The sequence below is a fragment of the Pezoporus wallicus genome, unplaced genomic scaffold, assembly GCF_028554395.1.
Source record: "Pezoporus wallicus isolate ANWC-B61680 ecotype Strahan unplaced genomic scaffold, APGP_CSIRO_Pwel_v1 contig_3812, whole genome shotgun sequence".
NCBI lineage: Eukaryota > Metazoa > Chordata > Aves > Psittaciformes > Psittacidae > Pezoporus > Pezoporus wallicus.
Window position 1 is genome coordinate 1,638,016 of NW_026639618.1, and position 247,113 is coordinate 1,885,128.

At 41.8% G+C, this 247,113-nt stretch overlaps 1 protein-coding gene and 1 long non-coding RNA gene across 6 annotated transcripts; one reads left to right on the top strand and one right to left on the bottom strand.

The window, feature by feature from the left end:
* Positions 1 to 27,755: 27,755 nt before the first annotated feature.
* LOC130602414 (uncharacterized) lies at positions 27,756 to 30,972 on the bottom strand. 2 transcript variants are annotated; one of them, XR_008972900.1, is made up of 3 exons: positions 30,260 to 30,972; positions 29,033 to 29,095; positions 27,756 to 27,965 (listed from the first exon to the last, which is right to left on the bottom strand). It is a non-coding gene; the product is annotated as an uncharacterized LOC130602414 (long non-coding RNA). The 2 variants fall into 2 exon arrangements; XR_008972899.1 differs by lacking the exon at positions 27,756 to 27,965 and adding an exon at positions 28,034 to 28,634.
* Positions 30,973 to 80,476: 49,504 nt separating this feature from the next.
* SAMD12 (sterile alpha motif domain containing 12) lies at positions 80,477 to 242,085 on the top strand. 4 transcript variants are annotated; one of them, XM_057415217.1, is made up of 7 exons: positions 80,477 to 80,636; positions 97,077 to 97,252; positions 123,488 to 123,617; positions 161,552 to 161,692; positions 172,830 to 172,901; positions 224,295 to 224,366; positions 241,588 to 242,085. In XM_057415217.1, exons 1-6 carry the CDS (start codon positions 80,624 to 80,626, stop codon positions 224,360 to 224,362), a joined length of 600 nt encoding a protein of 199 aa, XP_057271200.1. In that variant the 5' UTR covers positions 80,477 to 80,623; the 3' UTR covers positions 224,363 to 224,366; positions 241,588 to 242,085. The 4 variants fall into 4 exon arrangements, with proteins under 4 accessions (XP_057271200.1, XP_057271201.1, XP_057271202.1 ...); XM_057415218.1 differs by lacking the exon at positions 224,295 to 224,366; XM_057415219.1 differs by lacking the exons at positions 224,295 to 224,366; positions 241,588 to 242,085 and adding an exon at positions 173,374 to 173,443.
* Positions 242,086 to 247,113: the final 5,028 nt, after the last annotated feature.

Below are 247,113 nucleotides of genomic sequence, written 5' to 3' on the forward strand. Positions count from 1 at the left end.
TGGTCTTGCTTGGAGTGGTGCTGCACAGCTGTACATCCTGATCTGGAGTTGTATTTACTGAAAGCTTAAGAGAATGACTGGGCTCTGCAGCCTATCCCAGGTCAACATCTGTCTTGATGCTGCTACTGATCCACCAGAGAATAGGGGCCACAGGCAATATGAAATACTAGCAAATGAGGTATCTAGTTCCTGGAGATGAGAAAACGGGTTACCACTAGGAGCAGCAATCTGGGAACTCCTATTGTTATTACTGGAAACAGCAGGAAGCTCAAGGGAAATGGTTAATGCCTGCTTGCTGATGGCAAGAGCAGGGAAAAAAATAATCCCAAGTTATCTAAATCCATGGGTCACTTCACAAGTCTTACCAAGAGTCAACAGTTTGGTTTCCTTTTGAATGCTTGATTAAAATAGTATCAACATGCTACAAGTGGAGAAGTGAAGTATTTCATATTGTCTCTGTCAGCTCCTGTTAACACTTCACAATTCGCTGCTCAGTCCAATGCCTTTGTGCTCGGGAAGATTTGGCACTGAGGTTTGTTTGAATATGGCAAGAGAGTGAGCTTTGGTTATTTGCCAGCTGCATCTGCCTGGCACGATGCTCTGCTCCAATCCCACAGCCACAAAGCCACCTCCCATGCAGAGCCCACTGCAGCCACAGATGGGCAGAACCTAGAGGGGTTCAAGCACTTCACCCGATGTGAATTTTCCCTCTGCTCTGACAGGAAGGGCTTAGGGAACCCCAGCTGTGAAAGTCAAAGGCTTTAGATCTTTCACATGGAAAATCTGAAAGCACTCTCAAATTCAAAGCAAGGGGTTAAAATAAGCTTATCCTACTGAAGAAATTCATTTATTTGAAGACATGCAGGCAATTCTGTCTCCCCCCACCCCCAAACCAAACAAAAGCAAATGTAATATGTTCAACTTAAAGCGTTTTAAATTAAAGGAGAAAAAAACAAACCCTTTCCATAATCCTGCTTTTATTTTCTAAGCATAAAAGAGCTGAGCTAAACTGAGCTAACATGGATGTCAATCCCACTTGACTGCAGCAAGTGGAATGGTTCCAGTTCACACAAAAGCTGTATATGCCTGTAAAATCACAAGAGGGGCGTGGGGAGGAAGGGGAGAAGTATTTAAACCTTCAGGAATAATTAAATCACATTTATGGTTAAACAATGGATAGTTAGATCTGATTGTTTAGAAGACTGGAGGACAGAAATTAAAGTGTTATCCTAAACTGTGTAAATATATTATGGATATCTTTTTGAGATTAATCAGATGCAGAAATCATTTCCTTCAGCAGGGACTATCACAAACGATTTGTGGGGCAGGGTTAGAACTACTTAGTTCCTCTGTGTAAAAAGGACAAAAAGTACTGGCATAAAACTGCCTCCTATGAAGAAGGACTAGAGAAAATGGGGACTGAAAACTTCTCTAGGTTCCTGACTAGAGCAGCTCTCTTCTGCTGCTGCCTCCAGCTCCTGACTGAGAAGGTGGTGGGGAACAAAACAAATCTTGGGTTTCCCTGTGGCTTAGATTCATTTTTTAAAGAGGCCCCAGTCTGTTACATTATGGTACCTGTAGGTCCCATGTCCTACTTTCTGCCCTGGTGCGTCCCTGTCTTTCTCTGGTTTTTGTGGGACAGCTGTGTGCAGCCCCTTAATGAAGTCAGATTAGTACATCAAACCCACCAATCATCATATCCAAAACAAATAGGGCCCAAAGATGCAAAGTAAGAAGGATTTTTCCTGCAATCCTGCATCTCTTCAGAAGAGAAGCCAAACTTTTAGGAGACTTGGCAGGAGGCATTAAAAGGAGCTTTTCTTACCAAGTGAGAGCAACAACAGGGTGTTGAAGCGATTACCTTCAAAACAGCTCAAAGACAGACTTGCTTATTCAGCTTTTTTTTTCATCTGGGTTATCCATTACTTTATTTAAGACAAAAATTACTTGATTTGTGTTTAACAAATGGTGAAAGAGGGCTTTATTTGACATTGCATAAGATTGTCTATTACTCAGAAGTGTAGCTCTGTTTTATGGCACAACTGAATAATTGTGACTTCTGCAGAAATTCTGGAAAGAGCATGTCAGAAGGAAATCAGTTATTTAGCCATTTCTGGAAGGAAGGCTCTTCATTTCTTAGTAATTGCTGATGTTCTTGCTTTAGCAGCCCATGTGCATTCATATGGCCCTGAATCAGAAAGGGCCTTTACACTTGGGGAGTGTAACTTGTCCTTCTCCCTGTGGCACAGGAATAGATGGTGAGGAATGATACAATGAGGAAAGGCTTCAAGCCGACACACTAAAGAGAAGTGAGTCCAGTCCTGTATCCTAGCTCTGAGCCACCTTTTGATTCTGGCACAACTGTGATTAGGGTCCAGGCTTTCAGCTCTACCCCAGTGCCTATGACCAAATACACCAAACCTTTTCTCTTCCATCCATCTGCTCTTTAACATGGGGAAACAACAAAATCCATATTTCTAGTGTGAATTCTGATTGGATTAATGGACATGGAGAAGCAGCATGAGATGTGTCTTCTGCAAGTAGTACATCCATTGCCCATGCTGAGCAGCAGCTCCATGGCTAAATAACCTCCGGTAATAAAATGCCCTAGAAGCAACAGAGGTCTGAGGTAAGTGGGGGAGAGTAGGACCACAAAAACAGGGATTTAGAAAGAGGAATGGTGAAGGAGTGAGTAGGATAAAATAGAAAACAGCATCATTAAGGAAGTGGTTTGGTGTAGCTCTCACAAGGCATATCTCAGGCACATTAAATACCCTGCATTACTATGTCTTCTTTTATGTTGGTCATGAAAGAGCTGTTCCTAAGGGGGCTGCTGGTGACCTCCATGCTTAGAGGTGAAGACCGCAACTGCACCCTGAGAAGGAAAACCTGGAAGAAAGCAGAAGTGACACATACTGACAAACTGAACCAGAATCCAAGCAGAAGGAAGAAAGCAGAAAACTCCACCTTCTTTCACCAAAAATACACAAGATGAATATGCAGACTTTATACCTAACTCGTTTATGGTATGACTTCTGTTTTCTGAAGGTTTAGCATCCACTCAGGAGATGGGAAAAGCTGTTTATTACCCTTCAGTGTGTCAAAAATCAGGAATCACCTTCCATTAACGTCTGAGATTACTCAAAGCCTTCACAACAGCAAAATACCAGACTGTCCCAACAGGCATAAATGGAAACCCAGGAGGTTCCCTCCGAAAGCCACCTTTCTTTACTGTGAAAGTGACTGCACCCCAGGACAGGTTATGCAGGGAGGTGATGGAGTCTGTTTTTAGAAACATATGAAACATGTCTGGACATGGTCCAGGGCAACTGGCCCTAAGTGACCCTGCTTGAATAGAGGGGGTTGGACCATGTGATGTCCAGAGGTCCCTTCCACCCTCAACCATCCTGCGAATCTGTGATTCTGTGAATGCCACAAGGTATGTTCATGCTATGAAACCTGTTGGACCTTGGACAGAGAAGCAGAGACAGTAAATGGTGTAGGGCTATGTCCCCAAGGCCCACATCACCTGGAACCATCTCCAGAGAGGCTGTGGTACATGGTTGAAGGCTTTTGTCCTGCCGTGGAAGCAATAGTATAACAAGGCGTTAAAGGCGTCTGGTCTTGCTTTTCCTCTGCCTTGCTGGGACTGGTTTTCCCCTCCTCAGAAAAGCCACTTGCATTCACTTTTAAAGTCTGTACTTGAAATATTCATCTGTTTATTACAACAAAGTGGACTTGAAAATAGACGGCGTGCATGTATGCTTAGGTCAGAGGTGCACCTGCCTCAGCTGATAATTATTCTGTATTTTTAGCATCAGGGTGGACAAATCTTCTATTTTCTCCATTGGACAAAAAGAAAACCCAACACATTTATTTCCTTCCTGTTACACACCCAGAACTCACAAGGATTGCTATTCTGACAGCACTGTCCACTTCGTTAACACATGAGCCAAAGTTGCTTTAAAGCAGCCAGACAAATACAGCCTGGCTTTATTTTAAGCTTTTCACTTTTATACTAATGTGAAATTTTAGTTCAGTTGAAGTAATGGCTAAAGTTTGCAGTCCATGATTCCTCAGTTCAAATGCTGCAATTCTAACGTACATCTAATACGTTCAGCTCAACATTCAGAAATACACTTAGGTACACTCAGAATTGTGCTATTGTTTGTCTTGATTTTGCTATGAAATAATCCTCAAATTTTCAGTTTTGGTAAGTTTAATTTACAAGAAAATCCCTCATTTACTTACATAAAACAAGCTTAAGTAAATATCTTTAAACTACTTTCATGTTTTCTTTGTTTTATTAAGATAAAGTAGTGATAAAAATGAATTACAAATTAAATAATTCCTCACAAAAACCTTTTTTCCAGACAGTAGAAGCTTTCAGAGATTTAAGATGAAGGGATTCTACTTCATTAAGCAGCTAAGTCTTGTCAATCTGTTTACACAGAGAACAAATGAAATACAAGAATTAAAATGGTTTAAGAATTCAAGTGAAACAGCTCCGTAAGATGTTACAGAAAGCAATGCCATGGAGCTTTCATTGAAACTTCTATTTATTAAGATGTGACAAATCCTGTTGTCTGGAAAAGTGACCCTAAATCTCAAGGTCCCCAGTCTGGCAGTAGGAATTTCTCCCACTTAGCCATCTGTGGCAAGTATGACCTTGACTGGACTGAAGCCCTTCTCAATGGCACTGAATGACCACAAGGCTTGTGCCAGCTGACTTGTGCCAGCTCTTTGATTGGCACCCACAGGCCAGGTGGATGTGGGAGTCTGGAGCTCTGGACTGTCCTGCCCACAGGTTTAGATATTGGAAGAGAATTAGATCACTTCCCCCTTCCCCTCTGCATGTTAGTCTTTCCTCCATTTCTCAGCACCTCTCTTTAAGAGTTGCATTTAATAACACCCCTGGACGGTTTTTAAAAACATGCTGGTTTAATGTTTCTTTAACAAAACACAAATTCCCATCAGACAGAATTTTATGGCCTTACTGCTTATACAAATGTTGAATTCCCCTCATTATTTCTATTGACCTTGGCTTTACTTAAATCCTGTGGTTGTGCATTAGTGCTTCTGCATAATATAAAATCATTTCCCTTTGGTAAGATTTATACTACACTGCTTTAAAAATGATTGAATATCTCCTTGTTCTTGAAAGAAAGCAAATAAGGTGTCCTTTACCTGACTGTCTGTTCTTATTTGTTTCCAAATTAAACAGTCCTCTGATTATTTGCTTTTATGCTGTAGCGCTTTGCATAGCCCGTGAAGATCATTTGAAGATTAAAGTGGTGGAGTCACACAGAAGATGATGGAAATGGACTGGAGAGAGCTGAGTATGGAGGAGAAAAGTTACAACTGTCCATTCAAGCTCTTTTTCCCTGTATGTTCTTTTGACATAATATTTGTTTCCAAGTGTCAGTGCATGCATGTCCCCTAACCTGAGCAGCAGGTAGCCTCCAGTGAGGAGGGTAGAGAAGCAGGGCAAAGAACATTGGGTCAGGATTTGCAAAACTGGGGAGGGGAGAAAGATCGGCTGCCTGCCTGGGGCAGAAGAATCTAAGGATCTGGTTACCCTGACAAATAAAGGTGGGAACAGATCAACACTGTATGAGATTTTGTTCATCAGAAGTGAGCATGAAATTCAGACAGAAATGTGACTTGTCACCTTGCCTTGCTGGTTGACAACAGTGCTCTTGGCTCTGCATGTTATGAATGCTGTGTCTGCAGTCCACTTTCATTTTGTCTTTTGGGGGCTGGGGCTATTTTTCTTCTCAATTTCTTGAGTTGCTGGGCACTACTGCACTGTCTACTGAAGCAAACTGCACTTACACATCATCTCTGCAAGTTCAGAACCAGCATGGAATTTTCCATTTTGTTAGAAAGTGTGTATTTGTCAAAAACAGCCCATTTCAGTGGAGCACACATGCCAGCTTCCTCAGGAAGAGTTTTGCAGTGCCTAGCTGGAATTTCCACTGAGAACAGCCTGCTTGGTCTTCACGACAGTCTGTCAAGGCACATACTTGGGGTATGAGAGATCCAGAGTCGAGTTCTTGGCTCCAAGAAAGATACCACTGGTGGCGTAAAGCAAAATAGCTCTGAAAGGAGAGACTGAGAGTCTCATAACTGAAGAAAGACAAGAATGTGGCATGAAGGCACTCACACTGGAGAAGAACAAACTTCAGGGCCATAGTCTGAATACAAAATACAGACATCACTGAAATCTGCCACATCTAATGTGCATTCCTTAGACTCCAAGCTGTTGAATTATGGTAGTCCGTTTCAGTTAAAAACATTTTAAAAAATTCAACACCTCCTATAATTCTGAATTATAACCTTCCCCAATATTCCTTGGTAGTGGCCACCATGCACTTTGGGATTTAATGTCTTTTCTGTATAAGAATAGAACACAAGTGAGCAACAAAACAGACCAGTTGAGATTACTCCTCTCTGAGAAGGCAACATTTCAGAAACAGCATACACTGAGAGCCAAGAGCTAGATGTGTTTGTGGTGATAAAACATTTATGTCAGCCTTGATGTTACTAACATTGTCTTTTTAGGTAGGAAGTCTTTGAACCGTGTGTTCCACAAAAAACTGATTTAAATTTAACACAACTTAACGGCATAGCTGCCAATTAATAGTGATGTTGGTTTAGTTTCTTTGAGATGCCCTTAAGAAATGTAGTATGGCTTAATTCATTGTGCCTGTCTCAGTCTGAGTTGGTTGTGCCTGCATGTTTCCAGCTCTTCCAAAAGATAATCCAGTCAGCTCTTCCAACAGCCAACCCATCCAGGGGCCATGATGCTTTTCAAGCTTTTACGATTGTACAGTTCCCAATAAAGTACTGATGACTGTTGTCAAAGCACCACCTGCCTGCACGGAGACTTGTTGCAGCATTTTCGATGTTGCAGGGGGCAGTGTAGCATGGTTCCCAGCTCCATGCTTCCTCTCTTTATCGGAGACACTGAAGGGACTGAACATTTCTCATTACCTTTATGCGTTGAGTCCATTGGCAATAACCATGGGCAGGTGCAAATACCAAGGGGTTTCTGTTAAATTAACAAACACCCTCGGCCTCCACACAGACACCTGGGAAAATCAGATATTTTCCCCAGACACCATGCCAGTCTATACTTCCCCTCTCACAAGCTCTATACCTGACTGTAATCAAAAGGAATGCTTTTGAGGATGAAAAGGAACCAGAATTAATTTGGGAGAATAGAGTGGTGATAAACACATTTTCTACCAATGTTTCTTACATTCCCATCCTCCAGCATGTTTAGCAGTTGGCTTTCCCCCTGCTCCCACCAGATTGTGTTAATCCCCATTAGATAGGTCTCCTCTCAGATACTGTTTCTTGCCTTTCCACATACCATTCAATTTCTCATCAGATCCAAAAGATTTTATCTTCTATGGAAGTGGTGTCTAATCTATGACTGGTCCTTCATACCCTCCCCTGTCAAGCAATCACTGCCCAACTGTGTCTGGGGTCCTGAAGAATCTCATGATCCAGGTGGTAATTCAGCCTAAGAAACCAGATCGAAGGTAAAACCTCAGCTGCTGCCTCTAACTGCCAAGGCTGGGCCTGAGCAAGCCAGATTAAAGCTGTAGAGATGTGAACTAAAGGAAGTTCATAATTTCTACCCTGTTTCCCACCATGATGTCAAACTTCAATCATCTGGTTCCTAACTCAGCTGGGAAAAATGGCAAGTATTCACATCCTCACCAACACTCATGCAAGTGTCACCACCTTGTACAGGCACCATGTACAGGGAAGAAGAACCATCGTGTAGAGTCCCTGCATCAAAACTGCAACTATTGAAGTCTAACAAAGCTAAACAGTTAAAATAGTTGTGTGAACAGAAGGGGATGTCACCTCTTAAATGGAGGAGGATTCATTGTCCAGGGCACCACAAGAAAACAGAAGAGTTCCTTTTTCTGTGAGTTCAAAAAAGGTCACTAAAGATGCATATTTTTTGCCAGATAACATACATTTCCAGGCAGCAGTAGAAGCAGACATGGCTCCACATCAGACACGAGAAACCTGGCTGTTCTTTGGAAGCATGTTTGTCTGCCGGTGCCTGCCACATTTCCCCTTCACTCCTGTGTCCCTCTGACACAAATTCAGCAGCAAAAGACCAGAGGAAAAGCAAAGCAATGAAAACATCCAAAACAATGAAGAACATACACCCGAAAACCAAAGTCCATAGCCTGCCCTTCTGGGCCAGGCTCAGCCCTCCTGCTATCACCACAGCTGGTGGGCCCGGCCACAGCCCCAAGTCTTTCCTCAAGGTGGATGCCGCATACAGGCATGGTCTCTGGCACTGGTGGCCTCCAAGCTGCACCCTGGCCTCAGCTGGGCTGGTGCCAGCCAGCCCTGGCTAACCCCAGCTGGAGACATCACAAGGAGTGGGAATAATGGGTGTCCAAGCCCAGCCCAAGGGTGTTCAGTGTTGCTGGTGCCGTGGCCTTTCCCTTCACATCCCCATTCACCCTGTCTCACCTGCACACCGTTTTTTCTTCCTCCCTGGCCTGTAGGCTGAGTACTTACTTGCAGAGTCAGACCCCAAGCCCAGATGAAACCCCCACACCTCACCGCTCCCACCTTCCTTTTTCCCCTTCCAACACACTACTTGTCAATCAGATACCCAGGCCCAATGTTCTGAATAAACTAATCTCAGTTTGTGTTAATAGTGGTAAATAAGATAAACTAACCCAGATTTCCCCCAGAAATTTGTCTTTCCACATTTCTTATACCTCAGCTGCCTCTCTTGTCTACCACTGGTCCTTACTCTGCACTCTGCATTGCCACTGGATACCCTGCCCACCCATGTGACCTCCTCTGGAATCAACATGAGGATGAGTAGTCAAACACCCCCAAGCAAACAGCCTTTTTAACATTCACTTCTCAATTCAGCCTAAATAGCCCCAAGGTGCCCAGTGAGCACTCCCCAGCAAGACAGGGTTGCTGTTTGGCCTTGGTTGGTGTCTGCTCTCCCCAGCATGCGGCATCCCACCATCCCCGTCTTAGGGTTGTGCATGAGCATGGGGTCAGGATGAACAGAGGCACAGCACAAATGGACATTTGGGCTGCACAGCCAAAATCACCCCTTTCTGCAGAGCAGTGGTTATGGACGTATTTGGTCACCACGGCAGGGAGCTCACCTCTACAGACTCTGTAGGCCAAAATTCAAATGTTCCTACATTTGTGTTCCTACCTACAGCTGTGAAATATCTCTCTTGTTTCTTGTTTTCTACAAGGGACTGAACAATTGTTATTTGGGCCCAGATTTCATTCCACTGTTGGACAATGCACCATAATGACCTGAAGGTGTTCAGGGTTTGGATATTTTTCCGTAGCAAGCCAGATGGACAGAGAATAGTGATTTTTCCTTAAGGATCTCAAAGGGAAAATCAAATTTTATTAAAGATTCCATAGAGAATGATTTCTTCTTTCACATTTTATTGCTCCACTCCACAACAACAAAATATATGAAACTAGCCCAACCACATATCTAGTCATACAAAAGTAATAAAAAGCACATTACAAATAATATATGAGTCAACACAGTGCAATATCATTCATAATACAACTCTAATAATCCCAGAAAAAATGGAATTCCACAGCCTATGAGATTTTCCTGATCTGTGTGTAACAGCAATTGGACTCGTTTTCATCCAGCATTGTCTCTATGAGCTTGAAGCAAAACAATATTAAGTTCAAAGAGGAAGCAGGACTTACTTACTTAGAGTATGTGTCTCTGTATCTACACTTACTGTTGTAAATGAAGAACGATAAACTACACAAAAGTAAATTTAGAATCAAAAGAAAATTAACAGAATAAGGAGGCCTGACGGTAAATCAGCAAGTTTGGCGTTTTTGTAAGTTTGTGCAATAGCCCAACAAAATTGAAATCTGAAAGTGATGGAAAGTGTTCATTTTTGCCATCTGGCAAGTCTGGGGTCCAAAGACAATCCTAGACCTTATTAAAGTCAGTGGTCTGGCTGGATCATCTTCCAGGTATAACAGAAAAGAAATTAGAAGCTCTGAAATGCCTCATGTTTTCTTTGAACCAAGCAGTAAATTGAGACAACTCCTTACTTGACAAGTCTATGCTGCTCATTTCCCATGCTGGCAAAAAAATCACTAATAGGCACAATTTAATGGCTATGCGCCCATGACTGCATTTGAGCAACATCATACGCGACCTGTGGGTTACAAAATCCTGTAGGGAACTGCCTTTAAAAATTGGGAAATGCATGGCAGAGAATGGTGGTTCAGTAAGATGGATACACACCATGAGCACGTGTTTGAGTAGAACTATGTTTAATGTCCAGTTCCATGAACTATTTGCTGATGGTACCAAACTGTGAGGCGCTGTTGACTCTCTCAAGGGACAAGATGCTCTGCAGAATGATCTAGATCGACTGGAGCACTGGGCTATCATTAATGGGATGAAATTTACAAGTCCAAATGCTGGACTCTGCACCTAGGACAGAGTAATGATGGGCATCAGTATAAAGTGGGAAAGGAGTGGCTGGAGAGCAGCACTGCAAGAAGGGATGGGGGATGCTGATTGACAACAGGCTTCATATGGGTCAGCAGTGTGCCCTGGAAGGCAAGAGGGCAAACTGCATCCTGGGGATCATCAAACACAGCATAGCCAGCTGGTCAAAAGAGGTGATTATCCCACTGTATTCAGTGTTGGCACCTTGGATACTGTTTGAGCTCTGGGCCCCACCGTTTAAGAAGGATGTGAAAGTCCTTCAATGTACCCAGATGAGGGCAACAAAGGTGATGAAAGGGGTGTAATGAATGTCCTGTGAGGAGCAGCTAAGGACTTTGGGCTTGTCTAGTTTGGAGAAAAAGAGGCTGAGGGGTGTCCTCATTGCTCTCTACAGCTTCCTGAGAAGGGGAAGCAGAGAGGGAGGTGCTGAGCTCTTCTCCATGGTATCCAGTGAGGACGCACAGGAGCAGTTCAAAGCTGTGCCAGGGGAAGTTCAGACAAGACATTAGGAACCATCTCTTTACTGAGAGGGTGGTCAAACACTGGAACAGGCTTCCTAGAGAGGTGGTCTGTGTCCCAAGCCTGTCAGTGTTTAGGAGGCATTTGGCCAATCCTCTCAATAACATGCTTTAACTTTTGGGCAACCTTGAATTTGTCAAGTAGTTGGACTAGACAATCACTGCAGGTACCTTCCAGTTGAAATAGTCCTGTTCTGTTCTGATGTGTTGTGTTCTCCTCTATGCTACTCTGTGCTATGCTACTCTATGCTATACTATGCTACACTAGACTGTTCTACCCAGTTGGGTGCACCAGTGGGAAGGATGCTCAAGGAACCTACCATGTGCTCTACCAGCAGTGTCCACATCCCCAGGTCGGACATTTTTTGGATGCAGTGATTCAGCATTTAAACACAAAAGCACTGTGAATATTTTTCATTGTCTCATTGCCAACCCAACTTCTGTGGTGGTGCAATGACTTGAAGGGATGAATTCTGGTGCAAACTGCAAGACTGGCTGTTATAGGCAATCAGCTGAATTCCACATCCTTAGTGTAAAGGGAAAAACCTGAAAGACAGAGTCTGAGACCAGAGAGATGAAGGGAAAATAGTAGCAGAAGGCAGGAGCTGAAGGGAAAGTTGAAACGCAGCCAACCTTTGCTGAAAGACAGATCAGTGATCCCTACAACCTCTAAAAACTTCCCAACGTGTTGCTTCAGGCTACAGTTGGATCCAGCAGAGTCCACAGTGTCTGCAGGAGTGACGCAGCTGGACTGAGGCCCATGTGCAGGAGCACGTGGGTGCCAAGCGGGGATGAGGTGGTGGGGGTAGGTGTGGGTAACATTTGTGGCTGGCTGGAGGGCCCCATTTCATTTTTTGTGCCAAGGCCCACACCAACTGTGCTGCAAGACTACCCGGAAAATTATATTTTGAAGCAAGAACAGAGCCTGCTTAATCCTGGTTAATGCAAAGCCTCTGTTAAAAATGATGTGCACATTTTTAAGAGTTTGTTTCAAGCTGACTAAACCATGAAAAAGGGACGTTCATTATTACCATTTCTCTTGAAGCAGATTAATTTCCATTCCCCCTGAAGCAAACCTTAAGGGAGTGAGGAAGAATCACAAGAGCTAATGGGGAAGGCGTCGTCTATGTAACACCACCAAAAATATTCAGTTACTCGGTCCCCACAAAGCCACTGGGTAATTTAAAATAATAAAGCATCAGAAAACAGGGCAGCTTGCTTCTCTGTAATTTAGGAGCATAAAAGGGAACTGATGCTGTAATTACAGACTGAAAAACCAAAAGCCCCATTTTTTAAAGTTTTTTTAGTGGACTTTTTTTTAATTGCTATTAGTTCCTCCAAAGCAGAGGCAGAACCTCCAGTCCAAGGCTTTGTTCAGATTTTAATAGACCAAGAAAAAGCAATATACCCCAAGAGGTGCTGGAGAGAACCCTGGCAGACCAGAAGAGGCTAGTACGCCACAAGGCAGACATCCATGCTGAGACTAGGATTTGCTGCAGGCAGAAGTAAGCAAACAAGAGGAGATTTAGCGTGTCTATGGTATTTTCATCAGGCCATATCAGTATCTTCACAGATCAGCCACTAGAGGCACAGAAATAAGATGATTGATAAAGAAAGGCTGTCGAAGAGACAAAGCCAGAGCTAAGTTAACATGACTTCTGCATTTTTCTTAAAACTACAAATCCTTTGGGTTCTGATGTAGTTAGTAGATATAGTGTGGTTAGTTCTATATGCACAGTGTAGTTAGTTATACGTATGCATATATAGTACAGTTGTTATTCTGCAAAATTAGGCAATTTAAGCTCAAATATTGTATGACCATGGCATCCACGTAAGAGATCAGATGCCACCTCTTCAAACAAAGGGAAGGAAACTCACAGAGGAAGATACTTTTTCAGTGAGTGTTTTAAGGGAAATGAAGAGAGACAACATAACTTCAAGAACAGTGCGTCTTTTCCAATGAAGTTCCTTGTTCCGAGGTAAGAGGAAGCCACTTCCAGCAGCTGTGTGTCTTTTCTTGGCAATTCAGGCTGATGGCGTTGGTCATTGTCCATTCCACTTGTAAGGTCAAAAGAGGTGGTCTCCTCCCTTGCCTTCAGAACACTCTGTCTCCTGCATATGCCAAAACACATTTGCAGGCAAGTTTTCCTACTCTCATTTCCTTTCCTTTGTTGTGCAGGGATTTTAAGCTCTTGGCTTCTAAACTCTCTTTTTATAGGCCTTTTGCCTTTGTTTATTGTCATTTACTTTCTAGTTGTTTTTGTTAAGATGCCTAGTATCCTTCAGGCATGGATGCCCATAAATTCAAATGCATTATTATCATGATAAAGTTGCGTCACTGCTGAGAGCCAGATGGTCAACACAGACCTCTAAATGTAGAGCTAAGTGAGAAGTTGGATGGTATTGATCTCTACAATGAGCAACACAGCAGAAAGTATCTAATCTTGGAGGTGGAAAATATGGAGAGGAGATGTACAAAGCAGTGTTCATGTAAGTTTCTGGTGGCCTGAAAGGTTTATCTTTGAAAACTGGGATGACCATGAAAATCCCTAAAACTTTCCTAGGGAACTGAAATGAATTATATGCTTATAAAACTGTGGTTCTTCTAAACTATTGGGATTAAATTCTAAAACAGGCAGCATGCTTTGACTTGCATCTCAAATGAGCCAACCAGCTTGAGAGAGCAGTGACTGCACTACCACAATTACAGGGAGTTTGCATCTTGCAGCAGCCACCTATGAAATGAAGAGTTCCATGATCAAATCAACCAGGCTGCTCTTCTTTCAACCTTTTCTTTGAATATTCAAATGAAAAGTTTTCACTTCAGAGCTTTGAATAAAAAAAATAATACTCTACGTGTTTCTGTAGATCATTCCTCTCCTGTGACCAGCCCAACTTACAAACAGTCAAAGACATAGCAGTTCTCTTTGTAAGTATGAAAACACTAGTTAGGATCCCTTGTGCACAACCAGGAAAACTTGAAATTGTGCTAATAAATGTAGTACTTCAAAAAGCTGTTCCTTAAGTGCCTACGTTGTTCATGAAGTAAAGGAGATGCCTTGGAAGGCTTCCAGAAGAAAATTCTGATGTCTAATGTAGATGCATAAGATCTCCAAGGAAGGAGATCTTTCTCCAAGAAAGATCTACATCCAAGGAATCTTCTAAAAGCTGCTTCTCTCCATTTACTGTACAGGGAATGTTGTCATCTAAAAGGTATTAGATTTGAAAATTTAGCCACCAGTTACTTTCCAAAGTTAGTTGAGGTGGATCCAACTCATGAACATTTCTCTTTCTATGTAAGCTTTTACTTTAAAGTGCCTCCCATATTAAAATTGCAAAGGTGTTTTTATATATAAGGATGCACCACTCTCCTGTGAAGAAAGCAAACATTATTTCGATTTCTCCCTAAGAAAGCGACTCACAGAAAAAGGACAAAATGGCTTACATTAGATACACAATGCATACTTGAACTCAAGTTGTACCTTGTCCTTCATTTACAGGACTGCAAAGGAATAAAATCTACACCTGTGGTCAAAAGCCACCTGCAAAAGGCTGAAAACACAACTGCTAAAATACATCCTCCAAGCTCATACCAAACTATTTTAGTGAAAAACTACCTCCTACAGACTAAGTTCTACTACCCACAATCTTTCATGTTAATGTGTCTTTTTAATTTATAGTTTGTTAGTCTTATTCAGGTTCCTCTACTTTATGTAAAAATCCATGAATTACCAGTAATTTCTGCCTTCATCCCTTAAATGTTTTATTACAATTTCTTGGCTGGTTTGATTGCTTAGCCTTTTCCAGTTGAAAAATTACAGGTCCTGGTATTTGCTTTGTTTTGTTTGTAAAGTAGATGATGATCTAATAAACAGAAAATCTCACAAGAAAAATCTTCCCTTGGAAAGAAATTCAAACAGTCATGTCTGATTTGTCATAGGTTTTTCCCTGGATATAAATAACATTTATTTTAACCAGTAGGAATCAATGCAACAGATATTAGAGGGCTGATCAAAACCTGTATGATAATGACATTTGAACCCCTGCTGTCGTTCCTTTAATGGAAAGTCCTACTTTCAGTTTTGTTAACCAGGAAACAGGCAGAACTAGATACTTCTTTAAAAGCCACAGCTGCAAAATTTCTACATGACTAAGTCCATTTTCTGTTTTCATTTGTGATTAACATACAGTGTCATTTATGCACACATGGATGCCATGTATCGCCATATTATGGGAGAGAATCATAGAATAAGTAGGGTTGGAAAGGACCTCAAGATCATCTAGTTCCAACCCCCCTGCCATGAGCAGGGACACCTCACATTAAGCCATGTCACAATGACAGTAAGCATCCCTTTTTGCTTAGATGGGAAAAGTTGGAGCACCAGCAGTCCCTCATTTCAGATTTTTAACATAAAAGCAACAGTGTGTTGTTATTAAAACAGATATTAAAAGTGACTGGAAGAAAGCAGTAGCTTCTTCAAGAGAAATGAGAATCATGGCTGATTTTACTGTTTCTCATTCTGTTACATGCAGCTCTCAGGAGTTTGCCTGTAGGTTTCTGGCAGAACCTGCCCATAGATGAAAGTCAAAGGGTCTGTCCTTCTGATTACTATTAACTTCGATGCAAGTCTGGTCAGCTTGCTGTCGCCCTCCCTCCCCCATTGCAAAGGGATCTGAAATGTGCAGTAGATTTCACACTTGAATTGCTCCTTCCCTCTGGACCACTGCTTCTGAGTGGGTCCTACTGAAGTGTAGCTAGAAGCTGGAAGAATTGGAGGTCTATGGTCCTGCCTCTGATCTGGTTAAACTCACATAAAGTTCATCAGGGTTAAATTTATTATAAATATTTTGGGGTAAGATAATTTGGGCCACATTAACTGACTCTTCTGCCATATTTCCCCATTCTACTGAAGTACAATTCAGTTATTCATCTGTGTTAATTAATGAACCTTCAAGAGCCAAAGCATTAGTACATCATTTATTCCTTGCTGCCAGGAAAATTATACAAGGGACTTTGTATTCATTGCTCTGCTGCCAGAAGAACTGTACCAAAGAAACGGAAAATCAGGAAAAGACAGACTGCTCATTCTGTAAAAGCATCGAAGGCATAAATCAGACTTTCCTTATCACCTCCTTGAACAAAAACACACAGCCCTGATGGTCAAGAGGGAGATTTCAACAAACAAATCTCATACAAACTGCCAACTCATTTGGGAAAAAAAGGAGTCCTTCCCAGGGTACTTTTCTTTCTTATCTGGTATCAGAGCTTTATAACTGCTCTGTTCTTTTAACCACAAGACTCCTTAATGAAGACTACTCGGCAATGGCTACATCACAGCTTTGAGATAATATCCCCAGCTGTGATTTAACAAGGGAAAATACCTCCCTCCTGCAAAGATAAACAATATGAAACTTTCCCAGCAGTATCTGTTCCAGTCTGGTGAAGAGGGCATAGTTCAGTGCCCAAGACACTGCTCCTCTGCTGCAACCACCTCTCCAATGCAGCCGCTAAGCTGAGCACACAGTGCCCAAGGTGGTCAGAAAGCTTCCCTTTATACCCAACAGACAACATTTAGGTGAGTTCATTTAATTGTTCTCATCTAACCATTCTTAAACAGTGGTTGGTTGTATTTTTATATTACTCTAAATGGCCTGTTTGTTTAATACACACCTCTTCCGCCCATTTGTCACTGCAAAATTAATCAAATTGAGAACGCTTACACATTTATTAATACATTCATTCTTATTCAGCAAAGCTATCTATTTATCAGAGTAACCTATTTTCTCATATGGAATGGTCTTATCCATCCACATGAGGAGCCCTAAGAGATAGTGAAACATAATTAATGTAGAGGTTTATGAATTCATTACATAAAATTCTTGCCTGTCAAGAAAAGTTCACTCCCATTCTAAGATGTGTATTTCTGTCTCCCTTGTCTCCAGATAAGGGAAAAAGATAGTATTTGATGTGAGAAAGTTTTGCTTTTATGTCCAAGTGATGACTTGAATAAATAAATATATGGGTCGTTCCTCAAGAAAACAGTTTCTCCAACAAGATTGTGTAGTATTTGGAAAGTACCCAAGTAAGATCTTCCTAAAACTGTCTGGTTTTCTGGTGGTTTTGTCCTCAAACAAAACAGATGTGCTCAGGTTTTGCTGTCCTCTGCCAGAGCAGGCACAAGTACTGTGGTAAAGAAAAAAAAATCTGGTAACCAAGCCTTTGATATAGAAAAACCACACGGAGTTGAGTCATAAACTGTGGACACAAGACAACTAATTATGGGTTATGTTAGGCATGGGGAACAGGTTAACTGCTACATAATTACAATTGAGATTGCTGTGGACACAGTCAAGGAAACCCAGTTAATAGAAAGAAGCAAATGAAAGTATCTTGGTATCTATGAGGGAAAACAAGTCCTTTCTGTTTTCTTTAGCTTCTTCGGTGATTTCAGACGTTCTTGATGCTTTACCGCTACGTAAGTTTATGCTTATGAAGCCTAAACAGGGGTTTCTATTTCATGCTGTGCTATTTTTCATGAGAACAGCAGGGAAGGAGTTACTGAAGGTTTCTTTAATAAGTGCCCTGCACAGGCTGCATTGCCCATTGAGTGAAACTCCAGATACAAGTAACACCATACAAACTGGAAATATGTGAAACAGCAATTCCTGTGAAACAGATCATCAAGTGGTGGAAGGGAGATGGGTGGTCATACCAAAAGGGTTGTCCAAGGGCTATGGGGAAAGGAGGAGCAGTGGAAATGGGACTCACTGGAGGACGCTATGGGCAGCAGAGCCCTGCGGCTGCCCGGCTGTCTGCTCCAGGGCCACCTTTTCTGGATAAAACCTTCTTCTGACAACAACAAAGGAGCAAGAAAAGTGAGGTGACAGTCCAGACAGACTGCATCCACAAGGCTTCCCTGAAGGCTTGACTCAGACCCGTTTGCAGGCTTCCCCGTTCCCTCCTGGCTTGGTGGAAACTTTTATCCTGGTTCCTTGAACTCATCCTCCAAAAGAACACACCATTTCTGAGTATACACCTATATATAGCCTCCTTCTGCAGTGCCACCTCATCGTCGAGAGGCTGTTTCCCGTTGACACCACCTAAATGTGGTATTGAAGTTTGAGGCTGAGGTGATGGATCTCCACCTGAATAAGTAGGCAGGCAGCCAAATGGACATCCAGTTTGCTTAACCTTACTGTGGCGTCATGACTTGAACAGTGAAGTTGCAGGCAAACACTGTGGCTCTTTGGGTTTCTCTGTTTGCCACAATGACTCTGCTTCTGGTGCCATTGCGGGGATGCCGTGGGTAAGCCCGGGTGCTGTGGTGCATGTCAGCAGCCACCAGCACAGGACATCCCTCTGTCCCACCAGGCATTTCCTTCCAGCTCTGTGGCTGGGGCATATGCTTGTGCAAGAGACCCAGGTGTGCTCCTGGTCTTTCAGCCATGCAGGCACTCATCCTGGGTTTGATCTGAAGCTGTAAAGACACAGGTCTCCTCTTCAGATCATCAAGGAGGATGTCACAATGTCCTGGAGATTTGCCATGCAAATGTTCAGTTCCTGGGTCCTTTATGTACTGGAGAAGGTGTTTTTGTTTAAAGCACACAGGCATCAATATATTTACAGAAGTTCATCATTTGGGAAATTTTCAATGTGTATAAATCCATTTAGCATCTCACAAGCCTCCACAGTTTTTACTACTGAAAACAACTTAGTCATCAGTAGACTAATTGCTGGCTGCCTGCTTCCTCCTGCAGATTGTCAGTGCCTGAGATACCCCTGGTCCCACAAATGATCCCTGGCTTTACACCACAATTAATTTCTTTTCTGCGCTAAGAAATAGACTTCCCCCTCTGTAATCATTTCCAAGTCTTGGCCAAGACTTTGTTCCTTGTCTTATGCTTACTTCTACACCAGTCATTTGCACAGTGGATATTTAGAGTTTCTATTAAAAAATTATGAAGAGCTCTTTTGAACACTAATGTAAATGGTGTTTTCCAGATCACCTTTTCTGCTGCTCACCTACAGGCCATACTATTCCAGACACTGAGAAATTGCTGCTCCCCACTCACCAAACCTATGATTTAGAAATACAGAAGCACTTGTGATTCTCTCCACACAAAGAAACATGCTGTCTCAAGACCTCAACTGTGAGTTATGAGCATGTAGAGTTTCACAGCCACTGTGTATTAGAAATAACAACTAATTACAAAACTGCAAACTGAAACATAATTACTAAGGAAGAGTATTTAAATGACACCATAGTTTATTTTGACAGATGGGCCTGTCTTGGAAATGAAGGATTACCCACAGGAGAAATAAAGGTTCTCAAGTTGCTTTTTGATCTAAAGGCAATTTCTATACTTTTCTTTTTATCACCTTCTTTGAAGGGAATCATGACTCAGAGAGGCACAGGGTTAAGGGCACAATGAACATTAAAGGCTCCTGTCACTGCAGCAAGACTCTGGAAAAGATTTTCAGAGACTCCAAATCTATGATATTTTTTTCTGCTGTTTCTCCTGGCAGTGGTGTGATAGGATTTAAAGCAAATTTGGGCCCTGATGGATGAAAATTGCTGCTCCTGGAGAAAAAATAGAAGAGATGATTTTAGAAAGCCTTTATATATCACCAAGCAAGGACCACATACATCAAGATTTGGGGATCCATTTCCAAGTAATCTGACTAGAAAAAAACAGGGGAAAAGGTGAAAGAAAACCAAGAAAGCCAGTACTCTGGGGCACCTGGGAGATGTTAGTTTATTCAGGCTACTTACTATACAAGAAGGGGAAAACAACAGTGTAGTTTTGGTGATTGCTATGGTTATTTCTACAGCTCAAGTACCTGCCTATCTGTGTATCCATCTGGGGTTTGCTGGGCAAGTTATTCAACTTTTTGAGATGTGTATATGGTTGAGTGTCATTCCAAGAGCTTTTGCCAGGAGAAGAGCAGTGCAGATCTTGAAATGCCACTCAACCATATACACACACTTTTTATTTCATTATTTTAGGGCCCTGAGGCAGTTTATAGGCCATTCCATGTCCTGACTGAACTAGTGCATGCTAACACATTGGTGTCAACTGACATGGACATCCGTCCCTAGACATCTAAAAATGAACTCCTAGGTTTATGCCATGGACCAGCTCTCCCCTGACAGTTCACAGAAGTGAAATTGGAAGATTCATATCCACTTAAGAAATCCTCATACATTTGACATTCAAGTTAATGAGAATACCTCTGGCACTGTCTAATGCACAAGCATTGTCCGCATTGTCCTTTTATTTTTCTTTAACTTTCAAGTTTCTCTCCTTTTACAGTCTTATTTTGGTTGCAGGCACCCATTTCCTTCATGTCCAATTTAGGTATGAGCCACTTTCCCAGAATTAAAATGAAGGCATGAGTAAGGAAAATGGCATGCAGAGTATGAGCTCTGGTGAGCAGTAGATGCCCTCCATTACTACCAGTGAAACCTTATTATCAACATGATGAGCCAGCTCAGAGCTGCCATTAAGGCAGCTTTATTTTGCCACAGGAGGAAATAATCTATCATTTTTAAAACTGAGTTTCAACTTTATAGACTCAACACCAAGAAGTATTTATTTGGGCTGGACACATGGCAGGACCATTCATCTATGTAGCATAGGTGTCTCACAGAGCATAGCTCAATCATGAGGCCTTCTCCAAAACCTCTGGAAATCAGCAGGATTGACTTCAGCAGGGTTTCTGACCTCAACACAAGCGTGCCCGCGTGACTGGCAATGCTACAGCAATAATTCTAACCAATTTTATCATCAGGTCCCACATATGCCTGATGGCCTTTTCTGTAAAGTAAAATAAAATAGTGGCAAATGTTGAATCAGTGAAGCTAAACTGTAATTTCTCAGGAAGCTGAAAACTGCGTGCATACAGAAGCTTTGGGGCCAAATTACTTTTTCTTCCCATCTTGCAGTAATATGTATATTGTGTTGAAATTTGAAAACAAGGAGTGAGTATGCATTTAAAAAAGGTCCACATTCTTTTTTCCAAATGCATTTTCTTATTTACTAAAACAAATGGGTAAAACTATCATCAGGAAAACATTGTTACATGACCATTGCCCAAAGTGTATTCTTAACACTGGATCATAATTCCTTTTCTTTCCATTCCTTAAAAGTTCATTCAGTTCTAACTTCTACAGTAATGTTTATCTAGAGTACCTAATTATATAGTGCAACCTGCATCTGGAGTGCTGGTTCAAGGTTATTATAGTTCTCCACAGACATAACAAAAATACTATGTTAAACTTATCCATTGAGGAAAAATGACTGAATTTTACCACTGATAGAAGCATATGGATGTAAAATAAAATTATTAGAACTTTAGAAACATAACAGTGCTGTCCACCAAGAAGAACTTCCTTCGTGACACTTGCTGTCACAGAAGTATCTCATTTTTGTTTCTGCTGCAGACATAAAATCGGACAAATTTAAACTAAATGTATTAGATGTTTAAAGTGACATATTATAGTGACAGGCAAATAAGAAAAGTGGATTTTATGAATGCTTGTCAGTACATGTGCCTTGTTAGGAAGATTTTATAAGATTTATGAAATCTGAATAATGGAGTAGGAATAATTAATAATTTAATAGTTTTCCAGTACTCAAGATCTGAAAAAGAAGCTTCTACTTAATCTATATCCTAGTGATTATACGCAGAGCACCATTACTTTTACTACAAAGAAGAAAACTTTTTCTTTGGCAGCAGTAAAAGGAAAGTGGGTAGATAAAACAAACTCTTTAATTCATATGTCCTTACTCATAGGTTTCCCGTCAAGCATGGTTTCTTCTTTATTTAGAATCAATACTAAGTAAGGAAAGGATAAATATATAAATCGCAAAACTCTTTCTGTGGGTGTATTGGTAGCCAAAGTAAATTGTCTGAGGTTTGGAGAGACCATGAGCTTGTTCTGTATTTGCTCTAAAATTCAGCAGTGATGAAGAAATATTTTGTTTCAATCCCTAGAATGAGAGCTGTGAGCCCTGCCGTGTTTATGACACGCAGCATTCCAGATAGATGCCTTACTGCTCACTTCCATAGTATTCCCAGTCTCTGTAGAGAGGGTAAGGTCTCATACACAGACAAAAATGGGAAGTCAGGAGCCTCTGGCTGGGGCCCAATTACTGCTTCTGCCATGCCAAGTGAGTGCAAGGCAAGAACCCTATAGGACCCTCTCCTAACGGATTTATACTGTGGAAGCCAAATCCTGCTGACAACTTGGGCAGCTACTCAAGTGCAAAGATAAAAGTAGTATCTTTAAAGTCAGAAATGAACTTTAAGATAAAGAACATGATTAATTATTTTACTGACAGTGGAATAAATTAATTCCACTCATACCAGCCCCCTGCAAAAGATTTCACTGTTACCAGGCAAGTCACTTCCCCTTTCCCTATGTCAGTGTCTTTACGTGAAATGGAAGCAGCAAAACACACTGGTGATGATGTGGAAGTTCACATTTTTGGCACATCCTGAGTACTTCAGAAAAAGGGGAGTCAGAAGTGCAGAAACTCTGATTTATCTTTTTTTCATGATGCTTCTGGTTAGTTGCTCAGGTAAGTCAGTCCTCAGATAATGAAGTCAGCTGGGAGAAATCACAAGTTTATTAAAGTTATGATTTAATATTACTTGAAAGCTCCTCGGGCTTTAAAAGTGTGCCAAGATTTTTTTTTTTATTCTTCTTAATGATCAGAAAAAGCCTTCACTTTTATCTAGGTAAAAAATAGTATCAATATTAAAAGAAGTTTGGGAACATGGGAAATGCTTCTTCTAGGTACTTGAAGCAAAGTAGTTTAAAAATTAGGAAAGTATGAAATACATGTGTATGGCATAGGTACTTCTGTGCAGCAGGCCTCACTAAAGCTGTGAAATTCTTAAATCCACAATCACTTAAAGTCCTACTCAACACCATCTCATGCAACACCATCTGGGCAGATAAGCCTGGTCAAGTCACTGAATAAAACTCCTTCACCCTTTGTGAAAGGTTTCAACCTGCAAGAGGTTAAACAGAATGCCCAAACACCTGGATGCAGCCACCTAGCATGGTCTCAATAAAAACTACCAGAAACGGATCAATATCCTGAAGAATTATTCCTTGCATATGTTACTGTACAGTTTGACCAAACCAATTTCCTCCCTCCTTGCCTCCTTTCCTTCCTACCTCCCTCTTTTCTTTTCTCCCTTCCTTTCCTCCCTCCCTCCTTTTCTTCTTCCCTCCTTTTGTTCCTTCTTCCCTCCCTCCCTCCCTCTCTCTTTTCTTTTCTCCCTTCCTTTCCTCCCTCCCTCCTTTCCTCCTTTTGGTCCTTCCTCCCTTCCTTCCTTTCTCCCTCCCTTCCTTCCTTCTTTCCCTCCTCATTCCTTCCCTCCCTCCCTCCTTCCTCACTCCCTCACTCCCTTACTCCTTTTTCATCTCCTTCCCTTCCTTCCGCCTTTTCCAGAAACGGCAAGAAAATGATCTGAGCACTCCAGATGAGCATGACAAAGGCAGGGAGAGGCTTTACTGGCTTGGCTCCAAAGGAATGAAATTACTTTGAGGAATTTTCAAATTTTGCACAAAATTAGGTGGATGCCAACCCACATGTTCAGATTTGGTTCACATGAAAATTACTGTCACAGGAGATGTGGAAGGGCAAATGATGAGACAACCAGCTCCTGGCTCTTGCGTCCAGCAATGACAAAAACCTGACAGGAAGTGGTAACATAAAGGGGGCTATCTGGGATTACAAGCTGCCATCATGCTGCAGCGTTTCTGTTGTGGGTCTAGTCAGAACTGAAAACCAGAGCATATGTTATGCAGGACAGAAAGTTCAAACAAATGTAGTTCTGAAGTCATTGGGTTTCAGGGGGACTAACACCGAGTTTGTAAGAGAATCACTTCTTTAGGAGAAACACTGCTGGTAAAGGAATGGAGATGACATGAAAGCAGTGTCAGGGCAGCTGGGATGGTAGTATGGGTTGCACAAATCTTAGTGACATGGCTCGAGCATTTGATTGCAAGGTGTTGGAAGAACACTGCAGAAAATCTCTGCCAGATTTCTTCTGGAATAAACATATGAAACAATTTATCATTTCAGAGTGGAAAGTCTGGAAGACAGTAACAACCTTTCCAACCTTGTTTTCATTATTTATTTGAACTTTTAGAAACATTAGGAAAGGTATTTGCTCTCCACACTACAGCTCACTGTATCCAGAACAGGGCAAATAAAGATGATGCTTTAGGTATGAAACAATACTAACAGTGGTATCTTGTGCTGAATAGTAGAAGACTTTAAAGCCCTGCAGGTCATAGGTGCAAAAAAGAAAGAGAAAAGCAGAAAGAGCTGCAGTAGCAAGATTGGCAGCCAAAGGAAATCTGGGGCCATTGGTCTCTTCGTGCCTGGGATACAGTAAGTAGATTTCTCAGAGCTGAGGAAGAGCCTAATTATAAATGCCAGGAATGAAAGGAAAGTGTACAGCCCAGACACAGAGCATGGCTTGCGGACACAGGCCAGGCTGGAGCAGGCAGAATGCAGGAGCTAGGGACGCATTTGTCAGTGTAAGTGGATACATGAGAGAAAACGTTTCAGATCGTTAGTCCAAAGAAGGTGGAGATTTTCACCTCCGCCAAATAAATCATAGGAGACCTTGGGGTGAGATCATTATTTACCTAGAGGGTGGGGTAGGACCTCGACCAAGCAGGGTGCTTTCAGCCTGGAGCTCCATCCACAGAAAGGTCACCACAAAGCCAAGTGGGGAAAGAAACAGCAGAAGAACTGAGGCCAGACAGGCCCAACTTTGATAAAATCCAGAGATACCCCACATTTTTCCAGACTTTCATCAAGGCTATTATAGACACAATTGTGAGAACTGGGGAAATTGCTGCTACAAGAAGATGCTTTTGCTGAGCCCAAGTTGAAGGAAAACAGCAATAAAATTTCTTTTTAAATCCTTTGTTCCACTCACAGTACAGAAATCAGGAAAAGCTGAAGCAATTGACCTAATGCAGTATGCTGACAGGAGCTCCTCTTAGTCTGAGTGAATCCCCTACAATTCACACACTGAATTAGCCATCACTATTTTTTCCATAACAAGGAAAGTGATTTTTCATATGAGATTTTCGGATGAGATAAATGCTCACATGACAGCAAAATACTTCCAAGTACACTAGGAAGGATGAACAGAAGAGCTTCTTGTCTCACACTGCAGAGCTCTTCCAGGCCTCCCTGCCAAGCCAGCAGAGTGCAATGGATGTGACGCTCCTTTGCAAGTTGCACTTCAGTGTCTATCTGGCTGGTTTTAGTGTGCATTCCCTACTTCCTCTTTACACCTATGGCCAAAAGCTCCTGTGGAATTCCTCTGACAACAAAACTGAAAAAAAAAACAGGAAAGGGATGAGACACCAGCTTTTTGTTTTCAATGTTTTTCTATTTCCAATATTAACAAAGTACAATGAGAACCATGGGTCCCAAAGAAGTAATGTACATGACAAATTCTGTTCTAGTTCAACTGATTTACTGTGGAAAATTTGCCCCAATTCTTTGCTCCGTTTTGAGTTCCACTACCAAAAAAAAAAACCAAACAAACAAAACCAAACCAAATTTGAATTTGTTTTTTCAATTTCAAATGCTTGAGAAGTTTTCACTTGGAAAACACCACGCAAACAATAAAGCATGTGGGTGTGTTGGCAACCTGCTTGGCTTTATGGAGCAACATGTATATTTTTGCTGGGGAGAAAGAAGTTCCTGTGTTTTTCTTCCAATATACCATTGCTTTAGTGGGAGTCAGAAGTGAAGTGAAACCATTGTGTTAACCAAGAGGATACCAAGATGATAGTGTTCTTCAGTTGTTCCCAGCACTAATACCCACTTGAAAGCAGCAAGGAGACCTTATTTCCTTTTGGGGGGTTTATTTTAGCATTTGAAATATGGCAGATAGCATAATTGGATTTTAAATATCTGATCCAAATTTATTTCAGGGGATTGAGTCAAAACAAATACAAATTCAAGCTTGCCTGGTGCATTTAAAAATTGGCAGCACGCGCGTTTCAGGACCTCACCAATTACAGCACTTCACTTCTTCTGAAATAGTTGGCTGCATATTATTTCTATCTAAAACCTTGTCCCACACTTTCAGGCTTAGTTGCGGGTTCTTAAGTGTTTGTTCTATTATTCAATCGTATTATAAAATGAACCACATTTTCCAATAGCTACTTCATGTTTCCTATTTCATTTTTAATTGCGGCATTTCTTCAAACATCAGCTGTCCCACAGGATTTCATTTTTGGACCACTTCTGCAAGCCACTAAAAATGATGAATTCTTAAAGCTTGCAATCTGAGCTCTGTTTAAGCCCACATACCAAAATCTTAGCCAAAACCATGTCAAAAGAAGCCAAAACCAACCCCACACCACTTCCTAGGTCTAAGTTGCATAACGAATAGGTCTGTACCCTCCCATAAAAAAATAAACCCCCCTAGCCTCTTGCATTTTTCATGGACAGAGGGTTGCCTCAGAATCCATGATGCACTAATACTGTCTTGCACCATGTAAACATGAGCCTTCTGTCAGTTGTCCTCTGATTTCCGGTGATCTGATGACATTGTCACTCAAATACAGGGAAATAGAGTTTGTGATTTCACCGGCTAAACCACCTTTTCATCTTTATTTTCATTTCGGAATGGCTGAAACCGTCCAGACGCTGCTGGTGCTTGTTGCCCCATGCTCATTTGTCCCCTTAAGGACCCTTCTCTGTCCTGTGTTGCAACCACTAGGACATCCCACGCTCTCTCAGATAAGTATATGGGTCTTTCAGTGTGGCCCTAAAGAATTTAAAGAAGAATCTCAGGCCAGTAATCCAGCTTCCCGAGGAAAAGACAGATCATTATTACAAAGTCCACATGTGAAGAAAACAATCAATCACTATCTTCTGGTGGAACGACAAAAAGGGATGAGGTTGCTGCCATATGACTTCTGGTGGCTAGGATCCAAGCAATCATCACATCTCAAGCAGGTCAAAAAGGACAGGCACTTTCAGATACATCTTTTGTCACCATACTTTTTGTAACTTCTTGTTACACCACCAAAATTATCCAACTTGATTATTTCATGTATTTTATGTTTTAAAGCACTTTGAGTGGAATTACTTCTACCTAATTTCTCCCCAAATGTTTTTGCTCTGGGACCAAAGCAATGAGTTTATCCATGGGGTGCATCTGAAAACAGTCTAACCAACAACTGCTGCCCTGTATGCTGTCGAGCAGCACATAGGGGCATGCAGGGAGCAGTAAGATGGTGGCAGTGCTTCCCAGCAGTTACTGGCTCTGCCACCTCCAGTGTCTTCGTGTCTACTGAACAGCATATTTCTGGCTCCAAGGTTGCTACTGTTATTATTCTGTGACATGAAGCCCATGTTTTGGTGGCATCCCCTGCATCCAGGCTGTGGAGCTCTTCTCAGCACTGGAAGGAGAGAAACTGGGGAGGTCTGTTGAAGCTCTAATAGCTGTCCAACCTTGTCCACTATAGCAAAGCAAAAGCAGGCCCAGTTTTTCTTGAGCAAGCTGAGTTTGCAGTTCATGTTTCCATATAGCACTTGAGACCCTTAGCCCATGTCTTGACCACTTTTCCACAACATGTTTATAAGCTGCTTAAATTTCCCTTCTGTTACGCAGTTGCTCACAAAGCTTATCTCCTTCCTGCCTCATTTAGGACAAGAACCATCAGACCTTTCAGGAAGGCAAATCAAAGCAAGATGAGGCTGTGTGTTTTGCTTTCACACTGGTGAGAAACCACAAATATTTCTTCCTACACCATAATGAAGAACGTGGTATCATTGCTAGAAGAAAGGCTCCAGCTATATCCTCCTTTCTCCCATTTAGATATGCCTCTTTTGGGAACTGTAGTCCACAAACAGTATGTGAATAAAGGTGTCTGTAAGGCATGAAAGGAATGTCTCAACGTACATTAAAAAAAGGTATGTCCATGAATCTAAGAAGCAAGCAGATCCATGTGAACATCCTTGTCCCTCAGTAAGGAATCTCTAGAGTCCTTCATCTTGGGAGACTCCTGGAGAAAGCTTGTAAATGTAAGATGTAGAAAGAACATTGCAAAGTATAGAGAAGCGCAGTTAAAGGTGGACCTACTCTCTAGTTCAGCAGTTCATAAATCTTTAATGTATAGCTCCTTTCAACAGGCCTCAGCAGTCTTCGTGACCTTCACTTATTTACAATTCCACATCAGAGAAGCGTTACAGCAACCTTATTTTGGGTGGCCAAAATGATGATGATTGTGACAGATTTGCATCTGGCAGAAAAGGTTTTGCCTTGACATGAGCATAAAGATTTTTCTTGGCCAGAGTTGCTCCTGGAGAGTACAGGTACACAACTAGAATGTGCTGAGTGCTGTGTTACATCATCCTGCAAGTGTCAGTCATGCTTTCTCAAGGAAGAATGCTGGTATTAATTCTGCCAGCTCTTCTGGCCGCCTTCCCTACCCAATTCAGCCTGTCTGGCATGAGTGGTGAGATTTCAGCCAGGGCTTAAGCTCATTAAAGTGGTCTATCACTCATCATCCATGTCAGAAATGACAGTGATGTAGAAGCTGAAAGTCATCAGTGAATTGGATGCACCAAAATCAATGATCCTCCCTAATCTTTCCAGTGTCTTTATCCAAAAGCTAAGCCAGAATCAAGTGGATATAAATTAATAGAGGAATGCAAATAGATTCTAGATTATAGATCCCTGTTAATCTTCTTTCCCAAAAGAAACACTGGAACTGCAGACCGTTATCACAGGTACTGTCCTAAGATTTCCTCACTTTTACAGATAGACACAGTACTTCTATGTGGACTTCTAAATACAGGTGCAATGCCACACACTACTGTCTTCTATAATGGATGGCATATACTAGTACTCAGTAGAATTATTCTACCATGCTTATTCACTTTTTAATTATCAATAGTCCAAAGTTTGTTATGAGCTGTGTGCATGCATCTGTACCTGGTTGAGTGTTGGAAATGAAAGCAAGAAAGTGAATTCCAGGTAGAGCCATTCTGTGTGCAGCTATGCAGAAGGATATTAAATTAAGTTTACAGTTAGTATCTGTAATTTTGGTGCTATTTAACAACTGAGAGCCTGTCTTGCAGCTAACTTTCTTTATATGAAGGGGGGTTTGTTGAAGGAAAGAATTTAAGGTGCTTCAAAAAGCCATTTCCAATTCCAAAGCAATTTTTAAGATTTTTTGAAAAGCCAACAAAATCCTCTCAGCAATTCCTCTATGTGGAATCATACTGTCAGCATGGAGGGGTCACTGACAGGCCCAGAAATTGTATGTAGAGAAAGTAAGACCAGACTGTCACCTTCTGCATGGACCAGCTTTCGAAGGGAACATGAGAAGCAATCTGAAAGTAAATGTGACAGGTATTTTTTAGATGCAGACAAATGGCAACTCTCAGCAACTCAGTCCTGATGGTCACAAATCACATGTGCCCATTCAAAAGTCTTTTCTTTTCTTGTTTTTCTTTTCTCCCTTGACACCTTCATGACCTTTTTCTGCTTTATTCCCTCTAGTCCTTTCATATCTGAAAGCTTCCCTTTCCTGTGTCTGCATAGGAGTTCAATTTTCAAATGCTATTCAACATAACACTAAACTTTCTGTTCCCCTCCGCAGTCTGACATTTCTGTTTCTTGTTCCCAGTTTCCTTTTTCTTTTCCTCCATGTACATGATCCAGCTTCTCCAAACCAGTTCTGTGCCTAGTGAGCCTGCTTCCCATCACCTTTCCTACTTGGTGCCTTTGTTTTAATCTTTCCTTACTTCCAATCAGTTTTCACTAATTCCCATTCCTAACCCTTTCCTTAGGCTGCTAAATCATCTCTCCATCTTCAGTCTCTCTTCAACCAGACTGGCTTCTCATCTGATTTATTTTGCAACTAGCTCCTCATCTCAATAGGTCTAAGGGTGACCTGTGTCCTTGCACTCATCCTAACTTGTGGCTTTTCATCTAGTTAGCATGAGTTTCTTCATCTCTGCCTTTGTTCTGTCATGAACTTGCCGGTCTCAGAGTTTTTCATATTGTCCCTCTTCTTCCTTACTGATTTTAGATTATGGTCTCCTTGTCCAACCAGTTTCATATTCTTTTTGACAAAACCCACCAACTCCCATGCTTTTCCAGCTCAGTCTCTTGGTCCTCTCTGGCCACACATCCAAGGTCTTGGTCTTTTCTTACTTGGACTCAAGTTAGATGATTTCTTGCTCTCTGTTGGTCTGGCAGTGTGTGGGCACAGAAGACCCAAGTCATAAGCCAGATTGCTGTGATTTTTAAAAGCAAATCCAGGGTTGGTAAGGATGCAGAAGGCTCATGTCACTCTATGGAGATAATGCAGTTGGCATGCAAGAGATAGCACATGCTCAAGACAGAAATTCTGAGGCACTTATGTGCCAAACTCTGCCATATTACTAATGAATAGGGTTTAAAACCCAGCCAAATATGGGCAAATGTCTATGTGTCTGGCACCAGGGTGCCTCCAGCCTGCCAACCTTCAAGTCAAAGCATGGAGAAGCTAGCATTTCCAAAAGAGAATTCTTACAACCAATTCATTAATGTTAGCAAAACAATGCCTTTTTTCTTAATCTTTTTTCTGGGAAATAGCATAACCATTTTTGCAGAAACTTTCCAAAAGAAATCTAAACAGAGGCAGTCACCCAGCAGAAAAATTCACAAAGTTATAAATAACCAGAATTAGGATTTATAATTAGAAGCATTGAGCAAATTTCTAGTATTGGGTGGCACAGTATCAATAACAACCATTTTTATTACTGTAGCCCCCAAAATGCTGCTCAGGGACCATAGCTCCACTGCATTAAATGTGTACAAGCACAGAGCAGGGATATGTATTCAATATTGTTGTCCCAAAGAGCGTATAACTTGATTTTTAGACAACAGAAATGAGATAAATCCAGACACATGCAGAGTGCAAGGAAACAGTTGGAAAATACTATTTGGTGTGACTGGCAAATCATCTCAAGGTACAATCTGTTTATGTATTGCCAAGTATTTCATAGGTGTTGGGAAAAATAAGAGTTTTTAAGGAAAATGAGACTTCATCAGGTGATGAAGGGGTAATTCTGCAGATACTTACAGAGGAACAGGAAAAAAGGCACACAGAAATGTAAGTAAAACTAATCAGCCATGCTATGGGCCTCCAGGCAGATGACATCCAGTCATGAGAAAAGGCCAGCAAGCAAAGGAAGAGTGGACTGGAAAGCAAGCCAGAGTCAAGGATGGCACCCAAGCGGTTCCCCTAATTATTGGGACTGCCACATGTGCCCATCTCTGTGCAGAGAGCGGACTGTATAACTTATGGACCATTATTCCCCTATCACCTTCTTGCCACCACAAACGAAGAAACAGGCAGCCTGCTTCCACTGCCTTGTGCTGGGGAAGGATGATTATCTTCTGACACCCGTTTCTTTGTGCCCCAAGAGATTGGTTGGAGGTGAAACAGAACTCATAGATACCTCTAATTAAAGGGGGGAGGGGAGGGGGGGGGGCAGCTAGAGGTGGCCTTACCATCTTGATTTCAAATCTCCACCACCCCCAGTGCTGCTCTTCAGCTTCCTCGGCTGCACAGGGAGGGGCTGCAGCCCCGGGTGTTTTGTGCAGATGGCGGGTGCTGAGGGCTGTGAAGGTTCATTCCCCTTTCCCACACAGAGGGCTGCAAAACAGCAGGGAAAACCCCACGGTTCCACCCTGGGTGGACAGGACCTCCCGTGAGATGGGTCAGGCCTACACACCCGGAGCGTGAGTGCGGCCGTAGGAGAGCCCTGGGCATGTGAGGGCAGAGCCCGGCGCTTTGGCAGCCGGGCCAACAGCCGGCACGGCGCGGGACTGCCCGCGGGGCGCGGCGGGAGCGTGCGCTGTGACTGCCACCTGCTGGGCACGGCACGGCGCGCTGCGGAGCGGCCCCGCAAGGCCCCCGCCCGCCATCGCCCGTACCGCCCGTCATTGCCCACCATCGCTCCTCATTGCCTGCCCCCGCCCGCCATTGCCCCGTACAGCCCCCCCCCCCAGCCATCGCTCCACACTTGCCGCGGCAGGGGTGGGCAGCAGATCCACCTCAGTCACCCGGCAAGGCTGGCTGACTGAGGCCACCATGAGTTACAGGGAGCAGCGTTAACGGCACATTTTGCAGAGGGGCAGCGGCAGTGGAGATCGCACCTCAAGCAGGATGCATCCCAGCTACTGGTCCCTGTGAGGTGCTGAGGCAAGGGGTCAAGAGCCTTCCTGCCGCTTGAGCCACTCTGGTCCCTCTGCCTCAGCCCTCAGGCCAAGCTCTGAGCTGCCCTCACACACACCCGCATGCCCGTGGCTTCTGCTACTTGGCTCCTTTTAGCACTTGCAGATGGCTTGAAGCTGCTTTCGGAGCTCTGCCTGCAGACCTGCAGCATCTTAAGCACCAGTAATTTAGGCTTGACCACGACATCCATAGAGGACACTGCAGTTTGCCTCTGCCTGCAGAAAGTATCCCTTGCACTCTGTTAGGCTTATCATCTTTGGCAGAAAGAGCCCCAAATGCCTAAACCTCCTCTCCAGAAGCAGTGAGGGGGCTCATCTTCCCGAAACAGTCATTCAGCAATCCGTGGATGTTGACTGAGAGTGTGCAGCCTCCTGCTAGCACCACAAAGCTGGCTCTGTGGGGCACAATATTGCCTCCTGCAGCAATCAGCATGTGGGACCTAAGTGGCTGCCTGAGGCTGAGAGCGGATCATTGGAGAGGATGGAGCAGCATGAGGTAATCTCTGCTGTTTGTTCCCATTGGAAAACAGCTGGAGAAATAATACCACCATCCAGTGCCAGGGTGACCTGCTTTGCAGCAAATGCTTGCCTTGGGCTCACACTTTCAGCTTTTCCCCACCATTCATGAAGTTTAAGGGGAAGAAGATACAGGTAATTTTCTGATGAATGCCACCATTACCTTCATCGTTAGCTCACTGAGAAAAAGAAGCCCTTCAAGAAGGATCAAGAGGTGAAGAATCTATACCTTCCCCTGGCAATTTGTTCCGAGGACTAATTGTTCTCTCAGTTAAATTTTAATTACTGATTCCTGATTTGCATTTGTCTGACTTTTTCTACAGTTCTGTATTTCCCCCCCCCCCCCCTTTTTTACTAGCTGATAGAAACTCAGTCACAGTTTCTCTACGTCTTGTTCTTGATTAGCTAAACTGGCTGAGCCTGCTACAGTTGTTACCATAAGGAATATCTCCAAGGCTTTGGCAATTCTTATTCTTTCCAATATCTTCTCCAATGTTTTAACATCCACTCTGAAATGTGAAGACTTGCTTTGTACACGTATATTCCAGTTTCAGTCTGATCAGGAGGACTATGAACAGAGGAAAATCCCAAGACCCATGACTGATGTGCTGACATATCTAGACATATCTATGACTATATGGGCCCTTTTCTTGAGGATTCACAGTGAAAGCTTACACTTTGCTCTTTTCCTGCTTTCCAGCACTCTTGCTGGCTTATGGGTTTTTTTTTTGTGCAATCATTACCTATGTTTTTTCCTCTTGACATAGTACTTTTACATGATTTTAATAAAAGTCAATTGATTAAAAAAGGCACAGCTTAAGAAATTATCTTTTTTTCCCCTCATAAACATTGCTTTTTACCACAAGAAAGACCCCATTTGATGGTAATTCCCAGCGACAGCTACTTTATGAGATTTGTGGTGGTAATATGTGCAGTCAATATGTGTACATTGCAGGTAGATGTGAGCATATTTTGTATCCTGATTGTCAGAGGCTGAGGGGTGAGGTACAGCAGCAGTCTAACAATTTACAGCATGATGAGTTTTGCTGATGACCTGCATGCATACCCTTAGCCTATTGCAAACATGAGGTAAAGCATTTCAACTTCCCAGGCACAGCTACAGGTTGGGCAGAGAAGAGATTCAGAGCAGCCCTGTGGAGAAGGACTTGGGGGTGCTGGTCAATGAGAAAATGAACATGAGCCAGCTGCAGTGTGTGCTCGCAGCCCAGAAAGCCAACCGTATCCTGGGCTGCATCAAAAGGAGCGTGACCAGCAGGTCAAAGGAGGTGATCCTGCCCCTCTACTCTGCTCTTGTGAGACCTCACCTGGAGTATTGTGTGCAGTTCTGGTGTCCTCACCATAAAAAGGACATGGAAATGTTGGAACAAGTCCAGAGGAGGGCCATGAGGATGATCAGGGGACTGGAGCACCTCCTGTATGAAGACAGGCTGAGAAAGTTGGGGCTGTTCAGCCTGGAGAAGAGAAGGCTGCGTGGAGACCTCATAGCAGCCTTCCAGTATCTGAAGGGGGCCTATAAGGATGCTGGGGAGGGACTCTTCATTAGGGGTAACGGGTTAAAACTTAAACAGGGGAAGTTTAGATTGGAAATAAGGAGTAAGTTCTTTACTGTGAGGGTGGTGAGGCACTGGAATGGGTTGCCCAGGGAGGTTGTGAATGCTCCATCCCTGGAGGTGTTCAAGGCTGGGTTGGACAAAGCCTTGGGTGACATGGTTCCCTTGGGTGTGAGGTGTCCCTGCCCATGGCAGAGGGGTTGGAACTGGATGATCTTAAGGTCCTTTCCAACCCTAACTATTCTATGATTCTAACTTAAAACTCAGTAGAAGAGGTACACATCATTTTGCATGAATGCTGTTAAACCACTGGGAATTCATTCAGTAATTCCTTAACCCAGAAGAAATTACTTATTTGCCTGAGTCCTGAGTTGGGGATGTGGTCTCAGAAGCTTTTCCCTTAGTACGTCTGCAGGGCTGTATTTTTTCTGGAACCATCAATGTGAAATAAACAAATAGCACCAGAGTTATTAACAATAGAGAAAAAATCTCTTTGAAAAGAGGTATTTTTTACTAACATACTAACACCCACATTTCAAGAGAAGTGAATCACTTACATCTCTCTCTTTGGCCATTTTTTGTTTTGTCATTTCTGCCAGTAACTCCTGTTATCTAGGCAGAGACAATCTCTGTACTGTGGCCAGAGATTTTCCTTTTCAAATCTATGCTATCCACAGAGGCTGCTTCTGCTTTCCAAGCCAGTTTTTTTCCAGTTATTTATACACTGAGTATTTGTGACAAAGTTTAACTGTTTCCAAGAGCGATATATAAAACTGCCTTATGCCAGCAGAGGTGATTTGCTTTATTGGAGTGATGGTGCACACTCCTGGGAACTGCGCTTTTTTAAGTAGGTTGATTTCAGATTAAATTAAAGCTGCACAAAAAAAAAAAAACATAGATGAGTGCTAAAATATCCCACTGAGATTTTAAAGACTCTTAACAATGATTAACTTCTATCTTAAAACCACTTAACTACTCACATCTGAGACCTTACCCTACAGATCCTTTTCCATACAGAAGACAAGTACCCAAACCCCCACTTTCAATCCCTTCTTTTTATTAATGTGCCCTCCAAGCATCTTTTGGAAAATATATGAATGGTGGTTTCAGACCATCTGTAATGATCTTGCTCTTCATCAGACTCCCCATATGAATCCTTCTGCCATACTTTGAGATCACTTGTAAATCACTTGTAAATAAAATAAGGCAGCAGAGGTGAAACTGAGAGCCTGGGGCAAAGGATACACTCTGGTGTTCACCTTGGTAGGACATTCTTTCCCAGTAATAGAAACTAAAGCTAGAATGTAAAGATTGCCTCTTTTGCTTATTTAGCTATTATTGGTACAGTTAACACAGTAATGAGCTAGGGTTGGCAGAGTATGAGTGGTGTTACAAACTGCTTGTTCCCAGTTTGCCCCTTTCCAAATTCAGTAATATGGTAAAAAGGACTGTTTCTTGCCTACACTTTGAGTCCTATCAGGCATATCCCTATGTTTAGTGGATCTGCACTCCTAGGATTATGAAAGTGGGAAACTCTCCAAATAGGTTTAAAAAGAATGAAGCCAAAAGGTTATTCTTCTCTTTCAAAACTTATCGTTCTAAAATCATATATAGAAGGCATTATCCAAATGGTAAGCAGGGGGAATTAACCTGGACTTTTCCAGGAACTAGATCAGTTATTCCTTGTTACGAATGGAATTTCTTGTTACATTAGTCCAGCTGCTTGGCAGTTTTGTCAGCCTTGCTACAGTCAGCCCTAGGCATTGTTGAGGGTAGAGATAGAAATATGTTGCTTGCTTCTGTTGAGTGCACCCTGACTCTGTTGCTAAGTGCCAGAAGACACTACAGGTGCCTCTAAGACCAATGTTGAGAGAAAATGTCTTTGTACTTCAGAAAGTACCAAATCTGCTACTGATCCCTGAGAAACAAATTCTTCCTGTTTATCAGCGTTGGTACCATCAACTAATTCAAATTTCTTCATTACTGAGGACCTTTTAATATTGTCCTATGGGGACAAGGGTATTTCTGCTTTACTTTCTAGTTGTATTTTTCCTCAAGAAATCATCTCTCTGTCTCTTCCCTTTCTTCCTTTTTTTGTGTGTGAATTGGGATAATCTAAGAAGTTTATTATTGATGGTTATAAACAGCAGTGTTTGAACCTTCCTAATGGTCTTAATCCGGATTCCTAGGAGTCTCTGTATGAACGTAGCACATACATTGACCCAAGGATACATTGATCCAATTTAATCTAAATTGCATGTATTACAAAGATCTTTCAGTACCTTTCGAGAAAGCTGTCCAGAAGCTGTTGTGAGCCATGCCTGGAGCTACCATACCTGGGGCAGCTTTAGGTGGTAACTGCCCACGAGGGTGAGAGGGTGATGCACGAGAAAGGAGCCGTCCTGATGCTGAATGCTCTGCATTTTTGACTGCTTGAAGCATTAAGCAACCAGACAGATTGTCCATAATTAAAAGGTTCACTCAGATAGGTCTGTGACAGAATGACTGCAATTCTGAGATGCAGCAGTGGGGTATTTTTTTTTGCTGCTATCATTTATATTAACTCCCAGAGGAGAAGCAGTTGTGCTAATTAGGACTTGTGAGTCTAAATGCCAATATGTACCTGCAGAGTACAGAGGAAACCGCTCTTCAGGAATAATGTCTTCACTGTAGAAAAGAACACACAGCAAAACATTTATGCAAAACCTTAATCTGAACACAATGGAAAGGCAGGAATCAACCATTTTAGAAATACTTTTGTTAACATTTGGCTGACATAGAATGAATTTTGTACATGGCTGTCTCTTGAACAAACACTCATTATTTGTTCTTCATTTCAAAATATCCTGCAGTAAATCTGAGTCTGTGTTGTTCATATCAATAGAGAAAGGAAAATGAAAGAGAGAGGTAAAAGACATCACAACCGATTCTTAAAGGTTAGACATTCAAGAACACAGATATTTGCCTTTTTTCTCTCTGAACTCTTTACCTTTCCATGCAACTGAGATATAAAATAGATTACTTAAGAATAGTAAGATAAAAATAACTTCTGGTAAACTGCATTTTCATGAAGTGGTTGGTTAGAAAAATATTGATGTTTAAACAGCTGTAGAAAGAAAATCAATAATGAATGCAGCAGTTAGTTTGGAGGAAATTCTTTAAAAATAGAATTCCTTTTTAATGTCCATAGTGAAGGGAAAAAAAAAATCAGTGAAATTATTACCTATCTAAAATAGCCAACCTATAGCTAATGTCTTTTGTTTGATTAAATATGGTCTTGAACAAGTTATTTCTCCATTATTTGATATGACAGCTTTAAATCAGTATGTACAGAGTGTGGTACATCAGCCAAGCATGGGGGCATTGATGAAAACCAGCAGCAACTGAGGCACAGGAAACATGATGAACTGCAGTGTGCACAGAGCCACCCAAAGCTGTGCAGCACTATATTCATCTATAGCCCTGAAAATAAATGTGACCTGCTGATTACTTGCAACATGTTACTGTAAAGACTCATGCAACTAGATCAAATGTTCCTCTAGTGTTACGAGGTTTGGGATATAGAGTTCTTCAAACATGCTGCACATCCGTGAGTCTGCTCCTCATACACACCCTTCACTGCTCACTGTATCTAGGCTCTCACCTGTGTTGGCCTCAGCCATTAATTTTCTCCAGCCAGGCATACAAAACCTGCTGACCCCTCTTTGGATGTGCTTTGGTTCAAGATGGATTTGCCACAGTGAAGAACCTGGTAATACGGTAACACAGACATTCTCAGCTCACTAGGAAAGTCCTGGTGTGTCTCAACAGGTAGCACACCTGTACAGCTCTTTATCAGCGACATGGACAGTGGGATTGAGTGTGCCCTCAGCAAGTTTGCTGATAACACCAAACTGTGTGGTGCGGTTGACACGCTGGAAGGAAAGGATGCCATCCAGAAGGACCTGAACGTGATTGAGAGGTGGACCAGTGCAAGCCTCATGAAGTCCAAGGCCAGGTGGAAGGTCCGGAACCTAGATCAGGGCAATCCCAAGCACAAATACAGGCTGGGGAATGAAGGAATTGAGAGCAGCCCTAAGGAGAAGAACTTGGGGGTGCTGGTTGATGAGAAGCTCAACATGACCCAACAGTCTGCGCTTGCAACCCAGAAAAACAATTGTATCCTGGGCTGCATCAAAGGAAGTGTGACCAGCAGGTCGAGGAGGGGGATTCTCCCCCTCTGCTCTGCTCTGTTGAGACCCCCCCTTCAGTACTGCATTCAGCTCTAGGAACCCAAGACAGACCTTTTGGAATGAGTCCAAAGGAGGCCACAGAGATGATCAGAGGCTGGAGCAGCTCTGCTCTGGAGACAGGCTGAGAGTGCTGGGCTTGTTCAGACTGGAGAAGAGAAGGCTCCAGGGAGACCTTAGAGCAGCTTCTGGTGCCTAGAAGGGGGCTACAAGAAACCTGGAGAGGAACTTTTTAGAAGGGCATGTAACCCTTACAGGACATGGGGGAATGGCTTTAAACTGAAGAAGCTAGATTTAGGTTATGTGTAAGGAAGAAATTTTTTACTGTGAGGGTGGTGAGACACTGGCACAGGTTGCAGAGAGAAATCGCTGCAAGTGTGCAAGGCCAGGATGGATGGGGCTTTGAGCAACCTGGTCTAATGCAAAGCCAGCCAGGACATAGCCATATATGTTGTACTTTTTTGTCCATGTTGGACAATCTTGGTTGGGTTTGATTACTATGTTGGGTAATCTTGGTTGACCTAGATATTCAAAACTAGGTATCTCTCATACAAGTGAGAGCTGAGTTATGACTCACTCTTATCTTACACCTAAAAATCATATGCATTGTCAAACACTGTAGGAAAGGACTGTATTACAGGATTTGATTCTCAAGAAAAATACTGAGTTAAAATATGTATTTATTTGTAGCTGTGACCTAACAGATCTATATCCTGACAGAGTGAATTTTGTTACAACAACTTGGGCGCTAGCAGGGTAGGAATTTGCAGTTGGAATGATCTAGTAACAAATATTTTCTTGGCAAAATAGAAGTATTTTATGGTGAAAATACCAACTTCCTTAAAAAATAGAATTGTTTTTCTACTGAGCAAAAATTAAAATGAAATATTGGGTTTCAGTTGGCTTGGACAAAATTGTTTTGTTAACAAACAATGTGTTCCAGCATGCATGCCCAGGACCCACAGCTGCTGACGTGCAGGCAGCAGTTCTGGCCATGGATGCCAGCGCTGTGTCCCAGGGCAGAAGGGAGGTGTTTAATTCCACAGAGGAAGCATAGTGTCGAACATGGTGTTCTTGCTGTTGTTCATGTTGGCTAGTTTGTGGTCTGTCCACCTCCGTCCTCCTCTGTCCAATGCTGTCAATCCTATTCTGGGCTGTTGGGCTCTTCCCAGCCCAAGTGTCCAGTGCCCAAACAACTCCCTTGGGTTTCTGAATTCCTCCCTCCGAATGGGGCTTTCCTTACCAGTCTGGATCCAAATCTCCAGATCTTTCCACCCTGTTTACTTACCCCAGGTTTTAACCTATCATTTTTGGTCTTGCTCAATTTCCTGCTTGTGCTTCTGCTCTTCCCTTGGCTGATACCGTATCCACTGCCTTCTGGACATAGTTATTTCCTCATTTGTATTGATAGCAGTCCTGCAGCCAGCTTTGTACCATTGGAAAGCTTTATCCCCTGTATACACATGCACTTTTCAGATCATCAGTACACAATGGAGTCGGTCTAGGTAGCAATGCTAATACTGGGTAACTGAAGCTGGGATTCAGCTGGACAGAACTTATAGGACAGAAGACTTGAGGAGAGAGATGACAACAGCAGAAGGGGAAAGACTGGAAAACTAAAATGCTCTTGAAAATACATTGCAGAAGAAGAAGACGGTAAAAACGAGAGTGAATTCAAACCGAATTTGGTATCATGGCATAAAAATATAAAACAAAAAAACAATGCAGGTTTAACCTTCCAACTTGCGGCGAGACATGTCCTACTGTGGTGACATTTGCTCTTTTGGAGGTACTCTTTAATCAGCCTGAGACTCCCTGGTTTAGGAAGACATGAGAGGTTTCCGATGATCTTTCTGGGCTCACACAAAGTCACTGATGCCAAAGTAGCATCTCATACCCCCAACTACTGGCAGCACATGGAATTTCAGCCTGCGGCAAATGTGTAAAATTTAAGCTAGTTTAAGCCCCTGCACTGAGGCTAACCTAATCCAAATTGATTTGCATTTGTGATGGCTTAAAATGCAGCTGCAGCTGCTGTGATGAGGATGACATGGAGTGTGTTACCCCATTGTATGCACTTGCAGTCTGTCAGAGGGTCTACATGCACCTGGTCCAGGCCTTCTAGACCCAATGGGAATATTTTTCCTTCATGTGAATGGTCCTCTGGATCAGTCTTGTGATGACAAAGAGGCCACTTTCTGGCTAATTATCCCCTTGCCAAAACACTTATAATCTTCCTATTCCAAATATGAAATCACTGGCATAGGAGACTGCTTCAGATGCTAACATGATTAATATCACTAAATGACTTCTGCACACTTCTGCTCTGCAAGCACTGTGCTGCCAATACTGGTCAATAACAGGCATCACAAAATAAATACATGATATTTGCACCTGGTAAGCTCCAGGTCTAGCCTAAGTAAAGCAAGTAACTACAGAGGAAAACAGTTTCTCCTTCAGATGTTTTTTAGGAGCATGAGGGATAAGTCAACTCTGGCAGGGCTGATTTAGCACGAGTCCGGTGGACCTCAGTAGAGGAGGAATATTACCCCTCCTGCCTCCAGGCTGGTGGTAGAATTTTAACAAGGGGTTCCTAAGAGACCCTTCCAAGCACATCAATGCATGTAGTTCATTAGCTCAGATGCACCTGAGGTCTTGGATTGTTTGGACAGGGTGTGCTTCTGCAAAGTGAGTGTAAAAAATAGAGATCATGCTCAAGCTCAAATCTCCAGAGGAAGTCCAGATGGCTACTCTAAAAGTGCAATCAGAAAAGGCCTCTGGCCTTGGTGGTTTGTCGACTGGTTTTAATAAGAATTACCAGAGCATTTTCTCTCCCAAATTGGGAGAGGATTTTTCAGTACTGAAATAACAATCTGTTACTCAATTAAAATTTGTTTATACCACAAAGCACGTGGAACTCTTTGGTAAAGGATAGAAAATGCCACTGACAACCCAATTTGTCTACTTTCATTTGGGGGTTTGGTTTATCCTCTTATCTTTGCTCTAAACTCTTTTTAAAAATCTGAATAAATGATACAATTGTGGGAAGGTTCGAGGACGAATAATTTTAACTGGGGTTGAGGAAGTCAGCAATTAACACTTCAGTCAAGGCTGGCTGAAGGTATAATTTCAAAAACCTTAGCAGATGAGAAGTGATGCTACATGGGGAGATGGTGCGTTGTCTCTGCTGCAATACTGCAGTGTCTGAACGCTTTCTAATGAACCAGAGGTGACATAGGAGGATAGAAAATAACAAGTGTTGGCATAAATTTTGAGAAATGGTTGCTCAAGAGATTATTTTCTAATGTTCCTGCACGCTCAGGCTAGCAAGAAGCACTCTGAACCAAACAAACAAAGAGTGAAAATGAATGTCTTGTCTTTCACAATGTATAATTAAGTGGTGAAATTCATTTTTACAAAATATTGAGGTCAAGAGCTTATCAGCATTAAAAGAAAGATTACATATTATAAAGATAATATTAAATCAAACGGGGTGGAGAAAGAACCACAGGTAATACACAACGTCCCTGCTGCAGGCATAGACAATGCCTAATTAATAATAAGACAAATTTTCCTCTTGGCAAGTTATGCTGTAAGTGCTCACCACTGGGTTTCCTGATGCACCCTCCCTCTGCCAGAAACAAACTCCCTAAGAAAAGACTACGCCATCAATCCACCAGCGCACACCTGATTCACAGTAAAAGGGTATCATCACCCAAAGAAATCTCTATCAAAATTATGCTGACTTTAAGTGACAAAGACTGTCCCAAGCATGACCAGGAAATGACTTCCAATTCTTGTACTGCCCATTTTGACTGAAAGATTGCCATTTTATTCTGAAAAGAGCCAAACTAGGTAAGGTAGGTGATAGGGGATGGGGCATACAGTGCGAGGGGTCTTGCCTGTGTAAGGGGCTAGCACAGATAGATAGAAAGACAGAGTATCCACGTCTCTGAAGTGTTAACTGACACATACACAGAGCCAAATTGTTCTTTAGCTTCATCCACTGTCATGCATAGATTCGAGGTCATCAGAAAAGACAATGTTCTGCTCCAGTTTGTTATAAACCATAATTTATTTCTATGGGAATAAAAATTAAAGCAATTATCTATGGAATTTTACGTACAGAAAATTGTGCAGAGGTGGAGTCCAACAGAGTGGCACAGGGAGGAGATGGAAACAGTCTAAGTACATAATGTCATGTTTATGTTAAAAGCATCTCCTGAAACTAAAATAATTGACCAAAACATATGGTTCCTCAGGCATAAAAAAGGAAACCAATTTTAAAATGGAAAATTCCAGTGAAATATTTCCATTTGCTCAATGTACAGTTATGCTTCAAAGTAGAGGGGTTAGTAATGAATACTACAAATAGAAGAACACGCTGAATGGGAGGTACCAGGTCAGTCTGAGAGACCTAGTGTCATTTGTAACTGTTGATCCATTGACTTCACACATGGATACAACTCCTCGCCAATGCCCAGAATCTCATTGTGCTTCTAATTAAGTTGGACTCTGGTTTCGTATTTCCCCTATGATAACAGCACTACAATAAATCCCAGAGATTACATTTCTAGCACAAAGCTCACCATGGAGCTGCCTGGGAGATGAAATTGAGGCAAGTAGCGCAGAATGCTTCATTGAAAGATGAAACACTCTACGTGAGAATAAAAGCAAGGCCAGCAGTTACAGCTCCAAGGAGGAAATTCAATGGGTCACAAAACATTATATTTGAGAGTCTTAAATTGATTGCTAAGTGGATTAAGAGAGAGATTCCCTTCTCCCATTCAGCGCTGCAGAGGTGGAAGATTGAAGGAGCTGCTTATCGAAGACTGTGCTTTTCTCTGAAGCCTCTGGCACTGCCTGTTGGAAAGGCAGGGGAGGCTTGCTGCAGTGTCCAGTGCCATTTCTGAAGCCCAGAGAAAATCCAGCTGCCTCTCCAGGGTGCACTAGTTTTGGCTCACATCCACCAGCCCCATGCAGATGTCTCAGATGTTCTGTTGAACGCCATTGGACCTTGATGTTCAGGCACCCGAACTGAGCCCTAGAGATCCACTGACTGAAATGGGAGCTCAGACACTTAAATTTAGATGCAGATGTTGTTGCCTAGAGCTATTCTGGACCCTGTAATGTGTTATCAGTTGCTGAGTGTTAACTGCTCTCTAATTAAAGGATATATGCTGGTAACATAGCAAGTTCTTGTAAACCAGAGTGCAGGATCTCAAATGTCTCAAATTTTTATGAAGAAGAACAGTAAATATTTGGTCTGTAAATGAGGTTCTGGAAAAAGAAATGACAGCGAGGCTAAGTATATCCTTCAAATCTTATCCTGTGAATCTCAGAAGACCTGAGTTGGCAGTCTTTTTTCAGTCAGAATTCCCACTGCTCTATATGGGGTAGATGGACTGCGGCTGTGAGCACCATTGTGGGCAGAGTGGGAAGGAGGAGAGGTGAGTGGAGGCATGGAGTAAACCCAGCGAGCCCAACACTCATCCATGCAATGATCCAGGCCTCTGCACTCCCTTCAGTGAGGGGAATCTGCTCTTGCCTCCCCTCCTGCAGAGCGACTCTTTTCTGCCTCCTCTTCGCCATTTACTGGAGCACAAGGAATTGGATTACGTTAACCTCTGTGCTCATGCAAGGGAGAAGGAAAGACTCCCATTTCTCTTCTTCACTGCTGCACAGGTCTGATGACATCCTTGCCCCGGGCTGCTGGCCTGCCTTGATTAAACCCTGAATAAGCACAGCCAGATTTGTCTCAAAGCTTTTACTACTGAAAACAATTATCTGGAAAGGGTTAATAGGCATTTTGAAATCCTGTATCAAAGACATATGGCTATGCGCCTGGAATAATGCAGAATGTTTTCTTTTCAGAGGGGTTTGCTCCATTCTATTTAAATTCTGTGACCTTCAGGGAATCAAGTTAGTTCTAGCTTTTAGTTTATAGATTCTGTGTTTGGTACTCAAGGTTAACTTCTTGCTTGATTAGATACAGGGAAATGCTAGTGGCTGCTGTACCACAGTGGAAATGAAGTCCTGTACTGTATTTGGTCAGAAATGTGAAGAACCTGGTAGTTAACTACAAAGAACTCATTTTACCTTCCATTAGCAGCATTAAGGTAAGTTAGATGGTCTTCTGTTTTCATGTTGCAAAACATAAAAATGTCATAATGTGGGACGTATGCAGTAATTCAAAGATGACTGTCCTTATTTACAGAGGATGTGCTACTGTTAATTCATTATCACTGTCATCACAGAAACAGGAGATGAAAGCTCAAGCAATTTGGAAAAATATTTGCCTGCTAAAGGAGCCATGCACACTGTCCTGGTAACACTGCAAATGCATGCTAAAAATTTAACAGGAGCGGACAAAGTGAAATTCACATTATGGATGTGGCACACAAGGACAAAAGAAAATAAAGTGAATAGACAGGACCAAGACAGGTTCAGTTAAAAGAGCAGTGCTGGGTTTGCCCCTGGTTAGTTGCATAATGCAGACTGGTACTGGCAGAAGTTGGTCTCCTGTCCAGCCAGCTGCCTGTGCCAAGCTCTGCACCCTCTCATTTTCATAGCCCTGAGTCTTTCCAGCCTGTAGGGACATGGTGCATATCCTTTGATCACCTAATGGCCACCATGAATTTTGAGACACCTTTTGTGAACGGTGTGTCAGAAGCACAGAACAAGTCTGCACCTCCTAAGAAACTGACGTGATCTAGCCAGATCTGCTGGACTTACAGCTGACTGCCAAAGCTGAGGGTATTCTCAGATAAAGCTTAAGAATGACTACATTCAAGACTAATTTCAGGCTGCTTCAGGTGTCATTTGCCTTGGCAACAAGCTGTATCAGCACTCTCTCTTCTAGGAAGCGGTTGATGAGTCTGCTCATGGGCAGTAGCGTGAAGCCAGGCCAGAACTGATGAGTGAAGGCATCAGGCCACCTATGGGCAGGCAGTACAGTCTTGAAGAGGCTCTAGTATTGCCCTGGGAGGTATCACTAACCTACTCCACAGATGTTTCCTAAGGCCTAGCCTCATATAGTCCCAGTCAGCATCTCCCGGGAAATAATCACTGTTATGCAGCTGCTTCATGCTCCCAGCTCCAACAGTGAGCATCAGCTTCAAGTCAGACCTTTGCCATATGATGCTTGGTTTACAAATATTGCTGACTGAATTTCTCTGAGTGAAGAGAGACAAATCTAGTTTGCAGTCAAAGTAAACACCTTTGAAATGACCTTGGCTAGTACACAGCTGTTATGCATCTGTTTGGAATAAGCTTGACAAGAGAATACATTGGCTGCTTCTTTTGATGCATGGTTCAAGTGCAGACTTGAGAGCTTGTTGACTGTGAGCATTCAGATATGGATCAGGGAAAGAATGTTTTCACATACAGCTTCCTCCTCCGCCTTTTCTTTTCTTCCTTTAATATAATTTCCTGATATTTCCACAAGGCACCGGCAATAGTACTCGCTATGTGTTGAAGAAACTGGAATATTCACAAGTCATTCTAGAAGCATTTTCAAAATAATTTTTGTTGCTAAAAGAACATGACTATTTTTTTTCCTTACTAAGCCAGGGTTCAATCGACACTTCTTTTTAGGAGTTGCAAATCCAAAAAGAAATATGAATTCATGCCCTAAATATCTGCATTTGTATGTGAAGAGAGCAGGGTCCTGAACTTTGAGAGATACGTAGAGTAAGGAGTACTCTTTGTAGAGAAAGGTACTTTCTTTACAGTGGGAACTAGTCATCTAGAGCACTGCGAAGATACAGAGAAAGAAATCTACCAAAAGACTGTGTTCTCTGGAGGCTTCTCCCGCTGGAGCATATCCATCACTCCCCATGGAGGCAGTATCTCCCCATCATGGAGGGTTGGCTTCACCTCTGGGCAGCTACCAAGCACAAGGTACAACCACCTTCCTCCTGACTCCCTTACTTCCAATCACTCCTTTATTAAAGCAGATCATACACGGTAGTTTGCAATCAAATGAATTAAATAATTCTTTCATTCTGATTTGTAACAATTGTGTTGAACGTGACAGTACTGCAGGTAGAGCAAACCAGCAGCTTCCTTCATTAGACCTGTCTCATATGATGGACAGGTTTTTTGACAAGCATTACCAGAACCCACACGAGCTCGTGCCACCATTCAAAATCAGGGTCTGCTCAAAATATGAGCATGTGTGTTGGAGGTTTTGCAAGGGAGTTATTTGAAGTAAAGTGAGGAGTAGGAGAAAAAAAATACAAAGTGACACAACACACATGAGGAAGCCCAGGCAGAGACAGGGCTACATGCTTTTTAGGAGCAAGATTTGGGGCTAAAAGCTGGGCAAAAGGACCAGGAGAGAGAAGTTACGCCATGTCATCTAATCATTCTGCAAAAAGAAGCAAGGGTCTAACATCAACAGATGAAATTTCCCAGTGAAAATGTTTCATGGGACCTAGTGTTGCCTAATCCATTGACCAAACTTCTTGGAGTATTGGCTTGTAGTTGGTGGTTTATCATGTGTGTTTCCTGGATGGCCCAATCTGCTGGCCTTGTGCCTGGGAGTTCAACTGCATCTTGTTCAAATCATGGCACACAGCTCAGATCCAAGTGATTGCTGGCTGATTTTTATAAAGGGTAATATGAATACAGAGGTGAAGGCTTTCCTTTTCCCCACAGAAGACAGCAAAATAAATCATAGATGCTAATGTTGATGTCTTGGAAATAAAAGCTAAAGTAAACTGTCAATGAGACTTACACAAATGACTCCAATAATTTTGTTTTGAAGAGAACTCAGACTTAGCATCAGCCAGCTGGCATGTTCAAAGTCTGTAAATATTAAAAGCTTTTCTTTGGCAAGAATGCCAAAATATTACTGGTATCTCTGGCATGCAATTCAAATAAAAATTAAGTCAACTGTAAATGTTATCAAGAACCTTAAATAGTCCTGATATCTACTAAATGGAGAGCTTTGTTATGCCAGGCTGACATGACTTCAAGTAGTTCTTGAACAACAAGGACTGTGTTGGGTGATTCCCTGTTATGTACGTGAAGTGTTTTAACAAGGCATGTTTTCTTACACAACTTGGTACCTTTTCTTTGTTGTTGCTGACTCTGCAGTGAAAACCCCACTGGCCTGGGGTCCAGTCCTGGACTGCTGTGTAACCTAGGCAGGTTTTTCCTCAGTCTATTCCCTGATGTTTGAGACCTCCTGAGCTTTTTGCATATGACCAAACAGCACACGCACCAAATACCATGCCCTTGGGAGAAGGTTGACCTGGCAGCACATGTGTGAGTGCTGGTGCTGTGGATGCACAGCGGATTTTTGGATGCGTGGTGACCCTTGATGGACATGGCCAGCCTGTTGTGTGAGCACTTTGCGCAACTGCTCCATGCACAGGTAGAGGCTCAGACACGTAGGAAAGGGCTACCTCACAATTGGAAACCCTGTAGAAAGAAAGCAGTTGCCTGAAGTACGCTCAGAGATTTGGGGAATGTGATTCTGGGAGAGGTTGGCTATCCAGTAGCCTTATCTGTTCCTCATTCCTGGAAAATGTGTCTCTTGCAGCCAAAGGTAAGGGTGTCCTACTTGTGACCCTTGCTTGTATTGCTTAAGCCTAGTGTGTCTGCAAAGATCACAGTTTCCCCACTAATACACAGGTCATTTCTTTAGTATGAGGTTAAGAAAAAGTTGCAAAACACTGTTGGGTGCCTGTTTCCCAAAGCTTACATGAAGTGGGAAGGAAAACCAGATAAGCTACTGGCAGGCTGGGCTGTGACGTTTATGCCCTCATCAGCCCCAAATCTGTCTTAACTGTATGAGCAAGAGCTTGGGTCCATGCTAAGGCACTGTGTGTGTCTGGGTTCCTCCTCCTCCCCTCAGCACTCCCAAATTAGCTATGTTCTTGACTTAAGCACAAGCACACTCATATACAAATTGAATGGTGAGAGTGTGCTGTCTTTTAAGCCCAGCCACCAGCTAAGCACCCGCACTGCGGTCCACAGCCCCTGGTAGGATGGGGAGAGGATCAGAATAGTAGAAGTGAGACATAAAGACAGTTTAATAGGTAAAGCTGTGCACTCAAGCAAGGCAAAACAAGGAATTCATCCACCACTTCCCAATGGCAGGCAGGTGTTCAGCCACTTCCAGGAAAGCAGGGCTCCATGATATGTTAATAGTTACTTGGGAAGATAAATGCCATAAGTCCAAATGTCCCCCCTCCACTCTTCCCCCAGCTTCATATGCTGAACATGATGCTATATGGTGTGGAATATCCCTTTGTCAGTTGGGGTCAGCTGTCCCAGCTGTGTCCCCTCCCAGCTTCTTGTGCCCCTCCAGTCTACTCACTGGTGGGGCAGAGTAAAGCAGAAAAGAACTTGACTCTCGTCAAGCACTGTAAGCACTTGTAAGCACTGCTCAGCAGTGATGAAAACATCTCTGTGTTATTACACTGTGTTCTGCAGAAATCCAAAACACAGCCCCACACTAGCTACAATGGAGAAAACCATCTCTGCCCCAGGAGAGCTCTCCATGGCACAGTGCTCAGTCGGGGTAGAACAAGACACACAGGATCTGGAATTTCCTTTTTACAGCTCTGTCACATAGAATGAGGAATCCAGCAAAAATTACAATTCTGTATTATAGAAATATCAAAAGTACTGCCTGTGATGCAGAAAGCACACATTGCCAGCACAACTGGGTTTAGATAAACAGCAATAGGAGCTGTTGCAAGGTGTAAACTTGAATTTTTTGTGTTCTTTTCCAAGCATCAGCCTGCCAAAGGGTTAGGTATGGGTAATGCATCATTCCATGGTTATGCAGAAGGACAACTTGTGCAATATGGCATCCTGTTTCTCAAGGCTATCTAATGAAAGAAGCCGAGAGTGTGTCTGATTTTTTTTCCTGCAAGTCAGTAATGTGGAAGATACTAAAATATTTATGTTACATAAGAGGAACCCTCTGATTATGCCTTATTTTTGGAAATGCTGAAAAAACTGCAAGGGCTTCTCTGAAATGAGCATTTACCAACTTAATGGGGAACATGATGTGGATTTAGCAGAAGCAAAAGCAAGAAACTGAGGTAAGAGATGGAGTGCTCTGGCCTTTTGTTGCACTGCGCTTGTTGCAAGCCACCATCATGTGGAGGATTATGCGCTTACTGCATTTGCTAGAAGGGCAGTTTTTGTCTTTTCCCCTGCATAAATGTGTCTCGTGTGTGCTTCTAAGGCTTTTCACTGAGATGGGCTGTGTTTCCACACTGAATTGCGAGCAAGTAGGTCATATTCTGCCAGGCAGTGATACAAGAGAGGGAAACAGAGCTCAGCCTAAGCACACTGGTGATACCCACAGTGTCTGAACAAGGTTAGAGGCTGGTTTTGCTGAGCTAGCACAAATGAAGAGGTGCAGGATCACTTGGTGATGCTAGAGTTAGAATTGCTTGCCTTTCCCAGTGTTAACTCTCTCAGTGCAAAATAGGTGTTGAAATGTTCTCTGATAACATCACATCATCACAGGCACGCTTGGCCTTTCCCCAAATGATGCAAAAGTACCACAGAAAGATAAATACAATGTTTCTGACATGCTGCCTAGGTATTTCATTGCAGCATTGCTGCATAACAATGTTATACTACACCATGCTATTACCTACCTCCTGACAGGGTATTTATTATCCTAGGTAAGGGTTCGGGTATCCTGCAGATGTATTTGATAAGTGAAGAGATGCAGAAAAAAAAACAAAACCCAAAAACGCGACAAAAAAGCAGGAACACTTATGGATAAAAGGTTGGCAGAGAGCTTGAGCCTCAAAATTGCAGCTCTGTTGATGAGCAGGTCAGGGAGAACATACTCTCACACCATCCATGCCATGCTACTGGTCTTATTTATTCAGTTAACAGTCCCGCAATCAAAACAGCCTCATTATTTGTTATAAGTGCACTTGAACAAAGACTGCAAAACTAAGTGGGTTTTAGCACTAGCAGTTCACCCCTCCCCTGCTTTAGCAGCTGTGTGTCTGAGGGCTGCTTGCACCGGCCTGCGACTGGCCAAACTGGTAGTGGTCAGTGGGAAACAAGAGGCTTTGCACCTTCTCTGGCAAGGCTGTTACGCTGGGTACTGATAGCCAGGCTGTGCAGAGCTGTTTTGAAGGTTTAAACTGGATAATGGTGAAGAGACAGGGATTGTTGGTGACTGTTCAAGATTTCATATGAAGTTTTTTGCCTTGTTCATCTGTGGAAGTGTGATTCCTGAAGCTCCTGGGGCCTGTGTGGTTCTTTCCACAGCTCCTATGTTAGGATTGAAAGTATGGAGAAGGTGAATAATTGGGATGGGAGGTTTTTGCTGCACTTTATGTCGTGTGTGCTTACCAACACCTGGAAGAGATGATGTTGGTTTTCTGCTTATTTCCTGCCACTCTAGAGAAGGGAAATGCCTGCTGTATCCCAGTGTTACACAAGCAACACAATACAAAGTGAGCATCAGCTCGGATCAGGATAGCGTTAGGTTTTCTGAGTCCATGAGGAGCAGTTAGCTCTTAGTTGTTAATACCTGCCAAAAATTATAAGAGATGAAGCTCAGAAAATTTGCCAAAACCTGAGTTGTCAGTCGCTGCCCCTGGCTGTAGGCAGGTGGAGGCTGTGTGGCTGTGCAGGGGCAGAGGCAGGACAAGGACAGAAACTGCTTCACTACTTCAAGCTGTCACTCTACCCTCACTTCTGAGCCATCACTCAAACCTGCTGCAGCAGTGGCCCATGCAAATGTTTCAAAGGCCGGTGAAACAAGCCACCCATCTGTACTCACTCAGCACAGAGGTACAGAGATTCATATGAAGATAAAAGGATGCCACAAATTATGCAACTATTGAAAAGTTTGGGGGCAATATGGATAAGTGGTAGCATCCAAAGTAGGAGGATATTCAGCTGTTATATTCAGCTTCCCATAAAATACAAAGGCTGCTCGGCATCTACATGGCCACGGATATGTTGTTTTCTGATGAGGATATCAGTATTGGAAGAAAAACTAAGGAAATGTGTGACTGCAACATCCTACTTTGCATCTGCTACTACAGTGCTGGGCAGTAAAGGAGAGAAGAGAGAGCCCCACTCTCCAGATACGTAGTGCACCACATGGTGCATACACATACACTCAACTGGTAGGAAAGAGACAGCTTAAAAAATTCCCAAGCAGCTGAACTTGCATCTGAAATTTCCAAAAGATGCAAAATCAGACCAGCCGGATGTGCTCTGCCCTTTCCCCAGCTTTCTGCGCACCATCAGGGCTGCCCATTTCAGAGTGTTCACTTCCCTTCGCAGCCAGGGCTGTCTGCACTCCTGCTATCAGCACTATGCCGGTGTGTGGCTTCAGCCTTACACAATTAAAAGTTTAAGAGGCTTGTGACACAGAAGGCAAGTTCTTAAATCAAATAAAAATGTTCTCCATTTGCTTCAGACTCTACAATAATTTGTTCCGAATTTCGTGCTCTCCATTGGTCCAATTTACACAAACTCACACTAATTAGCTGCAGAGCTTCTTTCAGAGTTACAAAAGCAATCATTCTCTGTGATAGCTCTATGCTATGCCCAACTCCCTCTGAATAGACTTTAATGACACAGTAACCATGGTTACAGTATATAAAATATGCAGCCACGAATTGTGGAAATGTAACAGTGTAATACAATTTTCTCTGGAAAATAAAGGTTTTTGGTATATTTGCATTAATTAGGACATTGCATGAAGTATTTCATGTCTGCATTCTTTATGAAAATAAAAGTCATACCAGACAAAATGATTCCTGAATTCTATTCCGTGCAAACTGTACCATTGGGAGGGCATTTTCCCTGATAAAACAGGGCATTTTAACTGGACGTCTATAAGTGCCATTCTGGAAAATTGGAGTTACAGAGCATTGGAAACAAGCCCAGAGATCCTCTGTGATTGGAGCTGCCATATGTCACAGAGCTCAGGCTTTTAAGCTGACAAGCGGCCACTGGGAGGAAGCAGCAGAACCTCTGGTTTGCAGAACTGAGTGGGTAACAGGAAAAATCCGTGGACCAGGCAGCAAACCAAGGCTTGCTGCATTGTGTTTCCAGGCTTTTTGCTTTCCTGTTGCTATTTGTTGTTACATCTGTTTAATTGGTGTAAAACAACCTATTGCACATCAACCAAACCTGCTGCTAAATGATACTCTGAATATGAATGCTGCAGCTTCCTCCAAGTTTCATATATCACATAACTCTTTTGGATGAGGGCTGAGGATCCTCAGATCTCTCTTCTTTTGATGGTCTGCCTGTCTTCAGATTGTACTGGTGGGCTGGGACATGATCTAGAGCATTTTAACCTTCCATGTACACCTTTAACATCTCCTTTGTTTGGGAAAGACATTTTGGGAAAAGGGTGGAGGGTGAACATCCCAGGAAAAGGGAGAGGCAAAACAGCCCTGCTCTAACTTTTGCTCTAGCTGTGTTGCGTGCTACTATATATACGTAAAATACAACAGGTTGAGTGGATCATCCATCACTAGTTTGGAGCTGTAAAGAAGATCTGAACCATCTGGGCTATAGTGACTGAAACTCAAAAGCTTACTTATATCTGCTTATTCCTATTTGCAGCAGTGATACAGTTTTTAATACAAAGGTGGTTATTTTCTCTCAAAGCATTCATCAAATGACATTAGATGAAGAATGTATTTATAAAAACTGGTCTTTTCATGACAAACTGATGTGCAAGAGAAAAGATTAAATTAATTGAAAAATATTCATTATGAATGGGTCATTTAGCTCTGGCCTTGAGCAAACCACCTCCTTATCAGCCTGACATGGGGAGATGCTCCAGGTTCAGCTGTACCTCTTCTTCTCTCAGCTGCAGCCTAGTGGGAGAAACACAAAGGAAGGAAGATTAACCTTAGGAAATACAAAAGGATGAAAGGCTGGTGAAAACTCTTCAGTTCCATTTAGGTCAGGCTGCCATTCAGGAACAACTCCGTCCAATTAGGCAACTGGAGTGCATTTGTTGTTTGTCCCTGTGTCTTGTGCACCATTGTTGCAGAAACAGAAGTGAAGGATAACACTTTTATTCCAATTCCAAGATACAGATATAACAATACTGCATTTAAGGAAATCAAACTGGATTTCTTTTTTTGTTAGTGTGTTATCCTTTTTTTGCTTGTTTTTGATTTATGCTTCCCCAGCATGCAGACAAGATCAAATTTAGAACCTCAGTTCTGCTTAGCTAGATCTTGTTTCTTTACCACAATCCTCTGATTAGGCCTTCCAAATCCAGTCAAAGATAACACAGAAAAAGCAATTAAGATTGACCTGTATATGCTCTCTATAACCTGGGGCTCAGTTTCTGAGATACATTTTGTCTGTGCAGAAAGGACAAAGAGAGCTGGACTCCTTTCTGAATCTTGTGCATTTTGAAACTCTTTCTCCTCACAGCACAGAGCATCCCTGTCAGATATTTACAAAGGACCTGTCACCATGGGAACAAAATTAAACATCAGAAAATCAAAGGAAAAAACTTATTTTCTACTCGTCTATATGCTTCTGAAGAAAAAGAAGGACCACGTAGAGCACTAGCTCCCAACTTCAATCCAGGTTTGAGTTCATTCGTAGCAATGACCGCACCATCTTCGCTCCTTCCTTCCTTTGAAGAGCATAACACCACCAGAGAAAGCCAAGAACATGTTTGAGAAGATAATGACTTATGTCTTGGTCTACATAGTGCCATCCTGATAAAAAGCATAGTAAAATTCTAGTCCTCATTGAATCAGTGCAAAAATTAGCACTTTTTTCCTTTTTAAGTGAAACGTAGGTTCAGCATGTTCTCCAACACTTGGACATGAAGTAAGTACTTTATGACTGCTGGTCACCCACACAGAACTATTAGTTAGAGGACCAGACTTGTGATGGTTGGGATTTTGTGGCCCTTGTGATGTCTTAGTGACAGACTGGTGTTGGTTCCTGCTCTGTTGATATGGCTGTACCCATCTGTCCTGGTCTATCTCTGCATCCCACAGAGTGGTGGCAAAGGCACCTCCCACTCTGCTCTTTCCCAAACGCCCAACACTGGCATCCCGCTCACTGAACAATGTGTCCTCAAACCGCGTTGATGCTCTGAGTAATTCAAACTTACTAAAAATATATGTAATTTCTAAGAATAATTATAGACTACCATTAACCTTTGAAACCGAGTAAGTGTATTCAAATTATAAGAAAAAAGGACAAAGATATAGAACTATGAGCCCCTTCTTAGTTTTTATTGCTATGTGTTTTGAGCTTTACATTTCCACATGCATTGGGTTCTCCACCCAATAGTGACTTGTGGTATCATATATTGTGGTGTCTTCTCCAGTCCCATTTCCATGCAGAAATACCAGCCAGGCACATCTTGGAAGCTGGCTGTCCAAAGGCTAATACACATTACTGGAAATTATTGACACATGATACTTGTGCTTTTATACCTGTGCTATACTCATCACAAGTGCTTTCTGATTAAGGGCTGCTCAACAGGATTTGACCCACAGCATTACTGAAGAGATCCTGACCAGATCAGTTGAAGCAGTGAACATCACAACCCAGACCTGCCGTTGTGTTTAAGTTCTCCCTCCTCCCCAGCCCGTGTTGAACTTGTATTTATCCTCTTTCTGTAAAAATAACTCTGCAGGCAGATCTGTTTTCGTTGTCTGGAAACAAGAAAGCCCTTGCTTAAAATTGCTGCATTGCAACATAGCTACTCCTGCACTACTCAACGTCCCATGGCATTGCACGAAACGCCATGTCCACACAGGCCCACCTTCACAGGGTTCTAGCCAAGTGCAACGTGAGTCATCTTCTGAGCTTCAGCTGGCTGACTCGGGAGGAATTTGCAGGTGTGTGTTTGTTTGGATTATAAGGAGACTATTTCAAGTGGAGACAGAATGTTTTGTTCCTGCTTCTCACTCCATATGCACATTATATTTGTCACTCCTGTCAACAAACATTTGTAAACTAAAAATAATGTGTTAAATATACGTACTGCATTACAGTGCTTCCGAAGACACTGAGCCGTGTCTGCTTACAACTTGAATTTTGCCTCTTGGCTGTCTCCCTCCTTTGGTAGACAGCATTCTCGCTGTGCCATTTGGAAAGAGACCTATCCCTCACCCATCACCCCTTCTCAGTTTACTCACCATTAGCTTCATAGTTAACATTCAGACAAGGGCAACATCTTCTGAAAGTCCAAATATTTTGTAGACAGCCTTGAATGTAGGCATTCAACTGCCTTGAATCATCTTTCAGGGCAGATTTGTGAGACCTCAGCTTCCACCAAGGGAAGTTACATGCGAGCAAACGACAGCCTAACTGGGAGCCCCTCGGGTTAAACAAACATGGTCTTCATTTGCAGCACAGTCCTTCTGTTTTCTCTGTGTCAGTTTGCTGAATAGCTCAGACTCTCCTGGAATAATGGGCTCATTAGATATCCAGGATACAGGTTGTAAACTGCATTCTGTCATCTCAAGAATAAATTATACCCAAACAGCTACTGAACAGTGAGTGAGAATATAGTCTGGCACATGTATTTTGCATGACTCTCAGACCAAGCAATATCTATATGCAATCATTACCATTCAGGTAGCAAGGTCAAGGTCAAATTCTTTGCGTTGCTTGATCCTTTCCAAAGGTCATGCAGGATCATTATCCAGCATCACCTAATTGCAGCCAAATATTTTTATGAAAATTAGACTTGATTATTCACAAAGTGTCCCCAGTGGTCTCTCACAGATGAATGTGAGACAGGCAAAAAGAGAGGTGGAACAGGCAAAGAAGGAAAGGCGTCTGTAGAAAACAAAGGGAAAGGGGCGGGGGGGGGGGGAAGAACTGTATGAATGTTAACATGGAATTAAAAATGGGACAAATATGTAAAAATTCAAGCTGAAAGAAAAAGAAGTGAGCAAGCACAGAATGCAAGGATTGTAAATAAAATAATATCAGCTCATCATTACAGACAGCTGTCTTCTCAGCACAGGTGCCAAGAATCTTCACTTCGGAAATTGCCTGACCTCAATTCAATTGTACTTTAAGTATCCAACAAGGTGTCACAGGTGAAAATAAAATACACAATTATTCTCATTTTTCTTAATTAAAGCAAAATGACATTCTGTTTATATTCACTTTTCTTCCCTATTAACACTTAAAGAAGAAGATAGCCACAATTATTGCGCCTTTTTGTCCTTGATTGCATCTTCCCCTCTCAAAGAAGATAATTTGCCCTTAGGTGGTTTAAGTGTTTGATTAATTAGGACCCCAGATGAAGAAGCACACAAGATCCTCATTAGTGGAGCAGAATGAAAATAAGGGATTTTAGTGATGATTTGCCTGAAATGGACAGTGCTAGTGAGTGCTTCATGGGCTGTAACAGGAGTGCTGCATCCTTAATAAATGAGTAGTGGTGGCGATGTCAGGCGTCATGCAGAGATATATCATTTCCTCTGAGGCACTGGTTCCACCTAACCAATTTTGTTAATGGTTCTGATAAGCCATTAGGACATTTTACCCCATTCCTGCCTGTCCAGAAATGTCACTGAGCTCCGATGGAGTTAGATCACACACTGACATGGCATGGGAAGATGTGTGGGCAGACTCAGCTCTTCTCTCATGGTGCCCAAGACAACTGTACTCCAATTCTATGACTTGTCACCAGCTCAGTGCGTATATCACACTGGCTCATTAAGTAATGGCAAAACATGCCGATTAGAATAGACTAGAGAGATGGTCACTTGCTCATTTTCTCAAGGAAAAGGAACAGTTATTTTAATTTCTTGTGTACTTTACTTGCTTTCTTAGTACATTTTTGGAAGGACTTGTCAATTTGGGACAGCATAAATGTCTTCTTGATTCTAGCTATTGAAGACAGTGCCCTAGCTGGGGGTTTTAAGGCCCATAAAATTAAGGCTAGTCTCTAAGGCCTCCTAAAATCATATTTAGATGCTAATATACTTTCCTGATCCTGTAATTTGCTATACAGTGACAAACCAAAAGGCTAGGATGAATCCTCCCCTTTGAATGGCATGCACCTTGAAAGCCATAGTCAGGCTCGTCTGGCTCTTACAAGTGCTGCCAATGAGAGCAATGTGTAGCTGCAGGGTTGCTTGCGTGATGCTCTCATGAGATCCTGTGCCCCAAAAGCCAAGCTCCTACTGTCGAATCTCTTGGCCACGGAGGTATTATGGTTAATGATAAGAGAGATTTCTCCCTTTGGTTAACATCCTTCCACCTTTCCGAGATATTTCTGATCGAGGATGAGATGTGGGAGGAGTCGGAGGAGAAAGGTCGGGATTCTTTTGAACAAACCAGCCGCTATAAAACACTTGCAGAAGTTCATTTCTTACAGCAGAAGTTACACAAGTTAGAAATACTGATTTGCAATGCAGACTGCTCACAGAGTTATGCAGAAAGAAAGAAAATGTTACAAATAAAAGGAATGAAACTCTACTACTGTGGGATTAATGGCAAATACCAAGGAGACATTAACTCTGCCTGCAAGAAGCAGCAGACATTTGGCATGCTGAAAAGCATTTCTGTATTACTTTAAAGAGGCAGAAAAAAATATTGAAAAAACAAGGAAAGGGGATTGAAGATTAGCTTTGACATGCAATATTCATAGCCAGAGAAAATATCTATTGCTATTTATGTAGAAGAGATAGACAATACAGGGTTCTTGTAGACATCCAGCAATGTTGTTTAATAATGAGAGGTAATTTCAATCTTACTTCAATGATAGACAAATTAATCTCAAGTATTTCTAATACTCAGCTGAAAAATAATGAACAAACAACAGAACCATCTAGCTCACACACACACACCCACACCCACACAATACACTGAATCCTCATCTCAAGGGAATGAAAAGGTTTTGATTTGTGACCCAACACTCAGGCTGTATTTAGAGTTGCCCTTGGAGAAGGCTGAGCATCTTGGGGCCATCCTGGGCTGAGCCTGAGGTTCTCCTCCTAGATGTCATGGGGCTGAGCAGGAAGGAGACCAAGTGCTGGAGAGGCAAGGTTCAGCCTAGGGGTCTGGTTCACAGGGAAGCATCAGTAAGAAGACATCTAGAATATAGATTCTTGGGGTCACTGTGTTTTCATGTACATACCCCCTTTTTTTTTTTCTTCTTAAAGAATTTGGAGTTGAAAATTGATTCTTGGCCACAGACAACTGTGTTATCCTTTTCTTCTTTTCTTTCTGTAAAGTCAGCATTTTCATTTGGAGAAAAACATTTTTCTGGTGAGCTCTAAATAAGTGAAACAGTTGCTTTAGTTGAATGAAGACTCAGTATTGACAGCTGCAGGAATCTGGGAATGTTGCAGATGTCCACACCATGGAAATGCCAGGTTGGACGGGGCTTGGAGCAGCCTGGTCTAGTGGAAGGTGTCATTGCCCATGGCAGGGTAATGGAACTGGATGATCTTGAAGGTCTCTTCCAACCCAAACCATTCTATGATTCTATAAATACCAGCTGCTCGGGATGCTGTGGTTTTAGGCTAGAGCTAATCTTGTGATCAGCAGTTCCAGCCTTTGTGACATTCTTGTGCTTCTGGAACTCAATATTGTCCTTCCCCATTTCCTTGAGGGAGACGTGAGGTATGTGGTCAAGAGGCCAGGAGATGCAGGGTGTTCTGCAGCTGGGTGACTGGGCATGATGCATCATTCAGCAATCAAGTAGGCAAAGAAATGGCAAAGGGGAAAAAACTGGGATGAATCTGTGGGAAGGGTGAGTAGTACATGAAATCAAGTTCCCCACTCTTATGTGAAAATATCAAATATCAAGTGTGTTTAGGACAGCAGAGGGAGTTCATATGTAGAGAGATCAGGGAACTATCGACTGCTAAATTTGTGTCTTCTGTATGACATGAATTGAAATCCACTGTCAGTGCTTACAGGGAGGGCTGAATCATCATTTCTATCTTTGGGGGTTTATTAAATGCATTCTTTAATGCAGTTTATGACAAATATAACTACTACTGAACACCTGAAATGAAGATTTGAGAAGGCAGTTCATGACTAAAGACCCTCCCTGCTGAACCCACACTGGCTCTTCGGTGAGCTGCAAGGGTGAAGCCCTTCTGAAAATCAAGTCACTTTGTTGGGTGCTTGAAATAAAGTTGTCCATTGAAATCTTTATTATGCTCCTAAGTTCATGCTAGATGAGAAAACGTTTAAGTGTCCTTCCTGCATAAGGACTCACTGCCAACATGCAGGAAACGTCAGAAGGGTTCAGGCCATTTTTTACTAGGTTGGTATCTATATCACAAAAGCCACAATCATCCTTTGATTTGAACTACATGAGTATGAATTAAAATGATTACACCATCTGAAACCATTTGTCACTAGAGAATGTTATATACCTCAAATTAGAAAAGAGAACTTGCATGAGAATGAATGAGGAATAGAGTTTATAAAACTTCCAGAGAAATTCTAATAGCAAATACATGGTATTTTATCATAAAAATCCTAGATGATAGCATTTAATGACAAGCAAAACCCAGCATTTATGTTAAAGCCTGAGAAAATGAGGACTTAGGAAGCAATCAGTACCCAATTTCTTTTTGTCATGTGTGCTACAAAATTAAAGACTGGCTACGTAGAACAGCCTAAAACAAGGTTGTAGCAGCTGCAGGGCTAGGAAAATTCTGTAAAATTAGTGAAATTTTGGTTGTAGAAAATGAAAGGCACAATGCTATGGTTAAACCAGAACGACTTTGGGAAAATCACTATGGTAAAGTATAAAAAGTATAGTAAAAAAGTATAGTGTTGGAGACTTCTTATGATAATGCAGCTTTTGAGAGCAATGTGGATTATAGTCTTTACAAACCCACAGGTGAAATAACTAATGGTGCAAATTGTATATGATCATATAATTCTTGAATTTCCCAACATCAATTGATTGGAAGCTGCTGACAGTAAGGGTATGAACAGGCTAAAATAGTAATTTATTTACCAAATGGTCAATGAATCAACAGGAAGTGGTGGTGGTTTGGACTCTGTTTCAGTGGGGGTGAAGCTCATGCAGAAAAAAATGGCTATAAAAATAATGGATATGGATATGAATAGTTATATGGATATGGATAATCATACATGGAAGTCAACCTATACGGATAGGTTAACTTCTTCATGTTGAATCACAATATGAAGAAATGCATATCCATAATTAAGTTAGAGTATCAGGGCTTCCAATTTCCATGATGGAAACAAAACTTAGCCTGTTTAATGCAATAAAATCCAGGATGTAGGAAATTTCTTTTCCCAGATCATTAAAAGAACTGGAATGTGAACTGGCAAGTCCAGTAGGAGGGACTTAGTGAAACTGTTAATGTTGTCTAGAAGGTTGCAAATGCAGTGCCAATCTTCAGAGGAAAACCTGATTCTGAGCAACACGAAGCCTTCTAATGTGACTTTGACTGCAAAATGTAGAACGGAATTTTGGACAAATGCACAAGTAAGATCAGAAAGGCAACAGAAAGTAGACTAAATTGCAGCACAGTTTTGTCAAAGATAGCTCAGGACATACTAATCTAATTTCTTTTCCTTATACAAAATCAGCTATTTCCTTCCCAAAGGTAATGCAGCAGATATAATCTAGAGAGATTGAAGTTAAGTGCTTCTTAAAACACTTTATAGGATATTAGAATTTTGTTAAAGCTATCAGGGGTTAATGTGAAGTGAATAGAGGGCTCTTTAAGGAATAATTTGCCCTAAATCACATTAGAAAAGTTATGAGGATGACAGAGGTTACTGCCTCAATGATCAGTAGTGGGATTTATGCTGCCTAATGTATTAGTGGCCGATGAGGTAGAATCAAATCTGCTAATAAAATTTACAGATGACATAAAGTTGAGAGAGATTATCAACACCAAGAGAGTAGAGTCATCACAAGAAATACTTTTTATAAGACACTGAAATACTTTGGAATATCGTGTCCTGTTCTGCTCACCTATGTTCAAGAAAAAACTAAACCAGAATAAGAACACAAAGACTTTGGAAAATGGAGTATCCATTTTATGAGGAAAAATGAAAAGATCTTGGTTTATTTGGCTTGGGCAAATGGAAGTTTGGAGGGGACTGACAGTTCTTTATATTCCATTATATTTTTAGAAAGGGAGAAAAACTGTTTGGGTGAAATAATAATGCTTTTAGGTGAAATAATAATGCTGTCCTAAGATCAAATGCTGCCAGGATATTTTAATGCAGAAGGTGTTTCTTGGTGGACAGAAGTCAACTTTTGCTATGCTACAAGGATACATAAGGAACAGCCAAAGAAGATAATAGTGAATCATAAGGGGATCTAGTAGAAGTGCTTGCCACCCTAGACACCTTCCAGTCTGTATTTTTGGGTACACTCCAGTTGTTCTTTGTCCCCAGATCTGCAATTATTGATGCTCTTCGAACCCCACAGTCATATGCCAGATGGGTGCTTTGAGATGGGTACCCGTTAGGCTAGTTGCATGCCAACAGCTTCACAGCTTTAATTGCTGCTGTGGGCTATATCCATGCAGATACTTGCTGGTACTATTAGTGAGAGAAACAATATTAGAAAGGTTAACAAAGCTGGTCACAGTGCTCATGGCATTATTATCAAGGTGGACAACTGAGAGGATAGATGTCCCAGTCCTACTTATCTTAGAAACTGCTAATATTTTTGGCAGTATTTCAGGACCAACCAGCTGGACAAAATTCAGTGTCTGCCTTCCTGTAATATTTTAGACTCATAAATATTTATTCTAGTAAATGAATTCTTGGATTTTACAAACACCTGTTCTATACAATAGGTTTTCTTCCACCCACAGTAGAAGGAGGTGAACTTCTGTTTCCCTTGGAGTACATGCAGATTTTTGCTGGAGCATTCAGGAGCATAGAGTTTCTCTGAATCTTACATTCTTTTATCATCAGGAGGTCATATGCTCTGCCAATCCCATAAACATGTAAATCCATAAGCCTAAAGGGGGAGATTTACAGAGAAGTCTGTAAAAGCAACTTTGCAATACTTGCCTGGTTCTGCCTCTTACTAGCTTCTGCAGGAAATGGGTCGATCCACCTCATAGTATTAAACTAAATAACGGTCTTAATAATATAGTGAAATATATTCAGAGCCCTATGGTGCAAAATATATTAGATTATTTCAAAGACAGGACAATCTGAGTCTCTGGAGAAAAGCAAATGTAATTAAAATTATTTCTACTCCAAAAATTCACTTCTCATTACAAATGTTGCCATGGAGTATTCCCAACGCAATTTTTATTCAGAGTTAGAGAAAGACATATTAGCTTTCCTGAAAACTGTGTTATCTTGAATAAGATAGTGTACGCATTGCCTTGAGTGAAAGAGGAATGGAAATTAGATGCTAGATTGTGTCAGATGACTTTCAGTCTTCAAATTTATATGGTCTAGGTAGGAAAACGTAGTATTTGCTGAGGCAGAGATGGAAGACTTAATCACATGTGATTTCAGAGTGCAATTATATGGTATTAAATTCAGTTATTAAACATTTGTGGAAAACACTGTGTAGGATACAAAGAAATATAGACATAAAAAGTGATGAACACTAAATAAAATCCTCAGGTTACTACCTAACTGAGAACACTTTATTATATGAAAACAATGCCATCAGCAGCAGGTCATCTTATCTGACTTTAATTCATTTACATGTTATTTGCTTAATTTAAATGTTCAGAGAAAATGAGAATTCATTAAATATATTCACAGGGACTGTGAATACAAAAAGTGTGCTTTTCACTGAGTTACAACAAAGGAGAGTTTGCTGAGCAAGAAACGTGCTTATACTTTTTACTTGGACAGGATATTCAGAAAGCTGTAGGTTGAAGAATCGCTTAAAAACACAGTCTTAAACCCACTTTGTTTTGCTCCTCATCAGATAATACATGGGGGTTTCTTCCTCTGGGTGATAGGAACAAGCTCATGATTTCTCTAAAAAGAGACTGGAAAAAGGGATGTTGATACATGAGGGAAAAGACACGAGGTAATAATTGCAGAACAGTTGATACAGCTGTAACTGAAATAGTTAAAAACCCTTTGTCTGTGGAACTCTGAATAGGCTTGAGATAGACAGATGGCTGTCTTTAATAAACAAAACAAAAAGCCAACTCTGTCATTTCTAGATAAGGCCGACAGGCTGAGATTTGTGATGCATTGCTGAAAAAGTGAACTATACCCAAACGTACTAAAAATACCATATATTGATGCAGAGTGATGTCATACAGCTCCTCGATGGCAACTCGGTGAGGGACTGGTGACAATCCAGCAGTAAATGCAAATATAGACATTAGCAAAAAGAATTGTCAGAGGTCAAACATGGGATTTATATTTTCCCATAACCCAGCCAATCTTGTCCAGTCAACCACACTTGCCCTCAGATTCTACAGTCCTACCTGTGCATTTCCTGACCTTTGTCATCTCACTGCTAAGCAATGAGTAAGCAATGTCTGCACCCTCCTCTATAACTGTTCAAGGAGACTCACAGAAATGCTTTCCCCCTTTTTTTCCACTTCTTCCTCACTCTCTAAGCAACAAGATGAAAAGAAATTCCATCACCCTTATTGGCAAATTCCTCCCACAGATATTGCAGCCCAGTAAGTGTTTTTGTGGTGCTACATTCCTGGTATTTCCATCCTCACCTCCTTTCTGGACTGAGAGTGTGAATGTGGAAGAACGGCAAATGAGAGCCCTTCACAGTGATTAGGGTAAGCTGCCTTCACTAACAAGCAGCGTTGTTCAGATCAAAAGGATGGAAGTAAATGTTGTGTAGGCTCATCCAGCTTCTTGCAGAGCCAAGTCTCCTCTTGCAGGAGGATCAAAGCCTATCTTACATCATGTTTTACTGTAGCTTTCCAATAGCTGCCATCAGACATATAAATCAGATAATCTGCAAGAAGATAGCCCAGCAGCTTTATGTGGTGGGAGACACTCATCTAGCATCCCTTGCAAAGGTGCTGTTGGCGTTACCCCTTGCTGTGGAGGGCACTGATCGGGCAACGCTGGGCAGGGAGGGAAGGTACAGACCCTTTTCTCCCTTCTGACTTCCTTCTGTGCATTTGATGTCTGACTCTTTCTGTCATGCAACTGCTGTAGCCATGTTATGCCAGTACTTTTATGCATCTAGAATAAGAACTGTAAAACCCAACTTACCATCTGTCAAGATGCCCAGTGACTGAGCAAAAAGAACATCAGGGCAAATCTTAAATCCATATGCACCATTTCTCCAAAGTCTGAGAAAACCTTGAATTCCTGAATGCTTTAATAATACATACTAACAATAGACAACATTAATCTTTCAACAGAGAAAAAGACCCATTCTGCTTACACACTAAGCTGGAATTCAGGAAAAAGGCTCCAAGCCCTTTTGCTTATGATAAATGTGATACTGCATTGCTGCTATTAGAGTATCCGCTGCTTTGCGCATTGCTGCTTTATGGCAAAGTGGCAGTCACTGGTGAGTTTGCAAACATGACACATGAAACACCGAGAGACCTGTTTGTAGAACAACAGCTCAACCTTGCTGCAGAGAGCTCATGAAGAAGATCTGACCTTAAAGAAGGGTAGAGACACTGTCATTCAGACCAAGCTGATGACAGAAGTAAGTGAGCAGATGATGCACCACTCACACTGTTCAAGCTGTAGGAGCAGTACAAACATGGCTTTGGGTATGGCCAAGAGAAGATTACAGTACTGCAGACACAACCCCCAAGCTCTGGGGAAGGCAGGATCCTCTTTATATGACTTCACATTCTTGTGAGGTTGGGAACACTGCAGAAGAACGGAGGTGACATGTTTGGGTGACATGTTTGGGTGACACATGTCAGTCGCTGTTTGGCATTTGGACAGAAGCAACTGAAAACACAGTGAAGACACAACCACTAACTGTCAGTGTTTCTGTTATCAAGGAGACAAGAAGTCTGTTTAATTAATTTTGGATGCAGATTATTTGCTTTCTGCAATATGAGGCTGTTTACTTGCAATGTTTTAGGACTTGCTCAGCTTGTGGGTAGTTTGGTACCTGAAGATGAAGTTCCTGAGAGAGGTTGTTTGCTTACAGATGTGACTATGGGTATGATTTTTGTACCTGCTGAACTCTCTACCAGCAAAGCACACAGCTCCAGTACTGCTACAATAAATACGCAAATGTGTAATGGGAACTGGGGTTCACCACCATTCAGTGTTAATGCAATGCAAAGTCCAGTCATTTCTTGTGAGAGTCACTGATGAAGGGAATTCTGACAAAGGATTTGTTCACAGAGTTGAAATTCAGCTTAATTTGATCCCACATAACAGAAGTTACTTCAACTGCCATTTACAGAGAGATGATCAATCACAGAAATGTGTGATGCTTTAGAAGAAATTGAATTTGGTGAATGACAAAATATGATCTGCAATGACAACAATTTGAGCTTTCTTGGGAACATCGTTTTTCCAGCAGGGCCAGAATCTAATCTTGACATTACAAACAGCTTGCAGGTATCAAAGTTTAGAACTGCCGGAAAAATTACGGGCCTACTGTTTGTTTCATAGGCTTGTTTCTTGCATGTTGTTAAAGAAACGTTATCCTTATCCCTGCTCGAGGTGCAGATCAGCACCACTTCAGAGAATCTCAAGCCCTCCCTGGGCAGACCTTGCAGAAACCTGCAGAAAGAATGAAATCCTGGATCATAAGTAGCACAATACTTGCCTTATTTCATCTTGTGCTACTGCGGCTCTGATTCCTGATGCCTCAGACTATGAAGACAGAGCTCTGCTTACTTAAGCCCTTTGGGATTATAGTAAGGCCACTATATTTGAGGCAAGAAAACTTAATAAAACCAAGAGAGAGTATACTGCTGTTGAAAGACTGTTGCACATAAAAATAGAGAAATTACCTTTCAAGCCATAGTTGCAAACAGCATACAGATTATTCTCTTCTGTGAACAACAAGATTCAAATGAGAGATATAAAATGCCTAATGGTCAGTGAGGTAACTTGAATTTACAGGCATAAATTCAGATCTTCACTGACATAAAAAGCCCATCAGAAACTGAACACAGGACTGGTTTCACCAGTCTTTATCTTCACTGGGTGTCTGCACAAGAACAAGTAATTGTCAGGAGTACTGGAATGGTTAATTCAATTATTTGAAAGAGATTCCTTGTCACATCTGATTCAACAAGAGCTAAGTGGCTTTCCAGCAACAAGATGGCCTAACAATCCTAAACACCTGAATTTGATATTGCAAATTAATTTCTCCCAAATGCAGTTGTGCAGGGTAAGTTACTCACCGTCTTGTCATTCCATTAAAATTATACTCAAAATATGTACAATTGGCTCATGCTAAAACTCATTTTCAGAAGAAAAAACTGACAGTGGAGTATGTATTGGATGCTCTAGTTTGAATTAATATGAAATATTTAATTACAGAATGACTAAGAAGCTAACAATGACCAATAGGCTGCTCTTCCAACCTGACTTACGTAGTTCAGCCTGGCATTATTGACATGACAGGCCCATGAGCTGATGCACCATGTAACTGCTGCTCTGCTCTCCTCCTGGTAGGAAACACTGAGAAATAGCACTAGTGTCACAGGTTGTGCCTGCTACTATAGATCACTTGTCTTTCAGTCAGGAAGAAAATCTTGAAGAATCAGTATCTGACCAAGGATCACAATTCCCCATCTTAGGATTTGAACTTCATCTTAAGGGAGAAAAGCAGATGCAGGGGCATCATCGGAAGCTTCCCTTCAGGCAAAGCAGAGAATCTGAAAATTCCAGTAGAATTTTGAGAGAAAGTGTTAACCAAAGATGGAAAATCTTCACTGGAGACTTTCTCTAAACCCTTTTATGCCATAACAGTAAGAGGCATGTTAAGATGTGCCTTGCCAAACAGTTTTGAAAGACCTATTCAGCCCTCAGACAGTGAAAGATTCCTTGCTTCTGATGTGGGGTGAACTCACCACAGCGCAGGAGGCCACCACAAAGCCGTACTGATAGCTTGTTTGGAGCCTTACTAAAGGGACATCCTTGCGTGAGCTCTCACCAGAAGGGTAGGTTTCATTTTGCAGAAGATGTCACATATTTCCTCGTTCGTGAGATCTGCAGCGCTTTCCTCACACTGCACTGCTGTTCACTCCTCTGCCTTTCTGCTACGGTGTCATCAGGTAAGAAAAGACACTGTTGTAAAATAGGTACACCGGCGAGCATCGTCCGTGTCATGGTAGGAAGCTGGCATTCACATTCTAATAAAGCTCTAAAGGTTTCTTTAGTGTAGGCCTGGAATCAGTAGAGGTGAAATACAGAATAAAGGACTTAAAACTTATGCTAAGAAGACTGAAGAATTCACTCAGAGTACAACCAGCAGCAGCAATGGAGGAGCAGTTCAGAGCACAAAGGAAAAATGAAGCAGTCTTATGAAAGAAACTGAAGGAGGCAGATGGCAATTAGGTGTCAGTAAGTTCTCATTAACAGTGGATGGCTTCCAGACCCAATTAAAAGAAAACTCTTCAAAAAGATTTTTCAGAGCAGTAGAGACAAAAGAGAAGAAGCATTAAAACCCTTGCAAAGCTGTTGTGTATTACAAAATCTTATCTTTTCATGGTTGTTTGGGAAAAGGGTGAAAAAGTCATATTTGGAATCTGTAGTTCTGTCATATAATAACTCAGAATCCTGATGCTTGCAAAACATTGTGCTCAAACTAGTAGAAAAATGGGAATAAAGTAGAAAAATAAGAGTATAACTAACAGATTGTGCTTTGCTTTCTTCCTGTGTATTAAAAATAATGAACTCATTGCAACTTACATCTTAAAAATGTAGTAGGACTCTTAGGAGAAAGAACAGCTTTTGTACCTGCAAGACACAAAGTAAAAGACTGCTTTTGCCTGTGACCTTGGAGAAATAGTGCTGTGAAAGCCATTGGGCTCAGAGCACGGTCGCTTATTGCCCTCAGAAGTCACACCAGTCACACCAGCTCAGCTACAACTCTTTGGGTTGTGTGGGTTGACCCCGCAGTTCACTGCTGGTCTGCACAACTGCACTCAGAGGTGTCCGTCAGGGCTGAGTGTGGGACAGAACTGTGCCCATGGGCACCGTGACGCCCAGCATGCTTTCTGGTGCAGGATGCACTAAATGCATTGCACTGCCCTGGTGCTGGAGATGAGGGTGCCCTCCGGCTCCTCAGTGCTGCACACAGGGAGGAGAGCAGGCTGACAAGGACACCCAGCACCTTTCACATGGGGCTGGGGAGGAGAGGGCTGAGCCGTTCCCTGGTCCTTGTTATTCCTGGCAGGCATTTCCATGCAGCTGGGACAACAAATGGTAAGTACACAACTGCTGGGTGTAGCCTCCATCCCAGGGACACTCACACCAGCTCCTGCTGCTTGGTAGGAAGCCAGACTGTGATGGAAAAGTCCACCGCGAGGACTGTCAGGGATGTCACTGAAAGAATCTCAAAGGGCACCAGGCACTTGTGTTTAGACAGCTGAACTGATGGTTGAACATCTACACATCACAGTCACAAACATCTCCTGCATTTCTGGGCTTCCTGCACATTTCAGAGCTTTTCCACTGCAATATGTCAGAGCAGGGCACTTGGGGACACCTTCACCCGCTTTGGTACAGCTGCATCATGTTTGCAAGGGCACTTAAGTAACGTACTCAGCCTACAATGTTGTCTGGCACTGCTGTCTTCCGTAATTTCCTTCTTTTTTCCTCTCCTTTTCCCCAAGGCTTCCCAGCAGCTTAGGCAAAGCCGCTTGCAAAGTTGAGCACAAAATAACCTACAACTTATTTTCTGCTTATCTTTGGGGTAGCAAAATCCAACTTTGCAATGGAATGGGGGTTTAGGGTTACTGTAAAATGCTGGGTTAATGATTTATGTCAATCTGTCAAGGGATTGTGGGATGTTTTAAGGTCATACAGATGGAAATAGAGGAATTTCATGTTCTTCTCTCACTGACATTCCTCCATCTGAATATCAGTTCTACACTGAAGAAACCTCCTCCCTCTGTTCCCAGATAGACTGTATTCACTTCCACATAACCACAGGGACAAAGAGAGGCAGCAGGCTTGCTGGACCACAGGGAAGCATGAAAAAGGGCCAGATAGCTGGAGTCACAGCTCAGAAGCACCTTGGTGAGCTGGACTTGCTGCTTCTGCTGTTGGGCGACAGTGGGAAAGGTGCACTTCCTCCCCCAGAAGCCAGCACCCCTCACATCATTGTTCCTGACCCTGCAGCAGCAGTGCCCAAGCTGGGCATGTAGTTACGTGCTGTTCCGCAAACTGGACTTTTCTTCTGCTAGGACAGGAAAATAAGTGTCATCCCCAGCATCCCACCACCATCCTTGGCCCTGAGAGCAAGACCCATATACAGCCACTTCACAGAATCACAGAATCCTAAGGGTTGGAAGGGACCTCAAAAGATCATCTAGTCCAACCCTCCTGCAAGAGCAGGGTAACCTAGAGTACATCACACAGGAACTTGTCCAGGCGGGCCTTGAATATCTCCAACGTAGGAGACTCCACAACCCCCCTGGGCAACCTGTTCCAGTGATCTGACTTCAGTCAGTGCTAACAGAGACTCCTGTTCTCCTGAGATGTGGGTCAACTGAACCATGCTACATAATGCAGTTGGATCCTCCTCTTGTTTCTATCCCAACCTAATCCAAAATAACTCCATTGGCTTCCCTGGAATGATGCTTTGTGGGTGCAAGAAAGCAGGAATTGAGGACTTGGCACTGCCAAAGCTTGTCTTCATTTGCAATCATTAGTTTAATTTAATACACCTGAATGACTTCATTTGTGCTTAGCTTAGTTTTAGCAAGCGCTGGCATTCAGGAAACATCACTCCAGCTACAGGAGTGATTTGATTAGCAGTGCTGAGTGATTAGATTAGCAGAGTGGCTGGACAGACTCGTTAATTACTTGTTGTCATTCCAGCTGATGTATTCTCACTGCACCAGCAGCTTGAGCTATGCTTTTGTATAGATAAAACCTGTGTATGGTTATATCCCATTGTTTCTTTGTAATTCACAACGTTGCCTCCTGCCAGTGCTTCTAGTCCCTTAGCTTACATGGTAGAGGTCTCTACTAAGCTGTAAACTCTGCTGTTAGTCCATACCTGAGATCATTGCATGGTGCTGAAAATGTCAGCAAGAAAAACTACTGATTTTTTTGTGATAATTCCAGCAGAGACATATTTCAGATTCTCTGGGTAATGTTCTTTCTGGAGTGGTGTTTCTTGGCATACAACGGTGCCTCATTGCAGAAATACTATAGTTTTGTGATGCTGTTGCAAACAGAAGTAGTTTTCACAGTCTCTTAAGCTTTCCTGACTTAAAATCATGGAAAAAAAAAGCGCATCATAGGAAATAACCCGTTTTCAGGCTGTGGCTCTAGAGAAGTATGTGTCCACTTGCTATTTGTGACCATTTCTGTGCAAGGACAAATACAAATAAAGCAAGTAGGCAATGAGAGTAGGATTTCTCTTTGTAAACCTAGTCCCCTGTGTTACATGTTTAAGCTTGTTGGTCACCTGGACTACGGCTGCTGTCAGGAGAGAGGATGACAAGCAGCTTCAATGAATACTGCTTTTCCTCCCCTTGGTGACTTCTAGGAAATGTGGTCTTATTGAGTGCTTGATGCTTTGGTAGATAAATCTGAGTGAGATGAATCCTACCCTTCCTGCTCCCTGCCAAGAGGAAGCAGACCTGTGCTGCTGCTCCTCTGCCAAGAAATAGCAGACGTTATGTTTGCCCATATGGAGCAGCGCTCTGAATTCTGGTGCTTGGAATACATGTGGAATTCCCTTTCTATTAAAAAGCAAAACAAAACAGCCTGCTCAGAAATAAGTGGAAGGCTTTTAGGAATGTGGAAGAGGTGCTCTTTCCTGGATGCCAGGGGCAATTTAATGTTCTGTTGGATCACTATAAATTCCTTTGTCCCTAGGGGTAGTAAGTGCATGCAAAGTACAAAGGGAAAACATAAAGTAATGAACACTGTATGAATGCTCTCAAAATCTAACGCTGATGAGAAAGAATAGCATAAGAAAGGGGATAGAGCTGTGATGCTTTGCATTGCTGATAACAGTTGAAGTTTTCATAGTAGAACTGTCAAATCCTTCAATACTGGACCTACACCTCCTCTGCACTGGGAATTTCACTATATGAGGTGTGAGGCAATGAAAAATCGGGGTCATAATATCCCACTGAGTTTCTGAGTCATCTTATTGCACTGAAATAAAAGCACTTTAGAAAATACAAGCCATCTGTGATGTTAAATGCAATTATCTGATTTGCCTTAATAAATGCTCACAAATCATCACCAACCACTTGAATTTTTCAACACTGCTCTGAGTCATTCATAAGCAGGTAAAGGTCATCATGACAAGACATTATCAACTCTGATCATTATCAAGTTATTATTAGCTGCAATAGCACCACTGCTTCCATCCACATCCAGCACATAAAAGAATTTTAAAGAAGGAGATGTCATTGTTTTTAGCTCTGACATTCTGAGGATCACACTAGGTATGTTAGGACACTGAAGTCTCTACACAATAATGGTTATTGCATATAGCTTCTTTCTACTGACACTGGGGTAAGTGACAAATGTTACAGTTGCTAAAGGTCAGATCCCAAGCTCTGTGACCCAGATTCCCCATGGCTGGAGCTTCTGTACATCAGGAATTCCCCAGATATTTTTTTCCATTTGTACAGTAATTTTACCCAAGTGTGATAGGGACGCTGTGACTGTACAAATTAAATGTTCTGGTTGTAAGTTCACTGTGCTCAGGATGTAGCAGCCCTATTGTGCATACACAGATCATGTTCCAGACATGCTTTGTACAGATGCACCTGTCCCACACTGCAGAGGTTCATGTATTTCTCTCCAGGGAGACCCAAAAGAGCTGCGATAGTGATACCTAAAACTTAGTTTCTCAGAAGTTATTTACACCTGCAACAAAAGCCACAAATATGAATTTAAAATCTATTCTGCATTAAGTATAAATGTTTGTCACTGCCCACCAGGAAGAGCTGCATTCATGTTACCCACATCTGAGCACACTGAGGCTCCACAATACAAACATCCACGCACACACCAGCTGAAGTTTAACGTGTGAGTGCAGCAAGAGTGGTTTGAATGCTCAGCTAGTAAAAAAACAATGCAGAATTACCAAAATAAAGACCTTACATAAGCAGAATTGGCTTTGCTCCACAGCAGACCTGGTCCAGGAACCTTAAAACAGGACATACATAAACCCACAGGACTTGACAGGTTGCATCCAACAAGTGCTGAGGGAGCTGGCTGACACCATTGCAAGATGTGTCTCAATTTACCTTTGAAAGCTCATGGCAATTTAGGAAGATTCCTGATGTCTGGAACAGAGCAAATTTCAGTCTTATCTTCACGGGAGTGGGAAGGGCAAGGATGGTCTGGAGACCTACAGTTCAGTCAGCCTCACCTTGATTCCTGTGAAGAGGATGGAGCAACTAATCTTGGAAACCAATATTTAAGATAGGAATACCACTGGAATGGAACCCATGGTCAAAATGGATTTACAAAGGAGAAATTGAGCCTGACCAACCTGACAGCTTTCGATGATGAAATTACTGGCTTTCAAAACTGTGTCCCATAACACCTTCAAAATTAACAAAGTACAGACTAGATGAGTGGTTGGTGAGGTGGATTGAGAACTGGCTGATGTGCTGGGCTCAAAGGCTTGTCATCAGCAGTACAAAGTCTATTTGGAAGTCAGACACTAGTGGTTTGCCGCAGGGTTCAATACTGGGGCCAACACCTTTCTATCCCATTGGGATGACAGGACAGTGTACACCACCAAGTGAATTGATAATACAGAACAGGGAGGAGTGGTTGATACACTGAATGGTTGTGCTGCCATTTAGAGGAACCTGGACAGGCTGGAGAACCTGAAGTGTGTCTGTCCAAGAGCCATGAAGATGATTTAGGGATCAGGGTATTTCCCATACAAGGAGAGGCTGAGAAAGCCAGGCTTGTTCAGCTTGTAGAAGAAAAGACTTTTGGGGGATCTCATGAATGAGTATGAATTCTCAATGGGAGCAGGGGGGAGTAAAAAGATGGATCCCGATTCTTTTCAGCAGTGCCTAGTGAAAAGAAAGAGGGCAATGGCCACAAATGGAAATACAGGAAATTCCATTTAGATGGAAAAAGAAACTGTGAGGAGTGGTCAAACACTGCAGCAAGGTGCCCAGAGAGGCTGCAGTCTACACCTTTGCCAATAGTCAAACCTGACTAGACGTGACCTTGAGCAACCTGCTCTAGTTACCCCTGCTCTGAGGAGGGGGCTGGACTAGATGATCCCTAGAGGTGCCTTCCAGATCCAAGGACTCTGTGATTCTGTGATTGTGGGTTACTGAGAGCACTGAATTGTTCCAGCCCACATCAAGTTGCAGATTGGCAAATAATATCAGAAATCAGGGCTGTTCAAACAAGTTACCCAACTGTTTACCAACTGGTCACATGCCCTGCTGTGGTAGACTGTTTCTCTAGCTCTGTTTATATACACATCCTCTGTCAGGTATGGTTTTTTCCATTTTAGATGAAGAATGCTTATATGATAAGGCTCAGTGATTCACCTTCTGCCATTGAGAGCAAGGAGGCCCTCAATGTTTTACTTTTCTCTGCAGAAAAGGGACGCATATATTTTTCAGGAAACCATAAATCTCATTCACTGGTCTCATATCTCCAGTACAAATTCATCTGAGGCTATCACTGAAACAGCCAAGTTCTGCATTGGTGACATATCCTCACTTGGTTGTTTCCACCTCATACTGCCCAATTTCTTGTTCTACCACATGTGTTTGAGCAGTCACCAGTGAGTGAAAGCAGGAAACTGATGGGGTAGCACTCAACAGGTTTTGTACCAGGCTAGTTTTGAGTAAAAAGAAAGGCTGTTTGAGGCTAATAATAGTAATAGAGGTCAGGAAGGTAAACCATGGCTTTAGAGAGCAGTACAAGCCGAGGGTAGCTAAAATTGTCCATAACATTACAGGATGATTCAGGGTGGAAGGCACCTCAGGAGATCTCTAGCCCAGCCTCCTGCTCCAAGCAGGGTCAGGTGTGAGATCAGAGCCAGCTGCTTAAGGTTCCATCTGGTTTGGGGCTTGGAAATCACAAAGAATGGTGGCTGCAAAACCTGTCTGAGCAACCAGCCTGCTCTAAGCCATAACTGTCCACTTGGCAAAAAATGTTTCCCTTATACCCAGACTGAACCCCCCTTTTTTCAGTGTATGCCTGATTTCTCCTCACCTCCCACTATGCACCACTGTGAAAAACCTGACTCAAAAAGCAGTCATCCAAGGCAGCCATGGCTGAGGTCTGTGCATTCATCCCCACTGCTGATGTTGGACTGTCCTGCTTTGTACCACGTACAGTGCTGTGCTTTGGCTTCAGCCTGAGAACACACCAATGTTTTAGTTGTTGCTAAGTAGCACTTACTCTGATCAACGACTTTTCAGTCTCTCATGCTCTGCCACTGAGGAAGGTCATAGGAAGTCAGGAGGGAGCAGAGATAGGACACCTGACCCAAACTAGCCAAAACATGACATTCCATACCATAGCATGTCATGCCCAGTATAGAAACTGGGGGAGTTTGGCTGGGAGGAAATGATCACTGCTCCAGGATGAACTGGGCATTGGTCAGCAGGTGGTGAGCAATTGTATTGTGCATCACTTGTTTATTTCTTCCTTTCTATTTTTATTTCCTATTATTATTATTTTATTTTACTTTTATTTCAATTATTAAACTGTTCTTATCTCAATCCCCATATTTTTACTTTTTTTTTTCTGATTCTCCTCCCTGTCCCACTGCGGAGTGGGGAGTGGGGGGGACAGTGAGTGTGTGGCAGTGTGGTACTTAGTAACTGTCTGGCCTTAAACCACAGCAGCAAGTTGTCACAAACTTCTTTCTGGAGGAACATCATAGAATCATAGAACCATAAAATAGTTAGGGTTGGAAAGGACCTTAAGATCATCCAGTTCCAACCCCCATGCCATGGGCAGGGACACCTCACATTAAACCACGTCATCCAGGGCTTTGTCCAGCCTGGCCTTGAACACTGCCAGGGATGGAGCATTCACAGCTTCCCTGGGCAACCCATTCCAGTGCCTCACCACCCTAACTGGAAAGAATTTCTTCCTTATATCCAATCTAAACTTCCCCTGTTTAAGTTTGAACCTGTTACCCCTTGTCCTATCACTACAGTCCCTACTGAAGAGTCCATCCCCAGCATCCCTATAGCCTCCCTTCAGATACTGGAAGGCTGCTATGAGGTCTCCATGCAGCCTTCTCTTCTCCAGGCTGAACAGCCCCAACTTTCTCAACCTGTCTTTATACAGGAACGTGTGGCAGATTTACACATTTGTACAAAATTTCTCTTTAGTTTACCACAAAGCAAGGAATGAAATAAACAACTCATTGGATCATTTGGTGATGGCACAAGTCAGTAGCACTCTCTGTGCATGACTTGACATAGGTGTTACTGGAGAGTGGAATTAACCTCACACTTTGAATCATAGAATAGTTAGGGTTGGAAAGGACCTGAAGATCATCTAGTTCCAACCCCCCTGCCATGGGCAGGGACACCTCACACTAAACCATGTCACCCAAGGCTCTGTCCTATCATATGAAATAAACCATAATAAATTCTATGGATCTTCTGAGTATTTTAACAGTCAAATTCCATTCTTTCTCCTTGCAAGTAAGACCGGAGGACATTGGCTATTTAACAATATAGTTTTATATTTTAAAAAAATTATATTAATTACTGAAAAGTCAAAAATAGAGAAAACACCAGCAATTGCAATGTAATGATAAATACACCTTGAAGACATCCTATTTTTTCTGAGTTTCTTACAGATCCTCAAATGCACTTCCTGTATTTTTACGGATTATCATGCAAACTATTTTTGACAATAAAGGAATATAGCTGTGTAAGAGAAACAATATTCAAAATATATTTCAGCAATAGTGTAGACAAAGAATATTAATTATGCAGTTTCACTATTGTTATATCAAAACCTGCTTTAAACCTGCTTTTCAGTGCCTTAATGACACTGTAAAATCTTATTACATATATTTTAGGCATGTTTATTCTATTTTGGGGCAGACTACAGCCTCTGTGCCTAATAGCTCTTCTCAAGTCATTCTCAGACCTCGGAAAACTGCTTCTGAATCAGTGTTCACACTTTAACACACAGCATACCTTGGTTCATCTTGTGATGGTAAGACTCAATCCACACAAGCATAATAATCTGTTTCCACGGATCAAACCACGGGACTTATGTCTAAACTTGATTTCTCCCCTTTTCTCAGTCTATGCTTAGTTCAGTTATAGAGCACCTTTTCATTTTAAAATCAAACCCCTGCAGAACATTAATAACAGAAAGTTGGATACTATAAAAAAAATAGCACTGTACCTAGCATTTTCTTCCTTTGCCTTTCAGGTATTTGCATGAAACTCAGCAGGTCTTATCAGGAAATGCCACTTCCTACAGCAAAAAGGAGACTGCACAGAAATCCCCACCCTCCTTCTCTCACTCCAGGTCTGGCACCCAGTATCCCTCAGGCTGTTTTTCCAGCCATTTGGCTGGCTTTGACAGAGGGAGGGGAATTGGATGGGAATTCTCTATTTAGGGCGTCCACACCTGAATTTCCAGCTACCTCCTACACTGCAGTGTCCATAAAATTTCTGCTGATACTTCCTTGTTTTTCATTACCAAACAAGTGCAGCTTTTGGCCCAGGGCGTATGCTGAGATTGTGCCTGAATCACTGTATAGCCCTTCCTTCTTCCTCTTCCAGCCCTCGATACTGGCAGAGGTACTGAAGTGGAAATCCCCAATTCGTCTTCCCCATCAATATCAAATCTGTATAGTACTATGTATGTTCCTCCTAGTCTAAATGCACTAATCATCACTTACCTTATAAAAACCACTCATTTCCATGTTCTCTTTCCTAGCAATACACAAGGCAATATGAAGTCCAGGCACTGAGCTGTGCCATGGAGGTTTAGATTGGATATTAGGAAAAATTTCTCAACTGAAAGGGTAGTCAAGCATTGGAACAGGCTTCCCAGGGGAGTGGTGGAATCACCATCCCTGGAAGTGTTCAAAACCCTTTAGATGAGGCCCTCAGTGACATGGTTTAGTAGTGGACTTGATAGTCCTAGGGTAATGGTTGAACTTGATGATCTTAAAAGTCTTTTCCAACCTGGTTGATTCTGTGACTCTATGGATGTTCCTGTGATAGTAGTGCTTCTGTCACACTGGAGTTTGATGACAAACTTTGAATGGTTTTAATTTCACCATCACAGTTTAGGCCCATTCACCTAAGCGAATCAATCACAGCCAAAAATGTTCAGTCATGGCTGTGACGCTGTCAGCCACCAGAAGCACTTCATGTCTGTCTTGAGGTCAATGAGTTTCTGCTGTTTCTTCAGCTGCCCCTGAAAGATGGCTCTTGCATGTATTCGAGCACTCAAAATAATTAATCTTATTTGAAAATCTTGAGTCACAACGATATAGCAGAAGTACCTCACTAACAAGGTTGTCAGATGATGAGTGAAAAAGTCCCTGTGTTTTACAGAAAGGACTTAAGAGCACAAAGGGATACTTGAAGCTTAATGACTCTTGAACTTCTGTAAGGTGAAAGGGGACTAAAAAGGGAAAAATGATGATGGGTAATAGTGTGGTGAAGTACACAAACCTAACATCTTGTTAGACTTGTTTGGACTGCAGTACTCTTCTAGTAGAGCAATGCTGTGGATGGATGTACTTTCATCTAATGTTAGCTGGCAGAAGCCCTACCTAGAAATAATTGAAATGGTTAAGGAGCCTCTGGTCAGCATTGCTTATTTCATCTGGTGACCTAAGGCAAAGGACACAGAAAACTGACTTTGTCGTGACAAACTGAGTCTGTTTAAAGGAAGTTTGCTTCACTTTAAAGAGAAAGTTTAGAAGAAAACTCTCTGGAGAGAGGCAAGGTAAAAAGGGAAGCAAGAAAGCAAGGAAGTGTGATGAGACAGCTCTTTCTGAGCAGAGAAAGCTGGTCTTTTCCTACTCTATAATTTAGTAGGGTGTTTTTAGAAAGTTAGCTCACTCTTACTGATGTTTTTGAAAGCTCTGCTCAAAACAGATTGTACCTTACCATAGATTATTGAATCAATTTACAGCCTCTTTTCTCTAATGAGTGACATACATTAAATTATGATTTGCTTAGTCTTGACCATAATTTGAGAAGTTTCTGATGGTTTTGATACTGTTAAATACTAGGTCTCACTAGCTATCATGTAACATTGGGTATCAAACACACCACCTTTTAACATCCATCATGCCCTATTTTATATCTAGTCACAGCCATAATTTTGCTGTTCTTCAGCAGGCACAACGTTGTAATTAAACACTACAGGACTGTATAAAGGGCTCAGTAAAACTGTATTCAGGGTATAGGACTCCAGCTCCCCATGTGCATGCCAGTTGCACTGTAAGTTCTGATTTATTCACTTGCAACTCATTCTTCTCATTCTAACCAAGAAAGCACCACTTCACATATGCATTAGCCAGGTAATTACTCTAACATACCTCCAAATATTGTCATGATTAAATAAATGATTAATGATTAACTGAATACATAAGCTTAATACAAACTGTCATCAAAATCACAAAAGCTGATGTAGTAATGTTGAGAAGAAACTGCTGGCAGTTGTACGTGTGTATTACATGTATTTGAAAACTGAGATCTTGACAGAAAACATGTGAATATCAGCCCATTTCTCCCAGCATATGGGATCAGGTGTGTGATTGTACTGCATTTGGGAATACCAGCATATCGCCTCCGTCACAATTACTTATAATGCACTGTGAGTATGCCTGCCACTTAGCTAACTTGTGAAAGACAAGGCTGCTGCTCAGGGAAGCTTGTATCTTGACTCATATACAGCACAAAGGCTAATAGTTCAAATGCATATGTGAGCAAAGGACAAGCGAGGTCTTCAGGGCAGAGCTGGTACAAGAAAGCTTCAGGAAAGAGCTGTACTTCAAGGCCATTCTGTAAAGGCTCTGTTTTTCCTTCATAAAATAAATGAAGACCCAATTTTATTTGAATTACTTTAGATATTCCAAGAATGTCAAAGTTTCCGGGGTTTCCGGAGAACTTATTTGCACATCATATGTTCTTGCACTCTAATTTGAACCCACAGAAGTTTGTTTTGCAGAAATAACCTGTAATGAATAACACTTATTAACCACAACAGCTACTGCTAACAAACAAAAAGAACACATGAAAATGTTTTCACTCCTTATCTGCACTTGCCCTGTGCACTCAGTTCCTCTGCTGTTGCCTTCTTGCTTTTAGTAGTGACATAACTTTGGTGAGTTTGGAGCAGGCTGCTCAGGGCAGTGGTGGAGTCCCCGTCCCTGAAGTGTTCACAAACTGTGTAGATGAGGCCCTCAGTGACATGGATAAGTGGTGGTCTTGGCAGTGCTGGGGTAATGGATGGACTTGAGGACCTTAAAGGTGTTCTCCAACCTGGCTGATGCTGTGATTCTGCGGGCAGGGTGCCCGCTCAGCCCCCTCCTCCCTCATTTCGGGGTGGTCACCACCCTGCCAGCCTCCCACCGCCCAGCCGCTGCCTCCCCCGTCCCGCTCTCCCCGCTCGGCAGGTAACGGCGGAGCCGCCCGGGGCCGCCGGGACCACCTCCGAGCGCGGCGGGGGCAGCGCGTGCCTCCCCTCGGCAGCCCCGGGGATGGCGGGCCCGGGTGGGGTGACGCGGCCGGGACTACATCTCCCAGGGTGCCGCGGGCGGGCGCACGGCCCCGCCCTGCTGTCAGCGGGAGCGCTGCAGGTTGACCGTCGCGGCTGCAGATGAGCGCAGCCCGCGCGGGCGGGGGGGCAGCCGGGGCAACGCCGCCGGGGCCGGGTCGGCGGCCGGCGCACTATGCGAGGCCGGGAGGATGGCGGTGGAAGGTAAGGGCGCCGCGTCCCCGCCGTCCCTCCCCTGTCTCCTCCCCCGGGCACTCACCTGCGCCGCGGCGGGGCTGGCCCGGCCCGGCTCGGCTCAGCTCGGCTGGAGAACTGGGGGGGCTGTGCCTGTCGGCGGGGCCTGAGGCAGTGGCGGGGCCGCTCTGCCCCCGCTACACCGGCCTCGCCCGCGGGGCGCTCGGCCGTCTCCCGCGCCCCTCGGCCCTGGCGCCGCGGCTGCCCCGGGCCAGGTGCCGCGGGGCCGGGCCCCGGGGGGGGGGGGGGGTGTGGTGGTGCTGCCCGCGCACCCTGCGGCAACCGGAGGCTGCGGTCCGGCTACTTCCCGGCGAGCCCGGCGGAGCCGCCTCTGCCGGACCTGCGCCACCTCCTCCGGAGCGGCCCCGCTCAGCCCGCCGGGCGCTTCCCGCCCGGCCGCCGCTCTCCCGCCGGTGCTGCGCAGCCCTGGGGTGCCCTGAGGCCGCGGTACCCGCGGAGTCCCGGCAGCCCTCCCCGCCCTGGCAGCACCGGGGGTGCTTGGCCCCTCCTTCCCCACAGGAGACGCAGAAGCCCGAGGGCCGCGGTGCTCAGCTCCTGGGGAGCCGCGAGGTGTTCGTGAGGTGCCCGGCTCCTGGGGAAGGGCTCGATGTTTGAGGTGGTGCCTGCTGAGAGGTGGAAAGTGGGCGCTTTGCTGAGGTCTTCCATGGATGGGCTCCTGCAGCAGTCTGACATGGGCCGCGTGTTCCCTTTCCTTTCCATGGGGCTTTTGGGAAGTTGGAAGAGAGATTTGACTAGGGAGAAGGGAAATCCACTTTCCTGCCACCCACTAAGTCCAAAATTCACTAGCACTTCAAAGTAAGGCATTGAGGATCCTGGGGTTTGTGTCCCATCTTGATTTCTTCTGTGCCCTTGGGAAAGTTTCAGAAACCCACAGTGTGAAACCCAGCCATCTGACCTCTCTCCTGTGCTTAATTTGGGGTATGTCAGGGTATTTTTTGGGTACTCGTGAGCTTTGTTTCTCAGATATGTTGAGATCTAGGGTTCCATTGGAGACCACTTGCCTTATTGCTGAAATTCATGCTGAAGCTGTCTTTTGCCAAGTACACAAGTGAGCAGCACAGGTGATAGTCCAGCAAACACTTGAGCTTACTGAAGGCAGTGGGCAGCTTAATGTCATTGAAAACCAGCTCCTGGGCAAACTCAGATAAAGGTAAACAAAATCACTATGTCTCAAAAGATGTCTGTGTGCATCCCAGGTTGTCTACCCACAGCTGTAAGCTTCTCCAGGAATCCAACAGATTTTTTGTGCACAGGCTACTTTACTGAATGGCGGTTTTGAGAACTGTAATGCTATAAAGGAGGGTTGTGATCCTGGTTAAAAACATTGCTTTCTTAGTGGTAAAAACTTAGAATGAACTGGGCATGCTTGCCTGGTAGTGGGTAAGTAAGTAAATGAAAGGGGCTGCCATGCACCAGATGGTTCATATGCCAGTAGCAACCCCTATTTCAGTGCACTCTCTAATGTCGTCCTCCTTTATTCACTTGCAGTCCTCCTCAGTCTGTTTGCTAGATCTTTTCAGGTCTGTAATAACTCCTGTCATATCTGCAGTGCCTTCCATCTGAGAATCTCTAAAAACTTTGTAAATATTAATGAAGGAAAGCTCTGCTAAAGCTTTGGGAAGCAGTGCTGTTCCCTTCTCCTGAGATGGGATTTTTTTCTTTAACTTGTTCTTCCCATTTCCTTCCCCTAGGATGCATCCCTCTTATGATCTCTCAGAACAGGCTTTCTTGTCGGTATGTTCTGCTTTCCTCCCATTTTGGGTTTTTCTCCCTCAACTTTCTTGCCTTTGCATATGTCTCTTTTACTCACACTAGCACAGCAAGATGACTACTTGCTTCTGCAGTACAAGTAGCCATGTGGCTGTGACTACTTTGTGTTCAAGTAGTGCCTGCATGTTTAAGACCTTTCCATAGCTGTCATTTTCTCTTGGAACTATGCTTTTTTATGTGCCTGTTCCTAAAAGCATGCTATTTTCTCAATGCATCTTCTGGAGCCCTGGGTGTGAGCTGTGTTCTTTTCATGAACTGTGGTTTTTAGTAGGTAACATGTGGCATTACAGCTTCTGTTTGGAAAGCCAAGAGGTTGCTTGCCTCTCATGGCTCTGATCCACTGCAGTGTGTGGGTCCTGCTCTAGTCAAAAGTAAAGCTGCTGTCGAATCTTTTAAATTGATGGGTTTGTAGAGAAATGCCCATTTGCTGAACTCAAAATGTTCTGGACTCAGGAACAACACACTAGGGTTTTTTTTGTTTGTTTGTTTTTTCCCTTTTCCTCTTTGATTCATTTGTTTTTATTGGAAAAATGTTTTCATAGTTTGCTGCTTTGGATCTTGAGAGCATAACCTGCTGTACATCAGCTCTGGAAGCTTGGAAATAAGGAAAGTCCTGAAAACCTGGTTTATGCTGTGGTTGTCTGGCCTTCCAGGCTCAGCTGGAAGCTTGGCTAGTATGGGTTTCCTGCATCTTCAGACCTTGCCATAGTGTGTAGCAAAGCTTTTGGGCAGCTGGGCCAAGTGGCTTCTTGTCTGAACTTGCAAGTGGCTGGCTGTGGGATGCAACTGGCAGGGAGTGGAGAGGTCCCTGGGGCACAAACGAACCGCGGATCCTGGAGCATGGGAGCTCCTGGCTGGAGCCAAAGTCCGCTGCCCCTCTAGCATGGCTGTTGTTCTGTGGAAACTGCCCCTTTGTCAGTCTCAGCCATGAACCCAGACTCTTTGTTTCTCTTCCCAGACATGCTCTGGTGTGGCTCAAGTGGAAATGTTTTGTAACTTCAAGTTTGTGGAGGATTTTTGAGAAATTCTGGTTTCATTTTATCCAAGGAACAGTTGAAATCTTCCTCAAATCTCATTATTTTAATGCTGTCTTAGCATAGAGTGCTGGAGTTACTTATGGCAGCGAATGTCCAGCAACTTACTTCAGGCAAATGATCCAAAATGTTTTTACTCGGATAGCTGACAGTGATGGAGTTGCAAATATGGAATAGGAATTTGGAGGATACTACAGTTCTTTGCCAATTATATATATTACATACCTGAGTGTCCCAAAAGAGGTTATGTGGACTGAGAGGTCCTTTGGGCTGTGTAGTACCAGTGTTTTTGATTGATGATGAAGGATTGGTGTGTGTATGGGGAAAGCGAGTTTGCACTCCTTAATATGAGCCCATCTAGATGGGAGCACTGCCAAGGTAAGTCTATTTTTAGACCTAACAGTTTTGACAATGTTCCTTTAAGTGGTGTTTTTTTCCCTCTAGTAAGAATGAAAGAACTAGGTCAGAGCCAGTAGAAAAAGGCTTTTGATCTCTGCAACGCTGTTCTCAAATTCTCTTTTTCTTTTTTTTTTTTCCTTTTGCTCTTGTGCAGCAGAGGTAAAGGGGAAGAGAGAAATGGTGATTTCTTCCCCTGCAGTGTTTATTGCACAGGAAAGTTTGAGACTGATGGCATCCACCAGATAATGCATGTGTGCAGGTAATCCCACGCAGTTCTGCTGGATCCCCTGCAGCTCTGACCTGTAGTGTCTTTGAGATTCCTTTGAGCAAAAAAGTGCTAATTATATCATGGAGTTCTTTCATACTAAGTGTTTAATGAAGCTTGGTCTAACACCTTTCCTGCTCTGTGTTGGCTTTGGGAAGCACATAGATAGGTTTGTTGCTGGTCTCCTCCTGAAAGGTTACATAAACGTCTACCATCCTATGGCTCTTCTGTAGTGGGCTCATGCTATTGAGACCCTGGATCTGTCTACAGGAGAATATGGGATAAAGGTTGAACTTGATGATCTTAAAGGTCTTTTCCAACCCAGCTGATTCTATGATTCTGTTTCACTAAGAAGCAGAGCCTTGCTGACAGCAAATGGCAGTGGCTCTAGCTTGACCCCTTGGTAATCCCCAAGGGAACTAGACACTTAAAGGAAGTAGTGTGGTGTAAAGGTTAACTGTTGCAAGACTGGAGTTATTTGCAGTTTGTAACCAACTTCTATCAAAATGATCCTCTGAATTTTGGCAACATAAAATACTTGGGTGGAAAGCCTTCAGTGCCTAGCCCACCCCAACGGATATTGAGTGCTGCCATGTGTTTTCTTGGAGACTTGAGAGACGGTGAGCTTATAGACGAGCTGTGCCAACTCTGCCAGTAATGTTACAGTGAGTTCAGGACCATCCACAGGATGGCTGTGAAGCTGGTTTCAGTGTAGATACCCATCATGCTGTTCCAGAGTGTGCCCAAAAGCACAATTCTTTTGACAGGTAATCGGTTATTCAACTTTGTACTATTCCTACACCCACTCCAGGTTCAGGCTAGATGTCTCCACATCCAGGTTTCCAGGGAATGGGATCTAACAGATGGGTTTTCAGCACACTTAATTGCCTATGAAGCATAAAAGTAACAAGCCCTGTCATTCAAAAATAGTGTGTGCTTCCAGCAGTCCTTGTTTTGTTCAGTAGTTTCCAACTACTTCTTAGCTTGAGGGACTTGCACATGTGGCTTGGTGAGAGCTGCCAGTTGGAAGCAGGGCTTGAGACATACATCTACTCTCCACTTGAAATGTGACCTTGGGTCATAGCAGAGGAGATGGATAAGACCGGTGGTAGAGGTGCACACAGAACAGGATTAAGACCTGAACTCCAGCCTTTGGTCTTTTTACCAGTTCTGTATGTTATTTAGTGACCATTTACTGCAAAAATGCATCAGCATAGATCTTGTCCCATCCACATTCATGGGGCAGCCTTCTTGTTGGGCTGTAACATCTATACCCTTCTTTCTTGCTCGGCAACAGCACAACTTCAGAAGATGCCTTCCCTTCTTGATATAGCAGCACCCTCCCACCCCTCTGCAATGTGCATATGGCTTGGTGGCAGTGTGTGCTTCTCTGCTTTCAACTACTGCTTAGAGCTTCCCAGTGTTGCTGTGTCACAAGGGTTGTGGTGGGAGAGCAGCAGTGAGAAGCTCAGAGTAAAGCATGGTATTCAGGCAGTTTGCACAAGTAGTAGAGCTGTTGTAGAGCTACTTTTCAATACTCCTCTGGGTTTGTTAAGGATACTGTGTCTGGTTCTGGTGCCAACTTTCTCTGCTGTCCTGGCTGAGATAGCTTCACCCTCTTGTGCCCTGTCACATCTCTGGTGTTTGCCTTTTGTCCAAACTGTATGATCTCTGAGGCAAGGACTCCTCTTTCTGTGCACAAGAGATACTCAAAGGTTGGGACTGAGCAATCCTATTATGAGTTATTACTCATGGAAGCTGTTATCTTTGAATGGATACAGCCATTTACCTTTGCAGATTAACAGTTGAACAACTCAGTCCACAATTATTTGCTGAAAGCATGTAGAGAACGTGGAGGGAGTAGTTATGGAAGGTGCCAAAGACAAAGGTGGAGAAAAGGGCTAGAAAAAGGAGCAATTTTGAAGTTTTCTGGAACTGGTTTGTGGTTGTCAAAATAGCAAATAGTTTTTCAGGAACTGTGAGGAAGAGCTCAGAATAGGCAGTAAAGGTCTTTGTTTCTGTATCATTGCATATTGCTCTTGTATGTTGAATGTTTGCTGCAGGTTCATGTGCCACACCCCCAAAAATGGACAGGACTGAAAAGAATACAGAAGAGGGCAGTTGGCTGGTCAGAGGGGTGGTATTTTCTCTGAGGGCAGGTTACAAAGATTCTGATTCTTTAGCTTGGGGAAGAGATTACCTTAGACATTGACTGGATGATTTGGGGTGAGAAGGGAACAAGGTCACAAGACAGAACAATGAAGTTGTAGGGGTTTGTGCTTAGAATAAAGGAAATAGTTTTTCATGAAGCACACAGTTCCCCAGGTTCAGCTTTCAACCTGGGTCATTCCTAACCTGTACACCCTGCTCTCACACTGTTTTCTTCAGCAGTGGCATAAAGGGCTAGACTTCTAGTCTGACTCAGCCTGATCAATTTTATGACAAAGTCTAGCTCATCTTGTGTGCATCCAGAACAACTGGACTCAACACAAGAGCTTGATTTACATCAGGTAACTGAGAGGAGAATCTGGCCAGGATAACCCAGAAACATATAGAGGAGGTGGGGAATTGGGCAGTGAGCTATAAAAACATTAACAGTAACCCAGAAACATATAGAGGAGATGGGGAATTGGGCAGTGAGCTATAAAAACATTAACAGACAGTGATGTAATGTATAAGATGGGTAGCTCTCTTTTCAAGTGTATAACAACTGACGCAGTTCTGAAAGAGGAACTGTCTGCTATGTTACGTCAATGGGATTGGGGAGGGGGAAGGAAGAGCCCCACGTTAGGCTGCAGCTGTAGAAAATACCAGTTCCCCACAGTGGTTGGGGTTGGAAACTGCATATAGATGTGCATGAATGGGGTGAGATATGATCCGAGACCTTCAGGAGAGTCTGTAGCAAATTAGATATACAGATCTTGCTCTTATTGGCTTCTGCCCTGGGGAGGTTGTACCTTCCTTCCCCTTGTCTTTCCAGAAGCATCCTGTGGCACAAGGACTACAAAGAGAATGATGAGGGAGTTGCTGTCAGTAGCCGCATGTTCTCTGTGCAGCATGAACTAAACTTGGCATTAAAGAACAGGTTTGTTACTTGGAACAGCAAGAATTCACCCTAGTATGTGCTGCTCTTGGATGAAGCAAGCAGGTGGGCAGGGGTACTCAACTCAGGCTGAAGTGAACTCTGCATTCAATTACAGGATCAAATACGCTTGCAGGGAGTATGGGTTGAGCAGGAAAAGGGTATGAGGACGACATTTGGTGTGGATTGTAGCTTGTCTTTAATGCAGTCCTATCTGTAGCTACATAAAGTAGAACCTTGGTAGCTCAAGCTTCTCAGCTGAACATTCAGATCATTACTTCTCTCCATCCCCCTACTCATTTACTCTTCTTTGCCCTGTTTTTATGTCTTTCTCTCCCCACTTTCTTCTTCCCATCCCCTGGGTATTTTAGTTGAGTTGATTTGCTTCTCTGCAAATAACCTAGTAAAAGCAAGAAAGAGACTTTTAATAATGCTGTTTCAGAAACATAAAGAATAATTGTAATGTGTGTAAATAGAAGCTTTCTCCTGGATTTTGCTCTGCATGCTCTCAGCTAATGGTTTCTCACTACACAAAATCCGCTGGGGTATTACTGTGAGTAGGATACAGTGGTATGAGTAAGCAGTAGGAGGTGAAGAATTTTACTGGGGGAGGAAAAGAAGTCATTTACAGGCTCTTCAGTTAAATGTGTAAGGGAAGGGGTAGCCTCAAACAATGATAAAGGAGGTAACTCCTAGGCACTTCAGAGAAAGCCAGGACTGAACACAGAAGTCAACTGCCAGATTGCAAACTAGTTATGCTAGTGAGAATGAATAAGTATATTTCCCTTTGCATTTTGATGGCTTTGTGCATCATTCATGGGGCAAGAAATCAAGCCTGGATCCACAGTTGAATTGCAGCCATTTCTGTGCCACGTGTTCAGCAGACATCAGCTTTCATGAGTAGGACAAAGGCAGAGATCTGTGATGCATGTTTGGGACAGCACACCTCTGATGCCATAATAAAGACTTAACCTGGGTGTGTCTGAGCTGTTCTTTGTATGCTGGATAGGCTCACTAGTGTTTAGAAGAGGTTTCTGATGGAGTGCTGGCTGATTATAGAATTGAACAGTTTGCTATTAGGACTTGAGGCATTCTTAGAAATACAGTTTGCAGTGGAGCATGACTAGCTAATCTCCTAAGCAGTGATTGCAAGACAAGCTCCTTCCAGGAACAGTAGAGCTAATGAAGCCTTGTTTCTTACCCACATATGTTCTTTATCTTTTCTACCTATTTCCTCTCTATGTTCGCTGTGAAATCCTCAGAGGGTAACAGTGGTACCTAGTCTAGAGTTTGCATAAGTTGGTTGGTGACTGACGATTGTGATGTATGGTGGATACTTTCCCTTCAGAGAGCATTGTTTTAGGTTTCTTCCTCTCTATATAGCCATTGATTATTCTGTTTTCATACTTTGTATCTCTTACAGCACCTGTCTGGGAGATGCACAGACTTGCAATCAAACTGAAGTCCAGAAGAGTTGCTTCACTTTTCAAGAGAAGCTGTGTAGATACTCACACGAGGCTTCTTACTAATAGGGAATGAAATCAGTTTGCAAAACAAATTACCAAGTATTTTGTAATGTAATCCATTGTTCAAATTATGATGTTGTGATGCATGTTACGTACTGATTTTTGCTCTGAGCTAATGGTGTAGCTCACTAGTCCCATTCTTTGCCAGTATTCTCCTCTTCATCTGTACCTGTACAGGATTTGTGGTAGACTTGCCTTTCTCACTGAACTGGCCCATTTTTCAATGAGCCTCTCTCTTGCTTGTGTGAATTCAGGAGCTGCTTGTCCCAACTGTACCTTTATTAAAATGGAATGAGAAAATGCTCCAGAAATAATTTGGCTGTCCAGTCATTGTGCCTGCTTTTCATCATGAAACTGTTGCTATTACAAAGGCAGAACTTGCATTGCTGAGGCTCCAGGGTCTATCTAGCATAGTGATAATGTGCAGTCTGTCTCCTGAAAAGCAGGTGTAACAGAAAAACTGTCTTTTATGTTTACAGCATTTCTAAGGTCTATGAGATAAGAGATGGCAGTGGATATTGCCATACATAAAATAAGCAGTTTTCAGTAGGAAAATTGTCAAAAATGAACAAGTGAATTTCTTACCTGAGTAAACTTAAGTACGTATGTTTGTGTCCCTGTGGGATGAAGGTTTTAAAAGGCAAACTTAACCCACATTAAGAAGAGGATTTTGTTTTCTGGGCTTAGGATTTCTGTTCCATAAACTAAGGAGTCTTTATTCTCTCTATACACTTAAGATTTGCATGGCCTTCAAATTATGAGTTTAGTTTGATTCCAGATGAAACTAAGTTACTCATTCTGATTTCTTGATATATATTTCTGGTGCTATACAAGAGTGCCTACCATTAGCTACCTCTGACAGCTAAGGTGTGTTTATGTGTGTGTATGTGGAATGTAGTAGGTTGTCTCACTTTTTTTCTCTTTCTGTTTGTCTTTCTTTTTGGATGCTTTTTCATTGTTTCTGGAGAAAGTGAATGGCTTGTGGTAGTAATTGGCTTGGTACCATGGGATGACTACCCAGTTGCTCAGGGATAGCTGCAGCAGGAATGCAGCTACTATAAATTATTGTCTTGCTGATGTTAATTCTAAAGGGATAAAAAGCCAAAAGCCCTGTAATTTATAGTTGGAAATTAAAACAAGCTCCCCTCCTCTGAACACATTATCCCCTTCTGCCTCTGTCTTCTTCCTACACCTGTCTCCCCTTTGCTCTGCTCTCCCTGCCCATCTTGCCCTGGTTCATTGTTCAATTCCTTGCTGTAGAGCTGTCTCTTCTCTTGCCCTTCAAGATACCTCCTGGCTAGAGGGCATGTCCCACTGCTTGAACAAACTCTGGATTATGAAATGTATATGTTGTAAGAAGTTGTAAGAAGTTTATTGTTTGTTAAATTGATTAATCCAGTAGGTGATTAATGGTTGTGATAAAGAGAGGCCAGAAAGACAAGCTACCCTCTGGAAGGTCCTGAAGGTAAAGCAGTGTGGGGTGATGTCTGCCAAGCTTTGCTCTCTGTGTCTGAGCTTTGAACTCAAACCTGTGGGTACAGCTCATTAGTAGCAGCAGTTTACAAAGCACCCCACAGTTCAGGGCTGGCCTGGCTTTTGGCACAGCCTGTTTGTAGTAACTTCATGCTGATTTTTGATTCTGACCAAGAGAAGCAGATAGCTAGACACCAATATCACTTCAGCTAAGTGGGACTTCAGCCTTAAAGGTTTCTGATAAGTTCATGTTATCTGTACTGAAGTAGAAAATGCCCTGACTGATTTGGTGGCTTCTTTGCTCTGTGTAAATGCTCCTGATTTGGTGGCCATTAGATGGGCAGATTTTAGAAGAGGTCGAAAAGAGATGGGTTGTCTAACTGTGCTGATTTACATTAGCTGGAGGTAGCATTTACTTCTCCGTACATTCCTATAGGCAAAGCCAGACAGTTTCTCAAAACTAGATTGGTGAGGCAGATGGACCATCCATGAGAGTTACAGAAACTTATTACCCTGGGTAAACATTCTGCCAGATAAAAGAGTCAAAATAATCTTAAAATTCATGGTACAAATGAGGGTCATCTTTACTAGCTGTTTTTAATCTTGGTTTTTAGTGTTGTAGAAGTGGATCTAATTGCTCAGGTCATAGTCTTTGAAATAATCCTGTGTTTTCAAAGGATATTCAGTTACTAATGAAGTACAAGCTGGAAATGCAGGAAGGGCTTTGCTGTGTGGATCCTTCTTGATTGTTCGGTCAATGTGAACAGCTGTCTCAATATGGAATAAGGTCTTGGTGTTCTCAATGTGAAGGTCTCCTCCCTGATGAGGAGACATTAAAGCAGGTTGTGAATGACGGCAAGCAAGAAGCCCCTGGGGTATTGTTTAACTACTTGGTATTGAAATGTAGCATCCAGAAATGAATAGAAGTCTGACTGAAAGCACTGACTGCAAAATTTGATGTGGTTGGAGGTTTTATTTCCTTCTGACAAAGAACTGGCCAGAGATGGAAGGAACAGGCCCAGTGAGAGGTGCTGTCCAAAGGTCTTGTAGGATCTTCTTTCCTGGAAATACCTGTTAAATCTTCATGACCTTCATGCAGATGTGAGATAACTGAAAAGATAGATCCTTTTTATAAGGTCCAACCAGAGTTTGTTAATGTTCCAGCTGTAGCGACTACTGTCTGTCTTTTTCATCAGCACAGCATTTTATGATAGGAGTAGCAGGTGTATTGTATGGACCTACCTTAGCATTGTGCAGCTAAGTCTGTGGCATGAATACATAAGATGGAACTTGTGTGTTTGCCAGTATTTGACACATGAAAGTGTTCTAAGTGTTGTTAGAGGTTGGATGGGTGTCTCTCATGCCTGCTTTTTGTCTCCAAATAGCAAAAGCTAGCATATGACTGTGATGCACACAGAACAGGGCACATGAGTAAGAAGATGCTATTTTTACTGGATCACTTTTTTAGAATAGAGCAATTGTTATTGCATGAAACTCAAGTACTTGCCAAATATGCTTTAATATAGCCTTAATTGATCTGCTTAACATTTTAAACAGCCAGCAGCATTCCCCCTGAAACAAGAGGTTATGAAATGTTTGACATGGTAGGCAGAGTAGAGTGCACAGAAGTAGCGATTGATCACAGATGTGATCTGCTAAGCCTTGAGCTTACAGATGGAGAGACAAAGACTTTCCATCTGCCCATCCAAAACTGGATATATCAAGGCTGTGTTTTGAAAAGTGCCTTCAGGCTTTTCTCAAGATAGGATTCACAGAGTACCCTCTAGTAAAAGGCAAGGCTTGCCCCCAGATGTCAGTCACTTACTGTGGCTCTTGGGGACTCCTGTGTACCATAAGCATGCTCAGGCAAGCTGTCTGTTGGCTGCTTGCCGTTGGAAGGGAGGCAGCATTCACGGTACCCTGCAAGTTCCTTTCAGACTGCACACACATGCTGGAAGGGATCTGCTTGGGCACAGAGCTTGGCTGACGTCTATTAGCTTCTGCAGGGCAACAAATTCTCTTCTCTGTATACATGGAAAGGACTTGGGTTTGTGTTCTTGAAGTGGAAAAAATACACTGTGTATTGCATTAATTTTGTTCCTTCCCTAGCTTTTTAGGACAGACGTTGTTATTTTTCCATTTTAGGTGCTCTACTGACTGTTTCTTACAGGATTTTTTAACTTGGCAGATCTCAGCAGTCTTTTAAGTTGTGGAAAAGTGGATATTTTCCTCTAGATTCAGCTTTTCCACTGAGCTGGGGTGCAAGAGCGCTTAAGTATCTTTGTTTTAAATAAGAGTTTGTTTTGTAAATGTAATCTGTGATCTATGTTACTGTGTACCAGCATCATTTGTCATGTGCTTGTTGCTGTGCAGCTGGAGCTGTACAGAACATTCACCCTCCCTCCCCCAAAGAAAACAAGTTCCTACCACAGATAGCTTTCAGTCCAAGTTAAGTGACAATTGTTAGGAGCATGAAGAAAGGCATGGCATTAATCAGCTGTTAGGTGGGGTTTTCAGCAGGGAAAGGGTAATATAAGAGCTCTGAAACTAGATTGAGTTGTATTACTGTGACATATGGATGATATATGAATATTGAAATTGTATGGAAGAATACTGGGAGAGGTTCTGTTTCAAAATCTGAGGATGCTGCTGATATCTGATGGTATTAGGCTGATACTGTCAGCTGATTTGGAGGTAGGATTTGGTGTCTTGGTGGACTTTTGAAGTCAGAATGATGAAGTGGATTTAATTTGCTAGAGGGAAGAGGTGCTGAGACAGTGGGGTTATTGTCAAAGCAGTGGTATGGGGAAATGGTCTGAATGCAGAGGGTGGGGTGAGCTAGTGTTAGCTAATGACAGGGCAATGAAGAGTAAGAACCTAGACAAGTATTTTAGCAAGAAACTACTTTGTAGGTAGGTAGAATCTTTTGCAAACAAATGCCATTAACTCCTGGAATAGATTTAAGAGGAGTCAGGTGAGAGGGTCTCAGCAGTTGGGTTGTGGTAGAGTCGGTGATTTGTGATTTTTATAAGTGCTGCTTAGACTCGGTTCTATAGGACATTAACCCTGGGAGCTGGCAGACCCCAACCCCTTCAGTTTTTCAGTGTCAATCCGGAGTTGAGAGCTGGCTTTATCTCTATAAAATTGTATAAACTGCTGATTTAGAAGAGAATGTGTTATTGTTGACCAAATGTTGACCTCTTTTAACAAATCTTGAAAGGGAGCAATTATGGTTTGCATTGACATTTGAAAGGAGGCAAGAGCTCCACCACTGTCTGCCACAGAGATAGATATATGTGTTTCTGTGTGGTAACAGGAAATAACAGACATGCAAATAAATATTTTTTGCTTCTTACCTTCTGTGTAGCTGAGAGGTGGAGGTAGCATTAGAGGAAAACACTGGACCTGGCTACCTGAAGATGGCTCTGGACAGAGAAATTGGCTTTGCCAACCAGCTGAGATGCTTATTCTCACCTCTGTTTTTCCCACTCCTGCCTTCTCCCCATGCTGAGGCTTTCGTTCTAGGTGTGTAGTCCCTAAAGAACAGATTCACTGCAGGTATATAGTCAGCCACGACTGTTGGGTGTGAAGGAGAGAGATTAACTCTTCTCTTCTACCCCTAGGAAACAAAATACCAGTTGTGCTCTCATCCCACCTCCACAGATATCAGCAACTTTGGAAAAGTCTTTCCCAAGGCAGCCTGTGTTTCTTTTAATGAGTGACCTCTTTTCAATAACAAGGTAACAGCCAGATATGTAATCACTAACAGCCTCTCCAATTTTTTTCTCTTTTGCATCCTGAAGGAGCCCAATATAAAGCATTGCTGAAACAGCACTAACATTTATTACTCTTGAAAGAATGATGGGCTGAGAGTAAATAAAGCAGCATCTTGTGATGATTTATTTCTTTTTTAACCCATGCAGGTGATGCTTAGAGAATCATAGAATCTAAATGATTGGAGAAGACCCTTGTGTCCAACCATTAGCCTAGCACTGCCAAGTTCACCACTAAACCATGTTCTCAAGTGCCACATCTACACATCTGTTAAATACCTCCAGGGATGGTGACTCCACCACTTCCCTGGGCAGCCTGTTCCAGTGCTTGAAAACCCCTTCCAGGAAGAAATCTTTCCTAATACCCAGTTTAAACCTCCCCTGGTGCAACTTGAGGCTCCTTCCTCTTCTCGTATTGTTTGTTACTTGGGAGGAGAGACCGACCCCCATTTCACTACATCCTCCTTTCAGGCAGTTGTAGAGAGTGATAAGGTCCCCCATGAGGCTTCTCCTCTCCAGACTAAACCCCCCGCCCCCCGTCCCTCAGCCGTTCCTCATCACACTTGTGCTCCAGCCCTTCACCAGCTCCATTGCCCTTCTCTGGCCCTGCTCCAGCACCTCAGTGTCTTTCTTGTACTGAACACAAGATTTGAGGTGCAGCCTCACCAGTGCTAAGTACCGGGGAACAAAAGCAAAATCCAGGAAGCAGTAGGTATGGAGTGCACCTAGAAATAAAGGACTTAAAAGCTAGGAAGTGACTCTGATAACATTATTAAGTATTTAAGTATTTGGATTGACTCAGTGGTGTGGCTGGGAAAACCAATACGAGGAAAGCAATGACTTGAAGACAGTTACCTATTTTTTCCTCCCCAGTGAGAGGCAATCCCAGAATGATGGGATTTGGTTTCACATGGCCACCAGCTAACATACAGGATTGGTTTGAACCATGGAAGAAGGAAGTTTGCAAGAAGAGCTACAGCTAGACTTGGGGAAAAGCTCCTTAGAGTTGGTTTGGGAGAAAAGGCTCTGTAGCAGCTCTCTAGGTATCAGGAAGAAATTGCAGGTGCTTGCTGTTCTAAAATGAGACAGAAATATGACAGATAAGACCAGCCACCAGTCAGACTGTTGCACACCCCTTTTCCTGATGTGCTTTTCCTCTGATTACAATAGAAAATGCTCCTGTTTTTGAGAAATTGGTACCTGAAGGGGAAACCTAGGAGTTCCCAGAAAACTTCTCAGAGGCTTTCCAGCGCTTTTAAAGCAAAACCACGATTCTCTATGCAAGGCTTAAGCAGATGGAGGATTCCTTTTGAGAAAGAAGGGATTTTTAACTGGAAATCTTTCTCCTGTGGTGGCCAGTAGAAACCCTGAACTTGCCTTCAGAAGCTCTGTATCCTTCACCTCCTATTTTTCCTTCCCCAGAAGGAGTTCTCTGCAGGGGTCAGCTGTGGACGTGCTGTAGTTTAGTGATTCCTCCTCTTCGTCTCATGCTGTCTCATAAATAATTGACTGTTTGGAAAGGGACCTCTGCCTCTTTTACTCTTGTCAAAGAAGTCCAGGACTAATCCCACTCTGCTACCCACAGTGAGACTGAAATTTAGTGCCATTCCTGTTTGTAGTTTCATTTACTATTTTTTTTCTGGGGCAGTGATGTATTTTTCTACTATATAAAATAGCTGCAATTTGTAATAAAACACACTGCAGTTCTTTACTGCTTTCCATCATTCAGTGTTGTCCATAAATTATCCTTCATAATGTTCCTTTGCCTTCAAGATAGATGTTTCCATCCCTGGCTTACAGATCTAGGTATTGTAGTGCTTGGACAGATCACTTATCTTGTATAAATATTTGGATGTTTTTAATAATCTCAAGGAGAAAAGGCCAACTTCTTGTCTTCTGATTTAATTCTGCACCAAGGAGTTGCTGTTTAGGCTCACAGTTTTCAATTAAGACTCTGAGATTTAAAGTAAGTGGGTTTTCAAAAGGTGCTGTAGTTGAAGTACCCTTTGCCTTCTCTGGCAGCTTGAGCCTGGTTTCCATGAGAGGCTATCAAGGACTTATTCATAGGCTTGTAGAAACCAGCAGTTCCGATTCCTGCCCCTGCTCCCCACCCTTTGCCTCTAAGCCAAGCTTTTGTTTTAGCTTTACATTGTGTTTTGGGTTCTGGTCAGGTCTGTCAAACATTGCACCACAGTATCTGAGCAAAGTTCTCTGCCGAACAGGGGAACTTGGAACCATTAATTAGGGGTAGCACTAAAAGCAGTGCAGTTATGCAGGAACGTGAACGCAAAACTTGGATAGTCACGTGAAGGGGAAGTTGCCTCAGGATCCATACATTTTAAAACGGCTACATGTGCCAAGGAGGTTGTTAAGGCTACTCTATGCAAGCGCTGGAACAGTGACATTTCAGACAGAAAATGATTAAACTTCTGCTGTAGTTCTAAATGTGCATTTCTCTGATGTGGTTTGCATTTGTTTTGTTTTTCTCCCTCCATCTGCTTTCCTTACTCTGCTGTCATTAGTCCACAATTCCTTATGTGCTCCTCGAGAGTACATCCATCTTGCCTGTTAGGATGGTATAGGTGGCAATTTGCAGAAGTACAAAGTGCTGAAGGAGAGAGAATCAGCTGGGTCAGTCATTATGCAGAGACCAACTTGCTGTGCACAGCTTACTTATCCCACATTGTTTAGGACATAGAATGTTGTAGTAATTGAAAACGTAACAGAAAAACTTTTAACTTGCTTGCCTAGAAAAGAAAAAAGGTATGGCTGAATGCTGAATACATGGGATATATTCTAGCCTAGTAAAAGCTGTAAGTTGAGGGTCTTGGGTGCTGTAGTGAATCCAGTTCAATACAGTAGCCTGCACTGTGTTGAGGCTGTATTGCCTCTCATTCTCTTTCTCAAATATCTCGCCCTGAATCTATGTCCAGGTATAGACAGTTCTTTTGCCATGATCAGCCATAGGTTACCATGTGGCACTTCTTAGTACTTTGTAATAAATGTTTGAAACATTGGGTTCTTCTTTCCTAAGCAGTGTTTTTTTTTTCTTGCATTTTTTCCCCAGCTATCCATTGCAATCTGAATCCAAATGGTATTGATCATCCTGGCCCCACAGAAGGTATTAATCTGCAACTTGAAGGTGAAGGAGTTGAATCGCCCTCTGTTAAGAACACTAGTACTCCAAAAGGGCCTGAGTCAAAAGAGACACCCAAGAGACAAGTGGAGCCAGAAATATCCAAGGTAGGTAGGACTGGGTTTTTATTTATTTTGCTGAGTCTTAAACTGCTTCTTGAAGTCCTGGCTACTGGTTAAAAAGCATTTATCATCCTGTTAAAGACATACGAAGGTGGAAAAGTAAAAGTCTGAGGATGTGGATGTTACAGATGGAAGGTCTTGCCATGGAGTTTTAGCCCACACGCATCTTGGACATAGCGCTAGTTTATTTTGCTCTAGATGAAGATAATTAAAACAATGGAATATCCCTTTTTCAGGCACTGTGGAGACTTTAGTTTTCCAAATGACTTGGGTAAGAACCAGAATGAGAATAGATATGTTTTTCCTAAGTGTGTTTTGTTTGTGTGTTTATTTTTTCCTGGATGCGGTAAAGGAAGAGAAAGGTTCTATGAATATGTGGATTTTGTGACTGAGTTGAATAAACTGTTAACTAATTCTAGGTAAAGGAGCAGGTCAGTTCTTCCCTGTCTGGTATGTCAGTGAATAAACATCCTTCAGAGGTGAATTCCTAAAGACAAATGAAGTGTCTGTTCTCATTCATAAGCTGCCGTTTCTTGTTTGTGTGCAGGAGATGTGACTGCCAACTGCGGGTGAATGTGTGTGCTCCAGACACTTCAGACAAAGGACAATAATTTGTCATATTAGATATGTTTTTAGCTAGAATGAAAAATAAGAGAATGTTTAAAAAAAACCCCAAACAACCCAAAACCAAAAAAAAAAAAACAACAAACAAACTGGGAGAGATTCTGTAAAAGCTTTATCAGCCTTTTTGAAGGCCTAAACCCAGAGTTTTGGTGGTGATTTCTGCAGAGTGGAAAATTGAGGTTTTCACTGAATCTGACACTTTGGGAGGTAATAGAGCAATTCAAATGAGTGTCTTGTTTTTTTTCTCCTCAAATGTCCATCAGAGGCAGTAACAATTAACTCAATGACTGAACAAATGAAAGTATCTCCTACTGTCAGCAGTACAGTAAATCTAACAAATAATACACATGTGAGGTAGTTCAGAATAAAATAGCATGAAATGTTTTGAGCAGTAGCCTTGACAATAAAGGCTTAGCATGAATCCTCTGTTCTGATTTTTATCTAAAATACCTAATTTTAATGAGTACAATTTTAAACTCATTTCATTCTGTCTTAAATCACTGAACTAGATCTAGTACAGGCTGTCATTGATCAAAATCACTGCTACTTGCAGTCTGCTTTGTGGCCAAACACATTGCTGATTTCTTTTGAACCCTTGGGGAGCAGGTTTATGCTTTTGCTTTGAATCATCTATTCAGTAACAAGACCACCAAATTTTGGATGGGCTTTGAGACAAAGCTTAGCTAATAATGCATTTACCCAGCTTGTTGCAGACAAAGGCAGGCTAACCCTGCCCATGTTCCAACATCACCAGATGAAAATCTGCCCTGTATTGAAAGCTAAGGGTGAATGTTAAGCTCAGAGGAGATCTTACAGTCTTGGATGTGAAGAAGCTAAATGACGCAGTGGAGCTTCCAATTGAGAATGGGACCATGTGTAGTTGACACGGAAACACAAGCAGATCAAGCTTGTCTTTGCTTGCAAAAGCTCATCCTAGTGGAGAATCAGGATGAAATATAGCAGTGATTTAATGTAATGGAGCCTGATTCCACTATCTGAGTTGTGCTTGTTGAATTGGTGAATAGAAAACAGGCCATTGCTGCTGGAAATAGCTGGGGAAGAGGGGAAGCGTAGTGCTCTCGAAGTAGTGAAGTCAACTATTGGCTTCCTACATCTGATTGCAGTAGCTTCATTTAAAAATCTGGGTATGCCTCAGATATAAAAACTACACATTTTGCTTGATGGAATAAGCTTGGCATAATAGCATTAAGCTAATGAAGTGGACTGGTATTCTGAATGTTTTGTTGCCTTGTTAGTAACTTTGTTTTTGAACTGTTAACTTGGTGATGTTTTTCATATGGATTCATATGTTACAGCTGAAGTGGCCTGTCTTTTCTGGCTTGCTCAGCCTTAAATTTAAAAATCATGTGGTTTATCCTCTAAAATGTGAATATAGAGATAGGTTTGTAACTTGTGTGCCTTTAGGAGTTGAATTAAGCTGTCATTATGAAACATTATCCATGCAATCATATCTGTACAGTGGAAAGATGAATGGCAATAGAGGAAAATACTGTAAATAAACCACTGTGGGCAGATCCATTTCAAAGAATCATGCAATGGTTTGGGTTGGAAGGGATCTTAAAGATCATCCAGTTCCAACCCCACTGCCATGGGCAGGGACTTCTTCCACTAGACTAGGGTGCTCCAAGCCCTTTCCAGTCAGGCCTTGAACACTGCTAGGGATAGAGCAGTCACAGCTTCCTTGGCCAGCCTGTTCCAGTGTCTCGCTACCCTCATAGTGAAGAATTTTTTTCCTAGTATCTAATCTAAATCTACGCTTTTTCAGTTTAAAGCCCCTGTTTTATGTGTCCTCATTGCTCAGTTGTTTTTAGAAAGGTTTCTTTGCAATCTGCTGTATTCAAATAATATTAACACATACCTCATATCTACAGCAATAAGAGTTAAGTTAGACAAAGCAATGCAGTGTATTGAATGTAATTTAAGATGCCTTCTAGATCATCTTCTCTCCTTTCAGCTTTCTAAATTGCCTTCATGAAGACCAATTACAGTACTTTAAACCCCTGACCGCTTTAAGGTTTTGCTGTCCAAAGGAATAAACAAAATCTCCTTTCTAATGAAGTCTGTCCTTCTTTTTCTGTCCTCAGCTATATACTTGCAGAGCAATAGTAACTCATGGGCTACAGACAGATCTAAAGTTCTCTTTTATGCAGGTACTGTAATTTAAATAGGGGAGTAGAAGTGTTTGTTTCTGTATTTGAGATGCAGACAGCAGGAAGCATAGCATGAAGTTCCTGATGAGTATGAATTCTGCCTTTTATAGGGTGACAGACGTAGAATCTTAATGGAAAATGGGACAATAGTCTTAGCCACCACCCTGTTACAAAAGTGAGCAAGTCCAGAAAAGGACAATATTATTATTTGTCTTTGAACATAATCCACTGACACTCTGATAATGTACAGTATATAATACAAATTAAGGAAATTATATGAAGTGTAAAAATACTTTAGTTTTTAAGCTTTTTTGCTTTATATATTTTTTAAATGTGTATTTATGTATCAGTATATACGCTTTCTTGGTCAGTAATTGATTTTTCAGTATTCATGCTATGTAAAAATACCTCAATCAGTTGAGTGGACACTTTCACAGAGCAGAAAACTTCATTGGAGAAAGCAAGAATGGTTTATAATAAACATTTTTTTTTGTATATTATTTCATTAACACCTACATCTAATCTGTTGTGTGTGTTTTCTGGAATTATCTTTTCATTAAAATGCTACTTCTGGCTCTTATGTCTGGTCTGGTTTTAATATCATAGTATCTCTAGATAAACACAGTGAGTTCGGGAATTTGGAGTTACAGAGTAGAGTTCTGTTAAAGAAAAGTCTTGCTGTACTTCTGCAGTCCTGTACCTGTCTGAGTATAGGCTTTAATAGAAGGCAACTTTCCTAACAAATTTAGAAAATCATCTCTTACAGGAATATTGACTTTTATCAAGGCTTCCCACATGTTGCACTCATATAGCCCTGTTCATTGTAAGTGTGAGACCCAAATCTGGTCTGTCACTTATTGCAAGAAGCTTATTTATTCAGGGAGTTTTGATTCCTAAGGTGTGCATATGTGGTGACGCACTTTGTCTCATTATGTGGTAGCAGCAGTAGGAAATAATAAAAGCTTTTGGATGGCAACCGCTCCAGTTAGACTTTTATCTAGCTTTAGCTATGGCAGGTTTTTATATCTGACCCAGAGGCAAATTAACAAGCCTTTAAAATGTTCACGAAAACTATGAAAAGGAACTGGTAAAAGAAATGAGAAGCTTTTTTATCTTGCCTTCTGTGGATAAGTGCTATAGAGACAACCGGCAGACGATACTTTTTTGTTGCAGCATAGCTCATTAATTCTTTTGGTTGCTTTTGCTTTCTTAAAAAACCCAACTCTTTCTCAAAATGACCTTAACAACAGTGAAAGGCTGACTGAACTCGGTAACAAGAGGACAGGAATTTATCTTGGCTTAGTGGGTCTACCTCAGGACTGATTGTGGTGGAAGCAGCTCCTTTGGCTTCCTGGGGAGTTCTGCTCTGCTTGGGAAGCATTTGGTGTGTGTGTGTAAAATGTATGGTGAAATGTCCAAGCAAAGAGTCCAAGCTTCTGAGTGATAAGGGTGTTAAAGAATTCTTAGAAATATAAAAGTGTTTTGTCAGTTAATTAAAAAAAAAAAAAAATCTGGTGCTGCTCTTTAAAAAGAGAACAGAAAAAGTAATTTTCTGAAGAATTCTCCAGTTTTTTAATTAGTGGCTCTGCTTCACTATGTTTATCCTTTTTGATCAAGCTTCTAAAGTAGGATGCAGTGGTTCTGGTGATGCATATGACAGAACATGCATACAGTCAAAGAATGGTTTGGGTTGGAAGGGACCTTAAAGCTCATGCAGTTTCAGCCCCCTGCCATGGGCAGGGACACCATCCACTAGAGCAGGTTGCTCTAAGTCCGGTCCAATCTGGCCTTGAACACTGCCAGGGATGGGGCAGCCACACCTTCTCTGGGCAATCTGTGCCAGTGTCTCACCACCCTCACAGTAAAGAACTTCTTCCTTATATCTAACCCAAATCTCCCCTTTGTCAGCTTAGAGCCATTCCTTGTTCTGTCCCTACATGCCCATGTAAGAAGTCCCTCTACAGTTTCTTGCAGGCCCCTTTACATACTGGAAGGGTGCTCTGTGATCTCCCTGGAGCCTTCTCTTCTCCAGGCTGAACAAGCCCAAGTCTTTCAGCCTGTCTTCACAGGAGAGGTGCTCTAACTGCTGATCAGCCCTTTGACTGTCATTCACAGCTGCTTGGTGTGCTGGGACCACTTATACACACACTCCCCCACTCCCCCCTTTTTTGTGGCCACTGAACTGGGGCAATGAGGTTTTACCATTCGGGTTTGTCTTCCAACGGTCCCTTCTGTGAATGAGACTCTAGATAGGACTGACTGAAGCTAACGAGCGTTTCACCTCTTGAAGGTTCAGCGTAACCCTAGCTGGGCTGTTCCACTCCTCCAGGTTTTGCTTTAAAATGCTGTGGGAGGGTGTTTGGGTTGCAGACCTCTGCATGTATCCCATTGGAGGAGCCGGCCTGGGTGGCAGAATGCTACTTTACTGACATAAAGTTTGCTTTCCTTATTTATTTTTTTTTGTGGCGAAGTAGTTAACAGATTACCAATGGGCATAGCAGACCACAATGAAAGCCGACAGATACAGTGTGTGATACATGGTGTTTTTTAAATTCTTCTGTCGGTCTCTTCCTGCTTTGAACTGCAATAGTGACAAAACACCGCTTACTGCATTGGGTTTTTTTATGACTAGCAAAAATAGGTGCAGAATCTGAGGGTACAGTATGTCTGAAATGGATTTACAAGTATTTGGTAAATGTTAATGTCAGATAGCTGAAACAGGGCAATGTGCCTATCATTCTGTGATTATTAGTAATACACAATAATAAGTATGCTCACCTCTGTCTTCATTTTCAATAGACTTCTTTGTGTGTGTTGCATAGTTAAGTATGCATGTTGTCTTGCTTTCAGGTGTCTAAACTGGGGGCTGAAATGTTTGCTGTGTATGTATATCTTCCTCTCACAGCCCATCATTCATGATTATGATCTCCAGCTGAAGTGTTAACTTTCAGAACCGTGCAGTGAGCAAACCTTCTATCCTGGGGGGTGGAAGAGGAGTGCTGGGAGACCTTGTGCATTGCAAGCATCTGAGGCTGATGTTTTGTTTATTACTCTGGGGTTTTACTGGTGTGAATGGAGTTCTGGAGTAAACCCTCCTCTAGTGCAGAATATAGCTTGGTTCAGAATTTACATTGTCACAAGCCAGGAAGACAAGGAATGTCTCTCTGTTGGTGTCCTGTAAGCCAGTTTATCACAGGAGGATAAATGCCTCATTCAGAATCCAAGGGGATTGTTGCTGTAGCATATTTTTCCCCATTGCTGTTTCGTCTATTGTAGTTATAAATAATGTAATATTTTTGCAGTGAAGTTTCTACCTTAAGCATAAAAGATCTGGCTTCTCCTGTTCATCCTGTTTGCCCTGACTGCATGTCTAGGGATTCTGAGACATCATCTGCCCTGATGGCAGCTGCACGTAAGTGGGAGATAGTGCCCAAGTTAGTTTGTTGTGCTCTGCCCGGAACACTGAGGGGAAAAAGAAGAGCATCTGCAAAGGAACGTTATTCATTTCCTTCTCCTTCACCCCCCATCACAAAGTGGGATTATTTTCCTATTGCTTCTCTTCTTTCTCTCCATAGGAAGTCAGAATAATTAGCTCAGACTAATACTTGGCTCTTTAGATGGATATGAGTAGAACAGATGAAATTTACTCACAAAGACCACTATTGATTGACCTTCCAAGCTATTTAAAAGGAGTTTCCTTCATGAAGTTTGGCTGCACAAGGATGCTCTATCTCTGACTTCAGTCCATGAGGTGATAATAGCAAGAGAAATTTCTGCTTGTCAGGCTTTTTACAGTTGGACTTGCACCAACAAATAAATGATGAAAACATTGTCAGTGGTGGCATGCACACAGCGCACGCATGTGAAGGACAGCAAGGTGTTGGCCTGCCAGAAACAGTGCAGCCTATGACCCTCTGTGAGTTGGGGTTGCACAAATGCAGAGCAATGTGGTGGGTTTTGCTGCAGGCAGCAAATGCAGTCCTTGTGTAGGGCAGGCGAGAGCAGATGGTTACAGAGAGGCAGCTGAGGGAGCATAAGGAGGGAAATGGAGTCTGATCTGGCTCCTGTTGTCCCCTGAAAACTATCAATGTGAAATTTGTGTTCTTTCCCCTTGCACTAGTGTGAAAAGGAGCAGCAATCGCAGTTCGTATCCGCGAACATAAGCAGCAAACAGCCACAGTAGTACTCTAGAAATAAGTGGGATGTCTAATACTATAGACTTGTGGAGACACAGACACATTATTTAAAAGAACTTCTTCTCTTCAGGGGGAAAAGAAATACAGATAAAAAGATGGAGTGGCTTTTAGAGGAAAAAGCAATTCCATATAGCATGTGGATGCATAATGTGCTTATAGTGCCGGTTCTGCTGCTTGCCTCGTTGTGAAACTGCTCCACAAAGCCATCCAAACCCTCTTCTTTCACTTTGAAGCTACTTTAAGGGCTTCACAGAGATTGCTTCCAAAATAAAGCAGTATTTTAATGACATGGCTGCCTTAATGGGGAAGGAAAAGTATAGAATCACCCAGTAAAGAAAAATAATAGCATTGTGATTGCAGGGATTGCAAAATGTGTTACGGAGCCAATTTCTTATTTAAAATGGGAGAGCAGTTTAAGGCCTCAGTGCTGGCACTGCAGGTTCTGCAAACAGTGCATCTCACCTGAGCTATAACCATTATTTCATTAATGTGCCACTTGTGTGGACACTGCTGACAAAACTGATCAGCAGTTGCTGTAGTTCACCTTTTCCTCTCCAAGTGGGAACTTCTTTCCATTTTAAAAAATACCATAATTGCTGAGCACCGGGAGTGAGATGTATCACAATCACAAAAGGGGTGTGGGACTGTAATAGCCTTGGTAACATCTGAAGGTTGTTTCTTGTGTTACCAACTTGCCAAGCTTCTCCCTAGTGCAAAGGTGTGCTAAGGAGTGTAGGGATTTCATTAGGAGAGTCTGGAAAGAGGCGGCTTGGGGCAGAGTGGAGTCTTTTCCCCTTGATTACTGTGGGTGGAATTGAGCTTGCTGATGAGGACAACTTAAGGGTCTCTGTGTAAACTAGGTGTCTAAACTCCTCTTACATCAGTGGAGATCTAGTCAGTGTGCTCTGAGGAGTGCAGAGAGGGATAAGACTCCATCTGAAGTGAGCACCACTCAGCTGAACCTGTTTATGCTTTGTGGACTGATTTAACACTTGAGTTTAGGTATTCGGATCTCAAACTCAATTCTGTCCTTTGCCTTACTGGCTAACCAGCCTCTGCACTTGATGTTGAAATAGTTATTAATGTCTGATGAGGATGAAACCTTGTATTAGGAGACTGTATTTCAGAAGCTGCATTTTCTCAAAATCATACTTTGAACACTTAGGATAGATTAGTCCCATGTGTACAGGGATGATCTGGCAAGCAAACACTGCTTAATCTGAAAAATAAAAATAGTCTGTCCTGGATTGAAAGGAAATGATTGGAGTTTGTGTCATTTTTCCAGTTTCTTTTAATTGGTCTTGGACTTCAGAAGCCTGATGCGCTTCACTAGAAGTGAAGTTCTTGCTCTGGGGCTTAGGTTTTCCAGCTGTAGAAGAATGGTGATAATAAGGACCAGTTAAAACTGTTGGTTTAGTATAAAACTGAGATTTGGAATTTGCTACCAAAATTTTGTCTTTTGAGTGTCTATGTATGGAAAATTGATTGTCCAAAAGCTCTGCAGCGTGTTGCTGAAACCTGGAAGATATCGGCTTGGTCAAGCTGTCCAGGAATAACAAATGCAGCAGCTCATTTGCTGCCTGTTCCCATTCTTCTCCATGGGACAGATTCCCCAGCTGTTTTCATGGTGGGTAGTGGTGAAGGTCTCTACTGTTGCTTTGTCTGTGTCATGCCTCTGGAAGCATTTGGTGGATGGGGGATCAGTGGGCATGGTGCTTGGCTCTGAGGGTCCTCTGAGCACTGCAGAAATGCCAATGATAATGACCTCTGAAACCGAGGAGGCTTTTCAGCATGATTTCATTTCACACTTTGCAAATACTAGTTCTTTTTAGTTATTTCTGAATGTGGACTTCAGTCAAAAGTGTTTCTGTTTTATCTTTATTCTACAGTCAGCTGTAGATTACTGTGTAGCTGATATGCCACTGCAGGGAGCAGAGAAACAACTCCCAAATGTTAAAGCAGACATTTTCTGTGATGCTGTATTATCAGTGGGGCAAGCAGAAAGTAAGGAGGATGCCGTGTTTAATGAGAGAAAATTCTTCCCTTTCCCTCTCTTTAATTTTTTTTTGACCAACTGATTTGTAAGTAGCCTGGGGTGTCCTTGGCTGTGGTGCCATTTAGTGAAACTTTGGTACAGTGATTCAGCCTGGGGATAGCTCTAAGTGCCTGTGTTCTACTTATGGTACTTCTGTGCTCCTAGTTATGTTGGTGGGGTGCTTTTATATTGTCATTAACCACTCTGGGCATTTGCAGGGTTAGTTCAAAACTAAGACTGTGTGCCAGACTCTTAAACTAAAAGAAGTGTTTTAAGTTTGCAGTGGGAGAGCAGAGGGGGAAACCAGTATGACAGTATGCTGCTTTAAATTTGGGAGCTGTCAATTTTAATGTGCACCTGTGGCCTTCGGCACTTGGAAAAGGTAAATGCTGTTGGTGATAGTGGTATCAAACATCACAAATAATTTCTCTTTAAGAGATTAGGGAACATGAATCCAATTCCTTCCACAAATCCACAGTTTAAGAAGGGAAATTACCTTCTGGTTTTAGGCTATTTACTGATTTTAGCTTTTGAACTCTCATTCTGTTCATGCAAACTTGTGATGTTTTCCTATTCTCTCAGTATACCAGCTGCCATCTTTTGTCTGCCAGCCCTGTGAGATGCTATGGACCAGCACATAGCCATCCCCTGCCCACCAGTTCAGGCTTCACTTCACCTGTACCTTTTTTAATTCATCTACATTCCTATGCAAAGCAAAGAGTTCACTAGAGTCAGTCAGCTACAACCAGTTAAGACTGATGTAGTAGTCAATTTTGCCTTGGAAAATGTTGCCTGGAATGGGAGATCCTGGTCCCGGTCCCTGTGGTGCAGTGCTACTAAAACCTGCCTACACCTGATACACAATGAATAATCACCAGAATCTGCCTGGGGCTTCCCACCAGTCTGACTGAAAGTGTGCTGTGGAGGAAGCTCAGCATGGGTTCCAGGAGGGAGCTGTGCCCGTCTTATGTCCCACAGCACCTCTCAGATGTGACCCTTCTGCAACCTCAAGAGCTGCAGCAGTAGGAGCAACTTGAGTGTGAAGCCTGGGCTGTTAGGGAGAGGGAGCAAGGCCACCAGTTGGGGAAGCTGTAAAATTGCCCATTTCTAACAACATAAACATATTTCCTGCATACCTGGGGGTCACCACACAACTGCTAGCAGTCCTTAACATTGTCTGGAGCATCAGTTCTTCAGTCCTCCTTATCTCCTAGTTCCTTACCCAGAGATCGTAATTGTTACCAGTAGATGTTCTCAGATGATGTTGTTGGTAGAATGAATATTTCTGGTGTTACCAGTGTCTAGGAATGATTATGGTTTATGAAGCTGCACTTCTAGGGTTAAATGTGTCCTTGATATGTATATCTAAAAATAGAAAACCTTCAGCTCTGAACAAGGTAGAGTTACTGCATGTCTTGAGGCCTTTTTTTCCATCCTTAACATAGAGAATCTCATAAGTGGGTATTACATTCTGCCTGTTTTCCTTTTTTTCTCTCATGTCTGTAAGTGCATCCATCAACTACTGATGACTTTGCTGACCTAGACACCCTCTACTTTTTTTGCCTTTTTTTCCTTGCTTTAAACAAAAGCATGACAATAGAGTCTGTCTTTAATGGTTTTAGAGCTGCTATTAATTCATCTTTCATTCAAGGCTGATTGCTTTCAATCTTAGCAGTGCACTTTAGATTGTGAAGGATTTTGTGAATATGTTTTTGTTATGAAAAGGTAGATGTCACTGAACTTCAGCATACCTTTGCTGATGACTGATAGTCTTTTTATCTAGATAAAGCTTGTGTATAGGTTTGAAGAGATACTTCTGAATAATCAATTGCTGATTAAATAGAAAAAGTTTTTCTGGAGTTAAAGACTATCACAATCATATGTTCTCCTTCAGCTATAAGACTGTCTCAAACTTACTTCTCTTTTTGTGACCCAGAAGTTTTGCTTTTTTCAGGTTTGTCTTAAAGAACAAATAGCTTAATTGTCAACATTTCAGCATTAGATGGTGATTTGTGAAGTTGATGAGGAAAACAGAGGCTGTTATTCCATGTACTGAGATTTCCTGAAACCTTTATTGTTGACTGCAGAAGAAGAATCTGAAGTGCTTGTAAGGTTCCTGCTTATTAAGCTGTCACTGCTGTTTTCTTTTTCCATGGGGAAGGCTACTTTATGGCTTGCAAACTATAGTTAATTGCCCATAGTAACTGGTAGCAGATTATTTTGGAAGAGTTTTTTTTTCCTGAATAATTATCATCTTTGTTTTCCATCGCTGCTGTTTCGTGTTGCCTCAGTCTCTGTTGAAATAATTTGCTATTGGAAAAGTTTCATTTTTAAACAGTATTTTTGAAGGCGGGGGGGGGGGGGGGAGGGAGAAGAACAGTGTCAAACAAAATGCTCAGATCAGGTAATTATTCAGCATGCTGATTAAACCCTCAAATTCAGGTGAAATTCAATTAGTTGTATGTCTTCATTAGTACACATTGCCCCTTCTGCCTTTTTACTGTGAGGAAAACAGTATAAGATAGTACCTTTTTTCTTCCGGTTGACTTTTTATCCCCCGCCCTGGTTTCCAGGTTTCAAAGGATGCAAAAAATGCTGATAAAAGCCCCAAAGAAGAATAATTGGAAAGAAAGCTGTCTTAGCTTTTGATTCCAAAAAGAATATTCTAGAATGTAGTCAGGTTATGTGAACAGGCCTGACATTTGGGGGGGAGGAAACCCCACACTGGAGTGCATCCTGTTGTTGTGCTGTGAAATGTTTTATGCAAATTGCAAGTGATTCTAAAAACACAAAATAAATTGAACAGATGAAACTGAACTTGAAAATTAAATTAGCTCCTCTATACATGCTACAATAATGGCAAATAAAACCAGGTCATTGTTGATGAAATTCTCATTTAATTCTTTTCATGTTCATTACCTTCTTCCTCCCATGCCCCTCTCCATGGTTGTGTTCCTCCCTGCCCAGGGTTTTCAAACCTGGTTCCCTTAAGGATCTTACAGACTTCTACCATGTTGGAAAAGGGCAGGATGGATTGAGTGGAAGCGTGAGTGTGTCCCAGCTGAATTGAGCTGATGATAGAGAACCTCATTCAGTGGTGGATTTCCTGCAGCACGGTTCAGTCACCAGCCCCTGCTTTCTCTAATTGACTGCTCAGTTCTTTGACTTCAGCGAGTTGATCAATTTATCATCCACCTGAATTATCTCACTCTGACTTTTATTAGTGATAGAGCACTCTGTACTAGTTGGTCAAGAGCAACCAGTGAGAACTGTCCCCCTTGGCAACATTTCCCTGTTAATTTGGCTTATTTTAATCACTTTGCCATGCTGGCAGTAGTTAGGGAGAGTATTGCTTTGCTGCAGAGAGAGAGGTCTGTGGAAGTGCAGTCTAAATAGAGCTAGGGAGAGACTGAATCAAATGAGGAGGAACAGGAGAGTGGTAACATTCATAACCAAATGTGTTTTAATTCTACACCACTTCACCAGCTTTATCAAATGCTTCAGTTTGTTCTAATGTGTAAGAAATGAGAATTAGGTGATCTTACAGTGAAACAGGAGATTCAGACGTTTTTGGTTAAGAGAAATGTAGCAGTTCTCTGCATCCACTGCTATAATTACTTGGACAATATAATGGGGAGCAGTGAAATTATACATCTCATAGCCTGGGATATATTATTGAGCTCAAATGGTCAAAGAAAAAGATGAGGAAGGCAGAGGCTGTAGGGATAGTAGGTGGATGATGAAGATCAGGCAAAGTAGTTGAGTATGTGCAGCAAAAGGGAATTTGACTGCAGAGGATGAAATACAGTGCAAAGGAAGAGTAATTTCTAGGATGAGTCTGAATATCCCACTGTATTTATAAATCTTAGAATTGAGGAAGAGGTGAAAACAGAAAATTATTACTGCTGCATACAAATACACTAGAAGAATAAAACTGCTGTGCTGACACAGCAAGTATGGCTATAAAACAAGGTAGAACTTGAAACTTTCCTACCTATTAGAATTTTCCTTTCATACTTTTATTAATGGGTATCAATCTGCCACATGTATATACAGATTGACTACAGCCTCACCCTTAGCAAAACTCCTATCAGTTGTTTCTCTTTCAGTCCTACTCTAAATAGATTTACAAGGATTATTGTATAAAAACAGTAAATGGAGTTTCATTGACCTTTGGAATCTGCACAAAATGTAAAAATATAAGTCATGAGCTTAGATACGTTATTGATGTTTTAATCAGTGAAGCAATGCAATGCACAAACTGTACATCAGTATTTCTTCTTTCACTTTCAATAGAAATTATCACAAGTGGTTCTTATGTTTGTTGCTGAAGGCCTTTTAGCACCACTGAATTTTGACCAATTTATTAGGAAAGTTGTTCAAATTTACTATTTTTATTCTCTCCAAGCATGTATAAAAAATAAGGTAGCTCTTATTGTGTTGTGACACAAATCTTATGCAATATGACAGTACTAGCAAGTGCTTTCTAATGATGTGCCATAATAGTTCAGTGCATTTCTACTGTGTATTATGCCTGGGTTTAGAAGTGATCAAGGTATTAAATAGCATTTTTAAGGTTATTTCTGATTATACTAGCCAAGAGAATCTGTGTATATTGATCATATTTTCGTGTCTCTTGGGAAACAGCCGTTTCCTATGTGTACCTGCTAATAATTTTGTGTGATAAAATAATACAAGTATTGTGTTCAAAGACATAAAACAGCAGTAGGGTAAAAGTGAGTAAGAAACCTCCACCTTCATATGATCTCTTTTGTGAGAACATAGAAGGGTATTTCATCTCATGAAATAAACCTTGACGTTTTCAGTCATCATGAGATGACTGCATCTCATCAAGGGACAGTTCAAGTGTTTGACTTCGGTGGAAAATCCTTGTTGGAAACATGTCCTCATAAACAGCTGGTGATAAAATGTTTATTTGTAACTGTAAAATGGTGCCAATAGCAGCTATGTACAAGGGAGGAGTGGCTCCATGTGGGAAGCTTCAGTGACAAAGTGAAATGGGACAGAACTGGGAAGAAAGTGGGGGCTGCCTACTAGAGCTGTGCCACTGCATCTTGGAGCGAACGGGCTGTCTTGTGAGCCGTGAGCAGAAGAGGTTAAATCACACAGAAGAGACTGGGCAGGTGGGGAAGGAAATCTGACAAGTACTGAACATCTCTGGGAGAAAGCAGAATTTCTTAAACACTAGATTATCTGGAAGCCCCATGCAGCGCCTTGCAGAACTGTCTGGGTCTGTCAAAGTGCTGCCTGTCAGTAGATGGTGCTCTTTATATCAGCTATTTACTCATGCTGCCTGTGTTTGGCTGTGTTTTCATGTAAAAGGTCTGGTAACATTCCTTAACAGTTCATTTCTCTGAATTCTGACATCTGGGAGATTAGAAAATGGAGGCTTTGAGGGCCTGCCAAGAAGAAAGGGGGGGGGGGAGTTGACTGGGTTTCTTTGAAACATCCTTTATCCTTAAGTCTTTTTTCAACAACTTTTGCTTGTGAATGTGTATTGTTTTGAACATGGACAATTTCAGAAGTTTCCAACATAAAAACCTTGAATAAACATCATGGATTGGAGAATATGTATCAGACTAATTCAGTTTGACCTGTAAGACACTGCAGTAATGTGGTCTAAAATAAACCCACAAAGCAGATTTGGCAAATCATTTGCAGTTCTTAAGTTTTCTTTTGCATATGAACTTTGCAGTTTTACCTGCTGTTTCTGGATAGATAGGAATTAGTTTGGTTTTAAATGTAATGCTTCTTAGAAAGGACTTACATGAATCAATGCAATTGTGAGTTTTACCTGGAGTCATTTCTTCATCAGTAGCTGGATGGATATAAAAACCTGCATAAAGATGAAGATTTCCTTGTTAATGTGTTTGAAGTATTTTTGGACCTGCCTGCATTTTTTTATTATTCAGAAAACATGCCAGCTCTGGAGGAAAAATTTGAATGTGTTAATTGTCTAAAAATATCACTTGCCAAGGGCTGCTGTTGACACAAAAGCCCTGATCTGGGCAGCAGAACAGCACGGCAGACCTAAGAGGAATCTGAGATGCTTAAAGTTACCTGTGTCTTTATGCAGTGGTGTGTGTATAGAACATCATCTATTTAACCAAGAGTTAAATTTTGGCTTGCGAGGTGAATTTGCCCCTGGAGTGAATCTTGAGAACTGCCTGCTGTTCACTGCCTGACACTCCTGGTCTTTCTGCAAACAGAAACTGAAGGATTAGCGTGAATTTTTCATGTAATCTTAAACCGCAAGCAAATGATCCGAGAAAGAGTAGGGAATAGAGTTCCTTTCAGAAATGTAATTAAAATATTTCTAGTTCTTATTCAGGGCCAGTTTGTCTTCCCAGCACATTGATTTAGATATCCCTTCACAGATTTCTCTCCAGAAAGGATATATATTGTATGTACTCCACACATTAAAGCAGATTAATATCAATCCTCACAATGCTCAATTTACCTTCTCTCAGCTTTTCTTTCACATTCATCTCCTTACGACCCAAGTTTCTAAAATTGAGGTCAGAAGGGCATAATATTTTTGTTGAAAATCTCAACTTCATGTTTCTAGGGATGTCTCACAGCTGCCTTCCCCAGGAAGATGTTGCTGGGACATTTTGGCTGGAACCAGAGATGTAAATCTTCACTTGATTGGTGTTTCTCCCCTACTTAGCTTCCTTGATGCCTGCTGGGATGTGCCTGGAGAATTCCCAGGCCACTAATGGCCTGATCTAGGAGATACCATCTATGTGGGGTTTATAGCTCTAAATCTCCAGGGTTTTGAGCAGAGACTCTGTTGCTGCCACATCCTTCTGTTTCCTTTTAAATAAGGACAAGCTTCTGACCTTTCATTTGCTTTCAAGTTTACTTGCTGTACTACAAGAGATGCTTCCTGTGAGTGAGAGGAGATGTGTCCCTTTGGCTTGGGCTGGCCTTGATATGAATATGGCACTTGTGCACTGTGGCGTTTTCTGTATCTCTTTGTTTGCTAACTCGGGCTGCTTCCTAGCCAGGAGGGGCTGGCTGTCATGAATCTCAGTTTAAGGCTTTTTGCTTTCTCTAATGAAGAGCATAAAAGGGCATTGTAGTACAGTTTTTATGAATATAGGACTTCATAGGGATAATAAGCAAATACAGGAATTCCCTTATTAGGGAGAGAAGGCTAGTTTCTCAGAAGTAATCAGGAAGAAATGACATTGACGTCAGAAATGTCCTGCTTGTTTTGAAAAATAAGTAGTTTATCTGCCTTCTAGATATTTACTTGAGAAATCCATTATGACCTTCTACACAGGCATTGCAATGCTATTGCATGAATCAGATAGCTGGGCTTGTCTGCCTCTTCTAGCAACACTTGCCTTTTTTCTCCTGATTTTGCTGGAAGTGGAAGCAGTGTCTCATTGGGAAGCAAGAGGTTGATCTGTCAGCTGAGGCTCGGAGACCTGACCTTATTCATACTCATGTACACGTCTGGCCTATAAAGTTGTTCTCCTCAAAATGTATTTGGCTCAAGAGAACATAGTTAAGAGTCAACTGGCAAAGATATCTAGAAAACTTTGATTGCTGTTGGGATATAAAATGCTTTGGCTGCTGCACTTGCCTTCTGCATATGAATGAGCCTATCCATAAAGACTGCGAGTTGGCATGGAAAGGTTATACTACTTCTTACAGTACGAGCCTCTTAATTGGCACATCTGCTGGAAACAAAGGTGCCAAAAATGTGATTCAATCGGAAGGAGTAAACCTTGTAAGAAAGCAACCTGCCATTATTTAATAAGGATTAAGAGCCTCTCAGGATGTTAGACATTCTCCTTGTACAAATGTACTGTTGTTGAGCTGATGGTCAAATTAACCTCACTGCCTACTAACGCTGAAGTAACAGTTTCTTTTATGGCTATTCTCATATAGAAATGCTTCACTGTCCTTGTCTTTAAGATAAAAAAATGGACTGTACTCTTCACCTCTGACATGCAGCAGCGATTAAAAAAAGCACACATCTGATTCTGAAGCCCTAGGATGTGACATGTTGAGTATCTTCTTGACAGAACACTGCAATTAGCAATGGAAGGATCTAGGTGTGGTCTGTGCTGGACAGATTTATTATGTCAGTGAAGCCTAAGAATAAAAGAATTGTGCCAGTATCATTAATGACAACTCCTACAGAGAAAGGTAACTCTTGGCAAAAGCAATATTATGCCATAGATATGTTCTTCTTTGAACAACATGTTGCCAGTAACCTCATAACCACCACTGACAGTGTTAGGTACATGTTTCTGAGATTAGGTTTAGCCTAGTATTAGTATTTGAATAACCAATTTATTAGAATATCCTGAATATTTAGAAACGTAAGGAAGATAATTTTTTTTCTTTAATTAAATTTGTAAGGAGAAGGACTTAGAATTTTAGATACACTTTTATGTTTTGTTCCTACTGTTACCTGAAATCTCTGGAAAGACCAGCATACTGCAATGTACAACCTCTTTTTATTTTTCCCCTCCCATTAAATAAAGACCCATTTGCACTGTAGTAGTATTCCTAATAAAGAAGATTCAATTTTATAAGCCTTAGAAAATTCTACCATTCAGCTACATGCCAAAATTTTTAATTGACACAATTCATATCCATGTCAGAATGGATAATGTGAATATAAACCAGGTACATGTCACACAGTCATGGTCCTGTCTACTTCTCACTTCAAGGGAGTCTGTTCTGTGCTTCTTATTGCTAACTATTGATAATTGAGCTGCTTTTGATATAATCCCTTGGCTGAAGAATTGCTGATAAGGCATCACCAAATATATGTGCTTATGAGTCAGAAGCATTCTCATGATCCACAAAACACATACAAGCTGAGAAACTTCCTTTAACTCTTATTACTGAATTTGCAAGTACAAAATCTAAGCTTTGTGCTGGCCTTCACATCTTTAAGTTTTTAGCTCTTTTACTTAAGGCAGGATAGAAGATGAGCTAACCCGCAAGTTATGTGTGGCATGTGGAGGGTGGGTGTCTGGCACTTTTATTCTCACTTTAGTAGATGGTTAAGTGCAATAAAGAGTATGTGCTTGTAATAAAGTTTAGTTAATTACTTGTAAGTTGCTGTTAATACAGGGCTGTTAATTGAAATTAATTCTGTTTGTTCTTTGACTCAATAGTGGTCACAAGCAGGCTAGAGAGGTTTAAGGAGGAAGCTTTTATCTTCATAGCTGCACAAGGCATGCTAGTAGAGCACCTGCCGTGTCAACAGAAATCATCCATTCTCCAGATCCATGCAAGATACAGAGTACGTTTCTGTTTGTCAGGCAGGAGGATTTTCCCAAGTAAATGGGAAGGCTGTAATTTGTGACACAAGATAGTGATGGTTTAGAGCCCAGACTTGGGCAGGTTTGAGTTGTCTCAGGTAGTGAAGGGGAATCAAAGCCACATCAATGAAGAAGTATCAAACAGTTGATATATCTTGTGAAGTAGGAACCCTCACCCTGACAGACCAACTTTCCCTCTCCACATTTTCTCTGAAGATATCCAAAAGCAAGTATTTAATTTTCAGACTGGAAGGAATCTTCTGCACTGAGTGAAATGGATCTTTAGTTTGGCAAGATTAGAAATGCAGTGTTTTCAGATGAAGTGAATTTTTAAGCATTACACTTTTTGATCTGGATTTGGCTGTCAAAAAAGTGACTGTGCTCCTGGCCCTACTTTTGATTTTTTTTTTAAGCATTGTTGGCCTGTTTGTCCTGGTTGTGGCTTTCAGGACTTCTGATAGCAATTAGAATCATGTCAGGCAAGCTTCTTGACAGTGCTGAGGAGTGCTCTGTCTTTTCCCTTCTCATCCTGACACTTCAGTTCTTCACAATTTGCTGATAGTGCCACTGCCACTCATATCAACACCAGCACCTGCCAGTCATGATTCTTACTTTCAGAATACGTTATCTCGTTGAAAGAGAGTACTCTCGTAGGAAATATGTCACCTTATTTATCTTTGCTTGTTATTTTGATAGTGCCTTTATCCCAATCAGGATAATGCTCAGTGATATTTTTTGGACAACTTTTATCCCTTCCTGTTGGTTGTGTTACTTCTGACAGCCTTAAGAGGGAGTTAACTCACTCTTTTTACTTTCCAGATCAATATCATTGGTTTTGATAATTTGTTTCTTTTCCCCCTCACTTTTCAGTATGTCTGTAGTACTCCTAAGCGTGTGGCAGTGGTACAGAACGTACTGGATTGGGTCAGTCCTAGGGCTTGAAAGCCAGGTAGAACCTCCGTCTTTGTTCAGTGTTCTTTGAACAAGTGGTAGTGCTACACTGATTTGGGGCACTGGGGTAGAAGTTTCTGCTTGTGCAGAGCTGGCTTTAAGCTCTGCTAGAGCAGACTTTTGGGAGGGATGGTAATTTACAGCAGTCCGGTGGAGGCAACAAAAAGAATCCTGTGGCTGAGCTGGCCCTTGGCACAACAAAGAGGTGAAGAGAGTCAGAGAGGTGGGAGGCTGTGGCCCACTGCTGCTGGGGAGACCCTCCTAGAAGTGGCATTTGTTCATTTCCTTTTCCTCAAGAACGTAGGAGTATAGGAATAGCAAATCAACTTTATGGGACCTTTTCCACTTCTGCACCTTCCATGGCTTCTCTGCCAGGCTCCAGCTTTTCCGCTTCCTGGTCCTTCCCGGAAAGGGCTGACCCAGCGCTATTCACTTTGAGCTCAGAACCCTGCACTTGTGCTCCCTTCTCCCCAGTGATGTCAGAGGACCATCCTCATCTGTTCAGTGGCTGAATTGAGGGCAGTGATCTCTCTGCAGGTCCAGTTCACATCTCTCCTTGGGCTTCAGGAATGTTTGACTTAGCTTTGACTAAGTGGGGATGTTCTTCTGGGGCCTCTGGCACCTTGTCTGCACTTCATTTGTGCTGCTGTGAGACACAGTGAGCTGGCTGAACTGAGTTGTTTCTCTTAAAAAAACAGTATAGTCTGAGAATGTGGATTTAGGGGAACCAGAAGGTATTATAGGTCTACTGCAATCCTTCTGCTGACCAGTGGTAGGAAACAACTCCCTCTTGTGTGTACTTGTAACTTATCTTGTCTTCTGTGGGATCCCATATGGGGACCCTGATGCTAGGCAGCATGGTGTGGCCATGTGCCAGTGGACCAGACCAAGGAAGGAGGGACAACACGGATGGCAGTGATGGAGGTAGGGCTGAGATGTGGGCTGGATGCTCTTTCAGGCAGCATGCTTTCAGCATTAGGCTGTGTTAATGGATGTTAGAGCCCTGGGAGCTGCACAGTCTCCAAGTCTTGCTCATGGCACCATTATATGACACTCTGCTATGCTCAGCAGATTAGGCCAGCCAGTTGCATTTTGCTTCTTGACATGTGGAGCAAGGAAGTTTGGAACTGAGATGTGAGACCTTAAGCTTGCAACTCAGGGAATGCAAAGTGCTGGCTGACCATGCTTCCAGCACAACTTGGGAGTCTTGGAGGGTCTCCCATGTCTCTAGTTCCTATTCAAATTGGATATTGTGTGTTGATCAGTCATTGGGGTATGACTTGCACGATAGCTGCTATAGTGTCTCTTTTTGATCCTTCCTCAGTGGCATTAGGGTTTATGTCTTGGCTAAACCAAAGCTGCTGCTAAGATGGCCCTTAAAGTGTGCTTTAAACTAAACTGCAGTGATTTTATTTTAATATATTTTATTTGCCATACTGATGTTTTTCTTTTCAAAGTGACTTAAGTAATAAATTAGAATGTGACGGTTTGGATTTCCCATCCAATTAAAGTTTTAAACATTCGATCCCTTATCAACATAAAAGGGAAAGTGTCTCAGAGTAATTTCCTTGTGGGGTTTTGTTTGTTTGTTTTTAAATTTTAAATAGGCACATTTCCTTTGGTTTGTCATTTTTACTTCTTCTTAGTATTAGAATTGTCAGTAACACAGATGGGAACCCAACACAGCGGAGGTTTCGGTGGTTTTATGAGCTGTCTGCTTACTATTGTAATTTTCTTCAGTCTTCGCTGGAAAAATCTTCCAAGTATGACTGTCTGAGAAAGTGTATTTCACAACCAAAATGTGTCCTTTCCAGATTCTTCAATATTTTAGGATATCATATAAAACCAGATTCGTAAGCCTGCCTCATTTCTTCTTTCCAGAACTGAAACTAGCTTTTATGTTAGTCTTTGATTCTGAATTCTATATAGGCAGTTTAATGGTGGAAAAGTAATTTGAAATACATGAAAAAGAGTCTTATTTTCTCAGTTTTAGAAATATAACCCAGCATTTTTAAAAATAAATAAATTGTGCTTTTGAAATCCTCACTGAGTATTGCTGCTCCTGCTGCTCCTTGTCACAAATGCTGAAGGTGATGCTGTTAGTCTTGCTTTCAGAGCAGCCTGAAAGATTTGACAATAACTTACCCTTTGGAGCTGCGTAGTTTCAGTTCTCTGCTGTATGTATCTATATCAGATACACATACAATTTTATTTTTTCTAATTTTTAAATATGTCATTGGCCCTTTATAGTTTGCTTGCAGAAGACGTTATGCTTTGCTTTAACAAGTATTTCCTTCTCAGCTTCATGCATGAAGTGATCCCACTTCTTTCTGCCAGTCTCTCTCTCTGATCACAGACACATCAGTGGTTTTCTGACACATTTTAATGTTTCCTGCCCCAGCTGACTTTGACTCATTCTAGGGATGGCAGCCACCCATCTCATTCTCTGTCCCTACTAGGTGGCATTGACCTTATTACTTCTTTCCTTTTCTCTTTCCATACCTCCCGTTGCAGCTATCAGCCCTCTTTTCTCTCAGGCTACCTAATGAGGTTAACATAATGGTTCAAAACTGAGAGTTGTACTCCATGTCTACTCCATGTGAAGGTTTCTTTGTGTCTGAAACACAGTGCACAGAGCTCCATTGCAGCCTTGCCTTGCTGATGTCCTTTGACCAGCTACAACAAAATTTGTCCTGCCTTGTCTTTTTCTGGTTAAACTGTAAACCCACATCAGAGTCTCTCGTGATGTGTGTTGAAGCAGAATCTGCCTTAATAACTTTGATCACCACCTCTTTTATCCATCTCTCTTTCATACAAGTGAGAAGTTTTTAGGCAGAAACTGTAGGGTCACACATTGTATAAATTTGAATATAAATATGCATTGGTTTTGCTTATGGGATGGCAAATTGCATGTTACAGATGGTCTCAGGCTGCCTTCTTCCAGCAGCCCTGTTTGACTGAGGACCCTGATCTCCACAATCCCTGGGTTTTGTAATCTGAGCAGATGCACAAAATGTTTGGCTTGGAGAAATTCTTGAAAGAAAACCTTGGCTCATAATATGTGAAGTAGTTTTAATAATGAGATTGAATCCTCCATCACTCAAAAGTACAGAAGCCTTTCTTATGGAGTAACATACAGTAAAGACAAAGAAATTCTGGTGAATTAACTGACCTTCAAAAATGGCAGGTTTGCTGAACTGCACCTGGAAGGCTGAAGAGATAACTATGTCATTGCAGGACTTCAGAGCTAATGCTATCCTGAACACTGGAATGCATTCCCTAGTACTGCGCAGGCTGTAGGCCTGATTTATTTATTTATTTATTTAGTCTTGAGTTGGTGATTTTACATACTGTCTTGGTCTGCACCATGGAACAAAGAGAGCATGAAATTGTGTCATATATTAAATATGCTAATTTTTTTTCTTGAGTAATTTTTGTAGTTAGAGATACAGCAAAAACTGGGCTCAGGCAATTTAGAAGAAAGAGCTTGACAAAAGAGTCCTGAAGAAACAGGTTTTCCTTCAAATATAGAAGCAAAGAACAGAATACTGAAGACTTTTATTCTCATGAGATCTATATCTGGCACATGAGATAGATAGTGCAGCATTTGGCAGGATTTAAACTACTAAGGTGTTGCCAGCAAAGGGTGGTTTTTAGGATGAGTTGATGTCAGGAAAATGAAGGCTAATCCAAAGATCACTTTTCTTTTAAAAACATATATTATTTTATTTTAATCAGTCTGGGCCTATTATTTGACTGAGCTAGTAAACAGAAATCAAGTAAAGCATAATATGTTTTCCACTTGTCTATCTAGTGTATAGATATAGTTAGTGGCAGGGGACTCATTTGGTAGGTATGTTTATGGTGAGGGTAATTTTCCCTGGTTTGCTGGGATTTTTTTTTGTATAAGATCTAGCTTTAGAGCAGGGAAGAAATTAAAAAATGAATTTTGTGGAAGGGAAGCATCATTTTTAACAGCCTTTCAATGAGAGCATCTGGTTGGAAAATATTTTGGATATGATGTTCCAAAAATGAAAGCGGCAACAATGTACTTTTTATAGCCATTGCTTTAAAACCCCTGTATTCCTCTATCTCATCAAGTCCTTATGAATTAGAAAATGAAACATAACACTTGATGGTGTCAATGTAAAGATGTCTTTTTTTGGACTGCACAGTTACAAGTTTAAGTCAAAACATGCTTCAATCACCATTCTGAATATTGGATGGTAAAAATAAGCATATATGTTTGCTGTGCAGTGATCTGTATATTGCACAATGTGATAGTTAGATTTGAAGCTGCCTTTCAGTTCTGCAGGCACAGAGGGAAGTGTTAATTTTGTCTTGTAATTGCTAATAAACTCGTTCATTTAACATGATGGTGCTTAAACCTTTAAGAGGAGAATAGTTGCTGAACTGAAAAGAGCAGCTTCTTAGTTAAAACAAACATTGGCACTATTTGTGTACTTTCAGCTAGGAATAAATAGCTCATAAATCTATAGCTAGCTATATATATTTGTATGCAAATATTTGTAATTTAAATATTTTTATGATGTACCAGAAAAGCCATTAACAGTTTATTTTTCCAGGGCTGACAGACTTCCCTCTAGTCTTCAAAAATTCCACTGCTCAAGATATAGCTTTAAATTTAAGGCGTAACTCAACATAAAGATAGACAGTGAAGTCTTGACCCTGTTGTTCCAGGATTTCTCTGAAATCAGACAGACTACTTGTGTTACGGCTATTTTCACCTGGTTTTTTTTCTTTGATGTGTTTGTGAAGGACATGCATTTATATATGTGTGTAATAAAAATCAGTGAAATGATACCGTATTATTGGGCCCTTCTTTGAAATTCAGTTTCTTTGATTCAAATAGCAGTAACACGTAGGCTAGAGAAGTTCAAAGAAGAGCCTTTGATCTTCCGAGGTGCGTGAAGAACAGTTACAGGGCACTTGCTCTCCCTACAGAGGTTACCCCTTTTCCAGACTTGTGCAGTGTCCAGGGCAGGTTTCTGTATGTGCAGTAGACAAATGTGCTTCTCAGAAAGGACAGTGGTAAAGCACACACTGTCCTGGTTATAATGCACCATCAACACCTTTTGAAGGCTCTTTTTTTGTGGACCCCAAGTCTGTCTGGCATCTGCTTGCTGCAGGTTGGTGTGTGGTAGCAAAAGATGAAGATCGATTATTTGGGGTGGGTTTGTGCATGGTGTCTATTTCTGTCTTTGAAACAGGATTCATGTTACCAGTGAGGGTATTTTTGTTCAAAACAAAAACAGCTGAGCTAAGGGATGTGCATTGTATTATATATCCAACTAGAATTTTCCTGCTGTTTATTTAACTTCTACCCTTATTACACTTCTACGCAGGCAATGAAAAAGAGATAGGAAAAAATGGACAAGAATTCAAGACATGTTTGCCTGTTGGAACTTTAGTGCTGCCATACTCCCTGGCTCTAACTTAATATCTTTGCATGATGTTCTTTATGGACTTAATAGGGTATGCAAAGCATAAGCTTAAAACTGCTTTGGTCCTTTGGGCTTCTAGTAATGAAAAGTTTCAAAGCAACTTTGAAAAGGTCTGTCTGACAAAGTATATCTGTGTAAATGCTGGGATAAACCCTGGCTGGCAATATCAAGGGAATCTGCCATGAGTTCTAATGGAGAAGAATGGTTGAGGTGACATCCACCTTCACCTCAGATCTGCACAGAAAAACTTATCTCGAACCATCTACACCATGAAGGAGCTGGAGGACAGGTATTCTGCATGCACAGTGTGGGAACAGACTTTGATTTTATTTCATAGACTCAATTCCTTGACAGAATAATGAAGTAAATGGTGTTCACACGCACTTACCTTGGCAATGTCCAATACTGTTTGTAAGAACTACCCATCTACTTCAGATTTTCTTAGTCTCCTGGGCAGATTGTGTTGCAAAGAAAAAGATGAAATCACTCTGAATATTATTTTCTTTATTATATTGTTTTGCATACTTGGACAAGAGGCTTTAAATCCCTGCAGTTCAGGTTGCCTAGAACGCAGCATTTTTATATGGTTAAAAAAAGTGTATGTGCAAAGGTGAATTGTTTGATTGAATGAAATGTGGCTTTATGATAATGCAATTGACTTAATTTATGAATGTTTTATATATCAACTGTTACTCTATTTGTTCAGATAAACTACTGGAAAACTGAATTTTCAGGAAAGTATTGAACAGTGCCTTTTTGTATTATTTATGAAGAAATGACTGTTTTAAGCAGGAGTCCTACTTATTTCACAGAATGGTGATCGTACGAGGGTTAAAGGTAAAAAGGAAGCAGAAAAATGAAACCTGCTTGTAAATATCACCCAAACTAGGAACAGTGTCAACTGAAATGCTCAGTATGAACTGGTATCACCAGCTTTGCCTTCACTGGCATGTAGTCTCCTTTTCTCAGGTACCACCAGTCTTTAAGCTGGTTTGTGCCGAAGGGCTTTTTGCAAGATCTTTTCTAATTGTAGTTGTGGAACCTGCCTGGCCTGAGGATACTCCTGGTCTTCCATGGTTATGTCCAACCTGTGACACAAACATACATCCTTCTTGTGAATCTGAACACTTCAAAGCCTGCAACTATTGCCCCTCAGGTACAATCAGAGTTGGCCACTCTTTAAACTCTTACTCAAGTAGGGCATAGTGCAATATGTTTCTGTGATGCAAGGAATATGAATGCAATGCAAAATAATGTTAAAGAACCTTTAAATGGCTGTGATTCCTGAATGATGTATTTGAATAGCTGGCTCTTGTGCGATAGTGATTATTGGATATCTGCAGTCAGAGCAGCTCCTGTCTTACATTTATTATTTTAATATTGTGTATGGATGTCACAGATTAGTGTTTCTGAAACTTGTGTGCAGACTGAACATCATTTCTGATCTTCATTCTGTGTTTCTAGTCTGGGACTGTGAAGCTGACCAAGCCTGTGGCATTATGGACCCAGCAGGATGTCTGCAAATGGCTGAAGAAACATTGCCCTAATCAGTATCAGATCTACAGTGAGTCATTCAAACAGCACGACATAACTGGTAAAGTATGCACTATCAGAAATACTTTACTTACTTAAAACATGGCAAATTGTTTTACTTTGTTGTTTTCAGATTGTGACTGTGTGCTGAGGGCTTCTTGTTGTGATTGTATGACTAGACAGTTGCTAGGTATAGAGTGAGGGGAGAATATACCAGCTTTTGTAGGATGTGGTAAGTCATTTCTCCATCTCTCTTAAAGATGAATTTCAGCTTACTCAGGGTTAATATAATGAGGAAAGAAGTCAGTCTGTATGTGGGTAAGGGCCACACCCTGTTCATTCCAAATAAATATACCCTTCCCCATGGCCACGACGTTAAGAAACATCTTATGAGAACAAATGAGTTTTTTTCATGGAGGTGTTTCACCTTGAGATTATTTTCTTAGAGTGCTTAACACATAAGATGGGAGGCAAACCCAGCTGAGCCTCTCCCTAGGTCTGAAGCAGGATCAGTACAGCAAGTTCTTTCTGACAGACCTTTGTCTAACTTTGCTCTGGACAATTGGCAATGGAGGAGATTTCTACATCTCTCTATTCCAGTATGTTACAGTCCTTAAAGTTTTTATTTTCCTAGTATCAATCTAAACCATTATTTCCAGCTAGTGAAACTGATTTCTGTCCCAGTCGTAACTGAAATACAAACAATCATTCTTTCTTGCAGTCTTTCTATTGGATGGGGGCTTCCTACTTGTAAACCCTTTTATTGTCTAGTCTAAAAAACATTTGTTTGTTCTGTTATGGTTTGGGCCTCTAATACCTGCGGGACCTTCAGAACCTTGTGTCTTGTCGTAGAACCATATATTAAAAAACATAATTGTGTTTTATTATTTACTTTAGAAGTTGATGCTGATTTTGTTATCTGCTTCACTTGTTAACGCCTACTCAGTTTAGTGCAGTGGTATATTAGCTGACCACTTAGAAGAGATGTCAGTTTAGCAGAATAACTGGATTAATATAAATACAGATGTAACTTGGGAGTTAAAAGGGTTTTGCTCGTGTCTAGGCATTAATTAATCTGTAAAAAGTTTAATGTGGAACACCAATTTGTTCCCTGAAGTGGTGGCATTCAGCCATTTAATATCAAGCAGATATTTGAGTTTCACATACAAATCTCAGTCTTAACCATAACATAAGTGATGCTAAGTGATGCTATGTGATGTATGTCTCAATCTGTGTCTGTTTGTATACGTGTACTTGTGGTGTTTACATCGATTCCTGTAGATGTTCTTTCCTTCCTGGTAAAACTGAAGTGATTGCAAACATGTCAGACTAAACTACTGATATTTGTTTACTAAGTAGCCATGAACAGGGGTACACACATGTGAGAGATATCGGTTTGCTAAGTGCTGAGTTCTAGTACATACCCATTGTGACCATTTCCTTTAAGTCATCAACTTTTGAATGCAGTCCACAGGAGTGTGGTCTGTGCCTCCACCCATGTGTATGGAGCTGACAGCATCCAGAATGCTACCAGAAAGAACTGAAGCTATTTTTCGTGTACTGTTTTACTATCGTATTCTGTTCATAAAATTAAGGCACCGAAATAGAGTTGAAAGGAAGAAAAAGTTGTTTTCATTTCAACATAAACATAGATGGAAACCTTGTAGTTTTAGTGTCGATGTGCAAAACTTAGGACTTTACAGACCTGTATGAAAAAGAAGAATCAAGATGAGTCTTTCACTTTACACAAAAGAGGTATAAGGACAATATTAGTACGTGTTAGAAAAGTAAGTCTGCAGGGAAGAAAATTACTTCAATTCAGTGGCAATCAATGTTTGTACAGATTTTAGAGAAGTATATTGAGATAATATTATGAGTGAAATCAATAACTTGGGAAGATATTTCCAGTGCTGTGACTCCAATTATTTGAAATCTAATAAGGGGATAGAACAGTGGATTTGTGGCTCAAAAAAAGTGAAAGGAGCATGAAAGGAGCATGGAAAGTAATGGATTAAGCCAAGGTCATGTAACTGTTTCCAGATATGGCTATGGAAAGGTGATGTGATTGTTGAAAATTTCTCAGGAATTGAAGTGACTTTACAGGTTGCTTTGATATGGAAAAATATGATGGAAAAGAACTTGAAGAAAGTGACATGAAAAGGATATTTAAACTTTATTTGAAGATGAAATCTAAGACATGGTCATCAGCCAGGAAAGTAGTCCTGGGCAAACATATCTAGCAATTATTAACCAGGTGTTGAGAAGTGTGGCATTTTATATGGACGCTGCTTATAGCAGCCTTCCAATATCTGAAAGGGGCCTACAAGGATACTGGAAAGGGGCTCTTCATCAGGGACTGTAGTGATAGGGCAAGGGGGAATGGGTTTAAATGGAACAGGGGAAGTTCAGGTTAGATATAAGGAGGAAGTTCTTTACTGTGAGGGTGGTGAGGCCCTGGAATGGGTTGCCCAAGGAAGTTGTGAATGCTCCATCCCTGGCAGTGTTCAAGGCCAGGTTGGACAGAGCCTTGAGCGACATGGTCTGGTGTGAGGTGTCCCTGCCCATGGAGGCAGGGTTGGAACTGGATGATTTTAAGGTCCTTTCCAACCCAAACTATTCTATGATTCTATGATTTGTTGGAACAATGGAAGGAAAGAAAGAGACCCTGCTTCACCTCTTTTTTTAATGCAGTGTTTCCCAGTGTGCCGATGTCTTCAATGCATGAGGTTTTAATGCTATGATCATTAAATAAACCTTACTCTGTCAAAGTAATACCCAAGAGGTACCTTGGTCCAAGAGGAGGAATTTGATAGGAGCTCCTTGAAAGGACTCAAGCCTTTTTAAATTAAACTTTTAAGGAGGAAAGGAACAGGACTCAAGGAAACCTCTTTTTAGTTTTAGACGGATCCACAACTTCTGCATATTCATTAAATACCAAATGGCACCTTGGAAAATTAAATATGAGCTGCCACTGAAAACCTGCTCCAAATAGCCTTAAAATCAGACTAACTCTATAACCTCTAAAGTTGCTTGCATTAAATCATCATTAAAGATGCTTCCATTAAATCAACTGTTGACATATATTTTTTATGAAATTCATATAAAAAGTTGCTTTTAAATCCAAATTGGATTTTTTTTTTTTTCACTTCACTAATATCTTTGCAGGTGTTAGGGGTTCATCATATCAGCTGAAATGTTCATGTTGTTGAGCATGTCAGAGTAGGGACGGTCTCATGGTTTAAGATACTACACTGGAATTTGGAGAAATCTTGGCTCTGTTTCAGGTTATTCTGATATTCTTAGGATGCACACTGAATCCTCAGGTCTAAGTTACTCTCTCCATAGAGAGAAAGGGATTCTTTTTCTTACCAAAGCATTGCCAGAGAGTTTTCTGATTTCCAGGACATATATTTAGTTTAATTATGATCTTTGTTTCATTGAACTCAGCTGAGTTTTGTGCTGCAACCAATGCAGTGACATGGGGATGAAAGCTGCGCAGTAGAGCGCAAGAGGCCTGGGTTTCATTCCTACCTCTGAGGCAGCAAGGGTGACCAAAACCAGGAGGCTTTGTTCATCATGTTGTGACCTCTTGATAGTGTTCATCTTCCTCATACATGTTTTGGCATCTGTACAACAGAGATGAAGATGTGATGTGTGTATAAAGGATGTTGTTTGAGCCAGATAAGTCTTCTTGTTAACAGGTCCATTTCATTTGGAACAACTGCTTGCTTCCCAATCCCTCCCTTGACAAGTAATTCCAACTTCATTATTCTTCATCCTTCCATTACTGATGAGTATCACATTGATCCAATACATCCCTCATGCCAGTGACACAGCACACCTAATATGAGGTCTGATGCAAGAAACAAAATGAGTTCTTCTGTAAGATGATCTCCATAGGTGTGCAGCCCAGTGTCTACCCCGCTCTGTGTTATCTGACCCAGGGTCCTCCAGAATCTTCTGACAAATCCTACAGGGCAGAAGACTACACACACTGGCACCTTTCCTTATTTTATTGGACTTTGTCCCTTATAAACTGGTCACAGCCTGCCCTCTTGGTTGTTTGTTGTTGGTAGAGGACTGGTTTTATGAGCAAGTGTAGGATTAGTACCAAGTGAAGAAGGTCCTGGGTCAGGGCAAGGTATCGTAAGAAGTACTTTAGCCTCCTTTAAAACATTATTAAAGTTTTAATTACCACATTTTTCTCTGTTTGGTCTCAAACCTGTAGCAAGTTTTAAGCATGCCACAGCACTGCCGTATGTCTGAGAAAGCATCTGATTTATTCACAGAAGAAGAGGTTTTTAGTAGAAACAGAAAGGAACCTTCATTGTGTCCAAATGGAGGGTATTTACGATAAAATATTAGTTGACTTCCTTGTTTTTCATTTGACAGTGCTTTTCAGCACAATAGATCTCTCCTCCCAAGCAGTGTTCATCTGATAGTGATATTGTAGAAGCAATTTCCATCTCTAGCCATCTCTGTGAAGCCCTTTCCTTCTCCATGGTGCAAAGCTTAAGACAGCCTTGCCCACAGTCCTTATTGATGCCATTTTCCCCTCCTTTTTCTGTGAGATCTTAACAGCAGTGTTGGTTGGTGGGCTGTCAGATGAATCCTGACTACATCCATCTGGTGTTTAAAATCAAAATAAAATCACTGTTTCACCCTGGAGAGAGCTTTTATTCTGCTGCCTGGGTAAGGTCAGACTTACTTGCAGCATTCTTTGTGGAGCTCTGCTGCTCGTGTTGGAAAATGTGAGTGACTAAAGAGTTTTCCCTGTTTCATACTTGGCTGCTCTTAATTTTTAACATGTGGAACATATCAAAGAGAGATGGGTGTTGGGATAAGGCTCCTGTTTGCATAATACGTGTCAACTCTTCTTTTTGCACAGAAAATAGTACCAGAAATATAATGAATATAATATCAGTAATGTAAGGAATGTAATATAATGGATGTGTTTATATAACATGGAAGTGAAAGAAGTTAGAACAGCCAAATAGTTGGAAAGTGGAAATCTAATTTTCATTATTCAACCCCTTATTGATAAAGAAAATTTTCCGTTAAAGTAATCTCTTGTGTTTTAGGAATGGTTCCTGGGTCTGGCTTTGCAGTCAAATTATAGCTCAGGCAGTATGTAGTGAACTTCCACAACAAGAGGCAAAACTGTAATGGCTCATGAGAGACCTGGTATGACCAGGCCAGGCTCATCTGCAGTTGAGAAGGGGATAATGAAACACTTGAATACTTCATGGAAGTTGTAACTTAAGTATCAACATAGTTGATAATTTTCAGATAAATTGGCTTTTGATAATCTGTGGAAGAATGACATCTCTTTTATGTTGTTTGTTTCATGTTTGTAAATCTGGAACAGGAGAATGTTTTCTAACTAGCTGCCATGACATCCACCCCTGACAGTGTTCAAGGCCAGGTTGGATGGAGTCTTGGGTGACATGGTTTAGTGTGAGGTGTCCCTGCCCATGGCAGGGGGGTTGGAACTGGATGATCTTAAGGTCCTCTCCAACCCTAACTATTCTATTCTATGATTCTATGACAATCTTCATTGCTCTTCATTGCTAAACCAAGTTGCTGCTTGTGTATAGGAGAAGTAGGCCCTGTGTGCATAAGAAGAAATCAAGTCAATTAGTCGTGCAGTGGAGCCATCTTCTGTGCACAAACCAGCGGGGAGTGTCTAATGCCATTATTTGTTACCTAAAAGCCTTTGGGGAAGAAGTGATATTATTATCTGTTTAATAGGGTGGGGAAACTGCTGAAGGGTGATTGAGGCATTTTTGGCCTTGCTTGCGAATGACATATCAATGTTATTGCCTTTATATTGACTAAATTCAGAATGAACAGTTTCCATGCTTCTGGTCCATTCTCAGTGTGAGATCTGCTGTGCAAGTAGCTGATGAATGTTTTACGCTGTTTCCTGGTTTCCTGGGTATTTCTTGGGTCTGGTTGCTTTTCCTTGGTATGCTCTCTCCACTTGTAACTACCTGGCAGGATCTCTCATGGTTTCAATAAATGATTGCTCTACAGCATACTTAGAAGTGAATTGCACTCTGGTTGCCTCTTTTTCTTTACTCCGTCACTATATAAGAATTCAGTAAGAGCCATGGTAGCCAGATTTGCTGTAGCTTTTACTCCTACCTGATGTATCACACAGAATCCAAATTATCTTTGAACTGAGAAGTATAATTCCTGTCCTTTAGCTTCAGATTTGAAATTCTGTCAGCTTAGCTTAGATAAGTTATTTTGTACCCTTAGAGTGTGGGTATTTAGGTGGCAGGAGGAAAAGGTATATTGCTCTTTATTTGAAGCAGTGTATACTTGCTTCTCAGTACTTACTCCTCAAGTGCTGTCAGATGTTCAGGAATTAATGTTTCATAATTATATGCAATGATAATTGGATTATTACTTCCCTCTAACACAAGGGTTTTTTCATTTTTAATTTAATCTTGTTCTATTTATTTTAGTCAACTTTTCCTCACTAGAGATTGTATCATCTCTTACCCTTCTCCTTGAAAAGATCTTTGTTGTACAGTCTTTGTAGACCTCATCCACTGTGTTCTCTACAAATGTTCTCTACTGATTCACATCAGTATCGTGTAAAATTCACTCCTGGAACCTCTCCCTGTGGCAGCCAGTTTCAAAATCAATTTCTGTTTCTTATTCGGAGGGAGCTATAAATGTGAATTAGGATAAGATACGGAAAACTGTATCAAATACATTAGCAAAGCCTATTTCAGGAATTCTCAAACCATATTGTAAAGCTCTGTGATATTTCCTAGTTTGCTGATAAGGCTGCACAGTGTATCTACAAGAAGAACAGCACACTGATTGTGATCCACAGCCAAAAAGCTTAGGAGCTACTGACTTAGCCTTTGGGTGCGTACCCTCCCTATCGTAGGGGACTCAGGCAACCAAGTGAGATTTGTAAGACCAAGGGTAAGAGTAAATTGCTGAAGTGATCAATGGAAGGGTGAAGGATGCCTCCAAACAGAAGAATTTAGTGGACTTAATATAGCAAAGAGAAGATGTTACGAAAACACCCTTTTGTGTTCACTCTGTTTCCTTTGCTCACCCTGTTTTGTGACCCATCACGTGTTCTTTCTGAAGCATGCTTTTTATCAACTATTTCTTCCTTAGCTGCTTTACAGGGGTATTGATCACTTCAATAATAGTTCTAACATTTTGCCAAATACTCTGCCCTCTCATTTCATTTCTCAGGAAGTTCTTTTTCTACAGGCTTTTGGAACCATCCCCAACTGTTCATGATTACATTATTACTTTGCCATGTTCCTTGATCGATCCCTAGGCTGTGTGATCCTGTTATATAGGGGCTATGCAGGGTGAATCACTACTGTTACTTGGACCACCTCCAAGGAACAGCTTGAAGCCATAGGATGCAGGATTGTTAACCCTGATGGCGCTTCTTTAATTCCTATTTTTTATTTCCCTGCTTGATTAATACTGATGAACTACTTCAGTATGGTCCAGAGCAGCCTGGAGGCTTTCCACTCAAAGGGTGGAATCCTTAGTTCAGAAGTAGCCATTGAATATTGGCTTTCTATTACTTGTGCTGATTCCAAGTACTGTGCCCTGACCAAAGTCTCATTAAGCTGGAATTGTGTTGCTTTTTTAAAACTGCTGTATGTAGTGAGTCTGGAACTTATTTTTTCAGCTTGGTTAAACTGTTGGGATCTCATTTCCTACCAAATCAGGCTTTCCTGCAGCACTCCAGAAGTCCTGGTTCCCATTCTGGTGGGAACCAGGACAAAAATAGGAGTTGTTGAAGAGTGTCCCTTCAGATTACTTGTGCTGTTGTCTGGAAAGGAGTATCTGTCGTCTTTGCTGTGCAGACATGAAGTCAGGTTTTATGGCTCAGTTGTAGGTAAGGAAACTAGATGGGGAAAATTTCAGTGATTAAATGGAAGAGTTGTTAGAGGACCTCGCAATTCTTCACTTTGAAGAAGTGAATTAATTTGCTGCTTAGTGGGTGTTTGTGATACCAGTAAGCAGCTAGAGCTGAGTCTTTTTATTTCAGCTTGTTACTTGCCAGCATGTGCTATTCATGATACGGGGATTTAGTCTCAGTGTAATCTTATAATTATTTGGCAGTGTTCCCCAGTCTAATAATGCAGCTAACCTGATGGTGAAACATAGAAGGGAAACTCTCCTGAAATGTGAACCTGGAGGAAGCCACAGCTGAGAGTGTTACTTCTGGTTTGTGACACAAACAAGGGAGCGCATGTTCAATCTCTCTGATCCAGTCTGTCTGCGACTTGTTGTGTTCCTTCTCTCTCCTCCAGCTCTCACCATTGTCTAATCAATCCCTTGCCACTCTTCCCAAGCCAGACATCCTCCAGTTCTGCTGTGATTCCAGCTTCTTTGCAGTCTCTTTATACAGATGACAAATCCACTCTTGCACAAATGGATTAACGCCTCTCCGAAGTGTTGCCCTCTGTCAGGTCCCCACGTTCTCAGGTGCTTTCTGCTTTCCCTCTCCGAGAGCTGGGCTCGCCCTGTGCGGGTGCCCTGAGCTACCCCACTGTCGCTGAGCGAGGCACACAGGCTGCAGCTCCCCCGTGCCTCCGGGACGGTGTTTAGAAAGAACTGGAAATGCGCTCGGGGAAACTGCGGGTGTTCCTTCCACCTGTTCCGCCTGTTTCAGCCTGAACCGCAGCTCGGCTGCGCCGTTGGGTGCGGCGCGGCGCGGCGCGGCTCCGCGGGGGGGCGCTGGCGCACCGGACACCGCCCTCAGTGAGAGCGGCGCAGGGCTGGACCCCGCCGTTCGCTCTGAGCCCGGGTTGTAGCAGCCCCTCCAAGTTCCTGCAGGGGCTTATCCCAGCAGAGCATCAGCGTTTGTGTGATCGGTGGCGACTGCGCTCGGGAGCGTGTAAGGCAAGCCAGCCCTTACCCCCAGCTTTCAGTCCCTTCATTAGCATGTCATAGAGCCATAAAATAGTTTGGGGTGGAAGGCACCTAAAAGATCATTCAGTTCCAACCCCTCTGCCACGGGCAGGGACACCTCACACTAGACCAGGGTGCTCGAAAGCCCCATCTAGCCTGGCCCCAGACACTTCCAGGGAGGTCCCGAATTTTTTCATGGCCCTGTGAAAATGATTCTAGTTTTGGAAATAGCCTAGCCACGTGAGCCTTTTAAAGAAAGCAAAGGGACCAGAGGAAAAAGCACTTCTTTCTTCCCTACCTCCCCCATATTATAATAAAAATAAAACCCAAAGCTGCTTTCTTTTTTTTTAACAGCTCAAATGCTAAAACAGCTGGCCTCTGAAAGTCAAGGTTTGCCGAAGCAATAGCCTTCAGTAAGGAAAGAAGTGCCTTTCAGTGCTCCAGTGAAAATTGTTTGATTTGATATAGTTAATTGAACAGGTTGAAAGTCTGACAGGGTCTGGTACAGTGCACTTGACACTGAGCTTTATCCTTGTTGTCATAGAACGCACAGCGGAGGGAGGTCACAAATACCTGGCTCTTTTAGTAAAGATATAAGGACCCAGCTCCAGCATTTTCCTCAGAATTCAGTGGAAGGAGCTCTTCGAACAACAACAGCAACAAAAAAGGCTGGATTCTGTGCAGCCCTTACTGTGTTCAGGAATTGATTTTTCAGCCCTTCACCCACCAAGGATCTGCACACCCTGGGAAGTGTTTATCTGACTCCTCATATCCTAGAGGTGATCAGCACTTAGTTAATGCAGGAGATGGCTTCCTGTCCTGTGTGTAGGCAGAAGAATTGCTTGCTACTGAAAAAGGGGAATCCACTGTGAGAAACTTCTGTCCTTTAATACTGGGGGAAAGGAAGTTTAACTCCATTTTTTCAAAGGTGAGAAAAAGGAAGACCCAGGGAGCTGCAACCCAGACAGTGGCTCCTTGGTGCCCAGTAACATCATGGAGCAGATCCTGCTGGAAAATATGCTAAGGCGCATGGACAGTAAGGGGGGTGATTGGTGAGAGCCAACATGGCTTCACTGAGGGCTAATCATGCCTGACCAATGATTCTGTGACTTTTTTATCCATGAAGAGAAGCCCTACACATACAGAAGTGAGTCTAGACACACAAAATATAGGAACCTAATAAGCCATTTTGGTCTGAAACAAGGATATGTAGATTAATTCATGAACCTTCTTAGCAAAGTGCACTAAAGGTGTGACTCCTTCAAAAACCCCAGCAAAATACAGTCTTCCCTCCCCTGAGGTTTCATTAACCTTTGGGAATCCCAAAGTACTTATCAGAGGCAAACTCTGTTATATAGCAATCAACATGAAGTGGTTAACCTCTCATAAAACTTGAGGGACTCTTGTTCTAATGGGTTCTTGTTAACTACAGCTACAATCTGACATAATCCAATATGTGAACACGTACATTTGAGAGCTGTGTTGCTGCTGAAAATCAGGTGCTCTGTTCTTACTGTGCTTCAGTGGCTGCTGTTACAGCCTGCTGTGCATTTTAGTCTTTCAGGACTACATTGCTGCATATTTACAGCAGAAGTCGGGTTAAAGGATGAGAAAACCTGAAACAAAGCCCTGAAAAAAACCCAAACCAAATTCAAGCTATCATCTATTACACAGGAGTCTTCAGAACCTCGGGAGCCTGCACCTTAGGCTGTGCAGACCTCACCCTGTTCCCCAGCAGCTCAGCTGGAAGCACAGTGTTATTCCTGCCCACCGGGTTGGTAAGAGAAGCCTCCAAGTTCCACAGACAAAAATGCTGCTGCTTAATCACTGACTAAAAAAATCCAAAATGCTCCCCCAGGGGAAATCTGAGGGTTTGTTCTGTTTTGTGGAATGCTGAACAATGATCCCTTGAGGAAATGTGTATCTTTTGTCAGTGTGCCATGTATTTGAGACAAGCCGTCAGTGTAATCCCAGTCCTGTCAACTGTGGTGACAGGGCACCTGCATTGCGCAGGGCCTGGTGACGTTGTGCTGTGATTAGAGGGAGGTCTTTTACAGATGCCTGTGATCCCCCAAACAAGTTTACGTGTATAAACCCCAGTCACTTTCTCTGCAGGTTCTGTTGGGTGCGGTGAATTGCAGAATTGGGGTTACTTACCTGTTCACAGGTTAAAATCATCCAGGCCTGGAGTTATTTAGGTTGGAAGGGTCCTTTTGAGATTAGTCCAACCCCCTGCTCAAGCAGGGTCAGCCAGAACAGGTTGGCCGGGACCATATCCAGTTGGGTTTTGAGTACTGGTGTTCTATTTAGACAAAGTTTTCCTTGACTGTTACGTTCAAAGTACACTTTTTAATGTTTGCTTTGCATAGGTTTTGTAGATTTTATTTTGCAGGACATGTTTGTGGTCTAAATATAACAAACAGCTCAGAACCTGAAGGTGGATTAATAAGGTTACTTAAAAAATGGTGCCAAATGTTGAATAATCCCAAATGGGCTATAAGGAAATGTTTGTTACAGGGTCTAATTTTTTGTGGCCATTGTTAAGTATAAACACTGTCTGGAGAAATGCCAGGAATGTGACAATCTGTTCTGAGCATATCAAACCTATGAAGTACTGCAATCCAATCCGCTGTCAAGCACTAGTTAAATTGCAGTGCTAAAATGCTTGTGTCCATTGGTTTGTGGATGCTATATGCATGTAGATAAAGCTTGTCATATATTGGCTTATCAGAAACAAAGAAAAGGCAGCTTGATTGTGATGGATGTCACATGTAAATATTATCCTAAGCTAATCTACTTCTGCATTTGCAATTCACAGGTGTTTACGGTCCTTTTTTTATGCCACATTAAGCCATATTCAGACCTATATCATAGTGACTCATTCCAAGTCCCGTTCATGGAGAAAGCTTCCTTCTGTTAAAAAATGATGCTCTGGGATTTTTTTTCTTTTTATTACACTGAATACAAGGAGCTACAGACCTGTTAGCCTCTTGCCAATCCTGCCAAAATAATGGAACAGTTAATTTGGGCTTCTGTCAACAAAGAATTGTATTGTATAGTTAATACCAGCCATCCTCATGCCCAGCCTGTCAAACTAACCTGGTGCTTTTTTCTTTCTTTTTTCTTTTCCGTTGGCAAGGGTACAAGTTTAGTAGTTAACAGCTACCATGTGAAATACAGTATCTTGTTTTGCCCCCAAAGCATACAGCTTAGGATCACATAACATCTTAATTAAACATGTGCCTTTTAATTCTGTATGCTGGAGTCGGGTTGGTTCACTGACAGATGCCTGTACGCAGCAGGGAGACACTAATGAAAAGGGCCTTTATTGGTGTCCCCTGGTTCAGCTGGTTGTGCAGCATCGTTCAGGCTTTCTATGTTGGTTGCCTAAATGGTGCAGTTGATGTGGTAGCAAACAGTTAGCATCATGGGTTAATGGTACAAGTGTGGTGTAAATAGTCTAGCTAAATGGTTCTGAGAAAATTTGCTTTACTGTAGCCAAATGTAGTGTAATGTATGAGAAATTCCTCCCTCCTGGGTGTGTGGCCTTTCCTCCCTTGGAAAGCAGGCTGTCAAAGAAGAAAATGGGTTGGGAGTTACTGTAGGTAGCCATGTTACTTGTACTCTAAATCAAAGCTAATGGGACTAGTGTAATCTTTTCTTATAAAAGTTGTATTGAATAGCAGGGACTGTTGTACACAGGTCAGGTCACTTAAGTCTCTACTAAGATACTGTGTCCAGTTGTGATGCTTTCATTCTAAGAATAGCATAGAAGTAGATAGAGGGCAGAGCCCAGCCTTTTCCCAGGCCTGGAAAATGAGCCTTGTGTTATGTTACAGGAGATGAAGCTACTGAAAGGAAGGTTGATAGGTGACTTGATAACTAGGTATAGGGATTTAGCAGGACAGGAGTGTGCATTCAAAAGCTGAAATTGGAAGCTTGAGTGATTCAGTTATTGGAAAATGAATCCTGGCTTTGCAGGTCATTCTGCAATGAAGTGCTTACTAGGAAAAAGGGTAGATGCTAGCAAAAGCAAGCTTCTAAAAGGTGAGGAAGGTGAATGGAAAAATACATGCCTGTGAGCACAAGCAAGACCCAGGCTGCATGGACACAGTGGTTCTTTAGCAGAACTATCTGCAAACTCTAGATTCTAGGATACTCTGCAGCTCTGTTGTGTGAATTTGGGTAGGGTGTGATTTGTATCTGTGGGTATGTTTTTCTACTTCTTGAGAGTCTAGGTCTTAAGAAGCAAAGGTCCCTGGAAAGCTCAAATGACCCAGGCACCCAGTGTAGTAAAACTAGAGATGAAATAATCTGCCACTTATCCAGCTGTTCTTCCTATGCTCTACTCATGGCTTTTCCTACTTGTGAAATCTCAATGTCAGACTATGTCCAGGGTAAAACTTTAGACATAAGGGCAACTTCCGCTTGTATTCCCACTTCAAGCTGGCTGTGAACAGTCCTACATGCTGCTAGATGTGTCCCTGTTGTAAACATCACACCTGGGGTAAGTACTTTACTGGGAAAACTACATGGTAAAACCAGTTAGTAATTTGTATGTGTAATGTGTTTTCCTGACAGCTCTCCTAGGGTTTGAATCTATTATATTTCCCTGTGTTTGACCAGGGAGCATGTTAGGTCAGATGCATGTAATATAGAAAGTCTGACTCTGAGATTTAAGGTCCTCCTCTGTGTTCTTTTAGAATTCCCCTGTGACTTGAATTTTGCAAATGTACCTAATGTGACATATGCAAAGATGATGTCTCTAAACAATCTATTGCACATTCTCTTGAGTCCAGTGGGATGCTGATACATGCTCACATACCTGTCATTCCTTTAATTCACTTCTTAGGCATCATTTCTGTACAAGATTCCCCATATAACCTATTAATACCATCTGTTTCCCATGTCTGTTTGCCCGTTCTTTCTAGATCAGGTAAACATTTGTTGCTGAAGCTGCATGTGATGCTCTCTTGCTGGAACAGGTACCAGAGCTTACAGCCTGGTAGGAGACTGACTTCTAGAGCTGTTGCCTGGGAATTGCTGTAAAAAGCACTGTAGGGGAGATACCTAATTCTTAGGTCATGCTATGCATTTCCTTACATTTGCAACATCAGAAGTGGCTCTTGCACTGTCGTAAAAATGATAATGAAAATAACTATTTGAAGACCATTTGTTCTGGAGACATAACACTTCAAGTATTTTTTCCCATTCAGACATGTTTGGCATTCAACTGATGTAGCCTGGATAAGATCAATAGGAGGATTTTAATCATGGAGCTATCTTTGGCCTCTATACACTAAATACAATAGTGCCATAGGATTTCCTGATCTAGTACTGAGTTGCTGGAATAGAACTTAGTGCTGTAAAGTGCAGACATCAAATCAGTCTAAAGGAAAGCAGGGCTCACACTGGCTGTGCTTGTCCCATTTTTTACACAAGAGTATATTCTACTTGTGCAAATGCCATTGCTTCTTTATTTTCTGTGTGCGTGGCTTCTTTGGGTTTAAATAGATTACCTAATCTCAGGGTCTGAGATTTTGCAAAAGCCCTTGTGGGATTCAGATTGTGAAGTTCAGGTGTTCTCTGGTGTCCATTCAGAAAAGTAATTTGAGGGCTGTAAGTTTTCAGGAGATTTTATCTTGGTGCAATAATTTCCTTTAACAAAAGCAGAAAACAGTTACCTACCCAGGTCAAAAGAGTACATTGGCCATAAACTGTACAAGACTTTCTTTTTTGACAAGGCTATATCTTAAACTACTGTGTGAATGGTTCAAGGAGAAACACTGACACTGGATTATTTGAGTCTAATTTCCTGCACCTTTAATATTGCTTTCATAATTTGTAGATCTGCACTGTTGCAGCATGACACAGCTTTGCCTGAGCACAACACTCAAGCTAGGTGAAGGATCACATGGAGTATTCATGAGCAGTCTTCTCCCCGGGCCATGAGTGAGGTAGAGCCTTATGAGGGAACACTCTGTGATAACTGCAGTGCAGGAATGCATATTCAATGCATATGCGCCCACAAACTGCAACTTGAACTCACGGTATTGCATTGCATTGATTCCCACATTGTTCATCACCAAAAGGGTTCATTTGAGTTGTCCCTGACTGCTTATGGTGATTACAGATGTATGGTGGCTTCTAATGCTCTGCAGTGACCAGTCAGGACAATGAGGGCTTCATTTTGCAGACGAATGTCACAGCAAGTGATTGACAGTAGAGAAAGACTTGAGAGTCTTCTGTTTCAGGTATTGTTGCAAATTCAAGCTCTGTTTTGGTCTTGTCTACCTGGGACCTTCCATTTTTTTTTTCTTCTGATTTCAGATTTTTGGTCTTTCTGTTGTGTTTCTTTCCAGTAGTGGAAACCTTTAGAAGTACAGTAAGGACAGTTTTGTTTTCTTATTGTATCTGGCTCTGCAAAGGCATTGCCTGGCTTGATTGACTCTGTCCTTTTAGCCAGGGTTGGAGCACACACAGTCACTTCAAATGACTTTTTGAGTGGGTCTCTTGAGTAGTTGCAGACTGAAACATTTCTTTTCTGAAAGGTTGTAGCATGAACACATTTCATGTTCTTCATCCTCATGAAGACAGTGAGGCTGCTTGAGGCTTACTCTCAAGTTACGCTTTCCAGCTAGAAACTGTGGGGATTTTTATTTCCTCCCAACAGTTATTTAATTCTTTTATAACTGAACTGCAAATATTTTCCCTGACCTTGTATTGAAAACCACTGAAATTCTGGCTACAACAACTAAGCCTACCAAAAATCAGTCTGATGCAAAACAACCGCCATGGAAATTTTCAGCCTCAGTGGCTGTGGTTCAGCAACACTTGATGATTATGAAAGGTGTCAAGCGGCTATAATCATAGTCATCGACACCTGTGCTGTATGTGTGTATTGAAACGTGTATTTGGTCTCCTTTGTTAGGGATATATGCAGTGCCTAATTGTTATGAGTCTCTCTATTGGCTGCATTGTGCACTTCTCTCTCTAAAGGGAATGTGTTTAGAGGGGCTGCTGCTATTCTGTGAATCAAGAGTATACTTTTACGGATGCTTTAATTTTCTTCTGATACTGCTTTATTTACAAATGAAATTTTCAAGCTAAAAGTAAGCTATCACTCCTTATATAGAAAATAATTATTAGTAAGCTTCATTTCTTACAAATAATATGCTGTATATGCAGTTTCCATCTGTTGTAATAATTTTCATGGGTTCTGTCTCAAACCTCAGAACACATGGATTTCAAAGACACACTATATGCATCTTTAAAGCAGTGAAGTAGCTGTGGTTATGAGTGTGCTACATCCGGCCAAAGATGCATCTAGCCTAGGATCCTCTTGTAGTCCAAACGTAGTGTTTAGGGAGGAGCGTGAGTACAGGAATATTTCCTCTGAATACCCTCTTGCCTTCCAACATTTCTTTTGTTCGCAGTTTTCCACAAGGGAACCTCACATACTTGGGCAGCCACTGTATGAACACATAGCCAAAGTCTCCGTGGTAATATGCATGAGTAAAGGACAGAGACAAAAACACTTATGCAACCTGAAAGCTGACACATTTCCTGATTTCTGAGATCTGAGCAGTGCAGCTTTAATATTGACTTTTCATGTGCTCAGCCATGGTGGTGTGTGTCGTACTAGAAGAGATGAACATTTCAAGATGCGAGGGAGTAATCAGAGTATTTAAAAGAACCCACTAAACACACACAAAAACCACCAGGCTGATAAAGTAGAAAACTGTGCCTTGTGCTTGTAGTTTCTACTGACAGTTAATGTTTTAGTTAAACAATTGATTTTCTAGGTTATTTGGTAGCACAAATAAGTGTAAGTCGAGAAAATGCAACCTAAATGAGCACAATATATGCCCATGTGAGTCTGTTTCAGTTTTCATACATAAGCAAGACTTGTGGTGTTTCATAGAATCAACTTGTTTGGAAATGACTTTTATGATCAATTCCAACCATTACCCCACGATTGCCAAGTCCACCCCTAAACCATACCACTAAGGGGCTCATCTACATAATTTTTGACACTTCCAGGGTGATTCCAGTGCTTCCCTGAGCAGCCTGTTTCAATGCCTGAGTAAAGTTTGATCCACAGAATCATAGAATAGTTGGAAGGAACCTTAAAGGTCATCTAGTCCACCCCCCTGCAATGAGCAGGGACTCCTTCCAGTAGACCACGTTGTTCAGAGCCCCAACCAACCTGTCCTTGAATGTAGGGATGGGGTGTCTACCACCTCTTTGCACAACCTGTTTCAGTTCTTCACCACACTTACTGAAAAAGTTTTCTTCTATTTAGTCTGAATCTCCCCTTTTAGTTTAAAACCATTACCCCTGTCCTACTGCAACAGGTCCTGCTGAAAAATCTCTCCCTATCTTTCTTATAGACCCCTTTTAAGAACTGAAAGGCCACAATAAGGTCTCCTTGGAGTCCTCTCTTTTCCAGGCTGAACAACTCCAGATTGAGATATTTCTGTCAACATTGATGGAAGTCTGCTTTGAAAAGCTTGCAGTATTTACTTACAGATCCCTACTGTTGCAGCACAGTTCTGACCTTCAGAGACACCACTTCTGAAGAGCTCACAGAGCCTTTTTATTGTGTTGAATTTGATGAATGATGCCTGGCTTTCATTTCCCTGACAGACTGCTTATTTTCACCAGGTGCGCTTCAGGACTGACTCTTTGTTTGTTTGTTTTTCCCCTTTATTAGAGAGCTGGTTTAGTTGTCAGTAAAATAACAATTACCATATCTGAGCATTTATTACTTGTTCTGGAATGCCAGATGTCGAAATACGACTTACAGGAAAAGATGGAAACTTCATCTCTTCTTAGCCATAGTAATCTTGAAATTTTAAAGCAATTTAGAATATGTTTTTTTACATCCCATCTGAGTGAATCCTTCAGTAGTAAGCAAGAATTTGCATACTCTTTATGTAAGCAAGCTCTAGCTAGAGCATCCACTAAATCTTGCACAGTCTATTGCTGACTTGCAAAAATAGCTGGGAACTGTTACACCAATATGATCATCCATCTGGCAGAAAGAAACACTGTAAGCTGCAGTGCCGTTAACAGTTTTGTATGGCAAAAGCTTTGATGTTCTGGATCCATTCTATACCTCTATGAATTACCCACAGTAAAAGAATAGTGTAAACAATCATAGTCTGAAACACTCCCTTGTACAAACCTGCAATTATAATTGGTAGCGAGAACTGGGGGAAGGAGTATCTTTTGACAGTATCTCTCAAGAATATATCAAAATGATTAAAGAGATTTCCCAAAGAATTTGCGGATTTGCTAATTCTAGACTGGTACATGAGTTAAAAAAATAAACTATGCAGCTTGCTGGTTTTCAACAATTATTGGCCTTCTCTGAGTGCAGAAAAGTGAAACTGCCAAATCTGACCGTAGACCAGAATCATAGCAGGAATATTGGACTTCTTTTGGTTTCTGGAAACCACAGTGACCAGTCATGTGCTTGTCCTCTGCAGGAGGTTATTGAAAAGCAGTGAAATTGCAACTGCAGAGGCCTACCACGGACAACAAATGACTCAACTTCTAATCATTCTGCATTGACATGCCTTGTGTCCATAAACTGTATGCCATCTGGCTGCCAAACCACATTGGAAGTGGGATAACTTAGAATTGGGTTGGATTTGCCCTCAACAAAGGAGGTGTGGATGCCCTTGTGCCCTGTTGCAATTCCTGTAACCATAATGTTTTCTAAGTAGTCCCTCAAAATTCGTAGAGCCAGTAAAGCAGTATCTCTTTGCGGACTGATGTATTCTCCCTGTTCCAGTGGCATCCAGGCAGGATTTAATCTCTAGTTTTAAGTATTGGTGTGTGGCTGTTACCATCCTGTGTAATGAAAGTTTGTGGGGAGATCACATATCTTTGTCCTGATTACTCTGCAGTCATGCCTCAGGCAACTGTATTGTGGTCGTGTACTGGAAATGCTCAGTGAAATGGACCCCATGAGAGGGGAGCTTTATCTTTTCCAGCTGTCAGGCAGTAGCTTAACAGAGCTATAGAAACAGGAGTTGGGGCAGGTTCCAAGCCAGGGGACAACCAGAGCTCTCTCCAGTGTCTTTGTAAAATGGAATAGTAGTCAAACTGTATTGTATTGACTGTTGCCTCTCAACAGTATGATGAGAGCTGTGATGCTGTACGAATGTGATACGAATAATGTAACTCATACCAGAACCCATGTGCCGCTAACCCACTGAAACAGGTGGAATTGTAGAAATCTTCAGTGGATTCAAATTAGAACAAGACAAATCTGGACCATAGATCTCCACCTCAACTGGTCACGTTTCCAATTCCTGTAAGTATTTAAGACTATGTAGAAATAGAACTTAATGGAAGGAGAAATAATGTACTTATGCCTTCCTGCCACACTACCGCTGGACTGAATGTAGCAGTTAGAGATGATGTAAATTCTTTCTTCCTCTTTTAGGGTGATAAGAAAACTCATGAAAAATTATACTTGTCTTTCCACTTGTGTGGGTTTTTACCACAAGCCAAAAATAATAATAATAAAGGATAAAAAGTAGCAGTATCACCTGACTAAAAGAGTTTTAAGAAAGGCACTGGAAATAGCTTGTGTTAGCTTTAATTTCCTTGAGGTATCAGTGTGAGAAGATAGAGAGAAACTTGGCTGGTAGAGGTGCAGTTCAGCCTCCTTAAGCAAATGCTGTCTCAGCTTTGCCCAGCCTTACGATTCTACAGTAAAAATGCTTTAAGGTGAACAACTTCCATCTTGGTATACTATTGAGTTTTTATTGTTAAAAATAATAAATAATATCCTGAATTTTCATTGCATTTGTCACTTAATGACTTCATACTTCGCTATTTGTTTTGAAGCACTGCTGCCATAACATCCAGACAGGCCTTATAACAAATTAAGAACAAAGACTGTGTGCAAATAGCTTTGTAATAAATGACTTATTAAATTGGAGATATAAAATATGAATAAGAGAATGAATGCCTCAGTTATGAGTAACATTTTGCATAAGTTCACACTCAAAGTAGATAAGTGTATATGGGACAATAATTTACTTTATCACACAAGTCAAATTTCATATCTAGTACATGGATTTCTCACAAACTGCTCCTGGATTTGAAATAAGAGTATCTCTCTCCCTTTAGTTTTAAAATCACTTCACTTCATAGAGGCTGTTTCATGTAATGGAGATTATCTGGTACTCCATATTGAAGTGTAGGTCTTTTGCTTTCAGAAAACTTGTGATTGCGCTGCAGAAGGCAGTCATAGCAAGCAACATTTCCATGTTAAGAGCCTGGTTGGCTGGGTGCTGATCTGTCCTTCAGCTCTCTAAAAGCCATTTTCCCCAATCATTCTGCACTTCTTAAGACAGGCTTGAATTCTCTTTTCTAGACAAGTGTTTAGTGAAAGGTTTTGCAGGCCTGGGGCATGCATTGAATGGCTGGCAATTCCAAAATCCTGCAAGCCAGTCTCTAGATGCAAATGTTCCTGTTGCCAGCAGGAGTGTGGGTTTAGTCAGGACCTTTCCAAAATCCTGGCATTGTGGTTCTTTCTAACCTCTTCCCTCACCTCTCCAGGTAGACCTCTTACAGTGGTCAGCACGGTGCTTTAAAGCTTGATGAAAATATCTAAGGTGAATCTCAAAACTCAAAGTGGGAAGTGGCAATAAGAATGTTTCTTATTAACAGCTTTGAACCATTCAAACCAGTAGTAACTGTCTTCATATCGACCACCTTTGTGACAGCAGAGTAGTTTTCTTGGTATCTGTGCACATTTCTGTTACAGCAGTCCCATAGCAGCTCTGCTGCTACCCAGCCACTGTGCAACAGCAGGAGGTTCTTGGCTAGCAACAAGCAGATGCTTTCCCATTCCAGAAAAGTTATTTCACAGGAGGTGTTCAGTCTGCAGAGTTGTAGGAAGGTGATTTGCTTTTACCATGTGGTGTTTATCCCAAGTCTGGAATGATAATATTTTATCCCAGTAATTTTTGTGCTTAGGTAAAGACTAAAACCTGGAAACTATCTTTAGAAGTGTCAGATTTTTGTTGGTCTTCTTTCTTTCTTTCCAAGATGCTTTTATTGCCCACCCTTTAAAGCTGTTCCTGCGGAGCCTGGGCCAGCAGCCTAATTGCACTTGCAGGTGGGAGGAGACCAATATTTGTTAGCATTTTTCATCTGTGACCTGACAGTGCTCCAGAAGCAGTACTAGCTTAGAGGTGACGATTGCAGAACATGTTAAGGGTGTGCCCAAGAAATGCAAATGAACACAGACATACCCTGCAACTGTAATGAATGGTCCCTGTGAATCAGGAAGAATCTATGTGTAAAAACCCTTGACAGATCTTCTGACGAGTGCAATGTGATATGCAGCATGTTGCCCTTCGGAAGTAATCCAAAATTGGATTTGAGATTACTGCTTTCACACGTTGTCTCTTATAGGACTTCACAGAAACAGGATTCCTTGAAGAAATGTGGTGTTGCTTTCCTCACACAGTATCCCAGGCATTTACACCTCTTCTCTTTCTCCTCCTCATTTCCAGTGTTTGGACATGTTGGAACACCTTTCTCATGTGGCATAAGTAAGAGGTGAGACAGGTCTGAAAGCAGCAGAATTCTTCAAATGCCTAGAAGTGAAAATTAAATTTACATAAAATTGCCGTAGTCATTAAAAACTTAACCAAGCAACTCTCCCATTGCTTTTCCTGACTTCCACTGTTGAGATAACTGTTATTTAATAGTTTAGAACAGGTAAGAAACAGCAGAGGAAATCCTTTCCCACTGCTCTAACTTGTGCCAGTGGACACATAGAATTCACAAGGGAAGAAATCATTTTTGTCTCACTTCTGAATTGCTGAGTTCTAAGAAACCAGCTTATGCTGTTGCTTTTCAGGAAGAGATAATGAATCCTGGAAGTCCTTTCGCGTTTTAAGATTGAACAGACCCTTGCATAGCAGATGTACTTTGTTAATAGAGCTAGTTGGGTTTTGACAACAGAATTGATGGCTCTATAGTGTTGCCATGTTGATGACAGTGATGTTGCTCAAACATCGTTTTGCACTGAGGCTAGTTAGTAAGGGAGGGCTTGTGCCCATGCAGCTGAGGGCCTTTACTCTTGAGGATAGGATGGCCATGTTTACACCAGTTACAGGGAAGAGCTCCCAGTCTCTGCTCGTTCTTGAAGCACATGCCAGAGTTTCTAGGGGAGTGTGAAGTGGCCCAGGCCAGAATCATCCTAGGAATCATGGGGTAGTTTGATAGTAGAAAATACTGAGTTCCAGTGCCTGGACAGTGGTACCACTGGTTAGTTTACTGGAATGAGCAGCAGTGTAGAATGCACATCCTTGGAACCAGCCGCAGCCCTGTTTTCAGAGCATGTGACATCAGGTGAGCTTCACAGGGCTGAAAACCCCTATGTTTTACACGCTTAATAGCCCGCATCTTTCTAACTTTGTAATCTTGCTAGTTATAGCCTTTCCTTTACAGAAATCCAATGTCTGGATGCTCCTACTGGGGGATATTGCAGGTGGTGTACACAAGTGTACAAACAATTTTGAGGGAGGTCCCAAGTAGCTAGGTATTTTTTTACCTCTCTCCTTGGTTTGCACATTTCAGTAGAATATATTGATATACAAATTATGTACGACTTGTATTCAGTAGCTCCTAATTTTGACCTTGCTAATTCTATTGAAGTTCCGGCACCCAGATTTGCTGCTCTCTACCTTAATGAAATAGAATCTGAGAGTAATCGAGGTTGGAAGACAGCTCTGGGGGTCATCTTGTTCATCCCTCTGATCGAATCAGGGTCAGATAGAGCAGGTTGCCCGGGACAGTGCCCAGTCACTCCTGAGTATCTGCAAGAATGGAAACTCCACAACATTCCTGAAAATAACATAGAATCACAGCATATCAGTTTGAAAAGGACCTCAAGGATCATCTGGTCCAACCTTTTTTGGCAAAAGAACTGTCTAGTCAAGATGTCTCAACACCCTGTCCAGCTGAATCTTCTTCTGTTCTCCTGGCTGAGCAGTCTCAGCTCTCCCTGCTTTTCCTAGTTTGACAGATGCTCCAATCCATTAGTCATCTTTATGGCCCTTTGCTGGACTTGTGTCCGTTTGTCCATGTCTTCTACTGAGAATCCCAGTGCTGGACATAGGATTCCAGATGTGGCCTCACCAGGCTCAAGTAGAAGGGAAGGATCATGTCCCTGGACTTGTTGGCAATAGTCTGCCTTCTGCAGTTCTATGAGGCTGCTGGCAGAGGGCAAGGGCGCATTTCTGGCTTATATTCAACTTGGTATCCACCAGGACCCCAAGTCCTTTTCTTGGTAGCAGAATAACAAAAATGTTCCATCTCCACTGTGAATGGAACTGAATGTAATCTCCTCCATATTGTTTAAGTAGCACCTGGCTGCTGAGAGCAGATACAAGGTCTTGAGGACATGACCAGGAGTGTCCATGACTCACTATGTGTTGCGGAAAGAATCTTGGCCTGGTCATCTTCAAAGGTCATCAGAAAATTGCTTGGGAGCAAGCTAGAAATAACTTGATTTAGATCAGCTTCTTGTGCAACTGTGCCAAAGGATTTGGAGTTGATACTTTGATCTCTGGACAGCTATGATCCAGCTGATTTACTTCTGGGGTATTGACAGGGTGTCAGACTGTCTCTGCTCACGTGGTGCACAACATGTTCCTTCTCCAGGGAAGCTTTGCAGTCTGAGGAAACTGCAGAAAATAACTTGTTCCAGTCGCAAGAAAACAGAAGAGCACTGGTGAGGGAAACCAAGCACAATGTGTATTGTAAAGAGGGCTCCAGGAGAGAGTTCTGTAAGAGCAAAGAATATTCAAAGATCAGGATGTTTGGTTTAGAATTTTAATTACATGCTGGAAGATGAAGTAAATAATTTCTTGGTTTCTGTTGTTGCTTTTTGGGTTTGTATTGCTGCTATTCAGATCTCGCTGCCTGAATATTATTACTTGCTGGAGTGTCACAAGACATGAGTCTACAACCCAGGAAAGAGTGTTAAGCCTAAATGTTTTATTTATTAGGTAGAAAGAAGATACTGTATTTCATGCGTAACCAAAACTACATTTGAAACTAACCCTAAAATGATTTGGCTTTTGTATTGAAGACTGAGTGGAAGCTAATGAATGGAGATGAGGATAAACAATTTAGTACTTGACTAAGGATTAAATTTGTGGCTCAGTGTTAGTACTCAGAAACCATTTTCTAGACCCTTGTGGTGTAGGAGAGTTTCGCCAGGCTGAAAATGATGTGTTTCTTTTCTTTGTTCTGTGTGTGTGCATGTAAACCAGTGAAAAAGTGATTTTGTATGTTTGTGTTTGATCTCTGATGCATCTTCATGGAACCTGTCAGAATAGTCACTCTTTGTGCCAGGAAAGTATCTAACCCAAGACTTAACCAGTGTGTCACTAATACCTGATGCCTATTCTGTGAGTAAAAGCAGGTGTGCTCAAACAGTATGTAATCTGCTCCTTCGTCTGCTTAGAGAACTACTTTTTGTTATTTCCGTTGGAAATTTCTGTGATGATAGTTTCCAGTCTTCTTCCTCTGTATAAATCGTTAGATGAAAGTTGTAATCAAGGTTACAATACATTCATGAGCCACAATTGTTTTTTTCTCTAATCTGATTTTATTGGTTGATCAGTGTTTGTTCAACTCGGTGCCTCTTTAACAAAAAGACTGAAAGGTGGGTGAATCGTGTTCAAATCCTCTGTATACTCTTGTGAAACCAAGGGGTAACAGAAGATTTATACATAATGCAGTGCTCAACATTTGCTGTTCTGAAGGGATGCAGACTCTCTGACCTGGGTTCAGTATCCATGACACTCTCTAAAAGGGAAAAAACAAATGTATAGTAGAAAGAAAACACACTGAAGCTATCAGAAAGACAATATAGTATAAAGCAAAAAAACCCAACCCTGTTTCTTGAGGTTTGGGAGTTTACTAGGACTTGTTTGGTTTGTATACATTTCTTTTTCTTCCTCTTACTCTTTCCCACACTTTTTTCCAAGGCCTTTTGGAATGCTGGATATCCTGCAGAGGTAAACAGCCTATCAGTACCGCTGCCTCCTTCTGCAGACCCCAGTAATCTGAGCTCTTCTGAAATGCATCTTCCAAAAACTTCATCTGAAGACACAAGCACCTGAGAATCACCCATTTTGCTGCTAGAGGACTCTGATTGTGAATTAACCTTACTATTGAGCTAACTTCTCTTTTTAATTAGTTTAGGTTTACCTTGGAGCACTTGCTTCTTGTTTTCCCCTTCCTACTAAATCAAATCCCATTGTGAATGGGACGATTGTTCTGCCATTTTAAGATGTTGGTGAGGTTCCTCTCACAAGCAGCTCAAAGTATCGCTACAGTCACTGGAAGCCACCCACTGACCTTAGGCTCAGCTGTAGCTCAGATTAGCCAACTGTTTTTTTTGTTAATTAGTTCCTAACCTACAAGCTTCTGGAGGCTGAGGGAGTATTTTAGAAAGTGTTGTATATTATTGCTTCGCTCCCAGACTCCTTTCTAAGCATCCCAGGCACAGCTACAGGTTGGGCAGAGAAGAGATTCAGAGCAGCCCCGCAGAGAAGGACTTCTGGGTGCTGGTGGATGAGAAAATGAACATGAGCCAGCTTCAGTGTGCACTCGCAGCCCAGAAAGCCAACTGTATCCTGGGCTGCATCAAAAGGAGTGTAACCAGCAGGTCGAAGGAGGTGATCCTGCCCCTCTACTCTGCTCTCGTGAGACCTCACCTGGAGTATTGTGTGCAGTTCTGGTGTCCTCAACATAAAAAGAACATGGAACTGTTGGAACAAGTCCAGAGAAGGGCCACGAGGATGATCAGGGGACTGGAGCACCTCCTGTATGAAGATAGGCTGAGAAAGTTGGGGCTGTTCAGCCTAGAGAAGAGAAGGCTGCGTGGAGACCTCATAGCAGCCTTCCAGAATCTGAAGGGGGCCTATAGGAATGCTGGAGAGAGACTCTTCATTAGAGACTGTAGTGATATAAGAAGGGGTAACAGGTTCAAACTTATACAGGGTAAGTTTAGATTGGATATAAGGAGGAAGTTCTTTACTTACTGTAAGAGTGCTGAGGCACTGGAATGGGTTGCCCAAGGAAGTGTGAATGCTCCATCCCTGGCAGTGTTCAAGACCAGGTTGGACAGAGCCTTGGGTGACATGGTCTAGTGTGAGGCGTCCCTGCCCATGGCAGGGGGATTGGAATTAGATGATCTTGAGATCATTTCCAACTGTAACCATTCTATGAGTATGATCTGCTTCTGAGCAGCCAGAGGGTGAGCAGCGCATACAGATCCTGTTTTACACCTAATATAGGACCTAGGTGTGATGCTCTGGATTGCAGACTGACAGCATGAATTATCGTTCAGAACAGTCCCTTGTGTGGTTGCTGGAAAAGCCTGGAGGTGCCTGAACATCCTATATCTCTTTTTATTTATGGATTTACCTCAGTGCCTGGAGTTGTTTCCTTATGCAAGCACAAAGTTGTCTCAGTCTGAGCAGAAGAGCAGAAGGGAAAGTCTGGCTTCCCCCTCATTCTGAGGGCTTTCAAATCCTGCCCCCAAGCTAAAACCACCTGCCTGGGCAGTTGATGCTTTTCCTGGTGTGCAGGAAGGGAAGGCTGAGTAGCACTGCTGCCAGGATGCTCTCTGATGGCTGGAGTGGGTCTTGGATGCAGGCTGGGAGGTGGCAGCAGTTTGTGTCCTTGTCTCTCACATACAGGATCCCAAGTGCATTGCAGCAAGGTCAGTGCAGCCTTTCCTTAAGTCTTGGAGGCCCTGGGCTTCACATGTTCCCCTGGGAGTTCAGAGATGAGGAATTTCACTCCTTTTGGGAGAGCTCCCTTGTTCCTCCCTGTAGTAGTTATTTTTTGAAAAAAGGTTACTCAGTATCTTCCCACCTTCCTGTACCCTGGTAGGGGAAAAGGAGCTTTTATTTTCCCTTGGGAGAGTGAGACCCAAAGCCAGAGTGAAGGTCTGGATCTGGGTTTGGAACGCAGTACCAGCATGCAGCCTCTGGCAAGGCTCCTGTATGTTAGTGTTATTATAGTATTATTGTTATTACTATACTACTACTACTATTCGTGTTTCTCTATACATGGTGGAATGTCTTGCTGAGTCAAATGCATGGGGTCAAATACAGGAGTCAGAATTTAAAAACATAAGGTCTGGATTCTGTAACAGGGACCAGTTGCTTACAAATGAGAACAACCAGCCATTGCTTAGGTATCTGTCTTATTTCTCATCCAAAATGATTGTGGTTTCACAGACTTCTACAGGTTGAGTGTAATTATTAGATAGGAGGAATAGGCCAGAAGAATAAAATACTTATGTGCTGATTCTCTTGATAGCTACAGTAATAAAGGCTGGCAGAAACGCAAAGGAGCTCTGCAAAGTTGGTTGGATTACTGAACCAGCAATGCAGCACCAGACCAGTGTCTGTGTCTATAAGACTGCACATGTAATTGAGTACAGATAACTCTAACATTAGGAAAATTGTCTTCCCCTAGGTTATACAATGGGCAGCATAAGCTCTAAGTTAAGGGCCCATCACAGGTGGTGTGTGCAGCTTGACAGATACCAAGCTGCTGGTTCAATCCTCCAAAGAGACATGGTAGAGCAAAAAGTGTATCAGGAGAGCTGATTTCCTTCAGGATAGGAGAGTTGAAGCAGTCTACAGTGCTTAACCTATGAACATGCTGCTTTTAATTTTCCATTTTTATTAACATGAATTATTAACATTGTGAATATTAACACAAAACCTTTCTCAATTTCATTTTTTACTAAAAATGAAGGTAAAGCTGGTACAGGTGTGGAAGAAAGCACCGCCGAAAGCTGCTTAGAGATAACAGTGTGGAGCAAGATGAAGCCAGGGGTATAGTCTGGGAAATGATGTACTGCTGGATGTAACTCAGCAGTGGAATGTGAAAACTAATTTTAATATTGAATACCATTTTAATTTTGCTTTTTTTTTTTGTTTGTTTTAAGCAAAGCAGTGATTGGAAAACCTTACTAGAATTTCTTAAATTCTGGTCTGCTGGAACCTAAGATGGCCCACAGAGCTTTTGTAATGCACTACAGTAAGCTGTCTGGTCACATTATGTAGGTTCTTCTTGCTTCCCACACATTTGGCATTAAAAAAAACTCAGAAAATGAATTAAACGTGTTCCAAATGCTACTTCTTTGTTTAATTTTTTGCCTGAATGCTGTATGGTGGTTAGATAATCATGAAGAAGGGACAGCTTTCCCCAGTATTGCAGAATAAGAGAGACTGTGGCCCCCAGTGCCTTCCAAGGCATTATAGAAATAGGAGAGATACTGCATGTAAATGGATTGTCTTCTCTCATCCTTCCATATATCGCATACTGAGGAACTGTGCCCTTGGTTTGTATTTCATGGCGTAGCACCTTTGAGGTGCCACGTGAGTGCTTTATACTAGTGCGGTTCAAAGAGCTCTGGGGTACATTTGTCTTTGATAGGAGCAGGTGTTCTTCTTCACTTAATTAAATGGCAGCTTTATTTGAATTCATGTGTGTTATTCATGGGGCTTTACAGCCTTTGCTGGGTGCACGCACCAGTTCTATTTCTGGGCAGCACTGCTGAACCCCTTTGCTTAGGAATGTCAGAAGGTAAGGCAGTCTTCTGTGGGATTTCAAGGATTTCCCAGTTCCACTGGGGCTGGGCACTTCAGGAATGAGTGTTGGGTTTGTTGTGTGCATGTGTCTGTGGTTATTTTTCTCGTGGCAATAATTTTTTTTTTTTTTTTCTGAAAGAAAACTAATTTTTCTAAGATCCACCATTAGGAGTTAAAGGAAAGGCTTTTGCATGAGGTTGCTGTAAAGAGTTCAGTCGATTCTAATGCTTTCCAAATTGGCTTTCCCTTTCCTAATCTGTTCTGTGTAGAAGCTGTGCATTATAGTATATGAATGTGTGTTTACTCCTGAATAAATTAACAGGAGATTTGCCAGCAGGCATGATCTGATGTGGTTTCATTTTTTAATTAATAAAGGAATGGGATATGTGATGCTTAATGGGTTGCACACTGAGGGACATTAGATTAACTAGAGATTGAAGAACTGTGTGCCTTGCTGATGGTGGACAAAATTAAAGATGTTGACAGATTCACTTATGCTATCACAAACAAAAAAAGACCTTGAGGTTGTTTATTTGAAGGGTGGACCATAAATCTAGCACACAGATACAAGAAACCATGGATTTTGTTTCTTAAAAAATACGATGTGCAATACATTATTATATGTCTTTATACTTTTATATATAGCTGTAGATAATACATAATTTTGTATGGCCAGGAAGTAGGTTGGCAAATGTATATACAACAAGTAATGTGGATTTATAGACTGCTTACTAAAGGTTTACATTTATCCTTAATTTACTTTGTGGGTCCTATCAGGTCCTTCCTGAGAGCACTAAAAATGGTTGTCTCACATTTTACAGTACATTTGAAAAGTGGTGTAATATGATTTGTGCCTGAATTTATATTTCAGAGGGGAATTCAAGTTATTACTATTTCCTCCTATTAAAATCATCAGGTCCTGAATAAGTTCAGCTGAAAACCAGGACTGTCTAACAGTCTTTTACTCAAGACTTGTAAGGAATCAATATAGTTCCCATCAGTACAGTAAATTACTTACTGAACCACTTCCAGTAATCATGATGCACAATTTCTCATTAACCCTTTCCCTTCTCTGTATAGAACCAATATTGGCTTAGAATAAAGTTATTTTGGACTATATCTGTAAATCATTAGACACTAGAGTAATTAATTCAGTATTCGATAACTAAGGCGGTTACATATCTATAACAGTTCTGTTTAATATCTATCAATGATCTGGACAAGGGGATCGAATGCACCCTCAATCTGGAGATAAAACCAAGTCGGGTGGGACTGTTGATCTGCTGAAGGATAAGAAGGCTCTGCAGAGGGATCTGGACAGGCTGGATCTGTTTGCTGAGGCCAGTGGTATGCGGTGCAACAAGGCAAAGTGCCGGGTCCTGCATTTGAGTCACAGCAACCCCATGCAAGGATACAGGCTTGGGGAAGAGTGGCTGGAAAACTGCTCGGGGGAAAAAGACCTGAGGGTGCTGGTCAACATCTGTCTGAGCACGAGCAGCTTGTGCCCATGCAGCCAAGAAGGCCAACAGCATCCTGGATGTATCAGAAATAGTGTGGCCAGCAGGACTGAGGCAGTGATCGTCCCCCTGTACTGGGCACTGGTGAGGCTGCACCTTGAATCCTGTGTTCAGTGCTGGACCCCTCACTACAAGAGAGACATTGAGGTGCTGGAGCAGGGCCAGAGAAGGGCAATGGAGCTGGTGAAGGGCTGGAGCACAAGTGTGATGGGGAACGGCTGAGGGACCTGGGGGGGTTTAGTCTGGAGAAGAGAAGCCTCAGGGGGGACCTTATCGCTCTCTACAACTGCCTGAAAGGAGGATGGAGTGAGGTGGGGGTTGGTCTCTTCTCCCAGCTAACAAACAATAGGACAAAAGGAAATAGCCTCAAGCTGCACCAGGGGAGGTTTACATGGGATAGTAGGAAAAATTTCTTCGCTGAAAGGGTTATCAAGCATTGGAACAGGCTGCCCAGGGAAGTGGTGCAGTCACCATCCCTGGAGGTATTTAAAAGATATGTAGATGTGTCACTTAAGAGACATGGTTTAGTGGTGGTCTTGGCAGTGCTGGATTAACAGTTGGACTTAATGGTCTTAAAGATCTTTTCCAACCTAAATGATTCTTTGATTCTATGATATAAAGATGTGTGGTGCTCCCACTCAATCAAAGTATACAATTAAGTACTTTCTTGAAAAATGTGTGGATGAGTTCAAGAAGCAGGAATTGCTTGCTTTATTTATGGGAGCAATTGGCAGTCAGGGAGACTCAATTTTGGAGATGTCTTTAGCATGAGTTTTCAAAATACCTGGACTGTTTTGAGCTGCTTGGCTGGAAGAAAGAATCTTCCATGGAAAGAGTTAGGGTACTTTTAGAATGCAGTCCCTAAAATGAATATTCAAGATCCATGCTCACTGTCTTCCAGTATTTTTCCATGATTTCAGCATTACTGCACCATTACTGCAGGTTTGTTGTTTTCTTTCAATAGCACAAATCCAATGTTGTTGTGACTGAGCAGATGGATGTGCTTGAGCCTGTGTTGCAGTATGTAGGAGCCCCGAAGGTGGTGGTGGCTCAGGAGAAGCAGCTGGGGGTAGCTAGCTGGGAGAGCAACTTGGGAAGAACCCGGGAAAAACTGAGTGCCAGAAAAACATCTAACTTGGTGCATTTTTGGAGACCATTGTCAAGCAGGACATATATAGCTCAAAGGACTCTGTCAAAATAAGAGAATAGAAACAGCATCTTTTGATGAAATATGAAGGGAATTGGGTAGGGCAGCACTAAAGTGAGAGGAAGTTATGCCAAACTAAGTAATCTGAGTTAAATAGCTTCACAGATATCTTACTGACCACTTAATAAATTTGACAGATTTAGAAACGAAGTCATGTCTTGGTTGCTGCTAATTTTGTATTTGAAAATGCAGCTAAATCAAAGATTGTGTTGAGTTACTTTTTCTTTCATATCCTGTTCATGCCTGTGGTTCAGAAGTGGGGAGGAAGGGCAGAAAGGTGCAAGAGAACTGTGACCTGAGAGTGGGTTTATGGAAATAAACTCGTTTCAATTGTACATTTATTGGCAGCAGTAACAATAGTCATCACTTCCTCTTGTCAGAACTATAAACAGACATGATGTGAAGACAAAGGCTGCAGATAATATTCAGATAGTGCCTTTGTTTACGTAGCTGCTTTTTTGAGTGTGAGCAGACATTAATTGACCAGTCTGGGAGTGTTTTCTTTCAGAAACATTATGGTAGAGCTGGCCTCATCCAGATCCAGCAAATAATGAATGGGGAAAAGTCAGAAAACCATTTTACTCTTCTTTGACTATGTTAACAAATAACAGCGTGTCCAAAGCTAATTTGATACGTGAGCAAATGCCTTCCTGTGCTTTCCTGCACTTCCACTGGAGCCATACTGGAGTCACGGGCCTCTCCCATTCCTGTGACTTAACCAGAAAGTCATTCCTATAGCTCCATGGAGGTTTGCTGCATTTGTTAACAGGATGAGAAAGCACAAGAATGCTGGCTCTGATGCTGGAGAACTTCCTCAGGTGGAGATCTCTGATATCCATTGAAGTTAGTCATCTTTGCTCCTCCTGGTCCCTATCATTAGAAACTATTGTTCCCTCTGCTTTGTTTCCATATCAGTATCCTTTGTGTCTCCTATCTGTCTAAGCTGTTCCCCAGTTCAGAATTGTTCATAGTGTCAGAAGTACCAGGCAGCTACTAATAACCATTCTGGAAGCTAATTCTACATAGAAAATAGAATCATAGAATAGTTAGGGTTGGAAAGGACCTTAAGATCATCAAGTTCCAACCCCCCCGTGCCATGGGCAGGGACACCTCACACTAAACCATACCACCCAAGACCTTGTCCAACATCTAGGCTGGCAGCTGCCATTATGCTAGTAGGTCAGTAAAGTGTTTGCTGCTGTGGCAAGTCTGATGAAGAATGAATCCATATTTACATTTGAAGCAAGTGATCTTCCCTGTTTAGTGAGATATTAGATAGCTGAAGTGGGGCAAGGAGGGTGGTAATGCAAGCTGCAGTTTGCCAGGAGTCTGCACCAGTCTTAGAGCTAAAATGATTAATAAGATGAGCCAGCTCTAACTGCTTTTGCAAGAAAAGCTATAGATTTGCCACAAGGCATTGATGACAAAGTGGCTGATATGTCCAGTTGACTGTTGATGAGACAGTTATGAGAGGGGGAGACGTGCTCTTAAATTCTCATGTAGAAAGCAGAAAATCTAGGATTGTATTCTCTTCTTTACTTAGTTCCTAGGTTTAATAATTCTTTTTGCCTGATGTTCATCTCTTCTCAACTTAGTAGCTTATTTTAATAGTCATTCTTTTTTTGCCAGTTGTTCATCTCCCTCTGCTGCCACTAAGAGGCCATTTTCATTTCATAGGTGACTATTCTTTTCCACACCTCTTCTCATAATTTCACCATTCCTCACTATGAAGTCACAGCCTCTCTCTCTGCCTGTTCTTGTTCGAATTCTTCTTTCCTGAGAATATGATAAGAATTTTTTACTTGTGTCTCACCAGCACCTTAGAAATTGTATTAATGTCTGTCTGTCATGGAAATTTCTTACTTGATAAGTCCTAGAAGGCTTGTTTCTAAGTGCTGAAGAGAAACCAACAGTCAGCCTATATAAGCAAGAGGAAAGCCGTGTTCAGACTATTTCAAGCAGAAAACCCCAGTGAACTATAATTACGAGTATGTTTGTGGAACTAAAGAGGTAAATACAAAAGCAATATGTTTGAAATTGTTCTACTGCAAAACTAGAGAAGCACATTATTATCAATTAAGTAAGAATATCCCATTGTGTCAACAACAATTTAAAATGGTGTTTACAGTATTTAAGTATGATCTTGAAAAAGTTTTCTTCTTGCATAATTTGAGGGGTTAGTGAATCCCGTGTTCTCGTTTTTCTAGGTTTGTCAGTTGGCTCTATCCAGAAGCATGATCCAAAGGCGCATGACTTAAGTTTACAAATCACAGAAGCAACAGATGAGTGTTGAACTGTTAACCAAATACTGCAGTGCAAGAACTAGAGAGCACTTGAAGCAGTTAGTAAGAAATCAATATAAACTAGACAAAAATGGGCAGTGAGCTTCTGGAATTTGCTGCCTAAGGAGGCTGCAGAGGCAGACAGTATCAGGAAGATCAAAAAGACAAATTTAGGGACATTAGGACAATAAGTAGGTGCTAAGAATGCCATACTCTCTAATAACCCTTGTATAACAGTTCTGGATACTAGCATGGTACAAAGGGAATGACTTCAGGAAGCAGCCTTCCCAATAGCTCTCCCAAAGGGTATCTCCCACTGCCACTCTTGAGTACTCTGAGGTGTTGGTCTGGCATTAGGGCATTTTCTAATGTTCTTGTGTTCTCCACCTTTTTCTTTCTTTCTTTCCTAGATTTTGTGCCCTGTGGTAAGTAAACTGGATATCTTGTCTTGATAATCAGGTGTACCTATCATATTATACTCAGGAGATCTTTCTTGGCCATGTTTCACACACACTATTTGTTCCCACTAGTGATTTATCATTTTCAGCAGCTTTAAATTAGTCATAGTTTTCTTCGGGGTTTTTGCGTGAAACCAGACTCTTTCCTAAATACCTGATCTCATTTCCTTGTATTTCTTGAGTTCTTCATACCCTCCTAGTAAGTCCTTTCTTACCTATTCATTCACCTTCATTACAAGTGTACTTTCAAGGCTTCTCATGAGGTGTCATATTTCTGCGAACTGGCAGTTGGTGCAGCTTCACAGGCTTTGGTTGAAGAGCAGTAGATTATACCAGTGCAAAGAGGTACGAGGATTTCTGATTAGGTACAACGAGGATTTCTGATTAGGTACAACAGTCTGTGCCGCATTCCTTGCTCTAGGGCCAATGCCAGCTTCATCAGACCAATGCTTATATTCATATTAATGTTCTGTGTCATGCAGTGTTTCTCCCTCCGTTCAAATTTTCATCTCATCCCAGCTTGATCAAATGAGAACTGCAGCAGCTAAGGCATATTAGAAAAAATTAGGCCATCAATCCGTTATTAAGCTGGAAAGTATTTGATATTCTGTGTCTGCCCTTGAGGTATCTCAGAACATTCCATGGCTTATCTGTCCTGAATATGAGAGGGCTGGGGTTTAGGTGCTAAAAGATGCATGCAGATAATGAGGGAGTTTGGGCTTTCTAAATCATTTGGTTTCTAGCCTTACAATTAGCTAAAGCCAAGGCCCGGGTGCTTGTGACTGTGATCTTTACAGTTCCTCTTGTCAATAGAAATAAAATCTCCTGGTCTCTTTTATGCATGTAGCTGCTACATCTAAGAGGTAGGGTCAGTTCTGTAGTGTTGGGTAATTTTCCTAAGATGTAGGTGGAGTTCCTTTACTTGTGTCCTAGCAAAGATCAGTGTACACTCCTCAAAAATGTCACATTTGTTACATGTTCTGCTCTTGATAATAGATTCTATCCAGCTCTCTCTGAGAATTAAAAATCTACCACCGGTTTTTATTGTATAGCTGTCTAACCATGATGCTTGTCAAAATGACCATCTTTTGTGTATGCTTATTAATGTCCTTTGTTAATCTTCTCTTTTATTAGAAAATAGATCTTATTGAGATCCTTCATGCAGATTGTTTCATAGAATCACAGAACAGCTGATATTAGAAGGCATCTCTGGCAATATCTAGTCCAACCCCTACTCAAAGCAGGGGCAACTACAGCTGGTGTCTCAGGACTTTGTTAGTCAGGTTTTGAGTGCTTACAAAGATAGAGACTCTACAACCTCTCTGGACATCCTGTTTCAATGTTCAATAACCCTTACAGAGGTCTTGGCACCAAATGATAACTCTTTCCAATATGCAGAGTACAGGAAGCAAGACAGCGAAGCATCTGAAATCAAAAGCTGATTGTCAGGACCTTGGCCTTAGTAACTAATTGGCTTTGGGGCCTGATCCAGGAATTAGCAGTATCTTTTCAAAGGCATGACTTAATACCAGAGTAAAAAATTTTACCAGTTCTGACTTGGAAGTTGTTGTTCTGAGTGCTGAAAGAAGAGGTATGGGGAGGATTGAATTTTCTTAGTGCAGGTCACTTACTGCATTCTTGGAATGCCACAGTTGGATGTTTGTCTTCTTGCCTCATCACTGCTTCAACACATCACATCGGACTTGGTGCAAGAAAGAGTTAATTCAAGGCAACTTGTGCAAGTTGCTGCAGATACTGTGAGTCAGAGACATTTTTTTCCAATGGCATGATGCTTTGAGCCCAAGCCACAGGGGAACTGGCATTCAGGAGTTGAAAAGAGACATCTCTGTTTTGTGCATACTCAACTTCCAAAGGCAGTGACTGGGATAGAAAACCAGTCTGAATATGGAATAGAGTTGCCCAGAGGAAGTAAAGAGTAGTGACTCTATCCATGGCCAAAAAGAGGTGGAGGGCACTGGATGAGATGCATGGCCTCTGTCTTTTCATACTACTGCTGCTGGCTCCCTGCCCTAAGATGACCTGCATGTTGGCACTCTTTAAACTGATGACTTGTTTATTTTTGTTTGCTTTCAGTTGCTAGATTGACATTACAGACCATGCTCTTGGACTGCTGTACATCCTTTATAAATTACTTTAAGATCTTTCAGTGTGATAAGATGATACAAAAATTGAAGTCATTATTACTATCTGTATCACCAAGGGAATTGGACAGCTGGCATTGAACTGCAAGAGATTAATTTTTGTAGTTTGTTGTTACATTAACCCGTAGAATTCTTCTTGTTTATGATTTCAAAGCAAGTTTTTCTAATCAAAAGGTCATCCTCCATAGCGTGTAGTGTTTGAGAGACATGGAAGGGCAGAAAATGTTTGAACCCTGTCATTTTTTATCTGATCAATAACGTCTTGCTTTATTAATAGCAATATCCCATTATTTTGCATTGCATTGTATCAGGATACCACTAACTGCTTGGTTTGGGGTAAATATAATGTGTCCCTTTAAATTCTTGGCATTTTTCTTGAATTTTTTTATTAAAATAATAATAAAAATTCTGTACTCGTTGCTGTTGTGTAAGGAAAGAGACTGAATAAGGGCCTTATCTTGCTGTCTTGATTATGATGAGCTGAATTTTAGCATTCATCCAAAAGCCCCAGTAATAGTAGCACAGAGGCTGCTGTGTTGCAGAGAGTGTAACTTGCTCTTCACTATCTTCTTCTGCTTTCAGAATAAAGCCTGAGAAATCAAAGATGATATTTTTAGTAATTAAAAAACACAATCCGAACTAGAGAGGTAAAAATATGAGCAAGCAAACCAAACCACATGCCATTTTGCAAGGTAGTGTCCATGTAGCTCCAGTGTCATATGCTGGTATTGGCAAGGGCACCTTTGGATATCAAATGTACGTACTGGGAACCAAGGGTCAGTAGGGAGCTGCAGGGCACTCCTCCCTGGGCTAGCTCACAGCAGTGTTGAAGACCAAAGTAAGTAAGTTTTGGTTTTCTTCCTAAGGTAAAGCTCTGCCAGATGTCTTGGTTCTCTGCTTGGTCCAAATACTTCTTTAGTGTTGTCTGAGCCACTGCGCGGTTCAACTTACAGCATGGTGATGCCCAAAAGATGGAGTTAGAGTTCTACTAGCAGCATCTGGGGAGTGTGGATAGTTTGATTGTTTTTAACATCCACAGTCTGCATGGGTTCATGGTTCAGCATTGTCCTAAAGGTAAAGATATGTCATGAACTGAGAGTGATTTCCTGCAAAGATCGTAGACTGCTTAGTTGGGCAAATGTCTTTTTTTGTTGGACAAACACCCTTTTCAGGAATGATTTAAACATAACTAGTAGTGTGAAGGGAAATCTCTGGCGCTTTTTCCTGCTTTGCTGTGATAGGTTGCTGCTGAGAGGGATTTGGAAGGCTGGACATGAAGTACAGGGCCCTTCTGAAAAGTTATTCTGTTACACTAGGAATTGCAATGGTATTCATCCTCAGTATGCCATAAATTGATTAAATTGGTAAAATTCACTTTCACTGGTGGTTTCCTGACAGTAATGTAGATGCTTGAAAATAGGTGATGGTCTACTTAGGCATCTGGACCAATTGCAGACTTATAGGGGATATCCTGCCTGTGGGGGACCAACTAGCACTGAAGAACAGCAATCGGAAATTGCACAAGATACCTATTTTACATGCCTTAATGCCTCACGAAGCACCAAAACAGTACAGAAAATCAAAAGAAAAGGGAGGAGTTGAACATAGATCTCTGACAGTAAGGAACTACTGATGAAACTGATGAAGCAATGAAACTGATGAAGCAATAACCTCTCAGACTGAGGTATTTCGGGGCTGAGATTTTTTTCTATAGCAAATTATCCTGTCAGAGTAAAAATCTTGCATTAATGAAAATCCTTGGGTGATTTTTCTTTTTGCCTTTTGCATCCAGGCCGTGCTTTGCTGAGGCTTACTGACAAGAAGCTTGAACGAATGGGCATTGCCCAGGAAAGCCTGCGACAGCACATTCTGCAGCAAGTCCTTCAGCTGAAGGTGAGAGAAGAAGTCCGAAACCTCCAGCTGCTTACACAAGGTATGAAAAATAGTGTTGATATGGACAGTTATTGAGGTCAGGCAGGAGAAGTCTGCATGAGGGCATAAAAAGTGACTTGATTTTCTCCCGCAAGAAATGATGCGTGAAAATGTCTCATAGATTCCACATGCTATCCAAGGTGGCAACAAAAGGTAAAATAATGCATAAATAAATAGAGATGTTCAGCTGCCTGTTTTGCATGATGAATAGGCTCCATCTACAGCCTGATGGTAGTCTGTCTGCTTACTAATATGAAAATAATTACATATAAAGGACACAAGTAATGAACATACTGGCTTTACAGACATTTTGCATTAATTGCTTACTTTCAGTGCTAGATAAAAGAGTAATCTCTGTAAGCTGTAAAGCTGCCAGTAGAAAATTACCTGTTAGACACGGTTTTTTTTGCATGTTGGAGTAATTTTATTGACTTGAATAAGGTTGCTTCTAATTTATGCTGGTAAGAAAACTCAAAACTGGGCTCAGTATGGAGATTTTGATTAGACAGGGAAGAAGGAGTAACAAAAAAGCTTGAACATATTTTCCAAATGAGGGTAAGATGGTTTATGATGATTCGTGTTATTAGCTTTCTGGTAAGGCTTTCAGCAGGTGTAGTAACTTGAAAGAAAAGCAATTATTCTGGTAACAGTGTAGAGAACATGTAGAGACACTCTACTATATATTTGCAATAATTTCTCACTGTCGAATGTTGTTGAGTAGTGCAGTGCAATAGCATAAACCTGATACTTTGTGGTGTTTTGGTTCAGTGCCCATTATATGTCACATAATATGAAAAATATAGTGTTCTTCAGTGCATGCACTGTATTTTTAACAAAATGTCCTTCACACATGACACTGTTCCTGATTAAGCCTTGCTCAATGTGTTTGGGGAAAAAGTCTCTGATTAGTTGAGTAAGATGCATTTTATCTCAAAGAGCTGATGTTTCAACTGAATTGTTCCTTCAGGCTTGGTGTCTTGTGGATTGTGATGAGGAGCTTTTGGTCTCCTTCATTTTGCTGTGATCTGTGAATATGAGCTTACCTCATCTTGTGTCATGTCAAAGGCAGGGCACATGCTGGAGCATCAGTATCTTTCTCAGATGTTTAAAAATGTTCCTTTTTCCTTCAGCTATTCATCCTTTCATCCATTATTAGTACATCCTTTTCTTCGGTATTTTCTTCGGTATTCAGGCTGGGTTCTCTCTTCCCCTACATCTGAAGTGTTGCTTGAGAGTTTGCCGAACTGAAGAGCTCTGGTCACCAACCATCAGTTTTAGGCCTGCTTAACGAAGCTGGGATTTTATTGATAGGGGACAATGAGGATGTACTAGCTACAAATTTGGGTCAGTTGATGGCTGCAGTCCAGATAGATTTCTCCATAAACCTATATTTGGCATTGAGAACTATGTGTTTCCAGGCTTCTCCTTTATTGTTTCCCTGTGTTCCCCTCTGGACACATCAGCTGGTGTATGAGTCACGTTCAGAGAGTGGTGACTGCCATTTCAGGAATTCAGGGCAGCATCCTTTGAGATCCATTCTTTGCCTGAGCAGTTGAGGATACAGTTTTGGACTTTGGTAAGAAGATGAATGAACACATGGTGAACTATGAAGTGATAAATGTATGGGTGTGTGTTTAATGCAGTCTCTCTCTGCCACGTGGAGAGAACAGTGTTATTTAGTCTGATCATATAAAGGCATGCCATCATATGCTTTATGAAAGCCAGTACAAGCTCATAAAAAAGCTGGTGGTCTGCAGCTCCTGCTGTCTTCCCTCACAGTGGTGTTGGCCATTGCACTGCACTTCAGCTCTACTCCAGGCTACTTACATACAGCTGAAGTTATGGGGCAGCACAACAGTCCATAAAACGTTCCCCTGTGCATCAGAGCTGTGCTAATCATATGATGCTGGAGTGGGGAGACAAGGAGTGATAGGATGACAGCAGTATTCCTATTTCTTATCACTTCATTTACACCAAGTCAGAGCATGTGTCTGTTGGAAGTGCTTGTTTGCAAGCACTAAGGTTGAGATACAATTTCTCAATTACAATGCAGTCTGCAATGCTGTGTGCATGTCAGTTGTTTTCCAAAACAGGTTCTGTCCCCTTGCCCAGTTTCTTTAAACTGCGTCTGCTCATATTCTTACTATGGTTTATACATTCCTAATCCAGATTGCTACTGGAATAGCTTTCTGTGGGTGCTTTTATGTTTTGAAAAACATTTGGAGAACATTTTTTTCTCTGAAAAGTAGCATATTTGCATGCCAGCAGTTTCTGCCTTTTGGAAATTCCACTTGCAAAATGCAGGTCACAGTGTAGCTATTGCTACACTGTGCTTTACTGTCCTCCAGAAAGAGGGGAAAAAAGCCCTCTGTCTCTTAGTGCACAACTCAGAAGAAATTTAAGTGAAAGAAGCCATTAAAACCCCTTTCTGAGTTAATTTAGCACACAAGCAATGAAGTCCTAATTCAGAGCCCATTGATGGTGGTGAAAAGACTTCCACTGACTTCAGCTCATACCCCAGTTGAAGCTGGAGCAAACAGGGAAAGTTTTAAAAGAGCATTATGTAATACTTAGCAGATATTTTAAGTGGGTTTGTATTCTGTTGTCTGTAGAGAAAGTTAACCTCATTTTGAAAACTCAGGAGAGAACTGGCATGCTTTTCTCCTCCCTTTTCAGAAAATGACTTAAAACTGTTTCATTCTTCATTCAGGACACACCATCCAGTCTGTTCCGGGGATCTTAAAGCCAGAATAGTATGTGATTGTGTAATAGAAGGCTTGTCTTGAGTTTGAGGAAGACTTTTGTTTGGAGTAAGAGCTGCCTGATTGAGGCTATTATCAGCAGAAACACTATTCCATCCTCCACTAGGATAGAAGGGTACAGGCCGAGCTACTGATCTGTGCTTTTTCCCCAGACTTAGAGATGTTGAGGAACTAATTTAACAAAATATCTTCGAATGTCTCTTGGGGAGAGCTGAACGCTGTTGGAAACACCATTATTGTACTGTTATCTCTGTAGGTCTGAGTTGAAAGATCTTTGTAAAAAAGCTTGTAAAAAAGCCTTACATAACTACACAGAGAAGGAAAAAGTTACTTTGAGATTTTTCATTGTGAGTCCTGCTTGTGGCTGGCATAGAAGGGACTGTCCTCAAAGTGGTAGAACAGTGCTATGTGTGATTCTGATCAAAATATCCATAGACAGCAACCTGCTAATAGGGCTGAGTTTAAGAAGCATATTTGGATGAAATGACAACTGCATTTAAAGTGATGTTGGTCCCCCTCCTAAACTCCTGTGTGAGTTTCGTAGAGGGCAAAGTGCTACCTGAATATGCTGCCAGGCCACAGAATGTGCCAAATCTTCTTCAAAAAAAATCTCTTCTGCCAGCAGAATTTGCTAGAATAAGGTTTTATGCTTCATTGAAAGCCATCACAGCTGTTGATACCTGCTGAAGTTATTTCTTCAGTAAGTTTTCTGCTCATCCTGCCCTGGTGCTCTAAAAATGTATGTGCCCAAAACGTATGTGCCCAATAATAACCACAATAAGGCCAATTTTTTCCTGCCTTCAATTTCCAAAATAGTCCCATTCAGAACCTGTTATACTACTTAGCAGTGTGTTCTTCCAGAAGGAAAGATATAACAAGGGAAAGTGTAGAGTCCTGCATGTGGGCAGGAACAACCCCAGGTTCCAGTATAGGTTGGGGAACGACCTGTTAGAGAGCAGTGTAGGGGAGAGGGACCTGGGGGTCCTAGTGGATGACAGGATGACCATGAGCCAACACTGTGCCCTTGTGGCTAAGAAGGCCAATGGCATCCTGGGGTGTATTAGAAGGGCGGTGGTTAGTAGGTCGAGAGAGGTCCTCCTTCCCCTCTACTCTGCCCTGGTGAGACCCCATCTGGAATATTGTGTCCAGTTCTGGGCCTCTCAGTTCAAGAAGGACAGGGAGCTGCTGGAGAGAGTCCAGCGCAGGGCAACAAAGATGATTAAGGGAGTGGAGCATCTCCCTTATGAGGAAAGACTGAGGGAGCTGGGTCTCTATAGTTTAGAGAAGAGGAGACTGAGGGGTGACCTTATTAGTGTCTATAAATATATAAAGGGGGAGTGTCACGAGGATGGAGCCAGCCTCTACTCAGTGGCAAACAATGCTAGGACAAGGGGTAATGGGTACAAACTGGAACACAAGAGGTTCCACTTAAACTTGAGAAGAAACTTCTTCTCAGTGAGGGTGACGGAACACTGGAACAGGCTGCCCAGGGAGGTTGTGGAGTCTCCTTCCCTGGAGACATTCAAAACCCGCCTGGACACATTCCTGTGTAACATTATCTAGGTGTTCCTGCTCCGGCAGGGGGCTTGGACTAGATGATCTTTCGAGGTCCCTTCCAATCTCTAGCATACTGTGATACTGTGATACTGTGAAGGGGAACTAGAGGGCCTTCAAAGATGCATTTCATCTTTCTGAGGGAAGATGAAGTAAAAGCCATGTATTATTCTAGTGATGGATCATTCACTGGGTTTTTGAGGAACCTCATAACAGAAGCATTGCCTTCAAGGTCCATGTGATGAGTAAAATAGGACCCCTAGCTGAAATGTGTTATAAGGATTTTTACAGCATTATTAGCATCTTAATTCTAGAGTAAAAGCAGGATTGATCAAAATCTGAGCTGTTTGGCACTGAACCTTCCCCGGCTGTCAGAAACATGATCCTAGTTCCTGTTCACCTTATCTGCTTCCTGCTTGTGAATGTTGAAGGAGGGAGGAACCTGAGCACTGCCATTCCAGCTTGCAGCACTGCGTATGAGAAGATTGGTTGTCATTTTCCACAATCAAAGCCTTGAAATACTAGACTCATTCCCATCTTCTGAATTCTCACATATGAAGGCCTTTCCTGCTGTGGTGGCTCCAATACACGGTATGAATGACTGAGGATTACACACCTGCCTAAAAAGGGACTTGAGTGGTGAGAAAATCTGAGAACATGGACGTTACAAAGCACAGAACTAGAAGGTCACTTGGACTTAAGAGAAGACAGTTGCAGCTTGCTGTCCCCTTGCTGTGTAGGTTTTATGGATATTGTGGTACCTGAACTGCCACTGCATACTGTCCTTTCATGTCTCTTGAAGAAGTATTATAGAATGTTTAGAGTTGGAAAGGATCTCAAGATCATCTAATTCCAATCCCCCTGCCATGGGCAGGGATGCCTCACACTAAACCATGACACCCAAGGCTTCGTCCAGCCTAGCCTTGAACACTGCCAGGGATGGAGCATTCACAACTTCCTTGGGCAACCCATTCCAGTGCCTCACCACCCTAACAGTAAAGAACTTCTTCCTTATATCCAATCTAAACTTCCCCTGTTTAAGTTTGAACCCATTACCCCTTGTCCTGTCACTACAGTCCCTAATGAAGAGTCCATACCCAGCATCCTTTTGGGCCCCTTTCAGATACTGGAAGGCTGCTATGAGGTCTCCACTCAGCCTTCTGTTCTCCAGGCTGAAGAGCCCCAACTTTCTCAGCCTATCTTCATACGGGAGGTGCTCCAGTCCCCTGACCATCCTTGTGGCCCTCCTCTGGACTTGTTCCAACAGTTCCATGTCTTTTTTATGTTGAGGACACCAGAACTTTGTCATCCCTGTAAAGAAGTCTGAACAACTGATGTTTGTGAGAGACAGTCATCCTGTTATACTTCCAGGATGTACTGTTTTCTTTCCTGAGTATGTTCTGGACTCAAGGTTTTGGCACCAGAGGAATCATGAGTTCCTTCCGCCAGAAATACTCCTTTTCTTGTCTGTAAAAAACAGCAGATGTTGCCTGTGCGAGCGCTCCAGGTAGGCAGTGTGTTTGCCTGCCCAGGCAGCTGCTGGCGGAAGTGTGTAACACTTGAGGAATCTCGGTTCCATGTCCCTGTGGTGGTGCTCAGAGGCGTGCAGCATTTGAAATGCTGACTGTTCTCTTACCAGGCACCCATTCTTTTGTTTTCATCGTCTTGACCTCACCTTTTTCTTCTCCCTAACCCTGAAGCTTCCAGCTCGTCGGGAAGGGCCTTTCTTCCGTTAGCATGAATTACTATGCAAATGTTTCTTGCATATGTTGCATATGTGGCATCTATCCAAGGTACAGAAAACAACACTTGATATTTCAGAAGAGCTCAAGCAAACTTAATTCTCAGCTGATTTCCTTTGCTGTGCTCTTGTTATACTTCAAAATGTCTGAGAGACCCTGTGAGTACAGCATGGAAATACTGTCATAAATTACCCCAAAGCAATAATTTATCCCTTATCATAGTGTCAGAACTATGTTCCATGACTCAACATGCTAAATGGCTTGATTATAAGTAAATAAATCCTAACCTTCTTCTTGATATAGTTTTATTTTCACTGTACATCCATATCTCTTTTATTCCTTTCCATTCCATATCCGTTTTTCCTGTATCATTGTAACAATTGTAGCATTTAACACTGCTCTTCAAGACTGCAAAACTTTGCTGCCATCCATTAGATTATAAAAGAGCAGTATTTGTTGTATGTTTTCTGCTTGCGGTCAAGGACATTTCCAGCTGTTACAGGGGACGCAGGCTCTGGAGTCAGAAGCTGTAGTTGTTTCTGAGATGTCTTTCAGGCGCTGTTAAGACTTCTGAAGTCAATTTTTTTTCAGGTTACAAGTGTGCACTGAGGGGTTCTCTATAGTTTTCATTTGTTTTAGCTGAAGCATAGTATAGTATGCAGAGTGTGTATCTGAGTGCAGATAAAATGTTTAAAATACATGCGTCAGTGACGATAAATACCAAATTCCATCCATGGCACCAGTTACTTGAATTTCATGTGGCTGGTTTCTGACTCAAGGAATATACTTTGTGGTGCAATCAATGGTCCCTGTTAGACCATTGAATTACTATGGTTCTGTTCGTTACCTTTCAGCTATTGCTGTGATGCAGATACATATTCATATCAAATAACTGAGTGATTCAGCTGACAGGTAAAATAAGTTCCAGTACACTGAACAATGCATTGTAATGCAGTCTGGGTAGGCTTAGCACAGAATTGTCCTTCAACATGTATCGTATATTAGTTTGGAGTATGAATAAGGAAACATGTGGCAACTATGAAATCTGTATTGATGAACTTCTACAGCAAGACTTTAGCTGTATAATGTTATGATGTGCTTGCATTTTATGTGTTTCTATAAATAATATTACAACTCGGTCTACTGGGAGTGTAGTATTAGCTGCTTTGTATGATTACAAGGACATGCTTGAAGTTATCTGGCTTTCTTGTTATTTTATTAATGTCGATTTTTTGTTTTGTTCATTCCTGCTTTTCACATTTCTCAGAAGTCAGTCTACAGGAAAATTTAGAATGGACAGTTAAGTCCTTCTGAGCTAATGCCTACCCAAAACTGTCTTACACGTTTGATAAATAGATATTGCATGTACATATATATATACACACACATATATGTACATATTTCCACACTCATGTAAATTGGAAAGAGAAAAAACAATTTTGCTTAAGGTTTAAGAAAAAAAATAAACTACTGCTGTTTGTGCTGGAGCCAGTCAGGAAAGACTTTCAACTAAATAGGAAATTTTGGGCAGGCAGAGGCTGAGATTTAACAACAGCTGTTTGTGATCAGTGCCAGTAGAAATCACTTGTTTTCACCCAGCTGAAAAGAAGAGGCTGGTAAAAGGGATTCCAGGAATAGGTACAGTCTTTCACACAGAGTTTAAATATATCAAATCTACATATTGTAAGATGGTGCCATTTACGATGTGACATATTTGTCATTTCTAATGAGATTTTCCAGAAATCAGGCATAGAAGATATTTGTTTTATAAAAGAATTGAGGAAATCGAAGTGCCAGCTATAATTCAGACCCCTTAGAAAGTACACAGGAATTTTCAGTGCTGGGCTTCTGGCTCAAAACCTGACTGACTTCATCAGCTGACATCTTTATGGTCAAACTGAGTGGTTAATGTTGGAAGGAATAAATGCCATTGTTGGTCAGATCCAGTATCCCCTATCTCAGTGTCCATCCATGGCAGTAGCAGATGCTGCTTAGGCAGAGCCCAGAACCTTGTCCTCTCTCTATGGTCCAGTCCTCTTGGGCTCCCCAGCATCCAGAATTGCGGCATTAGGAAGATTACTTCCCTGCCTAATTCTTTTAGTATCCATTGAGTATCTGTCTCATTGTTATGAAACAAGTTTTTCAGAACAAGTTTTTTTACAAACCAGAACATAATTACTGGCAGCCTCAATGGTGCCAAAAGCACCAAAGCCTAACTTGGCATGGCTTCAGTTGTGTATCTTCTGCCTTCCACAGAGACTGTAAGCCATCCTACTATAGTGTGCGTGTGGTAGTAGCTACACATCCTCTATTTCACCAGTGACACATCAGACACATTAGATGAATTATACCTGTTGCTCTCCAGTCATTATTACAGAAGCTCAGGATGGCTGCCAGATGTATTTGTCTACATAGTAGATGACCAAAGTTAGGCGAGATCAGTTCCCACTCACTATGCTAGATATAAATATCTACACTGGAAAAAGTTGTTCTGAAAGCTGGACGAATTGCCGTCTTCACTAATGGTTCTGATTTTATGAAACTGGTGTTGCTGATGCCTGCATGAATGCGTTCTATTTGCAAAGTGTTTCACTATATTGGCACTTTTAACAAACATGAAAGTCACTTAAAGCCTTTTTGAAAAGGTAAAATAAAGTTTTGCTGTTTTGAATCCCTGAAGGTGAATATTGCCAAATAGTTCAAAAGCATTTTTCTTCCTGTTGTTACTAGCATTTATGGCCTGTGCAATAAAGATTTATAATTACGGCAAAGATTCAAGGGAGGCTGGAGAAAAACCCTCACCTTGTTATGCCTTTGTGAAGTTACTTTTCTAACTTGTGTAAAAAGAAGCTGTTTTATTTAAAAGCTTCTCTTTCTCTTTTTTTTTCTTTATTCACATTCTTTAAAAGCTTTTCTGTCATGTAATTTTAAAAATGAATGTGTTTCTATTCAAATAAAAGTTTACTTTTAATGGTTTTTATGCTTCATATGATAGAGCACCTTCATTTACTTAGTTATGCACAGGCAGCCAGCAGTGTTATGAACTGTTCCTTTATTACTAAGCAGTATGCAGATCTCTGGCATCTTCCATAAAGGAAAGGGTGTTCGTTTTTAAACTCTTTATTTGACATGATCATAAAGCACGGGTACGAGCCCATTATTTTATGACATGCTCAAGTATGATTAATAATTTTAACTATGCTGGTTCCCCCTCAAGATCAATAATATAGAATTTTTCCAGTCACTATTTGAATGGATTTTAATTGAAATTGATTCCCTATAAAATAATAAATTGAAGTGTAATAACAATGAGCTTGTGGTCCTTGACATTAAGGAGTTCTGAACTCTAACAAAATTCTGAACAGTTTTCAAAAACTACCTGGTTTTCTCCTATGCAGTGGAAGTACTCTATGTTTTTTATGTCAGTGCCCAGTCCAGCAGATGATGGCATCAGTACAGCAGCTTTAATTTACAACATGGAAATGGGGCAGGGAATTGCTGTGTTGTTTTTAAAGAAGTATTTTCTATTTCTATTTTCTATATTCTATTCACCTTATCCATATTGTTGGAAAAGTAGTTGGTTTACATACATTTGGCTTTTACAGTGACTTCCACCAGAACATAACCTGCTTAGAAGAGAGCCAGACTCATGAATGTGCACATCATATTATATCCAGGCATCCTGGTATAAAACTCTGACTTGGCATACTCAACTATACAGGAGGGCTGGAGCTGTCATCCTCAGGAACTGTAGGGGTAGGCATGGTGGAGACTTTAGTAAGTGAACAAAAAGGCATGTCAAGGTTCTTCAAGGTTGAGCGCAGTCTGAAGGCATATACATTGACATGGTTTTAGAGTCCTCTCCACTAGAAGCAGTATTCAGATCTTCCCAGTCAGTTCATCTGGGATACCCAGCTACCAAGCTCATCAGCTGACATTTGATGGTGTGAGATGGAGTTGAAGTAACTCCAACACCTCAGCATTGAAACAAGTAATTTTGTCATGTTCCTTTATTTTTCACTGAGACCAGTTGGGAAGCTTATTGTCTGCGACGTGAGCTGGCAGACTCTGAAGTTCAGTTCTTGGGGTTTTTTTGTGTTGAGAGACCACTGTTGTGTAGGACTTTCAAGAGCTGGCTTTTGAGAGAAAAGCCTGAAAGAAACAAAGGTCTTGCACAGCAGAAAGAGGAGGTTCTTACTGATTATGCCTTTGTTCAGGCAGCAGTACTGCAAAGCTGCTGTAGTTAAAATTTACTCTCCAAAGTCCTCTAAGCCATATTGGTTTTTTTCTCTTTCCTCTTTGGTATATGTCAGAGGTAGAGATGGAGAAGGAATGGTTATCACATTTCCTTCTTTCTTTAAAATGTTAGGTCATTCCAGTTGTCTTGAGAAGTAGGAAAGACATCTTTCTTGAGAGGAAAGACATCTTTCTTACTGTATTTCTTTTGGTCTTCCTTTAAGAACTCCTGAGTAACTGAGGATTGTTGTTAAAGTTGGGCCAAGAGATTAATATTTCCTGCTCTAGTTTTCTTTTGTTGATTTTCCTTTAGCCTGAGTGTTTAGAGGACTTGCTGGACTGCAGTGGTCTGGTGAGGAATTTCTTTGGCTTGTTCCAGAGTGTAACTATGTGGAACATTTTTCAGCCATTCCTTGTGTTTTTCTGTCATAAGGTGCCAAGATTGTCCAGCCGTATTTAAAGAACCTTGGATGCCAGGAGTAGCAATCAGCATCATCTTAGACAATGGACTGGCTTTTAGAAGTGTCATGTAAATAAGGATGCAGAAAGACCTTTGAAAATTTCATATGCTGTACACTCCCATGGTGTCATAATTCTTGTCCAAATTTTAAAGACTTTGAAGCAAATAAACTGTATTTCAGATGGAAGGGAGAGGAAAGAGGGAGGGAGGGATGGTCCTACCTTTGAAGCTCCACTGAGAAATCAGTTGTCACATGCCTAGTTTCTGAATGGATCTTTCTCTAGACTCAAGAATTGCTTTAATGTGTCCAGCAGTGCAGCTGGCATCCATTCTGTTACAGCTGTTGACTGTGACACTAACCACTGATATTGTTGACTTTTGTAGATCTCTACTTAAACCTGGAGCATGGTTTTTTGAGGGTCATAGAAAAGCAGCCAGCCCTTACAGCCCATCAAGGTAATGAATGTCTTTTTGCTGGGGTGTATCTTCATAAAATGAGACATCTATGAGCTTTTTTTGTCTTTTTCTAGAATTGTTTCCTTTAGGTATATAGGCTTTTTCAGCTATCATCATGAAAACCATGGTTTATTTTCTTCTAATCCTAATAAGCTCTGAGAGAATTATTATTTACTGATATTCGCTTGCCAGAATTGTTTGTTGATAAATTTTCTTTCTCCCTTCTTACATATCAGCTGCTGTGATAAGCATTAGAATGTGTGACCATTGCTTTTTGAGCAACTTATGTTTTCCTTTATTATACCTTTACTGCTATTCTTGGAATTTCTTTGGTTCCCTCTGGTAATGGGAATATCACTGCGGGAATTTTATTGTACTTCTACATGGCTTAGCTTATCACATGATAATTCTGGTATGAGCATATATGTTTTAACTGATTCCTTCAGTGTTTCCTCTTGATTCGGATGATCAGAACCGAGGTTATTTAGGTAAGGAATGTAAACCTGGAACGAGAAGAGAGGAACCCTTTTATCAAGGATGTTTCTAGGAATTTGGAGCACCTAAACTAGTGCGAAACTAGAAACATCTTTGAATTTCTGCTGCTTATAATTAATTTGCCTATAGTCTTTGCGGAAGTCTTTAGCTGACTTAAAACTTGATCCATTATCTTCATGTACACATTCTGTATCAATTCTAGCACAGTGAGAGAACAGCAAGAGTAGCTACTCCACTACGAAGAATGTGAATTTATGTCTACCACCAGCTACATGTTGCTTTTATCCCAATTATCTCCCTTTGAAAATCTGAGACCTCAACTTTGCTCTTGGTTCTGTGAGGGCAACTGAAGGAGTAACGCTCCATTGATTTCAGTGAAATGTGAAACTAGTTAAAATGTGAACAGGATCAACCCCATTTTTCCTCTACTGCATGAGACTATAAAGCCCATTCAAATCAATGAAGGGTACCAATGACTTTGCTGACCTTTGGATCAAATCCATAAACCTTTTTAGTAACTTAATTAAAACCACAAATACAGAAACATAAGTATTCTGTTCTTTAACCCAACGTGGGTCTTTCTAAAATTGAAAATATGATCCCTGACCACTTTTATTGTATCAAAAATACAATTTTGATATTTTATTCTTGTTAGAACTTTTTTCTTCACTATAGAAAGCCTATATTTCACTTGGTCTCAAAATCTCTTTTGACGATATGCACTGCCTGTGTTATTTGCAATCCTAATTTCATAATGACTGTTGAAAATTAAAGCAAAAAAACTTGCTTTTATCTTTCATTGTTGTTTATTCATGCTCTCCACTAAAATGGCATAATCAAAGATAAAAACAAGTATACTGTCTTTTAGGCTGAGCAGTTTGAAGTGTCTTTGATGCATTTTATGTTAGCCAGCTACAAGTTAGGTGTCTGGTCGAACTCATTGCTCGCATTCCTCAGATAATCAATGAAGAACGACAGCCACCTCCAGAGATAGTCTGTGCCCTTCTAAAACAGATGCCCATGATAGGAGCAATGCATTGCCATCTGGATGTTCCTTCCTCTGTCAGCTGGAGGACTTGCCATCTAGTTTGGGATAGCTAATATTAAATAAGGGAAAAGCAGGCAGTCGCTTTTCCTACCATTTGCTTCTGGGCATGAAGTGTATAGCAAGTTATGTTACCCATTTTTAATTTGACACCAGCCTTCCACTGCCTTAGTATATTAATTTTATAGTCTTTATCTGTACCTGTTAGCAAAATTTGGTTATGCAGTGCTCTTAAATTGCTTTTCTTGCTACAATTGATAGCATCATCTTTCATATTCTGTTACTTTCTGTGAACATCTTTTTGATTGCTCAATGGCAATAGAATTAAAGCACCAACCAAAAAGGCTGAAATTAATGAGTTGCAAGTTTCAGTTAAGGGGTTTTGGGGTTGTTTTCTTACATGTAATTTAAATGGTCCTTTAGTCTGAAACCAACAAGGACTCATATATTGTCTTGGGGGATATGGTTATAAGTTACCTGTGCTTTGGCAGTTTTTCTCAGACAGGCATACTTGAGTAACTGCACTTAGACAGATCCTAGTCCTCTGCGTTCTTCCTTTCATCTGGATGTGGTTGAACCTGATACAAATATTAAACCGTTGTTGTTGTTACTATTATTGTTGTTGTTATTTTCTGATTGTAGCTTTTGTTGCCTCTGTGAGCTGAGTCCAGGCTCATACAGAAAGGGCAGGGCCGTGCTGAGAGTCCCAGATGAAATGCTCATTGGGAACTGAACTTTTGCTTTATAGTTCAAAAAACTTAATGAAAACTTATTCCCTTTCATATAATTCATTAGTACAGGCAATGAAGGTGTAAGTCTCTTGAAAACCTGGGACTGCATAATTTCAATCAAATAGAAAATCTGGTCAAACCTATCAAAAAAATGATCTGAAATAATCATACAGAAGAGCAACTGAAAAGAAAAGCTTCTTCATATGTCTTTTGTTTGGGCTTTCTGTGACTCCCTTAAAGCTCTGTTGCATTCTCGTGCAGCGCGTTCATTTTATTGAATGCTAAAGCCTTTTACCATCTGCCAAAAGGTTTTATTTTGGGGTTTCCTCTTATGTGGGAGGGTGGTTTCCTCCTTCCCTTCGTGCTAGATTCATTGCTATCTTTAGGAGTCAGAGCCTACTGGAGACCTTCCTGTCTCCTTTTTATTACAGTCTCCTCCTTCCTTGCTGTGAGTTCCTGCTCCTGGGGCAAAGAAGAGAATAAGAGCTGAAGCTGCCTTTTCAAGCTGCCTGGCTGATGCAGATGGATTTTGTTTTTGGCACAGGGTTCCAGTTCCTGGAGTGCAGGGCTGGGTGTGCTCAGCAGCAGCACTCCCTAGGGAGGGTGTTTTTAGGAACAACTCCTGTGTGAGGGTACATGTAACTGCCCCACGCTTTGGCTAGAGTACACGGGGATTCTGGAAAAGGGCACTGCAACCTGTGATAATTACTCTAAAAGCAGTTTATTCCTCTCTATTTGTTAGACTTTTACCTCAGCACATTAATCCAACCTGTTCTGCCACTGTTAAGACACCTATAGGCATAGCTCTTTAGTTTCTTCCTATTACAGGGACTTTTAGATGTTTATTTTTTCTATGAACATATCGATTTCCTATCTTTGCCTTTCTTGTGCTCTAGAGAAAAAGAAGTGAAATTGGAGGTGTTACATTTGCAGAGGAATAGAGTTACATCTTTTTTCTCACTGAAGGCGCACAAAGTAGATGCTAGTTGGGGGTTTTCAGCATAACTCTCAAGACCTCATAGCAGCCTTTCAGTATCTAAAGGAGGGCTGTAGGGATGCTGGGGAGGGACACTTCATTAGGGACTGTAGTGATAGGACAAGGGGTAACGGCTTAAAACTTAAAAAGGGTAAGTTTAGATTAAATATAAGGAATAAGTTCTTTACTGTGAGGGTGGTGAGGCACTGGAATGGGTTGCCCAGGGGAGTTGTGAATGCTCCATCCCTGGCGGCGTTCAAGGCCAGGTTGGACAGAGCCTTGGGTGGCATGGTTGTGTCCCTGCCCATGGCAGGGGGTTGGAACTTGATGATCTTAAGGTCCTTTCCAACCCTAACTATTCTGTGATTCTGTGATTCTATGACGCAGGGATAGCTGCAGTGGGATGTGAGTATCCAGGTGCTGAGCCATGAGCTCAAAGTTCAGGAGAGCTTTGCTCCTGAAATGATCCATATCAGCCGCATTATAGACCTCACACTAAAATCACCTCACACTAAACAATGTCACCCAAGGCCTCGTTCAACCTGGCCTTGAACGCTGCAAGGGATGGAGCATTCACAACCTCCCTGGGCAACCCATTCCAGTGCCTCACCACCCTAACAGGAAAGAATTTCTTCCTTATATCCAATCTAAACTTCCCCTGTTTAAGTTTTAACCCGTTACCCCTTGTCCTATCACCACAGTCCCTAATGAAGAGTCCATCCCCAGCATCCCTATAGGCCCCCTTTCAGATTCTGGAAGGCTGCTGTGAGGTCTCCACGCAGCCTTCTCTTCTCCAGGCTGAACAGCCCCAACTTCCTCAGCCTGTCTTCATACGGGAGGTGCTCCAGTCCCCTGATCATCCTTGTGGCCCTCCTCTGGACTTGTTCCAACAGTTCCATGTCCTTTTTGTGTTGAGGACACCAGAACTGCACACGATACTCCAGGTGAGGTCTCAGGAGAGCAGAGTAGAGGGGCAGGATCACCTCCTTTGACCTGCTGGTCACGCTCCTTTTGATGCAGCCCAGGATACGGTTGGCTTTCTGGGCTGTGAGCGCACACTGAAGCTGGCTTATGTTCATTTTCTCATCAACCAACACCCCCAAGTCCTTCTCCACAGGGCTGCTCTGAATCTCTTCTCTGCCCAACCTGTAGCTGTGCCTGGGATTGCTCCGACCCAGGTGTAGGACCTTGCACTTGGCGTGGTTAAACTTCATGAGGTTGGCATCAGCCCACCTCACAAGCCTGTCGAGGTCCCTCTGGATGACATTCCTTCCCTCCAGTGTATCAGCCGAACCACACAGCTTGGTGTCATCAGCAAACTTGCTGAGGGCACACTCAATCCCACTGTCCATGTCAGCGACAAAGATGTTGAACAAGACCGGTCCCAACACCGATCCCTGAGGGACGCCACTCGTTACTGGTCTCCAGCTGGACATTGAACCATTGACCACAGCTCTTTGTGTGCGGCCATCCAGCCAGTTCTTTATCCACCGAGTGGTCCATCCATCAAATTGATGTCTCTCCAATTTAGAGACAAGGATGTCGTGTGGGACAGTGTCAAATGCTTTGCACAAGTCCAGGTAGATGACATCAACTGCTCTACCCCTGTCCATCAGTTCTGCAGCCCCATCATAGAAGGCCACCAAATTGGTCAGGCAGGATTTCCCCTTAGTGAAGCCATGCTGGCTGTCACCAAACTCCTTGTTGTTTTTCATGTGCCTTAGCATGCCTTCCAGGAGAATCTGCTCCAAGATTTTGCCAGGCACAGAGGTGAGACTGACTGGTCTGTAATTCCCCGGGTCATCCATTTTCCCCTTCTTGAAAATGGGGGTTATGTCTCTGCTGAGTGCATTTCTGTCTTTGCTTGTTTGATTTTTTTTAATCACTGGCATTACACTAACCAGCATGTCAGGTAGTAATAGGAATGTAATATTATTTTATCTGTGATTAGCTCATCTCTTGGGCTCTGAGATGTTCTAATCCCTATCCTTCTATCATCACCCAGCTCTCCTCGAAGCTTTGTCCTTCAGTTTACTTACTCGCCCTCTGTAATTGAGAACTTTATTGTTGGTCACCATGGAAAATTGTCAGTGCTTGAAAATAAATGATCCATCTTCCAGCCCTTCAGTGCATCTAGTTTTTATGACTATAGAAATCTAATGAAACGTTGAAATGGGATTGAGGAGGATGAGGGTGTCCCAGGGTGTTACCTAAATGTCTGATCTACAGATGAAAGGGGATGCTGGGATTTCTGTTCAGGAAAGTGCCAGTAAAACCGCCTGTTCCTTAGCACCGGCTATTTTAATGACACTGAATTCCAAAGTCCATGTACAGCTTTGCACAGAGGTCAGTGGTGCCCATTTTTAACAGCAGAATGGTGCAACATAACACAGCAGCCTGAGATGCCATTCTCCAGAAAAATAAGAGGGCTGTGTGAAAAAATGTCAAGCAGGAGAAACACGTATCTCCTCATTTAGAAAGCAAGGCATTGTACTTCAGATTAAACACAGTTTTCCATGTTCTCTCTGTCACACAGATGCACACACATGCACACACTCTAACTGGATAAAAATGTAATCAGTAAATTAAGGATATGATTAAAAATTAAGCAGCCACTGCAGAAATTATCAATAGTAAGTGCTTATTAACTCACATAGAAGAGCATGCTGGTGTGATAGCTTCAAATTGGTTGCTGAAACCCGATTTGGAGCAAATAAGGCCAGCTTTTCAAAAGGGTATTTCCGGGTTTCGGTGATCAGACCCACAGCTCCCATTGCTCATTCTGTTCCTTCACAATTTTTGCCAGCCTTGTTAAGTAACTGATAATATGCATGACATTTTTGAACTGTACTGAGCAATATGCTTACTCCTTCACCTCTGATGCTTGGCAGAACGAAACAGCGTGGGTCCCATCACATGCATTGTGGGACTTTATGGTTTGCCCCTCATCTTTATCCCCTTTTTCTGAGCCCCTATCCATTCTGTTACCCACATTGCTGGCTGTTTCTTTACCTACCTGCTGCATGATAAGCTGAAGGGCGCAGCTGATGGCTTTAAATAGTTATGGGAAAATTGAAGATCAGAGTTGCCTCCAAACTGGGACTAATCTGGAAGGACTGAGCAAAGCAGGATCTTTTCCAGTGAGCTCTCTGTTCTTGGATGTTTGTCTTTCAGGTGGCTTGGATAATATGGTTATGTGACCAGTATATGGTACAAAGGAGCTTTTGCGTACTCATTTCCTGCCTTCACATAGCCAAAACTGAGTGCTACTCACTCCAGAAAGCAGCTGAACTTTCTGCTTGCTGTCTGGGTCTCCCGTGTTCATTTGGGCTGCGGACCTCCTTCCCTCTTTTCTCCTGCCAGTCAAAAGTGAGAAATGAAAGGGTGTTACTTGAGTTAAAGATCTGCAGCCAGCCCAGTATCAGTGGGTTGTATATATCCTGAAAAAAAACTTTAATTCTACCTTCCTGTGAGAAAGTAGCACATCCCCTGACTGGCTGCCAAACTCCTTGAATGTGGCTGCAGGTGGCTCAAATGTGTTTTTTGTTAAAACACAGCTGGAAGATGATTTCTGTCATGAACACCTCCGCCCTGTCAACTGTTTCTGTGCTTGTTCTGCTCCGATTGGTGTGGTCTGTGTTTGGAGCCATACAGTGGGTGGCTCTTTGGTAGCTGCCAGTGTTGTAGCTCAGCTTTGGCTGCAGCCATGCTTTGGGAAGCTGCACAAATAAGTGGGCATACTGGAGCAGGTGGTGTGTGTTCAGGGCTACCTTCAGTCACTTAGACCACTGACTTGCATTTTGGGGCTGTGAGGGCTGCCTTGACTGGGGTATTCACAGTGAGAGTTCCTGGATGTAGCAGGGGAATAGTATGAGAAGGGATGCTGTAGCTTTAACAAACTGAAGGACATAATGGATGTGAACCAAGTCTGAGGTGCAAAGCGGGGTTCCTGCAGCTGCTGAGAGCTCCTGCTGGAGCAAGGATCTGGATTGGGTAGACTCAGTGTGGGCTTTAGTCTTGTTTTCTGTGCTTTGTTTCCTGACTTTGCCAAAGACTTTCCAAAATAGTTGCATCTCTGTTGCAGCCACCAATTCTCACACTGTGGAGAGAAGGGCAAAGAAACCAATAGCACATGATGTGCCCAGGTGGGAGACAGGGAACAAGTTTGGAAACCCACTGGCTTAGACTGGTGAAGCTGAATTGCTGTCAGCAGCAGAGGGAAACCTCTCCAGAGTGGTCTCAAGTGTGCAGAATACTGCAGGGAGCAATTCCTTTTCTTCTCAATGTCCTGAAGAACAGATGGATCTGACATGTTTATTGCCTTAAGCTGTCTTGTTTTATCAGTACATCAGATTTAGGTGCTTGACAGATGTACCAAACAGAAAATAAAATTCATCCATGCCCAGTTGTATGTGTTTTAGCATCTCTAGTTCCTGTTTAGAACAATTCTTATTAACCCTGTTTAGAAATGAGGAAGTATTTTCATTTAAAATTGAGGGAAGACAGAAAAAGAAAGTGTTACAAATGCAAACTGATCTTGTGAGCTTTAAAAGCATTGTTTGTCATCTTCAGCTTTTTGGTTCAGAGCTGTGTCTGAGATAGGAATAATGTCAAACTCCACGGAAAGGGGCCAGGTTGAACCATACTGGCAGTAGTGAAGCAAGATTTTGTACATGTTACAGCTTGAAATTTTAAAACCTGTGTTACAACAGGAAAAGCATGAAATAAAAGCTTTCTGAAGGCAGCAATGTTTGCTCCAAAGTAATTGCAACACTGTTCTGAATATCAAAACCCAGTTTTGTTCACATCTACCCCCGTTTCTCATTCCTGTTTCTTTCCCCCAGCACACATTTGGATTCTATGGGGGATGAAGCAGCAAGTGCTTCTGTATCTTTTTTCACAGCAAGGTCTCTATCATGGGTTTTCTTTTCCCTTTCCTTTTCAAAAAACTCAAAGAACCAAAACTGGTGTTAACATCCTGCAGTAGTTCCAACAGTTGCAAACCGTGAGGTGCAAAGTGGGTATGAAATATTTAACGTGGTTTTAAATTAAAACTCTGCTACATATTTGCTTTTTTAAAGAAAAGTACATTGGATTTATTTGAATTTCATACAAGAGTAAATTTAGATCTTACAGGTTCTTGTAATTATTTAAATTCATATTTTTTCAGTGTATAGCAGTGAGTAATTGCTGCTGAAATGCAAAGGAAGTCAGACAACAGAAGTGGGGAAAGTCACTGGTTAAACACCTGTTGTTGAAGAGCTAAACTCTTGTTTTACTTCTGCAGGTGCAGAGATAATATCTTTTTCATGTTTGTTCAGCTATTTCAATCCAGTGACTGCCTCATTCAAAAGTAAAAAACCACTTGGGAGGAAAAAAAGCTGAAAAGCTTGTTTTCCTCTTTTAAGCTATAAACAAAATCTGTGCAGTAGGGGATAAGATCTACCAGTTCTGTGATCTTGAGAAATATGGCAACTAGAACTGACATTCAGTTCACCGACGTAATGATTCCTTGCTTAATGAGACTGATTACTTAAAAAGTATAATGATAAGCTTATTTTTGCCTTGATTATGTAGCTTATTTGGAAAATACCATTCTTCAACATCTTTATTGCATTTCACTTTTACACACCAGGATCTATTTTGTAACTAGAACTTAACATTAATCCCAAATAAATACCTAGCACAGTCTATCATTATTCGTGCTCAAATATAATGAGAACATAAGGAATGAAAATCAGTCAAGAGTTGTGTATGAAAATGCTAGTCGTGTAGATAAATATGTGTAGGTTGTGTTAACTGAAAAATAAATGCCATATTTATTGATAGAAGCTCTATTTAAATTTATGTCAACAAGCTGACACTGCCCACACGCTTAGGACAAGTAGGTTTTGTATTTTTTGTATAGTTAACAGCAGTGTTGATAGGAGAGGCTTCAGAGGTAAGGAGCATTTTGACTATCAAGACCTATTAACAGAAAACAGCTGTATGGAGAACACAGAGGAGCAAGTCTAGAGGTCCAGGCACCCAAAGGGCAAGGAGGTAGCTGGGAGGAGCCACCATGGATTTACTAAGGGCAAAGCATCCTGATTGCCTTCTGTGATGAGAAAACTCGCTGTGTGGACAGGGGAGGAGCAGTGCATGTTGTGTACCTTGACTTTACAAATGCCTTTGTAATTTTCTCCCACAGATAGCCAAATTGCTGTTTTATGGAATGTCTAGGGAGACAAGAAGTGAATGGAGAACTGTTGGCATCCCTAAAAGACTGATACAATACTGTCCGAATACTTTGGTTAGTGCCCATGATGAGACAGGTTCCACCCTCAGCAAATCTATGGGATGATCCCAAACTAGGGGCAGCGCTTGAGGTGCTGGAGGGCAGCACTATCACTCAGAGGAGGACCACATTCTACTGGGCTGTAGGAACAGCAGGGTAGCCAGCAGGTCAAGGGAACTGATCGTTCCTTTCCCTTTGGCATATGTGAGATGACATCTTGAGCAGTCTGTGCAGTTTTGTGATCAGTATGAGAAAGACGTTGACAAACTGGAGTGAGTCAGTGGACACCACGGTAACGACCACTGGCCTGGAGCACCTGATGTAAGAAAAGAGGGTGAGGGCTGGGTTTGTTCAGCCTGAAGACAGGTGTCTGCAAGTGCCTGTTGGGAGGGTGCAGAAAAGACAGACCCGGTTTCTTCTCAGATGTGCAAAGGGCCAGAACAAGAGGCAATGGGCACAAGTTAGAATACAGAAAATTCTAACTAAATGTAAAGGGGAGGGAAAATGGGTGATCAAACACTGGAATGGGCCCAGAGAAGGTGTGGATCTCCATCCTTGTAGATACTCCAAAATCAGCTGGACACAGCCCAGGGTGACCTTCTCTAATACTAATCCTCCTCTGAGCAGGAGGTTGGACTTGAGATCTACATAGGTGTCTTCAATCCTGCATGGTTCTGTGATTGATAGATGCCATCATGCAAGCTTATCAACACAGCTTCCCTTTGTGAGTCACTGGGAAAAACAGGATCCATTAGAGGTGTTTTATATGATTTGCTTTAGTTATCTATTATGGTGTAAGTTGAATCTCACTCTGGGAAATCTGATCCCTTCAGAGCGACAAGCTGAATAGATGCCCACCCTTGGTCAAGCGAATTTTGTCTAGGCTATCTAAAGAGTTAAAATCTAAAGAGGGTTACTTTTGTTTCTGACGGCAAAGGAAATTAGTGAAGGAATTTACCTTATGCTTTATTCTGAGTCATCAGAAGGAAATGGTTGAGAATTTGAAGACAGAAGGCAATGTGAGTGAAAATGATCACAAAAGAGTGATCTGAAGAAGAGGAAAGAATGAGCATAAGCAGCTGAAAAATGTCAAAGGACTTTAAAAGAGCTGGTGTCTTTGAACTTTGGATTAGATAGGGAAGGGCTGGGAAGGGAGGGAAAGAAAGTTTAAAGGAACTTGACAGTTTTTTGGAAGACAGGATACTACAAACATGGCAGGAGGTTGTCCCATTGAAGGAGAAAGACACAAAATATGAAAAGTAATTCAGGCCTTCTGCAATTACTTGAAAATCAAGAATACTGTAACTAATGGGAACAGGAGAATGCATTGCTAAGGCAAAAAATCTAAAAGTAGCACAAACACCTCATTTAAAGAGTTGCAGCTACAAGGGTTATTAAAATACGGTTTTCAAGACTATAAACATAAGGGAAAGACAAAGACAATTAGAGTTCTGTTACTCTGTGCACAAGGAGGGGAAAGCTGGTCAGGATGGAGGATGAGCACCAGTCTTTCTTGGATTCAGGTTTTCCAAATGTGTTAATTGTGATGGGGTGCTTGGAACAGTTAATTTTAAAAGAGGGGAAAGAATGCAAGCTGGAATGGGGGACAGAGGTGGAATATGTTTGTTGGATGCAGCGAAGTCATCGGTGTCTCCTGAAATTCACTTCTAGAAGTCAGATGAGGCCATCCGTGAACTTTAGCTTTTATCTTTAAGAACTTGTGAAGGATGAGGAAGGGCAAACTTAAACACTGAAATGAGGAAACCTTTCAGCTTAACTCTGATACATGGTGAAATACTCTGGAAAATTATGACTCAATTTGTAAACACCTAGAGAATAATGAGCTGATGGAAGAAGAGCCAGTGTGGATTTTTTAAGAAAAAAGATGAGTCAAGCCTCTGATTTCCTTTCTGAATGCATAGGAGGTTTAGGAGATAGAAGTAGTAGGTATGTCTTTAGTAAGGGTTTTGGCAGTGCTGTGGAAAGCCAGGTAGTCTTCTTGAAAGGAATGAGGGAAAAAGTCATCTAGATGAAACTACTGGGAGGCAGATGAAGGCCTGGTTCAAGGAATAGCTATTATTTGCTTGGCAGATGGGGAGGGAACCTGAAGTGCAGTGCTGTTAGATTCTGCTCCAGGTCCTTGGCTGCTCATTGTTTTCATTAGTGTCTTCAATGATGGACTGGAGAGTGCAGAGTGCGAGGGACTAGCAGGATTTGGATATTGTGGAGGACAAGTTTAAAGTCTAACGTGATCTTGATAAAATGCAGAAATGGTTGAAATGAGTAAAATGGGAAATCAGGAAATGTAAATAAGGAAGCCTGCAGTGAGGAAGGGAAAACAAGTGTGTGTATGAAGATGAGGGATGTCTGAGTAAGTAACAGTACTGTGAGAGAGCATGTGGTGTTGGGTTATCACAAGCTGAATATGAGTCAGCACTGGGATATGTCTGGGGAAGAAAATGGGGAAGACACCAGACTTCAGTGTAAGTGGGAGTCTTGCATGTAAGTCATAGGATATCCTTAACACATTTCTGTTGGCTCTCTGTCGCTCTGCTGGGATAATGTCCAGAGCTGGCTTCACACCATGAAACAACACAGACAAACTGGAGAAAGCCAGGAAGAGAGCTGCAGGAGTGAGCAGAGATTTAGAAAAGACCAGTGAGGAAATATTGAAAGAGTAAGGTCCAGGATATGAGGACAAAGCTGGAAAGAGACCCAGTCTTTCAGGTATATGACAGAGGGGAGGTTTAGACTCGACATTAGTATTTGAAGTTAGAATTACAAATTCTTCCCTGTGGGGGTGCTGAGACACTGGCACAGGTTGCCCAGAGAAGCTGTGGCAGCCCCATCCCTGGCAGTGTTCAAGGCCAGGTTGGATGGGGCCTGGAACAACCTGGTCTCGTGGAAGGTGTCCCTGCCCATGGCAGCGGGTTGGAACTGGATGAGCTTTAAACTCCCTTCCAACCCAAACCATTCTGTGATTCTATGATTTGTAATATAAAATCATAGCAGTGTTTCCCCATGCCCTCTCTCCCTACCCAGAGGTCAAAGGGAGAGTAATTAGTTCATGTTGCACCTCAGGAGTGTATGTAACATAAGTATATTAGAGTGGAGTATTTGGAGGAATGAAAGTAGAGGAGGGTTGTAGGTGTGAGTAATAGGTTAGAGTCACCTGTGAGGATATTTATTTTTGCCTCAAGGGAGGGGTCGACCAGATGATCTTTTTTGCAATCACTTCAGTTCTATCTATGGCTCCACCAAAGGAAAATACCAATTAAAAATGCAAAGCATGAATAAAAGTGATTTAAACCAAGGGTTTCCTTTTGTTAATTTGAACTATGATTATATTCAGCATTTTAAGTAACCCTGGTTTAAATTAAGCCCTTATGGTGCAGTGTTAGCATCTTCTATTTATGGAGGTCTTTTACAATGCTATTTTATTCATTAAAAATGTTCCTTGGTGTAATAATCCTGTGGAACATGAGTTATACGAGTAATGATGAAGAGACTAAGACTTCTTAAAACTGTTCTGAGGTATTTGCTTTAATGCCTTAGTTTTTCGGTAAATTGGCTGAATCCATACTGTAAAAACTAGATATCTCTTGAGACAGTATTGTCCTAATAAATACCAATTTCTTAAATAGGTAACACTTGCATAGAGAAATTTCTCCCATCTAAAAATGAACTCTTCCCCAAACACACAGCTCATCCAGCCTTGTATATCTTACTTCATCCAGTGCTTTACTGGTGACATTAATTCAATGAGGAAACCAGAATGGGAGCCTGCTAGTTATTTTTCATGTTTGATTTCCTTCTCTATGAATTTAATATAAAGATGGTTATGTTAAGCTAATTATACCTTGTCTTTTTATTTTCTGCTGCTGAGTGAAATCATGTAGAAGAATTATTTTTCTTCCCTTTTCCCCGAGGAATGGAACATTTGACCACAATTACCATTTTTTACATTAGATAGAGCACCTTGCTGTCTATTACCACAAGTGATTTATTAGTACATAGTGCACACAGAGAAACAGTGTCTGACTAGCCAATGGGACATAGTGATCACACAATGCAGTGCCTGCAGAATCAAATTATGTTTGTGTTTAATATTAACCCAAATTGCAAAATAAGGCTTCAGAGAAGCAAACAAAAATCCTCAAAAAAGAAAGCCCAAAAGTAAACAGAAGCCAGGTAATTGCTGGGATGAATTTTCTTCTTGCAGGAAATCAGTGCTGAGTGGAGCGCCCAAGGTAAGGGAAGAGCTGATTTCTGGCCTTTCACATCCTGCTGTCCCTGGCTGTCCTGCTTCCTCTGCCTGTTTCTCTGCACATATGTGCCACCCACCTAAGGAAACAAATAGAAATGACTGGTCCCAACGTGGTACTTCAATTCTTTAAGTTGATTCTGACCACAAAGATTTCTTGTGTATAAGAATAGGTCATATACACACTCAAGACTTGTGCTTCTCACAGTGGGCATGTGCTCATCTGCTGGCACAGAAGCACTATCATCCACAGAGCCAGGAGCCGAGCACCTTTCATCTGGGAAAAAGGATTCTTAACAGCCACATCTAAAGCTGTCTCTGACTGGTGTAATGTATTAACAGCAGGAACGAAAGAGTTAATTCATTTTCCATCCATAATTTTTTTCTTTGTAGAACCGATTTGACACAGTCTAGCAGGGTGCTGTTACTGAAAAATTGAAGCACCAGGTGTGATTAAATAAGATCACACATTTCATTCCCTCTTTAATTTCACATCACCCTTCAGCAGCTGTATCCCTTTGCTTTCCTATAGTTGGAGAAAGCATTGCATTTACAGCAGGAAGCTTGCTATACTGGCAGCATGCACCACTGGGCTGTTTGAAACAAATCTGTTTGTGCAGACAAATTATTTATTGTTTGGTGGACCAATCTTATTAATCTGTTTATTCTCAAGAGTAGAAAATACAAAGTGCTTTTGTGTAAAGGATACAAACCTGGGCTGGCTCCTCTGTATTTCCAGAGGTTCATGCATGCAGCAGAACAGGTTTTGTTCCACTTCCACAGCAGAAAGGTAAAGTATAAAGACAGGAGAGAACTTGGGATCCTTTGTCTGTTCTTACCAAGCATAGCTCTGTGGGATCTGATGAAGTCATCTGCTTTCCTGAGGTTTCATGGCCTGCCACTTCCCTCCTGGCCACTGCAGAGCAGCAGTACTGGCACAGTGCACAGAGTGTACCTTTGTCCACTTGCTGCTGTGTCTGATAGGTGGCACTGGGCCACAATGGCTGTTTGCAGTTAGAACATGGTGCCACAAGAAGAAAACAATCAGGTTTTTAACTTGCCATTGCCTTAGAATGGCATTCCTATAAAAAAACTGAATTTGATTCTTAGAATATTGCTGGTAGTTCTTCCAGGCAGCATTTCCACTTCCAAACTATGGCTGGCCTCACTTCTCAGCCAAAAGCAGCTCAAACCAGAGATTTAGCTTGTATTTTTTTCAGTCCTTGAGGAGGGAGGGGGTTGTTTGCAATACTCTGGCTCTCTTACCTGCAGTAGAAAGTTTGTGCAGATATGACAGTGTGCTGTTATCATGCAGCTCTGCCATAATTAATCCAAAGAGTGGAAGTCTCTGTTCTGTTGTGCATCAGTGTATGACTGCTGGATTATCATCCTGTGGTCTCAGCTCCAGGACATGCAGCTCCTGGGAATATGGGTTTGGGTGTTTCTGAAGAAACCTACTGCTGTAGATTTTGCTTTGCTTTTTCCTCCTGCCCTTCTGGTGCTGCGCTCCACTGACTTCCTGCTGCACTCAGTGGTGTTATCACACATTTATACAGCTCTGATGTTTCATAATGCAATATGGTAACACTTCTCAGAAATATTGAGCAGCATTTGCCAGTTGCCTGTTTATAAGTGTGGGTATCCAGCAGTCTTGCCTGTCCTCCAGCACCCCTAATCCCCTGTGTAAACAGCCAGTTTTGCTCACCAGGGACTTGTCAGAAGTGCATCCATCAGAATTAAACAGATGAACTAAAGAGTGAAATTGTAGCTGAATACCACATCTCTTTCATTCCCAAGTGAACAGGGTTTTGTTTGCTGTGGCATTATTCCCAAATTAAAGAAGAATATGCCAGGGGAGGGTGACAGAAGGAGTTTGGAGGTTCTAGGGATGCATCTGGGCTTGTGTTCGAGTATAAATAATGCCTATGAACACCTGTCCTCAAATTTGATCTTGGAAGCAGCATTGGGACCAGATCATTTGATGTCTCCTTTTTTAAATGAAGCTCTGTAGATAAAGCTGCCTGCCTGTAGTGTGAGGCTGTTCTTAAAAGTGAGCTGACATTTATGCAAACGTGACTTAGTTCTTGCAGGAAAAGATCCTCTTTGATCTGCAAGAGGACAAAAAATAAAACTCCATGGAACTCCAAAGGAAACCATTTTTCTTTTCTTTGTTAGTAACCAGTCTTCATAGGGATGGAGGAAGCTGCTTTGACCTTTCTTTCCCTGTGTGATGCAGACTGAGCATGACTGTTTCATCCTAAGTGAGGCCAGTATCAAATCAATAGTTGGAACTAACTGTGCCATTTTCTGCATAATTATTGCCATATGCAATGGGCTGTGTTTCCTGCAAATACTTCTATAGTGACTCCAAGTTTGTCTAAGATTTACTGCTGTTAACACAAGCAGGATTATTTCTTAGCTGTGTGTTCACATATACACAAAAGAGGTGTTTCAAAATGTGAAATTATATCTAAGTAATTGTTTCTTATAACGCTGGGGATTTTCAAGGATTACCCTCTGAGGTTGCAAGGAAGGGCTCAGGAAATCTTTCAGGCTGTGAAAGTTACCCAGTAATGTCAGCCTCAACTATTAACATGCCCACTGTTGACCCCCTTCAGAAATAATGAGGTTTAAAAAGAACCCACATTTTGTTCTGAATGTCCTGGGAATTTGAGTCTTTAGGCTATTCTTGGTTTCAGGCTGAAGCATTAAGCCTGTTAAAAAACCAAAGTAGACATTTTCATGCCATTCCCTGGTTTGTGGAGCTGTTGCTTTAAGGGAAACACAAGATTAATATCGGGAACCTTGGCAGTAGCCCTTAGTCCTGCTGCCAATGCAAAGCAGGGTGTGATTTTCCCTACCGCTTTCCCCATACCCTTTCTTTTCTTTAGGTGGATGAACTTCTCTTTCTTGCTCAAAACCAAAATGCTTTTGCCATCGGTGCTGCTTCTCCAGCAAGGTCCTTTCATGCTGCTCTTTTCCTTTCCACATGCAAAGCAGCCTTTTCTCACACCTGCTGTGAGATAGGATCCATCTCCCTGAGGAGAGCACAACATCTGTTTTGTTTCCTCAATGGAGAGACAGAGAGAGATTCACAAGAAACCCTCCTCTTTTCCTGCTTGCTAACAACAAAAGAGATCTTAAAGCATTTGGCGTTTCTGGAGAGAGGAAAAAAACAGTGGAGCCTGAGACAGGAAAAAGCCAGCCATGGAAAAATAAATTGAACATAATTTGAGCTGTAATTAAAGGTTTTAAAAAGAAGCCAAACTGCCAAGTTGGAAAGAAAAATGTGCATCTTGAAATAAAGTACCTTTATGGAAGGATGTGCTTGGGGTTATAGTGTAGGATTGCCATTCAGGACATCTTGGCTCTGTTTCAGGTCTGAGCTTCCTGGGTGATGATACCAGACTAGAAAATTAACCCTTATTTGCCATGATGTAAAATTTGGTGGTATTCTGAGTCTTGGTATTTCATAGTACTTGTAAGCACAAGGAGATGACAGAAGTTACTGAAATAGAAGCTGCTGTGCCACTGCAGTGATGGCAGCTTTTTGCTTATATTAAAAGCGTTCATGTCCTTTAGAATGTGGAAGTATTGTGAAATGATGTATAACTACATCCCTGGGGATTCTGTTTGTTGCTAGCATAGTGTAACCTGAAGCTTCAGTAAGGAGGCCTTCAGAATAAGCTAAAGGGTAAAGTGAAAAAGAGTGCTTCACAGAACTTCATAGAGAAGGACCTTGTGGTCTGCCTGCCAATGTTGTCCATGCACACTGCATGAGACTTTGAAAGCAGCAGGTTCTGTTATATACAGTCTATTTGCCAGTTAGAAGCCAAACTGAACCCAAAGGCTGCAAACTGAGCTGTCTCTGAACTGACTGGGGGAAGGCTTCACATCTGTGAGGGTGCTTCTGCTGTGACATATAATGGGAAGTTCACAGGCTGCACAATGGGATGAGTGGGAGAGTAGGGTGCTCCTGCTGCTGCCTGGAAAATCCACATGTGCAGCTTTAAGCTGCTAAATCAGCATTGCAACCTACTGATGCTTCCATTCGTTATAGAGCTGGCATCATACAGATGGATAGTTCCATCATTCATAAATCCGTAAAACCATATGAATAAATTCAAAGATTTTTATCTTTTAAAGGTGACCCACGACCCTCTTTTTTGTTTACAGCTGAATTCCTCAGCCACTCTGACAACATTACTGATTTGCACTCAGCCAATTTGGATTTTGTGAGACAAATGAAAAGTCTAGGATGTGCTGTGACTTCCTTCTGCAGTACAAATCAAAATAAATCAAGGTTATTCTCTCCCGTTCTCACTGCTGGTATCAAAACTGTCTCCAAATCAGCATGGAAGTGTGCTAAGAGGTAAAGAAGGATGTGGATTTTGGTGGCATCTTCATTTAATCTTTTTATAGCTCTATTAGTAAAAATGCCCATTCCTTGGTGGTTATTGTGTGTTTGAAGGGCCAGTACAAATTACATTTTCAGAGGTGATAAAGTAGGAGATTGTTTATAGTATTTTGGGACTGTCTTAATTCACGAAGCGTATTCTTTGTATGTTTCTACAGATCAGTTTGAATGATCTTCTGTATTTAAAAATTCACCTGACAATTTCGCAACCTGATAGCAATCTCTCAATATGGTATTTATCCTCATGTGATGAATCTGGGACAGATGCTGTGGTTCAAAATAGAATAGTCAGGCTTTTGGGTCCATTTGCTGTAGCATTTCCATGGTAGTCTGAACTTTGGGCCACTGGTGACAGTTCTGTCCCCTCTCCAGTGCTCACTTTGATACCCATATGCATTTCTCAAACCTGCCATTCACTTCCATTGTTATCTCTGTTTGTTACTGGAGGAAATCACTGTATTTCCACCATTCACAGAAAGGCTATAAAAAAGTGGAACAAAAAGGCTTGAAAAAGAAGTAACAACCACAGAAACCCTGACTACTGGAAACAGAAGATTTAGAACTTAGCATTGGTTGAGTTGCAGCAGAAGTAATGAAGTGTGAAATGTGCTATTCCCAACCAGTACGCCATGCTGCTTTAGTTTACAGAATATATAATTATATAACATTAACATTCTGGTATGTCAGTCTTTGACAAAAATTGAAATGAAAACAGACAAATGCCTGAATCTATTTATAAGACTATTATTGTAATAGTGGTGGATAAGAATACAAACTTAAATAATTTTTATTATTTTGTGATTATGCCCTTAAGATTCTTTGATTCTGTGTCTTGGTAAATACTTGCATGCTGTTGCAAACCAACTTAGTTTAGGAAACCTTTACTAAACACTTGTGGAAGTCTTTCCAGCATACTTTTAACTTGGCCTGAATCCTATAAGTGTAAGACCAGGGATCTGCTTGGAGATCTGCTTTTGAACTTCAGGAATAAGCTGCATGTGAAATATGGGAGACTGGTTTTCTTAGTCAGACCTTGGTCCATTTAGACCAACATTCAGCCTTTGACAGTGGCTCAAATGAGCTGGTTAACCAGACGTACAATGCTACAGCCATTACAATGAAAAGCGCCTCATCCCATCACTTCAGGCGTCTGTGTTAACCACAGAATTGTTAGAATAGGAGATGCCCTTTTATTTCAGTTGCAAAGAGATAAATGTTTACTATTAGTGGTTCCCACTATCTGATTACAGAGGAAGAGGAGATAATCCTTTCCTAATCTTCTGCAGGCAAATTTCTCCTCTGAGGCACTGTTAGGTCCCAAATTGACCTACTGTGCTTGTGATGCTGTTCAGGTATCTTTGATTTAAACTATTTTTTGAGACAATCCATCAAGTCTGGATTGCTCAGGAGACTCCTGGTGGTCTCTGTTGTAATTTGCTTCCATGTAGCTGAGGCCAGAAGAAAACAGATTATTAAAATCAGATTGGATGCCTTAGGAAATGAATATGCTTTTCTGACATGCCCACCAATGTCCAAGTCTCCCATGACAAAGATGCCACCGGAGCATCTGCTCCCCTTGAAGGGCCAGCTCACTTTCCCAGGCTAGTCAACTTCTCCGTTTCCTTCGAGATGATGCTGCTTCTTAGGATCAATTTAGGGGGCTAGGAGTTGCATTTTTGGGGGGTTCTTTGCTGCTCATACCTTACAGCATTTTTAGCTGAAAAATAAGTAAGTCCCCAGGGTTTGTTTTGCTGTGGTGTTTTGGTTTTTCCCCCCAGAAGATGTGTATTAAAAATCAGATTAGCTTTCATCTTTCTGCTGCTTCATAGTGATTTGTACTAATCCCATAGACAACCTAGGGGATACAGAGTGCATATGAACAGCCTGCTTGGGTCAAAAGATGACCTTTCTTAGTTCCTGTCCCCAGAGGAAGCAGAATTGTTTAGTCTCTGGGATGCTAACAGGGCGGTGCTGAGAGACAAACTAATTTTGGTAGCTTCATGCAGAAAAAAACCCCTCTGAAACCTAATGACCTTCTGTAAGGGAAAAAGGCTTTAGGCATGAAAATACAAGCAGAAATCAACAAGACTGTCATCTGGGGATCGGAGAGAATGCAGAAAAAGAAACAACTGGAATACACTGTATGTTTGAGTTAACTAAAAGGTATTATTTTGACATAGCAGCACAGTTGACAGAGCAGGTAAGGTATGATTTTCAACATAGTGCATTGCCGTTTTTAAAACACAGCTCCCGATCCTTCACAGGGATTTTTTTTTAAGGAATACCTAATATTTGGACATGTTGCACATCATCAAAAGCATTGAATCAACACAGCACTAAATTCTGAGAATTGCCAAAAGCAGGAGGAAACTGAGGAGCGTAGTAGGAGGTTGTACTGAATTTGGGGAGGAGGCAGGAACAAAAAGGAACTCATGTTATTAAGATTATGCCGAGGAGGATCGTCAGACTTGTATGGTTTTGCAGGTATAGTACTTGAAAAGCTGCATCTGGTTTAAAAAAAAAAAAAAACAACAAAATTAGGCAAGTGTTTAAAATATGTTTATGAATGGTTTTCTTACGTGTAAAGATTATGCTGGTGTTCATACAAGAGTGGATGGCAGCATGGCATGAGGATGTTTGGGATCAAAATCGTTCTTTCTCATCTTGGATCCCAGTGCTTCTTAGGAAGAAAAGTCTAAGTTGAATACTGGTGAAAACTAGATCCACCAGCTTTCATAGACTGTATAGTCCATCCCTTTGCACTGAGTCAAAATCAGTGTGTAGAATTTATAGTCTTATTTGGAAAATGGTTAGAGTTATTTTTAGTTGGCAGTATTAATGATTTGACAGCATGTCACAAATGCCAATTATACAATGACCTATTGCAATACTAATTGGACATATCATGTAGCAACCATACAGTTGCTAAAGGACATGATAATGGATAGTAACTTACCCAAATTAATTTGTAGATTACCAGCCCCTGGTCCATTCACTTTGGTGGTGACCAAGAGAAAAAAGCTTATTCTTGCTGAGATGATAAGACTGCAGATCTTCAAGAATACAAGCCTGTATACTGAGTGTCTGATTCCTCTTTGAGGAGATGACATTGTTCCTGTACCACTGCAGGGGCTCCAATATTGGAAACTATCTTAATGCAGAGATTGGGACATTGTGCCAAAGCAGCTACTTGGAGACTGAGTTGCTGTGGGACTTTTCTAGCTGGTATTACATGTTGGGCAGGTGATGCTAGGTATCACTGAAACTCCCACTGTGCAAAAGGCCAACAGATCCTTTGGACTAACACAACAATAATACCACCTTTTTATGATATATGTGCCAGAGGAATTCAACATATCCCTGGGCTAACTCAAGTCTTTCTATGTTCCATTTAAGGCATATTGACAAAATGGGCCACATTATCACTCAAGTAATTAATATAAAAGGACATGGGCAAAACAAAATAAATAAAGGAAAAACTCTAAACCAAACCCATTTTCTGGTCCTGTGCTCCTTCTGCTGGTTATGCAAAAGCAGTAAACAAGCCGTATTCCCAGAGCTGTGCTGACAGCAGTGATGATGGTGGTGCACAAATTAGGAGGTAAACAAAAAGCCGTGTTAATTTCAAGCTCCATTAGAAACACAGGCGGTAAAAAAAAAATCAATGTCTCCCAAACAGAAAAGGTCAGAATTGGTAGGCAAAGAAAGAGGTTCTTCCGGTAGGTGGAAGACTCTTTAATTCTTATTATGTCTTTTAAATTGGGTGTAAGCAAGAAGCAGCTACTGGTCAGTGTCACATTAATGACTAATACACTGAAAATAAACTAGGAAAAAATGGATTTAAAGAAGAGTACACTGAGTTTAGGCTCAGGTTGAAATTCTAGTGTTTAAAGGCTGGTTTCTATTTTAAATTGTGCCTGTAGGTTCTGTGGATATTCAGTTACATTTATAATCTTGGCATGACACATTTGAGGGATCATTCTTTTGAGAAGTGTAATCATCAGATTTCACTGTTTTCTCTTGGCATAGTCTATTCTTGAATCCAAATCCTTGGGGCCTGTTAGTTTAAATTTTAGGCTTTGTTGTGCATCCAGATTAAGTCTGGAAATACATGCGTGTCATTTTGTCATCAAGCCGTCTAGCAGAGGATGACAAGAAGAACAAATACTGCTTTGTATGTTTTCAGTTTATGGTAGCGTGTCACCTTCAACTCCACTAACATTAAATGTTTATCACTTCATGTGATCTTTGCTTTGCATATTAAACTACATTTCACATGGCCAAGTTAAATTATGTATGGTGATGGAGTTCTGTGGCACAGTGTCAGGAACCAGTTCTTCAGACGTGAATGCAGATGCAAAGAACTTCCTCTGTGAACACCACAGAGTTTGACCTTACAGAGCAAAGTTACTCTGTGTTTGAGGAACTGGTGGTCTTAGCATGGCCACAAATGTTCTGGAAAGTATTATTCTTATCCTTATTAATTATAAATCTGCTACAGTTGGAAGTATTTAGTGTAACTTCTTTTGATCAAGAGCAATTTTGGGAACAAGGCTGTTGATGCTCATTCGTTCTCCAGCACCAGCTAGTCACAGCATTTTATTAACACTTAACTAGTGTCCATCCCTGGGTAGTACGCAGTATTCCCCTCTACAGAATAGGACCAAGACAAAAGGAGTTTGAAGGCAGTATTTTATGTATAAAAAGCTATTTGTGTGATACTTAGATTGGTTTTAAACCATCTTCCACAAAAATATGGTCAGTATTTCCTGTAGTGGAATCAGGATCTCTGTGGCAGAGAGCACAGATAAGAGATACACAGAAATCCCAGCTAAACCTATTTTCTTGCCAAGAGCTGCATCTCATCATCATCTCTTCATCTCATCTCATCCCTAAGACGTAGCTTGTACTTCTAATTGTTATTCCCTTCAGTGGACATTAGCATACTTGTTAAATTGGCTGTTTGTGTCCCAGAACTCATCTGCGTGTCCGGTGACTCACTGAGACCTGCATTCTGCTTGCCCTTGGGGAACATTGGAAAAGTTAGCTCTACACTTTCAGCTTCCAGTCCTAAAACTGCTGCGCATCAAATTCAGTCCTACCTTCTTGCTTCATTAAACACTTAAAACTGCAGTTGTTGTGAGAAAAAAGTGGGTTTTAAAGGGGAAGAAGTCTAAAAGGATGTGTTCTCTCCTGGGGATTTCAACATCTTGTTTGTATTCTTTTGGCTTTACAAATTACCAGGTGCCTTTTTGCCTCCCTGGCTGTGCTCTCCTGCCAACCTTACTACCTGCCTCCTGTTTCTTAATGCAGTCACCACCAAAATAGACTTACTCTGCCTGACAGTGTTGTAATTGAAGCATGAAGGTAGCATAAAGTCAGTTTGCCCATCTGTACTTGCACTGGGAGTATATTGCTAACAGCAGTCAAATTTTTTTGGCCAGGAAAGTGAGCAGTAGTGATCTGAGGCTGTGTAGAAAGCTGGTATGTCAAGTGCCAGTTTTCAGAAGTTCCTCTGATCTGTTTACTCTCAAGTTTCACCTCTCTAGGTTAGTGATTGCCCATTTTGAGAATGCAACATTTGTATTTATTTCAGCAAATGATAGCTTTCGTCTCTCTAGAGTAGACAATGCTGCGTTCTGTCAAAACTTCAGTTATAAACAGCCTCCTGTCTGTAAGTCTGAGGCCAAATACCACCCCTTGAAATCATGAGAAGCTAACTTCAGTGAGCTTTAGGGGCTGGCTAGCTGGTTCTTGTGTCTGTCTGATGATAAATTATGAACATCATGTTGAAAAAGACTTTGTGAAACTAGCCTTCATGACATCTAAGTAGTAATGACTTCAGTGATGCTTGAGGGCATACAAAGTGCTCACCGTTTACTACTACAGTGAATTCTTTCACAAGGCTTTCCTCTTCTGCAGAACAATTAATTTTACAATTCATTTACTGACATTGGCATGCACTTCGCTTTATAATATTAGTTAAAATTGGTTTATGATGTCAGTCTTATTTTTAGCGCACTGAAAGCAGGGGAGTAATTGAAGTGTGCTGTTGTACAATTTAGGGCTTGTGGTGGACTTGGAGAGATGAGGATGTGCCATTCCTGCTTCAGTCAGCCTAGAGGGAATAGCTCTTCTCTTTAACATTTCATTGTAATCTTTCTAGTGATACCTCAAAATGTCAGCTTGTGCCTCATAGCCTAAGTTAAGCTCCCAAAATAACTTCTGATGTACCTCAGAAGTTTAAAAATTAAATCTTGGTGATACGCACCAATAACATTCAGATCTGAAAGGCTGCTGAAGTTCAGTATATCGTTTATTTTTGTTTAGTTCTTTTTTCAGATCTCAGTTGTCTCCTGTATGTTAAAACCAACAAGTTGGCTTTATAGGCTACCACAGGGTACTTTGCTGGTCATGCTGAAAAGCTTTACTTGGTTGTAGTGTTATATTCTAGTGAAGTTTTAGAAACTTTCCAGGATAAAAAGGAGTTAAGCATTTTGTCTGTAGTTTTCTTGTTTGCTGTGTATGATAGTGCTTTGGTTCTAAAATGTCTGGTTTTCTAATGAAAATATTTTGTAGCTTTTCTACAAAGAAATGAATGCATTAGGAAGTCAGTCAGGCATTGGGTGAAATTTAGCTTGGGGCTCACACAACCTTCCTTAAATCTAGTGATGACTCAGAGAAAGGGACATTAATAAATGTTTCCTATCAGGAGTGATGTCTTATCAGGAGTTTGAAGGAGGAAGAACACTGTGAGACATCTACACATGAATGGCATCCTACTTGACTTGCCTTCAGGGAAAATAATGTGTGTAGATCATAAGGTTGGCTCCGTCTTTGGAGTTTATGGAACATTTGCCTCTGTGTTTGCTTTTCCCTGTGAGACAAAGCAGACGTTGGGAAGCACTGAAACTCAGTGTATTAGGATGCACAAGACACAGAGCTCAGAGAGCGGCAAGACCTTCATCAGCCAAACAGGTTGATCCATGTGCTGACCTGACCTTACTCACATTTTTCCTGTTAGAAGAGTAGATTATTTGCCAGAGTCATTCTGAACTCTCACTATGAACACAATTTTTCTGCTGTGCTCGTGTCTAAAAGCTATCTATTTTTATTGCTGTCCCCATCTGAAATATTTCAGGCTAATGAAACAATATGATTGTTTTTATCTCCAAAGTATTTCATTTCTACTGAAGAATATCATCCAGAAGAATGCAGACCTAAATCTGAGCAGTTATCTCTGCTAAGCTGCTTTTAAAAAATGAATTAGCTTAGTAAAGAGCTGGCAAATACATGCCCAACATTTTGTGAGGATCGCTGATTGTGAAGTTTTGTTAAACTGCGCTTTCTCCAAGCACGTACAAAAATAGCAACTTTGGAAATCATGAAGCTGTGTCTTTTTCACAACTGAAGCTATTATGAGACTGCAGGCAGTGTTCTCATTCCCTCCCTTCCCCTTCAAAAGCTGAACATCATCTCAAAAATGTGAGGAAGGAGTAAGCAAGGTGCTTAATGTGACTGACTGCTCCAGAAATAGGTACTATTTGCTGTGTTAGGCATCAGCCAGCAATTAGGGCTTGCAGCACTGAATCTCATTCCATTTTCATTAATGAGGTAGTTAACAAAGATATGATACAGTCTTCTCCTACAGTTACACATGCTACTCAAATAAGTGAAGAATTCACATATTTCCAGGCCAGTATTACTGTTTTTATGAACCTGCCTCTGTGATGTCTGCAAATGCAGGCAAAGTGAACTTCTGCAATCAGGGAAACTGCCACTGCAAAGTGGCTGGGAGTCCTTTTCGGGCCTGACTCTTGTGTGCCTATGAAATCTTCTCTTTTGTTCCAGACCTTCTTAGGCTCCCTCCCTACAGCTTTATGGACTAGCGAGGTCATTCCCCATTGCTGTAATTCCACCTCCCATCACCAGTGCCTAAGTGGTGGTATCACCAATGCTATTCTTTGGGAAGAGCTCCCTGAGACCTACCACAGCATCAGTTCCTGGTCTCCTTCATGTCCCACCTGATGACCATATCTGACTGGCTGAACGTTTGCCAGCATTTGAGCTACTGCAGTGTGCTGACTGCTTTGCTGTCTTGCTGACCAGTGTCTGTTTCCTTGTGTCTCTGCATCTGGTGCGTTTGCCTTGTCTTTGAATACGTCTGCACTGCCTTCTGCAGTATGTTGTGGAGAAACATAATCCAGCCAGGGAGCTTGGATAAGTCTATTTGTGGGAGGAAAAGCTTTGTGCTCTGCTACCATAGCTCCTTTTCTTGAGCCAGCTCATTTAAACTCAGATCACTGTACTGTACACTGTACTGTACACTGTACTCAGATCACTGTAGTTCATGGACTTTGTTTTGCATTGGGAATTCACTTGACACGAGAAGTAGGGGAATGTTTTCATTACTAATAGGTAAATATGTTTTCATATGAATTAGCCAATCAGTTTATTAGTATATGTTACAGAGCTGCCCTATAATGACAGGACAAATCATAGAATTATAGTATAGAATACCAGGCTAGCAGAGACCTTAATGAGCATCTGGTCCAACCTTTCCTGGCAAAAGCACAGTCTAGACAAGTTGTCCCAACACCCTGTCCAGTCGAGGACAGATGTCCCATGTTGAGGAATTCACCACTTCCCTGGGGAGATTATTCCAATGGCTGATTGTTCTCATTGTGAAAAAGTTTCCTCTTGTTCCCAGTCAGAATCCCCCCAGGAGTAACTTCTGCCCATCACCCCTTGTCTTTTCCCCATGACTCCTTGTAAAAAGGGAGTCTCCATCTTCTCTGTAGCCGCTCTTTAAATAATGGAACATGGGGATAAGGTCTTCCTTGAGCCTTCTTCTCTCTAGACTGAACAAACCCGGTTCTCTCAGCCTTTTGCCATATAGCAGGCTTCCCAGTCCTGGGATCATCTTTGTGGCTCTTCTCTGATCCCTCTCCATTGTGTCCACATAATTTTTTTATAGCAGAGACCAAAACTGAACACAGTATTCCAGGTGTGGCCTGACAAGAGCTGAGTAGAGTGGGATAATGTCATCTTTATCTCTGCTGGGGATACCTTTGTTGATGAAACCCAGCATCCTGTTGGCTTTCTTTACCACAGCTGCACACTGTTCACTCACATTGAGCTTGTTGTCCAGCAGGTCCCTTTCTACAGAGCTGGGTAGATCCCAGCCTATGCTGCACTCTTGGATTCTGCTTTCCCAGAAGCAAGGCCTTACACTTGTCCTTGTTGAAGTTCATGATGTTCTTGTTAGCCCACTCTTCCAGCAGTTTGGTATCATTGGTGGACTTCGTCAGGGAACACTTGATCCTGTCGTCCAGATCACTTGTGAAGACAGTAAACATTGGAATTCTTCACTGATGCACTGCTTGTGCTGAATCGGATTTGTCTTGCCAGGCTTTAGGACAGGTAAGGTGTAGTTGTAAGTCCAGGCTCCCTCCCTCTCTATCCAGATCTTAAAATAATGCAGTTATTAAGAGTATAAGGGAAGAACTGTAATTTCTCCACTGACACTGCTGCGCAAAGACCATTAGGGGACAATCCCTTATTGAAACTTCTGGTTTGGCATTTCCTTGTCTCTTGTTTTGGTAAATGTATTATTTTATGAAATGTTTCTACTTTTTTCTCCTTGATGCTATTCAGATCGGACGTAAGAAATGTCCAACTGCTCTACACATTGATTTTTTTCTTACTAGCTTGCTGAAAAGTGAGGGGGAGGACAGAATGCAAAAACTTGACATTTGAGGATGTTTTCCAGCTCTTTTAGCTATTATTTTGTGTTGCTGTTGTACCTGCCACCCCCTGGTGAGAATGGCTGCATATGCATATTAGAAGGCAGTGGCTGTCCTAAAGAGCTTACCTTCTAGCTAAGACAAATGGTAGGAAGCAGCATCTGAGGGTTGCTCCTTGGAGGGTGAGGCACAGAGGCACCGCAAACCGCATGCTTTAGGTTGCATGGGAAGTCTGTGCTGGGATCCAAACTGAACACCAGCACGAAGCTACTCCAGCCTCAGTTCCTAAGAAAGAATTCTCCTCGTTAGTGGTTTTCAATACATCACCAAGTAAAGCAATTCTCTGAAAATCCATGTGGGCAAACCCTAATGCCGAGCATCATGGCTCCCTTCCTACCTCTGTGCCACTTTTAGGAGCACTAATGAGACCTACCAGCCTTTTTCACCCAACCTATCTGCTGAAGACTGGAGGAAGATGTGATTTATTAGCTAGGGCCAGGATGACTAACATCATAAATCTCCTCTAGACGGCAACAATTAAATTTGCCAGGGCTCTTGGCTTTGCCACGTGGAACCCGTGTGATTCTGACTAGATATGACCACGTTATTCTGCTAAATGAGGATGTTGAAATGACCATCTGGATTTTATTAATAAGTGTATAAATCTGAACTATAAGGGGCGAAAAAGATGAACTGATGCCAGTATATCTGTGACATATACTTAATAATAAAACTTAAACTCTTACCAGCCTGATACAAATTACTTGCTCTACTGTGCCAGTTCTGCCACAGCTACACATTTCATTTTTGCGATATGCTCTGCGACTGCTTGGCTAGTAAGTGCTTAGAAGGGAAAGTAACAGTTAGATAGATGCATCTGGTATTTATAGAGGACTGTTTTAATGGTGCTAAAAAACTGATGTGCTCAGCGTTTCTTGCAGCTGCAGTTGAGTTCGTGTCAGTAATCCTATCAGGAGGGTTGCTGGTTTCCAGAGTAATTAGAACCCTGAAGCAAATAAACACCAAATGAATTCTCTTCTTTTGAAGTTATCTTTTCTCTCCTCTTTTAAATAGCCATTCTCTGGTATAATTACATACCAGTCATTATAACATTAAAAATAATTTTAAGTGAATGAATGCTATTTTTGTTGTTGTTCCTTGCTAATTATTATGAACTAATTGTAATTTAGGATAGTCTTTTAAAAGTCTTATTTCATTAGAGGATGGCTACTGACTTAAACTGCTTCCCGCCTTGATCCCAGGGAAAGGCAGCAGCTCCAAGCTGGCCTCATCTAAGCGGTCTGGTGGCTTGCAGTACTTGTGGGTGCAGTACAAGTTGTTGCTCAAAGCCGTTTTGATGAAATCCTGTCCTCCTGGCATTTAAGCCACAGGTTAAATACAAATTCGCAATACTGTACACTTGCCACCAGGGAAGTGATGGTAGAGATACTGTATGATAATATAGGGAGGTAATAGCCTTCCTATCTGGCTTTCTGTGACTGTGTCTGGGGTAATACATTGAGCCTCGAGCAGCTCATTCCTGAAAAGATACTGGCAGGAGTTCAGAGCACAATAACAACCAATGCAGTCGTCTGGAGAGGGTTTCACTCTGAACTCCGGTATCTCAAACGTTTATCTGGGTTTATTAGTTTTGCAACGCTTGTGGCTTTAGTCAGATGCTTTGGATTTGTGCTCACGTGTGCTGAGTTACGGTACATAGGTGCTGGGTTGTCATTGTGTAAACTTTGTAGTCTGCTCTGCATTTTTTGGCTCTTGTATCCAAACTGGTTTCAAGATTAAAAAATAGAATAATAAGGATCAGTTACAGCTACATAAGCAAGTATGTATTAATTGACATTTACTGGTAATGAGGTATGAAAAGGAAAAACCCACCCCACCTCTCAGATCCTAGCTTGCATTTTTAAGTTTGGCTGTTAGAAGAAAAATCTCTTTGTACTCACAAATAGAGCACATTCAGCCCAGAGTTACTAGCACATAATAAACATGGAAACATCTAGTGACACTTTCTTTAATGGACTCATTCTTTAGACTAGTACCACAGCTTTTATAACTCAGATTCCTCAAATGGCTTTTATAATGTCATTTCTTAAGCAGCCTTAGCTTCTGTTGTCCTGCAACGGTAATTCCTTCCTACCAAAAGGACCAAGGCAGCACAGTGCTCTGCCTGTAACCAGGCATGTTTGCAGAAATACCTGACAGAGGTGATGTGGAGATACTAAAGCTTCAGGTGGTTCTAGTGTATCTAACATGCAGTTCAAATGGAAGTTCATGAGGTACTTCCTAGCATGGCTGTACTCAGAACTTTTCTCCTCACCCCTTCTGCAGTTATTTTTGAGTGAGAAAGATTTATAGTGAGAGAGCAAATTGCCATGTTAAATCTGAGCTCAACTTTCGAGTCAGTCATCACCAAGCAGGGCCATATATACACAAATACATAGGGGAAAGATAAGCCAAATCTGCTAATGCTTTAGGTCAATGCATCTGTGATAGAGCACATAAAATCCTCTAAGGAGAATTATGTTGTGAATTATAACTACTTTATGCTTGAATGAAAGCATTCACCTGTCGGTTTAAGGGACACAACCTCCTACACAGTGACTTCATTATTTAGAGTGATTTACCTTAGTTTTCCTTAATGTTGCCACATTTTGGATTGGAGCTCATGTATACTGAATTATACTGCATAGACACAGGGTCATCTTTTTCTGAACCCTGTATTTTATCCTGCCTTTTTTACCTCTTAGCTTTGAAAGGCATCTCCTGAGGAAAGAACACGGGTTTGTACTTGTGATACATCTCAGAGGCTATTAAGATAATGGTTTCTTGACAGAGAGGTACTTATGTTTTTCTTGCTAAGTCTTTTATTCCAATTGTGATAAATTTGTGCTGTATAACAGTGAAAATAAAACCCCCATAGTTTCTTTTGAAATGAGCTTAGGAGTGTACCATCCAAATGCCTGATGCTGTCGGAGAAACCCTTAACACCTACTGTTGCACACACTTCTGCTGATCCAGGAGTTTTTAAGCAAGGAAAGCAAGATATTCTTCATAGATGTGTATCAGCCCCAAAAGGAAAAGGGAATCCATTTAGAGGAGAAAAATATGTTTCCAGGGAAAAATGAAATTACTGCAGAAGGTCTTAAAATCTTGCAGTGGTCTGACAGGCAGCAAATCCTGGGAAGATATCTGATCACAAATAGCATTGGTATGGCTGGTACAGGCTTCTAACTGATATTTCAGTCAGCTAGATAGAAGTGAATCAGAGGTAGAAGTCTGATCATCCAAAAAACACACACTCACACACACACTATCTTTCATCTGAGAAGAAATGAACACATTAGTTCACTTAGTCACACCAGGCATGAAAAACTGGTTTCCTAGTCCAGAGAAAAGTGAACAATATAGAAAAAGATGCCCTTCGTTAATTTTTGCTCTCAACAACATGTTAAAATTTCAATTTCAATGCAATTAATGGGACAAGAAAATAACAATGAAAAAATCCAGGCTGTGATACTGTGTTCCTTGCAATTATTTCTTAATGCTAAATAAACACACTGGTGAGAAAATTGTAATCTGTAATTATTGCACAGTGCTAGAAAAAGCAGCGTGATGGCCAGTGCCAGGTAGGCCTACAGTGAACAAACCACTTATTTATAGCACTATGCAGGGCTGCGTTCTGCCAGTGTGTTAAAGGAGCAAATTTCAGTGGTGATGTAGATTTGGTAGAAGGCCATCATGCCAACCTGTTCCAGATTGGGTTTTGGGAGATGGAGAAAGGAGAGGGGAGGGATAGCAATGTCTATCACAGAGAAAAAAAGGCAATGAAATGTGACCCTCTTTTAATTAAAGGTCCCACAAAGTAATTTCCCCCTTTTGCTTGTGATAATACACTTTTGGCAGGAAGAGTAATGCGAACAAAACACTCTTCCTTATAAGCAAAATCAAAGAGGGCAGGCAAATTGTGTTCAGTAGCAATTTGTTGGTGAATTTGTCATTTGTTTTTGAAGAGCACTTGAAGTCAGACAGCAGGAGCAGGGTGTTTTGCTTTTGCCTTTTGAATGGCAGCAGCAGTGGGGTTTGAAAACCTTTTAGAGGAGTCTGGGGATAGTCTCCCTTGGGAAATTATGGAAAATACCTGTCAGTCTTAATGGAAACTCATCATTCCAAAAGGAGACTAATGTGCTCTTTGGAAGTATATTTTATCAGCTCTGAGTCCTCTTTGTGGTAACATAAAGTCAGGTAAATACAATCAAGGCAGTGAAAACTTACAAACATCTCCCCTGCTGGAGGAATTTTAGAAAGAGCTACACAGGTTCCCTCTGGATATATGAGCAGGGTATAAATAAGATCAAAAATTGCCTCTTTTTCCCTAATTTGATAATTTCTGCTATTTTTTTCTCCTTGCCTGCTTATTTATGACCAGATGGAGCCAATGTGCTTTATTTCCATTTCCCAGCCTAACAGCACTTTCCTTTTGAAAGGACCTTTTAAAGGATGTATGGCCAGAAGAGGTGGGGCCCTTTTTCCCCCCCCTCTGGTTAGATATCATTTTGTTCTGTCTCCTTAGAGGTTTTAAAGAAGTGCACCACTCTCTTACATGGGATGGGAGAAAACACACAGCTGATGTAGCTTAATTAGTACATTGTGTCTCTCATGGTGGTGTCTTCTGTGTAATGTGCTCCAGGAAGGATTTTTTAGAGGTGAAATGCAGCATCCTGTTGAGCAGAGATGCTGAATGACCCTGAAGTGGTTCTGCAATTAGTGAGCAATAGCCAAGAGAAATTGTACTGCATCTGACACGCAGTGCAGTGCTTTCCAGCCAGAAAAGACACATACACAGTGCTAGGGAACAGCTGATGGCAAGCCTTTCTGGAGGAACAAGCTGTAACACAGCAAAACTTAATCAGTGCTGTCCTCCCTCTTTCCTGCTCTCTATGTCTTTATTTCTGCCTTCTGCATCTGCTGCTTCTATTGAAGACATTATTTTAGACATTAATGTCTAAAGCAGGGATCCTACAGAGGACCCTTGCAGTGTGATGGGTTTAGATGGAGGCACTAAGCTTTAGGAAATGGCCAGTGGTTAGAGATGCTGTAGTTGTTACTGGAAAATCTCTCAAAACTGGAAGGAAGTGGAAATGTAAAGTGCCATGCTGGTACCGGATTTTACTGTCATTCTGATGAGTGTAGGGTTAGGTTCAATGTGATAGGTAGACTATCTTGGAATAGTTGGCAACCACTGGTAGCTGTGACAGGAGCAGAGGCATTTCTGACCATCTACCAGAAGTACCCCAGGGGAGAAGTACAGGGTATCTCCTCCACTTCAAAGTCATCTTGCAAGTTTTAAAAGTGCTTTTAATAGCAGATTTTCCTTTCTTTTGAATGAGCCTCATTACAACTAATTTGTTAAGCTTTTTGTGAGCTGCCATATGGCACAAATAGGAACTTGGTGAAAATGTATTTATCATCTCACAAAATGTATATAAAGTTGTCAAAACCATAATTAAAAGCATCCTCTTTTAGATATATTCTTACCAATTAGTCACTTGGAGCTTCTAGGCCAAGTCTTATCAGCTGGCTGGCAGGGGATATCTTGAAGATATCACGAGTCCGGATGAGATGTTAAGCAAGTGTATCAGTAGTGCTATTTCAGGTATCACAATCTGATTCTGATTTCTTGAAGATCTCAGAAGAAAATCGTGAAGTAAAATGTTTCATTTTGATCTCTTAGGAAAATTTCTCTTGCCACAGAGGAGAAAATAAGGCTCGATGGAGAAGTGTTTCCTCAGTGCTGGAAGTGCGCAGCCCTGACATAGAAAGCCTGGGTTTTTCCCAGCGAATGTGCTCGACACACCTAGAGTTAGGTGACAAGAAGCCCCTTTCAAGCCACCAATTCAGACAGGCTGCTGGAGGGTCATTCAGATTCAAGGCGATATTCTTCCTCCTCTGAATATAATCAGGTTCTGAGCTTATGAGGGCATTTATTTAAATGCTTCCAATTTGTGGGATGGAGACAGCTTATAAGGTCTAGCTCTGCAGCCTGGCAGAATTTGCTTGGACAAGAATTTGGCTATCAGGGATTGAAGACTTCTGTGGAGTAGCCAGACAGAGCTTCCTTTAGAAGTCCTTGCTCCACAGCTCTCACGTTATGAAAATGTTTGATATTGCTGCTCCTGCACCCTAGACTTGAGTCAGTCGTTCCTCTGGTTAAACACTCTTCCTAAAAATCAATTAACATTGTTCATTCTCCATCTATTAAACAAGGAATCCCATAGATTTCTTTTTCATTCCCATGAATTTATGTTACAAAAATTCATCTACGAGGCTAGGCTCGGAGCAGGTCTAGTCAGAAGCTGCTTTCAAGTGTGCTGCGCCTAGCGCCATAGATGTGTCTATGATGGCAGTGAGATCTCCATCCCAGCTTGCCACCTAGCACAGCAATGGGAATATTTAGTAGATAGTTTTGAGATGTTTCTGTAGCAGTTTAAGGTTGTGTGGGTGGAGGCTGTTGCAGCTTTTCCTCCCCGACTTCTTCCAAGTTCCTAACTCCTCTCTTGGGACTCCTTGGCACGGGCCTCGGGCAGATGATTTCCAAAGGTCCCTTACCCTAACAATTCTGTGATTCTGTGACCCATACGGCAGTGTGGTGAGCTGATTTACTGAGTTGGTCTAGCCAGAAACTGGTCACTTAATGACTCATGACTGCCAAAACAGTAGAAGCTTTGTGCACAGAGACATTTGTCGTTCACCTTAGTATTCTCTGCATCATGCAGCTATGTTCTCACCTTCTCCATGCACACAAATACACATGCTCGTTCATGTTCCATTTGGAATATGGAACTGTAGTGTGTTACTAAGATCAGGCTTTCTGGTCCGTGTTTCCACCTTTCTCCGAGCACCGGTACTGCAGAAAGCAGAAGGGTCTGGACTTTTTGCAAAGTCTGTATTTGAGCTTTCAAGAACTGGTGCAAAAATTCCAGCTGTTTCCAGACCTACCCACTGCACATGCAGGGTACCAGTGCAGGAATGGTGTGTGCTGGATTGGCCTCCTTGAAAATCTGCACCAAAATATTTGCTGTGGGACTGACCTCAATTTGGATCTGGTGGACCCAAACACCAGTGCTGGAGTTGCTTACCCATACAGACAGGGAGTGCTGTCAATTGGGTTTGCTCCCCGAAGGTGCTCTGTATCCCCAGCTGTTCCTGAGGCAGACAGGGGAGATCAGCCGTGGAGAAACAGGTCTAGGCCTCTTCCCAGAGGAAGGCCAGGCAGTTCAGGGGTGCTCTCCATCCATGGAGGGCTCTGTCCAGTGGTGCGGATAAGAACTGAGCAGATGGAAGAGTGAGCGCTGCTTGGGACAGGTCAGAAGACAATGCACACCTAGCCTTCATGTGGGTCTCCTACTGCAGACTTACAAGACAAATAAGCAAAAGCTCTTTCCTTGTATATTCAGCAATTATTTCCTGGTGATAAGAGGACATTTTAGGGAGGAGACTGCTTTCCCATACCCATCCCCCTCGTACCAAAGCTCTACCCCTCCTCCTGTAATAACTATTCACTGTTAAAGAGTGCCTTTTCTCTTTGGTAGTGTTATTTAGCACAGCCTTCAATTAAACAAGCAACCTGAGGAAATTAGGGGGTGGTTGCCTAGTAACCAATTGCCTTGAGATCTGGAAAGATACAGCAGATTTAAGGGTTAATTTTTGCAGGTGAACTCAGAAATGTCCAGGGATGTGGATGGTGGAGATTTTAAGCCAGAAAGATCTAGGACACGGTTTGGAGAAGAAGTAGAGTTCCCACTGGGTTCTCTCTCCAAATAACAACATAAGAAGAGCAGTGTTTGTTTAGTTAAAATCCATGCTGATGGAAATTAAAGGAGAAGACAAACAAGATTGCTCTTTGAGGGTACTTCCTTGTGTGTGATATTTACATAATTTGCCACAGCATTGCAACATTTTCTAGCTGTGCATCTCATTCAGAGTTCAAAGCTTGCCTAAAATAAGCCACTGCACATGGCCGCATGGCCTACAAAAGATAGTGACTGCTTTTGTACACGTGTTCCCTGGGATAGCCTCATTTTCACAAGGTACCCACAGGTGTCAAAAGATCTGTTTTAAATACTTCAAAGTTTATTTCGAGAGAGCCAAGGCCAGCATAGAGCTTCTGGCGGCTTCACACCTCTGAAAATCAAGCCACAATAGTGCTGCTTCAAAACTTCCTATTCTGCCTTATTGAGTGTGTATTTTCCCTTCTTTAATGCATTTAAAGTAGTTTTAGAATTAGATAAATAGGGAAGAGAGATGGTTTGGGTGATAGTGCATGCTACCTCATGAGAATATCCTTGGGATATGCTGCTAAACAATCTTGAACTAAAGAGCATGAATCCAGATGTGGAGCTGAGTGGCTTTTTGGAAGACCTGTGTGCCTACCCCCAGTAGAGGGAATAGGGGTGAAGAAGCCAAGAACAAGGCAAGATGTGAAGGCACCCAAGTGTGCTTCAGCCTGAACTCTATTTTACAGTGTCATGATGAAGAATGAAACTCATGTGCAGATAGGCAGATTGATTCCCTGTGAAGATAATCACGAGCCATACTGTGAAATCTTTTCTTTGCACATTAACTGGTACGTGTAGTCTGCCTGCAATATGTACTAGTTATTTTCTGTCTGGATATTAAAGTCATTTTTTTTCCCTACTGATGAAAAGCAGAGGGTCAAATTAATCCCTTCCACATGCTGTTGTTACTTCTTTGTGCTTATTTGTATTATGACAGCATTTCAGAAGCCCTCCTTGTGGGCCAACACCTTACTTCTGTCCCTGTTTTATGAATGTGGACTGCAAAGACTCCAAAAGATTACATGCTAAATATGTCAGAAAGCAGCAGGTAATTGCAACAAATAAATATGTGAGAAAAATAAGACAGTAGCACTCTTAAAATAAGCCACAATCCCAATAAATCTGTCAAATTTTTTGTGGACATCATGCTAACGGAAAATGTTTCCAGATTTCTCCCAGGAAGAAGACACTAAGGTGTTTCAGACAAATTCTGCCCAGAAATGGGGCCCCCTTGAGAGACAATCTAATTGTCTTCAGAGATTTTTGTGACTGGATGGCAGAAGCTGGTGTCCCTGGCAGAGTTAGGATCAGTAGCTCAGTAAAAAATACAAAATAATGAGTAAAGATAAGCTCTGCTCAGAGCGACCTTGAAAGTCTTCAGATGTTTCTGAGACTGCTGTTGCAAATATGAATCCATTATCATCAAAGCAAGGAAACAGAAACTATTCTTCATGGCAGCACTTTGAATGGAAGGGAAGCAGGGCCAGGAGAGTCTGTGAAGTCACAGCTCATGGACTCTGGCTCTCAAGATAGTAGTCACAAGCTTGGACAAATTTTCCTTTGGAATTGAGAAATCTTACAAGGGAAAGAGGGAAATGCTGCCAGGACTCCAGTATGGTTTTAATCTGCACAAGATTGCCCAGGTCCTTGGTGGAACACTGTTTGTACTCTCACATTTTAAACTGATGACTGGATTGTTGGGCATCAGGTTTGACAAGCACCAGAAGATCGTATGCTCTCCAAGCACAGGCTGTGCTCAGCACTGTTTATGTAGGACCTACAGGCAATAAGTTTTTTAAATTAAATCACTTTGACCTAGAATGAGGTTTAATTAAATACTGCGCTAAACAGACTTAAACAAAAAGGCATTTAGTAAACCACTATGCAAATTTCAGTGCAATTAAAATTTGAGATCTGACGACTTTACACTATCTCTATAATTGCTGCTAAATGTGAACAGATCAAATAAGTACACTTCTTATTGTGTTTCTTTTTGTTTTTTTCTTGTGAAAGCTAAGTTTGCTAATGATTCCTTTGAATTATTTCTCTATCTGATCTATGGATTCATCATTAGAGTGGGTGTCTTTGGGGTGGGTAGTTACTGGTTGCTTTGGATGTACCAAAGAAGTCTTGCATAATACAGAGGTGACAGGGCACTCATTAAAGAAAATAGATGAAGAATTAACTGAAGACAATAATGAAGAAAGAGTTCCTAAACAGAAATGTTGACTACTGGCTTTCCTACTTAGGCTGGAAAGAGAGTTTCAAAGGGAAAAGTACATGGAACCAATATAATAGAAAAATATCCTCCATTTCTTGGACTTGGAATTTCCAGAACTGGAACTGGACCAGCTCCAGCAGAGCAGGACTGGATCCAGTTCACCAAGAGAGCTGACTAACTTCATCTTTGAGACTAGGGTCACTGAGCAATATTCATCATTTTCTAGCCAAGAACGACTGACCCTTGCTCTGAGTGAAACTGAGGGAAACAATCAATACACATACAATGAGAGCCTTTAATAAATGCCCGCAGTTAGGTGATATGGCCCCAGATGTTGAAAGAAATGGTTCTGCTGTTTAAACTTGTAGACTCCCTCTGCACCCAAACCTCACAGAGCCCAAAATGGACGTGATGTGTGGGACCAGCCTGCGTCTGCCTCCTCAAAACCCGAAGCTTAACAGAGCCAACATATTTCTGTATTGGTAGCATCTGCTACTACTGCTTCTGCTCTGCAGCAGCTGATGTGACCCAGCTGTGGATCAGCATTTATGAAGGAGCTGAGGATTATGTGCTCAATATCTTTTCAATGCATCCTGCTGCGAACTTCCTGGATTTCCAGGGAAGGCTCTGCAAATCTGAATGCCCCAGAAGCTGCCAGCTCTCCCTCTTGCTGTCCTCAATGTTGTGCTGCCTCTCCTGCTGCCTTGCCTATGCCCCCCCTCACCTTGGGTATTCATCCATCCCCAGCCACCTCAAGAAGTGATTGTGATTTTTGCTTTCAAAGTAGCAGTCTGTGTCACAGGCAGTTGAACAGGCAGGATTTAAGATGACCTGCAGAAATCTGGAGACAACAGAGGGTAACCATAGATAAAAATTGCAATTAAACTTCTATCTTCTGTAAAAGAAAGACCACATGAAAACAATGGGCTCTCCCATTTACCCTCCAGATTGCAAAAGAAGAGAAATCAGTTGCTATTGTATTAAGTCCTTAAAAAAGATCTGACTTTCTCAGCATTTTTATAAATGAGTCTGACTTTGAGCTTGTGGTGGGTGGGTGGTTGCAGAGGTGAAAGGATGAGCGTTATTTGCATAATAAAATCACAAAGGGAGTGAGTTTGCAAAATTAATTTGTTTAAAATTCACCCATCTCACACCCTGGGCATATGTGCAGAAGATTAATAATAAAAATAGTCACTTATAGCATATCAATTAATGGCAATGTCCAGAACAAAGAGCTTCCTTCCCTAGGCTCAGGAAGGCCTTTGGAGAAGGGATACACAGCATGAACTGAGCATAGTTAAAGCAGGGAGGGCTGGGAACAGGCAGCCCCATGCTCCCCTGCTGCAGCACCCCATGAGGCTCCAAGCTGGAGCTGCTGTGGGGCTCAGGACTTAGCGGCAGCGGTACCTCTGTTGAAGGAAGGACATTGCAAGTGTCCTAAAGGATCCACTCTTGTGTTCCAGGGACATAAGTTTGTCACTTTCTTCCCCAGTCACATCTCTGCAGCTGGTTGATGCAGAATGGATGACAGGAGGGTGTTTGGTAGTTCCAGGATCTTGTCAAAAATAACTTTTGTTTCCTATTACAAGCATCAGTGGCTGTAATGTTTGCAACAATGCCACTACATTTCTGACAAAAGCTTGCTGGAGAATACTGTGTTTTATTATAGTTTTTGTGTTCTATGGTTAGTGATGTGTTACAATTAAAAAGCCCAGACTGAGACACACAAAAGTCTTTCTGAATGCACTGTATTTTCTAGTAGATAATATCTGAGACTCCTATACAATATGGAATATCTGGCCAAGGGACAGCAAGGATATTTGAGCTTGGATCTGTTGAAGAGTAAGTTTGGGCTCTTTTCTCCTAATGATGTGATCTACATCTTGCCTAATTTAAATGTCTACCTCCAGATGAGATGAGCTGAGATGAGCTGTTACTCTCCACTGTGGAAGAAAGGAGGGTAGCCATCAACCACTTGGTTGTTCTGCTCTGTAGACGTCTGCTGTTGGCTAGATGAAACCTATCCCGAGGGGATTGAATGATGGACTGAAAACATGTAGTAAATAGCTGTTCTCCTGGTATTGAAATTATATCAGTAAGGGGATGTCCTAGGAAACTTCAAAACAGAGATTAAAGCATCTGAATATCAAAGTGTATGGGAAGAACAAAGACTACTGTTAGATTTTAAATGGTTTATGGTTTTAATATACTATTTGCAAATATTAGTGGGTTTATTATGGTTGATGTTTTTTAATCAAGTCCATCCCAAAAAGCTCATCTAAAAATTCCACAAGCAGCTTGGAATAGACAGGGTTTTATGTTAATTACCATTTTGCTTACTTTACTGCTATGTGAACCATTGATAGAACCTCTCAGCTCACTAATAATGTTGGTTGTGTCCCTACTATAGGATCCAGTAGTGCTTTCCAGCACCTAGGTATGGCTACTTCTCAGCTCCACTGTGGTGGAACACACACAGGTTTCCTGCTCTCAGTAAACTAACACCTCAGCTTTACACATAGAGAAAGCCCAAATAGCAGAGAATCACAGTGTCCTCCAGTTGGCCATCAGAGGGGAATAATCATAGTATCATAGAACCATTTAGGTTGGAAAAGGCTCTTAAGATCAAGTCCAGCCGTTAACCCAGCACTGCTGAATCCACACCTAAACCCTGTGTTTTTCAAATACCTCCAGGGATGATGACTCCACCACTTCCCTGGGCAGCCTGTTCCAATGCTTGGTAACCCTTTCAGGGAAGAAATTTTTCCTAATATTCAATCTAATCCTCCCCTGGTGCAACTTGAGGCATTTCCTCTTGTCCTATTGTTTGTTAGTTGGGAGACCAACCCCCACCTCACTCCATCCTCCTTTCAGGCAGTTGCAGAGAGCAATAAGGTCCCCCTGAGCCTTCTCTTCTCCAGACTAAGCCCCCCAGATCCCCCAGCCATTCCCCATCACACTTGTGCTCCAGACCCTTCACCATCTTCATTGCCCTTCTCTGGCCCCACTCCAGCACCTCAATATCTTTCTTGTAGTGAGGGGCCCAGAACCAAACACAGGGTAATTGTGGGTCAGGTGCATTTTATAGCACGTTATTGCACTATATTATAAATTGAGGCATGATGATAAGAGTTCACCTCAGGCATATATCAACACAGATGGTATTATGACTTTAGTGCTTGGCTTTGCTCCAAAAGTCCATTGTTCAGAGATTTATAGAAAAAATCAGCACAAAATTTATCATATAAGACAATGATAGATTTTCTTCTTGCTTTACTTTCTTCACCTTCCCATTTCTTGTCCTTCTTCTGAGCTTCTCTGTATTGTGTCTCTTTTCTATTTCCCCCATTGTGTGCAAGTGCCACATACCAGTCAGCTGTACTTTCCCTTCTCCACTAGGTTAGCTACACACACAGGTAGTTTGCAGCTCCAAGTTGCAAATCAGTTGTAAATGGCAGCTGAAGAGAGTCTGCACCCTGAAAAGAATCAGGTGAATGAGGGCTGGGGAACTCCATGCCCTGGGTGTGGAGTTGCTACATGCAGGGACCTACTCAGAAGCAGTAGCCAGAGTAACTGCAGTTACCGTCTGCCCAGCCTTCATCGAATGGTAAAGATCAATAGGTGCTATGGCTAATGCTAAAAAAAGACCTGAAGTTGGGTAATTGTAGCTCCCTCCGTTCAGACCAGCAGTCTCCTGCTGAGGAACAAAGGAGCCAGGAAAAAGGGAGAATATTTAAGTTGAAAGATCTTTTCTAGGCAAATTTCACAGGTCAGAGGGGCATCTCCACGTGAGAAAGTCAGAGATGGGGTGAGTTGGCCAGGGTATGAGGTGGAGCTGTCAGAGGCATATGAAGATGGTGGCTCCCCACAGCACCATTTTGAGTGCAGCAGGGAATCACCGGGAAGCAGGAATGGAAGAGGAGCAGGTGGCAGGCAGATAATGTGTGATGTGGTCAGAGATTGGAGGATGAATTTCCAAGTGTCGACAGCATATGGATTAATAGATCGGCAGGATCTTGTAATCTAGATGCAAATCTGTAGATCTGCATTGATACAGCTGAGACTAAATACTGTCACTGAGAGAGCTACACAGCTGAACAGGACTTTAAGAAGTGGTGCAGCAGTGGAAGGGGCTGACAGAGCAGCACATGCAAGTAAAATGAGGCTGGAAGAGATCATTCAGCTTAGTTATGCTGCTTTTGCTACATTCCCTCTACATCCTGGAAGGAATCCTGAGGAATGAGGCCAGAACAAGAACAATGACCCTAATTTGCCATAAATCCTCTCTTCTTGGCCCAGCTTTCTCTTGCCCATGCCAGTAGCATAACAGGAGGTCGTCTCCTGAGAGCTTTCCCTTTACCAGCTTTTCAGAAGGTGAAGAACAACTATGTTCGCTGTGGAGGACTATGAAATGTGGCTGATACCACTTATGGAGGAAAATCATTGAGGTAGTTTTGTGCTGGAAATACAGAGCATGATAAATACACAGTCTAGATGTGGAGAATGACTTCTTATTTATTCTTGATCTGGAAAAAGCATGAATGATAGCAAATACTGTCTGCTTCCAAAGAGATTTATCGCTTAATATGGGCTTCTCAAGAAGGTATGAGAGGAGAATATAAAATGAAACACGGGTGTTTATAATTGAAGAACATTCTCCCTAAGGGAATCAGATCACTTTTTTTTTCTTTAATGAAAATTCAGTCAACTAGATAGCTAGTTAGCCCAAGGAAATGTTTTCAGTTATCAGTTAAAGGGAGTATGTGTGTTCTGTTGCTTGAAGATGCCATATCTTAAAATGAATCAGGATGCTGGATAATTATCACTTTACTCTTTATTAAATTGCTGCTTTTCCTCCAGCAGTGGCTGTAGCAGCTGTTCGGCCACATTCATTAACTTGTAGAGTACAAGTTTTTCTTTTAACCACAAATATTAGGGCTAAGGTTGCTTTTTTAAAGTTAGGTTTTCAGCTGATAGCTGAGTACTGAAATCAGCAGGAATTTCATCTATTTGCATGATTTCACATAGAGGCAAATTTCTAAATATGGGTTAAGTTTGGGGTCCCCTTAATAATAAAATTGCTCTCAGAGCTTTTATAAAAGATCTGAATTTTTGAGAGCTTACATTAAAACTACAAGGTGGCTTGCTCGCTGATTAAACAGAGTGAATTAGAAAAATCATTTTTAAATGAAAAATGGTTTCCCCTGAATATTAATAGGGCAGGGGTAAAAAATATGATTCATTTATTGCACATTCACTCAGAATTTAAGCCAAAGCAGAGTTTTGCTGTAGATGAAAAGATGTTTAAATGCACTGGTGAAGGTGAGGTTTCATTGATTTTCACAATTGCAGGCTGCTTCAAGACTTGGTGGTCCTGGAGCACACAGGAATAATGCTGCAGAAGAGTGGGAAACTACATACATGCATGAAAAGCAAAGCATGTAACTGTAATATTTGGTAGTATCTCCATGTGATAATGGCTAAGACAAATCTGTAAGCGTAGCTTTTACAGGGGCTGGGGCTAGGCTGTAGCTTTGGTCACTGTTCACATGCTGACTCTTGGCCATCTTTTCTGACAGACCATCAGATCTCATGCTAAGCCTCCTATGGGTCTCACATGGTCCCTAAGTTCTGTTTCTGAAGTCTTTCTGAGGAAACTGCTAAGCACTTTCAAATCTGTAGGTTGAGGACAAGATGCTGAACTGGACATCTACACACCCAAAGTGATGAAGTTGAAGGGTGATAGGTAAAGAATAAGGATTTGAGGAGACTGTCCAAGTGTAAGCACACAATATGGTACATTATGACTTGAGTTAGCATTAAATGGATTTCTGCTTTATTCCTGAAGTTTTACACTGTTTTACTTAGCAAGTTAGATGCTTTCAAGTACAGCTACAAATCCTAAATAGATTGCCATTGCTGGAAGAAGCAATCAGAGAAGAAAATAGGTGAGGTGGGAAGAGACCTCTTGAAGATTGACAAGTCCAAGCATCCTGCGCAAAGCAGAGTCCTCTAGTGCAGGGTGTTCAGGGCCATGCCCAGTCAGGTTTTGAATACCTCCAAGCATACTGACTCCATAGCCACTTCAGGCAACCTGTTCCAGTGTTTGACCACCATCACAGTCAAAAGCCTCTTCTCATGTTTAAATGGAATTCCTGTGTGTCAAATTCATGCCCATTGCCTTCTGACCTGTCACAGGGCACAGAGTAAAGGAGCATAGCTCCATCTTCTCTACTTCCACTATCACAAGATCCTTCTCAGCCTTCTCTTCTCCAGAGCTGAACAACCCCAGCTCTCAGCCTGTCCGCGTATGACAGAAGCTCCAGTCCCTTAATTATCCTCTTGGCCCTTTTCTGAACTCTCTCCAGTAAATCCATCTCTCTTTTGGTCTAGGGAGCCCAGCAGTGGATGCTGCACCCCTGATGTGTCTCACTGGTGTTGAGCAGAGAAGCGTTACCTCTCTTGACCTGCTGGCCATGTGCTGCCTAATGCAGCCCAGGAGGCTGCTGGCCTTCATTGCTGCAAGGTCACAATTGCTGGCTCTTTTTCACATGGGTGTCCATCAGCACCTCAGGGCCTTTTCTGCAAAGCTGCTTTGCAGATGTTTGGCCAAGGCATGTGTTGGTGCCTGGGGTTATTCCTGCCCAGAGGCAGGAGTTTGTGCTTCCCTCTGCTGAAGGTCATGAAAGCAACAACATTGAAAAAAACAGGTTGTGAGACTCACTGGAGCTCAAGTTTGTGTCCCAAGGAGAAGAGGACAGAGCATATTGAATGTTAAGTAAAATTAAAGCATCTGCATCTTTCCCGTGGTATGGTTAAACCTTGTTCTCTAGACTGTCAGACCAGGAGCTAGTTTGCTGAACTGCTAATGTTTGGCTCTCACAATGAGATGTGTGTTTATGATTAAGAAGCTCAAGCCTGGAAGTGCTGGAAATATGTGGGTGTCGTTCCATGGGGTGGAATGTGGGACTGATCCATCCTTGTTCATGTTGAGTCATTTCTAGATGCAAATATAAAGTGTTTGGGTACCTAATTTTGGCATCCTTTTTCTGCAATCTTTTTCTGTCCAAAATCTTGAAGAACCCCTCAAAGATACACGTTCATAGCCAGATAAGCCCAAATGTAATGGAGCTTTTCCAAAACCTGCAATCTCAATGATCCAGCTTTCCTGGCATTCACAGCCAGTGCTCGAAGGCAGTCTGACATGTTCAGTCCAAGCAAAGGTGGTGTACATACAGTGAAAGACCTCTCATTGTTCTTAACCGTAGCTGTGAAATAGTATTGAGCAAGTGCAGGCAAGTTTTACTTCGTGTATTTTCAGCTTAACTGAAGTTTGAAAACAGATGAATGGAATTGCCATGTAGAGGACAAACCTTAACAACAATGAGAAAAGGAGTCAAAAGGGTTATGAATAAGCATCTGCTCAAGATTTAAGATCATTATTGTTAGAGCTATTAAGATACAAAGACATTTTATGCTAGTGAAGATTTAAATATTGATGTTAGATAATAGTAGGGCTAAACTTCCTTTTCCCAGAGAATATCTGCTCTCCAAGAAAACTGCTTGGCAGGGTGTTGTTAACCACAGGGCTAAGAGAGGTCCCTTCTGCAGACTGTGCAAATGCACTCAGTAGTTTGTCATCTGAAAGCGTACGGAAGGAATGCCTGTAACTTAAGGAAGCTCTCATGATGAAATGGCTTGGAATCATTCACAGTCCCAGTATGCCTTCTCCTTAGTTCAAAGTTAGCCGAGGATGGTGGAGGAACGCGATGAACCAGTGTTTACTTTTGCCTGTCCCAAGTAATTTCAGTAAAATCAGATTTCATTCTTAAGTCACCTTATGTTTACAAACCCCCAGAATTACACATCAGGTCCATCACAGTGTTGACAAGCCAGTTGTGTTTCGTGTTAGGTCTCCTTTAAACAAAATCCATGATAACTCTTTATACATCAACACTACCGTAAATATAAAAACACATGTGCCATTGCCTGTCCTAGGACCAGTGTTTCTGTCTGTTGTTCAAAAGTGTAACACTAAGCCCAAAGAATCCAGATTTCTTGGCATGATAATGTATATTCCAAAAAATGCTGGCTGGAGTTGGGACTTGTTTTCAACTGTTTGGAAGGGGCTCAGGGAAGGAGACAGGGAGCATACGGGGATGGCTATCTTTCCCAGACAGTTGACTGACGCTGTGAAAAACCAAGTTCACGCACAGGAGGCACAACTTCACAGCTCTGTTGTTCACAGGTTGCTGTCAGCACATCTTTCAGAGGGAATCAGCACAGAAATAGGCAGGTTTGGTCCGCACCGCCGATCCCACCCTAAGACCATCTGGTGAAAACAAGAAACCCTGGGAGCAATTTGTGCAAGTGAGTTCAGCGCATGGGTTGTGATCTCACCTGCAGTGCCTGTAAAATGCTGCCCAGTGTCATTTTGTCAAAGGATAATGAGGAAATGGAAAATATACATATATTCTTATGCAAAGATGCAACCACATATTTAGATCAGGCTTTTCTTATCCCACACGTTTTTGATTGAATTATACAGTTATACAATCCCTAGGCAGGAACAACTTTGTGTTTTCTTTAAGTTTTAAAAATGCATGGGGTTTTAGCATGCAGTTTAACTTCATTTCCGCTCACTGCAAAGCAGGGGCTACTTTAGACTTATCTTGGGTTGAAATCAGAATGATTCAGACATTGCTGGAACTTATTTGGCCATCCCTGGCACAGGCTATGGAGAATTGCATGAGTCTGAACTTCTGTACTGAATGCATTTTGGTCTTTTACCTTCTCCGAAATGGCAGTTTGTAGAACAAGTGATTGAATGCATTTTTTTGCACATACAGTAATGAAAAGCTGCTGATGCATTGCAGAGAACTGCGAGCCTTTGCATCATCATAAAACAGGTCTAAGCAAAGAGTTTTTAATAATCAGGTTTTTCATGTTTTCTAAAATTACATCTTCTCCTTAATTCAGTTTGCTTACCAGAACTAGGATATATATAGTGAAACCCTTTTGGTTGTTCTCTGGGATGGGAAGTTTATCTTTGGATGGTAGTTCTGTGTTATGTTTCTGCTTTCAGATTCACTGCTGGCAATTTAATCCAGACTTAGCTGTAAATGAACATATGACTCATTCTCTAGGTGATAATATGAAAAGGAAGTCTTTACATGTGTTGCTTCGTATTGTTTTACTTCCTTTTTAATATTTCAAGTTTTGATTTCTATGTTAAAATACTCTGAAAGAGAAACAGAGTACTTCTCCAGAGCTGACCACTCATCAGTATTGACCGCAAAAGTCACTTCTGTTCACAGAAATGTCTGCTGATCTTTGAAGTGTATTGACATTTTCAGTAAATTTTGCATTGCATAATTGTGGGAATGGCTTTTTCTATTCCCATATTGCAAATCTTTAGTACAAATTGACCACTTCTGAGAGGAAGTTTGAAAAAGTTCAAAAAAAGCAATAGAAAAAGCACTAGAGGACAAATAGAATTATAGGAGGCTTTGAATTTTTGTAGATCTCAATACCCAGAATTGCTGTGCTGCTTCTCTGAATCGGTTGTTTTCATTTAATACACTGGAAGAAAAATTAAGCCAAGAGCTTTTGAAAGTAACCCCACCACTCTCCACATATTTTAAGCTCTCTAATCAGAACAGCAGTTTAAATATTGTTAAGTTTACTGACTTAATCATAAAATGTTGCAATACAGAAGCAAATGCAATCAAGAACAAGGAACGACATCTGATTCCATGGAAGAGCACAGGATATCAGCTGCATTACTTCCTCCAAGAAGAATCTTCGAACTGAAAATATTTCTACTTGTACTGGGTTAAAGCAGGTGAATTTAAAAATAAACTGTGATTGCTGCAGTCATTGCAGAAGTTTACAGAATATCCACGCTGTATTTGAGTTCCTTACAGAATAGCCACAGTCTGGCTTTTCTCTTATGATAAAACGATTTTCCAGGCTTTTCTACAGTTCATGCCTTGCTTAAAAGTCTGTCTGCATGACTTGCTGCCAGAGGTAGCATTTCAACCCTCAAAATCTTAAAACTGTGGCCAATCATATGGTTTATCATGGCTGTGACAGTAGTTGGTGTTTCTCTACGAGCTACTGCTTCTTAAGGCATGTGAAATTACGAGTTTTCAGCTTTCATTAAGCAGTGAAAAAGAAGTTTCTGCCCCTTCATGGTCCAGAGAGAACAGCTTGGAAATGTGACTCTTAACAACTGAAAAATCAGAAAGCAGATCAATCCCTCCTATTGATTTTTCACCCAGCCTCATGGCTTTCTGGAGGGGAATCTGACTCTCGTCTTCTGCCCAGACTGACAATATTGCCAATATCCCATGCTCTCTGGCAGTGTATTTTATCATCTGGGATGGAATTTTATCATCAAGATCAGGGTCTCAAATTTTATACGAAAATGAAACTATTGATGGACAAAATGAGGGTAGAAACATGGGAAAAGGAGAATACTTTGAAAAGTAATTGTGTATGTGAGCATCTATTTTTAAATGTGCCCTGAAAGTTCCTTTTCTTCAGGATTAATGACCTGTATGTATGTAAATGTGTGTGTTCACATAAGCACATATATATATATAAATGCATATGTGTGTGTGTTTGTACACACCTATAAGTAGTCTTGCAGAAGAGACAAACTTGCATGATCCTGCATAAGGCCATATCAGGTTTATCGCAAGAGCTTTGATAGCTCAGATGCAGTCAGGATCCCTGTCCTTTTGATATTCAGTGCTCGGTTTCACATGATACATCCAAACTCGTCTCCTCCAGCCAGGAAAGAAAAGTACAGGGCAAAGTTTTGCTGTAATTATAGATGTAATAAACCACTTTTATATTTCTTCAGAAGCATTTAACTGAGAACACCCATAAGCTTAGATCCAGCAATCTACTATTTTAAGATTGCCCAGAGCAAGTTAATTTTAGGTTTAGTGCTTTGTAATTTAACTAGAGAACTGCACCTAAAATTTAAAATTGAGTTTTGCAGACATTAAGACGATTTGCTTCTGTGAGTTTATTATTATTTATAGCTGAAGTGTTTAATAATTTGCAGTGTTATGTGCACAAAACTACCACTGCAGTCCTGGTTTAGCTAATGGTAGCTGGTGGTGTCTTTGTTTTTAGTCCTGGGCTGTTTTAGAGACACTGTGCTGTGATCTTACCCTGATCTTAAAGAGATCCAGCCAGGAGTTAGAAGAGCAATGCCTCCTCTACACACAAGGTCTAGAAGTGTCAATGCGGTAGATCTATGGCTTAAAGCAGGGATTTAGAAAGTGGCTGCAGCCTCCAGGAGCCAGGGTTGTTGTGAGAGGCTGGTGAGAGGCAACTAAGACAAGACCAACTGTGGTCAGCAGGCTTCCAGGCATCACGCAGGACCCACACTTCCAGAGTGTGGGTATTTCTGAGGGCTACAAAACTGCTCATCTTTCAGAGTTCCTGGCTATATCTGGAGAAAAAGATCAGTCCACAGCCCAAGACTAATCTAACAGCATGGTCCAAATGCTTCCATTACTAACAGCCCTGTCTTCAGCCCTGCCTTGAGAAGACTCAGGCTTATGCAGGTCCTCCTGCTCCTAGAGGAGGAGTCCCATCTGGGAAGCAAAAGACTGAGACATCCACAACTGTCTCATCCCATTCAAAAGAGGAGTAAGTTCTGTAAAAGGCAGTCACTGAATTGCCTTTATTTACACATATGAAGAGAACAGAGGAAGAGGCAGGGGAAGGATTAACTATGGCTTTTACTGTAAATGGTACAGAAATGTGAGTTAAGTCTGAGCAGAACATTCATGAGGCTGCTCTCAGTTTGACTGGAAATGTGACTGGTCTATACCACAGGCTTTGCTGCACCCATCCCCTGGCAGTGAAGATACCGTGCTGTTAAATTTAACTCTCCTGCTTGGAAACCTGTGCATCTGAAAGTGTCTTTCCAGACAAAAACATCGTGCTGGATGAGCTGTAACATTTGCAGTGCATGGAACAGACTTGCTTCATCTGCCTGCGGGTGCCCTACAGACAGGCTACATCCGAGAGGAAACTCTGGTTAAGTTTCCAGGGACAAAAAATCCAGGGAGGCAGAAGAAACTGGGAGGAAAAAATGAGCAGGATGAAGGCCTATGTGACTTTGCATCTTACCAGATAAAGCAGACAAGTTTGTACCAATTAAAAAGAAATACAAAAAAACAAACCCCAAAACAAGAAGTTAAAAATGGAAGGAAACATGTTTAAACAGCTAAAGGTGAGTCAGCAGACAGGAAGCTGATGCACATGACTGGTGAGATTATCAGTAAATCTTTTTCACCACTTTTCCTCTCCCCCCCTTCCCCTAATTACAGCTTTAATGACTCTGCTTTAAGAAAGCATCCACCCCCTGAATTAAGTATTAAGCTTTCCTGGAGCCCAGAATTTCCCTCTGTCCTGTGGAGAGGCTGGCTTCTCCCTTGCAGTTGGCTGGGGGGATTTTAGAGACCCAAACACATCTTAAAGCTCACTCGCTAATTATTAGGTTCAGGAGAGAATAACTTTGATTTCACAATGAGCATTTTCAAGGCCATTTTTTCAGCCTTGAATATGCAGAAAGGATATTCAGTACCTTCAGTCATGAGTGTCTAAGTGAGAAGGTAATACTGTAGGGCCTGGATTCATAGCATCTGCTGAGGCACAGATAACCAAGCATAACCACACTTCTAATTGAGCAGCACCATCATTAATTCAGGGACCTAATGTAATTAAAGGCAATTAATAAACATCATTAATCAAGGTATAAATTAGGTGAGGTGAATGCATTTGTAAGGCCGGACTGTGGTTGATCTGATTTCTGTATGTAATGGAGGAAGGAGGACCCCAGAAGTCCTCCAGCTTCCTTCCAAAGATCTCCTGTAAGGTACCTTGCTTACCTACCAACGCAAAACCCCTCACATCCTTAATTCAGGCTGTCAGTCCAACATCTTTCACAATAGCTACTCTTTTAATGGGGAGATGGGGAGCTGGGTTCTGTTTTTTTTTTTCTTCCTTCTTCAGTGCTGCAATACTTGATAGAACGGATGGAAGCACATGCACTGGCAAGTCTGCTGCGCTAATCCTCATGAGATGCCCAACTGCCTTGTTTCCTGAGTACATGGTGTTCATCAGCGTAGGTTGACTGTGATGCAACTCCAGCCAACACCCTGAGTGTTTCATAGTCTTGACATAACTTGATTCCAGGAATAACTAGAGCCAAATCTGCTTTAACATTTCTCCTTTCTCATTTGCACTTATTCACCTCTATATCATGCCCACAATCCAAGTCTGTAAAGTCAAACCACAGCTCAGGAGAGGAAGGTGTGGCTTTCTGCTTTGTTCTTCCAGATAGACCTGAAATAGGAACAAAGAGAAGGCAAAATTTCTCTTCCTTTAAAGAAGATGCATCAATTTGAAGCAGTAGGTAATGTCCATCAGCCTGTTCAAGCAAAGGTCCTACTGACTTTGTGTTCAGGTTCAGAGCGTTGTTCGTGGGCACTGATGGAGATTTCCATGGGAGAATCCTAATATCACATTTTTAAGCCTTTAAATAAGGCATTTATTAAGTGGCTCATTTTCAAGGTAACACCACTCAGTTCCTATCACTTGGGTTTCAATACAGATGTTTGAAACAGTTGAGAGCTGCTGTAGGTTCAGCATTGCTTAAACAAAAAAACAAAGCCCAAGAAACACCAACACAGCCCTTTTCTGAAACCCCATTTTGCATTGGCAAGGCACAAAATGCTGGTTTCTGCTCACCTCCAAGCAAAGGGTAATAGCGGATGTTATGTTACTCTAATCTCACTGATGACTATTTTTACAAAACACACTACAGTACATTTACTAGTACATGATGAAAGGGCATAAATAATTTAAACAACAGTTGTCAAAATAAATGAGCAAAGTGCACTTTGTGATAAATTATACTTGCTTTTTTAATGTGTTTCTCAGTTGCAAAATTCAGCAATTTGCTGTGGATCTCCCAGTCATTACAGTGAATTAGCAAGCCTCTACTCTTCTCCTAGCCATAATTTTAGTCTTAACTAGAGAGGAATTATTTAGTGTTATTCTGGCAAGGGTTGCTCCTTAATATTCTTCTACAGCCACAGTCTTACAGTGTAATAATGTAAGTTATGTATGTATCCTGGTGACTTGGATTTTAGAGCTGAAAGCTGATTATGGATAGTAAAGAATTTCAGCTAGCATAAAGATCTAATTGTTTTAAATTGAGTTTAACAACAATTCATATCATTGGCTGTTTCAGTCCTTCCACTGGCATGCAAGTGCCAACCAAATATATAGTTGCTTAAGGAGTGCATAATGGGAAGTTATTTTTTAGAGGTCTAATACCAACATTAATGTATACACAGAGTATGCATCCACTTAATTTGTCTGCTAGCTTGTGTTTAGGGTATAACTTACATGATGGAACTCTCTTATCGTTAGCCTTTATATATATATGTGTATATATATACACACACACACATTTATGCTTGTTCTCCTTTGTAGTTACCCAGAATTATTTTGCTCACTTCCTTTTTCATGAACCTAAAGAGACTACCACAGTTGAGTGTGTCTGCAAAACAGAAGTGAAGTTATTTTTCCCTACCATTCTGTGGGTGTCTATGTTGGGTTTTTGTTTTGTTTTTTGCCGGGCTTATTTAGAGGGAGAAAAAGCCATGGCAGAAACCCCACAAGAATTGGCAGTAGGTTTCAGGTGCAATAGTAATAACCAAAGTATTTTTTTCAAGAGTTTGGCTTGCATGGACTAGTTATGGAGATGAAAGTGTGTTGTCAAATAAATCATCCCTGGTGAAGTATCTCCATTTTGGTTTTACCTTGGAATCAAAGAGCTGATTTCCCAGAAGTGTTACTCAGAATAAGGACAGACAAAAGACATGCTTAGATGCAGACTTAGAGGGGTAAGTCTGGTATACATCGTGACACACAAAGGATGAACTGGAATAGTGAAGAATGTTTTTGTTTGGAACTGCTGACAGTGTGGGTGTATGCAGTAATCAGTGCCAACACAGACAGATAAGACAAATATCTGATAGAGAGATAGATAGATAGATAGATAGATAGATAGATAGATAGATAGATAGATAGATAGATAGATAGATAGATAGATAGAGGTGTTTTCCTGATTCATCCTCAAGGGGCAGATTTGGGGGAATACACCTCAAAAACATTTAAAGGTACAAATAGGATCTTTTCCCATCTACATATCCTACCTTCAAATTGAATTTAATGTTTCTGTTGGAGTGAGAGCCTGGCTATTTATATAATTTGATTTCACGTTCGATATTAAATGGCTGAAAGTTTGCAGACTGTTCCAAAAATGTAACACAGGGAAAAGGTGTCTGATGACACTAGAAACCAGCTACTGCCTAACCCCTGATGCAGCAGGGTTACAGGTCATGCTTTTAGGTGCTGGAAAAGTCATTAATTCCTCAATCATAGTGTATCTATACATTTCTGTGCATAAGATTTGGCCTCTTCTTACACTAAGAAAATTCTGTGGGCTGGGGAGGTAAGACCATAAAGTCCCAAAGACTAAAAGGATTGGAAGCTACTACCCATTAGGATGGATGTGCTTCTGGGTGGTGAAAGCTCCATTAGCGCCAGTCAGAAAAGGCTGAGGTGATTTGCTGTGCAGTCACAGAAGGACATTTTACAGCTGCAAATTGCTGGTATCAGACCTTCACAGGTTTTTATTTAGGGAAAGGAGAGGTTGAAGAATCAAAGCACCTGTATTGGAATTAACAAGAGAAATGGTCAACAGGGCACAATTTCCATTTCAGTCCTCCAAATCCTTTGTCTGGTCCTTAAAATATCAAATAAAGATTTTAACACAATTTATAGCAAGCACTGGAACTAACAGTGATTTGTCATAACTTGGTATTAAGAAAGGAGTCTTGGATGTTCCCAGCAAAATCAGTAATTCTGCTGCCATGCAGAGGAGTGAGCACCAGCCAAGCTACTATCAGAAACCTTTATAGAAATGACCCAGGGAGACTGGTTTTCACCTTTCTAGTGGTTGCCATGATCTTCCAAAGGCAAAGTTACCAAACTAATTCTGTCTCTCACAAACTCTATAGAACATTTTTAGAGTGTGTTATTACTCATCAGTATGTAAAAATGGCACCTCCTTACTCAAAAAATCTGTTCCCTGTGTGTATTCAGATCCATACATTCAGCCTTGGCTAACTAAAATAGTTTTGTAGCCTTTTTTTCCCCCTTAGCTCTTTAGTAGATGCAGCATCTTAGTAGATGCAGCACAGCTCACAGTTCATTTTCTCACTTGTTAACTGAGATAAGCAGTTGGACAGTTGAACAGTTGGACCAGATGATCATTCCAACTGAACTACTCTCTCAATGAAAACCTTGCTCTTATGTATTACTAGATAAATTTTGAGGCCCTGTCTACCTGCAGGTACATCCCAGGTTTCTCCATGTTCCCACTGTAGCCAGCAGTAAGGCTCTTCCTGAGAGTGATCAGGTTTGGGGCTGGGGACAGCAGGCAGGGACCAGCTCTGCACTCACTGTGTAGGAAGTCTGCAGGCGGAACCGTAGGTATCAGCAGTAGGTGTCTAAAAATAGTTGGATGAATCTGGGCCACTCTTTCATTTGCAAGACCTTTGCTGGTACAGCAGACCAGAAATGCCGAGCATGGTAGTTAGACTTTGGGTTTTATGTGTTATATATAATGTAAGTAGATAATGTTGTGTGATGGGGAACAGGTATCAGTGATACTTCTGTCCTGGTCTTTGGTAGATGATTTGGTGTGGTTTCAAAATGGATCCAGATCCTTACCACAGATTTTAAAGACCGTTTGGAGAGATCTAATTAAGCTTTGGCTGTCAGAAGCATAGAAGGCTGCGCCTTTGCCTTGGCTTTAATGGAGAACATTATCAGGCGTTGTAGAGGCTGCTTCAAAGGTTTTGGAAGCAGAATCTCAAAACAAGGGGTAGAAAACAGGGTCTCAGACCTGTTTTTCATGTCTGATCAAGTGAACTGAAGTTGTGCAGAGATATTAGCCACTCAATCATGAGCTCGTATCCTGGACACTTGTCCTGCAGGCAGTCTGCTCTCTGGGAATAGGGGTCATTTTCTTTAAAGGTCGTTGCAAATGATATCTCAGCGTGGTGGTATGGATGAGTTGCTGGATCTGCAGAAAGTAGGTATTTAGTCATAATCACTTGTGATTATTTTATATATGTAGTCATGACTGATAGACTTTGTGATATATATATATATGTTTCACGTGGCATTTTAGCTAGAGTTATTATAGACACATAGCCTGTCTGGATCCTAGGCAGAGAACCTGTCTATATTTTGCATTTATTGGGCAAAAAGTGGTTTAAAAGTGTTGTGCATGCTTGCAAGCACCTCATGTTGTCACACCAGAGATGATGGCTGTCTAGCGATAGACACGGTAAACTCTTTGTTCATGGGCAAATGAGTATGCAATTGTGCAGTTGGTTTGTAAAGCACGCCTGAATGAACAGCCCTTGATAAAAGCGAGATAATCACCATTCATTAAAATTTGTTTTAAAAGAGCATGTACATATATAGACTTTCATTTCTGTATCTTCTATGTTAACTCCAAATCAGTGTCATTAATGAAACTGAGTAATTTGCTGTTAGCTGACAATGTGTTTACTGAGTATCTAAATTTAAATATCAGGACTATAACTGCAGTGCATATTTTTCCTATGTATTTTCTTTACAAATGGCATATGCCCCATTTGTCTAATCCCTACTTCTGTGATTGCAAAATAGCCAGGTTACATAAAAACTACTAAATTATATATTTGCATACAATACTGCTGTGGCTCTGCAGATGCCATTTTGGGCTCTTCAGTGCTTATAGGTTCTTTCCCTGAAATGGTTTGTTATTTCATCAGCAGTACTGCAGAGCTGTTCCAGTCTTTTGCTTGGAAACAATTTTTTCATCATTCTACTCCAATTGCTGCAAATGAAGTAAATAATATTTAGTAAAATAAGTAATAAAAGACCATAAAAGAAAGTACTGCTAATGTAGTTCTTCCTGCCATTTAAACCCATGGGATTTTTGTAAGTCGAATTTCAAAGTCTTTGGGTAGAAACCAGCCTTTAGTTAAGTGTTTGAATAGCACAGTGGGACCCCGATTCATGGCTGGGCACTGACAAAGTAACACTACTAAAAATAGTTTGCAGAGTTGGGCCCTCCAGTAGCAAAAGAAAAGTTGGAGAATGCATAATGTGGAGAAATGCTGTGGCTGTTGCCAGTGGGTCTGCTGCACCTATTGTTATTTAAAACCAGAATTAGCTGTGCCTGTTATCTACCGCACAGTCTATCCATTCGCAGACTGCTGGCTTCATTCTTTATTACCTTTCTAAATCGAGTTAAACATCAATGTTCTTTGGGAGACCATAGTCAGCATTAGGGGAAACACAAGATAGGACTCCACATTATGAATACTTCAATTGCAGAGATGGCTGAAGAGGCTCCTGCTGCTGCCCGCGGCGTTCCTCCCCGCTCACTGCCAGAACTGCTCTAGGTATGGGGGAGTGATAAAGCTGATCTGAGAAATGAAAAAGTTTAAAGCTTTGGTCTAGCTTTTTTCATGAGTTTATTTCACAGGTCCATTGTACTGTGCAGCAGGGTTGGCCCAGCAGCAGGGCAGGGGAGGAAGGGAAGCAGAGTTGGAGGACCACCTCTGTCTCCAGAGTTTCATGATTCATCACAAGGAATCGTGCTCCCAGTCTTGTGTGCATGCTGGAAGCAGAGCCATGGTCTTCAGCTCAGAGGTAGAAGGGGAATCTCTTTCCATTGCACGAAGGTACAAAGAGAAAGCTGGCTTGGTGGTGAACAGAACGATTCCCATTAGGCGTCCTGGAGGGACACACAATGAGCATGCTCCAGTAGGAGGTGGATATTCCAAAAATACCATGTGGAGTATAAGTAAGGATGTTCTCAATCTCAGCACTGCATATACCATATACTTTATCATAGGAAGCTACGCCACAAAGGAAAACTTGCTTTCCACTTTCCAGGAGAGAAGGGCAGAACTATTGGATCACCTTTCTTATATACCAGCTTCAACAATCTTACTTTTTAACCAGATATATCACAGTTTATTTACTGGTTAAACTCTGAAGACTTAGAAGCAGAAGCAAAAAGGCTTTTTTTGAAAGCTGATTTTATTTATTTATTTTTTTAAATACATAAAGCCATTAAAATCTGCAAGATGAAAATCTGGGATGGATTTATAGCAGTGGATTTAGAAGTGCTCACTGGAGCGGCCTGGTCTGTGTAATAGCAATGCACAACATCCATGTGCAATGAAGAAACACCTTTCAATGATATCAGGAGATGTCATTTCCTGAGATATTAGAATGAATTTCTCATCTGGAATCTGGGCCAAGAGGTTAGAGACAAAAGTTCTTGTTGGCAGGCGGTGCTATGGTGATCACAGAGACTTCTCCAGGATGCTCCATTAGGGCTGCAGATACACTAATCTCACAGGAGCCTCTAACCAGAGAAAGCTGTAAAAAACAGGGGGGCCTGAGCTGTAGCAGCATGTTGTAGTTACGCCCTAGTGAGGTGAGATCATTTCTCTTTGTAGTCTCAGAACTGAAAGTAGAAGCTGAATGACAGTATCATTAAGAAGTCGATATTTAGCACGTTTACAGATCTCTCGGTTCCCACCCTTTGCAACCAAACTCCAGAATGCTGAAATCTAGGATTTTCTTTGAGACAAATCCTTTTATTAGTGGAGTGAACTAAGTGGCAGGTCCTGAACATCTCACACTGCTTTTCTGACAAGGCTGTTGTTTAGTTTTGCAGTCTCTGCAATATCATCACTTCATTTTTTTTTTCCATTTAGACATTTTATCAGTACAATATTTAAATATAGCCTCTTCAGCAAGGCACAGAAACTCCTATCTAACCTCCTATCTAACAAGTGCCAGCATCCATTTCTTCCTGATGCACTCACCCTGGTGCAGCCTAAACAGGGAGGAGCAGAAAATGTCCTGCCAGTGTTTATTATTGGGCAGTCTGTGATAGTGGCTGGGCTTGTAAAGCAAATCTGATGGTGTTGCTACCTTAGCAAGTTGATTGAGGCTACTGGAAGACTGAGTGTCAATGCTGAAGATGTGTTGAATCCTCTTTTTCAGTGACCATGCACCGAGCTGCCTTGCATTTACCACGGGGTAAGGGCATACACATGGACAGTTAGAGTAGAGCATCTGTTCTGCTGTATATCCAGACGCCGGTTACCTTGCAGTAATGTGTTCACAGAGGCATACCCTTCATTATCCTAAATACACAAATGCATGATGCAAACTGAAGATTTCAGACATATGGACATGCCAGAAGCTTCAAATCTCTTGTGGGTGAGGCTTTAGAAATGTCTCGAGGGGTTACCAGAACTTGTTGCAGCCCCAGGTCTGCTTTTGAATGATGTGTCAGCACTCGTTTAGGATAAATAGTAGAAGACTTGTAAGAATCATCAGAAAACATTTTCACAAGTGACTTGGAAATCAAAGCCTTGTTGACTTCTAAGGAGACTTTGGTGTGCAAATCACTTGGGTTTTTAAAAAATCTTGTCCATCTTCTTTCTAACCAAAAGCTGTTTCGTGCTCCAGTAGCAAAAATTCTTCCTTCCTTCCTTCCTTCCTGCCTGCCTGCCTCAGAAACTGAATTGGGATCCATACTTTCCTGGCACTGGAAGAGAAACACCACATCCCATTAGGTGTTTCCCCCTGATTTTAGAAGCACAGAAGTTTGGCTGCGCATGAGTTGCGATAAACTGTTTGGTCCAAAATAAAATGGTAGAACTTCTCCAGTTACAAATTCCTACCCCCTAATTGCCAACCATAGCTAAAATATGGAAGGTGTTTAATAATAAACAAAGGATGATTTTTGTTTGCTCTAGTTTTACTTACCTATGTGAATTCCTTTACTGCAACGTCCATTGGTTCATATATTGCTTGTGGAAACGGAAAGCAAATCAGTGGCAAATAGAAACAATTTGGCAACATGGACACTATAAATTATGCAGCTGCAAAATTATACCAATAGTGCTGAGTAAATAATTCCGCTAAAAAACTTCAGTACTTTGTGGATTGTTTGCAGGAAGCATCTCATTATCTCAGTTGTGTGTATGAATTTCTAAGAAGATTATTTAGTGTGTAATTTCCTTGTCAAATTCCAATATCCAAGGCCTCAAAGGAATTTAGGCCTCTTATCCCTCACTGGAATCTGTCTCATTCTTGATATCGGTAGAAACGTAAGCATTAAACATGCTAATCCTGATCATTGCGGTACCTACATTTCACATGCTAATTGGAATTTTTAACAATCAAATTAGGCATGAAGTTCCAATTCCTGTCACCTCTTGTTTGCCATTTAATTGCTGGGTACCTACTTTGAGCTCACCATTCAGCTTTCCTGATAATCAGTGAAGAGAGCAGCTGCCAAAGAATCATTTATCCAATGTGACAAGTAAGTAGGTGGGTCACTTCTAAGGGCCCTGTCCTTTTCCACTGCTTGTCAAAGAAGCCTGGATAACCAGAGTAAACTGGTTACCTGTCTAGGATGGGTGAAATGAGCTTGTCTGTGCAACCACCACAGAAGCTTCAGAGCTGGTGCTCTGGAGAGGGACTTCTCATAGCTCAGCACAGGCAGGGATGGATTCTCCTATCCCACTTCTAGCTGTGATTTGCATGTATCTGCTTTTGCAGTCTGCGGTTATGCATGGAAATACCCCACTAGCTTCAATCAAGCTATGTGTAGAAGTACCATTGAATCATCTCAGAAGTCCATGCAAGTTTATTTATTTACATCTCTAACCTTAAAGACAAGCTTCCAGGTGGGAAGCAGATAGGGTATATAGCTTTTTCTGATGCTGTTCCACTTTGAGGCCTTCACCTTCACCACTGAGTTGCTGCTCTGCTGCATATTTCTCTTTCTTGCATCCATCAGTCCATACTGGTATGCTCTGCTATCAAAGAATCCCCATGACAAATTAAAGTCTTTTTCCTGATATGACATTTATCCCCAAACCCCTCTGTTGAAGTATGGCAATGCCCTTCTTTCTGACTTTTAAAGGTCAGTTTCTACCTATTATTAAGTTATTTTCTGCCACTAAGTCCTGTCCTTGATTTACAGTGGATAGGCCTCCACTGCAGCACCTGAGAGCATGTCCCTTCCCTGAGCCCTGATGCCCAGCCTGACTGGTGATGACTATGTGTGAGGGGGTGACAGGGAGTGTAGCATCTTCCCAGGCATAGGCTTCCCTTGGAAGGAAAACTGGCTTTGCAGACAGCCAGGGCAATGTGGAGTGCTCCAGCAGGTCCTACAGGACTGTAATCTGTCCCACAGGACCCACATGCAACACATTGCAGACATGGTCCATATCAGTTAATTTGGACAAAGGGGGACATTACAGACTATTGGTATGGGAATGGCAGCAACCAAATACAGCACCACCTCTGCAGCATACTGAAGAGCTGCTGTGGTCTGAAGCAAGTTTTATACATTTTTGTGCAATTGTATTTTCAGGAACGTGTGTGATGCAAAAAGAGAGAGAAAGATGTGCAGGTGCTTTGGATAAACTCCAAACTGAAATAATGGAAAAGGGACAAATCAGAGTAAAGCAGAATTTGCAACTGAACAGTGAGTTTGTATGCTAAGATCATTATTACTCCCCAAAAACTTGAATGACTGATCATCTTTATGAACACTAGCTAGATATTCTTTGTTTCATACCTGTCATCTTTTCATTAATGCCTTCTTCTCTTGGCTCTATGGTCAATACAACCCATATCATTTCAGGCCTTGGACTTCACGCCTGATTTAAGAACCAGTTTGATACAATCAACCCATCCTTCATTTATCAAGGCCTTCTGCAGAGGCAGCATTACTGGTATCTAGGGTCTCTAGTGGGTATATATCAAGATAGTCTTAATAATCACCTAGGGAGCTCTTCAGAGATGGTAACTCATTTTGATCTCTGTAGTTCTATTTTCCAGCTGCCCAGACAGAGACATGAAGCTTGATTTGCAGAGTGGCGAGCAATCTCTGCTGCCTGCCTTGTCACAGCATCAGTTGTGGGGTGGAAGAGAACCTCTGTTTCAGACAGAAGCTTCCCTCACTGCAGTGCTCTCCCTGGCCTTGGTCCTGCAGCTGGGAGAATTAGACTGGAGCCTTTGATCTGATTTGTTTTTTAGAGCAGCAGTGGTGTATACACCATGCTAATTTCTCTGTAGAACTTTCTGAGGATGTCTGGGAAGAGTTCCCTGTCCTGGTCACAGCCAGATTGATGAGGATAAAATTGTGAGTGCCTTTTATCCAGACAACCCAGTGGCCATGGAGGACCATGCTGGATTGTAGCATTGATGGTGCACTGATTTGGCCTTCAGATGGCAATCAGTAAGAGACATTTTTCAGGTATAATCAAATCTTCATTGAGAAGTCTGCATAGATGGTCACACTTGCCATCTTTATGGTCCTGTTGTACTCCTCCTTGTAGCTGCAGCTTCCAGACCCAGAGTACATATTCCAAACTCTCACTCCTCCATAGGGTTTTCACCTACCTCAGGAGACCCACAGAACTCTGACAGCCTGAAGCTCTTGGTGTTGGAGCCAGGAGCTGGACAGACACCAAGTGCAGCCTTGTAGCTATCTTTGTGCCTAACTAAGAGCTCTAAAATAATGCACTCTTCTCACTCTTGTCTTTTGAAATTGAGGCATTTTCTTTTCACAGAATGGTTGGACACCGAGTCCATGAGGATAGCAATCATTATTTTTCAGATGTAGGACACTGTACATTAAACGTGGTAGGCCACAGGCTGAGCTGCAAGGATAAAGCGATACCAAATGGCACCAAAATGTTCTTTCTCTGCGTTCTGCCTGTTTGGTGCTCAGAGCAAGGCAAGGGTCCTGGGCAAAACTTTGTTGATGTGATGTAATTATACAGACAAAGGGTGTGTATTAATTCATTAATCCAGAGGGCTAAATAAAGTTACTTGTTCAGCTACTTGAAGGGTGGGGGCTGAGTTTGTAGACTTGATGATGTGGTTTTGTTTTGTTTTGTGGTAAATGTGTGTGTGCATATGTGCAGTCTTTCAGGTGGCTTTAGGAGGTATAATTGCCCTTTTTGCTTGGTTAAACACTTCATAGAATGGAAACTTTCATTTCAGGGAACCTCACAGTGAATATCTCCCTACAGGTGGATGGTTTGTTCCACCTACTAATCCTGCATAAGCTCTGCATAAGCAGTGAGGGAGTTGCAGCTCCAGAAAGTTTCCAAACCCTTTTGCTATAATACTTTGATTTTTCTAATGAAGTCTTTAGTTTCATCTGATTATGTTTCTTAATTTAATGCATATTTCAGTGAAGATCCTAAAGCAAGTAATAGGATGATATAATGTACAGAATTAATTCCCAAATACTGCTGCATGCTTCTGAACAGGATAGGCTTGAAAGTGTCTTGCAGAATCTGTAGAAGAAACACAAGAACAAATTCCAGGTGACAAGCAGAGCAGCCACAAAGGCACTGCAGGCCACCTGGGACTGTGTGCTTAATCACCTTGCCTGCATGCTGATGGTACCACTTCAGACTGCGTCTTTTTTAAGTTCACTCAGTTTGCACAGTTCCTGGTGCTTCATAATATACCCCAGGCTCTTGAAAGCAATAGATATGCAAAGGCTGATGATGTAGTGCAAATGGCTATTTAGAGCCACAGAGTGTGGAAGACTATTCATCTGTGACATGCTTCTTCGCTTCCTGCAGAGCACCCCAAAAGGACTTGTGAGATCAAGAACACAGGCAAGCAGTGAGAGATATGCATGATAAGGCATGAAGTCAGCAATCACATATGCATTTTCAGTTTAAGACAGCACCAGCTGAGATTATCAGACTCCTTAGCACTGCATTCCTCTAAACCTTTCTGTGTGCTACACAATTTGAGTCTCTAGAGAAGGATGCTGGTGGACAGAATTCTTTGAAAGAAGCCATAAACACTGAGGAAGTGGTTGCGTGCGCTTTTTCAAACCAACTGCTTGTTCGTTCAAGGAAATCATCAGTATCTGTTACCTCTGTTCAAATGCAGACATGTTTTCACTTTTCTTTGTCTCTTTGCAACAGCAGGTAAGTGGTGGGATGTATCTTGAGTAGAGATGAATGAACCACTTTGAAAGAGTCTCTCCCAGGATTTTGCCTGATTTTTGAACTAGATTTATACGCTGGTGAAATTTCCAGCTGCTGGTTAGGCTGAGGCATAAAAAAGACATACTTTCTCGGGACAGATTTTTTTCCTGAGGTTTCCAGATTAACACTGTGAACTCGAGCTCAGAAGGCATTAAAAGGCTTTTAAGGTATTTTTCAGAACAGACTGGAGTGTGAGCTCAAGCCCTTTAGAGAATTGTCCACCACGAGCTCTGATTTGTGAAGGAAGGGGCAAGGAACCAGAATTCCTGCATAAATGATCTGTACACAGAATCAATGTGTGTCCTCATTTTGTTTAACCTAGTAAAGTTGCTGAGAGATTTGCTTTGGTTGGAAGTCTGGAGTTGTGCATGACTCATGAAGAGACTCTTGGCTAATCTATTGAAGGCATTGAACAGCTTAGTGAAACACATTTTGGACAACTACATTTTCAACCCATTCTGTGTGAACCAACTGTGTTCCACAGAGCAGCTGCAATAACCTCTGACTAATTGGCTTTTCAGAAGGTTACCTGCTGAGAGCATCTGCCATGACATCCATTCTCCCAGAAATGTTTCATCTCAGAATTGCCTGATGCAGGCTATAGAGCCCAGCATCACACACAAGAAGTGAGCTTTATCTTGAGTCAGAATATAGGGGAAAGGATTTGCCCGACCTTGTTGAATGTTCATCATCTGTCTTGAGGCACCAAGCATCCTTTTGAAGCCTTCCTTGAGACGAGCTTTGCCACCGATCTAGACAGCGGATCTGCGAGCGAGCCAGGATCCCGCATACCCACGTACTGGCAGTGGCTTAATAGGGCTCTCAGAGTGCGCCAGGCAGCGTCATGCACAGCGCCGTGCCTGAGCAGGCTGTGCTCAAGCTGCATGCCAGCTGCTGCCAGCAGCCCTTGTGTGGATCTGGGGCCGCTCACACTGAGAGTATAGCAGTACATAAATAACACCAAGGAGTTTACTGCATGTAAAGTCTCTTCCACAGATCTCATATGTGAATATTTATTCAGTAGCATATTTATGGTGATTCTATCAACAGATATTAAAACTATATCCAGGAGGATTTAGAGTACCTGATTATGGGAGAAAGTTGTCCAGAAGAACTGTCTTCAAAAAAAGAAACCCTGAATTCATCCCTACAGAAACAGCAACTCACGTGTCAGCTGCCATATGTTTTAAAGACTCTGCTCCTGGAGTCTTGTGATGATACATCAATGTCCCTGATCATTTGAACAAAAAAAAGTCTTGTTTCATGGTTAGATTGCATAGTTCATGACAAAAATGTCCTCACTAAAAGTAGGGGTGAAGGGAAAGTTTTGGTATTTTTCTACTGTATTAACACTGCATCTAGAAAACAACATTAGATAACCTTCAAGTCTGTATCAGCTACAAGGTCTTAGCACTGAGGGGGAAATCAGGCAAGCCAGACCAAGACATGAGTGGTTGGGAATCAAAACAAAATTGGCAGTCTTATCAAAACCCATCCACCTCTCTGTTTTCTCTCTCAGCTCTGGGTGTTGCATTCAGTCCATTGATTAATGTGTCACTGCTTACCAGAGGCTGCTGACTGTGACATTCGCAGCGAGGCAGCTTGCTGTCTTTGTGCAGCCCTGAGGCTTGACTCGTTGCCTGTAAGAGTGGGGCTGCTCCGAGGTGGATGGAGCAGGCTGGTGAGTGTTGCTTTGCCACCTCTTTCCCGCTGGCTCCAGCTACGTACAAGTGTGCCAACGTCTGAGGTAACCTTGGATCTCTGGCGCTGTTGACTCTGTTTATCAGCAACGTGTTAGGTAATGAGGATATGCAGCTATAGGTGCATTTCCGTGGAGGTTAAAAGAACTGGTGCTGCTCTCCACCCACAACAGTAATGCGATGGATTTATGACAGAGGGAAAACAAACTCTTGATACAGCTTCCGTCTCATCTGACATGGGACAAATTATTCCTGTCCCTGCCAATGCTGGCCAGCATTTCCCAGCCCCTGCTAATCCTCCTTCCTCCTTCCACCATGGTGACTGACCAGGATCAGCAGCTCCCCAAGTAGTTTCTTTTTACATGAGCTTCCATGAGCCTCACAGACACAGCTCATGCTCTCATAGCTCAGTGATGAGGATTCAATGCACATTAAATAAAGAGGTAAACCTACAAGTGGGCTGCCAGCCTTTTCCTTTTGCCAGTGTACAAAATTCTTCAAGGGTAGCGATATCTCTAACTAGCAAGTAGCAAGATGCAACAAGTCTGCAGTATTGTACAGTGTATTATCAAGTCTCAAGTGCCATGAGAAGCATGAAGTGTGGCCTTTCTGACACAGAAAAAATACTAGTAAATGTAGCTGCATGCAGGTTTTCACTGGCCTTCAAGGAACAGCTGTTAGCAAAGATAATAAACGCTTGTTTTCTTTATCAGAGTGCCTCAATTATGAAAATGTGACACGTAGGTAATAGCACTAGGTTGAGCTGAATTAACATGTTTAAAATGAATGAAAAATGTGTGCCTTTTCCAGTTAGAAAAGCATCACACAGCACAGGTGCTCAAAAATAAAATACATCTCTGACTTTGAAATAACTGTTGTCTTTCTACAGCAGCTTCTTGAAAATGTCATGTGAGATTAGATCTGCACACCGTTGTGTTGGTGAGCATAGGAACCCCTGCAAAGGGCGGTCTTTGTTCCAAGAGCTTACAGTCTCAGGCAAGGTTTTCAAAGACAACTGCTCATTTGTGATACCTTTTAAAAAGATGTGACTTTCAGAGAGTGCTGGGTACGCACTGTTAGAAGAGCAGGGTCCTTAGAGGAGTCTCCAGCTGGGCACCAAAAATTATATAGGGAATGAGGAAGAGTAAGTGATTCTAAAACCGTGTCCTCAAAAGACAAAGAAGAGAAGAGCTAGACAACCACTAAATCTTCAGTGTGCTTGCTCTAAATGCAGCTTAGCAGAATTACTACTATTCCCTTGACCATTATCACTGTATATGCCAACTGGTTCTGCTGGGTGTTCTGCATGGCTGGAAGTGGTTGTGGATGGAGCTCAGATTGGGATCAGTCCCCATTTCTCCTTGTTTGTGGGTTTCTGTCTGAAGGGCCAGCTGGCTCGTGTCAAGCTTATGCACAAGTACAAGCCAATGGCTGAGACAATGAGTGATTGGAGAATTTCAGCTCAAAGTACAACCCTGAGGCCTGACCTGATGTAATGAGCCAGTTTACCCATTTTACTTTAGTCCTGCAACTTTGTGGCTCGGCAAGGTATTTTCTATTGCTTGGTAGAGCTTTTGAAATTTACCCTTCTTTGCAGCAGATGAGCTATTTAACCTCAAAAAAACTCCTGTTTCCTCTTTGTGAAACAGGCACGTCTCTGCTGATGCCACACAGATGGGAGATATCCTCCAGTTCACTTGGAATCAAACACTTCTGATGTGAGGTACCAGTTTGCCTCTCTCCAAGTGTAAAACCTCCTCCCCCAGATTTCCCCTTTATCTTCAAACCTGCTTAATGTCACCATTGCTTTCTTTTCTGCCCTGGGGGATGTGGTCGGTTATCTGTCTAGACCAGCTGCAGGCTCAAAACCTTCCCGTATGCTCATCTACAGAATAAAACAATTGCTGGGTTCCAAACGTGCATCTTTCTCAGGCCACTACTGACTTGGGTATCTCGTGTAGTAGATGATAGTAGGCGATGGTGGGATCATTGCACTAGGGAATCTTGAGAATAAAAGCAAGCCAGCTGTAAAAACAGAAATCGAAAGTAGCACTTTTATCAGGTTCATATGCCCACATAAGGAAGGAAATAGCTAAGGAGACTGGTTTTATTGTTTGTTTATTTCATAGAACATATTTACACTGAGGGGTAAAGTGCTCATGGCAGGGTGTGTGGGTTTTTTTATCTTACTCACTGTTCTTCCAGCATCTACTGATTTAACATTGAATCCTTTCCCTGCTTGATCAGACCTTCATGTGCATTGCTGCAAGAGTTTGGGGTTCAGAGAAGCAAATATGGGCAAACTGACAGCTTAGCAGAGCCAGTCAACCTGCACCATCCCAGAAGAGCACGTCAGGTGTGATTTTGAAGGGGTGAGAAGCAGAAATCCACTGCCAACCTGAGTTTCAGCTGATGTGAATGCTGCCTTGGCAGTACCAGCATCCTATTAGCTTCACAGTTTGGAACCTGCCCCAAAAAACATAACAATACAGCTCTTCCCACACGTATAGACACATATACAGGAAGCAGGACATCAGCTGCACAGGGTGCAAAGCCCACCCTGATGAGACCTGTCCCAGCACTGCTGTGGTCAGAGCTGGTCAGTAAAACAGGGGATGGGTCAGGGCTCTGTGATAAACAAAGCTGTGTCCAAGCACATTGAAATAACAGAGTGAACGTGTTTCTGCATGGCTTCTTGGCTCCAAAGGCTAGCATAAGCCTGTGATGGGTTTACATGCATTTTCATTGCTGCATGCTGAACAGATGACTGAATACTCTTCAGCGTGAGCAGTCCTGCATGGACACCCATCTCCAGGTCAGAAAGGCCAAAGAGGGAGCACAAATCCCCATCAGAAAATCATTAAAGAACTTAGTCTGACAGAGACCTCTGGACATGGTTTCACTCAACTGTGCTCAAAGCAGGGACAAGTTAAGTTGTTCAGGGCCTCTTCTGGTTAAGCTGTGGACCTGGTCAGGTAACTTGTTCCGTGATGTGACCACCCTCACTAGGAAGATTTGTTTTTCCTTGTATCTAGCTGGAATCTCTCTTGTTCCATCCTGTGCCCATTACCTCTTGTCCTTTCGCTGTGCATCCCTTACAGCTTTGCAAGGGATTTCAGGCACGGAATAGCAGCCACCAAAACTGAGCATGTTTTACTGCTTTTAGTAGGGAAAGTGAAACTCTCTGCAACCCCCTGATTATCTTATAGGGTCTGAAGTGGGTAAGGAAGTGGATGAGCTGCTTGCACATCTCCTGCACAGCAGTGGCCAACTCTCACCATACTGGACATCAGAAATGGTGAGGGAACATCAGCTCCTACTTTGGTACTTGGTGGAGCCTTTCCAGCATTTGGCCATCAAGCCTTCGGTAGTTAATGCAAGCCCAGCCAAACAGAACAGCCTGCTCTCTGGGACTGAGAGTAGAGGAAGAGTAAGCAGTGCTTTCACATAAGGCAATAAAATTGAAGTAGGATTTGTTAAATCGTACAAATTATTGCTGGTCTGCACTGTATATTTATCTATGGAATTGATTAAGCACTGAGTTTGATGAGTAAAGCTGATTAAAAAAGTACCAGGGCCACAATATATATTCTAGGAATAGTTTGTCTTTTCAGCAGAAGCACATTTACTCAGCTCAAACCTGACTTTTTTTATAGTGGTTGAGATACCTGGTAATTCCTTTGCTGTGTTCTATACTCACTGACTGGTTTTGGTTTTCTCTTTTGTTTTTTACAGCCCCAGCAGAGAGCTCTCCATAAACATTTCCAGCCTCTAAAGCTGCTGTCCTGCCACTTGATATGAAAGTGAACTTTCCTTCATGAAAAATATATAATAAATTGCACTGCCAGAAGGTGACCACGGAGGACTGAAGACAAACTTGAAGTAAAATCAGCCCTCTCATAATGATGCATTCTGGGAAGACCTGGTTTGCTGTGGAGGAAAACTGTGGTGCATAATATCCAGTGCTAATTTGGTGAAAATGGTCACTGACAGACCTTTAGCTGGAAAATCTCTTCCAGTTCTCATCACTGTGCATAACTTTTGAGTTCCCTTTAGGGGACTGTCTATGCCCTTCACTAGAAGTCCTGTTTTAGCATGGCAACTACTGGATTCTTTTATTATGTATGCAGATGGCATGATGTTTTAGGAAAAACTTACAGCAATTCTCCAATCTCAGTGGATATGTTCACAATATTACACCCCGATAGGAATGTAAGCGTCTTGTATATGTTAGTTTTGCAGTCTAATGGTATTCTGTTAAACGATATCAGCACTTCATATGTGCTTTCTGCACAGAACTAGCACAGTCCATATATATATAATGGTCTTTTCTAAACATACTGAGAATCCGTTTCAGTATATGTGCTGAGACTGCATCCAAACTGAAGCCCACTCCTAGCATCCCTTCACCAGTTCACAGTAGATTGTGTAGATAGATTTGCACGTGGCAGAGATGTGACTTCTTTTATTGAACCTTAGAGAACAGCTGGCTCAAAGGTAGCCAAGAACAGGGTAGGTTGAATGAGCTGTAGGACACTGTGTCTGCTCTCCCTCTCATCCACCAAATATCAAAGGTTCTCATTTCTAGTGTGCCAATGTGTTTTCTTACTCAGCGAGGGAGAGAGCCTTTCTCAGAGACACGTGTGACCCTGGGTTTGGGCTACAATAAATCCAGAACAAACTGGAAGAATTCAGCTTCTTTATGCTGGCCACCATTTATGTTTTAGGCAGGGCTGGGGAATTGTAGTCCAAACCAAACTCTCTGAACAAGGTGAAGTGTAAGACTATACTTTTAAGGAGCAAGACACTCCCTGTGGAGAGGGCAGACTTCTTCATTAACTTTTTCCACTTTCTATCCAAACCAGTATTTTGGTAGGAACTGGGAACAAGCAAATGGTTCCAATAAGCCTTTCAATATACTGTAGCAGGCTCAAGACTGTTGCATTCAATCTGAACGTTGTTTTTTGTTCAGTTTCTGAATAGCAGGCCACATCAGTGGTGGTATCACAGCTGGCTGTGGTACTGTTTCTTCCGTGGGGACTCAGTGGAATTAGTGTCTGTCCCTCACATCAGGACCTTCTTGGCACACTCTTTATAATGAACTGATGCCATCAGCACACTGAGGGGACTTACCCATTAGTTCCTTCTTTCTTTAAAATGAAAGGTAGCTTTTTTGTGTACTTGAAGACCGTCACTCTCTCCAGCCTGATAGTCAGGTACTATAGAGTGGCCATTAGCATATATGCCAAACTGTAGGTGAGATGCCATACTGGTGTGAAGATGCAGTGATGGAGAGAATGTGCAGCTACATCAAGACAAAGAGACCTTTTTATAGGAAGCTCCCATGTTATAAACTCTTACAGACTATTGTACAGTTCATTGTTAGAGGAGAATGGAAGGTGGTGCCCGTACGACAACAGATAAATATCTTTAGAGCTTAATTGTTTTCAGATGGATATGGGCTTAGGTTTCAGCTCTCCACCCATCTCACATTCAGCATGTTGGATACTTCTGTAGTATCCAGTCCAAAGCAGATTATTTTTAGTGATGACCAAGACTTTCAGAAGTTGCTAGTGATTTCTGATGGTTTGGGTCTTTCCATGGGCTCTCAACCGGAGCTCCCAAGAATTACAAAGCGGTGACCGTCTCCATTCTCTTTCTGAAAATCCTGGTCCCCAATTTTAAATTAATTGGTGTAAAAATTTTCCTTAAGATGTAAGAATCTTTGCCAGTGGCAACATTTGCACATTTAGAGCTTTTCATAGGGTTGCAGGTTGGAATCTGATACCAAGAGACCCGGCCGTGCGCATGGCACAGGTCCACTGTAAACGTCAGCAAGTTTTACAGCTCTTTCTGCTACAGGCTTTAAAAATGAGCTCTGGCAACTGACATCCATGTCTTGTTGGTACAGCAATTTAAAAAGAAGGAGATGCCATACTTCTACAGTAGGAATTCTCTTACTTTACTACCTAGTGAAAAAATCTGGAACAATTTGAATGATAAGAGTTTATCAGAGAGTGTTGTCTTAAGGGTGTACGAGAAGTTGTGTTAGACAGAGAGCCACTAGAAGCGTTTTTTGTATCAATGTTAGTTTTGAACATCTTCCAGTATATGGGCATGAATTTAAATGTGTGCACTTCTCCCGTTAAAACAGTTTGTTTTAAAAGCTTCCCAGGATTTTAGCTATGGTGACCTAGAAAAGCAGTGTTATAGGCCCTGAGAAATGTGAAAATCAAGTCCAGACCCTTGTGTAGACAGACTGGTGAAAAGTCTGCTGTAGGTGCCTCTCGGACAAATCTCCCTAAAAGCTGGTGTAGGTCTCCATCCTACAGCCAGCCTGTGCATGTGGATAACTGCAAGCATAGTTCCCCTGAGCCCCGTGACACTTCTCACGTGTGTAGCTGTCTGCTGGAGCCATAAGGAAATAACTGTACTTTTTGGCTTGTATTTGACTATTCATTGTGTTTGGATTTTTTAATCACTGTTATTCTCCCAAAGTAGGCCATGCTTCCTCAGGGATATTTATGAAATTGTTCTACATCTCCTGAACAACTTATCTGGATCCCAGCATATTCTTCTGAAAACTTTTTAATATAAATAAACATGTGGGAGAGATTTTTGTTCTTATGAATGGGGGCAGGTACTGTGTTCTCGGAAAGGCTATTGAGTGGAGACAATCAAATCTATTGCATTTTTTATGCCGAACACCTTATTAATAGCAGACACATCCGCTTTTGCTTGGGTCACAGGAACAGTTCAGGGGAAAGAATGCTTTATCTCTACTCAATAAATCATTTATGTCGAGAGTGCCAAAGACCAAGTCAACATGAAAGGGAGTGAATCAGTTATTCCAGCAAAGGAAGTGAATTTAAATATGCTCAGAGCCATTAGTTCGGTGCAAAAGAGTGGCAGATTAGTGCTATTTTCATAAAACAGCAATTATCAGCTCTGTAGAGATAGATAAGTTTGCAAAGGCCAGTGCTGCCGTTACACTGATCATGAGTTATTATCCCTGAAATGAAGCAGTACTGCGGGCAGGATGCTGTTCCCCGGGTGCAGACCTGCAGCCTTTTTCCTATGCTCAGTACCTCTCCTGGCCACCGCGCTCGCCTGATTCCTTTGTGTTGAGAAAGGCTGCATCAGACCCTGCTAAAAATCACTGACAGAGCCTCGGCCATCTCAGGTGCTTAAAACCATGAGAAATCCTGCACTAGAAACCTGAAGGAATTGCTCATCCCACAAAGCGCACTGGAGCTGAGAGCATCCTTTGCGCTGTTTTGTTCCTAGAGCTTTTCCATCTGCCTGGCTTTCAGTGCCTGAACACCACCCTTTATTCCATTAAGGGAAAGGCAGCCTTCCAGGAGGGGAGTTTGAAAAAGCTCCACAAGTTCTTGGGTTTTACCTGCCCAGCTGTGTGGCCATGCTTTACCGGTGCATGCATCCCTCCCTCTCTGTTCCTTAGGGCAAGCATTGTCACTTGGCAGCAGTTGCAGCATTGCTGAGGAAATTAAACCATTGAAAATGGCAAGATTCTGGTTTTGTTTTGCCCTGAATTTTTGGCACACCCCAGGCCAGGCCCCAGCAGATTTACGTTGGTGCCATCAAAGTCTCTGGAGATGTTGACTTGTGCCAGCCATGGAGCCAGGCCTGGGGTGGGATTTTGTCACTACTAAAACCAACCTCCCCTTACCCACCACAAAGCCACTGAGTTATTCAACATTGTCTCAGGCAAGCAAAATAAAACCCAGCATCTTTCACATTGGTCCCCTTTTAACAATGAACATCTCTGCCGTCAGTCTCCTTGAAGAGCCCGGGTATCTATACCAGGGTCAGCTGCAGAACTGTGCTGCGGTTGACCCTGGTATATATAGACTGTGGTCAATAAGATGTTAATATAGAAAGAAAAAGTCTTCTGGTATAATTAAAATGGATGGGCGATGGGGGAATTGCTACCAGCATTACCTGCAGCCTCCTACAGTAAAATTCAGGAGAGTTATCTGGAATGCAGAAAACCCCACCAACAAAGCATATAGATGATTAGGCAGGCTCATGAGGATAAATCAGCAAGTAATAAAAGTAGATGTTTAATGAAGAAAGCCAAAAAATGTATGGGAAGTCAGTGGCAAATAGGTTGGGGCTGGTTAAACCAAAGGCTTTACATATATCCTAATAAATGGCGTGGTAGCAAAGTTAAGCCTGACGCTAGACAGGCACAGCACAGTGATTACTCACAGTACGTGCAAAACCCAACAAATACTCTTGTATTGTGTTTGAAAGCAGTAGAAGGAGGGAGTCAGACTGCACATTAAAATGTAATTCCTCCTACTCCATCAGTAAGTACAAGTCATATTAAACAGCAACTATCCAAACATACCTTTAAATTTGTAAATTAACTGAAACCAAAAGTGAAGGAAAACTTGCCTGGGTCTCCTCAGGACTAGAATGCATGGAAGATGCTTCAGATGGCACAAAACCCCCCACAATAATTCAAAAGAATGGGTGGTTTGAGCCAGAAAACTATAGGCTCATTAGCTTCCTATCAGTCTTAGGCAAAATCATGGCAAGGTTGATATGGCACTATCACTAAAGCAATTAAAAATTGATAAAACCCTCCAAATGATTTCTATAGAAATGTATCATGGCAAATGAAGTTGCTATCACTTTTTGTGATATCAAAGGCTTGTTGATAAAAGAAACTCTGCTGGCACACTGTACTTAGCCTCCTCTAGATAGTTTGATTCTGATAAAGAGAAAATAGCACAACGCAAAATTCAAATCACCCATGTTAAGTGGATTAAAACTGATTAGAGGCTGGATCACAAAAAATAGCTGTAAATATGAAATTATCATCAGTGAGACTCTTTCTAATGAGCTCCTCCCAAGGTGTGCTCTATTTTCAATATTCCTCCTAGGGAAAGAGGAAATCGCTGTTGGCAGCAGCCAGAGATGACAAAACCAGGGGTGTGGTAAATGATGACATGGAGCAGGTCAGTGGCAGACAGTAACCTGGAGGACTGCGGAGCCAGAAATGCAGGAGAGGTGGCAGCAAGTCCAGCTTTGGGGCATGGGGAGTGTGTCTGGAATAGTACATTGGCTGTGAAGGTGTGATAAGTAATCCACTCGGCACCAGCCCTAGAGCTGCTCTTGCCAGCTGGGATGTAGGACCTGGCATTAGTGATGCTGTCCCAGTTTGTTCGGTAGCTGCCTGCCTGTCAAAAAGTGTATTGACAACTGGGAAAGATTATTTTCAATAGCTCCCAG

What these genes read in the sequence shown, in the direction of transcription:
- SAMD12 (XM_057415217.1), top strand. An exon ending in TGGAGCCAGAAATATCCAAG is followed by an intron (nt 97,253 to 123,487) that starts GTAGGTAGGACT and finishes CTGTGTTTCTAG; the next exon opens with TCTGGGACTGTGAAGCTGAC. An exon ending in CAAACAGCACGACATAACTG is followed by an intron (nt 123,618 to 161,551) that starts GTAAAGTATGCA and finishes TTTTGCATCCAG; the next exon opens with GCCGTGCTTTGCTGAGGCTT.